Source organism: Melopsittacus undulatus, chromosome Z (assembly GCF_012275295.1).
Source record: "Melopsittacus undulatus isolate bMelUnd1 chromosome Z, bMelUnd1.mat.Z, whole genome shotgun sequence".
In the NCBI taxonomy this organism is placed as follows: domain Eukaryota; kingdom Metazoa; phylum Chordata; class Aves; order Psittaciformes; family Psittaculidae; genus Melopsittacus; species Melopsittacus undulatus.
Window position 1 is genome coordinate 55,064,093 of NC_047557.1, and position 206,847 is coordinate 55,270,939.

The following is a 206,847-nucleotide window of genomic DNA, read 5'->3' on the forward strand; positions in this document are numbered from 1 at the left end:
AGGGTTATAGGTCAGGAGAACTAACTTTGACAATATTCACACACTAAATTGTATAGGAATGCAAGGTACTTTTGCCAAAATCAAAACAAAATACCAGATTTTAAAGCTGTGTACTTTTTGTTTGTTTGTTTGGGTTTTCTTGTTTGTTTTTTTTTTCTGGAATATTAAAACTTCTGCAAACAGAAAAATCTTAAGAACTATCAAAGTGTTGCAAACTTAAACAAAACTGTATTTTCAGAAACAGACATTAAAAAAAGAAAGCTTTTAAAGAATTATTTTCTTTCTTCCCTCCCCAAAGTTTGATCACCATTTTCATGTTCTTAATTCTCAGAGGGAAAGTACAGGGAAATAAGCCTTGCAGGATTAGAATCAAGGCTGCCATTTACCTCCAACCAGAAGCAATGTATTTTATTATGGGATGATGTTAGTATTTAGTGTCATTAGCCATGAGACACATTGCTCATGTCTGCTTTGCAGATTGCCTGTTTTAAAAGAGAATGATGTAATGCAGCAGGAACAAACAGCTACTTTCCCTGAAGTTATTTTATCCCATCCATGTGAGAGGACCACTTTCTAACAGATAATCTCTCCTCATCACCAGCAACACCAGTTTTGCACATTTTATTTTATTTGCCTTGATGTTCCACTGGAAAGGCCAGTTCAATTTCAGGACTGGGACCAGAGTGGCTTCCAAAATGGCATCTCAGCTGATCAGGAAAGGGAGCCGGCTCAACATCTGGCTTTTATTTGAGAGCAGCTTTGCATCTGAATGGTGAGCTCAGAGAGTGTAGACAGCAGCAGAACTTTGATCTGCCGCTGCTTAATTTTGCTTGGATGACTGAGGTCACCATTAATGTTGGGGGGATCCAAGGTAAGGGCTTACTGCTTGAAATTCCTTTGACTTTCCTGAACTTGCTGGCCATCAAACCATGATAATGATGGACGTTGTGGCTGGTACCTGAGGTGGTGTCCCTGAGAGCTGAAGATATAGTTCAATATATTTCTCACTTTGGTGCAGATCTTTTTCATCCTGATGAATACCAGTGAACCACCTTTTACAGTGGGTGAATGAATGATGTAGCTGGAATGAACTGTCTGCTTTCAACATTATCAAGCAATAATTTCTGTGCTTAATATTTGTTGATGGTGAATCTGAACAGCAAGAATGGCTTTGCTGTAAGCACTTTAAATGTTAATACATTGCATTTTTTTCCTAAAATGTATGTATTCTAATTATCTGCTACTCTTGAATCACATCTAGACACCTTTGTCTTGTCCTAGAAAAATTTACCTCTGGAGCATGTTTTTTTCCTTTGCCCAGTAGAAAGCAAACTGATAACCCAGCTTTTCTTATCATTATAGTAGTTTAGCTATTTTTATTCGTTTAAATTGCTCTTAAACATGACATAGGAAACTCAAAGTTATCTGCTAATCACAAAATAAATATTTCATTAGAATACAAACATGCACATCATATATTTCTTTAATCACTGACCTGAGTGTTTCTGATTTTAAAAACGGTGAGAATATATATTTAAGGAGGAGTTGTGACAGGCAAGAACGGTTAAGGATTGTGGCAGTACTAATCATAGAATCATTTAGATTGGAAAAGTTCCTTAATATTGTCAAGACCAATTGTAAATGGGACATGGCCCAGACCTCTCAGTATACAAGTCTCAGTCTGACAATGTCCTAGGTCCTGGTAGCTGAGCAGGCTATGCTGACCTCCACTGAGTGACAGCATATGGCAGACCCATGAGTAGATAAAGCACAAGCAGAACCTTGGTTTAAGGATGTAGCAGGAGTTTTAGCATGGAAACTTTCTTCTGTAGGCTAAAGTAGGAAGGGTCCTGGCTTTCCTTTTCAAGCTGTGCTTCTGGGTACAAATAGAAACAAAGCTACCACTTTCATATCGCTATGCAGCACAGCTTTTCTCAAAACCAAGCATTGAAAAGCTAAAGAATTAATAGTTAAAGACATTATAAATCTTAATGGAGACTCATATAAGCATTTGCTTTTATTGAGTGGTTAAGAAGTGTAGGTTTCATCACAGCACACATGGAACAGTGGAGAGTAAGAAAGAATGGCTCAGCAGATCATTAAATTAAAGGAAAGAAAGTCTTTGGCCAAGATAATTTATTCTTATGTAGTTTATTGTTTAAGTTTATATATGAGTTTAACAAAGACATCTAACCCAGTGCTGCAGGCACTTTTGCTCCATATTAAAGAGAAAAAGAAAGCAATGCAGGTGTCCTCCCCAAACTAAAAGAAAACCATTATCAGTGTCCTGGTTTAATAGCAGCTTAAATTTGAGCACCAACTTACATGCTTTGCTGGGTCCATGGCAGAACTAGAGTGCTGGTTTTCCAACTTGAGCAGTGGTTATCTGTATGTCTATTTTCAAACTATTCTTTCAAAAGAACTTACTGCAGTCACGGTCTTTAGGTATATTTTCAAAAAAATAGTATTTGTCCATCACCATATCAGGCCTCAGAGAAGCATTTAATTGTATTTATTACCTTCGGCATTGTTTACACCTCATTTCATTGATATGTCAAATTTTTGCCCACTAAGGAATGATAAGCATCCAGTAACTCGTTTTAACTTGCAACAAGCACATGTTTGTGAATGCACATAGTACAGGAAAAGCTTGTCCAGTCACTTGCAATTTATCAAGAAACAGAGCTAAATTTAACAAGCCAAAAATGAAGCGGAGGGCAATGCCAGGCTGAGGCTTTATCTGGCAGGTGAGGCAAAAAGGTCCTTGGATCAGTTTCAGAAACTTTCCATTACAAGAGAATATCAAGCACAGAAAGATTCTTCATCAACAGCTTTTAAAAGCATCATTGTAAAATGGATGGTAGTGATAAATAATGGGAAAAGATTTGTGCAAGGAGAAATGTAAGCAAAAGTCTCGCACCAATCATTGCTATGTAGGAACAGGGACATAACATTCAGGTATATCTCACTCTTGCAAACTCCCAGCTAATATGGTTTAGCAGCAGTGTAACTGTCTTACAGTGGCTGGGAGCTGCCAGCAGACATCCAGTGCTGTATATTTTTCTTCATGTTATTGAGAGTGAAAGGTTAGACAGAGACAGGGTTTATAAAAAGCAGACTTTGCTCCAAACATTTTGTTTAACCTTCACAAAACATCTCCAGCTTCAGTGCAGAATTTCAGGACTAAAGGAAGGAGAAAATATGAGGAATATTTGTTTTCAGTCAGTACAGTTATTTTGCCTTAATTAGAAGCCTTCTTTACCAGATGACAAAAAAAAGTTTTCATTTGGATGTAGCAACACAGCAATAACCCCTGACTTATCAAGTCTGGCAATCAGTGTGGTATAACAGAATTTTCCAAGCTCTTCAGAGCTCAGGCAATGTCGTTATATGTGACTGCCATGTAGCTAACCCAGAAAAAGTTATTTAGTTCTTTTATCATTTCACAGTCCATGGCATTAGTCCACAGAATCACAGAATCCCGAGGGTTGGAAGGGACCTCAAAAGATCATCTAGTCCAACCCCCCTGCAAGAGCAGGGTAACCTAGAGTACATCACACAGGAACTTGTCCAGGCAGGCCTTGAATATCTCCAATGTAGGAGACTCCACAACCTCCCTGGACAACCTGTTCCAGTGCTCTGTCACTCTTACAGTAAAGAAGTTCCTCCTGATGTTCATGTGGAACCTCCTATGCTCCAGTTTACACCCATTCCTCCTTGTCCTATCACTGGATATCACTGAAAAAAGCCTAGCTCCATCATCCTGACACCCACCCTTTACATATTTGTAAACACTGATGAGGTCACCCCTCAGTCTCCTCCAAGCTAAAGAGATCCAGCTCCCTCAGCCTCTCCTCATAAGGGAGGTGTTCCACTCCCTTAATCATCTTTGTGGCTCTGTGCTGGACTCTTTCAAACAATTCCCTGTCCTCCTTGAACTGAGGGGCCCAGAACTGGATGCAATATTCCAGATGCGGCCTCACCAAGGCAGAGTGAGGGGGAGGAGAACCTCTCTTGCCCTACTAACCACACCCTTTCTAATGCATCCTAGGATGCCATTTGCCTTCTTGGCCACAAGGGCACATTGCTGGCTCATGGTCATCCTCCTGTCCACCAGGACCCCCAGGTCCCTTTCCCCTTCACTCCTTTCCAGCAGGTCAACCCCCAACCTGTACTGGTACATGGGGTTGTTCTTCCCCAGATGCAGGACTCTACACTTGCCCTTGTTGAATTTCATCAAGTTTCTCCCTGTCCAGCTCTCCAGTCTGTCCAGGTCTCGCTGAATGGCAACACAGCCTTCTGGTGTGTCAGCCACTCCTCCCAGTTTAGTGTCATCAGTGAACTTGCTGAGGACACACTCAGTTCCACAATAAGGTGCTATTTTCAGCTTTTGCACCTAGACAAGCAAAGTCACTATAAGCTTTAGTCAAAAAGTGGGGGAAATGGTGAGGTTATTTTCATCCCACAGGTTTTCAAAAGGAGATTTTGAGTTTCTTACCCAGTAAAAAACATAGGGAGAGCCTTGTCTGTTGTTGAGATGCTTCTGGTGAATTGATGTACAGAAAATTAGGAAAGGGGAGATGAAAACCCATTACATTTTGTCTTACAGTTTTAGCCAGCACATGAAAACATGGAGGGAAATAAATGCCAAATTTAGAAAAAAGTGTGTTTGTGTCTGGGTGAGAGGTTTTGATACTTGATCAGCTGCAGAAAGAATCAGCAACGGAAATAAGAAGCCTCATCAAGTTTCTTCCATTTTTGCAATGTTTTGGGAAGTTGTTGCATCTTCAGCTCTTGCTCTCTGTTCATTCCCACTTTTGCCCTTCACCCATTCCCAGCAGAGAGCATTGTTTTTCCCTGCATGGCAGCTGTACTTCCCTTACCATGTCTGAAAGAAGGTGGTCTGATCACTCTGTTCGTGCCACCACGTGGATGCTTGGGCCCATAGGTGACTTCTGTAAGCAGCCTTTCTCATGCTTTGGGTTTGAGGAGGGGTACTGCGGACTAAAAAGCTGCTCTTGAGTAATGGGACTTGTGTCCCATAGCAGAATTGGTGAGTACAGAACTCACCAGACTTCAGCAAATGGGGATACCTGCAAACAGGGAACAGTGTTGTCTGACTCATGTAAATGGCTTAATGGCTCCAAGATGGCCCCACCACCGTGGTCTTGTAAAACAAAAATCAAAGCTTAGTGACACATCAGTCTGGTCTCAGTTATCTAGTGGTGTGTGTCATCTGAAGAGTGTCCCACACCTGGAGAACTCATTGGCTGCTGGAGGCACTTTTAAACTTAAGGATGCTTACATTCTACTGTATAGTGATGGACATATTTTTCTTTTTTCCTTTTAGGATCGGTATTTCTGTCTTGACACTGAAATTTGTCTCTGACAAGATAGATGAAATCTCAGCAACACTTCGGTTTCTTCTTTTCTTGAGATTCTTGTCTATCCAGAAATAGCTAATTTACAGTGCCCAGGGAAAGAAAGATTGCTGTTGCATTATTTATTCATGAAAATGGTGTTATGATAATATCCAGAGAATTAATCAAATATTAAGTCCACAATTTTTCCATGAAATATACACAGTGTAAAGTCACCATTAGTGAGGGTGCAGGAGGACTGAAAAATAGACGAAGAGTTCCAGGGAGAGAGTAGAAGCAAAGCACAGATTACAAGGGAAAAAATATTTGTCCAGTCCTAAAAGTTGTCATAGGAGACCAGGTAGGCCATCATAAGGTTAGATTAAAACCTAAACCATTCACCTGTGCTCCTGCCATTTAATAAACACTTTACAGTTGTATTGGTCATTTTGATTGCTGTCCTCAGTGAAAGATGCAAAACTTGAACTCATGTCAGCCTTGTGGTATGGCAAGTGGCCCACCCAACCCTGGGGAATGTAAGGACTCCTTCTGTAGATTAGATGATGTCCAACCCTTCACCCATCTGCACTTCAAGGGACTTGAAAAATGTGAGAAAAAAAACATCCCTATCATTGTAAACCACTTCATGTTTCTGGGTTCATTTGCAAAAAGCAAAATTACACCTTCGCCCCCTTATTAATGAGAACTAATCTCCACCCTCTGGAGCTCACACTCTGTTCTTAGTATAACAGGAACATTGCAGGTACAGTAAGGTTTCCAGAAACAAGCTCAGTGTTGGAGACCTCCCTGCAGCCTCAGATGCCAGGTCACAGGCAGAGCAGCCTCCAAGAGCTCTCTGACTTGGAAATGCCTTTCCAGAACATCCAGCACTTACTGAAGGAAACCTGCCTCCTGGGACACAAGCCTTAAAGCCCTGCACAACTGCAGGCCCATGGAAAATTACTGGAAAGTACCATTGCACAGTGGTGCAGTCACACAGGAAAAGCACACTGCAGTCGATGATTCTTTTAATACCTGGGCTGTGTCCTGTCCTGTTCTCAAACACATAAAAAAACAGTTCTGCTGAACTGAGGGTGGAGGGGGATATTTCCTATCCCCAAAACAGGCAAAGCAGGCTGTCGGCTTAATACTAAATGTGTGATGAAGACTTGTCAGGAGATCATTCTACCCAGAAGATTGTGGTAGGATCTTGCACTCCTCCTCTCTCTGTGACTGTTCCTTGTGCTGCAGAGGACGGGAAAAAAACTTCTTATCCAGAAAGCAGAATCTGGAAGGCAGGAGAAGAAAATGTGATTTGGGAGAGAAAGAGGGAGAAGGAAGAAAACACAGCTCTCTGGCACCTAGTAGCAGAAAGCCATAGCTGTGCTTTGTTGTGAGTTCTCACCTTTCACCCCTTCCTTTCCACACTCTTCTCTGCAGCAAATGGAAGCTGTGCCCTGTTTTTGCTGGTCTGATTTCTAATGAGATGGCATATAAAAGTGGAAATCTTATTGTTCGAGCCAGAGGGAAAAATTCAAGGGCTTAGATTCACTGGAAAAGCTATATATAGTAAAGGGTGAGGGACTTTTCAAGCCATTTTTAATATCTTCTTCATTTTCATTATAATATATAGTAACATATAGTATGAGACTATATATAGTATTATATACATTATATATGCTTATACATATATAATGTCAGACTAATGTTAATTATTAATGAGGCTTTTGGAGGAGGTGCTTGGGCTGTGAGGTGTGATCAGAGTTTCACTCTGGGTTAGGTGAAGGCAGAATGCAAAGAAGGGTACCAGTGCATCATATCAACCCACCACTCAGACTAAACATGCTAAGATGGAAAAACAGATGAAAGTGAGAGAAACGTAGTCTTGAAATTATTTAATTCAGAAAAACATTTTCCATTTTGGGAACAAAGCTTTCTAGACTTGGCTGTAGCTGCTAAGGATACCCTGTCTCAGAAGATTTTTTCCTTCTCTGATTCTTCATAGCAGTAATAATGTGCATAGGCAAAGGGAAGGAAGGGGTAGTGATAAAGGAAAATATGCACTCCATTTACACTCAGGAAGGAATTTGATTATGAAGTAATGAAATGAATGTTACCCCTGAGTGATTTTCAGGCAAATTTTACAGATTATCTTTATTCCCTGTATGTAGGTGACTTTGTGCTTAAGCCTACAATAGCTGGAAAATGGGAGACAGACTGGCATGTGCTGCTCTTGCCACTTCACAAATGTAGAAATTTCCAAATTTATGAGGAGCTTTTTATTTCCTAATTTTTATTCTGCTCATGTTTAGTAGTATGAGTTAGGGAGTGCATTCCCAAGGGCAGCTCCCAGAGCAATAAATTAAAGAGGAAAAAGGGGAAAAAAAATGTGATTGCCTCTTGGTTTGGGATTCTGGTGGAGTACATTTTACGTACATTTTAACAGCATTAGTCCACCCTCAGCCTTCACATCTTATGCCACCTAAGCTTACCTTCTCCTCCACCCACAAAGACCATTCAGACTGAACATTTATTTCTTTATAATATTTCCCTGCATTGCCTGAACCACTGGTTTCTTCCCCTCGATGATGCTTCTATTTCTATTTTGGATGTTACTCACTGAATGAATCTGGCAACAGTTAAAATCAGGTACCTGTTGTCATAAGACCTACATAGTGCGTAAGGAGAACTGGCCTGTTCCAAAAAGCTTGCTACTGAGTGAGACAAGCAGAAACTCTGTGGGGGAAAAAAGACATGCTAGTGTGTTCAACTGAGGATGAATGATTGTAAAGAAAATAGCTCACGGTCATCCGGAAAATTATAGCAGAGCCAGGAATGAATTACTGTTTCCTTATTCTTTACTAGAAACCCATGTTTTCTTCTCTATATTAGCAATTTTCCATATGCTGTCTTATAAAATGAATGAAATACTGCAGGAACTAGCAGGGAATGTCTCCACACAAATGACATTTTTTATTCCTGAAATACAACTAGAAGTATTAAGTTATACAGCACTCATGAAACTTATTCTTTAAAAGCTTCTTCTATGAGGTTGAAACCACTTCTTCTGTGTCTGCTGCTGAGAAAGACATGATTATATGATTTTATACTGACATCAAAGAACACCAATTTGTGATTTATTTTCAGAACACTTGAGTCTCTTTCAAAATAGAATAGGATAGTAACAGCTCTTTTTTATAACCACTGAGTTTTTCCTCTTCAGAAAAAGAGAAAAATTAATGATTTGATAGTGAGCTAGGAGACTATTCATTTCTAAAGGCTGAGAAGTGATTATGCTGCAATTTTGCTTATGAATTTAAGCTTTGTCCTTTCCTGTCATGCAGCGGATTTGAGACTGCAACCAATGCTTAGTTAATGGTAAGGTGAAGATCTGCCTTGGTACATGTTTAAAGAAAGCAGTTATAGAATAAATATCTAGGATTTACACTAGACAGCCAATCTCCACTTGACATCATAAAGTAACTTGAGTTTCATAAGGCTGGCTGCTTTCTTGGTATACTGAGCTGACATTTACAGTTCCTGCTTCTGTAGAGAAGCCTGCATTCCCTACTGTATTATTCTCCTGTGCCTACATAATCTACTGAATCTGCTTTTGTTTAAAAGCTAAAAGTCTTTCCCTGATCTCAAGACATCCTGGCCAAAGAAAGAGCTAACCTTGTCCTTCTCTACATGCTATGCTAATTGATTGATGCTTAGGGAATTGGTCAAATTTATTGCCAACCTAGTTAGATCAACTTGTGTTCTGGCAGGAAAGTAAATGCATATGTGTTTTTAATTAATCCCCTGCCTAAATAAAAAAAAAAAAAAGATATTGCATTTTTCAGCAGAATTGTTCCACACAGTGTTGACTGCATATATTTAACAATTCTTACTCATGTAACTGAGAAAAGCCTTTTAAAATCTTTCAAACCTCATGCAGTTTTTGCTTATTTCAATTCCCCTCTACCTGGTGTAGGTCCAGGACGCTTGAACTGGCAGCCCTGAGAAGACATCAGTGCCTGCAGTCCTTGTAGCAGAGTCCTGTTCAATGAGGAACATTGCATTTATCAAGTATATTCCCCCAGGTATGGACTTTGTACAGTCCAGCTCTTAACATCATGAATAATCTCATCCCCTCCTGTCAAAGATACCAAATGTGTTTAGTTTTCAAGTAAGTCCTTGGTAAGAAATGAGGTGTGTGTTAACATATGTCACTGAAATGGTCACCAGATAAGCTCATTATTAGGTGTTGGCAGAACATATACATTACCTCTTTTTTTTTTTTGTCTATGCTTTGTTGTCTAGCTTTTTAGTGAACAGGTTAGTCCTTTTCTTTTTCCCTTTCCTTTTCCCTTTCCTTTTCCTCTTCTTTTTCTTTTTATCTTCTTTTTCCTTTCTGTTTTCCTTTTCTTTTCCTTTTCCTCTTACTTTTCCTCTCCTTTTCCTTTTCCTTTTCCTTTTCCTTTTCCTTTTCCTTTTCCTTTTCCCTTTTCTTTTCCTTTTCCTTTTTTCTTTTTCCTTCTCCTTTTCCTCTTCCTTTCCCTTTCCTTTTCCTCTTCCTTTTCCTCTTCTTTTTCTCTTCCTCTTCCCTTTCCTCTTCCTCTTCCTCTTCCTCTTCCTTTTCCTTTCCTTTTCCTTTTCTTTTCCTTTCACTTTTCCTTTTCCTTTTCTTTTACTTTTCTTTCACTTTTTCCTTTTTTCCTTTTTCTCATCATCTTCTTCTTTTCCCTTTTGTTTTCAATTTCTCTTCTTTCCCTTTTCCTTTTCTTCTTTCTTTCCCATCCTTTACTCTTCTTTCTTCTATTTTATTTTCTGGTTTTGGTCCCACTTACTCTCTTTTTAAGAACTTGGTCAGATTTTGGTTTCTCCAACTTCCTGATCTGTTTATAAATCAGATGACTCTTTAAACATGAAGCCTTTCACATCTTTTGATTTGGTTAACCACAGAGGTCAGTTTTTCATTTATAATTTAAATTATTCCGGATGCTAGCACAGATGAGAATTGCAAAGAAAGTTTTGACAAGCTCTCCAATACAACATGTGGTTACAATTTATAATCAAATGTCACCTCTGAACGACAGCTTGGATTTTGGAGGTCAGAGCAGGTAAGATTTATTTCTCAGTTAACACAGTGAAAAGTGCTAAGGGTTGATCTGCAGTCTTAAAGTATTTAGATCTCTACTTTCTATAGGAAGAGAAAGAAACACAGTCACTAAAAAGGTGGGACACATATCAGGGATATTTTCCTGAGTTCTCTCTCTGTTGCAGAACAGATTTACAAAAGAAGGATTAAAGGAAAGACAGCCTTGCCAGACTATGTAAGAAAAGCCTTTGAGAATAAAAAAAGTGCCCCACGGGACAGCAATGATGCTTGAAATCCCTTTCTGCTAGGCAAAGGACAGACTGAACTATTGAAGTTACTAAGTCTCCATGGCTTTTGCTTTGTCATTTTACCTTTACAAACCACTAAAAACGAAAATAATCTGTACAGGAAACAGTCCTTTCACCTCAGTCAGCATTCACTGACTTACTGAGGTGAGAAAGGCACAGAGCAGACAGACCATCTCCTTGCATTGCCCCTGTCCCTTGCTCGTACTGGGACCAATACAATGGAAAAAATAGTCATTTTTCTTTACCAAGTTAGTTCTCTGATGGATCAACTCTTTGAAGTGGCTTACTGCCCCCTTACATAGGTCAATGAAGGAGACTGGGAGGGAAAACTGTATGTGGAAAGACAGGGAGGGCAACATGTGGCCACAGCAGCCATAGTTTAGACTGATTTTAAACTTGCTGTGAAAGCAGCCCCTAGGGCTACAAGGCAGGGATACAGTGTGTGTTTCAGAGCACTGCTATAGAGAGGAAAGCTTGCATTTAATATTCCTCAATTTTCAAGCCTTCTAGAGTTTTTCCAAAGCTTACATCTTGCCAGAGCGGGAGACACTGCTTAAGATGTTTTTCACAAGACTCTGACAACAACTCTTCATAGCAACATTTTTGTCGTTTAATTTCTTTATTTCCCTCAACATGAAGAGATATATTCTTTGCAAGAGGTGGAGTTCAGTTATGTTATACATATAAATGTATGGATTAAAGCTTAGATGCTGCTGTGGTTAAGTTAGAGGCTATGCACACCATGTGGTTTTTCAGTGCATTTTAATTCTTTGTGCTGGATTGTTTCAGAAAGCTCTTGAGCAAGGAAGTTTTTACAAAAAGTGGTGAGAGAAATTACAGGAGATAAAAAGAATTTAGTCCTCCCCAGCAATAATAGGAAAACTCTTGGGTTAACATCACCAAGATGCATCACATAGCTGCATCAGGTGAGACAACTCTTCTCCCTCTCCATCCTTCAGTACTATTTCCAAAGCCTTGAGCACACGGAAATGTAAATCCTGGCTCTCTGCCACAGCCTGCATGCATAGAGGCAGGAGCTTATTTGGAGAGTGACATACTTGAGACCATCCACACTGCACACCACAGGTCTAGCTTCTTTTGTATCCTGCTTCCAGCAGTCACTTTCAGTGCGTGCCTGGGAAACAACATGCACAGGTCAACTATATATGACATTTCTCTTTAACAGTCTGCCAGTCACCAAGTATTTCCACTTCAGTGTTTCCCGTGCTTGCATGTGCTTCTGTGTATTCCGTTAGTCCTAGTGAACCTTGGGCCATGTAAACCTGCACCATGCCAGCATCTTTGGCAAGGAGTTTCACAGACCTCTCACCTGAATCATCATCTTAACTGTCCGCTTTTAACTTGGTTTCCACTCTCTGAATTTGATGCCCCTTCATTATAGGACTGAACAGCAGTGAACTCAATCAGACCTCTCTGGTATTCACAATTTTATAGGTAGATATCTACAATATCCCCTAAATTATTCTCATTTGAAGTGTCCCCACCTACTCAGCAGTTCCTTACACAAAAACTGTTCCTTATCTTTGAACATCCTTAACTTACCCTGCCCCAACTCCATTATATGTGTTATGGGATTACAGTACCAGATTACACAAAGTATTCAAAAGGTGAGCAAAAACAGGTGAGCATTATTCAGTGGCATTATGATATCCTCTGGTTTGTTCGCTGGTTTTTTTGCTAGCTTTTCACTTGCATTTTTTTTTACTACTATTTTGCACTGACTTACCATCCATTCAGTGTTCATTATTTTACATAGAAAGCTCAGATGATATTTCGCTTTGTGGAACACTTTACTAGTTCCCCTACAATGAATTTCATCTTAGTTTTTCACCCAATCACTCATGTCTTTCTGCAGCTCTTCACACTTGGCACTTCTACATGCTTCCCTCAGTGCTACCATCCTGCAGCTCACCCTCTCTCCTGGGTTGTTTATGAATACGTCAGCTAGCTTAGATCCCTGCATGACTTCCAATAGTTTGACTTCTTATTTACTTATTTTTCCAGAAGCCTCTCTCATGACACGGCCACATAGTTTCCTTGAAACTTTGATGAAGATCATGGAATCCTAGAATGGTTTGGGTTGGAAGGGACTTTAAAGCTCCTCCATGGGCAGGGACACCTCCCACCAGACCAGCCTGCTCAAAGCCTAAACACACATTTGTATATATACATATAGCTTGAAAAGAAAAAGCAAAGGGCATTTTCCAATTTACAACAGTGGTAGCATGATAGCTTTTAATGAGCTCAAGGTACAAATACTTGAGTCATATTTTCAGCTTATAGTGTTCTTCAGCTTGCCCAGTTGTAATGAGGTTGACATTGCCCAATTGAAAGGGAGCATGCACAGGACTGGGTCTTACAGCAGGACTTCTGCAGGAGTAGGTAGTGATCTGATAGTGATCTTTCAGAAAAAGAGGCTGCATGGTAGCATCAACCTGAATATAGTCTGGAACGGTTTTTGCATCAGATGACACTAATTTGCGCAGATGCCAGAAGCATGATGAGAGTGCTGTGCTCTGATGAGTGTATGCTGAGTTCTCTGATGGACATTTAGCTTGCAGTAGTTTACATTTCCTTTGAGAAAATCAGCAGCCAAGCAGACTGCTATGTAGTGTTTTTTGGGTGGGAGCACGCAGAATGTAGATGTGGCCTCGAAGGTCCTGACTTCTCAACACTGACACCCATTGACAGCTTTTCTGCTGATTTCTAAGGAATTTTAAAACATAGTGACTATCACAGTGCCATTCAAAAGGGAAAAAATGTAGTCAGCTTTTCGTATGGAGAGTATGAGATACGAAGATCTTCACAGGTCCATGGCACTTTCATGCACTGACCATGTGTATGTTGACGTTGTTTTGGTCCTATTTCTATTTCCATGTTTTTCTGTAAGCTTTCACACACTTTTATCAGTCTGTGATGTTTGCAATAAGAGAGCAAAGCTCAGCTAGCAAACCGAGACTCAGTGAATACAAGCTTGGATCATTTATCCAGAATGGTGCCATAAAAATTACATAATGTGAGCAGAAAGTACAGTAGGCGTCCTTTGCAAATTACATCATCCCTCTCTGTAAATTTGTACTAGACATAAAGCAAAGACAAAATAACTTCTAGGGCACAGCAAGGCTAAGGGAGATTAAATACAGGCAGCAAAGCAAAACAGCATCTGGACTTAGTGGTTAATGGAACATTTCAGTATGGAGTTATAATGCAACATAATACAGTAATGTTAGTTGATTTTTCACAGACTGATAGTTATACATCATTAAAGCTTTTTATGCCCTGATCAGCAACTCTGAGTGCTGCTCCTGCTTGCAGACTAGGATCAGCAATGAATAAAATAGTTTTTAATGTCCTGACTAAAGGACTGCATTTTTAGAGCATACGAAGAAAAACTAGAATTGAAAATATGCCATAACATAACTCTAGCCATGCATAACACCACAACACAGCTATTCCTTCTTCCAAAATAGCTCTCTTGAAAGGGAAGGCATTTTCTTAGAAATAAAAATCTACCAAGAAGGATTTTAAAACCTAAGCTTTATTTACTTGGTCATTTGTCTTGTCATGAGTCACATATTGCAGCAGAGCCCAAGGCTCTGAATGGACAACTACTGTTCAGAAAAGGTCAGATATGTGTTGCTGCATATTATCTTCATTAATTTGCACCATAGTATCAGCCCAATCACTGCTTGCAGACTGCTATGGCAGAGGTTGCAGAGATGCTATCCCCAGTTCTGTGTAGATCCTGTGATCAAACATCACCAAGATGGACTTGTGTCCTATTTTTTTCTTAAGGAAAAGTGCTCATGTCCCTTACATATGTATATATTATCCTATCCATCCACTGGCACCTCCATTCATGTAAGATGCCACCCTCTTTTTATACAGCACAATACTCCACACACTTTATATATCCTTTCTCCACCCATATTTAGGCCAGCAAGTTAATGACAACAGTGCACTGCACCATGACCCTTGAAATTATGGGAATAAATTATGCCAATAAAATCAAGAAGGGGACTGAGGGATACAATGTTGTTTTTCTAGAATGGAATATAATCCCGTGAACATTATCATCTGCTGAACTGCAGTTTGCAGAGACTTCAAACTTCTGGGTTTTTTACATACTTACAAAAATTAAAATCAAATTTAAAAAAATAGCACATTGGAGTAATATATGAGTTCCTATTGATCTCACATAAATTGGGAGTAAAAAGTGTAAAACAAAGAAACTGTGATTCCCTTTGCAGAAGTTCAACTGTGTTAGTCTAGAGCAAGGCAGTCAGTAATGGCTTGGAGAATCAAGAGTAAGAGTGGAAACTAGCTGTTATATTGCTTTTAACGTTGCAGCTATAGGACACCAAGTATTTAATTCTTTATTAGACACTGTGTTTTGGGACTGTTGTTATATGCAAAGCAGCAGAGAGAAGTGAGTCTTATTTTAATAAAAACAGGTCAAGGAAATAGAATTTAACCTTTTAATAATTGGATTCTATCCACAATAATTATTTTTGCCATCAACTTGAAGTGCAAAGAATGCAAGACACTCTTGCAAATTGAGTAATTTGCAGTTAAAATTGACTGTCTTAATTTAACAATGCAGGCGTTTATTTCATTGGGAATAAACACTGGTACACTGAACTAAATGGTCTACAGTGGTGACAATGGATTTTGTGTGACAAACCTGAGATACCACAGAAGATCTTAATTTACAAAATACTCTAAGCCTGTCTCAAATTACTTGATTCAATTCTTTATGCCCTAGAAAACTGTTTTATTTTCACTCTTGTTTTTAATACAAGGTAATAGGTTTCTTTAAAAAGAAGACATAACTTTATTTCCTTTAGGAAAGATGGATGCCAGATTCACTTCTAGGAAATATGCCAAAATATGCTTCTTTCCCTTATTCCAAAGCATGTGTTGTACTAACAGTTATTTCAGTGAGACTGATAGGCTAGAGCAATTAAGAATACAGACATTAGCATTTTGATCAAAAATCCCTCCATTGTGCATGCAGTTTATGAACTGATGGCACAGTAAATAGGTGTAAAAATCACAAAAGGATCTTGCCTACAGAATTCAGGAAAAACTAATAGGTAAGTGTCTTAAATAATCCACCCCTTTTTTATTTTTTTTGTAAACTTACTTTTTAAGATATCATTGTACCCACATTTTCTTAAGACCTTCCCCAGGAGTCACTAAAAGAAGGCCAATCAAGACGTGATGTTCTAAAGCAAAAATATATCTTCAGGTTACACCAGAGGTAAGCATCTCTGAAATGCATCAGAGAGCATTGGTTTTGCATAAGATGCAGATCAGAAAGTAGAAAAGAAGCGTAAGGACTTGGCTAATGTGATCTTTCCTCATTTATACTTTCTGAGACACCTATAGGGACAGCATGTATTTCAGACTTGGCCCTCTTATCAATGTATAGCCTTAGTCAACCCTGAGTAGCTGTTATGTTCAACAATAAATTATGTAACTGAATTTTCTTTTGATGTTTTAAAGAAGATAACCTCATGGAAAAGGACCTTGGATGGGAGGGCAAGGCATCTTTTGCAGCGAAACGTTTGCTACCTCTTGGTTGGAAGCAGAACAATGATGTGCCCAGATATTATAGTTTGGGTTGATCATACCCCTCATCACAGCTGAGAAAAACTCCTGGAACTGGTAAAAAAGTGAGCCTCAATGTTAAAAACTGGAACCGATATTTTAGGTATTGGATGGTCAGACTGCACCCCAAATGTCATTGTCTGAACTGTGTATCTTTCTATAAGTGAAGAGGGATATTTTTCACAGGTGTGGATGAAGACACCAAACAGCAATGCTTCCATAGGACAAGTAAGAGGAAGCCAAGCCACTACTCCCTAACATAACATCAGCTGGCAACAGTAATGGCATTTTGACCCTTGAACTGCTCACTGAATGGTGGTGAATTTATTGACAGAAGTCTTAACCAGTGGGAGAAACACAAAATAACACAAAACACCCAAAAGTTCCTTAAAAAATCAATAAGCCTTCCCCAGGCTACTAGCAAAGTCATGTGTTTACATCTGAGAAAGAAGCCATTAATACAGAAGTATCACTGGATTGATCTAGCAGGAAGGAATATAATTGTACATTATGTGGCATGAGCTGAAAAAACTGTAGAATGCTAGAAGTGCCTTCCTTGAGCTGGATTAATACTGCCAACGTTTCAGTCACTAGACTAGCCAACAAATAACATTAACTATGGTTTTAGGTAGTGAACTGATTTTTGTTTGCTTTTTACTACAGACATTGAAATTCTTATTATCCCAAATCATCTTTAACCAGTCCCCATCGTCAAATGTTTGGCTTACTTAGAAAACTAGGAAACTTTAACAATTCCACTTGTTGTCTGATGCATTTCTGAAACTGTTAGATGCTGTGCCCAGGGAGGCACATGAGATGGTTTCTCCAAATACCTAATTAACACCTTCTCATTGGATTTGAAAAAAACAAAAAAAAAAAAAACAAACCAAAACCCACCAAAATTACCTTTGTTTTGTCAATGGCTGTAGGAAGGAGTTTGATTCAGTGGGCAAAATAAATGCCTGTGACTATCACCTGATTAAATTAAACTGCTTTGCTGTGGGATTGGCTTTTCTTCTGAGGAATGTATTTTAATGAAAAACTCTTGAGATGAGAAAAGATATTGATTCCAAGCAACAGGGTGTCTGACTCAACTGAAGGTTAGGCACTTCCAAAGATCCCAGTGTAAGCACATAAAAAAGAAAGGGCAAAGGCCTGTTCCCTAATCTTTCATATTAACTACATATGAATGTGCTGATAGCCAAAGCAATGTATCCTTCACACCACACTTTTCCTTTTAGATGATATATACACATTTACATGAGTTTCATATGTTTTTAACATATGCATCCAAAACATTTTATACACAATTAAATACAAATTAAATCCCTCACTCAGCAATCTGAAGTAATTAGGGAAATTGAGGTTTTATTCTTTGAAGACTGAGGTAAAACTATCACCTCCCTTTCCTTTTCTTCTTACATTAATGGTTTAAACCATGACACTGCCCTATCAAACAATATTCAGTGGATGGCAGTGCTGAATACATGCAACTTGCTTATAATGTTGAAGCTATCATGAACTTTCAATAAAATATACACTTTAAAGGAATTATAGCTGGGTGGTCTTGCACTACCAAATGCTGCCAGCAGTTCTGTACTGGTAACAGAAACAGCTGCTTTGCAAAATCTTTGTTCTAGCAAAAGCCCTGCATACTTCAGCTGGTCTTATTTCACACAGTAATACTAGTGGAAATTCTTTTGTCAGGTACAGTAATTAGCTCTAGAGTCTTCACAGGCACAGGTTTGTTGATGCAAGTATATTAAGAAAACAGTACTGCTATAGGTTTGTTATAGCATAGAAATGACAATGCTTTAGGACTTTGATTCATAGCTGACAACATGTTGCAGTCTTTAAAACTCACATCAAACCTACTGATAGCTTGTTTGAATGCCGCCATTGGTAGGCTGCTGAGTCCCTGCTGTTGCTTTTCGTTCCCACTCATACTGAGGTGTTATCTGAGCTGCAGCTGGATGGTGGGATTGCAGCATAAGGACCAGGCCAGCAGTGGTTTTGTGTTAGCTGCCCCACCTAGCAGCAGAACATCTGTGCAAATCATACCCTGGACACTGAATTGGTCAGCTAACCAGAGCTCCAGCTTGTACCTCAGAGGCCCATGGCATTACTATGCAAGTTAGATTTTTCATTTCTGCAGAGAAGCCACATCCTTAGATTGCACTTTGATCAACATTTGTGCAGTGCCTGGCACAATGCAAGTTTTTCTTTGTGCCCAGACTGCTACTGGAATCCAAATAATGACAGCTTTTTATTTTTACTAGATAATGGATGGCATCAGCTACACTTATAAAGGCAGTGAAGTTTAGAGATGATCAGTTATTCTTCCCTACTGTTTCCCTCCCACTGCTCTCCCCTCCTCTCCACTGCTCTCTCCTATCCTCTCCACTGCCCTCTCCTCTCCACTGCCCTCTCCTCGTTTCCACTTATTTTAATCCTGCTTTGCAGCTTCCTGAAACAGTAAAGGTTAGAGGGCAGTTTTGACTCCTCAATAGTGAAATCAGCACTTTCATGCTGTATCTACAGTCTCTGCTGGATCTGTAGGAGTACTGCATCAGTTTTACTGTTTCACGGGACTCAGTCTTCAGTTGAGTCACCAGTGGCATAAGGGAGTAATGGTTCTGTCACAGGAACAAAACGACCTCTGTATAGTGCCTATAGGAAATTCAATTGGTGTCTGTCTGGCTGCTTCCCTTTCTTCTTGGGGACACTTCTGAGGCACTGTAAGTGGCTTAGACAGGGAGATAAGTGACAATTTGTGGATGGAAGGAGAGGAAAAAAAAGAGGAGGAAATCTCTCTAGTTTTTATCTGTCTATTCAGAGGTCAGTGTCAGCCAAGAAGCACTTAAAAAGGATCTTCTGCTCTTATCAGGCCAGAACAAGGACACATGGAAAGATTTCGTCATGAGAGAAAAAGCCAGCTACAACGCTGCATGTGCCTAGGGCTTTCTGTAATGTTTCCTGACAGGGGTTTACTGGCATACTCTTGGCTAGGTCACTGCTCTAGGAGAAAATGAGAGACCTTCAGGTTTCTACCAGACACATGCATATGTTCATAGTCACAAACATTCACCTCTTCTGGGATCTTTGCCCACATTAAGTCAGTACAGCTCCACTGATTTCCTTGATCTCAAAAGCATGCATGCCTGTTTCCTACAAGTCTTCCAGCATCATGGTCTGGCTTACATGGACTGGGCAAATTTGTCCTGATGTGGCTCTGCCTGCTTTTTTTAAGGAAAGTGCCTCTATGCATGATGGGAACATCTTCTACACTTTGAAGCTTAATTACATGCAGGTTGATTCAAATGGTACCAAGCCATATGAAAACGAGAGAACTGCTGGAGCTCTGAGAGCCTCTGTGTTTCCTGGCTGTGTACAAAAGACACTGCAGCAAATTGTTTCAATTGGCATAATCAGATGAATGAATCATAAAGCAGACAAACAGCAATTCATCCCTCCATGCAGCTTCTCTCTCTAATAGCATTGTAGTTAGTCATCTCAATAATGGTATTTTCAATAAAATATTGCTTTCATTCAGGTCACTCTGCTGCTAATTCCTCACAAACCAGAGAGATTAGTGTGGTGTCACAGGTTTATTCTGGAAATAGAATGTTTTTTTACCTCTACAGAATTTAATTGCAGGTACAAAGATAAGAGCTTTCCTTATCAGGTGCATGTCCATCAGCAGTATCTGATCCAGGATAACCTTGGAAATGAGTGTTTATATTCATATTCTTATGTTCATAGACTGAATGAATACAAATCCTGTCGAACATGGCACAGGCTTTGAGCTATCATCAACAAGGCAGAATACCCACCAACCCGACTCACAGTTTTTGTAGGACCAGCATAGGCTTAACAAAAGAAGTTTTTTGGTTACAGGAAAAAGCTCTCTTTTTGTACCCTTTTGACACCAGAGTTTTCCGCTGGTAGAGGTTTCACACACAGGCACACTGTAAAAATGTTTTTTCTTGTTATTGAGCTTCATTGCTTGGTAGTGTAAATATAAAATACTAAATTCTGTAAACTCTGCTCCTCTTGCCTTCACAGGTATTCACAAACAGCAGCTTTTGGGAACATCCGTGTTCAAAACCATGCGATAAAAATATGCGACAACAAGGTAGTAATTGGCAGAGTAGGCATTACCTTTGAAGCATGAAAAGGTTAGGTGATGGTATGTGAGCTTTTGGATCATTCCTGAATACACAGTTTTGACTCCAGTCAAGGGAGGCATTACCAACGATCTGTTCTGAGTCAAATAAGCAACATTGAATTGTCTATCTTACCTCCTCGGCCTTCTTTATTTGTAAATACTAAGGGATTATGCAAAGTCAAATCCCAGCATCCATATATTATTTTCTGAAAAAAGTTTATTTGGCTTTCAGCTACCTCTTTCTACAAGCTCTGGAAATCATTAGAGTACGCCTTTTCTCATGTTGTGGTTTAGATGCAGCTGGTAACTCAGAACAACACAGAACAACACTCACCACCTCCTTCCCTGCTCCTGGTGGGATGGGGAGGAGAATTGAAAGAAGGTAAACCCCATGGGTTAAGATTAGAGCAATTTAATAACTAAAATAAAATATAGTGATAATAGGAATACTCCTACTACTACAACCAATAATAATAACAATAAAAGGAAACAACAAGAGAAAAACTGAATCTCAGAAAACACAATCGCTGCACTACACAATCGCGCACCACCCGCTGATGGATACGCAACCCAACATGAGCAGCAATCCTTCCGGGTAACTCTCCCTAGTTTATATACTGAGCATGCTGTGCTGTGGTATGGAATACCTTTTGGCTAGTTTGGGTCAGGTGTCCTGTCTACGCTTCCTCACAGCTTCCTGTGCCATTCCTCACTGGCAGAGCATGAGAGACTCAGAAATTCCTTGATCAGGGTAGATATTACTTAGCAACAGCTAAAACATCAGTGTGTTATCAGCACTGCTCTCAGGCTAAAGTTGAAAACAGCACTGCACCAGCTGCTAGGAAGGAGAAAAATGACTGCTGCTGCTGCCAGGACATCTCATTACTACTGTAGATAATGATGGTGAAGATTAAAAAGAAATGGGGTTTGAGGATAAAACATAGAGGAAGACATAAAGAAGTTTCCAGTGTCAGCAGTTTATGTCAGCCTGGGGTTTATTTTACACCAGAAAAAGATTGCTTCAGAAGACTGAAGAAAGCTTTGCATGCCCTTAGCTAGATGCAAGCAGTCATGTATGTTACATGCCAAATTGAGTCATACTTCAAGTCACTGGCCTGAACCAACCTTAATAACAGGTTTTGACCCATTTGTTGTATCTGCCTTGTCTAGTGGAGAAATTGTGTCTCTTTCTATACTTTGACTCCTCAAATCAGTTTATCACTGATTTTAAATCCTGAACTTGGTTCTGATTTGAGTGTATTTTTTCTGCATTGTATTTGCTTACACTGTTTTTTCCTATAGTTTTTTTCTACTTTCTTGCCTTTACCACTAGACTTTTAAAATAACTATACCTTAGCCTGGCTTTTTCTGGTCACCAGCTGCTGCTGTGCAGTAGTTGAGAGAAGGCATTTCTAGAGATCTTATGCCTTCAATAAGAATGTTCTTGTGCTGAAGGATTTCTAATGTGATTTTCTGCAATAATCATTTAAGGCTCAGTCTCTAGGGTGTGCCGGCCAGTTCAATTAGTTGTCCATTTTTAGAAAGTCATGCACAAAACGGTAGTCTAATGATCAAAACTAATTTGCTGAAAAGTTTGAATACTTACAATGTTTACTTTTTGTTATGGTTACACAACAACGGGTGCTTTACAACCCTCTTTGGTCACTGTCAGTTGTCATCTGTAGAGAACTAACTTTGCTATCAGCTCCTCATTCAACACTAGCCATTTTAGTTGGGTGCTGATTTCTGTATTACCTTTTGGGGACTAATTTACAGATGTGACAGTGTCCTGCTATCAAGTGCCCTAGGCAGAATAAGTCTGTCTTCTGATGAAGATGGTCAGTATGATGTAACAAAGGTGCATGGATGCATCTTTTGCGTGCATGACAATGCCTGTTTCAGTCTGTAACTGAATAGGCTTCAGTGTATCTGAAGTTGTCTTAGGACAGAAAGGTGAACTCCTGACATTTCCAAAATACTTCCAGACCTATCTTTGGCATCTATGAACAAGGTAGCAATTGCAAATGACATCTGCGCTTGCAAGCCCTTCTTACATGGAGATCTACTAGATCAGTTCTTGTATGATGGGTGGAACCAGTGGGTACCCAACAGATTCCCAGTTTCTTCCTCCTTAACTGAGGCAAGGCTACCTCCATGTGGCTTCATTCTGGGAGGAGGAAAACAAATCTGAGTTCAATGGTCTTGCTTTTTGAAAGTCATTCCACACTGGCCTTCACACTTTTCTATTATTCTAATAATTAATAAAGGTCCTCTGATCAACCATACTCACTTTGGAAAAGTGACTAAACATGCTTTTCCCTCTGGATGCCCATTTTAGGTTAGCACCTGCCTAATGTAAACAGGCAGCTGTGTAGAAACAGAAAAAGCAATTGGAAATGAATTATTTTAAAACATCAGCAAATAACAAGGAAAGGGCTGGAACAGTAAACAGGCTTCAGTATGAGAATGCAAACAGCAGAAATGACAGAGGAAAACAACAGAAAAACTGTGGGGATCAACTATTAGACTGACAGCATTTTGAGCTGGCTTATGGGGGAAAGAAATGGCCCACATCTTCCTGGCACAGTTCACAGTGCAATTTCTTAAGCAAGTAAGCACCTCAAAGTATATTGAAAAGCTTCAGCTACAGCAGATTAGAAGAAAACTACTGGAAGCTCCACCTAGCTGTAACCAGCAAGCATAAGAAAAGGCAGCAAAATTCCACGGTTTTAGATCCTTTTAACAGGCTTTTAAACTCCATCAGAAAAGGATGGATGGTCCACAGCCTTCTCAGGGGAAGATTAAGCCCTTATCACTGTCTTTTGTGCAGGGGTGCCACAGCCATGACTGCTTCACAGCCACAGTGAAATGGCTCTGCTCTGAGCTCCTCTGTGATGGAGCCATTCTATTCACACTTTTTGGTTGTTATCAATTGTGTTACTCTTCAAGCCTTTGGTGAGAGCAAGATCAGCTGGAGCAGGGGCAAAGCTTCATCTGTTTTCTCTGTATGTTGCATCTAAGCATGCAGTGCTTTTCCTGCATGTCCACTAAGAGGGTGCAAGGCAACTGTGTCACAGCTCCTCCTGAACCATGAACAGAAAAGAGGATGAGGTGGAAGTCCTGTCACCTGGAAGTTGGCAAAGCAGAGCTGGTTTACTATGAAGATTTCACAAGCAAGGTCTGCTCGTTTTGTCACTGGTATTGACTACTGCCATAGCTCACACAGATCTGGCTTGTCCAACCAGCAGCTCACAGAGGCCTCTAAATAAGTTTTCTGCTTTTGAGGGCATCTTTCCAGAAGACTTGATGTATAACTTCCATGAAATATTAAAGACAGATATAATGAATGACACTTAGCTTGTCCCACTGCAGTAAATTGAACCAATAAGGGGACCTGATCTTTATTTTCTTGCCTAGAGTAGCCTGCAGAGCCTGAAATTCAAAGATACAATATCTGCTTTGTTACTGTATGAGCTTGCTGTAAAATATGCTGTAATCTTTGCCAGGGGTATGTTGTGCATTCCCTGGAGCTTTTTCAGAGCTGAGGAACACTTCAGACTGCTTAACAGTTTGTTCAGGCTTTGCCTTATAAGGCCTTTTAACTCCAGCACAAGCACATGACAGCCCGTCCAAGTGTCAGCCTGCTGGGAACAGATCACAGCAACAGTTTTCTCTGCTCAGAGAGCCACGTTTGTCCTGTCTGCCTTGACCTGCTGCCCCTCTAGCCCTTGTCCTGTCTGCCAGCCAGCATAAAAACAGGACCTTAGGGTAAAGAGTGTGGAGGGCAAAGGCTTAACTCTGCCCATGTACATGTCCTTGCCACAGAGGTTGAATTACTTTGAATGCACAGAGGTATTTTTGTGTATTACACTTACTTCAGTTACAGCTGTGATGCCCTGGGAAGGTTGATGGTTTGCTACTGATAACACATTCTTCAGCGGTAAGTCATGGGATGTGCTGCTTTTGGGGAGACATCTGATCTGCTAGTGAAGTGAAGGAGCCATGAGTTAAAAGTTGCTCTCAGTTCATTCACACTCCAGCAACTCGGTATCAGGACAGCAGAAACATTTTCGCTTTTTCTGCTCTCAGTTTGTACATGTTTCATTTTAGCAGCTCTAAAACATCAGCAGATTAGGCTACAGTATTGAAATGGGGAATGCAAACCACTAAAAGCAGAACATGCTCTGTTTTGACTTAAAATACCCTTCCTGAAAGCTGGTTAACTTACAAACCATTCACAACAGCCATTTGTGGAAATCCAGGAGGACTCTCAGACTCTCCCACAGTTCCCAACAGCATTCCCATTGCGGCTTGGCTAGGCTTGGCCAGGCTGCACACCAGTAGAGAACACACAGGGCTTTGCAAGTGTTTGGAGCTGTAGGGAGAAGGAGCCCTGCCTGGGAGTGACATAGTGGGACAATACAGCCAGGAGCAGATCTTGCACCTCCTGCACTCCAGCCCTATATCAGAAGGCTATCCAGTCTCTTGTAGGAAAGCCCCCACTCCTTCAGCCTTCTCCGCCTCCATGAAGACCTTCCAAAGTTCAAAACCTACAAATAGCAGCAACTAAAAATGGTAGCACCTTTTACTACACAGACTCTGCAGCCGAGTAAGCCCAGACTGAATGGAGCAAAACATACAAAATAGGGCCCACAAGCAGAAGGCTGTGTGACTTCAGTGGGATTACCACTTGCAGGATGTGTCTTCAAGGCCTCTGAATAGAAGCTTGTAACCTGCTCCGGGGGGTGAAAGGTACCATGAGACTACACACTGCACACCATCTTCATTGCAATAACCACTATTTGTCATAACACAATGATTTGTCCAAAGCCACAGGTCACAATGCTTAATGAAAAGAATTAAAACTACAAACACTATAGCATACATAGACCTTAGGTTGCTCAAAGTTAGGCATACAACTAACATAGGATGAGGTTTTCAGCAAAAGGAAGAGCGGCCCAAGTTGCACATGGAGCTCTTACACAATCAGGCACATCCATATAAAAATTTAAGCTGCATCTGCCTATCTCCAAAACAAGCTAAACCACCTTTTAAGGCCTTTCAAACCAACTTTTATTCACAGTCTTATTTGATGTGGGCCCTGCTGAAACATTTTTCTTGCTTTCTACTTGCAGCAGTGCTGGGTTTGTAGCTGCTGAAATTGCACTCAAGGCAAACAAAAGCCAAGATAATGTTTATTGTGGAATCTTATACACAAAAACAACACTTTGCACCAACACTTGCTCTGCTTCCCCTGAAACATCATTTTAATTCAACAGTGCACACCAGATCACCAACCTAAAGGCAACCCCTCTTTTACCTGCCATTTTTACATTATTAAGTCATTTTTCTCAGTGCATTCTTTGCTTCTTCTCAAATGATCACAAATGTTCCTTTTGTTTTGCATCTTTTTTACTCTCTGTCTCACTCCAGAAGATTATGAGTTACACTTTGTTTCTGCAATAGTAGGTTTTCTGTGGTGGAAAACAGTGCTCAGATCAGTTGCAGGAATAATCGCCATTATAAAATTTTACAGCTGGTACACTTTCATCATGATCAGCCTAGAAGTATTAAATCAGAACTCTGATAGATGGATGGGAGGTGCAGTGAAACCAAGAGTTAAAACAAAACAAAACAAAAAACAAAAACCCAAACAAAAACCAAGCAAACAAAAGTAAATAAAATACTTAAAAATAAATTTAAAAAATGAAGAAAAAAAGTACTTGCCACCATATATCACTGACAGTCAGAACTATAAATCAGTGCAAGACTAGAAACTTACATTGATAACAAGTACAACATGGTTCAATAACAGGATATTTTGAAAGGGAAATCAAATACAGAGTTGTTCTTCAGGCTTAGCTTGTGAGCTCCCTGGCAGAGTAGTATTATTTTGAAGGTACTAATGAGCAGGATTTCGAATACTTTTTTAGCTAAAAATTAAAATACATCACATAATTTGCAAGTTTGCAAGTTATATTTCCATATTTACTCCTTACTGAAGTAAAAGTGCTTTTTTCAGAACATATTTTACCTTTAGGATAAAAAAGCAAACCTCTAGAAATTCACCAGAAAAAGTGGGAGGGTTTTTTTCATCTTTCTGTCTCATTAAAATTAATGCATATCTTGTGTGAAAGCTAGATTTTAGTAAACAATCATTATTTTGCCACTAATAATACTTCTTCTTAAACACTAAATATTGACTTTTATTTTTGTAGGTGCAGCTATTGCAATCCCAAATGTAAATTCACTAATCATGATCCTTCCTCAGCAGCCACACAGCAAGCAGTCCCAGTACTGAGGAGTTCACATTTAAAGCAGGCAAAGAAATGCCTTCATGAAAAGATAAGTGATTTGCAAGTTGTCAGGGCTTGATTAGTAACACATCTGCAAAATGTCTGCTTATTGATCTACACTAATGAATAAAATCATCAGATGTTGTTTAGATTAGAGTTTGTCTTGTAAGTTAGCATTACGGATTTGGAGACATAAGTTTGTTATTCAGGTAGAATACTTGGACTTCAAATAATCATTTACATGCCCCATCTGAAATAAGCTGCAAATGTTGTTACACTTCTACATCTTTCTCTGTGTGTAATCAGGGGAAAAGAAAATACTGAATTTCCTAGGTAGGTCTGGAATGTGAGAATTCAAAATACTACTTTAAAGCTCCCTTCTTTCATATCATTCCAGTTTTCTGAAAAGTGCTGTCATTTTTAAATGGGGCTCTCACATCAACATGGAGATATTTGCATTCAGTATAGCCAAATTGGCTTAGCAATAGTAATTTGGCAAGTTGGAGATCTGTTGAAGATGTTGCTTGAAACAGACATGTCCAGGGCTCCTGTCACCTTACTGCTATCACACACCAGATAAAATATTGGCATTTGCTATAGACATATGTACGTAAGTTTACGCAGGCTAGAAGTATTCTGGAACATCCATAAATCCACACTGTGTGATTGCCTGGGCACTAGAATCAACAAACACATTGTCTTCTGCCAAATCTCAACTGGAAGTATTTTATCAATCTTTAAAAAGTGTATGTTTTCACAATAGAAACAGTCTAACATGTGGAGAAAATTAAATTGCCTAAATAGATCTGATGCAGACAGATAGTACTGTGCTCTCCATGCCTTTGATGAGTGTCCAAATTGCAAGTGTTGTATTGCCCATAACATCAGAAGATTGAAATAAAACAGTTATCTAAAGAAATCAAAGGGAAACACAGAGAAAGGGAGATAGTTTTTCTTTTCTATGAGAAAAGAGTAGACGATCACATTGGATACCCTCACGAAATAAAAATGTGTTTTTTCAATAGCTGTATCTCTTTCTCTCTTTATACGTTTATGCTTTTCTAGCATCCTTATGAAAGTCTCAGGCTGTTATGTGTGAAGAGTGGGCAGTGGCAGAAGTAGGCCTCAGCTGGATTTTCTCACCTTCCCTAAATTGATTCAAACTTCCTAGGAGAAATCTGCAAGGCTATAGCTCCGCACAAATGAGCCACCTGACATGTCTCCTTCTCCCCCATTCGTGCAGAGGGCCATGCTGTATGGCTTACTATTATTTTAACTTATGATGAGCTAGTGCCTAAAGCTCAACTTCAGTAGGCTCTGTCATGCTACCTGCCTGTTGTAAGCCAGTCTATAGGCTCACAGGGAGCCTCTTTGTTTCCATTCGTGGCACAAGTAGCAGGTGAACATCCCTTCAGACCTCTCTTAAAAAGTCCAAATTTACCATGAGACTGGGGATGCCTGCAGCCTTACTCCATGTTGTGTTGCTCTCCAGTACAAGAGACACCAACCACAGCAGGGTGGGAAAAGATGAAGAGCTACTTAAGTATTAAATTAAGAAATAAATAGAAATTTTTAGGGTTAAGCATCCAGCCTCTTTCAAAATATCTTGGTTTAAAAGGTTGGGTGTCCGCTTAGTTTTGAAACAATCATGTATTGTACTTTCTTCCAGGTTCCAAAATCGGACTATGTGCAGAAGCTTAAAATGTAGACATGTTGACAGGGATTTTCAAAGCAGATTAGAGTATTAAGAACCATTTTCCACTAAAATTAGTGGAAGGCAATGTCAATCATTTATACTGCTTTGTAAATCAGCATTAAATTTCATCCTAGGAATTGCTGACTACTAGGTTTAATGAATACTGTCTGTTCTGAACACTGTGTACCAGACAAGGCAATTGTACATTAGAGGTGCAAGATATAAAGATGATGTCCTAATTAGCTTCTAGCCAGAGATATCAGTTTAGTAGTAATATTGAGTGAGGCTTGGATGTGGTGTACAATACAATGTAAAACAGTTCTCTAATTTATATCTTATAACATTAAAGTATAAAATAGTAATATTAGAGTGACATTAATAGGAATTCAGTGGAACTTGCATTTTCCTCAGGAAGCCTGATTATGATTTTTCTCAGCCTCTACTGCTGCTATCAGTACCAGTAGTCTTTAAAAAGTACTAAAGGAAATACTACACACTTGCAGTGACCCTGAGCAAGGAACCAGTGGGGACACCTTTCCCATGCATACCTTTGAGTTGAGCACTGGAAGTGGGACCATGGAGAAGAAACAACAGCCTTAATGATCCTTGGAAGAAACAGATGCAACACAGTGGCTTTGCATAACACATACTGCCTGCTACACTGGCTCAAGCAAACTCTTGGCACACTGTGGCTGCCTCAGGCTGTGAAAAGCTTGATGAATTCCCTAGCTAACAATGAAAGCTGGATGTACCAGTTTGGGTGTAGTGTAGACCGATCCAAAATTCATGTTTAAGCATAGATCCAGAATGCAGCCAATTATTTTTTGTCTCTTCTACGTGATTCTGCCACTATCTGAAGCAGAGGACAAAAGGCCAGGAGATGACTTCTGTGTGAAAAGTTTCCATTTTTTTCAGGTGAGAGGACCGAAGAGGGGATAATGCCTAAAAATGTCTCATTAGGGGGTGCTCTTTTTTGGAGTTGAAACTACTACCTAGCAGGCTTAAAGGCTACATGACAGGTCTCTGAAGAATTTCAGAAATACAGACTTTGATCTGCCTCACTCCAGTTTCAAAGTGCTGTCAGACCCCTTATTGGAACAGATGGATTTAAGTCTTCTTCATCAAAAAGATAAAATCAAAATTCCAGCTCTTTCAGTGTTATAACATGCTGGAGTTGAGGTGGACTGATCTGGAATACTGCTCTCCTGACAGGCAGGGTACACAATTAAATGACCACTCACTAGATATATAATATGCACACTTTATTTAAAAAGCACATTAAAGCGAACAAGCACACCAGAGCAAACAAGCACACTAACACGAATCGGGTATGTTTCTCTATACATACAGTAAATAAGTACAAGGCAAATCAGATATAATATATATAAGTAAAGTACCGAGAAAAGTTAGCAATGCATCAAGTCATTGCTACATAGACAGAATAGTGATTAAGAAGAAATACACCACCAATCACCACCAAATCATCATCCAGGCCCACACCTCAACCCGGGAAGCCCCACTGCAGCCAATGACAGGAGTGTCAGGCAACTGGGAAAATTCCTGTGCAGTGCATCCACCCATAGGTGAGGCTACAGTTTTGTCTACAAGAGGGTCCTGCTTTTATACCTTTAATAAAACAATCAGGCTTATGACAGGTCTGTAATTGCTTACTTGTGGGGCCATGCAGTTTCTAATGGTCTCTTCGCTGTCCACACCAAGGTCATAGAACAGCTGCACTCCTTTGTTCTCGTGCCTCTTTGTGGCAAACAGTCATGATGAACATAAACACATATACTCTACTGAATACACTCTGGCAAATCCATACTTTGTTATGTCTCAGTCATAAGACGAGGCAACTCTCAGCTAGGTTCCCATCCATTACAAACACCCATTGTTAAGTTGCAGCCTTGATGCAGTCAAGCTGAAGACACCTCTGGGCAACCCCTCCATAGATAAGAAAGGCATGCTGCCATTAATTTCCCAGTTACTTAACCTTAGTTGAATACTTGTCATTAGTAAAAGCTGCTCTTTTAGACTGGAATATACCTATTTGACTGTACATGAGGATCTAGTTCGAGACCATCTTAAGACATGGACAGTGGGATTGAGTGTGCCCTCAGCAAGTTTGCCGATGACACCAAGCTGTGTGGTTCTGTTGATATGCTAGAGGGAAGGAATGCCATTCAGAGGGACCTTGACATGCTTGTGAGGTGGGCTGATGCCAACCTCATGAAGTTTAACCATGCCAAGTGCAAGGTCCTACACCTGGGTGGGAGCAATCCCAGGCACAGCTACAGGTTGGGCAAAAAGGAAATTCATGGTAGTCCTGTGGAGAAGGACTTGGGGGTGTTGGTCAATGAGAAAATGAACATGAGCCAGATGCAGTGTGCACTTACAGCCCGTAAAGCCAACCGTATCCTGGGCTGCATCAAAAGGAGTGTGACCAGCAGGTTAAAGGAGATGATCCTGCCCCTCTACTCTGCTCTCGTGAGACCTCACTTGGAGTATTGTGTGCAGTTCTGGTGTCCTCAACATAAAAAGGACATGGTACAGTTAGAACATGTCCAGAGGAGGGCCACGAGGATGATCAGGGAACTGGAGCAGCTCCTGTATGAAGACAGGCTGAGAAAGTTGGGGCTGTTCAGCCTGGAGAAGAGAAGGCTGTGTGGAGACCTCATAGCAGCCTTCCAGTATCTGAAGGGGGCCTACAGGGATGCTGGGGAAGGACTATTCATTAGGGACTGTAGTGATAGGACAAGGGGTAATGGATTGAAACTTAAACAGCAGAGGTTTATACTGGATATAAAGAAGAAATTATTTACTGTGAGGGTGGTGAGGTACTGGAATGGATTGCCCAGGGAGGTTGTGAATGCTCCATCCCTGTCAGTGTTCAAGACCAGGTTGGATGAAGACTCGGGTGATATGGTTTAGTGTGAGGTGTCCCTGCCCGTGGCAGGGGGGTTGGAACTAGATGATCTTGAGGTCCTTTCCAATCCTAACTATTCTATGATTCTATGACATTGCAAATCCAGTGCCAATCCCTTAGTCCTACTTTGAGGAACCCGTTAAAATAGGAGACCAAACTGAGAATGGACTGGAGAGTCTGGAGCTGAAAGATTGTTTAAAAAGCTGTTAAGTGAATTTTTATTGAATTTCTATTCTGTCAGCATAATGATGGCACTCCCTGAGCAAGGAACCAGTGGGGACACCTTTCCCATGCATACCTTTGAGTTGAGCACTGGAAGTGGGACCATGGAGAAAAAACAACAGCCTTAACGATCTTTGGAAGAAACAGACGCTAAGTGATCTTTTTGTCATCCTTCACTATGAGGGTGGTGACACACTGGCACAGGTTGCTCCAAGAAGCTGCAGCTTCCCCATTCCTGGCAGTGTTCAAAGCCAGGTTGGACCACCCTTTGAGTAACCTAGTCTAATGGAAGGCATCCCTGCCTGGGGCAGGGGGTTGGAAGTGGATGATGTTTAAGGTTCCTTCCAACCCAAACCACCCTATGATTCTTTGATATATGAGGGAATGCAAGCAAAGGTCACATGATGACAGCAGCAATAAAATCAAATATTCAGATTGTGGCCCAGTTGCCATTTGGTGCAGTATTTTATTTTCACCTTTTCTATAGATTTTGCCAGTTGGGTTGCAAGTTCGTACTTTATTTCTTCACTATCTCAGCTTTGAAGCAAAATCCAGTGTACTAACACAAACCCCAGCAGTAAATATTTTCCAGTTTCCACAGAAATATTATTTTAGCTATGTAGTGTATGTAAAGGATAATCAGCAGGCACTAGAATGTAAAGAAATGATTCTTAATGCAGCTTTTATGCTGCAGTCTGCATTGTTTGAACAGAAAGGAGAGGGACACGCTAGAATCTACAAGGAGCCAAGCTCTAGTTTTCAAATCCAAAGTAAAATAACATACTTTTTTTTATCTTTTTCTCTTGGCAGATTTGAATAGCTGAGGCAGCTTTAACAGGCAAGAGGGTCAGGAGTTCCTTCCCTATCAGCATTAAAGTTGTCAGCATCTATGAAATTCAGTGCCACAAAATGTTTCTAATGGGGTGGATAACACAAGTCCTGGTATACACGTGAATCTCTGATCATTAACAGCTACAGAGAGATGCACAGTTAAGGGGTGGTGACCTATTTCAGTGGCATCATTATGCTGACAGAATAGAAATTCAACAAAAAACAAAACAAAACAAAACAAAACATTTTTTTGTGAAAAGTTGTCTTATTCACAGATACATCTCTGCCCTGCACTGTAGTGCTGGCACTATTTCTTTTGTCACTGCTCTCTGGATATAGTGTCAAGGGAGGAGCTGAGAATACAAAGTGGAAACTGAGGACTAGCCAGGATTTTCTTTTTGTGCAATTTCAGTAAAGGAAACTGGGGAAGGTTCCCTTGCATTTCTTCTCTGCAGATCATCCAATTCCTCCCTCCTCCCTAGGAGCCAGGCTAGGTTCCTGCAGCAAGGTGTAAGCTGGCCAAGTGAGCTGTGGTCCTAACAGCAGTCATGGAAATCCCAAAAGGAGGCAGGCTGCTTCCTCCACCTGGGAAGCTTCAAATAACCCCAGCTACCAGGAGAGGAAAGAAGCGAAAAAGGTGAAATGCATACATTATTAATTCTTAAGTTCTTCCCTACTTCAAGGAAAGACACTGCAAACAGGATCTCCTCATTTCCTGCACTGCAGGCTTGGACAGAGGGTGCTCTATGGCTTTCTTCATGAATTACTGCCAAGGACTGAAGGTCAGGTTAACATGAGGCTATTTAAGTTTGGCAGAGGGACTGGCAGGACAGGAGATCTCAAGAAAATCTCAGGAAATACCTTGTTTCTTGTCCCTGATGCCAGCAGAATCACTTACAAGCAACTGTTTGTGGACAACAGACATCATTTGGCTAGGAGAAGTCTGCTCTGCAGAATGCTCCTGAAAGGCCCTTCCACTCACAGTGTTGGGTGGTCCATCAAAAGGAGGTGCCCTGCCACTGACACAACTGTTTGAAGACCCCTCTATACAGAGGGCTTCTTTCTCAGTGCAAGCTCCCCATGCCTGCAGAATGAAACCAAGCAAACATGGAAAAACCTAATAGGCTGCACATATTAATAAATTATGGCTTACCTATTCATAAGCCCGCTGTCTTGGGAAAGTTTAAAACAAAGCCCTGTCCTCTAGCTGTTTATTTCTTAAGCAATGCTATCTCCTGCTGTGCATGCTTCAGCTCTGTGTCTTGACAGCAAATGGAAAAACTGAAACAACAGAAAAAGGGGGAAACAACTTCAGTTAAACCAAGTCTGGTATAGAGATTTTTTTCTATCAAGAATGATCTTGTGCACTTACAGAACTGGACTCAGGGGTATAGGCTGGGTTCTGCCACGGCCCTCCTGCTCAGTTGCAGGCGTATCTTTTACATTTTTTCCACCTGCATTTCCCAGGCATGAAATGCTGTGGGAAGTGGAGGGGAGATTTCCCACTCCTTGCCTGTCCTGTTGCTCAGGCTGTTCTTCCCACCAACTCACACCACCTGGGGTCTGTGCCCGTGAAAACCCATATGAGTGGGCAATGAGGATGAAGAAGGTGTACCAGTACTAGCATCTGCCATCCCTCAGCAGAGGGGTGAGCACACGTATTTGGGTGTTCAGACAGTTCCCATTTTCACCAAGTCATGAGTGGGAACAGACTGGGAATGCCCACCACCAGCCACCCAAATGGGTTTGCAAGGTTTTGGACATACAGTCCCCACCATGCAGCCACCACTTCACAGGCTGAAGTGGCCAGGTGGGATTAGGACAACTATCCTTGGGTGATGTCCCTTCAAACCCAAACCAGTCTATGATTCTATGATTCCATTATGGCTTTTGGGGATGGGGTCTCTGAGGTGCAGCTCACAGTAGTGAGCTTTCAAATGGTCCAAGCACAACCCCTGGTGCTGCAGCCAATATGCCCCCCTAGAAAGCACCCTGGGTATAGATGAGAGAAGGGTGGCAACAGACTGTTGTCTGATGAAGTTGAGAGCCCCAGTTAAAACTGCAGATGAAGTAGCCTCTCCTGGAAATGTTGGATGGTGCCACTGCTGAAGTTTTTGAAGGCTATGCAAGACATAGTGTTTGAGGGAGCCTGAAAAGTGAGCATGGGGAATGGGCTCAGTAAACTAAAAATTCAGATCAACTTGACATTCCTGGCCTATTTAAATATAGCATCTGAGGCCAAAGTCTGGTAAGGAAAATAAAAAACAGATTAATCAAACCTCAGAATTTCAACTTAGATGAAAATAATATGGTTCAATATGCCCTAGAGAGGAATGCTTGACAATATTGAGGATGCCAGAACAGTTAGCGCAGCACAATGCAACATGTTGGCATGTGGTACTTTTAAGAGCCAGAAGTATCTCCCCTTAAACAATCAGAAATGCAAATGTGAAGCCTGTTTCCCCTCCTTGCTCTGTGTTTTCCTGACAACTGCTGCCAGGATCCAACCACTAACTTGTCACCACAAAAATATGTCAATGTATTTGCAATGGCTGAGGCATTAATCCTGATCTTCATGTGTACGAGTGTGCCTTCCTTACTCAGTCTTCAGTCCAAAGTCTGTTTTCTCAGATTGACTCAGTCCTACCAACAGCTGGGAGAACGGGAAGACAAAGGTTTTGCATCAAGTTCAAGATGCCCAGCATCATGCAGAAAGGTTCTGGTCATATGCAGAACAATGACTAAAACAGTTTGTCAAAAAAAAAGGCTTGTTAAAAAAAAAAACCCACAGATGATTTAACCTAGAACTTTTTCTAATCCAGGTCAGCTCTATGGCAAGGACAAGAACCCAATTTCCACCATATAACTAAGCTGTCTTATTAAAAGTTCAGGCTACACACATCTTGGAGTGGTTTCCGGATCCTCTCCAGAACTGAGCAGGGACTGCAGTTTGTTTCATACACTCTTTTCCAAAGAAATTAAAATAAAAATCTGTCCTGCATGGAAATGGGATACAATTCACACATTATTGAGATGGAGCAGTTTTTGCTCTTTTAAAAATTCCAATGAAAAGAGCAGCCTTTTAACTGACATTTGAAAAATATTTTTTCCCTTTCTTCTTCATTTTCAGCTACTGAACAAAGTATACTAGAATACTTTTTTCCTCTTGCTTGCCTACTCTTCTAGAATCTTCTTGCTCTTCCTTACAACCTCTGTCCTCTGTTGTTTTCTTAGCGTCTTCAAAATTCGGAAATGCTACCCTGCCCTCCTACTCTAAAAGTAAAATAAAAACCAATGAGGCTTAATACAATGTCTTGTTTTTTTTATTAAAATTCCTTACCAACAGAGCAAAACATTCTGGAAACAAAAATCTTAACCAACATGGGTTAAAACATAAAATGACTGGGTCATTGTTCTATCTTGTTACATTTAAAGCTGCCTTCACTAACCAAATGTTCATAGGGGCTGTCCCCTGCAAGCTCTGTCATCATCTTGTAAGTCACCTTACAGAGATCATTTTCTCTGCATTGCAAGTCACCAGCAAGAAACTACTCCTCTGCTGATACATACAGTACCATTACTGTACAATCGTAAACAGCCAAGAGGGTGAGCTGCTGCAGCACAGCTGATCCCCGTTTCCTTGCCAAACTAAAGAGGGGTGCACAGCCCTGCAGCACATTTCGCTGGGGCCAGGAATGCCCCAGCAGTCATTAGGATGCACCCTGCTTACCCCTTGTCTTCAGCAAGCACTGCAGTTTAATGGGAGAGAAGATAAATATGGGGTGTATAGTGTCCAGCTCAGATGTACTACTGTGCTTCACAGTGTTATAAGGTTTTGTATCAGAAGTGAGATGCACTTTTATATGTGATTATCCTGATTACACTTAAATAATGTTTAAATGTTTTGCTGAGTGGATGCCATGTGGAAGGAAAATGTGATGGTGGTGCATTTTACACACCACTTTGGCAGCATTTAATGTGACTACAGGTCATGGATCAAACAGCTTGCTCATCTCAGCTCCAGCAAGTACTGGGGCATACCGTTGTCTTTGCTGGATACAGCCTGTAGCAGAATTCCTCTCCTGGGCAAGGCTTAGCAGCAAAACATGAGAAGGGTATTGAAGGGATTTAATTGCATAGCTTGCAAGTCTTAGTAGAAGCTGCCTATGTGTGTTCTCAGCGCACACATAAGAGGATAGATGTCTGGATCCTGTGTGACAGGACATTTCAAACCCAGATGTGAAGCAATACATAGACCTTATGTTGTGACTGAACACAAAAAAAAGAGGATTTGAAAAAGAACAAGCTAAAAGGGACTAAATAAGCTACAGGACAGATGTCATCCAGCAAATTACTTAAAGGTGGTAAGAGTATCCCAATGTAATCTGGAATTGCTGTATTTTTGGTAGCTGTGAACCCACCCCAACACCCACTTACAGATACTGCCTCACTTGGGATAAGGCAATAAAACTTTGTGTTTTGGCCACACAGACTACTGTAATTATATAATGTTCTATAAGTTTTCTATACAACAAAGGACCTCTTTCATAGAGGCAAAGCTAAGTGAGAAGTCACTTTGACATGCCGTCATGAGAAAAGGAGGCTGGGCACCAATGAGGAAAATGGGACCTGGAGCTGGAAACACTTGAGAAGGCAGCGGCTTTGAAAAGCAGGCTGCAGCAAATAGCACATCTCAGAGCTGGAAACAGGGTGGAGGTGGAGGATGTCTGGGAGAGGAGACAGGGTTTCCAGCAGAGAGGCACACAAAAGGGCAGGCACAGACAAGCAGGATCACTTCCAGACCCCTTGCCTCCAAGAAGACGGAGTCTCCTTGTCTTGTCAGCATGGGGTTATTAAAACAAAACTGTATGCTGCAAAAGCTCCTCAGGCAGGACAGCAGCAGGGTGCCGAACTCAGGTTCTGCCCTGCACTCCAGCCACCACTCTGCCTAGGCAGCCCTGTGCTCACCCTTGCAGTAGCACCTGATGGCTGGGAGAGTGTGAGTGGTTTCTTTTCTTTGCTGTTTATGAGAAAACAAAGCAGATGGAAAATCATACCAAAAAAAAAAAAAAGTAAAAAAAGGTGAAGAGGTTTCTAAACTGAATCCAAGCTTGAAATCAAGGATCAAGGGTACTGTCACAATACTGTATCAGGCCTCCTCTCCCTTCCTCACCTGCCTCCTCCCCTATTTATAATACACCTGGGTTCTTCAGTCAGACCATTTGTACATACAGCTTTGTCACTTGCAAGTGACAATACAATGCTTAAATGTGCAAAGCACGTGCAGAGTGCATGGACACTTTCCCTCTTCCTTCCCATACACATGCTCTTCACTGCTGCTCTTACAGACTGTCGTTGCAGCAGCAGCTGCCTTTTGCAGCGTGCGATAGTACCACTGCATTCATGAGCGGCTGTGCTGTTCCCCCACGGCTAGTGCCTTTCCTGTGCCTTCCGTAGCCAAACCTGCTTCAGCTGAGAGCTGCAGCCGCCTGCCTGCCTGCCTGCCGCAGCCCCTGCTCACTGCACCATGTGCCACCGTCCTCCCCTCCCTGCCGCACTGCCCGCTAAGGACATGCTATGGCACAGCTGTCTGCCTCCTTTGCCGCAGGTTTGGACTACTGTGAATGCTACTGATGCTGAGCTCCTGTCGTGACCCAGCACCCCATAGGAGGAGCAAATGAGCTGAGACGTCAACGCAAAAAATTATAGCCATGCAAGCTATCTCTGCACTCAGCTGCTGGGAGAGTGCATACATGGCTTGTGTGACAGCACTAGCACACAGAAGCGGCAATGAAATGCAGTCAGCAATACAGCTGGGAGACAGGCAGCGAGTCAGGCACTGTTCCAGTGACTAAAATGATCGCACCGTGAGCCTGCCTGCAGTGCCTCCAAAAGTGGCTGATTACTACTACAGGAGCTCGGCTTTCTTTGCAATTACTCCAGTTTCCCCCCGGTGACTGCACTGTGTGCTCTGTTTTGGTTTTGTTTGCCGTTGTTTTTTTCACCCGCACACCACCACCCGTCTCCCTCTCTCTCCTCCCGTGTCCTTCTCTCCAGGATGGCGGAAGCGGAGTTGCACAAGGAAAGGCTCCAAGCTATAGCAGTAAGTCAGTTTCATTTTCTTGCTCTTTTGTCCATAGCGGTAGGTTGTGGAGGGAAGCAGGGATTCCAGCAGGGTGTCTGGGAAGTGCCTTGAGAGCCTGGCTTCTGCAAAGTTGTGCGTGGAGTTCCCTGTTCGGGAAACGAGTGGTTAAAGTCTGCTTTGCAGGATTTGGCGGAGAGGGCTCTGAGGAAGAGCATTCAGCTGACACGTGCGGAAAGAAAAATGTGAAAGCACAGTGGCACATTTAAAAGATTGATGATGGAGAAGAAAAGAAGGAATAAGTGGGGAGGATGGGAGATTGCAAGAGAAAATCAGTACTCTGCTGAAAAGATATTTTCTCGCAGTGGGAGCTTTATCTTAGCTGATTAAGAAGTTAAATAAAATCTGCAGCAGGATGGCTTTTTACTGCAGAAAATAATTGTGGTATTACGAATTTTTGAAACAATATGAACAGAATTATCAGAATCGTGTAATTATTTTGTCTATTAGGTAAACTGTCACCTCAGCTTAATAGCTGAGCACATGCTTTCAACCAAATTCCCTGGCAAGTTACATCCTACCATGGATAAAGTCTAGGCAGTATTGTAACCCATTTTAGTTAAAACTTCTGTTTCCACATTTAGTACCATAATTTGAGTAAGCCATGAGTTGAGCTGGTGCAGCCCTCAGAGGAACGTGGGCAGTGACACCTAGTGAGGATTGAGTCTGGGTGTTTAAAAACCACCATCATCACCACCATCATCCCCGCACGCAGAAATTGCCAGCTCATCTTTCAGCATGGCACAGGCGCTGTGTCAAAAGGCCTGTGTTTCCGTGGGCACTGCCAGTCTGCCAGCCCCACACAGCCTGCCCTTGTTCAAGTGACACCCAGCTCTTCTTCTTCCCCGTGGCTGAGATCTGATGCAGCTGTGCCGGTCTCAGCTGAATGGCACGGCCTGTGCTGGGGACTGCACACCTGGAGGTCTGAAGGGAAATGACAGAAGATGGCAGAGCCCACATGGATTTCACGTTCCCTTTTGTGGTTCCCCCAGTGATCAACAGATGCTGTTTTACTGTATCCAGCAGAGACTGCAGATTTGCTTTGTAGTAAGAGAAATGGCTGCTGCTGCTGTTCCAAGCTGCTTTCTTTAAGTTTGTTATCCGGCTAATAAGTCCATAGAAATTTAAAATAACCAGATGTAAAATAAATAGACTGTGATTTTTTCCTCCTCTGAAATACTTAGTGAAAAAAAGCAAATGGTATCATTTGATATGGGCGGGAGGCTATATCTATTTAGTTTTCAGGTAGTGGAAAGTAGATGCATATTTTTAAGCTGGTTCATAGTTTTCTGTCAGCATAAGCATTGCCAAATTAATCTCCAAATGGAAGCAGCAGAAACATTCTCCCAGAAGCAGCCCTCACTACTGCCTCTGGTTTGGGACTCCTGTATGGCCGAACTATACTGCAGAGCTGCTTCATGCATTGCTGTCTTGAAAAGCTCTGAAAAACTTCCGTCTACACATTAAAATAAGTGGTTTATATTATTAGTACTTCTTTTGAACACTATATAACTGAAAACCAAGAGGCATACCAACTTTCACTCCACATAATGTGCCTAATGCTTTCACAAAAGTAAATCAGATGTTCTGCTTGTGGTGCTTCCATTTCACACTAGTGAGGCCATTGGTGTGTAGAATTATCATCTAGTATATCACAACTTTTTACAGCAGGTTGGTGCTGGTATGAGAGAGGGCCTTGGGAATCTGGGTCTTCATTTTCTATATTTCTCTTTAGGCTTCTATTTCTGGCAAATAAAGCATAGTACAGCAACGTATGCAGTGAATTACATTGAAAGGATTTTATTTCAGCATTAGAAGTATTTAGCCTTACTGTAAGCTTGAATGTAGGCCCATGAACTGACTTGTTTGCTTACCCACTCCACAGAGCAAGAAGTTTTCTCTATAAACTTGTTAGGTAACTTTTTTCCAGTGCTTGGGCTGCTACAGATATTTGTCAGAATGCAAAGGTGTTTATTTCTAGTGTAAGCTTTGCTCCATCAGGATGAATGACATGACACAAGTTAAGCATTTCTCTTGTGCCACTGGTTAGTGGCACAAAATAAGACAAATTCTCAGAAGTTTCATGGCCTTTCTTAGAAGAAGGGAAAGGTGGCATTTTAGTTCGGCTCAATGTTTCCTCTATTTTAACAAGCTGCAGTATTTCAGATGAGCAGAAGCTTACCCCAGCACTCTTCAGTCAAGCTGGTTAAATGCTAGGCATATAGAAAGAAATCCACTTACTGTTGGAACTTAAGCACACTGTTCCCTGTATGTTTGTGCTTACTTCCATAATCACCATGGCAAATGAGCTTGCCAACAAGACAGAGTAAATTTTACATGTGTATTGCTGAGTATTTAAGGGAAACAAAATCCTAACATGGAAATATGAATATTTACACCAGAAGGCTGACTCCTTTTGAAGAGTTTGATTTTGTACTTTGCTACTCTGACTAATCACAGTTTTAATATATGGCTGTCTGGCACAGAGTCAAGTGTCATGGGAAGAGGAAAAAAGAGGTCTAACTGTTACAACATTAATCTCAACCTTGGTGAACATGACTTAACCACTTGTTTTGTCAGCAGCAAGTATTTAGCCTCTCTGTGCATTCATTTTCCATCCATAAACTGTGAATAATGGACTTTGCCCTTGTCCAGAGAGCTGTTAGGGATGCATCCAATACTGAGAGGAACTTGGATGCTATTATAGTTTACCAGAGCAAGAAACAGCTAAGTCTTTAAAAAATAGGATGTGTTATTCAAAAAAAGAGAATCTTCAAGTATATATGTTTCTAATTCCATAGTACGTTCTTAAGCTGTGATTTTACTTTCTTGTGTTTCTGAAGTTCCTAAAATTCACAGAATTACTATAAGACTAAAAGCACTATGGAGGGTCTGTTCTGGAAGTGGGGAGATGTAAGCTACAAAAAAGTGGAACACAACTCTCCCTGCTGGGAAGGAAAACAAAAACTTGTGTTTCGGGGAGGACCTGTGGTAGCCAGGAGTGACTGTTTTTCTGATCCTTCCTTGAGTAGAGGTCACATCACATCTCCCCAGTTGGGTGTCATGTGTGCACAGACAGATACTGTTAAGTCTTTCTGTAATTCCACACTGCTCTTAACATCTGTTTGAGCCTCATCCTAAATCACCACAGCATCGATCTGCTGCTCTAACACTAACAGAACCAATGGTGCCCACTCTGAATGATGGGGAAGATGCCCTGCAGGAGGCAAGCAAGAGGTTGAAAGAGGAGGTTGGAAGCTGTCTGCCTGCCGAGCTTGTTTCTATAGTATGTACAGTATATACAGTGCTTGCATTTGCTTTTTTTCCTGAAGGGGAGTGGTGGGTAAGATTTTGGGTGAAAAAGGAAACATTTTTGTGGCTTTAAAAAATATGCCTGCTGTGAGTTGCTCAGAAGTTTGGAATGCTAATAGTCCTGGAGGATGTGGGCTTTATGGCCAAAGGACAGGTGAGCTGAGCTAATTTATCACATTTTGGATAAGTAAACTGTGTGGCTCCACATTTGTTATATGGCCTTCTCTATGACTGCAGAGATCACTGCCAGATACACAGACAAGCATTTATGAAATGTAAATATTTTCTGTCACTTAGCTAGGAGTCATAGTTGGGAAGCGGAGGCGTTGAGTATGTATTGGTGCATCTGGGATACAAATGAGAATATGACTCAGTGAATATGTGTTATCCATAAATCAGGTAAATTAAAGGCAATTGCATAGGGAAAGCACTGAGGAGAAATCATCCACTAGAGCAACCACCAGTGCAGGAGCTGGAGGAGTCTTTTGGGTTAAAGATATATCCAGCCTACAGATGAAAGGAAGAAGCTCTTAAAACATACTGATTTCTTAGCAAGTAAAAAGGTTACTGCTTACTAGTGCCCAGGTCTGAGAGCACTAGTTCAGTGAAACATTAAAGAAAAATAATTATTGACATTCAAGTAGTCATGTAAAAGATGCTTCCTGTTGGACAAGGACATTCTTGCTTTTTCTATGAGATTATGAGTTTATTGAGCTAGATCTACATTACTGAAGTGTCATCAGGTTTTTTACTCAGCATGGCAGGACACTATTGTTTCAAAATAGCCCTCTCCTGTATCAGAGAAGGCTGCCACAGATGGGTTAAGGACTGGCTGACTGAAAGGTCTCACAAAGTTTCTGTTAGTGAGAGAGATAACTGAACAGAGCCTTGTTCCTTGAGAACAAAGGCTGGGGAGGGCTTATAGGAAGCAGCTTTTCAAGGCTTGAATGTGTTCTTTATTGGTACTTTGATGTAAATGAAAAATTGATAGAGTGCAGGCAACACATAGAGTGGTGGAAGGAGTAAATACAAAAGCAAAAATCAGTCCTGCTGAACGAGTTGGATTATTTGATAAGTGAGGTCTTCTATTTAAAGAGGTCCTTCACACCTGTATACAGCTGGTGTTAAGAGAGGCAAAAGCAGGATTCTGCATCCAAATATAAGGGAGCATGGGACCAGCACCATAGAAGAAAGCTCTGCAGTCTGATCAATGCCACCTTTTGCAGGTGGCTAGAACTAGTATGGGAGATAATTCAACAGGGATGAGGAGTGGGTCTTGATTTTGCAGAGATTAGTTTCACATAAGAGGTTAGGTTTTAGAGTTTACATATAGAACTGCACTAATTTTTCAGTTATTTTTTGTTTAAAAATGCATTATTTTTTAAATCTTAATTTCATTGAAAAATTCAATAATAATAAAAAATCAATAATTTTTCAATCTTATTAGACCAAATCTGCATCTTAGCTTTGGAAAGATAATACTGATCTAGTTTCAGTATCACAGTTGCTAGCAACTTAGGCATTCTACGTTTCTGGGTTGGAAACTCAGCTACTGCAGTGAACATCATGTGGTGCATATAAATTTCAGAAAATTTTTTAACAGACAAGCCAATTTATTTTTTTTTTCACCCATTCACCTGTTCTCTGTTACCCCACAAAATCAGAACTTATGACTAGTAGATTTTGCATCCAGGGTCATTTACTGTAACACTTCTCTGCATTTTTGTGAATCCTTCCAAAGAACACTGTTCATGAAAAACATAATATCTGATGTTGGGGATCACATAGAAATATGTGGCAAATTTAGTTAATCAGCAGTTTACTCTTGCTGTGGTGGCTCAATACACTAGTTTCCTATGCCTTTTTTTAAGAAGTAATATTTTTGCTCTTAGAGTTAAGCACATGAACTCAGGTCTGAACTCAGTTGTTTTCAGACCTAAAAAGGAAGCATGACATGGAAAGAGCAAGCAGCTTGGGCTTCAACACTTGGAAAATAGGTGAGTGAGAAGAATCTGCAAAATTCTATAAGGTCATGAGTGTTATGAAAAAAGATGATAAGGAAATACTAGTCACAGCTTTTGGCACAAGATATAGTAGGTGTCTAAAGGTAGCAGTTGTGAACAAAACAAACCCAATGAGATATTCTTCCTAAAATGAGTTAAGCTATACAGCCACTCTCTCCAGGATGTGGTAGCTGCTCAGAGTGCACGTGGGCATAAGGAGAACCCAGGTATGCTCATGGAACTGCAATCTATGAAGGACTTTCCTATTAGAGTAGGTTTTAAGTTGCAAATTGCTAGAGGCTGGCAGAGAAGTTTTGCAGGTTTTTAGTACTTGCTGTGCTCCTGAGGTCTTCTGCTTTAGCACTGTACTAGAATGAGGCTTGGCCAAATGGTCTGATGCAGTGCAGCCACCCTGTGTATTCAAACATTCTTGGGTTAACCATGTCTTTAAGTGCTCTACCAAGCTCCAGAACTAAAGGAAACCCCTCTTGCAATTCATCATGAAGCTCATTTGAATATTGCTGCTATATAGTTTAATCTGATTTTCCCATTCCAATTTTTCCTCATTATCATGTTAGCAATTGCATATTTGCTATTGCAAATATTGTATTGCAGTGGCTATGATTATTCACAATCATTGCTCTGCCATCTCATTTCTCAGCAGTCCTAACATTCAAGTACCTGAAATAGAAAATTCTCCTGTAGTTGTGACTGTCCCCCTTCTAAATTCCAAGGTGAAAAAACTTGAGGGCTAATGAGACCTAAACAGATTTCCAGAGTACTATAAGGGGACAAAGACCTGGTGTGGTTAGGAAGAGTCTGTATCCTGCTGCAAATATTTCCACGAATGGGTTTATTATGTGTAAACTAGGGGTTATCACAAACTAAATCTAAGTGAGATCTATATTGTGAACACGATATGAGCCCATGAGGTTCCTGTGAACCACAGTGGAAATGAGCCATGAGAGAGGAAGTGTTATGTTTGCATTTTTCATAAATGATGAAGAGAAGGTGCCCTGCACACAAATCTGCAGCCCTAGCCTGGACTGCAGCAATACCATGAGTCAGCTTCATGGCAGACCTTGCACGGAGAAACCCGTCAGAGCACAATGGTACCTTGTCGTTACTTCTGGAGCGCAGAAACCACTGGGAGTTCATGCATTGTGGAAGAAATGCTATAGCTTTTGCCCATTCTAAGCCAGAAGCCAAGGAAATATGACTATAATGCTTGAAAACTAAAACTACCATTTCAGGTTTTATGTGTATTTTTGTTCTAGGAATGTTTACGTGACAGCAAAAGAAGCGGAAATAGGATGAAAAAATATTACTGTCAAGGTATAAGTGAAAACTAGGAACAAATAGAAACCAGAAACCCACTTGCTTTTGAGAAATTTCTAAACAGTCTCCAGACTTACCCAAACTCAACTGTTTAAATTTAGAATTGTTTCCACAGCACATTCCTAGCCCTTAACACATCACCAACATCTCTTGAGCACAGACAAGCATCCGAGATACTGGATTTCATTTTGTGCCTTTCAAATTACATTTTGCAAAAGAAGGTGAAAATAAGTGAAAAGTTTTTGTGATTTTGTTGTTACTGTTGTTAAGTCTCTCATAAAGTAAAACAGTTGTGAAGTTTTTATTGTTTTTGAAACTATTAAACAGCTCTAGCCTGGTATACAACTTTAAGAACAGATGTCACAAGCCATGGTAACAGTGGCATAGGTGTTCATGGGAAGTCAGAGGTGAGAGTATGAGATTTACATGCCATGCTAAAAGTGATGGATAGCTGGGTACCTGGGATGAGAGTGGGATGGGGCTGGAAGGCCATGCACAGTGATGCTCAGTCTCTCCTCAAGCACTCATGCTCTTGCAGAAATCACTCTTTGTATCTAATTCCTTACCCACTTTACACATACTTTTTTATTCTTGCACGGAATGAAGTGTATTCTTTCATCAGCTGAATACTTTGCAAAGTACGGTCACCAGCAAGGTGGTTGGTCTGCAGTGTGGTTTTGAAAGCACTGGACTGTACATGTGTAGTAAATTACGAGGAGCCTCACCAGTCTTCTTTGTGAAGTGGGTCCTGAGGAACATGTCAAAGATTTCAGTGTATTTGTTTGTTGACCAGGGAAATGAAGTTTGTGTAACAGATTTGTTTGCCTGCTTCACTGAGCAAACCCAACACAGCCATGAATCCAATCCCATGCTTCCTTACTGAAGTAGGGTGGTGTTGAAATGTCATCTTAAACCTTGCCCTCTCTCAAATGGCACATGAGCACCTGCTGAGCCTGTATGTGCTGAGGCACTGTTTGGACTGAGGATGCCTCAGGAGATGAGGGATGCTACATGTCCCTCTGGGCCTAATTTCCCTACTGTATAAAAGCCTTTTCTGTTGCAAATTCTGGTCTAAGAAAGTCACATGCTTGCAAGGGTTAACATCACTTGACAAGTGGCAGTGAAATGGGTATGGTCTTTTGGCAATTGCACACCAGAACTGTGTAGCTCTTGACACACAGATGCTTTTTGTTACTTCGCTGACTTGCAGTGAGGTTAGGCACTGGAGGTGTGTAAAGCTTTATTCCTCTTTGCCAGTAAAAACAAATGGTCTCTGTGCACAAAAAAAAGCCAACAACCAGTGCAGTTTGGGGAGCTCTTTTTAGAAGGAGACAGACCTACTCCCATCTATGAGCTGCTGCCCTTTCCAGACAGTACAGAGCTCAGCTTGTTAATTTAGGCAGTGCTCTGATTATTTTAATTTGAGCTGCCAGCATCATTTGACAGGATCCACAGACAACAGTTAGCAGGGTGGGGCTCAGCCCCTCTGCAATGTCTAATAATAGCAGTCGCTGATGATCAGCTGAAGATTTGGGACAGCAGAGGTGAGCTCAGATTTCAGAAAATACATACCTTGAAACAAAGCCCTCAGTTTTCCAGCAAAAGGCTAAATAAAAGGTGTTTGCCAGCCTTTGGGGGACATGCCATTGTCAGCTCCTCTGCTTCAGCCATGTTCATTTGCCATGCAGAGGACTGCAGCACTGCAGTAGAAGGAAGTAACCAGGGCAGGCAATGGCTAAGGAGTACCTCTTTAGAGGTTGAAAGTTGGAGACAGAAATTAGGTGCCAGGTTACTGTGTGATTTACTGCTAGAGGAGGAAGAGTTGAGCAGCCTGTAATGCTTGCTGCAGAAAGTAACAGAGCTGCAGTTTCTTTATGGCTGCAGCAGGAGAGAGTGCAGAGCTGAGGTTACTTGGGAGCAGAGCGGATAGCAGTGCTAAATGCAAGCCCCTAGCTATTAACCAGCAGAATGCTGCATGCTGCAGTGCCAGTGTCAGACCTGACAGGGCTTTCCTAGTGGCATTCACGGGGGGAAGGGGTTGGAGTACATGTACACATGCACATGCACACATGCACACGCACGCACACACACACTTTTGCGCCTCTTGTGGAACAACAGGTCAGCGCTGCACCAGGTGTCAGGTACTTGGAAAAACTGCTGACATCCATGGGTTTTTAAAGGCCCTCTAGTCATCCAGCTGTTTCCTCTTTGGTGTAAGCATTTGGCATCCAAGGTGTCACTAAATTTACGATAACTGCAGCACAGGGGGCTGGATTGTCTTATACGCTGGCTTTGGTACATTATTACTGTCCTCAACGTGTTGGCAAGTTCCAGCAGTTCTGTGAAGATAGTATAGTATTTGGGAGTCAATCCCTTACCTATTTTGAATTCCTATCTACATTGACATAAAAAGTAAGTCTCAGTTGATAGTAATGTATTTGTTCTTAATAAATATAAGCATATGGAAACACTTTCTGCACTTTAGAGAAGTAGGCTCCTGCAGAAGCCTACTTCATTTTCTGGCATTTTAAGATACATCTTTAAGCCCACTCCTTGTGGTAGGCATAACCGCTGAATTGGGAATGTACACAAACTCTTTTCGGCATCATGGTGAACTTAGTGAAATGTACTAGTTAAGGAAGTAACTTCTAATCAGCCACAAAAAAATAAAATCTCCAATTCTTAAATGAAATCAAGAACAACATAAACGTAACATCTTTAAGAACTGTGTCCTTCTATCAGTAAGACACTGAGAAATATCAGTTCCTTGTGCTAAATTTGTACTTGTTGCTGAAGTTTCAAAACTACAAAACTTAGACTGGAATCCATATACAATATCTGAAACTCATCTGTGAAATAGAGACTTGTTCATACTTTTCATGCTTTTTATTATCAGCTTCCTGATCTTCAGAGGAAAAACAATAGACTGTAAGTGGTTTACAAGTATTTTTGTCCTTACCACGTGTGGCATTCCACACCATGCTAAGTGAAGGTTTTGATGAGATTAATGTGACACTGAGCAATGCAGACATCCTCTGTGAATTTCTCGGCAATTCGCAGGACTAAATGTCCCACAGAGGCATTGTTCCAGAATCAATAAAGTTTCCAATATAGACAACTCTTTACATTAATGATGCATTTTTTTCTGGGCTTTTATAACAGTCTAATAATTCATAATTAAGGAGACAGAGTCTTTTAAAGGTTATTGCACTACTGAGAAGAAGGGTATGGACAGCACTGCTGAGCTGGAGAGATCTTGTATGAGTTTCCCTCTATCACTCTCTCACAAAACTCAGGGCACTAGGAAGCATTTCCCTCTGTCTTTGGCCTCTGTCTCTTGAAAGAATGTTGCACCATTCCCTGAGAACTCACAGCCCCTTAAATCAGTCCTGAACAGTAGGTACAAGGTTACAAGACAGGCATTTTGGTGTCCAAGTTTCTACTTTTTTGTTGGTCTGTGATATTGTAGGGCAAAGCGCCACCCTTGCTTAGACACATAAGGCAACAAAAGCAATCTTTGGTCTCTGTTACTTTGAAAACACATGTTCTGCAGTGCAATCAATCCAATCTGCTTTGATGTGGATAGCATTGACCATGTGATTGTGAACAAGTCAAAGGTGCCATTTTTAGTCTTGCCATATTGTTGGTTGCAAGATGGCAAGGTCCAAAAAAATCAGATGGCCCTTGTTATGTATGTCACAATCTGTATGGATTGAAGAGTGGTTTAACCAAACTCCAGCCATGTGCCACTGAAGGCTGAAGTGGTATCAGGCTGTGTGCTTCTCAAAACTGCTGTGGCACCAGCCACAAAGCCACACCTGCAGGACTTGTTGCATCAGTCAACTTTTTGGCTCCAAGTGGCACTGAGCTGGAGGAGGTTTCAGGAGAAGACAGTAGACCTGGCTTTTCATTGGCATTCTTGCATTGATCACGTGTCTGTCTAGGTGAAATTAGCAAGTACAAAAGTGTCTGGAGAACTGAAGCAAGACTGTGACTAGCAATAAACTGTCACAGTGGCAACCTGTACCAAAGTTATGACCTTATTTCAGTTCTAGACAGGGTTTCACTAACCTTCGTCAGATGATGCAGCACGGTCACAATATCTGTAACCTGGGCTTCACTGGAAGGCTCTGTGAATGCGGGTGAAAAAGAGAGTTTTCCAGGGAAATCATGTTCATGATTTCTTGGTTGATCTTAGAAGGTGTGAAACTGAAGGCTGAGCAAGCTGAAATTCCCCTAATGCTCTAGCCTAAAATCAAACGGGATGAGGCCCCTGCCCTTCAGCTAGCATGAAATAGTGCTAGCAGAAACAGATTAAGACAGCACTGTCAATTGTTTTTGTCCAACCTAACCTGGTTTTGAGGTGCAAAACTTCACTGAAATTTTGGAGCAGGTCCTTAGCACATGTTTGGGTGCTGGAAAATGAATCACTCATGATTTGTAGGGCGAATTAATTCTTGAAGGCTTCTAGGAAACTTAGCTCCAGGCAGGTGATATCTCTGTGGCTGCATTTTGATCTCTATGTGCAGAAAGCCTTTCAGCATGCATATAGCACAGACTTAGGAATTTGCCATTCTCTATTTTTGTCTTAGGACAGTTCACATCATGTTTAAGAAACTGATCAGAGAGGGCTCCACTTAAACCATGAACAATAAACAACATGTTTTGCTTGTTGGATATATTGCTGAAGCAATGTATGTTTCCATGTGCAACCCAGAATTGCAAATGTTGTGTACTTAATAGAGTGCAAAGGTGGTGAAGCTGACAACAACCTTTTACTGCTGTGTTATAGCAGAAACTACTTCCCAAGTTTGTTTAAAACTTGTTAGAATTGTTAGACTTGTCACGTTGGATTGTGATTTAACAACAACTCCTTCTTCCTAGACCAATTTGGCTCCTTATTGAAAAGAAAAAATATGTTAAAAAAGCTATTTGGGCTATTTGAGAAAAATCAGCAATAGTTTTGGTTGATCCAAGAGTTGGTATTATTTTACTGTGAAGTGCATCACTTTCTGAAAAGTGACTGTGTAAATGGAATCCAGCAATTCAAGTTGTACTGTCTCCCAAAGGTTATCATAGCATATTCCATTTACAAAATGTTGAAAATGTTTTCCTTCGCTAAAACGCACCAGAAGAATAATTACCATCCTTTAGGGCATGTCTAAATCATACACTGAAGTACCTACATCTGTCCAAAGATGCACATCTGGCTTTTGGGTCTGCTAGGTAAGCAGAACAAGTCCTCATTGCAGCAAATGAGATGTTTATTGAAGTGGATGTACAATAGATATCAAAGGTAATGGAAGCAAGACTATAACTTGTTCCAAGTTCAGCACAGAGCAGTTAGGATGAGCACAGCTGCCTCTGCACAGTGCTGTGGTGTATGGCATCCATTAACTTCCCATTTGACGCAAAAACACATGCCAGAGGGCCTTACTCAGTAAACTCAGTGTGACATCTAAACTTCTCTTTCAGAAAGGAGGCAATTGAGTTGTTTATTGTTCTCCTTAGTGTCCTTATTCGGACATTTTTTCCAAACAACCATTATCACAATCTTTTATCTTTTATTTATTTATTTATTTATTTTCCATTGCTCTGATGAGGAATAGCTACATCCCCATTTTTTCTCAACACATGAGTAAGAGCAGGAGTATCAGAAGTATCCACTAACTCTTAACACTCATTATATGGGATATCTTTAAAGCCTGCATTTTTCAGAAAATAGGTCTTTGTGTAATCCTTATATCCAGAATGCCTCTTGTATTGATGTGAAAGGCGTGAAATTTCAGTGTGTGTGGGTTTTGCATCTGCTAGACATCCAATGCAAATTTTCATTGTGGCAAATCAAGTGTTTATTGAAATGCTTTAGTTTGAAGAGACAGAGCACTTTATAGGGGAAAATACTTTTTCTTGAGGCAGGTGACCAGTTTCACAAGTAGTAAATTGAACAATGGCACACAGTTCGTGATAGAGGAAAATTGCAGCCTACTTACCCTTTTAACACCATCGGTCTTTGTGCATCTAAAATTCAATCAATCAACATTCATTTGTTTGTTTTTCTCCCATGAAACATAGATAAAAGGAAGAAGAGAAACCTAATCTATTCAGTAGTAAGTAACAGAGTTCACACCGTTGGAGACTGCACCAGTGGTCATGAAAAAAAACCCAAAGAATGAAATCCCCCTCTATAACAGATGTAGCTTCAGTTTTGTCACCTAATCGTTCTGTAGGATTTTTCATGCCACCTAAATCTGTGTCTCCATCTTTCCTTCTGATGCAACAAATGTAGATTGTGATACTGTTGCGCATAAACAATATAAAAGCCATCTAAATCAAAACTATGTAGTGCTTTTAAGTTAGGACTTATCATCCCCATTTTTAAAAAGAGGAAAGTGGAACACCCAGGGAACTGCAGACCAGCCAATCTCACCTCTGTGTCTGGCAAGATCATGGAAAAGATTATCCTGGAAAGCATGCTAGGGCACATGAAAAACAGTGATTGGTGACAGCCAACATGGCTTCACTAAGGGCAAATCCTGCCTGACCAATTTGGTGGCCTTCTATGATGGAGCTACAGAACTGATGGATAGGGGCAGAGCAGTTGATGCCATCTACCTGGAGTTGTGCAAAGCGTTTGACACTGTCTTGCATGGCATCGTTGTCTAGAGACACGTAAATTTGATGAATGGACCACCTGGTGGATGAAGAATTGGCTCGATGGTTGCACAGAGAGAGTTATGGTCAACGGCTCAATGTCCAACTGCAGACCAATAATGAGTGGTATCTCTCAAGGTTCAATATTGGGACCGATCCTGCTCAACATCTTTGTCAGTGACATGGACAATTGGATTGATACACCCTCAGAAAATATGCCAGACACCAAGCTGTGTGCTTTAGTTGATACGCTAGAGGGAAGGAATGCCATCCAGAGGGACCTTGACACACTTGTGAGGTGGGCTGATGCCAGCCTCATGAAGTATAACTATGACAAGTGCAGGGCACCTGGGCTGAGGCAATCCCAGGCACAGCTACAGGTTGTACAGAAAAGAGATTCAGAGCAGCCTGAGGAGAAGGACTTGGGGGTGTTGGTCAATGAGAAACTTAACATGAGCTGGCTTCAGTGTGTGCTCACAGCTCAGAAAGCCAACCCTATCCTGGGCTGCATTGAAAGGAGTGTGACCAGCAGGTCAAAGGAGATGATCCTGCCCCTCTACTCTGCTCTCATGACACCTCACTTGGAGTATTGTGTGCAGTTCTGGTGCCGTCAACATAGGAAGGACATGGAACTGTTGGAACAAGTCCAGAGGAGGGCCACAAGGGTGACCAGAGGGCTCAAGCACCCTCCCTTATGAAGACAGGCTGAGAAAATTTGAGCTGTTGAGCCTGGAGAAGAGAAGGCTGCTTGGATAACTCCTAGCAGCCTTCCAGTACCTGACGGGGCCGTTTTATGATCCTGTGGCTTTGGGCATGAGTGCTTCCAAGAGCTTTATTATTCTGTCTCCAGCATTTGAGGAAACCTGATACTGCAAGGGAGGTAAAGGAAATCCCATTATGCAGCTTCTGAATAGTTTCAGGGTTGTTTTCTTTCTGTTTCAGCAATGGAGAAGATAAATCTCTATTGCATATTACTGACATTAGAGCAGCACCAGCTGAGGTCTATACCCAGTTGTGATAGCACAACAGTGAATGCATGCCCTAAGTCAACTTCCAACAAAACAAAGACCAGGGAAGATAAGAAATTAACACAGAAAGGTGGAATGATTTACATGAGGGCATTCAGTGCGCTGAACCCTGTAGGTACCTCTTTCGTATGCAACACTGGCAGGCTACACACTGAACCCCACTGCTCCAGTTAAAGTTTCCCATCCTACACTATCTGCTTCTGTTACAGATGCAGGAAGACCCTGTGTGAGCATAGGAGTCTTGTCTTGACTGTCTTCCCTGCAGGATGCTCTGACCCTTTGGAGGCCGAAGCTTTCCACTAACTCCCTTAAGCCATGCCAGCAAGGTCTTCGGCAGAGTGTCTTCTTTAGATCTTTCATGGAGTTTAGTTAGCTGACATCAAGCAACTTCATCTCGCAACATGTGCTGCAGTTTTGCTCCTCAGCAGTGTTGTATATATTCTTTGACTACAGTGTGTGCAGTCAATTAAACCATTGGTTTTCTTTTTTACTGCCTTCCTGTATGCAAGCAGCCTTACCAATAATGAACTTTTAGAGACTCTTCAGAGGTGTCTTAGGACAGGAATTTGTGTTGCTTGCTGAGTCCAGTACAAAGGCATCTGAAGCCAGGGTATGAACCTGGATCCAGCCCTGTTGACTAGGCAGTACTAGCTTTTGCTCATGTTTGCAATCACTGTTATGGATTGCCTGGTCTAATTTGGAGGGCATAGGGGCAGGTTTTGTTAGTATCTTTGCAATAAGCCAGAGAGAGTTTAGAAGCTGATAGACCATCACACAGAGTATGTAGTACAGCATTGTCCCCGTGAGTACCTCATGCTTCTTTATTTCTAGGGAAGCAAAACAAGAACATCCCTTGCAGTCTAGCATGACGTAGGAGATAAATAGATTGCATTTCCTTTTCTGCAGCAACACCACTTATGGTCATAGTTTGATTTCTCTCCCTTTCTATTTTAGCTTACAGACACATCCAAAGATACTGTCCTTGGGCAAGTAATAACCCTTAGAAAGAAAAAATCATTTACACTGTAAGTAAAAAATTATTTTAGGAAGGAGAAGCATAGATGGAAATACTTCCAGCTGAACAGAACTGTTCTGTCCAAGTCATTAGAAATCATGTAACTGTGGCATGTATTTTCAAAATCCTAGCAGTGGAATGGATCATTTTTGCCCCTGCCTTTCAAGCTGTGATTTTGGACAGGTGGTGGGAAATTCTGAGGTTTTTAAGGCTATTAAGGTTGAGAGAGGAAAATGTAAAAGTGTTGGCGCCAGTTTCCTAGCATGAGTCCTGGAAAGAAGAGAGCCCTTTCCACCACGGCCAGTTACCAGGACTGTCAGCCAGCTAGTTGCTCAACCATGATGCATCCTTGCAACAACCAATTGTAAAAGAGTCATATTTTATTAGTATGCATATGTTTGCTGAATGACAGTTGTTCAGCACAGGACTGCAGGAAAGATCATTATGGCAGGCTCTAATTTGGCAAAAGCTACATAAAATGTATTAGAAAAGAAGATTTGTTTCTATATAGCTTTCCATTACAGAGGCTTTCTCGTAAGTGGGAGATAGAAGTATTGCTGCCATTCCCACTAGATGCTCCATGTGGAACAGAACATGCTGTTAACAGTTTGTCTAGAAAACTATTTCTAAATCTTTTCCCTTTTTAATGAATACATGCAGATTTAATTTTTGCCCTCTACTTCACATATCACACACAAGAGATTAAACTGTGAATGTGACTGAACTTGTATTTGTTTCATTATCAAACTGATGGTCAGATAATTTTAACTTTCTTCTTCTGACATTGGTGTGCCTTTGAACTAAGCAATGTAGCAATCCCATGCTGTGCTCTAGCATGGCAACTGGCTGTAGTAGAGACAAGTAAAGTCACGTCTTACAAATATGTCCTGATGGTCTGAGCTTATGAAAGGTTCTTATATTTAGGTATCAGACAGTGCCCATCTTGATGTGCCATAGAAAACACCAAGTAGCAATGTATGATAGCCAAAAGATACTTTACTACTGAAGAATCCACTGTCAGCACAATGCTGCATTTCTCTTCACAGGTTTTCTCCTTCTCCTTGATGAGAAAACTTGTACAGCTGCTGTTTCATTCTCCATTTGTGTTTACTTGGACATTTGTAATATCACTTCTTACTGTTTGTCATGTTTCTTTTCTTTCCCCATGACCTGCCTGGCTTGCAGGTTTTCTGCAGAACACAAACGTATTTGCAGAAGAATTCAGGGGCAAGTGTAGAGTCTTGCATCTGGGGAAGAACAACCCCATGTACCAGTACAGGCTGGGGGTTGACCTGCTGGAAAGGAGTGAAGGGGAAAGGGACCTGGGGGTCCTGGTGGAGAGGAGGATGACCATGAGCCAGCAATGTGCCCTTGTGGCCAAGAAGGCAAATGGCATCCTAGGGTGCATTAGAAAGGGTGTGGTTAGTAGGGCAAGAGAGGTTCTCCTCCTCCTCTACTCTGCCTTGGTGAGGCCGCATCTGGAATATTGCATCCAGTTCTGGGCCCCTCAGTTCAAGGAGGACAGGGAATTGCTTGAAAGAGTCCAGCGCAGAGCCACAAAGATGATTAAGGGAGTGGAACACCTCCCTTATGAGGAGGGGCTGAGGGAGCTGGGTCTCTTTAGCTTGGAGGAGACTGAGGGGTGACCTCATCAGTGTTTACAAACATGTAAAGGGTGGGTGTCAGGATGATGGAGCTAGGCTTTTTTCAGTGATATCCAGTGGTAGGACAAGGAGGAATGGGTGTAAACTGGAGCATAGGAGACTCCATGTGAAGGTCAGGAAGAACTTCTTTACTGTAAGAGTGACAGAGCACTGGAACAGGTTGTCCAGGGAGGTTGTGGAGTCTCCTACATTGGAGATATTCAAGGCCAACCTGGACAAGTTCCTGTGTGATGTACTCTAGGTTACCCTGCTCTTGTAGGGGGGTTGGACTAGATGATCTTTCGAGGTCCCTTCCAACCCTTGGGATTCTGGGATTCTGGGAATGCAGCGCACAATAGGAAAGAGTTACAATGAAAGATGCACTCTTGAAAACACAGACTTTTTTGTGTGCTGCCCTTACCGTTTCTGTATGCGATGGATTATATTTTCATAATATAAACCTCTAAATGTCTACAGACCTCTAAATGTAGGGAACATGTCTATGATAAACTGGTGGGTGGATCCCATCTGTTTGCCACACTTTAAGAAAACATTTTAGAAACCTAAAGGAAAGGGAACTCATAAATGTACCCATCTTTGCATCCCATCCAGGCTTCTCATTTCCTTGTCCTATTTGATATCTGTCTATACAGATGCCAAGACTGAAATTCAGTTCTTTTCTCATATCTTTCCCACTCAAAACTTGACCTTCATGTTTCTCTTATCAGCATTTGAAACTCTGTCTTTCAGTTTTCCTTTCAAAGAAGGTAAATAGGATATATTCTTCTTGTACTTAAATGCCAGTAACTTTTCCCCCTGTAATCTAGTCTCTTCAGGCCACTGTGTTTCTGGAGAATCAACTACAAGATACGCTTTAGATGAGAACCATTCACAGCAATTTCAATCTGAATCTTTCCTCATATCACACTTTACAGGAAATTATTCCCGAGGGAAATTCTTGGCAAGATCACTATTATAAATACAGTTTAAAATAGTTCATGGTTATAAAAAATAGGAGGGGAGGAAAATCTCTGCAGGAACTACTGTCTTCTGCAACTTTAGATTGTAAACTGATGCAAAGGAGTTGTAGAAAGGCTATGGACATTTGAAAAAGAAAATTATGTATATCTGAGCAAGAGTTAAGTTTTAATTTGTATTCAGTCACTTCCTTGGCAGCTCCATTGCTTTAAAGTTATCATCCTTGTTTCCTGATGACAACGTGTTACTGACATCAGCTCTTGATGGGAATGATATTATCAATTTAGAAAGTAAAGTGTCATCTAGAGGAAATGATCTGCCTTTGACAGTTTGATGCACATCAAAGTGGCCAGCTGGAGCTGTGGAGTCATAACATTACCACTACTTGGGGGAGCAAAAGAGATCACAGAATCTACAGTGCAATATAAGAGGGATGTTCATCTTCGCTGGTTTATATAGAAGATTAGGATTGTTTGTTGGTTCCAAACTGAAATGGAGAATTGACTTGTAAAATAGAGACAATAGAAAAAACTGCAGTATTTTGTATACTTTTTCCCCCCCATTCTTTTCCACAGTTGGATCATACTTCCACCTTTTCCATTCATTCATAAGCATTCAGAGCTTCCTTTTTTACATGGAAGTGGAGATTTCCGTGTAGTCTCATAAGCCTGCAACTAAAGTTTAAGAAAAACAGGAGATGTTGTGAAACTTGATATAAAATCACAAGAGCTGACAAAACAGAGCTAGTCATAATGTTTGACATTCCTCCTGTGGATAGCCTACAGTCACATTCAAGACTTTTGCTAGGAGGTCTACAGAGGATGTAATCCACTTCTAGTAAGAAGAGGTTAGTTAAGTACCAGAAATTTGCCCTCGGAGACCTAAACTGAGAGCAGATACAAAGCTAAGATGGAGAGCCTCAGTTACAATCAACAGAAGATTTCTTTCACCATCAAAACCCCTCAGAAAAAATAACTTTTGCAGGAAGAAACACCACAAGTGAATTGGAGCAATGATGGCAGTACACATGAGTAAAGATTGTTATACATCTCCATGTGGAAAGCTGGTCACTAATATGCCTAAATCTTCAGTTTCGTCTCCTCATCTGGGACTTCTTGTCTTTGCACTTCTTAATTTAGTGTGAATGCTAGTATCTGGTACTCATAAGCTTCACTGCTGCCTCAAAGTATTTAAGAATTTTCTTTTAATAAAACTCATTTCTTCGCACGTCAAATAAATGGTGATAATAAGTCTGACATTAAAAATCAAAAAAGCCCTGCTAAGATTATACATCTGCACTTTGCTCCTTGCTCCTCCCATTTATAGTCTCAGTAGGTTGAATGCATTCTTCCCTCTTAAAGTATTGATTTAACATAACAAAATTTTGACCTTGCTTGCACACCACTTTGGAAAATGACTGTTATGTTCATGTCCCATACAACACTCTCTGTGGTGCTCTGCAGGGAGGTACCAATGATAACGAAGAACCAGAAAAATAATGGTGTTCTACAGCTAACACAGAGTAATGAATATCTTCTACATGTGGGGCAGGGGGTATTTGCTCATTCCTAGTGGATCACAGGTGATTCTTTCCCATGACATGCCACCCAAGCCCTCTGTCATCAAGGCATGGTTTGAATGTTGAGATAACTGGCACAGGAAGGGTTTTGAGATTTGTGACCATGATAATACCACAAGACACCTGAATGCTCAGGAAGGGAGATGGAAGTTGTAATAATAGCATCATGCTTTCTTATGTCCTGTAAAAAAGGCATCTCTCCTTTATAAAACAGAATTAATTTCTATCTAAATTCCCTTTGGGCTTTGCAAGTCCTGTTTTATTGCATTTAATGGGGTTCTGGAAAAGTACAGCCTGGTCTCTACAATAAACTTTGGGTGACTAGGTGACTGCTGTTTTCTGCACATGGTAACCAGAATTTCTGAGGGGCCCTCTGGGCATCACAGAATGGTGAAATGGGAAGACTGAAACAACTTTAAATCATGGAGTGCTTCAGAGCAGTCCCATAAAATAGGTATGGTGTCATCCACAGCGTGTAGGACAGGGCAGAGAGACATGCATAAATTGTTATTTTGATTTATCCAAGAAAAACAGGGATGAGATGGTATAGCAGAAGTGCTCAGATCTGAATTTTACCTAGGTGGTCAAAGGGGCTAAACTCCTTTGTTCGACAGCATATCACTCAAGTGAAAGAGGGAAGTGTTAGGGAGCTAGATGTTTCTGTTAAAAAAAAAAAAAGAATATAAAGCAAGGTTTTCTTATTGGGTGGGGAAAAAAATACAGCTAATTGTCCTTTGTAAGAATCTATGGAAAAGAGAATAAATTATTCTTTGCAGCAATTTTTGTTATTCTGTGCAGCTGCAGGAAAGGGTCGTATAATTTATGTGCGTTCTTGAACTAAAATGTGTGGTCTGGTGACTAGACATGGTAACAGGGCAAGCATTCCTCTCACTCCACAGGATTTCAAAGATTCTGACTTGTCCTTTAAAAAAGAAAAGTAAAAACTATCAAAAAAGTGAATACTCATCTTTGCTTTTAATCATATTAAATATTCTATTATTAAAAAATGTCTTATTTCTGATTAATTATTATTAGACATTGTGACAATATGAGATGCAATCATGGCTTGTGAAATAGCTTAGAAGTAAAAATGTTTATTTTTAATTCTGACAGTGGCCCCCACTTGAGTCATACCGTGTGGTCATTAATAGCTCTTCATTGACACTCCACCTTATAAGATGGACTTATAAATCCTTATAAAAACTTGTAAGCTAATTCCCCTGCTGTGCTGGTACCATATGACAAAACACAGAATTAGGTTTGTGGGCTGCATGTCACCCACCAGCCACTTCGTTTTGAAGCTCTGCTGTAATACGTCTCCTCTAAGGGGTACACAGACTCTAAAACAAACCTTAAAAGTAATGTGATTTCTGCTTAGTGAGATCCATCAGGTCTAATGAAGATGTGGCCAGCCATGACTGATTGTTCAGTATGGTGCAGAAACCCTGTAATGTCCAATATTCTGTATGGTGGTGAAATTATGTGTTGGAAACAGTCACTTTCTAATGCAATTTTGTTTTCCTGTTAGACAAGAACTCACAGCTGTTAAGAAAGCCTGTCAGGTAGGTAAGAAAATCCAACCCTTGATGAATTCCAGACAATAATGAAGATAAAATTTGCTTAATTATTAATTTTTAATAGGATTATACTGGAATGACAATAGAGGAAAACTCTATTGCTTTAAATCTGCTGTACTTGTTAAAAAATAACGAACATTGTTTTATGGTATCCAGGAAAATAATCTCTGCAAATGTACTTTTAGGATCTCATCTTCATTTTGGCTAGACAGAACCTGCATGTCATATATCATATCAGACCGTGATCACCAGCTCATTTCAGGTGGCTCCTGCAAGAAACCAGGAGCAGGCATCTATTATCTCACCTGCTATCACATTCTCATCATCACATGGGTTGGTTGAATATACTGTCCAAACACGTAAAAGGGACAGTTAAGGGGGGAAAACAGCAAGCCCATACAATCCCCCTTTATTTATGCTGGAAAGCCATGCCATAAAACAGCAGTACATTTGTATGCTTTAAAGAAGACTTCAATATTTCTTTGATAATGATTGAAGATTTTATACTCTGTTCTTAGACTGCATTGCAGAAGAGTTCAATCAAAAAAAAAAAAAAGAAAATAAGAAGTAAATAGGAAAAAAAAAAGAAGAAGGCTTTTAAGAACTTTGTACCTGAACCAAACTGGAGAAAATTCTAAAACAAAAGTGGTGGGGCCAGCAGTGTGCTGGTGTACATTTTGGTAGAGACTTCACAGTCGGTGGCACAGAAAACATGTCTCCCTCGTTTAAAGCAATGTGACTGACTTTGCACTCAGGTAGGTGCCTCAGGGTAGAAACATTACTGCAGTTCAATGTTCCTTCTGGCAGCAAGGCAGTTACAAGCAGCTAGAGAACAGCACTTGCCAGCAACAGGGAAGCCCTTTGGCAAGCCAGTATGTGCCTGTGCCTTCATTTGCATTGAGACATAGGTCCTAAGTAGCTGTTGCTTAGGAAGGTGAGAACTGAGGTCCCCAGGCATATGAGTTCTGAGCAAAATATATGTGGAAAGTTCTGCATTTATTGCATGAATCTTTATGAAATCTTCTGATAAATAGTATTTTAAAAACTTATATATTTTAATAGATGAAATTGTGTTTGTAGATAACATATTAAAAACATAAAATAGGCATGACATGTTTGATAACTGCAAAGGGAATTGTTTTCTTTCATAGCTCTGAGGATGTTACCAATATCTCTGTGTATAAAATGGAGTCCAAATAATTACAAGAAGATGTGTGCATCCATCAAACTGTCTACATGAGTACCTTTACCTACCATAAAGTGAAGATTCTCCCGAATAACAAAACATAGCAAGAGAAAATGTGGACAGAATCAAGTGTTAGTTTGACTGGAAAACAAAATATAATGTTCCACAAACTCTTTTTTGATTGGTGGAAATTGTTTGGAAACCTGAACCAGTAAAGGAAGTTAGATACAGAAGATGAAAAAATACCTTGTCTTTTCAGTGGCTGCATTGGTGTTGCCGTTTTTAAGATCTGGGTCTTAGGCTGAGTGGCAAAAATAAGCTTTGTGGTTATCAGTATATACAGACAAATGTGTTTCGTGCACAGAGAGGTATTAGACAACACCTTTGCATGATACGCAAAATACTGTTTTGTCAGCCTAGAGGGTAGTTCAAGCTTTTCTGCTTCCACATGACTAAATGTAATATCATTATCTACATTGTCTATATATTCTCCTCATGCAGAAACCTCTGGCCCTGTGACAGTTAAATTCCTGGTCACAGAGAAGTTAACAAAATCTCATTGAGTGTTTTCATTTGTGAAATAACTGAAAATAAATGGAAGTTTTATTATACCAGAATCAGTGAATAAAGTCTGTTTTCAGGAAAGTCTCCACACATGCCTCTGGTGAAAATCAAAAGATCTACCTTCAAAGTTTTGCTGTCACATGTTGTGCTGCACACATAGCAGTAACAGTATTAAAGGCACAGAATAAAAAGCCTTCAAGTTTATCTTTTAAGTATGTAACTTACTAGCACATGTGTGACTTCCTCCTGTTGGAATTTTAACCAAGTATTTCCTTACTGAGCTTAGTGGGGCATAGAGATGCCTATCCTGCTTTTGAAAATGATCAGAAAGTAATTATTTATCTTTGGAGTCAAACATGAGCTTTCCTTGACCCTACAGTGCTCTGAGCTGGATTTTGGGTTTGTGCCACACCCCCAGCACATCCCCATGACAGTGGTTCCAGGGTCATGCCCCTGTCCAGGCCCTCCCAGCAGAGATGACAATTGCTCTGCTGACTTAAGGAAACCCCTGCTTGACCTTAACAAGAGGAATGAATGTTCCTTGGTATAAACAGTTTGCAAAAGGAGACTGCTAACAGCAAAACCTCAGAGGCTCTTGCACAACTTCAGAAGGAGAAAGCTGGTGCTTTTGACTTCTCCCAGCTTTGAGTCTTCTGGGAGGAATGCAACAAAGGAGCTGTTGACATCCGTGCTTGGAGTGGCTTATGATGTACTCCTGGTGGGAAAAAAATACTACATTCTTGGGTTTCATAGCCACACTTTTTAAAGCTTTTTATAGCTGGTAAAATTTGTCTTGTGTGAGCCCAGTAAGAAAGACTACTGTGTCACACCAGGAATAGTGCTAAAGGCTGAAGAAGGAGCCTCCAGACTTCTATCTGATACAAAAGTTTAAAATCTGCTGCTGCTTCTGTTGCAGAAGCAATGATTTTTGTCTTGGGGGTAGTTACTGTTCAATAAATATTACGATTTTTCATCTGTCATATCAGAGAACAAAGCACACAAGGAGCTTGCTTTCAGGTTTGGTGCCACTTAAATTTAGAGACCATGGCCCCATTTCAAGCAGCAGCTAAACACCTATCTCAGGCAGGACAGGGGGACTCACACAAATGTGCAAAAGCTTCCTTAAGTGGGGCAGACAAACAGCAGGGTACTTGTTGTTAAAAGCTTTTGAACACATAATCACCACATCTTATCCCAGTGAATTCTGATTATAATTATAGGAAGGAGGAAATGACAAATAGAAGCATTGACACGAACATGTGGGCCAAAGAGGGAGAGAGGGAGAGAAAGGGAGAGAGAAAGAAGAATTATATTGGTGTGTAGCCTTTGGGAGACTCATGCAACTATCCATCAAGTGGGAAGGGAAGGAGGTGGAGGTGAAAAAAATTAAAGACAGGATTCACCATTGAGAGCTTAAGAAATGACAGGAAGACTGCACTCAAGCTCGATGAAGTCAAGCAGAAGCTTGCTATTAGTTCCAGCTTGCTCTGCTGGTGCAAGACTTTAATATTCTCCTCTTTGCTTCCAAATCCTTGGCTGAAATGCTTCTGGTCAGTCCTCAGAATCAGATTATGGGTTGTTCCTCCAAGCCATTCGCTCATGAATCCCTTGAAAGCCAAGCGGTGGTGTGCCTACCGTCTTCAAAATGACAGGCTGTCTTGGAACACACAAGGCTGCAGGGAACTAATGGGGTTTTTATTATCATTTTTATGACATTGAAGAAAAGGGCCATTCACCATCCATTCTGTTGTACCATCCTGATTGTAACGAAAGCATTACTGCTTTTACCCAGTGCCGTACCTTCTAGGGAAATACAGTGCAGCTGTAAACCAGCTGTGCTTCATTTGCACTCAGAAACAGAGCCCTTTTGTCTGCTTCAACTGTTATTTACCATCTTTTCATTCACCTATCCTTCTTTCTCTTCCTCCCCCATCTTTTAGCTCTTTACGGGAAAAGTAGTTGCTGAAAGACAGGTTCATATTTTGAAATGTGCAATTCGCTGGGACTTAGCATCTATCCTGACAATATTAAATGTAAGGCAGCTTTCCCTGTTTGTCATTTGAAGCAAAGTGAAAAATGACTCCTGTTGAGTGGGTACAAAAGGGTGGCGTGTTGCTGCCCTGGCTGCAATTTCATTGGAAAAAAATTGATTTCTCTCAGAGCTTTAAGCCCTTGGCAGAAGCCCTGATCTGTTGATGTACTCAAGTGAGTTTGCCAGTCAGCCATTACTGCTCTGCAGACCCCACATTTAAAAACATTGTTGTAGGGGAAAAAGAAAATCCACATTTCCCATTTTATCCCTAAATCAGGAAAAAGCTGAGTCAGACAAAAAGCACCCTTTTGAAGGCAAGATACTGAAATGGACATGTACAATATCATTCTTCAAATGCTAGTGAGAAGGTTTGCTGTGAGCAGCTCCATCAACACCATTTGGAACATGGGTAGCAGCAGGCTGCTTTTCTTACTTCAGCTGAGCATAATTTCCCACACATTCCAGTGGCATCTCTGCTAACAGAAAACCCACAGGGTTTGATTTAAGTACTAATATAGGAGGAACAGGTGGACCATTTCTAATGCATTGATCAAAAGAAGATAATGACATTTTTATTTACTCTCCGCTCCCCTAACCCAATGCACAGGGAGTTGCATGCATCCAAGAAATAGCAAAATGGATCCATTTTTTAAATTACTTTTCAAGTATAGTATTATGGCCACAAATCCCAAAAGAGATTTGGTGCAGACAAAAATCCTGGTGTGCAACTGTAGTAAACAACAAAGTGACATATTTTAGAATCGTAGAATCATAGAATAGTTACAGCTGGAAAGGACCTCAAGATCATCTAGTTCCAACACCCCTGCCATGGCCAGGGACACCTCACACTTAACCATGTCACCCATCCAGCCTGGCCTTGAACACCACCAGTCACTTTTCCTGTGTCCAGTGCAATTTTGGCAGAGATGGAAGTAGTGTTGCAGGCTACAAGGGTGTTTTCTTGGCCAGACAAATACTGGGCTGGTAGTGATATTTTGGATGCTAGTGCCATAAGGAATGCCATAGGGTGGGTTCTTCAGTGACCCCTAATGCATTGTATATTCAGCCAAAGTTGTCCCATGCTTAACATACGTGATGAAAAAGTGAAGACCTTAAATTTTTGAGAAGCCACTATTTTGTAATTATTTTAAGCCCACGAGCTTAACTCATTTACACAAAGGGGTTAATTCCTTGGTTGTGTTTAGTTCCAGTTTGGTGCTCCCTGAACAAAAGTGGATACACAGAAGTCAGCACAGCTGTGTTTTGTTGCAGACTGTTAGTCATTTTTCTCAGTATTTAAAGCAGATACCAGGGAGTAATTCTGCTTGTATGAAAAAGGAGAAAAAGCTGATACTGCAGTGTCTTATAGGCGGACAGTAATTCTGCGATTTAGCAAAAGGACTTTTCTGTCGGCTTCTATGTACCTATTAAGCAACACATGCACAGTCTTTTTTGGCTCTACAGGAAGTGCTTTTATATCTCCCATCTTACTCTTTCCAGAACTTGAAGTATCTCAGACACCAAAGACTTAATACAAAGAAGGCATCTATTACACTGAACAAAGTGGGACCTGAATTTTTCGCCAGTAGAAATTTCCTTAGACATTGCTGCTGAAAACTGAAGCTCACAAAATGCCTTCCAGGAGGAATATGAGACACATGATCTATAGACTACCCAGCTCTAGCCATAGCTAGGTGTAAGAAGACAAAACAGCCATCTTCCAGTAAAGTACAGACCTGAGGCTTAAACCCTGGCAATGGGATTAAAGTGTGGATGCACACAGCCTCAGAGTCTAGTCTGATCCCTAGATTGCCTCACACAAACAAAATAAATTGCTAGTAACAAGCAAAAAACATGCATTGCAGAGACCTTTGCCCTGTACTGGCTTGGATGTAATGATTCTCATGGCATTAGTATGAACAGACTGATTCACTATTTGTGTCCCTGCCTGGAAGACAGTATCTTTGTCAAAACATATTACCAGTTCTCAGAAGAATGCTAAAAATAGTAGAAGTGCTAAACCAACAGCAGGAAGAAGACTCTATGGATCATCATTTTATACTCCAATCTAGTCAACTACAGTGGCTTCTAAAGACTAATAATATGGGGAGGGACTCAGAAGACATTGTTTGTTGCTTTTATCCATCTATGATATTTGTTAAGGATGAAACACAGTCTTAGCTGCAAGTAAAAGCATAGCACTGTGAAGCTCCAAGGCAGACTAGAAAAGAAATTATGCGTCCAGGAATAAGAATTTCTTCTAAGTCCCCTATTTTAGGAGCTCAAAGGCTCCCACAGATTCCCCTTTGGAGATCAGATTATCTGCATTGTTGATACCTCAGGGTATTTGCCTCCAGCCACACTGATGTGTGATGAAGAGTTCATCATGTTTTGAAGGGGCTTTTCTCACCTTTGGAACTTCCCAAGACATGACTAGCTTGTGCAAAAAAGTAGAGACCCCTCAAGCACTTTCCCTTAACTTCAACTGCCATGACAGCCTCGCAAGGCATCATCTAGACATAAATGATCCGTTGTGCTATAGCGTATACTCTTGCTCCAGGAAGCCTGAGGCAAAGGAGCCAGTAATGATGAAGTCTTGTGTTGCTCTGGATTCTCCTTTGGCTCTCTGCCATTGAAGTAGAAGTGCCTGAAGGAAAGAAGTAGATTGTGGGGAGCAACCTATACATTCTGTGGGTGGCAACTAAGATCCTATTGTGTTCCAGCTGCATGTAACTGTTCTGCATAGCTGTCAAATAATAGACTGAGTTTGTGCTTTACAGAGTTATCCTAAATAATTATCTATATTTCACAAGCAAAGACCATGAGAAACATGTTTAGTATATTCTGGAGAAAGCGGTCTTATAAGGCAACTTTTATGGCTCTGTAGGATTGATTGGACCCAAAGGAATGTTCTATGAAAGGTCTTGCTCTTTTCAGTATTGTTTCTATGCTAATGCTTACCACAGTACCAAGCAGAGCACATCTCAGACCTGAAGGTCCCTGGTAGAAGAGCACTAATTTTCTAACTTATTATTAAACATCTTCCTTCTACGATGTGTACATTCTATTCTATAATTTGTAATTTTTCCCTTCTTTCCACGAAAGTGCTTTATCAGTGGAGGTTTTGAATGCTTTTGCTCACCACAGGGGAGAGCAGAACGAGTTTTAAGTCACTCTTTTTCTCCCCACAGCAGAAGCATGAGGCAGGTTATGTGTAGAGGTATCTCCAGAAGGAGCTCCTAGATACTATGATGTTTACAACTCTTCTAACCCCTGGCACAAGTAAACTCAAAACTCTTGCCCTCTCCAGGCTCTCCTTTCAGGTGATGTTCAGTACCTAAATTGCAAATTATATTTTACCCTATGTAACTCTAGTCAAGGGAATATGATGATTTAAGTGTTGTTTTCACTAGAAAAATCTAGATGAAAGAAGGTTTGAATTTGAGTTTTTTGGAGGTTCACAAGGGGTCTGATATTACCTTTTTCCCAACAAATCCAGACTTAGGAAGTATGGACACCTTTAGACAAAACATTTTCTCCTTTAGTGGGATCCAGTAATTTGCCACTTTAGATATAAATATTATGAAGGAGCTTGTGATATTACTGATTGTTACCCACACACCACATCCCATGGCCATGGTCATAGGAATCCATCTTGTAAGATGTTGTAGGCTGCTTACTGGCAAAAAGGTGATGCAAGTCTTCTCTTCCCATCCCTCCTTGGTAACAGAGAAAAAACATCCCTCCTTGGAAACAGTTTGGTACACTTGATTTTCAGGGAACTATGGAGAACACAAATAGAAAGGCTTGTGCTGATCTATACCATGTCACCTTCATCTCACGTCATTCATCTCACAAAGAAGCCTGCCTGGCAGTGGACTCACTATGAACTGTCTTCATGCTGGAGCACTTCTGTAAATTGGTTCCTGATTGAGTGGAGTAATACCTAGAAAACTCCCAGCATTTCAGAGACAGGAGCTTGCAATTCAGTAGCATCACTACTAGTACTCTTGCCATGATCCGATTTTAGTGGCAGTGTGCAGTCTATGTCAAGCAAAACTCAGCTTGCGGTAAGAGCTTGGTCCTGTGCCCTCATTTCTTTGTGGTATGTAGCTAATCTTAGATCTTGTCTTTTTTAACATTTTAGTTAATGTGACCTTAGTGTGCAGACAGGGAAAATACGTTATTTCTAGGGGCTGCACAGGAGAGTGATTTTGCAAGCAAGCTGACCCTTGTAAAAAGTGGATTGCAGATTATTTCAGTGGCACAGGAGGCAGATGCTTGCCAGATCAGTGCTGTAGTCTGTAAAGTTTGTTCTGGTGCACTGAAAGAGCATGCATGCAGATGTGAAAACAGTGACCTCATTCTGTTCATATTAAAAACAATGGGTGAAGCCATTTGAAAGTCCCAGTGATAATACACTGAAAGTACTACTGTTTTCTTTAACAGTTATACTGTTACTTACATCTTGTTAGTGTGTTAAAGTAGCATCCTTCAACAGAAAAAAAAGCTTAACTTACACAAACAAGTTATAAATCCTGGGCAGCTCTTTGTGGCAAATAAGCTCTCCCTGCTTTTATGAGCCACCACCTCAGGAATCTTTTCCCCTGACAGTTAGAAAACATCCTGATTTCATCAGTGTCCATCTATACCACTGCTGAATACAGGCAGGGTTTAATGTGCTCTTTCTCAAGCTTCCACTGTGTTTGTACTGACATACTGATAAGCAACAGGAAGAAAAGCTCAGGTACATTCTGGTTGTTTCTTCCTAGGGGAACACAATGCAAGGTATCTTGACAAAATATCTGTCCAAGGATCTGAGCCACAGTATTTCACAAAATTCCAGGTTTGATCTATCTTGGCTTAGGATTTGAGAATCTATTTAGTTTAAAAAATTTACAGAACTTATATATTAGCTACAAGAAAATGTTCTTCATTGTGGGCTGGTGAGGCACTTGAACAGATTACTCTGAGAAGCTGTGTCTGCGCTATCCCTGGCAGTGTTCCAAGGCCAGGTCGGACAGGGATGTGAGCAACCTGGTCTAGTGAAAGGTGTCCCTGCTCATGGCAGGGGGGTTGGAATTGGATGAGCTTTAAGGTCCATTCCAACCCAAACCTCTTTATGATTCTGTGATTACCCCTGTGCACAGTGGTTAGGTGTGGATGCAAGACTGTTGCTGTAATGACGTAAGTACCTCAGGCAGGAGCTCGTACTTCTTTGTGTTAAATTTTGTGCAAATACAGAACAGACTGTATCTGCCACAAGGAGCTTGCAGACTAAATAGAGTTTTCTGTCTCTGGCAGTACTGCAGTTGGAAGCCAAATTAAGATAGAGTGAATAGTTTTCTCTCTGCCATGGATTCAGAGATTCAAAGAGGCCATCAAAGAAACAGCGGTGTGTGGCAGGAGTGGTGAAAGATGAAGGTACTTTTCTTTTTCTAAATGTCCTTTCAAAAAGTGATTATTTTAACATAGGGTTTAGAGCCCAAGGCTGGTTTGCCAAAGTCTCTATAAGCAGAAAATACAGTATCTTTCTACTGAAAAATAGAAAGACCTTACTGAGGGCTCCAAGTTCTTTCTTCATTTGAACTATTTGGTCCCCTCCTGTGTAGGGACTTCCAGACAAGTGTGGTGTTGACCTGAGCTGTGGGAACTGGCTTTTGTACAGAGCTCAGCAGCTCCTGCCTCTGCAGGACAAGTGATCCATTAACATACAGGCCTCTGAGTAAAACCTTGCTCAGATTCCTTAACTATACGGGATAACTGAATTATGTATTACACGAGTGATAATGCATGGGGGAGGAAGACTTTTCATCCCCTCTTCTGTGCCTGGAAGTAGATTCCCATCACCCTTCCCAGACTGCCCTGTCATCCCTGGAAAAGCATTGGGTATGTCTTTTCTTAGTGGACCATGGGTGTTGATTTTACATTCCATCCTGCAGGCTCCCATAAAGACCTGTGAGTCAGTTGTGTGCAGCATCATGTCCAAGCCTGTAATGTGTCCCATTTTAGACTGGGTATTAGGAAAAATTTCTAATTTCTAATGCCTGAGCAGTGTGAGGTGCTCAGGCATTGGAACAGGCTGCCCAGGGCAGCAGTGGAATCACCATCCCTGGAAGTGTTCAAAAACAGTGTAGACAGGGCACTCAGTGACATGGTTTAGTGGTGGCCTTGGCAGTGCTGGGTAATGGTTGGACTTCATGATCTTAAAGGTCTTTTCCAACCTAGCTGATTCTATAATTTGTGCTCTGCAACAATACAGGTTTTCAGGTAGTAGCACAGCCACTAAACTATGTTTAGTTTTGTGTGGAAGATGTAAGTAGCTCAGTGGAGAATCACCAGGTTTCTTGAAAATGTGAAGAAGTGAAGACTGTTGGGAGTTTCTCAAAAAAAGACAGTTTTAGCTTAGCTTGAAACAAATAAAGACAGTAATTTTGATTCTCACCTTACTCTGCAATAGTCCCCCATTTGGTAGGAGGGAGATGTCATTGTCCCTCTCTCCTTTTTTCCTTTTCCTCTGGCTGAGAGACAATATGAGCACTGTACAGATGAAATAGAGCATCTCTGAGGAAGTTTGCCAGTAACATGACCAGAAATTACATATCCCTGCTCCATATGACGGCAGAGTCAGCTCTGCTAATGCAAAACCAGCAGTGCTTCAGAAAGTGTGGAGCAACCTGACCACCAAGGACATGTAGAGCAGCAAGTTAAAAAGAGCAGCAGAAGATGACTATTTACTGACCTTATGTCTCCTAAATCCCTTAGGTGACTAAGATACCCATCTTGAAAAGGTGAAGCTTGAAGGAAGGGTGACAAACTTACTGGGACAGCCTCAGAGAAGCATATGACCTTTAAGGAAGCTTAGGTGTGCAAAATTGCGTGTCCTGTGTGTCAGAATGGAGTAACCATAGGAGGAAGAAAGAATGTGACTTAGGGAGGGGATCTGTCTGCAGTTGCGTCCTCTCCCTCCTTCACCTTCCTGGAGGAACTGCTGCAAAGAAATTCTGACAGAAGTGCTCATGGGGCAGGGAAAGGAGCAGTTTTAAATCTGAGGTTATAAAATGATAAGATCTCCTTTGTGCAGAGGTCTCCAGGAGACCCAGAGGAGTTGCAACAGAGGAGCTGCAAGAGAGGGGTTAAACAGTACCCACGTGGCATCTTGAGGTTCAGGGTAAGAGTCCACATTGTTCTGACTGGAGGAAGCAGACAGCAAGAGTCAGGAATTAACCCACATCCCTGAAACTTCAGGTATCTTCATGTTTGGGGTTTTGTACTCTGTTTACTGTTTAATAAACTGCTCACATAGCTCACAGTTTATAAACCTGTCAGGTGTGTCAGCTAAGTATGAAAATCATTTGAACTGTACAAGTCTTTTTGTTTCAAACCTCACCTAAACCTGCACAAACCATGCAGCAGTCATACAGGTTGCTGAGATGACCTTGAAGGTGTGAATTCCCAGATACACCTCACAGAACGGATGCAAATCAAAGAGAAATGCAGGCAGTTTTCTGAATGGGGGGAACCTTTGACAGCACAGCAGAAATTTTCCCATCTATAAATGGGTCCAGGTCCTGGAGCCAAGCATCAAAGCAGTCAAATACAGACTGTTTTTTTATTGTTGCACTGCCCTGGGTCTCCCTCCATCAGTGCAGCAGACTGACACTGTGTACTCCTCTGCATCCTGCCAAAAGCCACAATGACCTGCAGCGATGAGCACCCTTGCCTTGAGCATCTGCAGCCAGCCTGCCCCTTTAGAGCCAAATGGGCATGTGTCACAGGCTTTGTGTACTTACCCACTGCTCCTTACTTTAAGTGACACACAGGTAGTGAGAAGCTGCTGTGGGGTTTGTTCATGTTGCCAGGATCACCATGGTCTCTGCCTTTGATAGTGCATGGAGAAGGCTGGCAGATGAATCTGTTATGCAATCCATAGTGTAATGTCCCAACCACTCCTACCCACAAAGAGCACATTGGTATGCCTGACCTAAAGGAATGACATAGTGGTAATACCTCCTGCATACTACAAAGGTTCAGTGTTGAGACATGTAATCTTACACCTGTTAAATTAAATAAGATTCCAGAAGTAAGCTGGTTGGAGATGAAGCCAGTTCTTTTATGTGCTGTGTAGGCAAGATGCCAAGGCTGAGGCTGGGTAGGATTTTTAACATACCTAGATCACACACCAAGCATGCTTACCAAACACAGAGATGTATACACCCTCTTAGCCACAATCGCATTTATGGTCTCATATTGGAGTAATGTGACTCTCCTGATGAACTGGAGAGCAGGCAGGAACAGCATGTGCTGCAGCCCCATAATCCTCCAGGATTCAGCAGGGACTTACCCCCTAACTGGAGGGGCGCACTGGTGCCCCTCAGACCTGTGTGATCTTGACAAGGTGCAAATTTTGGGGATGTTCAAGGCTGGTCAAAAAAGCAAGAGGAAAGCAACCCCTTCATAAATAAAGGGAAACTTAGCCAGAATAGTGATTTGTGAAATGGTGCATCATTTCATCAGCATTACCAGTCTGGAAATATGCCAGCAGCTGGAAGGTGGTAATTCTCATGCTCTTGACTGCATCCACCTGCCCTTGTAAGGATGTTTCTCTCCCTTTTTCTTTTTGGTGTAAACCTGAATGTAGAATTAAGGCTGAAATACATCAGCAACTGTAACTTACGTCAGTAGGTCCCTGAGCATCAGATAATCTGAGTATCCTTACCTCACACCAACATTAGACAAAAGCTTAAAGAAAGGGGTTTGAGCTAATAACTTTATCTTGTAAATGACAAGAAGCACTTCTCAGCAGTAGAGGAGCCCTGTACGGTACAGCTGCTAAGCACAACTCTGTGACACCGGGAGATCCAGCGTGGTGCCACAGAGGTCAGCACCAAAAGCGTCAGTGTCAGTAAGGCAAGTGCCACACTCTCAAGAGAAGGGAGGAAGCCTCAGTAAAATCATTTTGATGTGAAGCACTGAGACTCTGAAATAATTGGCTAATCCAGCCAGACCATAAGTATTAAAGTACAAAGCCCAACTGAATGTATTAATTCCTTCATTTTGGTATTTTCTCCCACTACTTAGAAAATAACAAGCAAAAAGCTGGATATGATTCAAGTACCAGAATTAGTGCTGGTATCATCCCTGTGGGTCCTGGGTATTGCTCTGAGCTGACCAGCCCAACCAGCACAGAAAATCCAATTTCTTCTTCCTGCTTAATATGCTGTGTCCTGGGGAAGATTAAGTTTCTTGAAGTGGAGATTTTTGCCATATATGCAGTTAAAATGGATAAAGAATGTAAACAAATTCTACTGAAATCACAGTCTTGGTGATTCCAGTCTAAGTTCTCAACAAGTGAAAAATAAAGTGTCCAGATCTTCACCAGTCACTTGCTTAGGAGAAAACCAGCATAAGCAATCACAGCTTCAGCTTGACTTTTAAACTTTATGATTTATTTTTTATTTCTTAACACAAGAATTTTAAATTCCTTAATGGTTGTCATAATGTTGCAATCAGAACCTGTTTTGTAGGTAAAGATCAGCCTTGTACAGGTGTTTCTCAGCACATTCAGCATCTTCCTGCAGAGATGTTACCCCAGGCTTTACAATATCCTGTTTGGCAGCATGAAGAGATACTTAGAGTGTACAGGGCATGAGGGTAAAAAGAAGACACATGCTCTTTTCTTGGGAGCTGTGGAAGAGTGATTAAATTAAGCCTATACTGAGCAAATTCTGTCTTTCTCCTTTTCAGTAGCAAACAGTGAAAGGAGGTACACTGAGCAGCATGGATTTAAACCAAGGCCAATTAGTGGCAATGTGAGTGTAGGGACAGTTAATGAACTGGTTTTCTTCAAATAGTCTGCTTAGCCTACAGAAACTCCTTGTTGTATGCTTTACAAATGAAAGCTTTGACCGAACTCTACTTAACAATCTTTCACTAAAAAAAAAAATTAAGAAAAATATAGGAAAAAATTATTAAAAGTAGCTTATTTCAGAATTTTGTTTGTTTTATAGAGAGAATAGAAGTTTCAGAATTTATTCTACACAACAGTAGATAAAAAATTCCACCGTATTTTTAGGAAGAAAAATAATTTGCTAGGTGAAGGCACTCAGTTTCCTATTTCTTCAGGCTGAGCAAGATCAGTGCTAGCAAGCTATACACATGGTGTTGGAGGTTAGCTGTAGCAGACACCAGGTAATTAAGTTCAGCTGCCTGTCATTTATGACTGGTTTTAAGGATAACCCAAAATAATGGATAAATCTGTCTATTTCATGATTTGTACTAACAATGTGCTCTGCATAGTCTGTTTTGCACTTTCCAGAAATAATTGGTGCCACAGAAAAGGTCACTACAGGAGTCAGGTGGCCCTGAGCTCTTATCTGTTTTCAGAGTTAGTGTAAAAAGTTGGAAATTTTGGAAGAAATGCTGGTGTGGAACTAACAAGGGGTGGGAATCCAGCATTGATAAGATGTCTGTTTGATTCACTGTCACATCTTACAGAAAAGATAACTAAACTCCAATGGCTCTGGTCACCTCTCAGCAGCCAAATGGCTGATCATGACACCCTTGATCAAATTATAAATACACAGTGTGGCTTTATTCCTGTCAGCAACTGGAGGGAAGCAGCATCTGTGGGTGTCAGCCCATGTTCGGTTTCAGTTCAGGTTTGGGAGGAAAGAGGAAAGTCAACTAAAAGTTTTAGTACTTCAAGGACTCATTATGGTGGTGGCCCAGTCAAACCGCATATGGATTGTGTTATGCCTGAAACACTCCTTCCAATGACACAGTAGCATTCAGTGAAAGGCAAATATTGCAGGTAAAATCTTGGTTGCATCAAAATGGGGATGGTTGCTCCATCAAAGTGGGAATTTCCCCGTGGGATATCAGAGAAACCATGTTTCCTCCTAAAATAATTTTACTTCATCATCTCAATGAGATATTTTCCATTGTGTCCCCTTTCAAAAATGCTAATAAGAAACTTTTACTAAAGGAAATTCCTTCCCGCATTCATCACTTTTCATTAAGAGCTGTTGTTCTGGGAGCAGTGCCATCCTTTTATTTGCTGTTTGAGATGCATGGTGATTTTAATTAAGCAATCGTTGTCTGTGTGCATTGTGGTGGTTGCATTTTGTGACCAGGGAGCTATATTTGTAAGTGTGCAGGGCAGCTGAAGTTTTTGCTGCAACACTTCAGTGGATTGTTGCCTTACCAGAGAGAGTCCTTAGCTTTGTTTGGCATAGTTTCAGGTATGACATTGACAGTCATAAAATACCCATATTCAGTAACACTGAGGAGGAGTTAATCCTACAGGCCCCATGTGGGTGAACTCCTCCTTTGGTGTCCCACATACTGATGTCTATTACAGTTCTCTTGTTTGAACCCGGAGGTGCAGACAATTCACATGATGACACAGAGCTACTCCATTTGCTTTATCAGGTGACCACAGGAACAACACATCCTTTGACCTTGTGCAAGGGTAGCGTAAGTGCTAGGTGAAATTGAGAAAATTAATTTCATGACTGGTTTCTCTCAATTTTTGCATGCAAATGACAAAATCAGCAAGAAATGGGACTTCAGACCAAAAGCATTTCATCCTTTATTGGGAGCACTTAATTTGATTCCAACAAACTGTATCTCTTCACCTGTCTTAAACTACCATGTTCATGTACATGAGCAAATAACTTCACCAACACCCACTACTGGAGAAAAGAGATGTGAAGCTACAATAAAAGCCAGTGTATTTCTTTCTTCTCACTGAGGGTTCAGTTCTCTGCAAGTGATTCTGCCTTCCTTATCGCAGGAGCCTGTTCCATATAAGAGAAACAAAGCATTTCTGTAACTTTCAGGCTTTTCTACTTACTCCCTCATCAGGATCTGCCTCTATGGATTAAGACTGTTCTGTGTTCAAAACAAACATGACAAAACATATTTTGCATGCTGTACTGTCTATTTAATGGGAATCAACCCAGCAATCTCCAGTTTAAGCCAGCTTCACAAGAGAGGAGGTGAAGATCATTAACTGTTTACCTTGTCTGCAATCTCTCCTTTGCTTCCTGCTGTGCATACAACCATGGAAAGAGCAAGAATGAGGAAGGGAGCCATTATCTTTTAGGTGGGTTTCACCTGCTTCCCTCAGGCATTTATCTGCTGCACCTGTGCAATTTCAGAGTCCTGTTGTTCATTCCTAAATAACCCATCTGCTTGTTGCTTGAAGTGATGACAATGATCACAGCTTTGTTGTAAGATACGTGGGTATGTGGAAGATACATGGAAAGCATGTCAAGAGCATCTTGCACTCCTGCTGTTCCTGCATTCCACCTAGAACTTTTCAATGCACAGTTTGCTTTGTTCACATATGAAAAGGGTCCAGTAAGGTGAACCACCAAGGTCCTAGGCACTTAGGATGTTTGAAATCATGATTCTGTGTTTCAGGTAATAAGCCTGCTGCACAGGGAAACTGTAAGTGAAAAAGGGTGGTAGTTTTCTAGACGCTACATAAGACTGCAGAGTGCAGTTTCCTTAATTCAGAAGCTGGATTCCAGTATATAGATGCAAGAAAATTGTCTCCTGGTCATGTTTTAAGTGAAACGAAGCTCAGACAAGTGGCCACAGGTTTCAGGGGACTGGGACAGAGAGGGTCTTGCAGGAAAATGCCTAAGGGAGCAAAGCCAGTAGTTTACATTCATGTGTTGTTGATGATGTAGCTGCAGAGTAAAATGGATCTCAGAAACCAGACAGTACAGACTCCGGTTCTTCTGGGAGCAGAGTAGAGGAGGAGTCATTTCTCATCATCTGAAACAACACCTATTTCCTAGTGCTCCAAGCAAGAGAAAATAGAAGCCTCCAACTTGCAAACAGAGAGGCTGTGTCGCTACCCATAACAAGATTTCCACCAAGCACAGTCATGCCAGTGCACATGATGATCTAGTTTGATACACTTGGCAAGACCACGAGCTCCACTTCTTGTACTGGCAGCAAGTAGTGAAAGTGGGCATTGATGAACCAAAAGGAGCAGGCATCCTGCCATCAACCTTCAAGGCATGTTTATTCTTGTGTAGCAGTGCCTCTGCTTCAGTTCTGCATCATAGAATCATAGAATCATAGAATAGTTAGGATTGGAAAGGACCTGAAGATCATCTAGTTCCAACCCCCCTGCCATGGGCAGGGACACCTCACACTAAACCATGTCACCCAAGGCTTCATCCTCCCTGGTCTTGAACACTGCCAGAGATGGAGCATTCACAACCTCCCTGGGCAACCCATTCCAGTACCTCACCACCCTCACAGTAAAGAATTTCTTCTTTATATCCAGTCTAAACCTCTGCTGTTTAAGTTTCAACCCGTTACCCCTTGTCCTATCACTACAGTCCCTAATGAATAGTCCTTCCCCAGCATCCCTGTAGGCCCCCTTCAGATACTGGAAGGCTGCTATGAGGTCTCCACGCAGCCTTCTCTTCTCCAGGCTGAACAGACCCAACTTTCTCAGCCTGTCTTCATATGGCAGGTGCTCCAGTCCCCTGATCATCCTTGTGGCCCTCCTCTGGACTTGTTCTAACAGTTCCATGTCCTTTTTATGTTGAGGACACCAGAACTGCACACAATACTCCAAGTGAGGTCTCACAAGAGCAGAATAGAGGGGCAGGATCACCTCCTTCAACCTGCTGGATATTAATGCTGGACAAAAATATTTTGCTGAATTTGTCCTGGAGTGGGAAAATTGGCTTTCTGGATGACTAGAATGTCACAAACAGTGCCTGTCTTCAGCTGAAAACTTGACATCTCACTTCTTTGTGCACACAGATGATAGTCTGCATTTGGGCACATGCAAGTATAGAAAATTTATCCATGCACCTTTAAAAATGCTTCCTTATATAAAATTGATAGTTTCTGGGTCATCCCTCTTATTACTCCTCCAATCCCCATCTCCTCTTTGCATTTTTGAATGGAAAGGTATATTGGGTGGCTTAGGGGTTAAACCCCACTCCCAGCATTGTTCAGGAATCTCCCTTGCCATTTTTTTCCTTCTGTGACATTAACAGAATACTCTGGAGAGTGAAAACCAGAGCCTGTTCTTTACTATTTACTCAAATAGCTGGTCAGACACAGACCGGAACAAAGTAATTCTAAAAGCTGTTCCAGTAAATGACCTGATATTCTCAGAATAAGGATAATCGCTTCCTGTTTTTGCCAAGCTGGCCAGATGACAGAATGTTTAGATTTCACATATGCAGACACTAACACCCCACATCTGACAGTCCATAGGTCAACATAAGGCACTTACATCTTCACAGATAACTGATCTACATTTTTATGTGTGTATATACATATACATACATATCTGTATATATATGTTTCTACAGTCTTGCTCAGAACCTAGGAGAAGAAAAGCTCCTATCTTCAAACCCGGGCAGATGGATCTCGTCTAGCCTTGTATGGTCTTCCACCTAAGAGAAGGACATTCGTATAAAACCTATGACCTGTGGACTTTGTTTTCACTGTCCTAGCTCTCTAGGTCTGGCAGTTAAAGCTCAGGTGTAAAGGGTGAGTCAGTTCTGCACCTCACCTAAAAAATTCCCTGTGCAGGCTGGAAGGGCTTGCTCTCACTTGCCTGTATGGACAGGTGAAGGTTGAATCGGTAGGTGACAAGGTGCATGGGTAGCAGCAGATCCCACGTTGCATGCTGGCAGACCAGTGCATGGGTAGCTCAAGATTACTCAGGATATCAGTCCTGGTTGGACGCTCCCTGATTGCCTAAGCACCCTTTTCAAACCAGATTTGCATATCCCATTTCCCCTTGGTCATCGGGCTTAAAGTAAGCGTGGTTAAAGCCCTTCCCAAAATCTTCACTCATGAAGCTAAGCCATCAATCATAGCTATATATATATGCATTCTACCCTTCACATACATATGTGTATATATATGTGTCTACGTATATATATATATAGCTATATATATATATATATATATGCATTCTATCCTTCACAAAAAGCATCTTGATAAGCACATGATGGAAATCACCCCAGTACCTCTTATGGCTGGCTGTGTAATACTATATAATAGATGTGACAAGACAGCCTTATAAAAGATAGATGGAAACTTCTTTTCTTTGTAAGGGAAAGCACTTAGAGTGTTTTCCCTATAGGCAGTAACACAGCAGGCTCTAAAAGACTTGAACTACTTACTAACTAGTGGGCTTCTGTGGAGTTAAATTGAAATATTGCTCACGTATCCATTTCATTGGCTTTCAGTCAATCTCACTGCATGCCTCTACCTTCTGAGGATGACAGCAAAAGTTTCCTCTGAAGGTTGCATGAATCGCAGCATTGGTAATTAGCTATCAAGACATTTCACCTTCAGGTCACTGAATCACATTCAATTTAGCTTTCTTCATGTCACTGAAGGTTGAGATCATATGTGTTTCTGGTTTATATGGGCATGTTCTGAAAAAATGGGGTAGAAGACTGGACTGGCTGAGAAAGCCCACACCAAAATCAGCATGTCAAGTATTTTAGACATTCAGTAGATGAAACCAGACTCCACTTAAGCAGACTCTTGATTCACAACTTTACTGAAAACACTGGGATGTAAAGTGCATGCTAACACTTCATCATTTGTTAAGGCACTTTTCTATGTTGAAGCCAGTAAATGTTCCTCACTACTCTGTTCACATACTTAGAGATACAGAATTTAACTGCAAATTTACTAAGGGTCCTGGCACCAAGAAAATAAAGTGCTTACAATGTAGAAATTAATCCATCACTACTACAGCTAGCAGTTAACATTAAACTTCAAGAAGTAACTACCAAGAACATTCCTGATCTCCACCCCTGGAACGGATGCATGGCATCCAAGCCATAGGCGAAAGGTAGGAGCCCAAAGGAAGCTTGAGTATATACAGGATAACAGGATTTTGTACAGTTCCTGCACCTTTTGAGAGGAGTAGTGAAAATTGCCAGCTGGAATGTCAGACACCCACCCACCTAGTTCCTTGAAGCTATGCTGTGGACACCCTAGCATTATTCTTTTTTTTTCCAAGAAGTGAAGGGATTATAGAATCTAGGTTGAGAAGAGGTGGAGAAAGCAGGCACTGCAGCCAGTTTTACTGTGAATGTGGTAGGTTTAAAAGAAAAGATTTGTATCTATCTGTAGTGTGCTGCTTTTGTAAGGATATAGATGGTCACCATGAATGGTTACCTTTCCAAACTAGCAGAGGAATACTTGAGAGGTATACTCAGGATGCTCTGAATATTTTGGATATCCATGAGTAAAATAAGATTTAAATCTTACATCTCTCCCTTCACTGAAAATCCAAGGAAAATGGGGAAGTGAAAGTGTTTGACTTTTTTACTCACAGACCCAAATGATGAGAAAAGGACAGAGGTCGAATAGCAAGGTTACTCAGCTATTTGATATCTGTTTAATGAAAAATGAGATTTGTGCTCATCCACTCACATGTGAATGTGCAACATGGAAACCATATATTTATTTCCTTTTTTCAAGATGCTTGATTTCAGAAAGGATGCAATTGCTTCTTAGCACTAAAGCTGACCGGTGCCACTTTCCTGTTTCTAAAACAGAAATGCATCAGACAGATACTTGGTAAGATGCCATCTACTTGGAAGGGAGAGAGGTGTTGGAAGATAAAAACAGATCTATAAAATCGTGACTGGGGGGCATGGAGACAGACAGTGGGAATCTACTTCTCTCTCTGCTTTCTCCTGTATGAGAAAAAGGGGCATCAAGTGAAACTGGATGGGGCAGGTTTGAAGCCAAAGCAATGGTCTACTGTGGAAATCCATGTCTCAGGATTCTGTGGATCCTGGAGGGTGCTGAGCATCCTAAAGGAGTATGGGGACAATCAGAGAGAAAGAATACTGTAAAGCTTAGTACTTAAGCTGAAATTATACCTGGTGCAGGAAGCCCCTGAACCACACAGGGTTTTGAGGATGTTTGCTAAGTTTTTGTATGCTTGTCCTTCTCTCATTCTCATCGTAACCCCACTGAGTTTTTTATTCATTAGAGAATGGGCGCAGGATTTTTGTCTGAATCATGTGTTTCATGTGATCAAAATAACCTATAGTTTTGTATCAAGACTTGTCACACTGTTGTAGTCAAACAACCATAAACCAACACCATCAAAAGCCCCAAGTCCAAAGATAACTTAAAACCTTTGAAAAAACGAAGTTATAACAAAATGCTTCTCCGTTACACTGCAGTAACAAAGCGCTTCAATTTTCCATTACAAAATAATTTTTGACCTTGTTTAGAAATCTGCCTGTTCCCACAGTGTGGGAAGTGGTACAGAGATTATTCAGTTCACAGAGTCCTAACTGCCTGCTGAGAAACATGCACCTCTAAATCCATGTAAATCCTTGGGACCGTAAAGCCTTGGTAAAGCCCTCTGCTCGCTTTGTACTGGCAGAAACACTTGATTTCTTGGGTTTAAACTCAGCTCAGAGATGTGCAGAGACCACTCCAATGGGCAGCACAGAAACTAAATGCTACTTCATTGACCTCATTGGGAAAATACATGCCCAAATCTGACGGCAGGATAAGGCTTACAGTACAGGTATTCAGAAGGTATCCCATGGTGGGAAAACCCCTAAATCCCCAGCTCAGCATAAAACCTTGTGACTTTTGAGGAGATCAGCACAACAACCTGAATCAGCCACCACCCCTAGCTTTAGCAAAGAAGGTTTCTTGTTGACTTCATCCTTCATGCCAAACAAGTGACCAACTCAACACAGAGGAGTGGGTGGAAGAGGGAGAGCTCTTGCGTGTTATACCAAGGCAAGATAAATGCAGTAAAAAATGGCACAGGTGGAGGAAAATTAGTCTGCTTCAAATCAAGGAAAACAGTCACAAAGAACTGTTTTTAAAGGATCACCCAAATTTCTTCAGCAAGACATTATTTTCTCCACTCTACACAGTTGGCAGATATTATTCCGTGTTTATTTAAAGCTCACAGATTTTTAGGGCAGCAGGTAAGGAAACAAACAAACAAAATTGCTGCTGACATCTCATTTTCCTGTTGCCAGTTTAGGGACATCAAGAACTCTGGGGGAAAGGAGCATCTGGGGTCTCTAATGATTTTGACCTGCAGTTAGCACAATCCTGAGAAATTATTCCTCATAGAAACTGAAACTTTCTCCTGGGTGGTAGTTTAAATGACCATCTTCACTGTGGGTCCTTCACATCGCTCAACAGTAAAATCAATTCAGTAAATTTGTTTCCTATTTTGTAGTTCAGCAGTAATGGTTCACTGGAAAGAAAATATTAAGAAAGACAGGAGGCCAATTTTATCACTTTATTTCCTCTTGCTTCTTTCTTTGCCTTCCACCTCTTCATTCCTGTCTGGTCAATTCTTTCATTTTCCTGTTGTGTTTGAATAGCAGGAAACTCGCTGACAGCAACCATCCCTACCAGTTGCAAAGATGTAGTCCACTACTGACAGCACTTTGCAAAATGAAGGTCTAAACATTTCTTGCTTTTGTAAATAGTATACAATAGAAATCACAGTACCAGAAGTGTCAGGAACAAAAAAAAAAACAACCAGGAACAAAAAAAAAACAACAAAAGGAGGAAGAGAGAGCAATTAAAAGCAAGGGGCTGCCTCCTAAATCTGCTGTACCCACCCAGAACCGCTTTGCTGTCCTGCAGGGGGCTGATGAGGAAATGCACTTGCATCAGAAACAGTCGCTGGTGCACTGGTACAGAAGATCTCTACTGGTGCCACCAGGAAAAAGCGGCAGGTTGTAGTAGTAGGGGACTCTGCCATGAAAGGGACAGAAGCGCTCATCTGTCGGCCTGACCCGGTCGCAAGGGAGGTGTGTTGCCTACCTGGGTCACGGATCAGGGATGTTGCGGAGAGGCTGCCTGCTCTAGTAAGTCCCATGGACTATTACCCGCTTCTAGTGATACATGTGGGTGCTAGGGATATAGATAGTAGTAGCCTGGGGAGTATAAACAAGGACTACAGAGCCCTGGGAGATGTGGTCAGGGGTCCTGGAGCTCAGACAGTCTTTTCAGCAATTCTCCAAGACACTGGGGAGGACCTTCCAAAGGCAAGGAGGATTGGACAGGTTAATAAGTGGTTAAAAGGGTGGTGTCATAGTCAAGGGTTTGGGTGTCTTGGACATGGGGCCCACATTTGTAGGCCAAGCCTACTGGGGTCTGGTGGAGCTGCTCTGATAAAGAAAGGGAAGAGTGGCTTTGCTGGGAGGCTTGCCAGACTTATCAAGGATGCTTTAAACTAGTTGTATTGGGGGAGGGGAGCATCATTCCATCCCAACACACCAGTCAGTTGCCAGCACCTATAATAAATACTCTGAGCAATGTAGTAATATTCTAGCCACTCCAGCCAGTGAGCCGGCTTCATTTGGAGCTCGGATCAGATGCCTCTATACAAATGCCAGTAGCATGGGGAATAAACAAGAGGAATTAGAGATGTGGGCACATCTACGGGGCTATGATATAACAGGCATCACAGAAACATGGTGGGATGGCTCCTTTGACTGGAGTGTTGGAATGGAAGGTTATAGGCTTTTTAGAAAAGACAGGCCCAGTAGGAGGGGAGGGGGAGTTGCCCTTTATGTTAGGGATAGGCTGGAGAGTAGGGAACTCTGTCTGGGGACAGGTGATCTGTTAACAGAAAGTTTGTGGGTCAGGGTTAAGGGGAAATCAGTGATGGGAGTCATTACTGTGGGGATCTGTTACAGACCACCTGATCAAGAGGAACCTGTGGATGAAGAACTCTACAGACAAATAGGAAAAGCCTCATGCTCACAGGCCCTTGTTCTCATGGGGGACTTCAACCACCCTGACATCTGTTGGGGCAACGGTACGGCCCGGCACAAGCAATCCAGGAGGTTTCTCCATTGTGTGAAGACAACTTCCTTCTGCAAGCAATAGAGGAGCCGACGAGGACAGGTGCCCTGCTTGACGTCGTGCTCACCAACAGGGAAGGGCTCGTTGGAAATGTGACTCTCCAGGGAAGTCTTGGATGCAGGGATCATGAGATGGTTGAATTTGAGGTCCAGACAGTGAGAAGAGCATGCAGCAAGCTCACTGCCCTGGACTTCAAGAGAGCAGACTTTGGCCTCTTCAGGAACCTGCTTAGCAGGTTCCTTGGGATATAGCCCTAGAGGGCAAGGGGACCCAAGACTCTTGGTTAATATTCAAGGATCACCTACTACAAGCTCAGGAGTGTTGCATCCCGACTAGAAGGAAGTGCAGCAGGAGGGCCAGGAGACCTCCTTGGGTGGATAAGGAGCTGCTGAGAAAAATTCACAAGAAAGAAGAGGCTTATAAAAGGTGGAAACAAGGACAGGTGGCCTGGGATGAATACAGGGATGCTGTCCTGGTAGTTAGGGACCAAGTTAGGAAAGCTAAGGCCCAATTGGAGCTAAACTTGGCAAGGGATGTTAAAGATAATAGGAAGGGATTTTATAGGTATGTAGCGGCTAAAAAACAGACTAAGGACAATGTAGGCACCCTCCTGAAACTTTCAGGAGAACTGGCTACACAGGATTTGGAGAAGGCTGAGGTTCTGAATGGCTTCTTTGCCTCGGTCTTCACTGGCAAAGGCTCTGACCACAGCACCCGAGTCTTGGAAGGTGGACGCAGGGACTGTGAAACCTAGACCGTGGGTCCACTGTAGGAGAGGATCTGGTTCAAGACCATCTTAAGAACCTGAATGTACACAAGTCCATGGGACCTGATGAAATCCATCCGCGGGTCCTGAAGCAGCTGGTGAATGAAGTTGCAAAGCCACTGGCCATCATATTTGAAAAATCATGGCAGTCAGGTGAAGTTCCCGACGATTGGAAAAAGGGAAATATAACCCCCATTTTCAAGAAGGGGAAAATGAATGACCCCGGGAGTTACAGACCAGTTAGTCTCACCTCTGTGCCTGGCAAAATCTGGGAGCAGATTCTCCTGGAAGGCATGCTAAGGCACATGAAAAACAACAAGGTGCTTGGTGACAGCCAGCATGGCTTTACTAGGGGAAAATCCTGCCTGACCAATTTGGTGGCCTTCCATGATGGGGCTACAAAAGTGAGGGACGGGGTGGAGCAGTTGTCATCATCTACCTGGACTTGTGCAAAGCATTCAACACTGTCCCACATGACATCCTTGTCTCTAAATTGGAGAGACATCAATTTGATAGGTGGACCACTTGGTGGATAAAGAACTGGCTGGATGGTCGCACTCAATGAGTTATGGTCAATGGTTCAATGTCCAGCTAGAGACCAGTAATGAGTGGTGTCCCTCAGGGATCGGTGTTGGGACCGATCTTGTTTAATATCTTTGTCACTGACATGGACAGTGGGATTGAGTGTGCCCTCAGCAAGTTTGCCGATGACACCAAGCTGTGTGGTTCGGTTGATACACTGGAGGGAAGGAATGCCATCCAGAGGGACCTTGACATGCTTGTGAGGTGGGCTGATGCCAACCTCATGAAGTTTAACCATGCAAAGTTCAAGGTCCTACACCTGGGTTGGAGCAATCCCAGGCACAGCTACAGGTTGGGCAAAAAGGAAATTCATGGTAGTCCTGCGGGGAAGGACTTGGGGGTGTTGGTCAATGAGAAAATGAACATGAGCCAGCTTCAGTGTGCACTCACAGCCCAGAAAGCCAACCGTATCCTGGGCTGCATCAAAAGGAGCGTGACCAGCAGGTTGAAGGAGGTGATCCTGCCCCTCTACTCTGCTCTCATGAGACCTCACTTGGAGTATTGTGTGCAGTTCTGGTGTCCTCAACATAAAAAGGACATGGAACTGTTAGAACAAGTCCAGAGGAGGGCCACGAGGATGATCAGGGGACTGGAGCACCTGCCATATGAAGACAGGCTGAGAAAGTTGGGTCTGTTCAGCCTGGAGAAGAGAAGGCTGCGTGGAGACCTCATAGCAGCCTTCCAGTATCTGAAGGGGGCCTACAGGGATGCTGGGGAGGGACTATTCATTAGGGACTGTAGTGATAGGACAAGGGGTAACGGGTTGAAACTTAAACAGCAGAGGTTTAGACTGGATATAAGGAAGAAATTCTTTACTGTGAGGGTGGTGAGGTACTGGAATGGGTTGCCCAGGGAGGTTGTGAATGCTCCATCCCTGGCAGTGTTCAAGGCCAGGGAGGATGAAGCCTTGGGTGATATGGTTTAGTGTGAGGTGTCCCTGCCCATGGCAGGGGGGTTGGAACTAGATGATCTTGAGGTCCTTTCCAATCCTAAGTATTCTATGATTCTATGATTCTTACGTACTTCAGAGAGAAGGGAATGTGTGTTTGTGTATAGATATAGATATACACAAACAATTAGCATGTAAGAGTGTGCAGTGTATCAGAGAACTACTTGACATACACATCATTTGTCTACTTTGCCATTTCCGAGTTCATTACTCCAGCCCTCCCATCACTGTTCTGATGTATAACACTTTGGCAGGAGTTATCTAGCTCCATGTTTTGTTTTGTTTTGAGTGAGCCTGGCATTAAGAAAAAAAGAAAAAAAAACCTTCCTTATCTTCCTTGTAAACATAATGCTTTCACTACAAATGTTCTCATTTGATGTCCAATATAAGCACAATTAATTTCTGCATAGGCAGCATCTTATTTTACACCCTTTGAGGATGAGGCATAAAGGTTCAAAATTCCTAGAAAGCTGAGAATTCCCAGAGCATGAGTGGGGCACCTAGAAATGGGACACAAAAATTATGTTGGGGACTTGAGAAATTTCCTAATGTTTTCAAGCCCAATCTTACAGGTACTGAAATATTTAAATAACAAAAACAAGCTTTCACAGGTAGGGAATAAAAACTGATGTTCCAGTAAAAGCCGAGGCTGGTACACTTATTTGACTGCCTTCATTTACTACTCAGTATTTCTGTCTTGGCTGAAAAATGTCAAAGGAGGTAAAACTGTCAGGAGAAGCACCTTGGTCCAGGCTGGAGGTAGGTGAGGAGAAACACTCCCCACAAGGTACAGAAGACTACAAAAAGCAAGCTGTTGATCTTCTGTAAGGGAAAGGTGTTGCAGGGGAGAAAATCAGGTCATTCTCCTGTTGAAACACCTGAGAGAGTCTGCAGCTTGATGAATAGAGCAGCCTGGGCTTGGACGAATGGCTTGCTAATGAATGTGACCATGAAAGCCCTCATCCATGGAAATGACCATGCTGTCCTTGGCGACAGTCGGTTCAGCTACTGGGAGCTGGTAAGGGCCAGCTGCTGGTGTGCTGGTAGTTTGAATTTTAAACAAGGCTGGGATTAACAGTCCCATGTGCGTTCCAGGTAAATCCTGTGCAATTTAGCTGAAACATCTTCTCCCCATGGAGCACGGGGAAAACCTTGTCACTAGCCTTGCTGGGGAAAAACATTCTCCTTTCCTCCGTGATGCCACCCACTGCTTTCGTGTCACCTTACTAGCACAGAATTGCATCACACAATCCTTGATGTTAAGCCCAGCATCTCAAATGCAAAAGCACATCTTTGTCCCTTTAACTTCGCTCTCAGCTGTTATGACTGTTTTCTCCCCTCCTCTGGGACTGTGCACTCTGTTGCTGCTCCGGCTGCTGGGAGTGAGAGAGGAGAATTTCTCCTGCTGGCAAGCAATGGGCTAGCCGGGCTGGCGTGTTCCCAGGACGGTGCTGCTTGCATACCAGCAGGCAGAGGAGCAGGTGAAATGGGACTTGTGACATCTGTACAGATGCATTTGACTGCTTACCTGCTCTTACGAATCCATTACCCTTAAAGCCTCCTTTTCTCTGACAAGATTTTTCTCTTTCTCTCTCAAATTATTTTTCCAAGGAGAAAAGGAAAAGACAGACAGAAATAGAAGGCAAGAGACAACAGCTTGAGGACCAAATACTTCAGCTGCAGCATTTCAAGGTAAGGGACTGATGCCAGAAATGATGGATTGACTAAATCTGTTCATTATTAGACATGCAGATCACACATCTGAAAGCTAGGAAGACCGCACTCCGACATGAAGCAGCATTCATTGCCGGAGCCTATCTCTTGCAGTGATCATGTCCTGCCTGCTTTTCATTCTGTGTGTTTCATGCATAGGAACATGTTGCAGAAACAGCTTAGGAGCATGGAGTCGGAAGGGTGTGAGTGCAGGCAGCACGGCACTGCTGTTATTATTAAACACTGTGATTTATTATACATAATGATAAGACATAAATCGCTCTGGATTGGGTGTGTACTGCATAGCTTCAGTGAGCTCTTTCTGTCTGCAGAGCTGCATTGGATTTTTCTGGTGCCTGTCATTAGGTTTGTATGCATGTGTGCTGCAGAGAGGGTACTAGTTAGCATGTGTGTGTGTGTGTGTGAAGCTTTAATTGTAGGATGAAGTTATTAGATGTACATGGCATAATAAAATGGGCATGTATGCAGATGAAGGGAGGGTGTTGATGCATATGTGCGTGTCTACAAGGAGAGGAGCCTTGATATTTGACAGGGTGCCGAGCATCCTCAGTCCCTGTTGGACTCCATGACAGCTGCAGAATATCATCGTTTGAAAGCCATCCTGGTTATTTCTATCATTCATCCTTCTTATCAGTAGCAGATTTTGTCATTACATTTGTGTAGAGCAAAGAGAACAAAAATGTACATGTGATCTTTTTGTAACCAGTGTGCCTTTTTGGGTCAAATCTCATTAGATTACTTCAGCAGGGGAGCCTGAGTAATGTTAGTGATTTAACATATCTGAGAAAGATGATCAGGACTGGACAGTTTATTCTTGCAGCAAGTGAGCTGAGCTATGCTTTTAAAATCGGACATTTAGGTTGGTTGTACAACAGTATGTATGCATATGTGAACAGTACACCTGTGAGGGGTGATGGTGCACCATCTTCTCTGCCCACGCATGTACTTGAAGACCAGACTTCAAGTTATGCTACAGACAGGATGCTCCTGCCTCTCCAAGTCCCTGGCATCATGTTCTGTAAGCTGTTTCTCATTTTCTGGTAAACATGATGCAGTTAACCCCAAGCAATCGATTACAGCCTACACAAATGCTCCATTTGGCTTCACCATAAATTTGTTGATGTCACACATTGTCTTCAGTATTACCAATGATGTGATTGCTTTTCTGTGGGTAACAGGAGTTGCCATTTCCTTCAGGCTGCCATTGACTACAGGCAAGGGAGAATTCCTTCTGAGCACCATAGGTTGATGCAGCAGGGCAGTAAGATGCCTTTCCAGTGCCTTCATGATGCTTGCTTTTCTTCTCTTTGCTGCAAAGCTGAGGACTTCCTTTATCATGTTAACTGTTTCCAAGCTAGCTGAATTATTCTTTTTCATGAAATTCTTTAATCAGAGACTTTTGGAAAGCCAGTTATGGAAATTCTTTACTTCATCTGATTTAATATAAAAATGTTTAATATATTTAGCTGTTGCTAAACTAAAATCTATCATCATCCATAGGCAAAAGGAAGACCTCTCAAGGTGGTGCAGTGGGGTCAGCCCCTCAGCTAGAATAAACTGATACTAACTTCAGCCCTGTTATGCTGATTGACACTAACAGAGGTTCAGTCTTGCTGCATGGAATTCTTCAGTGATATATATGAAAATTAACTATTTAGCTCACATCATGGAGCAAGAGAGAGAACCACACAGGAAGCTGAGGGAACATCAGGGCACAGAAATTTAAAATTACACCTTTCTCCACTAAAAGCACAGCAAGACTTAAGCTTTGTAATGCTGGGTACGAGAATGAGCATCAGGTATGATAGGAGCTTCTCTGCCTCTCCATGAAGTGCCATCACTACTCATTAGAGGAGAAGTGTGTTGCTCTTACTGGGAGGTGACAATAACTGCTGCTCTAGAAACTGCCTGTACCACCACACTGCACCACCACCAACTGTCTGCTGGAAGACCTGGTTGAGGTGATAGCATAGATCTGTCCGAGATAGATTTCATCCTGACTGCTGCTAAGAGCTTCCTAAAAAGATGGAGGCCCTGCCCACCCCCAACCTCCCCCCCAAAAAAAAGATAATTAAAAAAATAAAAAATTGAGGCACTGGCTGACTGTATTTCTCTTTCCCTGTGGAGGCAAACCAAGCAAATTGCACCTTCCTTTCATGCTTTTTTAGTGTTCTGGTTGCTTAATGGGTTGTTGACCAAAATGGTATTTGGCCCACCAGGCTGTTCTGTTCACTTAAAAAGCTGTGTATCCCCCCTTATCTCCTCAGGGCTCTTCCTCACCTCACCCTGGATGCTCTGAGCTTCTGCAAGCCCGGGGCTCCAAGTCCACTAAGAAAAGAGCCCTGCCATCTGATATAGCTCCCCAGTCTGGCTCTCACAATCCAGACTAGGTGCATTCATTTTCCTTCAGAAGTGCTAGGTGCAACATGGTTAATTTCCTGAATTACGTGGATTACACTAATTCTAAACTAATTCTTTGCAAGACATAAATCCAGGTCAAAAAGATGAGGCTTACCCAAGAAGCCCGTTACCCAAAATGCTGTAAGGTTATTGATGTCAGTGTAGAGTGCAAGGACTTCGTAATAACTGGATTAATACTGTGTCTGCTGTATCTGGGTTGATCCCACAAGTGGAGCAGCTTGAGTTCACCCAAAGACATTCATGCCAGGATTCAATGGGTTTGCTTCATTTTTGTTCAATGCCAGCGTAATTTTTCTCTTTCAAAATTACTGTGTAAAATAGCATGTTTGGTTACCTAATAAAGATTCAGGAAGCTGCAGGGGTTTTGTTAATTTCAGACAATGTCATTCACATACAAAAAATATCACACGGAAATAGTTTATTGCAAATGTTTGTGCTGGATTGCCTACATTTTTCAAGTTGCTGCTGCTAATTGAACCCATGGCAAAATAACTCTGCTAGCAGTTATTCATTATTTCCTTGTTAAGTACCTGGCTGGAAATAAGGGAAGAGTGGCCACTGCCTCACTGTGTTAGGCAAAACAACTCAGTGGTCACTCGAGTTAGTAAATGTCAGTATCAAATGTGGATGAGGCTTTGGCAATGCATTTGCAAAAGCTCCTGAGAATGTGCCTGATGGTTTTAAGGCTGCAGACATCAAGACAAAAACATTGCTCAGATATTCATGGTCTGTGTCAGTTTGTGAGTTAATCAGGTAACCCCCCCCCCCCCCCCCCCAGGTGTGAAAGTCTGGAGTAAGAGATGATCTAGAGCAGTCTAGGCTCTAAAAAGTTAATTCCCTCATTGTCTACAGTGAAAGCATCTTCTGTGAATCACTGAAGATTAAGGATGTTGGTGGGCACAGAGCAGCCAGGGTGATACTTCTGGACTGTTGAGGCACTCCTATTTATCTGCATTACAATCAGATGCTTCATTGGAAAGGCCCTGGGTGTTGGAAAATATTTGAAGCAACATTATTTGAGTATAACATTTTGAACATGCTGTTTTGCTCCAATAAGAGGCAATTTACAACACCTCCCCTTGCTTCCCTCCTACTTGGCCATATGCCTACAAGAGAGGACTTGCCACATCTGTGGGAACTGGAGGTTTTACAGCTTCTATAGTTTGAAATCAGAGAAGCGGATAATATTCACCTTACACAGGACAATGATTTTAGTTCTTCAGTTGCACTGGAGATGTAATCTACAAGCAACAGTTGCTTTTAAGAACTTGTTCAGCTAGGCAGCAGTTGGCTGGGCCTGTTTTAATGGAGTTGTTTGCTATTTCAAATAAGTTCTGGGCTAGAAGTATTTCTTCTGAGATTTGGCTGCCTCTGTGTATAGTTGAACAGAATTTCTGTAATTGTTTACTGTAGCTCTGTTTAGTGGCGACTGATAATAAAATAAACAGCACAAAACCTCCTAACTAAATTTAAAATTGCTTCTCTGCTGTTACTTTATCTATTACAATATATCTATTTACCACAGTTATTTTATTTCTGTGTGGTATAAATATTAGGGACCTATTTGTGTTAACATCTGCATCTAAAAGACTGCAATTCATGAACATTTAATCTGTAACATAATTAACACCCTTATTCTGAAGGAAAGCTTTTTTATGTTATAGAGATTTTGTTAGGGTATGGCTTTAGCGGAAGCTATTTTATTATACTTATGTATAATATTAGGTATATAATAGATATATTAAGCATATTATTAAGTATATTATATATTATATGCTAAAATTATATGTAATTTTAACTTTATTATTCCACAGTTATATTGCTGTCATTAATTTTAGTCTTAAAATCAGAGAACATAAATAGATATATCTATCCATCTATCTACATGTGTGTATGCAACAGTGTTGAAAAACAGACATAACTTTTGCTAATGAAGGAATCTTGTTACTTCTTTATGTTGGATCCTTCTATGACTTTCAAGTAAATCAACTCTTAAACCAAATGGCAACTCAGTCAAGCACATAAAAAAATGTCTGGTGATCTCATGGACAGTCTCCATTCTCTACAGGGTCAGTGCAAAAGCCCCCAAAACTTATTCTTACTTGTAGAATCATAGAATACCACACTGGAAGGGACCTCAAGGATCACCTGGTCCAACCTTTCAAGGCAAAGTATGACCTATACAAGATGTCCCAACACCCTGTCCAGAAGAATCCTAGAAGTGTTTTGGTGTTGGGAAACCCACCACTCTCCCAGGAAGATTTTTCCAATGGCTGAATCTTAACATTTTGAAAGTTTTCCTCTTGTGTCTGATGGGAAACTCCCTGGGAGTAACATGTACCCATTACTCATCTTTTCCATGTGACTTCCTGTACAAAGGGAATCTCCATTTTCTCTGTAGCCACCTGGTAAACAGTGAAACATGGTCACAAGGTCTCATCTGAGACTTCTCAAGGCTGAACAAAACCAGTTCCCTCAGCCTTTCCTCTTATGACAGGCCTCCCAGTCCTTTGATCATCCTTGTGGCCCTTCTCTGGACCCTCTCCAGCCTATCCACATTTTTTGTATAGCAGGAACCAAACTGGACATAGTAAAGTGCGATAATGGTTTCTTTATCTCTGCAGGTGATGCCCTTGTTGACAGAACCCAGCATCCTGTTGGTTTTCTTTGCCACAGCTGCACACTGTTCACTCATATTGAGCTTCTTGTGCACCAAACTCCCCAGTTCCTTGCACTTGTCCTTGTTGATCTTCATAAGCTTTTCATTAGGCCACTCTTCCAGCCCATTCAGGTCTTCCTGCAAGGTGGCTCTCCCTTCTGAAGTATCCATTTCCCCACTCAGTTTGGTATCATCAGCAAACTTGGTCAGGGCACACTTGGTCCTATCTTCCAAATAGTTTATTAAAATATTGAGCGGCATTGGGCCCAAAACCAGGCCTTGGGGAACCCCAGTAGTGACAGGTCACCAGTTGGAAAAGGAGTTATTTACCACCATCTCCTCAGTACAACCTATCAAACAGCTCCCCATTCACCGCGCAGACCAATTATCTAGAGCATAATGTGTCAGTTCCTCCAGGAGGAGGCTGTGGGAAATCACACTGAAAATCTTGGAGAAATCCAGGTAGACAATGTCCACCCCTCACCCCACATCAGCCAAGCAGAGTACTTTGTCATAGAAGGTCATCAGATTTGTCAAGCATGATTTGTCACTGGTGAATCTGTGCTGGCTTTTCCCAATAACTTGCTTCATTTGACTTGTGGTAACTCCCAGGAGGATCCATTCCATAACCTTCCAGAGAACTGAAGTGAGACTAATGGTTCTGTAATTTCCCCGATCATCCTTTAAGCCCTTCTTGTAGATGGGGGTGACATAGAATCATGGAACAGTTAGGGTTAGAAAGGACCTTAAGATCATCTAGTTCCAACCCCCCTGCCATTCTTCTGGGACATCTTCCGTTTCCTCCTATAGAGGGCCCACATTTTCCCCAGTCTTTCTTTATCACCAACATATCTACAAAAGTTTTTTTTTGTTGCCCTTGACATGTCCTGATTTAACTCTTTCAGGGCTTTAGCTTTCCTAACCTCATCCCTGGCTGCTCAGACAATTTCTCTGTATTCCTCCCAGGCTATCAATTCTTGCTTCGCGCCTCCATAGGCTTCCTTTTTGTGTTTGAGTATGTCCAAGAGTTCCTTGTTTGTGCATGCAGGCCTCCTGGCATTTTTGCCCGACTTCCTCTTTATTGGGATACATTGTTTCTGAGCTTGGAGCAGGTGATCCTTGAATATTAACCAACCTTACCAGTCCTCTCTTCCCTCCAGGACTTTGTCCCATGGCACTCTTATCGAGCAGATCGCTGAAGAAGCCGAAGTCCACTCTCCTGAAGTCCAGGGCAGTGAGCTTGCTGTGCACCCTCCTCACTGCCCTGATGACCTTGAACTCTGACATTTCATGGTCACTGCAGCCAAGGCTGCCCTTGAGCTCTGCATTACCCAGCAGCCCTTCCTTGTTGGTGAGAACAAGATCCAGCATAGCCCCTATCCCTGCTGGCCCCTCTGTCACTTGCAGAGGCAGGTTGCGATCAATGCACTCCAGGAACCTCCTGGATTCCCTGTGCCCTGCTGGGCTGTCCCTCCAAAAAATGCCAGGCTGGTTGAATTCCCTCATGAGGACTAGGGCTTGTGAAAGTGAGGCTGACCCTGTCTCTCTGTAGAGGGCCTCATCCACAGTTCTGGGGCATGGAGGTAATTTTAAGAGAAATCTCAGTTTCCAGAAAATAGAGGATGCTTTTTTGTCCTGGTCTGTACATCAACTTCTTTGAGCAAATTCCTACCTTAATCTGGGAAGCTCACCTCCTGCCACGATTTAAGACAAAAAGGTTGAGGCTCTCTGCCTCTCTCCTAACCTGTTTTACAATCGAGAAGAGAAATCCAGATTCAGTAGGCCAGAAAGGGAATGAGAAAGGAAACAGGACTGCATAGCCTAAGGATTTAGGGCACATGTTCTTTCTGAGTTGCTTACAGAGTATGAAACAGTATATTCATGCTGAATATACTGTAATTATTCCAGTATAATTACTCTGAGCATTACTTTACTCAGGAAAAAGGTATTATTGTGTGAGCTGTAGCTCAAACTGGGGCAGAGTTGCCCTGGCATGACCATGTAAGTAAGCATCCCCATACAACCTGGACTACTTTGAAATCAAAATTGGCACTCATGTTTAAATCGGTAGCAAGGTACTTCAAGTAGGTAACTGCCACTCCAGCAGTTTTCATTTAGACATATTTTACCTATGTACCCTGAGGATGTTTACAGTTGGCTTCAACCCCAGCCTCTCTTAATGGCCTGATATGTTTGCAAAAATTAATTCACATTACCTGAGTCTAGCTTTTTAAAATAATGGACATAAAAAGATTAAAGACCAGAGAAGAAAGGAATCTCTGAAAAACAGGTTTTCTTTTTGCCTCTTTTGACTGATACATGTATGTGGGAAAGAGTGATAAACTGAAGCTGAGGACAGCCAGAATGTAGAAAGGAAATTATTCTTTCAGAAGATAGTAGGAAAAGCAACTGTGGCTGATAGTAATGGTGGTAACTTGCAAAGCCTGTTTGTTTTGCACAGAGAGGTTTGCCAGTTTTCGAAATGTCAGGTATTTAACTATTCTAAAAACAGTTATTTCTCTCTCTCACCCCCTCAAAACCATGCTTTGCTTCACTTGAAAACATGTAGTGAGTACTCATAGGAAAAAGCAAAACATACCTGACTTTCTGGCTCCACGAGCTGAAAGTGTGTTCAGACTCTTTTCATGTGTGTATCTACAGAAGAGCATTCTACACAGTTTTTCAGTCCAACCTCAGGAAGGCCAGAAACTTCAGCTAGCTTAAAGTAATTTCTTACTCCAGCTCCAAAATTCCCTGGGAAACATAGATGTTCTTACAGACTCATGAAGCAATTTATGTGTAAGGGGACCCTGGAGGTCTCCTTGTGCCCCTACCAAAAGGAGCAGGTTTATCCCATGCTCACCCACATCCCATTACATTTGGACTCTTGCCCAGGATGGGGATCCCGTGCAACACCAGGGAAACTTGCTTCCAGGCCAGGCCACCATCCTGAGGACCATGTGTAAGCTCATTGCAACATCCCCTTTTGCAAGCTGTGTCCCCACACTGCCGGTGTGTGCCTACTGGGACTGCCCAGACCCCTCATCCCTCCCCTCTCCCCTGTTGTATACAACTGCTGGTGGTAGTTTTCTATTGTTTATTCTCATTATGATGCTTAATCTCACCACAAGCAAAATGCCAAATAGTTGAATAGAACCATCATTATCATCCTGCCATCAAGATATCTGAAATCTTAAATAGACTTCCTAAAGAGAGATACTGGAAAATAAACCCCATCTCTCCAGGTTAGGTATCACCATGACTGGTTTTGCCTGTTACTTCAAGCAGAACTTTCTGGTAGTCATATGTGCAGAAAATATATGTAGAAAACAGCTGTGTTTGGGTTATGTTTCATGTTATTGTTGGTTTTTTTTTTCTCAGTGTCATCTCAAGTCTTTAATGAATATTAGAAACTCTTACTCTGTATCAGGCCATACTGATGATCCCCTTCAGTGGAACTAGTCTGTGCAGATCAGGGCTCTGTAGCTGATGAATGATCTCAGCAAGAAAGACACAAACTTTGTGTCTTCTCCCATAGTGTCTCAACAATGTCTTTTGCTGTGATGGATTTCTTTGCAGCTGAAAGAGCTTGGGTTTTATTTCTTGTTCTTCATCTTTGTATGGAAACAGCTGTCTACTTGGTTTACAAAGTTAAATAAAATATGGGACCTGAACAATTTAAATGCAATGCACACAAAATATTTACGTGAGTGATCTTGCTAATGGATGGGAAGTTTAACCTGAGGACATAAATCAATTGGTACTTTTTTCACCCAAAGCATTCCTAATTGGGTCACTATCTGTACAGCTGCATTTTCTATTCCTGAGAGTTTTTAAACAAACAAAGCATAAGAACTTCATGAGGAAGCTATAGCTATCATCATACCCATCCCTCACTTAGCTTGCCATGGACATGACTTCCCTGTACATCTGCAGCTCCAACTGCACCCTTGCATTCACTTGCTTTTATACAGAGGCACTCAGCTGAGATCTAGCCCTTCCTAAGCTTCCCAGCCATCTCAGCCATCTCAGATTCACCTTACTCATTTCTGCAGTAACATTGCTCTATTTAATGTGTTCCTGTCAGCTCTGTTGCTATGCTGAACATGTGCTGTGAGAAAGAGCAGTGAATGAGTAAATATTTGGGGATCTGTAGGGCTGTCAAATGTATCAGCTACAGAAAACAAACAAACAGGAAAGATTATCTCTGCAAAGTCATTTGGCCACTATGATTCCAGGTGATGCTTATCATAGTGGCCAGAATTTATTTTTATCCACTTTTTTTACTTACTTCATCTACTATTTATTTGCCAATCTCCCCACATGCATCTCCCCTTGCATCCCCAGCCTGGTGACTCACTGATTCTCTAGCAATCCTCTGTCACCCCAGGAACTACAGGGAAAAATGAGACAGGCTTCTTGGAGACTGGCAGAACACTAGGTCCTTGGATAAGCAGATTGCCTTGGAGGCACCAGGAACTTTTGAAGAGCTCTGAACCAAGATCTGAGGACCAGTGATCCTGAATTTGAGGGTTCACTGCAGTAAGGTTTATGAAAACAGGAAAACACAGGCAGGTGACACAGTGTCCTGTACCTGTGTGGTTGAGAAGAAACTTTGGAAGAAGTTAAGCTGTCAGTCTCCAATGGCTAATCACAAAAGGCTGTCAGTTACAGTAAGTGGGTCTTAACATGCTTGAAAAAGGTTAGTTAATGTGTTTTAATCTTTTATGTGATAAATACACATCAACTGACTGCTGGAAAACATTTGTGACCTTAGTCACAAATGTATGCTTCTAAAGGTATGCTTCCCTATGTATGCTTCTTTAAAAAAAATTAAGACATCACTTCCTTAAGATGTTTCTAAGAAATCTTTTGTTCATTTCTGGAATAATAGCAACAAATCTGTCACATTATAGGATAATATTTAATCTGCTGTATAAACATGCTATTTGTTCTTGGGCTTGGTTAGCTCCACCAGCTAACGTACTTCTTTTTGATGAGTTATGTTAGCTATGACATTGTGACTGAAGTCAAGACTACAATCAAGCTGCAGGTTTTTCAGCATGACTTAGTTCCCTGATTTAGGCAATGCTTGCATCATATCAGTGTATCATGGCAGTCACGCTCCTTAGGCAAGAGCAAGTGTTTTAGATGACAGGAAAGGCAACAGAAAGTTTTTCTGCTATGCAAAACTAGATCTTAACAGTGAGCTGGAAATGGCTCCTTGTTCTGTTCCAGAACCAGTCATGCCATACAAGGCCACATCCTTCCTGTGGCAGAGCAGAGTAAAATCTCTAGTGTTTTGTGAGGCTCATCCTTCTCCTCTGTTTTGCAAGCGGACACTCTTGCACTGAAACCACACATAGGAACACTCTGCATCAATATAGGCAGAGAGTCAGACTACTGGAAAATTAAATACTGCAGCATCACTGGGGAATACATTTTGAGGAGATACTTATTTTAAGATGTATCTAGCTGTCATCCTGCTTATGGCTACAGCCCATTCTCTGCATTTACATATTTATTCATGAATGGTTAGGGCAATCTAACATTAACATGCTTGCTCAAACTACTTCTTTTCTTTCTTTTTTTTTTTGGAAGGCATGCTGGCAAAGGAGCAAGTCTTTCTATAATCTCGGTACCTGTCCCAGTAACCCCTTTGCAAATGCTGGCAACTGTGCTGCACACCAGCAGGCCAGACCTAGACCTGCTGGATAACCTGCACTAGCTGAGTTAGGGCCACCTGGACAGCAAGGGAAGCTGTATAAAAGCATGGCAAGCAGGAGATGCAGCATTCAGGGTGGCCATGAGGGCAGGTTAGAAAGGAAAATGAGAAATCCCAGCAGTTTTTGTGTGGTCATTCTTGCACTTCTGTTCCTTGCAAAATCCGTTTTAGTGATGCAAGCAGATGCTTGGGAATGCACAGGCAGAGTAGGCTCTAATGCTTCAGGAAGCCTTCTCTCTCATAGCTGACCTGCTGGCTGACATAGCTGCAGTTCCTTGGGCAGGGGGCTTCAGGTAACTGCAGAGCAGCACAGCAGGGCTCATGGCTGCCTCCAGAGTTCCAGATCAGTCTGGAAAACAGTCTTTTTGTACTAAAGGAGCTTTCTGAAATGCAAAGAGCAAATCTGAAATGTATGAAATGCCACTGGTTATGCTAGCATCATCCTAGTGAGACAGTTCAGGGATAACATCTGACTCTCACAGGAGAAGGAAGAGGTTTATTGCACCCTTTTAGTAGGGCATGGGCTGGTTGTATGTTATTTGACAATATGAGGAACCAGCCTCCTGCATTCAACTTTTCTCCAGGACAGAAATACTTCATGCACGTAAGGAAGAAATAATTTCATAATAAGAAATAATTTCATAATAAGAAATAATTTCAGATCTAAATTGTTAATATCTAGTTGATCTTCAAGCCTCAAAACCCAAAGACTTTTCACAAAACTTCAGTTTGACAGATTTCATTAGAAGTATCTTCAATGTAGCACTTCTGATTCCAGTGGAATTACACCAGGGATTGTTATTTATTACTGTTCATGGCACACAAAAACATCATAACCCTGAATAGGCCACATCCAGTAGTGTTTCTCAACAGCAGGCACATTTCACTGGAGAGGCTGACTCTCTTGGGAGAACTTTTGACCTTCATTTCTCCTCAGGATTATCAGCTTCCTTGAAAATTACTCAACAGCCAGAGGAATGCTCCACTTTAGCAAGCACTGCTCTCAATGAGAGATAGTAATATTGCCTCTCTAACCACATGTAAATACAAAAACCCCCAAAACTCAACCAAAGCCTGCTTGAAGAAACTACCTCAAAAGGTAGCAGCACAGCAACAACTGATTTTTATACTGCCATGGAGTCAAATGGCAAGTCTGGCAAGTGAGTTTTAACCTGTACTACATTAAGACATTGCCACACATGTGGGACTGGAAAGGTATTATTGTTTATGAGCAATGTTTATGGAAGTAGGTCTGAAGTCAGCAAGAATGATGGTTAGAATTAATCAGCTTTCACAAGCAGGGAGTGCAGAGGTAGCATATAATGGGCATAATGGCGTATAAAAATGCTGCTAAAATATTAATTTGTTATAATAAAATGTGTCCTCCAGTACTTAAACTTTTGATGCAATATTAAAATAAACCCAGCATTGGAAGTAAAAATTTTCTTCGCAATGCAGTATTAATTCTGCTATGTGCTTTTGAGGGGCTATGCATTGTTTCCTTGCCAGCACTAAATGTAAACAACTTAAAGCCCTTGAGCTTTACTGTCCTGAGGCATGAAACTGGAATAAGTAGAACATAAAGGAGATGTGTAACAAATTCATGGCCATCACAGTCTCTACTGTGTTCAAACATTTGGCATGATTTCTTCCTGTCCTATCCAACATCTGTTTACTTATTTCTGTGTTCACCATGATCTGTTCACTTATTTCTGTCCTCACTATGATCTGTTCACAGAACCATAACCTGTTTTTTTCCCCCTTTTTGCATGGTGCAGACTCACTTTGCTTTCCCTACCCTTCAACAAAATAAATATGGAGCCACGGTTATCTCTGCAATCTCACTTATGTGCAAAGAAACCAAGTCACCTGAGAGCAGTGGTGACTTAGAGCAATGCAAGCCTGTGCCCTTTCTACTTCAGCAGCAGAGAGCCTTTTTAATGACAAGATCTAATTTCTGCAGAAGGATTTAGCCCTGAAGAAAATGTACTCTTACAGTAAGTGAAGGCATACTTACACCAAAATGTACTTAGCATAGCTGCTATTGTAACAGTGAAGCGGTGCCTTTTGAAAGTACAGCATATTCACATTCCAGCATTGGAATGAGCTGTAGAGATACATGTATTTTTACAATAGCCTATCTGGCCACTCTTGGAGCCCTCTGTCATTCTGACAATGCTTAATCATACAGAAAAACTCTGGAGCATAAAGAAGCTTTGAGATGCCTTAGAGCGTTAAAGCTTATAACAGACAATGAAGGAGAAGCAATGCTGAAGTACTAGCTTGTGGCCATTTTATTTGCAGAATGTAGCAAATACACAGCATTGTTAAGCAGGAGTAATGCGTACAGCTAGTTATTTGGGGGCTAGCAAGCATTCTACTTTTAGCAGATTTGAAAAATACCTATTCTTCCTGGGGTAAGATTTTGCAAGATGTTTTCAGGAAGCATAACCCAGATTTCATAGCTGTGGAGAACAGATGGCCGCGAATGGTCTTTGTTTCCAAGTCACATCTGACTCTGGTTTTCATTTAGATGGACTGCCTTGATACTGGCTGCCTCAGCTGGACTGTCTCCTACCCAGGAGCTGTGACCAAGCACCCAGTGCAACTCTACGACAACCTCCCTATTGCACCCTACCCACCTTCAGTCTCATCACGTGTGCCAAAGCCTTCCTCCTAGGTTTCTGATGCAAATGCTCTGGGAAGGCTTGTCTCAAAGCAGATGAGAGATTATTGCACCCCTACACTCTGCCCCAGCACTATGCCAGTCATCTGGCAGGGGAGCAAATGTTTTCTGGACAGCAAAATGTTTGCATGCGGTCCCCTGATATGTGCCTGCCTATTTGCCTATTGTATTTGCAGTGGGTGTATAAATATACATAACTATGACAGACTGGCAAATAGATCCACCAAATTTTAAGAAATGCTTCTTATAAATGTTTCAATTTCTCAGTGTCTTCTTGTCTGGATTCCTCAGTCTACTATTTAATGAATTCCTTAATTTTCATCTTAAAAAGGAGAGACAGAAACTTCAAAGCTACCAGCTTTCCTGTTTTAGATAAAATATGCTGACATTTCACCCAAGAGGGAGGATTTTTGGTAGATCATAGCATTCTTGTCTCTAAATACGACTTCTAAAAAATCCCATTGATGCTTTCCAGTTTCAAATTCATGCTATTAATAGGTAAAAAAAAGAGGCTTCTGGGAGAAGGAAATCACGTGATTTTGTAGCTTAAATATTTCACATAAACAAAGAGCAGAATAAAAGCTGCATAGCATACCTTATTTTTGGTGTGCAGCAGTTGTACTAAAAGGAATGTCTTCTCTCTGAGCATCAGCATGCAGATTCTATAAAAACACATAACAAAAAGCCAGGATTTTATCTGTCCTCTGTAGCAAATGAGAAGTGACTGTCAACTGAACATCTTCAGTGCTGTCCAAGCAGCACTTTGCCAAAGCTTTATTAGGACTGTTGAAGCCATATTTGAAACAGGTTTAAAACAGAGAATGCTGCCTTCATCTTTAGCATTTGGTCTTTAGAAACTTGGGGTTTTTTTCTCCAACTCAGTATCACTCATGATTTCAGATTCAGGACCACAGCTGAGGATGACACATGTAACAACATAGTTCCACACCCAACAGGCCACCTTTCTTTTTTAAAAAAAAGACAGCAATTTTCTAAAAAGCAATCAGCTTTCACAGCTCTTCTCACTACATCTAGACCAGCAGATACCTAGTGCTACTGAAACCTCTCAAATGACAAAGCACAGGTTGTTTAATGCTTAGCACCTCAGGACCTGTAAATCCTTCTCTGACTACCGCACTTTGTTTCTTGGTACATGTGGTGACTTGTGAGTCCCCTGCGGAGGGGACATATCTACAGTACCTTGGGCTGGAATGAGCTGATGAAACTTCTGGGTTTCATCTCTCTGATTCCAGTAATCAGATGGGCTGAGCAGGAAAAGCAAAGGTACCACAGAGAAATATCACTACCAGCCCACAAAATGGGGCGGGAACCACTATTAGATGGTAGTGGCTGCAAAGGGAGCAGTAAACTGCAGAAACTGTGAACAGAGATAGCCATCCCCAGTATTCCATGATCTTGGAGGCCATGAGCAAAGCTGAGTTCAGCTGAGTAAAGTACATGTCCAGCATCAGTGGGTCCGACTGTTGAACACGACTGCATTGTATAAGAGTACAAGGCCATTTCTATCATGCAGAAGTTCCTAATTCATATGGAAATGACTTAAAATCCACCTGGAATTCCTCTGGTGCACAGCACAGCTAACGTTAGCAAAAGGTGGAGTAATTTATAGTCTAATTTGCTTGTGTGTTTTGTTTCGCTTTCTGTCTGCTGCCTCATTGAAGTCTAATCGCCTAATGTCAAATAGGCCATGGAGTGACAAGAATAGATTTTGCATAGATACTATGCCTATATATACACTCAAAAACTAACAAGTAAGGCTTGTCTGTCATGTCAAAAATCTTTCTATTTTGGGTTGGGTTTGAAGGCTGCTTTTGGTGATGAATGTTTTTCACTTACGCATAGTTTGCCCAACTCAGGTTTCATTCCAGAGATGAACATGGCATTAAAAAGACTGATACTGCACATCTAGGCAGCCTCTGAAATCCAATTTCTTTGAACTGATGGTTTCCTTGTTAGCAAATTTTTGCTGGAGAGGATACATACTCTCACAGCTGGCTTCTTGAACTAGCATTTCTGATTGCTTTGCAAATTCAAAACCAAGGTGCCACTTTTCTAGTCTGTGCAAGGGGCTATTTTGATCAGTCCCTTGACTGACTGTTTTTTTTACACCAGCTCCACTTTCTCCTTGCCAAGGGGCAGCGTCTTGTGTGGCTTTGGGCTTCTGATCTTCCTTTTGATGGGTGCTTCTCCTGTCTGCCAACTGATCTGCCACATCCCTGCGGCAGGATATGGGCCAAACGAGACAAACAGGCTGATGTGCAATTAAAAGGTTTGCTTGCAATCAGTGTATCTCCACTGCAAATGGATTAGGCAGTGATCAGGTGAGGTTATAAACATGTTTTTGGTGTAGGAAGCATAGCAAAATTCACAGGAATTGAGTGTAGGCTATTGCTGCTTTTTCTGACAGTGTTGCTGTACCCTGGGATACTCACGGTTTCCGAAAGTATTTTGTTCATTAGTTCCAGTTTGTGTCTGGCTAGGAGGTGATGGGTATGGTTATGTGAATGCGTATTTGTGTCTGTCTGTCTGTCTGCCTGTAAGTATATGGCAACACATCTGTGGTATAAATCAAAAATAACATCTTTGATGAATTTAATGCCAGACTGATTTTATTCTTAATGAAACACATTACATTTAGAGCACACTGCTCTTTTGTTTTTGAAGCTGTACTCCTTCTAGCATGTGCCCTATCATACACAAGAGATCCATACTTTTGTTCAGAGATTTCAGTTCCTACAGGACTGGCTTATTTCTGTGATTTAAACTACTGTTTTTAGTAGGAACTAAAAATAACTTCATATTGAGACGTTGATGGTTAATGTATACTGTAAAACATTTGGATAAACAGCTGATAGATTGGCTGAAATCGACTGTCTAAAGCAGCATCAAAAATTCAGTGGGGACAACCTAATATTAAGAACCAGAGGCCACTCTTTCTCAATCTTCAGATGATTTTTGTTCAGCCTGTTCCTAAGATTCTGGGGTTTTTACCTTACAGTCAAAAGCTCTTCGGGAAAAATGGCTGCTACAGGGAATTCCTGCTGGCTCTGCAGAAGAGGAAGAAGCCAGAAGGAAGCAGTCAGAAGAGGATGAGCTGAAAGTGAAAAAGCTGGAAGAAAACATATACAGGTAGGGACAATTTTCCTTTGCTTTATGTCAGAGTGGTCATTTCCATTAATATTAGAGACCTTCCTCATCCAGGTCCCCATCTCTGGCAGTAGCTGGCAGCAGTTGCCCATGGGAAAGTATAAGGAGGTAGGCACACATACAGCCAAATGTGCCCAGGATTTGTTTCCAAATGTCCGCTAAGTGCAAGGTAGAGCCCTCATGGTATCTTCAGGTTTAATGAACTTCTGTGGATTTCTCTCACAAGGGAGCTAAAAGAGGGCTGAGTTCCCTCTTCAGATATACATGTATGATTTGATCAACACTAGAGATTCTCCATTACTTTACACCTCTTACAGCCAAACAGAGTTCAAACAGAGAGGTCATTCTTTGGCACTTACTTCTCACTGGTTCAAATGACTTTCTGCAATGCAAGAGCAGATGCCACCCACAGATCAAATATCTACTGTTTTCTGAAGAAATGTTTGGGCATTAGAATTATTTGCTTTTATCAGTTTCCCACTGCAGTCTAGTTGATATTTGTCTTTTTTTGAGTGTTCCCCTTTGTTTTCCTACAAACAATGGTCATAAGGAAAATGCTTTTATCCACCACAGGACAAATTCCAGGACTGTTTCTTCTGCCATTTAGGGCTATATGAATTTCCATTTTTTTTCAGCTGGCAGAAAATTGGCAAAAATTGGTCCAATTTGGTACCCCAGTTTTTGTAAATGTGTTTGCTGAGGCATATAAGTGATAGGGAAAAGCAAATAGGACCAATAGTCCAAGGATTGAGGTATTAGCCTAGTATGTGGTGAACTTATTTTGCCTTAGGGCAAGTTTCTTGTGAAATTTCTTAGATAATTCACCAAGAATGCTTATTTGAGGATATACAGAATCAGACCCACTCTAAGCTTGGATGACACTATGGCTTCTATGCAGAAGTAATAGATCAGCATAGATAATAGATCAGAATGTAAGAGTTGCCTCATGCTACTGGTCTCTGCTTTGTGATTTCTATCAGTTAAAACTGCCCTGAGAATGCGAATTTTTCGATTACATCTGTTGTAACATAAGGCAAGAAAGTGAAGATTTAGTTTTTAGATTTCATATGCTACCTGATCTTTTACTCCAGAAATTAATGTAGTAGATAGAACAAAAACATGGACTGAACTTCAGAAATATGCTCTATACTACGTATTTCATCTACTGCTGAATGCTGCAGTGTGCTAAGTACTCTGACCGCAACCATCAAAACACATAAGCATGTGTCTAATTTCAGCTATGCGAGTACCACCACTGAAGACAATAAAACCTGTTTTGTTTAATTAGTTCAAAGTGTAGGATGAAAGTCTGTGTAAAACCTTTACTCTGTGTTTTTTGGGGATTTTTTTATTCCTTAACCACAGCCATGAAATAAAATCTCTGAATATTTGGAAGTAATGGAGCTTTCTTCAGCTGTGACCACTTATCTGTCAAATGACAGGTCAACTGCTTGCTCCTGAGTTGAAAACACATTTGTTTGACAACCTCATTAGCATGCTTAACTTCCCTGTTACCTTTCTAAGGGAACTTCAAAGACAGTAAAAAAAGCAGTTTTATTTAAATGAGAAAATATTACACCTGCACTGTAGAGATAAGACAGTAGGTGTCAAGGTCATTAGTCTAATTACAATTTACACCCATGACAAAATGACACATCCGGAGCCCATTGAGATAGATAAAGGGCTGTAGAAGGACTAAGAAGAGGGAAGATATCAGTCACGTCATCTAGAGGACTGAAGTAGGATGGAATCATCCTGAAGAGATTTTTTTTTGCTGCCTATGCACTGCATTTCCAGTATGAATTTCCAGGACAGAATCAGAGGGGGGGATTGCAGAGGCACTATTCATATATTCATATTTGCAAGGGCCCAGTCGTCCTTTGGAACTACACACTGTTCAATGGGACCACTATGAAACAGCCCAACCCTTCTCAATGAGGACAACAGAGGACAGACTAAGTTGGCTCACTAGGAGGATAGAAGACTGCAAGACCAGAAATAGAGTTGATGCCAGGGAACTGTATGACCACTGTACCGTGGATCTTGCATATTCGTTAGTCACACTGCATCATATGTGCAAGCATAGGGCAGCTGCAGCATCAAAACATCTGTGAAAAAGTCTGTGAAACACATGCTGGGTTTGTCCTTACTTGAAAATACACAGAGTCTTCTACATTTGCTCTAGGAACAGGGTGAAGCTTACCCATGAAGGCTAATGTATAACTTCTGCTGTCAGCCAGCACCTGTATCCCTGCTTCTAACAACAGAGAGCATGCAGTCACCCAGTTGCAGAACATGCAGTCCCTTTCCCTTCCTCTTCCATTGTCATCCAAAAGGCAACCTTTCTGCTTACACTGAAGTACTCAGGAAGGTCGTTTTCTCGTACATCTGCATTTACTACATGAACAGCCATGGCACAAGAGAAATACCCATCTCTATTTGCAGGCCAGATGTACACAGTAGGTCTGACAAGCTGAGTGAACTGTGACACTTAGAACAGGAAACTGAAAGAGAAAGTATTTGAGACCAAGCTAACATTCATGTGGACTCATATAGGTCTGTGCTGTCCAAAGGAGGCAAATATCTCTACCTTAAAGAAAGGTAGAGTTTGACTTCCCTGTTTGACTCTACCTTAGAGTTTGACTCTATCTTAAAGAAAGGTAGAGAACTGAATCTCTACAAATAGATTGTTTGTAGATGGTCTTGGAAGCTTTGCACATAACACAGATTCTTCAGTTGAGTAATGCTTTCCTAATTCAGTTTGAAGTGACTTTACCACTAAAATCAAATGTTTTGCAATATGTACACATGCTTGTAGTGTTGATTTTAAGAAAATGTAACTACTTGTCCTTTGTGTGGGAGGTGTTTGGTTTCAACTGGGGCAACAAAAATGCATGAGTGTACAGACTGCTGTTTATTTATTAGACTTCCGTGTTATCATGATATGAGAAATCACATACTTCAGCTCATAGCTTGCAAGGATATGTGCATTAGAGTAAACTGAGACATGAGTAAGTGTAATGATTTAATGAGCTCCCTCATCTACAAATGCATTTGGAAGAAGGATTCCTATGTTAGTCAGCATTTCTGTACATTTCATGTGAAGCAGCTGAAAAAATACATGCATTAGAAACCCAGAAAAAATGAGATACAAATAATTAAATATTATCATATGCTGATAATTACCAACAGGAGGACACAGAAGCACAAGATTCACATGAAAGTTAAAAAAAACTTGTATGGAGTTCAAGATTAAGGCAAGTAGCAGGCATATGAACAGCATAAGAGTGGATTGCAGACAGAATGATCATTTGACAGTTGGAATTAGTTTAGTCTGTTTAGAGATTCTGAAATGTATGAACACTAGAAATGGTCTTTCTACCCAAGAATTCAGAGTGGAAATGGGAGAATAAGCAATGTTGAAGCAAGTTTGTTCGTGGACTCCCAGCAATCCTGCTGGCTTGAGTCTTCAAAACAGGAAATATAAATAATTTCTGGTACTGGTGCTGTGTCTTTCAATTCTTTAAAAAAGAAAGTCCAGTGGACTTAATAAGATTGGTCCCCTTATTTAACATTCATTGAGTCCTGAGTGGGTTGGAAATCTGTCAGCTGTGGGAAAAATGGAAGGACATTGCTGCATTACTAAATGTTTGAAAGCCCACTGCAAGATTGGTGGTACTGTTGCATCAATGGCAGAGCAAAGCCAGACATGGATTTAGGGTGTCTGTTGGCACAAGCTGCTTACACACAGAGAAGCTTTAAATCTAGTTTAGGGTTTTGTCATCTCTTAAAGGTCAGTGTTAAGGAAAGCAGACATTTCTAAGTCTCTTTTCCATTGCCACACAGTGAAAAAGTGATCTCCTGATTCCTGCAGCTAGCATAGATTTGAGGTAAATTATATCATAAAATGAACAAAAAGTTTTTTCCTTAAACTTACTCTCCAAATCACCAAAACACAGATTGTTTGGGATACCTTTGATACAGATGCCTAGTGGACTTCCAGAGACAAATTTTTGACAGTGTACTGTAGGTGAAAGAAGTGCTAGAATGTGTTGTGTGCCTCCCAAGGTTATTTTTTACCACATGACAGTCTGTTATTTTGCAGCAGTGAATGGAAAATTGGCATTCGACATCTGGGTATTAACACACAGCATTCAAAATGCAGAGCAGCCCACCTAAAGTCTGCTGTTCCTTCACAGCATTTGAAAGACTCCCAAAATTAATTTGTTTTACTAGATTACATTATAGTTTGTGCTGGTGGCCTGTGTTTACTACAGCAGGTGAAGAGTTTCCTTTGCTGTGAAGTTTTCATTGCTCTGAAGCTTTTGTGTAGTATGCCAACATGAAATACTCGCTGACAATATATTTCACTACTTGATGACAGATACTAGCGTGAGATACCAGGACTCCATTTGCTGTGCTCCTGTAGAAGAGAAACCCTCTGACAAACCCACTAAATCCTCAGTAAAGTGGCATATCACATCAGTAATCAAAAGTGCCTCTGTTTACACTGGTTGAGGAGGTGCCCATCAACTCCAAGGAGTGATAAATTATTGCTCTAGCAGAGCAGCCTTTTTGGACATGTGAACTGGGCAGACAGAGCAGTGAATTCTGGATCCCCAAAAAGCACATGAAAGAGGCATCTGTGGCACTTTGCCACTGTGGATGTTCTTGGGGGTAAAGCAATGCAGGGAAGTGTCCAAGCTGTATGAGTGTTCTCTGTTCTTCATTAATGCCTACTTAGCTGCCAGCACATCCTGCTCCTAACATTTGCAAAAGCCCTTTGGGTTTGTGGAGTGCTTCATGCTCTTGCATCCTGGTGGTAAGCCATGGCTGTGTCACCTCTAGGAGAAAGCTTTTCTATGCTGGTCCAGCATGGACAAAGAATTCTGGTGTTAATGGTGGCAGGGGCAGGTCTGTGATTTGGACCATAAGTCATGAGGTCTTTCCTGGGACAAGTACATATCTTTGCTGACTGCTGTTGTCTTGCTGATGAGAACAGGTAGTAAATAATCCCTCCACCCCAGCAGCTTCCATATCAGGGTGCTGCTGTTCTATACTTACAAAACCTTGGGAAGTATTTTGGAAAGCAGTGTTGATGCCTGTGAGAGGGACTGCAGGACAAGCACAGCTTCTGTCCACTTAACCTGATGGATCAAAAGAGATGCTGAATGTAAGTTTACACAAAAAAGATGCCCAGTGATGCAGGGAGAGACATGATACCACCTCCTGCAAGCAAAAGATGCCTTGGTTGTGTGAAGCATTATGTTGTTCTGCTGTGCTTGACCTATGTCTGCTTACTAGACAAAGACATATGTATTAGACAGAAGTCCTCCTCTGGGTAGCATCAGATCCAAAATGGAGTAAAACTATCCCAAAGCTGTCAGAATTGTCCTCTTGTTCCAATACTGCACTTGAATCTTTCCAGGGAGATATTCAGATCTGAGTATTATCAGAGAGGCTGTGGTAGGCCCTGAGGAGAACACTCACACCAACCTGAATCTTATTAACATGCTATCTTATTAATAGACTATGAATGCTTCACAGATCTCTGATGTTAGATGGGGTCTACACTAAAGTCTCTTCTCACTGCAGAGTCCAGCAAATACAAGCTCATAGTTCTGCTGAACTTCTCGCAGCTTTAGCATTTACTCTCCTCCAGTATGCGTTCTTTCAATTCTTTTTGATGCCAAGATTTGTTTCCTGCTTCTTCTTCCCAAAATAAAAACTTAGCATGCCTCAGACTGGGAACTGTGGCTATAATTAAGTCTCTCCTGGGACTGTCATTAATAGTCTTTGCATGACAGAGGGAGAGAAATCACAGAAGACAGATGTGAGTACACTCCTTCAAAAGAAGGATCATCTGATGTCAGAACCAGTTCCTCAGACCTTCCATAGAGCAGGACCAGAGGTGCCATAAACCTCTCCTTTGCAAAGTCTCATCAATTTCGCTCCATCTTTGCCACCAGAGAGATGAACATTTGCTGAAGCATATGCTAGCACAGAGAACAGTGTGTCTTCCAAGTGCATGGTCCACATGAGTGTGGTTTTTTTGCAGTTTCCACATTGATGGCAGCTGCAGAAAATGGACAATAACACTGTTTGTTCAGCATTTTTGTGTTTTACCTAGAATGCCAGACGCAGCTGTACACAAGTCCTCATTCTGCCTCTCCATACTGCGCTGGATGAGCTCTCTAAGAATGAAATAGCAAATAAGTGTCCTCATATCCAGGCAGTTTCTCCAGATTCTTCTCACCTTATGAGGAAATATCAAGCTTTCTGCTCAGGAGCAGTTTATCCTCAAGCCCTCTACCTGCTTCTCCACTAAGGTCGGTCAATATCAGATCTCATTTGCTGAAGCTCCAGAGATTAGTGTTTCAGCAACCCCTAAGGACTGTGATTTCCATAGTAGCACATCTTTCACCTCCCATAAAGCTTTTGCTGGGGCACATTTCATATGTGATATGTTTCTTAGGAAAACAGAAACCAAAACAAAACCAGGCAAAAAGCCTCAACAACAGGAAATCTCAGATTTCCAGAGGAACTCACTCTGTGGTGTGATTAGAGAATTCTTCAGGACTCACAGGATGGTCCCAGGAAAGCAATGAGTTTAGAGTTGCTGGGTGGCAACGGATTTGAGTTTTTTATACATGGTATAATATATTCAGCTGTAGCACTCAAAAAGAAAAAAAACACAGCTTACTATCTCAGTTCTGAAACTCAACCCATACTTAAAATACAAGAATTGCATGCCAGTGCCTTAACAGATGCCTAAATGCCAGTGCTTAGGTTTAGGAGTAGTAATCTCAGGATCTTCCACAACTCCTAGGCATTGCTAGCTTCTAATTATTTAATGATGCCTGTCCATCTTATAAAGTGATCAAAAGGATTGACTGTTCAGTTTGAGCACAGATTCCCTCCACTCCAGCTATGTCTGCTCTACTCAGCTGTGTGTACTAGATATAGTCCTTGATACAGACACCCATTTTCCTAATTTGGGAGAAAGATATAAAAGAAATTCCAAAGCCCCATCTCTATGTGTCAAGGAATTTCCACTTCAAGTGTTTCTGACATTTCATCCATGTCAGTATGCTGCAGAGTAAAGAGACATGTTCCGCAAGAAGGAAGGGACATATAGGCTTAGATTCAGCTCTGGACAAAAGCAGGTTTTCAAGGACACTTTTTTTAGCCTAATGTACTGTAAAGTAGTATCTGTTTCTAAGCGGATTAAACCTTTAATACAGTAGATCACATGCTACACCCCTTTCTGAAAGAAGCCAGGTTCTCTGGGCCAGGTTCAGCAGGCAAAATGCGATTTCAGTTTTTACAGCCTTTCAATAAAATCAATGTTCTGTGAAAGGCTGGGTTTCTGTTGCCATACTAGAAGAGAATCAGTGACAGATTATCAAGTGCAAAACTTAAGAATCTCTTTGACTTTAACAGTTCAAAGCTAAAAAATTCACATGATTCTTTACGTGATGCTGTTTGCAAGATGGGGAAATTTCTTCATATGTATGGTATTTATTCTTCATATGTATTCATCATATGTGTTGAATCACCACACTCCCTCTTTATGCAAAGCCATCTGAGATCTTAACACTTCTTTTAAGCCTAGTAGAACTGACAGGGGTTTCCTGAAGCAGTAAATTGTGGTATAACATAAAGAGTAGGAATTGTTGACTTCATTACATCTGAATTAAATCTTAATCATGGACCAAATGGGATTGTTGCCTGGAGTAAAACAAAAAGAACTAGTCTCCATTCCTTTCCTTGTTATGCTTACCTTCACTAGAGTTGGATGGTTGGTTGGCTTCCCTTGCACACTGGCCCTACCACCGAGCAGTCCTTCCACACAGTCTGTATAGCATTTAGTGGGTGGGAAAAAAAAAAAAAAAAAAAAAAAAAAAAAAAATTAGGGAAATTTTGTAACAGAATGACATGTTTGTATGGAAGTGCCAGGCACAATTTTGAAAAAGATTAAAAACCTGATGTGTATTTACAAAGACAAGGCACAGGGTTAGGCAACAGCCTGGATTGATTTTATTGTATTGGTGCTTTACAGTGATTATCTACTCTGTCTTCACCTTAAATCAGAGGACTATCCTCTCCCCTGCCAAACTTGTCTTTATATGCCATGTCTGTATATGTCAAGGCCAGAACATGCAGCCATACACAGGCACACAACACACATGCTCATGGGGCTCATGAGCACACTGCTGCAGTTCTAATCCTCAGTACCTCCCTTATCCCAAAAGCCTGAGCTCATCCTGTATAACTGAAGATGCTTAAATAAGTTTCCTGTATTTAAAGTGTTGTTTCCTTTGCTCCCCATATAGTCAGGGAGGAAAGAGCATAATCTCCAAGGCCTATGTAAGTCCATCTCTCTCCTTGAGTATAGGTGCCTCAAATAAGTGCCTTAATGTTGGTTCCTGCACAGGCACTCTCCACTGGTCCTCTGGGTGCTACGGTGATGCCAGTAGTGATTAATAACCATTAATTATGTATCTGGGCCCTGCCGTGTCATTCTTCGTTATTAGTCAGCACTTACAGGTATTTATGCAGAGCTGGGCTGGCTCGGAGTACATAGTTAGCGAAGGAGCAAGGTGCCGTGTCTGGAGCCACCCAGTGGGCATTGCAAGTCTTAGCCTCTTTTTTAAAAGCTCCGCAGTCTGAGGAGCACGTCACCTTCCCTGCAGGGTTCTGAAACTGCTGCAGTATGTGAATCCTAAGGCAAAACATAATGCAAGTCCCAGCTGGTGGTCTACAGAAAACAAAGGCAGACTGGATGTGCAATCAGTATTCCTGATTGGTAAGAAAGGGACAGCTGCAATGGGTTTTATTAAGAAGCTGCATTTGAAGAATAAAAGAAAAGTCCCAAGGAGGCAAGTTCAGGAGCAGAGAATAGTCTGCTGGCACATGTGTCATGGTTACGCTGCAGAAAAACAAATGAGTAGTAATAGGGAACCTCAATGTGTTGGAAAATTGCTTGTGGCCATTCAAGACCATAATGCATTAATTATATGGAAATCAACAAGCAAGGACATTCAGAGAATTCAGATCAGCATGTTACAGATGTAAAATATGCTCATAGGCATGTGCAAATATGGGTTTTGCAGGATGAAATTCTATATGACTCTATGGATCCCAACACCAAATTTCTATCAGAAGTCAAACTAGAAAACTGACTTGGTATGATGGGTGTGCAGAGGGCAACAAAACAGGTGGGGGAGAGGCAGGGAGTAACAAAGGGAGACAGTGGGAGAAGTTAAGCAGTAAATGCACTTGGATTAAAACCATTCCGGTCAGACTTGCATGGCCTCTCCTGTAACCTGTTGTTGTTGCTGCAGGTGAAAAATGTCTTGACAGGCATGTCAAGATACTGCCAAGCAATAGGAAAAAAATATATATATAAATAAGAAAAATCAAGGCTATTTTGAAAAACCAACAACATGAAAGACAAGTTCGAGTCCAGATAAAGCAGAGATTTACCACAGATTTTGATGTAAACAACACTCAGAGCTGCAATTAGGATTCTAATGTAAGTGTAAGGGAGTGTGGGTGTGTGTAACATTTTTTTTATGTATTTAGAAAATTGTAAATGCAGTTTCCTTTAAGGGTATTTACTAATCAGAACAGTGAATCTGATACAAGTCATCCTCACAACAACCCACATTGCAATGAGAAAATGGGCTGGCAGCCTGCTGATCTTTTTCTGTAGGTCCATTAGATAAATGGACAGTAATAACAACCCAGCCGTAACAACCCAAGTCCTTTTAAGCTAAACCTTTTAGTTACAAAAGAATAGAAGGGGGAAATGAAATACTAGTAGGTCCCAGCAAAAACCTGAGGGTTTTCTGACTTGTCTGATGATCCATGAGCTTTGTGACTTGGCACACCTGGAATGGTCTTACAAAGGCAGAAGGCTCCCAAGTTTAGAAACACATTTCAGGCAGCAGCTGCTACAGAGCAGCAGTATGCCAACAGCAGAGCCTGGCTCATAAACCTCAACTTGCTGGGCAGGAAACCAGCCACTAATCTGGTCCTGCGAGGACAATCAAACCCGCTGTTCACAAGACTGAATACCCTGAGGCTTAAGATACCGCTTCTGACCCAGGGGTAGGTATGGTTTATGTCTATTACACTGCATTCCATTTTTGAGGCCATAGGATTTATATTTAAGACAATAAATGAGCAAAAAGCCGTCATAGAAACATTGTGGCCTTAGGAAAGGCTGTAGCAGGACAAAACAATGGAGCTGCCACAGGCTTTGTATGTGTACTGTGTTTATGTCCCAAAACATGCCTTTGAGCCGTTACCTCATTGGATCATCTTTTGAAGAAAACTGTGGTGTCCAGGAACAGGGTCCAGCATGAGACAACTGTGAAATGTCACCATGCCAAGAACATGGTGATCCTCAGCTCTGCTTTCTTCATGTGCAATAACTGCACTGTCCCTTAGGCATGACCTGAAACTTTTTACCAACTGCCAAAGACTGTAAGTACTCACCAAATCACATGTAATTTCTTATGTTGCATGTATGATCACTGAAAATCCAGTTTCAAGACTAGGGGTAACATTAAGCAGTCTTCCAGGCAGGCAGCAGTAGCCAGCCCTGCCTCATATCATCTTTTAGACAGGTAATTTCAGGAGCAAACACCCTACAGACAAAAAAAAAACATGTAATTCTCCACTCTTTGCTACTCACAGTCAGCTTTACAAATGAGAATCATCAATCATACTGAAGGTATGTCACAGAAAACTTGTCCTGTGTGCCTATTGAGGCTACCAGGGAAAGTCTTTCAGGACTGTGCAGCATCCAGTGTCAGGTAAAAAGTCCAACTCAGTCTGCAGAGAAATCCCTGAAAATTGTATAAATGGATATATTGAAAACAGATTCCTATAACAGAAGTCTTACTTCACAGCAAAGTTTTGAGAACTTTTTTCCTTAATTAGCTTTTTTTTCCTTAATGTTGGTGGTACATAGTTTCTACTCAGAGCACTTCAATTGTCAGGGATTGGTATAGTCAAAATGATACCGCCAAAGGCAAGTGCATGTAACAGAGGTTTAACAGAGAGACACTGCTGTGTCCCCCTGGTTTGTTAAATGCTTTCATGTAAAACTCACAGAGCATGAACATGAAAGAAAAAAAAAAATCATTATTACAGATATAAGAGAGAAAGAATGCCAGAACTAAACACCAACTGAGAAATGTCTTTCTCATTATCCATGCCTCAACTTTTTTCTCACCTAGGACTGGAAATGTAACAGCTGACAAATACTTTGATTCCTACAGGCAGCAAGCAAGGCAGGTGAAAGCTACATTCTGACACCCTGGCACACAGTGCTCAAGTCTTCCAGGGGTCCCAAGACCAAATTTCTTGCGCTTAGTGTAGGTTGCTACACACCACTTTCTCGAAGACTTCTGTTGCACAGGATTTTGTAGGCATTCCTTTCACTCTTCAAGAATTTCAAAGGAGAAAGAAGAGCAGACTACCTACCTTTACTCCCTCTCACGTGCAAAAGGAGGACAGGAGAGTGTGCTGTGGTTCTTGGGTAGTGAAAACACCTGATTAAATACAGCGTGTGACAAACGAAGATATTTAATGAACAGGATGGATCTTACAGGTGGCCCTATGGTGCAGACACCTGTACCTCAGCAGGCCCCAGCAAGCAACCCCAGACCTCCCTTGGGCACTATGTTTGCTTTATGTGGCACAGGAGTAATGTTGAGTTTTCCCAACTAAACCATGAACTTCCTTGTTTCAGTGAAGCTGAAGTTCTAGACTTGCCTCATTTGCGAATGAGATAATGCAACTTTTCTTTTGGAAGATTACCAGACTAAATGTATCCTTGTACTGGAACGGATGTGAAACAAAAATGCCTGAAGCAAAGTAGTGTGCCTGATATTATTTTCTTATTTCCAGGAATTACTCTGTCATCTGTAGTGTCTGTAGGGGGTGACTGCAAAATTAGCTATCCTGAAAATCTTCTTTCTCATTAAAAGCTGTGGTATTTAATCATTTCACAGCTTCATTAAGTGGCTGTCTGAACACTTACTGCATAAGTACAGACTACAAAGATCATACTGACATCCTGAGTAAGGTGAAGAATATGTTGATATTTTTCCATCCTACCAGCCCCTGCTGAGCCACCTCATCTCCAAGAGGAAAAGACATTTGAAAAATCTGATGCAATGACCCAGCATTTCTGAAAGGTGATTCTTTCTTCATTAGTGTTTGCTTTTCATGCTGCTGAGCTGAAAAGAATTCAGTGCAATAAAAGAAATAGTGGTGTTTAATTTAGAAAGAAGTAGATTGTGTTTAGTAATCTCTAGCTGAGCTGCTTGTCATTGTATTAGATACATACATAGAATCATAGAATCATAGAATAGTTAGGGCTGGAAAGGGCCTCAAGATCATCTAGCTCCAACCCCCCTGCCACGGGCAGGGACACCTCACACTAAACCATATCACCCGAGTCTTCATCCAACCTGGTCTTGAACACTGCCAGAGATGGAGCATTCACAACCTCCCTGGGCAACCCATTCCAGTACCTCACTGCCCTCACAGTAAAGAATTTCTTCCTTATATCCTGTCTAAACCTCCGCTGTTGAAGTTTCAACCCGTTACCCTTTGTCATGTCACTACAGTCCCTAATGAATAGTCCCTCACCGTCATCCCATTCAAATACTGTAAGGCTGCTATGAGGTCTCCACGCAGCCTTCTCTTCTCCAGGCTCAACAGCCCCAACTTTCTCAGCCTGTCTTCATATGGGAGGTGCTCCAGTCCCCTGATCATCCTCGTGGCCCTCCTCTGGACTTGTTCTAACAGTTCCATGTCCTTTTTATGTTGAGGACACCAGAACTGCACACAGTATTCCAGGTGAGGTCGCACAAGAGCAGAGGGCTGGGTCACCTCCGACCTGCTCATCACGCTTCTTTTGATGTAGCCCAGAATACGGTTGGCTTTCTGGACTGCAAGTGCACACTGCTGACTCATGTTCATTTTCTCATTGACCAAGTCCTAGCCTCAATGACTGCATGAACAAAGACAAAAAGGAGTTGTAAGTGGGCTTTTTACTCCTTTTTCTAAATGCAAACAACTTTTCAAAGAACAGTCATTAAGGAAGCAACAGGTACTATGGAGATCTGAGCTTTTTCATTCAAGTATTATTTGAAATATGAGAACATTTTTACTGGTTGGCAGAAAAAACTTATAGAGACATTCTCAGGAGCTATAATAGTCAGTAATACACATATTTTGTCCATAGGTATTCAGGGCAAATTAACCCTTACACAAATCTATGTTGGATTAATTTGATTCTTCTGAAGCTTTCCCTGATAGTAGCTAAATATTAAGGTAAGACGTGTAGCATCTTGATTTTACCTAAATTTCCTGTTTATATGGTTTACTGGTGAAAAGTTCATGCTGTTCTGTGTACTGAGAACAGTTTGTAGAGCTGCATGTTTCAGAAGGAATTATTTTCATCTGAACACACATATTTTGGACATGGTCCAGTCTTATGTAATTCTTTGAAGGTTTTTCTTTGCTTCATAGGAAAGTGTCTTCAATATAAAGAGGTTTGTGCCTGCCATGGGAGGACTGCTAGCTTGGAAATAGCCCACAGTGTGCAAAGTGTGTTAATGTGTCCACTTACCCCAGGAATGCTGAATCATGTTTTTTGTGTGATACTGTGCTGGGAAACTTTGAATAATGAGGGGTTTGAAAAATCCATTTTTTTCCATCTTTTCATGGAGAACAGGAATCCAGTTTTAGCTGAATGAAAATTCACCTGTAATAATGAACCAAGAAACTTTGGTAGGCTTCTCAGAGAAGAGAGCTTCCCAAGGAAAATCAAGGTGAAGCAAAAAAACATCCCTTTCAGAATCAGCAAAAGTGCTCCAGAAGTTCCTGTTGCTGCTCTTTTTTATGTAAATAGCTGCTTTATAGTGGTTACCTGCACTTCTGCTTTTCAGAGCCAGGCTGAATTCATGCAGTGGCTATTGCTTGCAAGATGTCTGAAATTCAGCCTAAGGAGCATGCACCAGTTATTCATTAGAAGATAAAATATTAATTGTTCCTCTTCTCTCCCCATCAGCCAGGATATATGAGAGGAAGGAGAAGGAGCAGAGAGGCATTCCCTTTTTGCTGCAGTTGGGTGGAGTTAGTTTTTTGTTGGTAGGATAAATCGTAAGGATTTATAGCTCTCAGGACTATTAGAGTTGCACGGCCTTTAACAGCTCCCAGTTTTGTCTCTCTTAATTGCTGTTCATATCCAGCTTTCCCCATCCTGCCAAGCCTCTGGTTTCTGCTTTATTTCATTGATTTATTTTGAAGAATTGAAACATTGCAATTCAAAGGTCTTGTGGGAAACTGATGTTTTTTGCAGATTTTTGTCCTCTCACAAGGTGGCCTGTACGGTGACCTGCCTTACAAGCAGCCTTCAAGGCAGGCAGCTGGGTCTGTAGGCAACATGTGGATTCCCTCACTCCTCTTTTGTTGACAAAACTCCTTTAGTTTTGAGCAGCTCTGAACAGCAACATGTCATGGCTCTGTGATGAAACCCTCCTTTTCCTCCACATCTCCTCATCCTTCCAAACCCATCACTGGTGTGGTCCTCCCTGTCCCATTGTCCCATCCTTCCCACTGCTCCATGGGTGGCATTCAGGAATGCTCTTGTCCCCTGCAGCAGAGTGAGAGCTAGGGGATGCAACAAGCTTTTCCAGGCTTTAGCCTTAGCCTCTTTGTCTCCTTTCATCCTAGAGATCTGAAAGGGGAGGGATTAGCAAATCCACACCCATGAGCATCTGCCAGCTGTATCATCTGTGCTGGCTGAGCAGGATCACAGTGGGCTTCAAGTGTTGCCCAGACTGTGTGAGCATGGCTGGAAAGGGCTATACTACACAGACTAACCCTATTAATCTAGAAAAAAAATTAATCAGGGCTGATATGGGGGTGATTCCAGAAACAATCAGAAAATGTCAACATTATCCTTCATGTTTCAACACAAGTTTCTTCACTGACTCTTTCTACTTCTGCTACCCACTCTGCTCTTGTTCCTCATTATCTTCCAAGACAGGCTATTTTTTTAATTAAGTGGGAGGGTAGATTTGCCAAAGAGAGAGAAAGTCTTTGTTCTTCATGCCCTAAATTGATTAGCATTCTTGCAGCTTCACTGCTTGTTTATCTATAAAGAAGCCATGGTTTGACTGAGGAAATAATAGCTTTTGCATTTTAATTTTGTCCTGACCAAAAGCTTCTAAGATACTTTAATGATACTGAAAAAGATTCTGGGGTTCACTTACCATTCTCAAATTCATCCAACTAGTAACATTATGACCAGGCAGGTCCGGTAGAAGAAACAGCTGCAGAAAGAGCAAGTCATTAAAAAACCTGCATATGCAAAAAAAAGAAAAGGGTGGGGGGGGAGGAGAAGTGGGGAAGTCATAACCATCTTAACCTCACCTTGCACAGGGAAAGAATTCTTTGAGCACAAACTCATCTTTTTAGCCAACTATGCAGAAAGAGGAAGCTCACGCATGATTTACCAGAGTGATTAGTCCACAGTGAGACACCTCAAGATGGAAAGGTAAGACAGCATCTAGGATGATCATAAAATGTAACTTACAAATGGAAAAGCCAGCTAAAAAGAGTGGATTTGGGGTCAGTCAGTAAATTTCAGTAACTCAGAAGAATTCAGAATTGAAAGCTTTGGTGGATTGAGGAGTTATAGAGGGTGAACGGCCATAAAAGCACAAAGGAAAAGAAAGGCATAGGGTAAGAGCCTCTCTGTACTAAATCAGTAGCTTTTCCTTGGCTTTAAGCAAAGAAGAAAGTTCACAGAAAATAAGAAAGTTCAGATCACTAAACATAACTTAGATAGAGTTGCAAAAGCATGTGATTACAAAAACCAAAAATGCAGCTTAAGACCTGTGTTGTAATAGGAATTGATTCTGTGGCCATGTTACTGGTAGAGAGAAAGCATAGGAAAATGTTGATCTGTTGTTCCACAGAGGTGAAAGAAAATAGAGGACACTGAGATAAGAGCCTTTTTTTGTGCTTTATTGCACTTTGGAAAGGTGTGATGCAGTCAGGTGGCAAATGCAGTTACATGAGGTACATATCCAGAGCAGAATTGGGAAAAACAAGTTGGAGAGTCCTGAGACAAATCAGACAGGTTTCAGATCACCTAAGCATGGTGACATCTGTCTCCAAGCTGGAGAATTGGCTGAAGCAGCCTTAAAGTCTTTTCACTTTGAGATCTTGTAAAGGGCTGTTCGTACAACAGCAAATGGCACACTTTACCAGACGGACAGGGAAAAGAGGAGTTAGCAAAAACCAACCAAACTTAAATCCTTAGAGAAGTACTTGTGATTGTCTAGAAGAATATGTAGTGAATTATAAACAATTTGAATTTATCAGGTAAAGCCTGTCAAGTTACACAAGCTTCCTTGACACGCAGCTAGCAGACCTTATAGTTGCAGGTCAGTTGAGGATGCCAATTACTTTGACAGTAAGAAGACTGATACTTTTATAATCAAGTAGCAGAAAATGGTTTGGACAAAACTTCTTAAAGGCAGATATAATACTGGCAAGAAACTATTTAAGCAAATGTGAAGGAAGAAGTTTTGATGGACTCTGCTGGATCTGAGACCATTTAATCTTCTTATTAACACCTTAGTTGATGAGATGTCTGAGTCTATTCATTAAATTTGAAGACAACATCAAACATGGGGGCACACAGTAAGAAGCAGTATGATGATTAGAAATCAGAAATGCTTTTAAAGATGCAATAGAAGTGAAAAATTTTACCTGTAGGCAGGCATAATTAACTGTGCAGACATGGTAGGCTGTGGCTGTCAGCCCAGTTCTCTCAAAAATACGTGGGAATTAGAGTGAATAAGAAGCTGGATGTGAGTCAAAGATTTTGTGCTGTAAGGACATATTGGTATGTAGGTAATGAGACGTAAAAGAAACCTCCTCTGCTGATCATTAATAAGACCTCAGATGGATTAACATGCAGGTGGAATGCTGCACTGGAAGTACAATGCAGACTGCAAGAAGATCAGGAGGAGAAAATCTATGTGGTTAGGGCATATGGTCTACAAGGAAAGACTGTTCAGCCTAATGCAGAGAGTAGGTCTTCAAATATTTCAGCAGGAATTGCAATGGAAAGGAATAACATGTTCTTTGTGTTTGCAGTAGAAAGGGCAACAACTACTGAAATTGAGTTTTGGCAGTGAAAATTCATTAGGGAAATGCTTCCAACAATCAGGACAGTGAAGAACTGGGGAGGCCACAGACTCTCCATCATTCTGAGGCTCTGAGACAAGGTCAGAAATACAGTCATTGGGATCAGCGTTATTCCAGCCAACACAGGTTGCCATCAAAGACCTGCCCAGACCCCTTCTTCTGAACCACTGTGGCTCAGCACTTATGTCCAGCCCTCTTCCAGACTTTGCTCCATGTTTCTGATCACAAAGATCCACAACCTGCAAGAGAAAACTATTTAGGGAAAAGAAAGATGAACAGGAACATGCAACTAGTTTGGGAATAGCTGTAAAGTTGAGGTAAATAAATTCTGAAGACAAGCTGGATTAAAGTGTCAGAAGACTAAATTGTAAGAAAAAAAAAATAAAACAACAAGTCAAACAGTCTTCCTCCCAACCTTTTCCAAGAGTGAGCAGAGTGAAGTGATGGAGTAAGTTACCAATTGCCACGGGATCTTTGCTTCCAGACAGTTTTAGGAAGAAATTTGACAAGTTGTTGAGATACTTGAGGTAAAGAAGACAGCTGCACTATTTTCTATTTCTTTAATTCTCTAGGAGAAGGGAAGTGCTAAAAGTATATGGAAATGAAACAGAGAAGTGAGAGCAGGAACTAGTTTATACCAGAGCAAATGATAGACTGTGAAACCTAAACCAGGAAATTAAAAATGTGGGGACAGGGGAACACAGGATTTTTGCATTATAAACAATCAGTTTGTTGCACTTTCTTATTCATCACAGTGGCATATTTCCCAAAATTCAAGGCAGGGTCTCCAGGGTTTTACTGTGTAAATGAGTGTTTAGGAGACAGTGTTGGCTTTTACAGTGTAAGACAAAGCCAAGTCCTCGTATGGCAGGTAAGGAGGAAACTTTCTGAATGCAAGTCAACCCTGAATCTTTGGTATATTTCCATGAAATATCTGGAAACAGCCACTGCCAGGCACAGAACTGAATGGATTACCAATGTGAACCAGCCTGCCAGTTCCTGGTACAAACACTTGAAATCGTGATGGAGCTTTCTTTCCATTCCCCCTCCACCCAGTAGCTGGCAAAATATTTCTGTGTTGAAGTCATTCGTTGCAGAGTTCTTATTTGAAGACATAAATAAATCTGCTGGTTTGCATTCAGAGCTCCAGCTTTGTTCTCCAAATAATTTTACATTGTTTTGTTAGTCTGAAGCAGACTGGGGATTTTCATCCTTTGTGATTACAGTCAGAAAAAACATCTGCAAAGAGTAACAGCAGGCATACATTTTAGACTGTGCAGAGCCTAGAGGGCAGGATGATGAAAAGCTGAAGCTATAAATTGTAGCATAAAGTGATGACTAGAATGGGTTAAAACTTAAAATTTCTATATTACAGAAAATTCCAAGACTCTGAAATTTCACCTGTCTCAGATACAGCAAAATAGTCTTATCAAAAATGTTACAAAAGTGAGAAATTTATGTTATTTGTTTGACCTCCTGGAAACATTTATTTTGATAAAACTGAAACATTATCAACATTACCTTTAACACTTTTATCTGTTCATAGTTTAAACAGTAACATAAAAAGCAGACGTTTCTGCTTCACAGAAACAAAATATTGAGATAATCTCTGTCAGATTATAATGAAATGGATTCATTCCCATAAACATTTTGAATTTAATTAAGTCTATGTTTTCCAAAGGAATAATGCTTCTCAAGGAAATCATCAATCACTTGCCATCATTTTTAGTGCCCTTTAACCCTACAAATGTGAAAATGTATACACTTCTAAACAAAGACCTATGGTCAGGCAGATATAAAGCCATTTCCACAGCAAAACAAAGCAATTGCTTGATACTGCCTATGAACACTGCAAGTTGTTTAGCAGCTATTTATCACATTGTATCTGCGAGGAGAATTAAACAGATGTATTTTCTGTTCTAGCAGTTGCTCCTCACAAATGAGTCTTATGCGTACTACACTTCCCTTAGATGGTTTGTTGTATCTCTTCATTTCGTATCTTCCACATTTCTGCTAAGAAATGCCAAGAGCGTTCTCTAGTCTCTGTTATTAATACAGCATGTTAAGCATTCAAGGCAACAGGGAAATTTATGAAGCTACTTTCCTAACCTATGTGACATCACTAATCTTGTCACAGGCAAATCACAGTTCCTTCCTTCACCCTGCTTTGTGGCTGTCACAGCAGCCACCCTGCAGTGCCCAGCTGGGAAAAGCCTTGTGTGCTCAGCACTGTACATGTCCAGCACCCCGCAGCCCTGCCCCAGTGCCTTCATTATTAGTACTGATGGGACAGGCATCTCATGGAAGGGTTGCAGGAGGGGAGCTGAGCCCTCTAGCCACTGCTGAGTTCCCTTCAAGTTAGGGAACATGGCACTTCTTAGCCGATCTCTAGCAGTGCATCTGGGGCAGAACCCCACAGCAGCCAGTTGAGCATCACAAGGCTTACTTCCTCTAGAGGAGTCTTCAGGTGGGCTTGTATTCAGTAATGACTTCTGCCTGCTCTCTTCCATCCCAGAAGCAGATTTCATGCATGGAATAGCTCTCCTGCTATGCTTGGTGTTAAGCCATGAAGTAAAGCAGTGTGAGAATGTGAGGTTCCCACAAGAGGTGCTGGGTGTTTACCATGGTAGGATGGTGCCTGACTTCTCTAGAAGCTCCTGGGACCTAAATCCTACCAGGTCACCTTTCCTAATAGTGCTAGTGCTGCCTCCTCTTTCCATGTCTTTATCTATTTATGCATAGTGAGCTTCTATCTAGAGACTTAACCTTCCATCAGCTGCTCATTTGAAGTTGAGAACAGTAGAATGCCACAGCATTTCTTATATGGAAAATAGTCTCTTCACTACAGCCCCTTCTGAAGACATGTAAAAAGGGCCAGTAGCAGCCTGACAGCATATCTGCCTCCCAGTGAAAATGTATTCATAATGTCACAAAGTACACGCTTTTTGCATGCATTTTCTTTCTTTCCTGCTACTGGAAACTAGGTTCTAACCAAGGCGCCCAAAATACAAATAGTTAACTAACATACTGAGATATATATAACACAGTTTTCACAAAATGATGTCAGGATACCATCCCAGAGTGGGCGGCTGTCTCCAACAGTCAGGAACCATCCCTGGGAAGGCTCTGGTTAACCACAGAAAAGTATTTTTATGTCCCTCACATCCTCAGCTAAAACTGGGAAGAGGGTGTACATTTAGTCTATTTTCAGATGTGGGACACACAGGTCACCTACCGGTCTGTGTGGCGTGGGAACAGGCTGCAGTGATGTACAGAGCATCCAGGCTCATCAGAAAAAACTGCTGCTTTAGCCCTGAGGCAGAGTGGAGTGCCCTGCTGTCATACTGAGCTGCCTGTCTGCAGGCAAAGATCCCACCAGTACAGCTTTGCTGCACCTGGTCCCAGCTTGGGAAAGCATTTCAGCACGGGCTTCTGATAGTCTTACACGTATTTTAAGTGTTTCCCACAATCAAAAATATTTCTTATGAACCAAGACCAACATAAGGAATCCATGAACAGAAACAACTGAATCCACATGCCTTCCAAAAGCTTAGCCAGAATGACACTGGACTATTTATTCTCTTAAAAATACTATCACTAAATTAAAGAGGAATTAAGAGTCTGGTGGAAATCAAGGACCAGGATGTCAATAAGCATTACACTGAAGTGTGCTCAGCAGACATCAGAGCTCATTTTGGCAGCATTCTAGACATTCATTCTATTTAACATATCTCCTTAAAATTCTCATTAATAAATGTTGCCTCCCATCCTCTGAGGAACCCCCACAACTGCACATGGCAGCAGCCCCGCAACTGGTGTTTCACATTACCAATATAGCTTTCTTCTTAAGGTCTGGAGTTTTAACACTAGCTTTCTGCCTGTGCTACATCATTTCCAGTGCTCTGGTCTCACTGCAGCCCTGGGGTTGACTTCTAGATGACTGTAACCACTGGAGGGTTAAGATACAAATTGCCAGCTCATAGGTCAGCTCCACATCTGGAATAGCTTCTTCCCTGTTGCAACATTTACAGCTGGAGAGTTCAAAATCTTGGTTTGGGCTATGGGAGCACTTTTAATGACAGCTATTAATAGCATCCTCTGTGCCATAGGATACCATTGCATGATCTGCCTAGTTGTTTTTAAACCAAGGAGATGTAGGCAATTACATGATGATGTAAGTACAACAAATGCAAAAATCACCATTTTCATTGTATGTTCCAAGTGAAAGACAAAATGCAAGGAGTCACGGCAGGTGTGGTTCTCCTGATGCCTTAGTCAGCAGAAACATGGCTTCCATTAGTGTTTGTATCTTGCAGAAATCATGAGGACAACCTGCTAGCTAAATAGTAAAGAAGGCTCTACTGGCCTTGTTATATTCACCTGCAGAGTAGATTAAGGGCAGTGGCTTATACTCTTCATTTAATTTGGCAGCTACAACTGTAGCTGGCATTTCACTAAGATTAGAGAAGATGCCATTTGTAAATCACATAATTTCTTTTTTCATATTTCCAGAGTATTAACAAAAGGATGCGTCAGGGCAAAAAGTGAATGTAACCCAATGAAAATGAAACCCCAGGCTTTCTTGTTTTGCCATGTTTTAAAGTAGAAAGTCTTGGGTTTTGCTAGCCAAAAACTGATGTCTGCATGGAATGCAGGACACAGGTTTAGATGGATTGATGTTGAAAGTTATTTGTACAGTAGTGCAAATATGTGGTCCCAAAGACTGTGGTTTATGGCTGTTTTATCGTTGATGTGATAACAAGGTGGCTTACATTTATTTTTCTTACAATGAATGTTAGCAATATTAATATTAAGGAGCAGCTCTACCTAGTATAAAGATAAAATTGCATATAATTACAATAGCAGTGCCAGAGAGGCCTATGTTCCTAACATCTGCCACCAAATTTTGATATCCATCTGTGTCCATCCACTGGGGGATGTATGCTATGATCCCTCAGATAGCTATACTAAGGAATGTGGGTATTCAGACTTTTAAATAAACAGAACATTTTTTTCTGTGTAAGGACTTGACAAACCACAGGAAGGATTTAAAGCAATAAAACCTTCTGGAGAAAAAAAATGTGGAGCAAGAAGAAAATAATATTGAGAACAAATCTGGATTTTATTTGCATGCAAGTAATGCTACTGTTGTATCATAGTTTCCATTCTTTAGTCTAGAAAAAAATATATCCATACTCCACCGAAATAATTTGAAGATTGGGTTTTTCATAGCCGTGTTACAGAAGATGTTTTCTATTCATCAACATGGAATAATAAAAAGTTGTTTTGGTGTAACAAATCCTGCCATAATTATAAGGCTGTAACAATAATTATTTAAATGAGGAAAAGCTCCATAAGAAATTTTTAGTCTCAAGCTTTTACAGTTGTGTCAGGTTTTTCAAATGTCAGCCTAGTGTTCTTTCAAAGCATGACATAGCTTTTTTGTATGAGCATATCTGAGAATCTCACATCTGTGTAACATTCTTCCTAGACTGAGGACACTGCAAGGAGCAGGAAATGAGAATCTTGATTCAAGCCAAGTGATTATTTTCCATAAGTATGAAAAAAGTGCCATGTGCAGTACACTAAATTCATCTGGTGAATTCAACAGACAAAAAAGGACAGAGTTTTTGTCTACTGCAGAAATGTTATATTTTAACACTTTACTGTTGTTAATACATGAGTTTGTTTAAAAAACGGTGATTTGAGAAATAAAAATGCAGGTAAACATTACATAAACAGTACTTAATCTATAAAAAGAGCAAATAAGTGTTTTTGAGTGAAGTGCAGTCATAGAATCACAGAATCATAGAATCGTTAGTTTTGGAAAGGACCTTAAGACCCTGTAGTTCCAATCTCCCTGCCATGGGCAGGGACACCTCACATTAGAACATGTCACCAAAGGCTCTGTCCAACCTGGCCTTGAACACTGCCAGGGATGGAGCATTCACAACCTCCCTGGGCAACCCATTCCAGTGCCTCACCACCCTCACAGTAAAGAACTTCTTCCTTATATCCAATCTAAACTTCCCCTGTTTAAGTCTGAACCTGTTACCCCTTGTCCCATCACTACAGTCCCTAATGAGTAGTCCCTCCCCAGCATCCTTGTGGGCCCCCTTCAGATACTGGAAGGCTGCTACGAGGTCTCCACACAGCCTTCTCTTCTCCAGGCTGAACAGCCCCAACTTTCTCAGCCTATCTCCATACAGGAGGTGCTCCAGCCCCTGATCATCCTCGTGGCCCTCCTCTGGACTTGTTCTAACAGTTCCATGTCCTTTTTATGTTGAGGACACCAGAACTGCACACAATACTCCAAGTGAGGTCTCATGAGAGCAGAGTAGAGGGGCAGGATCACCTCCTTCAACCTGCTGGTCACGCTCCTTTTGATGCAGCCCAGGATATGGTTGGCTTTCTGGGCTGTGAGTGCACACTGAAGCTGGCTCATGTTCATTTTCTCATTGACCAACACCCCCAAGTCCTTCTGACCTCAGGACTGCTCTGAATCTCTTCTCTGCCCAACCTGTGACTGTGCCTGGGATTGCTCTGACCCAGGTGTAGGACCTTGAACTTCGCATGGTTAAACTTCATGAGGTTGGCACCAGCCCACCTCACAAGCATGTCAAGGTCCCTCTGAATGGCATTCCTTCCCTCCAGGGTATCAACCGAACCACACAGCTTGGTGTCATCGGCAAACTTGCTGAGGGCACACTCAATCCCACTGTCCATGTCACCGACAAATATATTAAACAAGACCGGTCCCAACACCGATCCCTGAGGGACACCACTCATTACTGGTCTCCAGCTGGACATGGAACCGTTGACCACAACTCTTTGAGTGCGACCATCCAGCCAGTTCTTTATCCACCAAGTGGTCCACCTATCAAATTGATGTCTCTCCAGTTTAGAGACAAGGATGTCATGTGGGACAGTGTCGAATGCTTTGCACAAGTCCAGGTAGATGACATCAACTGCTCTACCCATGTCCATCAGTTCTGTAGTTCCATCATAGAAGGCCACCAAATAGGTCAGGCAGGATTTCCCCTTAGTGAATCCATGCTGCTGTCACCAAGCACTTTGTTGTTTTTCATGCACCCTAGCATGCCTTCCAGGAGAATCTGCTCCCAGATTTTGCCAGGCACAGAGGTGAGACTGACTGGTCTGTAATTCTCTGGATCATCCATTTTCCCCTTCTTGAAAATGGGGGTTATATTTCCCTTTTTCCAGTCGTCGGGAACTTCACCTGACTGCCATGATTTTTCAAATGTGATGGACAGTGGCTTAACAACTTCATTCACCAGCTCCTTCAGGACTCGCAGATGGATTTCATCAGGTCCCATGGACTTGTGCATGTGCAGGTTTTTAAGATGATCACAAACCAGATCCTCTCCTACAGTGGGACTAAGGTCTTCATTCTCACAGTCCCTGCGTCTGCCTTCCAGGTCTTGGGTAGTGTGGTCAGAGCAATTGCCAGTGAAGACTGAGGCAAAGAAGTCATTCAGAACCTCAGTCTTCTCCAAATCCAGGGTAGCCAGTTCTCCTGATAGCTTCTGGAGAGGGCCCACGTCGTCCCTGGTCTGTCTTTTATTTGCAATGTACCTATAAAATCCCTTCCTGTTATCTTTCACATCCCCAGCCAAGTTTAATTCTAACTGTGCCTTAACTTTCCTAACCTGGTCCCTAGCTTCCAGACAACATCTCTGTGTGCTTCCCAGGCTTCCTGTCCTTGATTCCAACTTTTATAAGACTCTTTTTTCCCTCTAAGTTTCCTCAGCACCTCCTTATCCATCCAAGGAGGTCCCCTGGCCCTCCTGCTGCACTTCCTTCTAGTAAGGACACAACACTCCTGATCTTGTAGCAGGTGATCCTTGAATATAAAAAAATAATAAAAAACTAATAGAACCTCTGTTTTACCTTTCTCCTGAAAAACCTCCTATTTTTGTGCAACACCTACCAGTTTACTCCCCCTATACCCACTGGCACTGTCCAGCATCTATTTCCTTATCATCTAGTTTCTAGTCTATTACCTAATCTTTTAGCAACCTATATCTAGCAACCCAACCTTGATCCAAAACTGGCATTTCAGTGTTACCTGGTCTTTCCCAAGTGTTGTGAAATATTGTGTGCTGTCATTTATTAAACTCACACATGTGAGTTTAAACTCACACATGTTACGGCATTTGGGATTGTTTTTTAAAACATATATAAATTTGAGGCCTATAAAATTATTTTTGGCCTTAAATTAGCTGTGGAGAAAGTAGCCCTTGAAAAAAAACTCTTCTGAGATTCTCCCCAAAGCACATCTGATCACCAAAATACCCAATAAAGACAGTCTGGTGCTTAAGGCACTGAGCCAGGAAACAGATACATCTCCATCTCCCACCTACAATGTGATGAAGTTGTACTCAAATCCTCTTATGATGAAAAATAAGCACACTTTTAATGCAAAACCAAGCATTTGTTGTTAAGGTAATCAAAATCCTACCAATCTATCAATAAAATTATTTTTAGTTTCAGTCAAAGTATTATAGGAGGGGAAAAAGGAACAGTATTACAGGAAAAGTCTTCCAAGTAATAGTTACAACTGATACATCTTCCTGGCACCTGCCCCTTTTCCTGCTCTTACAGTCAGTCTTCCACAGCCCTTTTGGATCAGTCCTGGAGAGAGATAAAAGATATGCCAAATTACCAGAATCTCAAGATCTTCATCAGGGCAAATAAAAAATTCAGGGCTGATGGTGAATTTTTCTTTCTTTTGTCAAGAGGAATGTGGTGTAGCCTTTAATGATTACCTTCTCCTCAGTTTTGACTCCACTTGATGCAATTCGTATACTCCTTCAGCCTTTCCACATCAGAGAGCTGTTCCATCTCTCTTACCATTTCTGTGGCCTTTTTCTGGGTGGGGTCTCGTGAGAGCAGATTAGAGGGGAAGAATCACCTCCCTTGGCCTGCTGGCCATGCTCCTTTTGAAACCGTCCCTTGTTCTGTGTGCTGTTCTTGAAGCAGTTTTGTGCAGCTCTAGGTCTGTATGCCTTTGTCTGACCACTGCATATTTGCTTATAGCCATGGGGTCTCCAGGGCCAGCCCACCATATCCCACCATATCCTTCTGTTTTCCTGTTTCCCTCTTTCCAGGATTCAGCTGTGGCTTCAAGCCCATCTTCTTTTCATTGAATCACTACAGTGGTGCCATAAGTATTTCTACAGAAACAACTTCTTCCTGCTGCTGACGGAAAAAAAGTAGCTACAGCATGTGATTTTATAAACATGCTCAAAAGTAAGACAAATGGGGCTATAGACAGACTCTGACAAGTCCTAAGGGCCTTGCAAAGCTATTACAAATCTTGGGACCTGTCACTAGCAATGGCAATACTGTATTTACTGGGCTGCAGGGCTGCAAAGCTAATTACATTTTGTTTCTTCTGTCCATAACCTATGTAGATACACACAAACACATATTGAAATAGCAAGTACTTCCAGATGTGCACACTCATATTCACTGGGACTAATAATGCCACTCTGAAAGATAATATGGTAACCTAACATTTGCATATCAGGGTTTCAAAGGCAGTCTAGGAGAATGTGGAACATTTTGTTATTAGTTACCAGGCTCCAGGTTTACAGCTGTTCCAGGAACAGGCTGGTGGACATGAAGAATTCACCCTTGAGGTAGATCCAAGAATGTCAAATAAGTGTCCAAAAGATGAAGAAACGCATTCATTCTGCTGAAGATAGATAAACCAGTGAACCATGTGCTTACCTGACTCCCAGCATTCAATGAGATTAAACTGATTTTCACCAGACGATGATCTTCAACCTTTCCCCTCCAGTTTTTTTTATGTACCTCTAATGCAACAGGACAACTTGCTTAAAAACACTTGTGCCTGTGCTGAAAGTGGAAAGCGTCACTGGGGAGGCCGGAGTCAGGTGCTGGCACCTGAAATGCCCAAATACTGTACTTTGACCACATTCTCCATCATTGTACCCCTGTCTGAAAAAGCATAGCTTATACTAGAACAACATGATGCTGGCTGTGAGATTCAGAGTTGACTGTAGGTCCAGGTAAATTCAAGGTATCTTTAAGCAGCCACAAAAAGCTACCAAAATCCCTAGATGTTTATTGTTGCTCTCATAATCTGGCAGCCTCACAGGAGATGCAGGAGAGTGAATGGGCAGTGCAGCTGGTACATGCTCATCTGCAGGCAATCAGTCCAGTCTGCTCAGATGCAAAACATGGTGGCAGGACTTCAGGCTACAATGCTTTGCATTGCAGCAGTTTCCTTTCTACGGCTGTAAGTCCATCATCATGTAAAAGACAAGCATCAGCTCTCTGAGATCTTGAAGTTATTAACACATCATTTCCCATTCCCTTCCCCGTCACCAGGGGTTTGTCGGAGAAACCACCACCTAATACTGAGGGGCCAACGTCTCATTACTCCTCATGAGGTTTTATTACTCTCCAGTTGCTGTGGTGCCCTGTGGCTGAGCAGCTCCCCATGTCATTACCAGTCCAGCAGCTGAGGACACGGCAGCAGTGGAAACTTGCGCACCATCCTCCCACTGCCAGTGTAGCTGGAATTCAGACTTCCCACAGCAACCCAGCACACAAGCTCCCTGCCATCAGCCATGCCCTTTCTGCTGTCATCCTCTCTACTGCAGCGGTTTTCCTCCGTTCACCTTGCAGTGGAAAATGCTGTTAAAGTGTGTGTGTATGGCAGTGCTGGCAGGCAGTTGTGTGAAGCTCTGGGGGAAGTGGAACCCGGAGCTGTTATAATGACTGAGCTCGCTAGATGGCCCCGTACACTGCAGAGAAACTATTCGTCCAGAAATCCCACTTGTGAAATCCTCACGGAGTAGCAGGAGGCATTTTATCATTATTCTTTTCCGATTTTTAAAAATCTGGACCTGAACCTCCTCCTTGACTCTTCACCGTGTGGTAGACCTGTTTCTGGCCCCTGGGCAGCATTTGTCTGTCTGTAGAGCATTCCTTTCCAATTACCAAAAAGCCACATAGCACGCAGCAGGAATGGGAGACAGAAAGGGAAGCTAGTATGTGACCTTCATGATAACACTCTCTTTGCACAGACTGGTGCAGGAGCACAAGTCAAATCTGGGAGCATTCTGCAGCTCTCCCTAGGTCTGTGGAGGTATATTTAGCATGTGTGTCTGAGGGTTTATTATTTTTATTAGGAAAAAAAGCTCTGCTAAACAAGCATTTCCTACACTGTGATATGGGACTCCACACAAGCTGTTATGGGAAGAAACAAGGCTAAGCAAAGGAGAAATGTATGAGGGCAGGCTAAGGGAAAATTACAAAAGAGAAAATAGCAATGGGATGTGCAAGATGTACTAGGCATTCATCACTCTTTATTAGAAAGTTGGATCTATCTGTGGTATTTTCTTGCCTGCCCTGGCCACAGTCTTTGAAAGCACTCCTGTCAAGCAGGTGCTTACTATAATACTGATTTCAGGGGTCAGAGTTTGAAACAGAAAGGGAAAAAAGGCTCAAACTCATGGTCAAGGTACCAGAGTGCGTTACCTTACCATGTTCCAGCTGAGACATGGTAACAAGCCACGGCACTCTGCAAATGTGGGGTAAAGGACAACTTCAGCCACCTTCCCAAAAGATTAAGTAACCACAGTCAGGAAAGGTACACCAAGCCACCTGCTGGCTTTCAGTTGACAGGTTAGCTGGACAAGCTGCAACAGCTGGACTTGTGTTTCTGGATGAAAATAATCCATCCACGATTACCTGCATCATGTGCATGGACATGGTAAAGTAAACATGACTCTCCCTAGCTCTCACTGATGTGCTGTGGGAGAAAAACACTCTCCTCCTTTGTCCTGTGTCTTTTTTTACCTAGTTTTGAACCTCTTCAAGTTTGCAATTGTACTAACCTTATCAAAAGCAGCAGCATCCCTCTGTTTATTTTTTCCTAACTGACTGTGACTCCAAGAAAGCAGTGTGAGGCAATTTGCCTGGTACCTTTGAAAATAGTTTATACTTTCTGCCTCAATAACAGCTTGAACCAGTTATGGGCAGAAATAATGCTGTGAAAATGTAATGGTCAGAGCTGTTCCACAGGGCCAGGCAGGAGCCATCAAGTGCAACATCAGAGCATGCACTGAGATCTGTGTGGAACAGCAACCACTGGGCTGAGCCTTCACATAGATAACTGTTGCATGACCAGCCTTTCCAAGGCAAGTAGATTTTCCTAGCCTCTTTGGGTTCAAACACCATGCAAAAGTAGCCTGAATCAGGCAACTCACATTTCCCCATCTAAAAAGTGGTTCATTTCCTTCTACATATCAATCCATGTTAAGTCTTTGTAGCTCAGCACAAGCCTGTTCCCAGGTTCCTTTGTTTCACAGAAATTGAGTTTTTCAAGAACTTCTTGGCCTCAAGGCTTTGGTACTTCCCAAAGAGGACATGCCAGTGAAGAAAGCAGAAGGACTTTATGCAAGAAGACTTTCTGGCCTTGATGCTGCAAGTCCCAAACACATAGCACTCAGTGGGACAACAAACACTGACCAGAGCAGCACCATAGCCTGAAGGCCACAAGAGCACCCAGTTTGGGTTTGGATCACTGGGAAAAAGCCAGAGAGGCTTACAGGCATAGTTGGTGTAGGTAAAAAAATGGATCTTTAGACTGTACCTGCTAACCAGTGTTACCCTAGTATAAGGTGGCAAATCGCAGTCCTTTACCAACATCAACAAAATGCCTCTTTGTGACTGATCCCAACATCTAATGTGAACATAAGGAGATAAAAAAATAAAAAAGTAAAGGAGAGTGTAAAGAAATGGTGCCATGGGTGTTTCACACTGCTAATGAGGCAAATTTTGTTAGAGATGGGTATGTCCACAGCTCCTTCAGGGAATGTCACTGACAGGAGCTTGCATGCTGGCTGCAGGGTGTACACCAAGGGGGCTGCCAACAGCAGAGCTGAGAACTGCAGGCAGAGCCAGGGAGCTCAGCCACAGCTGATGCCAATTACGTATGAGGGAGAAAGCATTGAGACAGTTGGTGGTGGCCATCTGGTTCTTAGTGACTAACCTGCCAACCCTTTGGCCAGTCATCTTGGCAGCCTGCACTTCCAACGGCCCTCATCTAGTGGTAGTAGTAATGCAGCCAATGCCGTTCCAGCTCCAATGATATTGATGCTGCTCTCAGTTCCTATGCCTTATTTCAAATAAGTGCTTTCTAGTTTAGTTTCATTTTTAGTCTGTACATTCCAAAGCACTGGGACAACATTCCTACTTTTGAGCTGTCTTCAGCAGATTAATGTGGTTATCCTTTAGCCCCAAGTCAAGTGTTTAAATCTGAATGTATCATCTAATCAATCCACTGGAACTACGTTCACACTGACCATTTGATGCCTGTTTATATCTCTCATTTAAATTGAAGGCTTTGAGTAAAGCTCTATCATCTACTGCTCTATCACTTCAAGTCTAAACACCCATAGGTGAAAACCCCTTCAACAATAAAGCTGAAAATGTGCTCATAACTGTACACCAACTGGCATGGAAATCACAGGAGACAAACTTTCAAAAATACCTACATCCCATTTTAAAAAGCACAGCTATCACTTTTAAAGCTTTTTGTAAATCCTGAAAGGGTTACTTGCATCTTTTGTAACTGAAAACACTTTCTTAACTTCTCATCTAAACGAATTCTTTATGTGTAGTGCTGAACATCTACACATTTAACTACATTAAGTAAACTGGAAGATGGAACATAACCTTCTCAATATGGGCATCTGTGAATTCTTAACCCTTGGTCTCACATTGTCAAATTCTAGACAAATGAAAATGTTCTGTTTGTGCTATAAACCCAAGCAGATTTTCAGAATGGTCTCACCTTTATTATTGCCCATTTTTACCACAACTTACTTCACTTATTTTGTTCAAATACCAACATAAAAAACATACTGGGCACAGAAAGAAGATGAGAGGTTCAATCATACAGTAAAACCACAAATGTTCATGGTTTGCCAGGACTCAGCTGAGGTTTTCTCCAGGTTTTCTTGAGCATTAGGGTAACTGAGCGTCAAAACCCAAACCAAACCTTTTAGACTTCAGGAAAGTCCTGCAAAACTCTAGCCTCTTTTAACTAGTCATGTAGCAGGAATTTCTACAGATGTAATATGGACCAGCTCCCTTCCTACCCCAGCCACCATTACTACTGGGTCTGGGCATGGAGATTGTTCACACAGGCAAGAAGACCACTGGGAGGACATTTGCATAGTCATGGGATTCGCTGAACCCACAGAAGGCAAACCAGCTCCTCACAGCCAGCCAACCCTCCCCGGGATCGTAGCCAGGAACCCACCAGGCTACACTTGGCTTTCCTCAGCTTGCTGAAGAAAGAATAATGAACTGAGCACAAAGTAATTTATTAGCAAGTAGGGGTTACCATACTGCTAGACGGTGTTGACTTTCTGCCTTATGATATTTACTTTCAGAAATGCAGTCTCATGCCACATCTCTTCTATGCCATACAGCCAGCTTCAGGCCAACCATCAAAATGTAGACCCTGGCATGCTTTTAAAGGCTCTCTTAGAAACAAAAATACTCCCTTTTCTAACTCATCCTGGGCTGTAGGTGTTCTACTGACTATTTTTTGCTGTCCTGATCCAGGTCAGCCCAGATGTCTGCTTTATTCTGACTTGGAATCTGTATGGCCCTTCAGAAGTCCAGGGGTCAAGAATTTCACTCTCCCAAGACCCACACAGGCAGGAAGGAAGTCATCAGCTGACTCCTACCACAGACATGCAGTGAAAAGTCAAGACAAACTTTTCAGATTCCCACAATTAAAATTGTGCCTCATTCCAACTTTCCATGAGGCAGGAAGGGGGACTTAGGATCCATCATGGAGCATAAAACAGAGGGAATTTTATTATACTCACTCTCCTTTTTTTTATTCACACTCCAGCACCATGAGGAATCAGACAGCACTGACTCAGGTGTGGCTTACGTTAGGTAATGTGGAGCAAAGGGCTGGAAAATCAAGACCTGAGCAATCTTAGAGCAATTTTTTCCCACTCATTTCTTCATTCACACAGCTCTCTGTCTGGCTCTGTTCACCAGTACAACTCACAAATGACGCTACGCTTCCAGGGATCAGTCTGCAGAAATACAGATGCTGTCCAAGCATAGAATCATAGAATAGTTAGGGCTGGAAAGGACCTCAAGATCATCTAGTTCCAACCCCCCTGCCATGGCCAGGGACAACTCACACTAAACCCTATCACCCAAGGCTTCATCCAACCTGGTCTTGAACACTGCCAGGGATGGAGCATTCACAACCTCCCTGGGCAACACATTCCAGTACCTCACCACCCTCACAGTAAAGAACTTCTTCCTTATATCCAGTCTAAACCTCTGCTGTTTAGACTGTTTAAGTTTCAACCCGTTACCCCTTGTCCTATCACTACAGTCCCTAATGAAGAGTCCCTCCCCAGCATCCCTGTAGGCCCCCTTCAGAAACTGGAAGGCTGCTGTGAGGTCTCCACGCAGCCTTCTCTTCTCCAGGCTGAACAGTCCCAACTTTCTCAGCCTGTCTTCATGCAGGAGATGCTCTGGTCCCCTGATCATCCTCGTGGCCCTCCTCTGGACTCGTTCTAACAGTACCATTTCCTTTTTATGTTGAGGACACCAGAACTGAACACAATACTCCAAGTGAGGTCTCACAAGAACAGAGTAGAGGGGCAGGATCTCACAATTTCTATACAGCACAGGAAGTTCTCTTACACTGTAGATGAAAACCAAATATGTGCTCATGGTTACCTGAGCAAGTGGTGGGAGTCTAGGAATTGTTTTTCTGGGATTTCCAGTTGAGAGTGAAGCATGAGGAGTGCAGCAATCGGCTCTTGTCAGTCCTACCCTGTGGAAGTAAAAATGCATGAGATGCATCTGATGAAAGAAAAATGTAACCACGAAAAAATTAGATATGGACATTGTTTCTGGGAGACCTGGATAGATATAACTCCTCTGGTTCTCTGACAGTATGATGGATTTAGACCATCATAGGTGACCTCCTGTACTTCCCACAACAGAAAACCAGGCAAAGATAAAACTAGAACAGTCAGTCTCTAGAGTCAGTATTTCCTCAGCTTTCTACAGGTTTCAGTGAATCCCAGGATGCTGTGGGCTTGCTGCTTCCATTTATCCACTCTCTGCTTCTTCTGGTATGTTAAGCAATTCCTTCAGCTAAAATTCATTCATCATTTTATGGCATGATTTCATTCTTGCCAGGCTGAGTGTGGCCAGCAGGAACAGGCACCTTTCCTTGCTCATTGGGATGTAGTTACCACCACAGCCACACCTTCCCTGCACTTGTGTGCTGGAAATTTATAGTGGGAATCTATGAAAGGAAAAACACAGAGCTCTTCATGTGCCCAAGAGGACCGGAAGCCTCCCAGAAACCCCTGCCAGTGGTAGCAGCACCACCCACCAACCCGGTGGACACTCAGAGAAAATTACAAGAACAATAGCAGGAAATGTTTAAGGGTGGAAACAGCAAATAGAACACAGCCCACCTTTCTGGGGGCTTCCTGATTGGCTTGATTTGCCTCGGCAGGAGCACTTCAGATAACCTTGGAGTTACCCCACCAAGGCAAAACCTCTCCCCAGTGAAGCCATGTTTGTTCCAGTGTTTTCTGAGGTGTAAGGATGCTTGCTGCCAAGAACAAATAAATAAATGAACACAACATAAAAGCTCTAAGGTAGATCAGATAGTCAAAGCAGGATGAGGACACTGCTGTCATTGTGCACAGGGACGCGGCAGCTTGGTGAATCCCTTGCTGTTCCTGGTGGAGAGTCTGTCCATTCCTACAGGTTGCATTCCTTGGCTCATGTCAGCCTTCACCCTGTAAAAATGGATTGTGAGTTCCTGTAATTTAATGACAGCAGAGGACAGATTTGCAAAGCTCAAATCTAAGAAACTGTTTGCATCAAGAAACAAACAAAACAAGTAACAGCTCCTACTGGGTGTTTCCCCTTCCTGCCCCGCTGCTCTTTTTCTGTCCCTGCTGTCCAAGTTGCTTTTGGCAAGCAGTGCAGGGGAATGCATTTGTGTGTTTGTGAGGGCCACATAATATCGGAAACTTTTAAAGGGACCTAATAGAGCTCAGTGCTTCAGGCACACCAAGTGTCAGCTGCACATACCCCTCTAGCTCCTTTGTCAAGGGCTTCTGAGGGCACTTAGAAGTTCAAGCAGTCATGACTAAAGCACAGCATGAATGAAAGGAAAATTTTGTTAACAAATGTCTGAGGGAAGCAGGTGGGATTACTGTAAGTAGCACCTTTCCATGGTAATAAGGTAGTTGCGCTCTAACAGCCACACGACAGCAGGATGCAAGGCAGGTGCAATCACACCAATTATAATATTTTGTGTGGGGTTTCAAGTTTTCAGTGTAACAGCCTGAATTCTCTGGGGCCCATTCTCATTTTTGTTATTATTCTCAGACTATACTCAGTCAGTCACATGGAGTACCTTAGGTCAGAGTGCTGAATGCTGGGCAGCTTTTACTTCTTATGCCTACAAGTAAGCATTTAAGTACCATGTTTCTTGAAACAGCACATTTTAAACCCCCACTACAGAAAACAAATAAATAAAACCTTGTTTGGACCAGAAGCCAATCACAAAGTCCAGGCAGTCATTAGCAGCAAATCTTCATTAGGTCAAACTGAAACCATAGAAACCTCACGTGTACAATGTGTATCTATAATTAATAATACCAGCTAACAGGAATACTAGAAATAAGCATTGTTTGGTGTTATCAATGGACTTTAAAACTGATTGGCAAAATGTATTGGATCAAGACTGGGAAATAGAGGAAAAGTGCTTTGCTGGAGGCTACAGAAGAGATAAAACATACAACTCCAGCAAACGATTGCTATTTTTGTCAAAACTGCTTTTCTAAAAGTGACTGCAGAGCCTTTTCTGGGATGACCAGATGGCCATAAGAAGAAGTCACTTGCATATTCTTTATCATGTCACATATGATGGGGACAGGGAGAGTAACTGGAAAAATGGGGAAAACCCAAATGGGAAACATGCAAGGAGTGAAATCCTGGTTTGTCAGCAGAAGGGAACAAGGTGCCATTGACTTTGCTCTACCTCAGCAGAGGAAGAAGAGGCAGATGCAGCTTGGTGTGGAAATAACACGTGCAGGAATTCAAGAAGACAAGGCATATTATAGAAGAGGAGAGGGGAAGGCAGCCTGTACCAGGAAAAAGCTTGTCTTGACAACAAAAACAGCACCCAGCAATCTTTGGCCCCAAATGACTGGAAAGAGTTGTAACTACAAGCTGGGCAAGAGAGGAAAAATGCAGTTCAGAAAAAAGATCAGAAAGGAAAAACCAGCAGCACAGGCTTTTGTCTGCTCTGTGCAGACTGGCTATTATTGAGAAAGTCCTTGTTAGGTCAGTTGCTAGCTCTGTAAAATGGCAGGCTTTCTGACAGACTTTCTTCAGAAAGTTTGGACATCTGTATCTTTGCTGGTGTTTGCATAACTGTCGTGGTTTAAACCAAGTCCGCACAGCTCATTACTCGCTCCCCCCCCCTTGCTCCCCCAACTACCGGAGAGTTAGGAAGGAGAATCCAAAGAATGTAGCCCCCATGATTGAGATAAGCACAGTTTAATAGCTAAGGTATAACACAAATCACTACTGCTACTACTACTACAAATAATAATGATAAAGCCAATAACAAGTGAGGAGAATACAACACCTCACCAGCCACCGACCCATAACTCACCCCACCCTGCCCAACCGAGCACCAACCGATACCTCCTCCTTCCCCCCAGAGCTCCAGCCCTTCCGGGTTTCTCCTGGTTACATGCTGGGTATGACATGCTATGGTATGGAATACCTCTTTGGCTAGCCTGGGTCAGGTGTTCTGTCTCTCCTTCCTCCCAGCCTCCCTCCTTCCCTGGCAGAGCATGAGCTCAGAAAAGGCCTTGGACAAACCAAACACCAGAGCAGTAACTCAAAACATACTTGCTATCAACAACTGTTCTCAGCCTGAAAGTCAAAACACAGCACTGCACCAGCTACCAAGAAGGAGAAAAATGACTGCTACTGCTCAAACCAGGACAATAGCACTGTCAAAACAGATTTTCTGAGCATCCCTATGGAGGGGTTGTGTAATGCACCAGTAGATGAGTGACATATTTTAGGGAATTATAGCTATATAAGGTACTATATGTGCGAAGGAGCTGCACAGCTCCAGAGGGCAAATCTGAATACAGGGCAAGGTGGGAAAGCCTGTCATGCTTCTAAGGCACCACCCAGTGTCTGCTCTTGACTCCCATGCTCCACACAAATAACAGTTCACTTGCTGCCCAAGCTTGTTCTGTGAGCACTTCGGTACAAAAGCATTCCACTGCTAAGACAAGCATTGCCAAGTCCCCAGATGGCTTTGGGCCACCACCAGAGTTGACATCCTGATGTTCTGGAGCTCTGCCGGGTGCTCCTCTTGTGCTCTGTCTCCTCTGCCCCTGCCCTTTGTTGTAGCTGCCCATGGGTGACTGAGAGGGACAGGGGCATTTCTCTCTGCAGGTCTCTGTGCAAGACCTCCCCGGAAAGAGCATGCAGGAGCACAGGGAACACCTCCCTCAGTCTCGCTGTCCAAGGGCAGGAGGTCAGGGCAGAGGTTGAGGAAAAAGCTGCAGTGAACTGAGGTCCAGGTAGAAGACAATGCACCCTCTCCTGCCTTAGCTAATAGCATTCTCTTTAATCCCAGCCCCCCACGTGTTTCGATTTTCAATGCAGCTCTGCTTGTACTTCAAGCTTGCAGAAGCTGATTGAATTTCTGCTGTGGCCACTCCAGAAGCAGATATAATTTTCAGTAAGAATAGAAAATGATACAGCTGGTGTGTGTCTGAAGTTTGCTGTGGATAGCCATTTAACCTGGAAGTTACAGAGCCTATGTTGCAGCAGCTGGCTGCTGCGGTATCCTTGTGGCCATTCTGCTGCAACTTTAGGAGTATAAATTTGGTGTTGTAGAATTATAGAATCATTTCGATTAAAAAGCCTTTAAACTCATTGAGTCCAACCTAACACTGCCAAGTCCACCACTAAACCATGTCTGTAAGTGCCACATCTCCATGTCTTTTAAATACCTGCAGGGATAGTGACTCTACCACTTCCCTCGGCAGCCTGCTCCGGTGCTTGACTAGAACAATTCAGTGAAGAATTTTTTCTCAATATCCAGTTTAAACTTCCCCTGGTGCAGTTTGGGGCCATTTCCTCTTGTCTTACCATTTGGTACTTGAGAAAAAGAAACCAATCCGCTGTTCACTAGAGGTCTCCCCTTAGCCTTCTTTTCTCCACCTCCCTCACACAAGAGGCAAGTATAAGACTTGTGCTCTAGACCCTTCACCAGCTTTACTGAACCTCTCTGGACCTGCTCCAGCAGCTCAATGTCTCTCCTCTAGTGAAGGGCCCAGAACTGAACACAGGATTGAAGGTACAGCCTCACCAGTGCCCAGTACATGGGGATGATCACTGCCCTGGCCCTGCTGGCCACACTATTGCTGATACAGGCTAGGATGTTGCTGGCCTTCTTGGCTGCCTGTGCACAAGCTGTTCAGTGGACATCAGTCAGCAACCCCAGGTTCTTTTCCACCAGGCAGCTTTGCCTGGCTTATGCTGTGCTGTGAGCTCCCCATGACCCTTAGCAGCTCATTTCTATTCTGAAATTGTAAATCAGGGCCAAAAAATCCCTGATTATTCCAAGACTGTAGATGGGAGGCTGAAATCTATTCAGGGCAAATACTTCTAGTGATTGTTTTGTTGGGATTTTTTACTTCCCTTCGTTAAAATGAGGTGGAGATAAAACTCACACCCTTTTCCAGGCTTCCTGCCTCCTTGTAAATGCTGCTAGGTAACTGAATGTGTATCTTCAGGATACTGGTACGTATTGGATTTACACAAAAACATCCTCCTTCCTTGACAGCTTGAGTTATAGGTGCTGTATAAGGTCACATGTTCATTTTGATTGGACATCTCTACTAACACTGCGTAACGCAGCAGTAAGCACTGCAGCACCATGCAAGAACGAGCACTCAACAGTCATTCTCTGACTGCTCTCCCTCTATTTCTTGGACCTCTTCCAAGATACAAATAACACAATCCACTGAACAGCTGAACTGCTGGCATCTGTTGTTAAACCTAAATGAATTTTCATGTGCCCAGGTGCATTGTGCCAGCAAACTTTCACGGGGCTGGCTACACCTAAATTGCTTTTCTAGTCTCCGGGTTCCTGATGCTGTGTGTGGGGCCTTTGTTCTGGGAGAACTGCACATGTGGCCCTCCTTTGCTTGGAACACTTCTTGCAACACACACACTCTGACATCGGGTCCCACCACAATCATTGTGCCCTGTCTAGAGCTTAATCCCCCTTCTCAAAGTGCCCAGGCAGCCCCTAAAGTACAGCTCAGTGGCAGGAGCAAAGCACAGTGTAGGAGAGGGAGGAGATTTCATGATAGCAAGCCACATGGACATGTTTGTCCCGTGTATTCTTGTGTGTTCTCAGGCATCCCAGGGACAACTCCTCATGCTTCCTGACAAGTTCACTCAAAACTGCGGGAAAGCAGGCAAATTCCTGCATGGTTCAGTGTCTTCTATGAGTCTTTGCACCTTCACCCTCAATTATGAAATGCAGAACATGTGTCCTCTCTCAAATGGCTATTTAATCTTCCCTGCCTTTCTCCTTACACTCCAGCAGGTAGCAACCAATGAACCATAGGGAATGTATCCCTGTACTTGCAATGTAAGTCCCATACACAATCTGTTGAGACTCCTCGTCTGTGCAGATACAGAGAGCTGCATGTCTGGGTTTGTGCAGCCCAAGTTTTTGTGTCAGTTGTGGTTCTCACCTCACTTACTTTGTTTTAACGTTTGAACACTGAACCAAGAGGGTCCAGAGCTAGGAGGCTTGCCATCTCTCTGGGCTGGGAGGGAGAAACAAAGTATAGCAATGGCAAAGAGGAGAGACAAAACCCAGATTCACCAGGAGGAGCTTTTGTATGCACTTTCACAGAGTTGCAGCATGAAACCAGGACATTTGTGCCATTTGTTTAAGTAGAAGTTCTCCAAGAGCTGCATGATTCAAAGATTAACTTTGCCAGAGAAGGTTAAGCTACCAGGGTCTTTTCTTGGCTGGTCAGGGAAATAAAGGGACCTGGTAAGATCTGCAAGGTTCTGCCTAGAGCCTGGTCAGGAGCAAAAATGGGAGATTTCAGATCCAAACATGCTGGTATGAGCAGACAGAGAGAAAAGAGGACTCTTTGCTCTTTCACCTCTTTGGTCACTGGCCAGGGGACTGGGCTCAGACCAGGCCTTTCTTCCTTCCTTTTTTCCCCCTCCGTTTCCCGAAGGAGTGTCAAGCCACATGCTCCTCCACTGTAAGGGCAAGCATCCAAGGCATAGTGATTCATTGATTTCCAGTGATCCGTCCTCTCCCGAGGTGATGGTAAATTTTTAAGGTTACAATCTCACCCAGGCTGGAGATATCTCTCATTTGAAGAAGACTGGAAGAACTTGACATTGGAAAGCTCACACTTGTAAAAGTCCACAACAAGTGTGGGCTGTAAATACAGTGGGGGCAAGAAGTTACATGTTGAAATGGTAAGAATGAAGTAACATCCTTCTTAAACAGAGAAAAAGCAGGTAATGAAAAAGTAGTTCCAATTGGAGGAAGAGTCACACCTGAGAATGCTGATGATCTTGATGCTTGGGATATTTAACACTGCATCAAGCAAACCACTGACAAAAATTAATATACAATATTGCTTTGGGAAGGAAGGGGATTAAAAAATCACATAATTTTTGCAATTCCAGGTGAAAGCATTTGTGTTAGATTGACATTAAGCCTTCACACCTGGAGCAGGCAATATTTTACTAACTAACTCAATATTTTACTAACTAACTCATTTACTAACTAATGGTTATTGGGTTTTACATCTCATAATGTTTATTTAGCTCAGGAAATTCTGTGGTTTATCTAACCTAGAAGGGTTTTGTCTAACCTAGCAGGGATTAGCTTGGTCCTAAACCAGTCAGATGCAAAATAACTCTTTCTATACACATTTCCTTCAAACAACAAAGGTGATTATGGATTTTTTTCCTCTCTTCCCAAGTTCGTCAGCTGGTCCTGGGAAGTAACTTTTGCTTGGTGAAAGGGATGGTTTCCCTTCCTGTGTATCCGGAATAGTCATCTAGATTACTAGAGCAACACATTCAGCATTGTGCCTGAATCTCATTTCCAAGCATTGATTTGTGTTACTCATTCCCAGTCTTTCAAGTCGCAGAGGTTTTGCCTTTTCAAAGATGCTAATTAAGTTTGCTGCTCTTGATTATCAGCTGCACTCTGTAAACAACAGCCTTTGGAAATCACAAGATGCGCACTGCCAGCTTTCCTCTTTGAGGGTAAGGCATTCAGAAGGATGAGCTCTTCAGAAAAACTAAGCTAAGGCACTTAGCTCTTACTTAGCTCTGGAATCCTACTTCAGACCCCACAACAGACCTGAAATCAAGCAAGATTTTTGCTACCAGCATTGGCTGTTTGTCAATAAACAGAGACATCCACAAATGGTCTACCTGGCTTTGGCACAACTGCCAATGTTTGCTAAGCAAACTAAGCCAATGCAGAAACTAAACCAAGTATTAGTCAGTGATTTCTGCCTTCCCTACAGCAGATGAAGTTCACAGTTGTGGTATGTGGGGTTCCGGTCCAGCTTCTTAGGCATGTTGGTTTACAGCCGTGTTGCTGGTGCTTGGCACCTGATACAAGTTTCGAAAGCATGTCAAGGGCTGAGGTGCTGGACTGGAGTTTAGGGTACAGTTCCTCATATCTTTGTCAGTTGTGCTAGTTTAAAGAGCTTAAATGCAAGACTTGACTTACACATCCAGCTAGGGAAACCTTGCCGTTTTCCCTTGCAATTTTGTTTTCCAAGGTTTGAACCTCAGTGAACTAACAGGCACCCTGCTGCCCCAAAAACTTTATAGTGACCAAGAAATGGGAATGAGAGGCCCATGGGGTAGAGCATTTTTGCCAGTGCTCTTTTGCACTGCAGGAAAAGGCACATTGCTCTGTGCTCACAGGAGAGTGGACCCTGAAATTTAAGTCTCAGTTTCTGGTTTTGTTGAGTGGTCAAAAGCTTCATGAGGGCAAGATCATTGAGACAGACACAGAGACTGTGCAGAGATCCATTTCACCGCTACAGGCAAGCCCAATCATCCCTAAACTTGGGGTTCAAATATCTGTTTAGTAAACATCAGAGGGAATTGTTATAGTTTTGTGCTTGTGAATGTACCAATTTAATACTATCTGTAACACTCAGGATGTTTAGCTCTGAGATCTGGCACCAATTACTGATATTCAGGCCCATGTCTTCTTTGTGCCTTTTATATCAGGTTGATTTAGGCTGTCAGTCAAGTAATAGCAAAATAATCAGTTTACAGCTGAGCTATCCCCCACCTTATCTATGCATCCGTCACCTTTTCCCTTCAAGTGTTTACTCTGATTAGGTCTTTCCTGTTTTTCTCTTGAGTTCTGAATACTTGTATATTTTCCCTATTAGTGCTGATGAATGTTCTTTTCCCACTGACCTGTCAGTGTGTATGCTGCAGATATAACTTCTCTTACATTTCTGTCTTCACTGCAGAAATGACATGAGTATTTCTCAGGTGCAACCCAGCATGCAGAGCTAGTACAAGCTAAAGAAACTGGTTCATAGACTTGTTATAATGCTGGAACCATCCCACCCTGAAAAACAAAACGTTTATGAGCCAAACATAGGTATCTCTAGAAATCTTGTCTGTCAGAGTTAATAAACTTGATAGAGGAGGCTGTTTTCTCCAGGCATACTTATATTTACTTGGGATTTGTATGCTCCTTTTGCAAAGCTGTGTGACTCTGTACCCACTGTGTGAGGGCCCTGCAAGATCCTACCTGGGGTGCCTCCCAGAGTCAAGGTAAAAGCACTTCATGCCAGAACAACCTCTGCCTTTCAGCAGGGAGGAAAGTGACAGCCCAGGTCTGTGGGTTTCAATGTCTTAACATAGAAACAGAGGACATCCTTCACCTAGAGAAAGTTCATTCATCAGTTTCAGTCTGGAGCATAAAACAGAGCCCTATATGCAAATGTAATGTTTCTTGGCTACTGAATGAATGTTCAGCATAACTGCACATGTACACATACCAAATTATCAAACCTGTCCTTATGCCTCTTCACCTCTTAGATCTCCCTTCTTATCTCCACTTTTCATCACCTAAACTGAAGCCTTCTGTGCTTTGGTTCAAGCTCCTTTGGTTCTTGATCCCAGCATCTCTGCAGAAGGGTTCATTTGCTGCTTCTGCCCCCAGTCCTCTCAGAAGCTGCTCTGCCCGTTTTGCCTACACTCATGTGGCAACCTGGTTATGTCAAAATCCCACCAAATATACAGACCAGGCTTCCTTTGGCAAGCTGCTGCATACCCTTCACCTGTATTATTGAACTGTTCTGGTCTGAGTTTTGTGGGACCTGATGTCTGATAGCTACAGACTGTAAAAGAGAAATCTTGTGCATAGCCTTAAATATTCCATAACTTATCCCACCTTTCACTTTCACCCATATTTGCAGAATTCCAAACCCCAGCTGGAAGAAGCCATGAGCATCCTGGTCTAATCTCATGGCTGAGCCTGTTTTGAGCAGCAGGTTGGACTAGAGACCTCCCAAGATCACTTCCATCCTGAATTATCCTACAAGCCTGTAATCTCAATAACCAAGGGATCAGGGTGCCCCTACTGACAGTAAAATGCTTTCCAAAAGATATCATCCCTTCTGCTGTTCATTCTTTCTTCTCCTTCATAGTAGGACAGAACTATTAGCATGAACATGAGGGTTACCTGGCTTACATGGGCAGCTCTTCTCAGCATCCTTAAAAATCTTATCCCCTAAAAATCAGGTGCCTATGGCAGCCGTCCATTAAAGAAAGCTGCAGGACAGACAGACTAGCAGCAAGGCAGGTTTGGCTTTCAGAGTGGTGAAATCTCCCTTCTTTATTCCTGTGACATTTGGGGAAATATGATTCTGTATACATCCACTGAAAAAATCCTGCCTGTGCCAAAGCAGCTCCAGACTCCCTGACCCACTTTTTCTCCTTATATAAACAATTTAGCAAATCCCAGTGATCAGATAACAGCTTGGGCTAATAAGCAGCAATACTAGTGGTCTGCTTTACACCACTTCTGCCTCATCTGGATCTCTGTTTTCATTCTTATTTTTTCCCTACAGCACTCCAGATATTGTAGTTGTTTATTTAACTGGCTCTGTTGTTGTGGCTGTCTTTCAAACCAGCCTGAAATCTACTAAGAAGGCAGGAACCAATGAATTATAAGGTTTCCTTGCCAGGTGTCAAATGACAATTAAGGCATATCCTTTTTAAACTGTGCTAGAAGAAAAAGACATTATTCGATATTTAACAGGTTTACACAGGAAGAATGCAGGCACTTTGTATATGTATGTACATGTACATATGCACTCTTAATGAATTTATTACTGTTTAAATCACCATATAGTATGGCGCTCAAAACAGATATGATATTAGTGAACTTCTTTTATTCAAACCAAATTTGCATGCCTCTGTTGTATCTTGTTGAAAAAAAAAAAAAAGGCATGCAGATCTTATCATTTAGCAGTTCTGATAATGTGAAGCTCACTAAAAAAAATAAAGCATGCAAAACAACCTTCAGTTTACATTATGGTTTTAATTATTATACTGCTGGTCCCTGTGTGGAAAGGCAGTCCAAAGGAAGTGGTGAAGACTCTAGGGCTCGATTCTCCAGTGAGGTCTGTGGTGCCAGGTGTTTTACTGAGGCATGTATACAATAGCTCACATGGAAATTGTGCTCTTGAGTATTTCTGTTTCCTCAGTGCCTCAGCAGAATCACTTCAGCATTTAAGGCTAAAGAGGACAGACAAAGGTGACATAAAAAGGACCTAAAAGGTATGAAACAACTTCCTGCTGATATTAATGACTGGTATATGACCCCTGTGGTATGTAACAGGTACATTCCGTCTGAATGATAGTATTTTTCCTGCCATTATTAGAAATTCAGACCCATTCCATACAAGGCCTAGGAGACTATCAGTCTGTCTGCACTGATTGCAGTGGAAAAAAGGGCAATTTACACCTATGGGATGAGTATGTATGCATTGTTACACAGTGTCACGTAGGAAATCCTTATTCCTACCAACTTCACCCATGTCTTTAAATCCTGGCAACTCTGTCTCCATCCCTTTCCTCATCACAAAGTTGTCGTTAATACGACTTCTGTGCCTGACAAAATCTTGGAGCAGATTCTCCTGGAAGGCATGCTAGGGTGCATGAAAAACAACAAAGTGCTTGGTGACAGCAGCATGGATTCACTAAGGGGAAATCCTGCCTGACCTATTTGGTGGCCTTCTATGATGGAACTACAGAACTGATGGACATGGGTAGAGCAGCTGATGTCATCTACCTGGACTTGTGCAAAGCATTCGACACTGTCCCACATGACATCCTTGTCTCTAAATTGGAGAGACATCAATTTGATAGGTGGACCACTTGGTGGATAAAGAACTGGCTGGATGGCTGCATGCAATGAGTTATGGTCAATGGTTCAATGTCCAGCTGGAGACCAGTAATGAGTGGTGTCCCTCAGGGATTGGTGTTGGGACCGGTCTTGTTTAATATATTTGTCACTGACATGGACAGTGGGATTGAGTGCGCCCTCAGCAAGTTTGCCGATGACACCAAGCTGTGTGGTTCGGTTGATACCCTGGAGGGAAAGAATGCCATTCAGAGTGACCTTGACACACTTGTGAGGTGGGCTGATGCCAACCTTACAAAGTTTAACCATGCCAAGTGCAAGGTCCTACACCTGGGTGGGAGCAATCCCAGGCACAGCTACAGGTTGGACAAAAAGGAAATTCATGGTAGTCCTGAGGAGAAGGACTTGGGGGTGTTGGTCAATGAGAAAATGAACATGAGCCAGCTTCAGTGTGCACTCACAGCCCAGAAAGCCAACCGTATCCTGGGCTGCATCAAAAGGAGTGTGACCAGCAGGTTAAAGGAGATGATCCTGCCCCTCTACTCTGCTCTCGTGAGACCTCACTTGGAGTATTGTGTGCAGTTCTGGTGTCCTCAACATAAAAAGGACATGGAACTGTTGGAACAAGTCCAGAGGAGGGCCACGAGGATGATCAGGGGCTGGAGCACCTCCTGTATGGAGACAGGCTGAGAAAGTTGGGTCTGTTCAGCCTGGAGAAGAGAAGGCTGCGTGGAGACCTCATAGCAGCCTTCCAGTATCTGAAGGGGGCCTATAGGGATGCTGGGGAGGGACTATTCATTAGGGACTGTAGGGACAGGACAAGGGGTAATGGGTTGAAATTTAAACAGGGGAAGTTTAGACTGGGTATAAAGAAGAAATTCTTTACTGTTAGGGTGGTGAGGCACTGGAATGGGTTGCCCAGGGAGGTAGTGAATGCTCAATCCTTGGCAGTGTTCATGGCCAGGTTGGACACATGGTTTAGTGTGAGGTGTCCCTGGTGATGGCAGGGGGGTTGGAACTAGATGATCTTGAGCTCCTTTCCAACCCTAACTATTCTATGATTCTATGATTCTATAAAAGGCACTGAAGAAGTCATTTGGGTTGGGTTTGGGGGAGGGGAGAAAAAAATCACCAAGATGTCTTGTTGAAATAGTGTCATCTAATGTTCCATCTGCCCAGATTGTTTTGGTGGTGAGGGTAGGCTGGCACAAAGGAAACAGAAATGGAGGAAGTGAATCAGGAAGGGAATACAAAAGAGACATAAACAAGTTAAAGCAGCAGAGCAAGTAGCCAGAAAGTAAGAAAGTATAAATCAGATCATTTGCAAGGTGTGTATGTGCAGGTGTATGTGTGTGCATTAGAAGCCGACTTTCTCTGGAGGACCCAAAAGTTCATGGCAAACCTACAGTTTTGAGCTGGTGCACTTTTGATTACCCCAGATTACAAGGAGTCTACTTGCTTATTACCTTACTCACATCAAATTAGTTGCCTCACACCACCTATACTCAGTTTTTGAAATGACAAAAATAACTAATGTCAATTCATTAAAAAAAAAAGACTTCATTTATTTTGCTGTCACTAAGTAATATGAATTCCCATTTTCCAGTCTTTCCATGATCACATTGAGAGCAAAATGTACCAGGGTACAGAATATGTACCCTGAAAATGCTGCTTAGTGATTCACTCGGGAAGAAAAGAAACATGTCAGTAAACCCCAACTCACCCAGGTCCACAGTGTAGTTTCATCAGAATGCACAGTAGAATACTTCAAATATCCTTATCAACAAGACATAAATGCATGTGTATCTACTAATTGTTCCTAAGCATAGGGAAGGGAAAAAAGCCACCTTCCTGTTGACTTCTAAATTCATGAAATACAAGCATGGCAATGGCTGACTGCAGTGTCAAGTGATTTTTCACTTCACTAGGTATTAAAAATAAAAAAGAGAAAAAGAATCCTGGAAAGAAAAGTCCAGAAGAAACAGTATTCTGTGTAAGCTTTCTTCCTGAATCACAACACGGAAGGGGAATTTCATCCTGTATTAAGTTGTTCCATTTATGCAGAACAAGATATATTGTCCCGAAATATTCTACATTTTTGAAGTTTTTCTATTAGTTCTGAGAAAATATAAAAAAAAAAAAATCATGGCTTGGAGCAGTACTTTCCAACTGTGTGATTCTAAAATCACAGCAATTAAGCCATTTTAACTTGGAAATGAGGGGGTTGCCTTTAAGAGAAGAAAATGGCAGTTCTACAGCCACCAAGGATTTGTTACTGTTAAGTATTCACATACTTCAGGAGAGCAAAATATGCCTTTTTCCATCTGCAACAACTTGGGGCTGTGACACTTTTGCCTCCCTCTAATGAAAAGATTTATCAGCAAGTGCCACACATCCTTCACCTGTGCACAATTAGAAAGCAGGGAAAAACTTCCCAGGTGCGTTCCTGAAGTTAGACTCCTGCATCTATATTTAGATACATGAATTTCACAAGTAACTCAAGCTGTCAAGTCTCTGAAAGGAGCAATCCCTGCCTCCCTGCTCTCTACCTGCTCACTGTCACCTTCTCCTTGCCCTTTGCATTGTGATAGAACAAGTATTAATGAAGTCCTGTGCTGAGTTAGGGCTGGGAAAGAGCCAAAACATGTCACTTTAGACTGATCCTGATCCTCAGGATCCTTCACTTGAAAAGTGGTAGCAGAAAGGCAGTAGCAAGCAGCCGTGGGTAAGGAAAGTACTGTTAAAAAGTGATGTTAATCTGTTACATTTGAAGAAATATGGTCCAACAAGCTGTGAGTGGCTATAACTCTGTAGACAAAGGGAGTTTTAAGTAACTACCGTTGTTTAAAAGAGCTCATCCTAGCTCATATAACAGGTGGGTTTCTTGATTTTGAGCTTTTTTTTTTTTTAAGTGAGAAAATAAAGATGGTGGTATACATAAAAATAGAAAAAGAGGGAATATTCCTGCACCTGCATAAATCATGTCAGTAAAAGGATGTTTCCGTTAAAGTAATGGAGAATCTAACCCTGATTAAAGTGTATCCCAAATCACAATCAACACATCTTAAGGTGCAAGTGCCATTAGGTCTCAACTAGAGAAATGAAAATGCAGAATGCCTACTGCATAGCAAAATATGTTTATTTACTGAGCAGCCTGTGTATTTTGTTACCTGAAGCCTCTGGGGTTCCCTGTATGATGCAGTAATGTAGAAAATAGGGATGGATAACCCAAAGAATGATTGTGAGGAGCTGGCAACATACTGGTTCAAGAGAAACACCCAACACAACTGGTTGACTGCCAACTATTTCCAGTTTTATCGTCTGGAATACAGAAGTGTTAGAAGACACCTATTCCTCTTATTATTACCACATATTTATGGTTATATCCCATATTGTTATTTATAAAAACAAAGGGCATATCTGAGAGATGTTATGGGAACTGGGATGAAGCAGTTTTAGTTAATCTGTACATGCTTTTGCAGAAGTGGATGATAAGAGAATTACTGGTTTTGCTTAAAACAGTTTGTCTGTTTTACAAATAATATACAAATAAGCATGTGCCCCACATGCGTTAGGAGTGCAGTTGTGAATAACAAGAGTGAAAGTTGTCCCTGATGATATTTGAAATGCTAATTAATGCCCAGGAAACTATGGCTCATTGAAATAATTTTTACATGTTTTATCTTTGTGTATATGTGTATGTCTGTATGTCTTCCACAGGCTGGAACAAGAAATACAGAAATTAGAAAGTGAGGAATCCCAAATATCTGCCAAAGAACAAATCATTTTGGAGAAACTAAAGGAGACTGAGAAATCCTTCGACAACTTGCAAAAGGTATGTAAAAAAAAATAAAAAAATAAAAAATAAAAAGACATTTGGGCACAGATTGAAACCAAGGTAGACTCCTAGCACTGTTTGAAAGCAGCAGGTATAATTCATGCACTTATGGGAAGAATGAGGGCAAATGTAGAGCACGTAGCTCAGGCCAGGAAGAACAAAACTAGTAAAGATATATAGAAGATACAAAGAAAAAGAAGATATATAGAAAACTAGGAAAGAAAGAAAACACAGATACCTCATAGGAAAACTAGGAGGCATGAGATGTGTTTTGGTTGGGTTATTTGGATTTTCCCTTCCACTCTGGGTTTTTTTGAAGTGGCTTTTAGTTAATTTTAGAGACTATCTCCCTAGCTTATCTGCAGGAAAACAGTGTGAGCTTTTGGCCACACCAAAAGATGTCATCAAGACCCTAAAAAGGCATATCAAACTTCCCTGCTCCCAGTAGCACAGAGATAGTGGCATTTGCCACTTCTGACCATTACAGCCTGCAACAAACAGCAGTGTTCTACTTTTAGTTATACCATGTCCCTCTCCCTCAGCCCCCAGTGGTACCTAAACCTGGGAAGCTATATCCCCAGTTACCTATTTAAAAATTACAAAGAACTATAAAAGCAAGCCTAGCTTAAAAATCAAAATTTCACGCAAATTATACCCCAAATATCAAAAAGAGGCTGAATGGAAGACCACCCTGGCTTAAGAATGAGCTTTTAGGTGTAACTAAATGCAAAAAAAAAAGAAGCATACCAACTATGGAAAGAGAGCCAAATAGCCATTGAGGACTACAAGATCTTTGCTAGGGCATGCAGAGATGCAGTCAGGGATGCTAGGTCACAGCCAAATCTGAAATTGGCCAAAGATGTCAAGTACAAGAAGTAAGGGTTCTTCAGATTTGTGAGCAGGTAGCAGAAGCACAGTGAAGATATAGGCCCATTGCTAACATGACAGGAAAACTAGTCCCTAACAGTGCTTCCAAGACAGATGTTCCCAATACCTTCTTTGCCCCCTTGTCGATGCTGGCATAGACCCCAGATAATAAGATCAACCTGCCATTAGTTGGTAAAGGGCTGGTCTGTGGCTTCTTGCAAAGGCCTCTCCAATGGCTGACATTGTTGGAAGGAAACTGTCTATAGTACTTGAAAGTCATGTCGATAAAGGGTTGTCCCTGATGACTGGAAGAGGGAAAATGTCATACCCATCTACAGAAAGGGAGCAGAAGAGGACCTAGGATATCAATATCAAATATCTTATTATATCAATAATCAAATATCTTCTTTTTCCCTTCACAGAGTTTCTCACACCAGGATGGTGGTAAGTGCCTTTTTATTATTGTATAGCTTTGGATTTAACAAGAATTGTTATTATAGCTTTGTTGCAAAAGTTTACAGAGTGGGGGTTCTTTTTTTCATTGTATGTTCCAGTTTTATTCCTAGAGCCATTACCTTCTTCTTTGGTATTGCTATAGTGCAAGCAGAAATATTATTATTATGGTGAAATAGTATTCCTTTGGCTGAGCTCCAGCTCTTCTTTTGTGCATACAAGGGAAAAAAACAGCACAGATAACTTAAAACAGAGATAATAAAACTTCTATGTTATCTTTCACTGCATGACAGCCCTGTCACCTCTCTGTGGTCAATCTTCTCCATTGCATGCACACATGTTCTGTTAATAAGCAGAGTTAATGAGTTAAATAGGAAGTTAAACACAATAAGAACCATTCCTAATATACAGGAACAACTGCTAATATCAGATTACTTCACTGAAGAATTATATTCTAATGATACTTACAGAAGGAAAATATTGCATAGTAGGGTGAGGGCCTAATAATTCCTAGTTTATGAACTCTATCACACCATGTGTGATCACTCTAAACACTGAGCTATAAATTTAGGTGTCTGAGTGAGGAAATGAGATATTTTATTTCCAGGAAGCTAGAGAGACCCTTGTAGTGCTTCTCCAGGACCTTTAGGACCAAAGAAGGGTATTATGCTGATCCATCGGCAAATAAAACTGTAATCCAGATGCTCGTTCTTGTACACATCTTTGAACTGATAAGATTCAAACTACTGAGGCCAAGACTAGCTCCTCCAGCTCCTGACAAAGCCATGCCCAGCTGTATTGGAAGTATAGATGAAGAACATGTAGGATGATCCTAACATTAAAGAACTGGACGCAACTGCATTTTAATATGTAGCATATGAACTGGCTTGAAGCTATCTTTTGAAGTGAATAATATTGCTCAGGAAAAGGGTTTTCTTTTTAAGTCAGAGATGTAGTTCAGAAATTTTCACTTCTGCTAGCAACATAATCTAAGTTTTACATTAAATCCCATTGTCAAAAAAAGAAAAAAAAAAGTCCCAGATAGGATGCTCCATGTTCAGAACTTGTTCATCCTTCCTCTTTGAGCATTTGAAATTGGCTGTCACAAAGTACATGAAGATCCATATTTTATACCTATAAAATACCTATAAAATAGAGTTTCACCATGGTTGTTGGTAGGTTTCCAAACGAGGAGCAGTGCCTAGAGGAATTAGCTCCCAAACTGCGCAGGAGCTTTTATGACTCCTGCAAGACATGATCTGCTCTTTATGCACACTGTGATAAAACAGAAACCAAAGGAAGCACCAGCTAGCGAACAGGAAGCAATAGTTTCCTCAAAGATATTTTCTTGTAGGAATGTAGTACTTCATTGGGTTCAAAGCCTCACTGTTACCCAGAGTTTGCCTACTTTCAGTGGATCTCGCCCTCACAGGCTGAGTCAAAAGCAAGGGCAGAACATGATTTCTGGGGTGTAACAGAAAACTGCAAAATTAAGCCAAAGAGAAGAGAGTGTCTCCAGAATAAATGTGCAAGCAGAGGGAGCAGGGAGCATAACTAAGTTAACTGGTACCTCTTCTCTTCCAGATCACTTGCTTCATGTATCTTGTTTCTTTCTCTCGGCAGCTGGTCCTTGTGGGCTGAGGCAGTCCTGTGTCATCCTTTAAGCCATTCTGTACTCTGTTCCTTTAGGGATGGTCAAGGCTGCAAGCTGTCCTGTTAGCCCTCCCACTGTGGACATGATGTGACTGTACATCTTCATATGGTGAAAGCTGAGCAGGTCCTCTGTTTTCTGCTCTCTGATAACAGTCGGTGAGGGTAGCTGATCACAGCAGGAAGAAAACACATACACAGCTAGCTGCAAGCACTTTGGTACCATAGTCTTTTCCTTCCTTCTAAAACATGTAGGACTTGCTTCGTTGAAGCAGATCAGCCATCTGTCTGGCAGCTATCTGTAACACATCCTGCAGAGGAAAGTGGTAGGAGCCCTTGGATAATACAGGAAGATTGTGTAAAACACTGCTGACACAAACAACCCAAATCTATTGGGGAATTTCTTCAATTGCTTCAGATTGTTAAAAGACTTCGAGTTCCTAAGTGTCATGTTAGTTTGCTTTGTGTCCAACCTTCCATTTATTCTAAACAATGATGCCACAGAACATGATTTATCTCCACACTGCATACCCATACCTGGTTTTGTGCCATATATAGAGTGGTGATGGAGCTTTTGAGTATGCAAAAAGCACAACTACAAGTTCTTCAGATTCCTGAGGGGTTCAGGCAAAGGCTGCAAGGAAAGGGAAGAAGTGATGGTGAACACCAGTGGCTGATCAAGTGACACTCTGTGTCCTTCTCACCCTTCCCACAAAACAGCTGTTTGGCAATGTGCACTTTTGAGTTTGCTGTCATCCAGGAACAATAAATGCAAATCCCATGTTTCCCAGGGTACAAACACACTTTGTCTTCATACATCATCACACAGAGAAAGCAGATCTGAAATGCTGAGGCTGAGGGCTGGGATGCCCTCTCATCTGCAGTTGTGCTTCTGCCAACTCCTTGGTGCCTTTGTCACTGATAAGCTCTCTGTTAAACAAGACCTGAGATGATGTTAGGAACGACATCATCTGTTGCTGCTTAGGTCAAAACTAGTTATTTGGTAATGTTATGCTTTATGCATATTGTGAACAAATGGAGAGAGCTGTTGGTCTGCATGTGTCTATGTTTATGGCTCAATGTAAATATAAACCCAAAGACACATTAAAATCCAATGTAACTCCCTTGACTGTTGAATTTGCTTCAGGAATAAATTGTTTGCAATCTTTGGCAATCTATATGCAACTACATGCTACTTCAACCAATATACAAAAGGAACAATTACATCAACTCTGCAGTTTGCATAAAACTCTGTTCAATTTTGGCATGTATTAATGTATATTTAGCAAACATGTGGCTCTGAAAAGATTGTTAAACTCCCAGCATATTGCTTAGAGACTTCTGATTTTTCTCTCCTCTGATCTTGATCAGCTGTGCAGCCCAACAACAAATCAGACAAATGTGCCCTCAGAGGAGTCAAGTACAGATCTTTGCAGAGTGCTTTCCATGTGCCCTGTAAAAATTCATCAGTGATTGTTTTTCAGTTGTAGTGTTTTAAGTAAATCTCTAAATTGGTCTGCATTGATGGCTGCCACAATTAGCTGCCACACAGAGGTGGTTACACCACCTCCGGCCACCCGAGTAAAAAACATTGATCATCATAGAATCATAGAACAGCTAGGGTTGGAAAGGACCTTAAGATCATCTAGTTCCATCCCCCCTGCCATGGCCAGGGACACCTCACACTAAACCATATCACCCAAGGCTTCATTCAACCTGGCCTTGAACACTGCCAGGGATGGAGCATTCACAACCTCCCTGGGTAACCCATTCCAGTAACTCACCACCCTCACAGTAAAGAATTTCTTCCTTATATCCAGTCTAAACCTCTGCTGTTTAAGTTTCAACCCGTTACCCTTTGTCCTGTCACTGCAGTCCCTAATGAAGAGTCCCTCCCCAGCATCCCTGTAGGCCCCCTTCAGATACTGGAAGGCTGCTATGAATTCAGCCTGCTAGCCAATTTCCTACCCATCTCATAGACCACTTATCCAGTCTGTAACTTGCCCGTTTGTCCGGGAAAAGGCTGTGGGAAACAGTGTCAAAAGCTCTGCTGCAGTCCAGGTAAACGACATCCACTGATTTGCCCATGTCAACAGAAGATGTTATTTTGTTGTAGAAGGAAATCAGGATAGTCTGTCATGATTTGCCCTTAGTAAACCCATGATGGCTTTTCTCAATCACCTGCTTCATTTAGTTTGTAACAGTTTCTAGAAGGACTCATCCATCACTCATCCGTCATGATAAAGTAAGACCAGTGGGCCTCTACTATCCTAGGTCCTCTTCTGCTCCCTTTCTGTAGATGGGTATGACATTTTCCCTCTTCCAGTCATCAGGGACAACCCTTTATCGACATGACTTTCAAGTACTATAGACAGTTTCCTTCCAACAATGTCAGCCATTGGAGAGGCCTTTGCAAGAAGCCACAGACCAGCCCTTTACCAACTAATGGCAGGTTGATCTTATTATCTGGGGTCTATGCCAGCATCGACAAGGGGGCAAAGAAGGTATTGGGAACATCTGTCTTGGAAGCACTGTTAGGGACTAGTTTTCCTGTCATGTTAGCAATGGGCCTATATCTTCACTGTGCTTCTGCTACCTGCTCACAAATCTGAAGAACCCTTACTTCTTGTACTTGACATCTTTGGCCAATTTCAGATTTGGCTGTGACCTAGCATCCCTGACTGCATCTCTGCATGCCCTAGCAAAGATCTTGTAGTCCTCAATGGCTATTTGGCTCTCTTTCCATAGTTGGTATGCTTCTTTTTTTTTTGCATTTAGTTACACCTAAAAGCTCATTCTTAAGCCAGGGTGGTCTTCCATTCAGCCTTCTTCTTTTCCAGTTGTAAAGGATGGACCATTCTTGTGGTTTCAGCAGATATTCTTGAATAACTTCCATCACTGACAAATTCCTTCACCATCCATAGATGCTTCCCATAGAATCCCTCACAGCTGGCCTCTGAGCATATTGAAGTTGACACTTCTAAAATTCGGCATCTTTGTCTTACTACTGGTCTTCGGTGTACTCAGCAGGATCTTCAGCTCCACAATGCTATGGTCACTGTATCCATGTCTATCACTGCTAGTTACACTGTCAAGAAAGTCTTCTCAATTTGAGAGCAGTAAATCTGTGAATGTGCTGCTCCTAGTTTGCACATCCAGCAGCTGTAGCAGGAGGCAGATCTCATAGTATTCCAGGAACTTCATGGACAACTTGTGTGCCATTTTTTTTTCTTTTTCCCCAACAAATGTCTGGGTAATTGAAGCCACCCATAAAGACCAGGTTCTGTTGGCCCAAGACTTCTTTGAGCACCCGAAGTAAGGTTTTGCTGGCTTTGTCATCCTCACTGGGAGGTATGCATGCACTTGAGGTGGCTGAATTTGGGGTTCTTGCCTTTGGAAAGGCTTGGGAAGCATTCCTTATTGTCAGCTCTCTCAGCTGTGTTCATCCACACTATTGCTTACAGATATATAGGTCAGCTGTGAACTCTACCTCTCAAGTTAGTTACTTAAAGCATGATTCACTAAGTCAGAAACAGGCTATTCAGCTTTTAGCAAAGCTTCCTACTTAAGCCTTCTGGTCTTAGAAACGTGGTGGGAGGGTCATAATCTCTGTTGTAGCCCTGTGAAGGCCCTTAGGGTTTTACATGTGGAAGAGCCCTGCCCTTGGAGCCAGTATTTACAAAAGACCTACCACTAATTTTAGTAGTAGTCAGACTTTTTTAAGACAATCCAGCCCTTTGAAAATGAGCTCGTCTGACATTTGGCCACAAGCCTCTGTGTGGGATTTATTCTGAGCAGTTCTGAAGGTTTAGTTTTGTGTAAGCACCCTTGAAGGATTATCTTACCCCATATGTTTTCCTAAGCACTTCACTGACAATATGGAAGATTGCCGTAGTCCTAAAACAGTTTGTTGTAAATAGTACAAAAAGCCACAGAACATGTTTTATGTCATTCTTAGGTATTAATAGCTCATCAGAGGTTGAAATGAAGATATTTAATGCAGTCAGCTCAAATGCTTTAATTTATGTTCTGCCTCACTTCTCATGAGAACAAATTGCTAATTTGCATCTCACTCACTTCTTATAAAATGGATCTCTTATATCCTTTTTAAAGGTGCTAAGTGAAACAGACGTTGTTGCCAGTGAGAAAAAGGGCAATGAGCATGTTCACTTTCTTAGGGGGAGGGAGGCCAAGAAAAGAACTGGCAGAATCAACCAAGGCCCAGCTTCTTCTACTCACATAACCCATTTTTGGCACACGCCAGAAGAAGAAGTACATGAGAATCCCATGCTCACCCCCACAAACCCCTCTCCCCCAACATAGTGTTTCCTTCTCAGGACAATAATTAGAGGCTGTCAGGAGCCCTGAAGCTGATTCTTTAGTATTTTACTCTAACATCAAGAGAAGTTTCTAAACTGAGTCAGTATTAATAACAACTAACACTTACCAAAGTATTGTCTCCTAACACAGGAGGAAAAAAAAAATCAAAAACTTTCTAAGGTCCACAGACATGTACATTGTTAAAATGAGAGTTTCACCATCAAACTGCATAATGGATCTTGCATACTGCTGGACATCAGCAATGCTGGTGTCCAGGCAGGTCAACTCAGTTCCCCATACAGGCACTGGCAAAAACCATAGATTTTCGAGGGTTTGCCTCCTCGGAGCCCCAGGATGAGAGCTGTACCTTAACCATGCCTATTTATTCTCATTGACTTCAGAAGAAGTAAGGATCATTAGTTAAGAAGCACAAGTCTGCATTCATTACAGCCACATGTAGACAGATAGGTCCGTCACTCAAGCTGCTGGATGAGCGTGTACTGAATCTGGTGCTTCAGTAGTACACTCCATGGGATGAATAATCACTAAATTTCTGATGTTTTCAGGATACAAAGTGCCTTCTTGTTCTGACCTAGAAACATAGTCCCTGCTTCTTTCTTCTGAGAAATTACTTCAGTTTTCAATAACAGCCTGATCATTTGCTGGTGTTATTTGCCAGAATAACAACATCAAGCATTGTACTAGTTTCTCATCAGATGCAAGAAACTCCGCAAAAGAAAGCAGCTATTGCTGGCTGTTCCCCAGTCAGCTGTGTCCTAAACAATTATTTCTCCTAGGCTCCACTGTTAGAAATAAAAATTTTTGAGGAAATAGTATGCACTGAAAATATAAAAGCCCAAGACTGCCATTTGTCCACTGAAATATGATATATATGGGTGTTAGCTATAGGGAATGTGATGAAAGTATCTCCCTTCACCAGATGCAGTCAAGCAGCCTATAGCAGGACATTTCATCTTCTCTCTCCTTTTACCAGTTCACTTTTATGGTCTGCACTGATCTTCCAATCTCAGCTGCTTACAACAAGAGGCACCAAGGAAAGCAGATTCTGCCTCCTACCTTGACACATAGACTAGGCTGCACAAAGGGCTCAACAACTTAAATTATACATTGTAGCAGCAAAATACCCTTCAAGGAAAAAAGATGCTGTCTCACACCAGATAGGATCTTATATTTGAATTGGAATTTAACCTTTTCCATGCAAAAATGAAAACACTTCCAGTTGATGGAAAAAGCTGTGATTTTTTGTTTTTCATTTTGGTTTGCTGCCTGAACATTAAGTCAGTTATAAGCACATCTCTCCTCTGAGATTTTCTTTCAGTTCAGCCACTGAATCCTAGCGTAACAGCGTACACTATATAGTTATATTTAACCGAGTCACAAGACATCTCCCGGTAAATACTTGTATATTTATTTAATCCCACCGCTAAAGAAAATATTTAGCTTATTCAAACCAGTAATACACTCAAGTGTAAAACAAGTCAGTCCTTTAAGATAGCTTTCTACTAGTCCATGTTTTATGAATGAATAATGGCACTGCAGCATTGACAGGCACTTAATACCTATTGACGGTCATAACAGGCAGCCTATCAGTATCTATACGCAATTAATTTCATTATTAACGAGATTTCAGCTTTAAGAACAAAAAGCCAGTGCAAAGTGGACTTTTACCCAATTCAGTCAACACTACCATTTTTAGGCTTTTATATGTTTTTGAAATGTCATGTATTCTGGGTATGACGTTAGGTTTGTTCCTTAACTTCCTCCACTCTTGCTCCCATTTTAAAGGTCATGAACTTGATAAATCCAGAACCTCCTGGCAAATAATTTCATGTGTTCAACTGACATAAAATTTGAGTCATCTGGACCCATTCCCTCCTGCCTCAGCTAGTCTATTGAACACCAATCACACGACAGTGACTTTGCACTTTGTTTGCTTTGATCCAATTATCTAGTACAAAGCTCCAGTGACTATTGTCAGGGCTGACAACACTCTGCTGTCTAAGCAATGAAGCCACTGGGGCTCATAGCACAAATCTAACTGTTTCCTGTTCTCTGACACCAGATGCAGTAAATTACATTTACTCCCAGATCCCTGAACTCCCAACCCTCTATTCACGAACAGCAGAGCCAGTTCCTGGGTGGGACACAGCAAGCAGAGTAGCTGGTAAGTCTCAAGGAACAAAGTATTATAATACCAGTCCAGTAGCCATGAACTTTATTTGTTTTATTACCTTAATGGGTTTGGTGTCCTGATATCATTTAAATGCCAGGAAATGCCACTTGATTTGTATTTTGTAAATAAATCAAGGCTTTTTGAGCAGTAATGAGTACTTTCAAAACAATGTAGTTGAGCTACACAGAAGTAGGGTAGGAAATGCGTCCAGGTTTTTACATAGAAACATTCAGTTCTTTCCGTCTATCTCAGCTGATACAAATATATGGTACCTAGGCCAAGGTTTTGTCTCCTCCATTGTATCCATGCAGCTCCCATTAAGATGAATGAAACAAACAGGTACCACATGTGCTTCAAAAGTTTATGTTATTTTACACTTAGTTATATGCCATTCTTTCTTATTGGGGAAAAGGTGGGGAGAATTATGGCATGTTTTGTGCTTGGAGTCATACAAAGAAATTTCTAACATTTTTTTTCAGATTCAGTACATGTCTTAAATGTAACAACATGATTGTTAAAAGCTGTATGTTTTTCTTACTTTCCCTATCTCAAGACCAAATTGTTGGTGGCTACTTAAGAGGTGTCCCAAGGAGTGGGAATAAAAGGTGGCTTACTTGAAGGATGGGTTAACAAGAATAGCAAAGTTATGTCTGGAGCTAAGACACTGTATACAGCTACAGCATATGTCATTTTGCTCAGAAGTCCTGTCTCAAGCTGTTCCAAAAACTTCCCTTCCACCAGTGCTTTCCTTGATCTGTCTTAAAAGCAAGATTTTCCCTGTGTGTTTTGTGCTATTTGTCAACACCTAAAAAACAATTTCTTTCATTCTTCAGATAACACAGAAGTCTTTTTCACGTAGTCCTTGATAAGAGTATTGTGTATGTGCAATAAGGTAAAGAAAAAACATCAGCATATGTGCCTAAAAGTAGACTGTAAGCATCCATCTTAAAACAAGCTCAAAGACTACTGAGATTTTTGTTTTGTTTGAAAGAACAGCCTCTGAACCCACGAAACTGGCAGAAGCCAGCTCATTTCATCTGCATGTTGAGATCTTGTCATCATGAAGCACTGCATCATGTTACTCTGTAATAAAAGCTTTTGCAGAAAACTCATATTTGTGAATACAGACTGTCATCTTCAAGTACTGCTTTCTGTCTCAACTCAAAAAACATATAGTTTTGTGTTTTATTAATAGACCACATTTTGCCATAAATAAGCTCTGGTTAAATAAAGACATTTTAGAAATCAACAGTTTATTTTTCAGCTACTATGACAAGCTGGGTTGCTAAGTTTTCCTGCAGAGATTAAACATTATGCATACAGGCAGATTAGCCAAGTTCAGTTACTCACTTCTCCTATGGCACTGTATTACCCTATTGAACAGCTTTGTAAAAAACTCGAGCGTATTATGCATTTACTTGCACAAGTAGCTTTAATGTGATGCCTGGGCCAGGTCATAAACCACATGTTATGCCAATATCTAAAACACTACTGATGAAATCATCCTAGAAATGAAAATGTTGCCAGTGGAAAAACTTAACCAAATGAGCCAAACATAAGCTGCACAAGGACCATACCTGTTAACTTTCTAGAGCAGGTCAGCCAGTAGGATGTCTAACCAGTGCTAGAACTTGTTGGCCAACGTCTCCCTAGTATGTTAAGATGCTTCTTACCAGTACTCCATGCCATAGATAAAAAGATGTATGTTGCAATTCGTCTTAAACGGATATGACCAGGTCCACGTTATCTAACTATCAGATTTTCCCTGCTTCTGAATTTAGGCCCACTATGCAAGCTTTCTTTTAGTGGACACTGCTGGAAGAAATTTGTTTCATCAAAATGGGGGGTGGGCTGGCAGATTGCACCTTTTTCTGCACTAAAAATAAGTGCAATAACAAGGCACTCAACTATTTCACAGGAAATTAAGCAGTCTTTACTGAAAAGTCATGCCCCAGATAATACTGTTATTTTTCAAAAAAGAGAAGAAGCACATGTTCTCCACAGGGGAGCTCAGGATGCTGCTTCTCACCAAGAAGAAAGTGGGTGGGTCAGTGAGCCGGCAGTGCCTCCTCTGCAGGGCTGTGGTGTTCTGGACAAATGAGGAAAGTTTTTGCCTGTTAGAGATGATTTTCTGAACATGCTGTTGCTCCCTCATCCTTCATCTCTTCAGTTCAGCTGGCTGACACTAGAAAACATGCCAAAGTGTCAGCTTTAACCTCTTCACCATAGGCTAGCCAACCTCTGTATTTACCTATGCAGTGTTAGAAGTTACTGAACAGTATCTGCCTGAACAGCAATATTCAGGGTCCACTCCCCCAAGGCTTGGGGTAACAAGCCAATAAACATAATTCCTCTTCCTTTCCTCATCCCTCTCACCTCCACCAGAGAAACTGCCCCCAGAAGGGTGCAAATTCCAGGGTGGTAGCACATACATATTTTTGTTTCACTCCCTCTGTAAGTTGAATTAAAGGCTTCAGGGCAGAGTTACTTGCATAAGACTTGGAGGGCACTTACTGATTAGTTCCTGAGCAGAGATGGTCCCAAGCAAGTGATCCATGCCAGCTGCTCTCTTAGCTGCACCATGGTGCAGTCTACCACAACTCCTCAGAGCACCCTGCTTCAGGGTTTAATTGCTTCGATCTCTGGAGTGACAGTGTTTTTCCCTATTTCCAACCTAAATTTATCCTGGTTTAGTCCATGATGGCTGCCACACACCTTGGAGAAGAGCGCAGCTTTCACCCCTGAAGCCTCCTCCTCCTCCTGGCTGCTTGGACTGCTCTGGGGCAACCAAGCATGAAAACTACAGATGGGGAGGGAGATCAGAAAACTGAAATCACAGAATCATAGAATCATAGAATGGTTTGGGTTGGAAGGGATCTTAAAGGGACATAGTCCCACCTCTCTTGCTATGGACAGGGACACCACCCACTAGACCAGGTTGCTTAAGGGCCTGTCCAACCTGGTCTTGAATATTTCCAGGGATGGGGCAGCCACAGCTTCTCTGGGCAACCTATGCCAGTGCTTCACCACCCTCACAGTAAAACTTTCTTCCTAATGCCTAATTTAATCTCCCCTCTGTCAGCTATCCCTGCTTCACTGTGAAAATGGGCAACCTGTGCTCAGGGTCATGACAGCTATGGGCACAGCTAGTCCATAAACCTTGCAAAGCAGTGGTAAAATGTGGTCCTTTGTCTATTGCAAGACAGGGTAATATCACTGAGATCCCTGCTTCTACAGCCCGCTCCAGCCGTCAGCAATGCATCACTCAGAGGCAGCAATGCTCCTTCACCCCATGGCACCTTTGTCCTCTGGCTCCATGCAGGAGTTTGTATGGTATTGCAGTTGGCCAAACCAGCCCTGCCAGGGCTGACCAAGGTCTCAGCAGATGCACACAACCCATGGAAGGCCAGACCCCCCGTTTGGCTGGGCTGCCTACGAGGCAGCACACCCAGGAGCCAGAGGAGGCCACCTTGCAGAGGCCAGCATGCACCCACTAAGCAATGTGCAAAGTCTAGAACTATGGGGGGAATCGTGGTGCAGAGTCATAATAAACTTCCTTTAGATGATTAAATACCTTGCTTTCTGGATCCAGAAAAGAAAATAGTATTCTGTGTGAATAAGACTGAGGGAATATATTAAAGCAAGAGTAATTTTTTTAATTCATTTTTTTAAAATACAAGCATACTGAGCTACATTGGTTTTGAGGCAAGGATATTCTGTACTCAGTTGAAAATAAATCAGGGAAAAAAACAAGATGTCAGTTTGCAGTGTCCTCAGGTAAGACAAATCACAATTATAAGGTTCATTGGTGGAAACCGTCACCATAAGTTTCACAAACACTTGTCACTGCCTGTGGTAATTTGTAATTATGTGTCTGTGGATGTCTGTCCAGATGCTAAACTGTCTTCATCTGCATACAAGGAATGCTTAAAAACACTACCCTTCTGGAAAATCTGTGAAACCTTTGCACATTTTTCCTTGAAAAGCTGTCTAGTGAGATGCCACCACATCTCAAAATGGGAGTTAGAGCAGTGTAGACTGCCCACCTATTGCTACAATTTTCATCTTGTTACTGCGTCCTTCTTTACTGATATAATAAAAGCTTCTTTGCTATTCTAAAGCTGCATTCCTCACACACGTTTTCACCTGCTGTTTCACGACGCTTTGCAAATCAGTTTATTATTACTTTTTCCTTCAACTCTGGCAATGGTGCTTAGTACGTCAAATAAGCAACGGAGCACTTCTTGGCCATTTTGTACATTCTCTTAACTTGCAAGCAGAAGTCATTGTCACTGTCAATGCCTTGGTGGAAGCTGAGAGAGTTGCACTGCCACGCATCTGCGGGAGAAATTATCCCATTGTGTGTGATTTTGTTTTCCCACCTGTAGAACAGGGTAAATGTTTCTTCTCTTCTGTAAAATGTTTTGAATGCTTCGGATGAAAGAGTTAAGCAAGAACAATCATTGATAATAAAACATTCTGGGTGTTAGCTTGCAGTAAACAAAACTTGTTACCAGCTAACTGGCAGTTTAGTGACAGAGAATGAAAACAGAGTAGTGAGGAGATGAGCTTCTCTCTGAATTTTGAAGCAAATCCAGAAAGGTTGAGGGCAACCTGCATGCTGTCACCTTCCTTTGTCTAAATTACACCTAACCCAAGTGCTCTTTCTTGGTGCTCCTAGTGGATCAGAAACAGCTCACTGCAGAGTGAGCTGGAAGACTAGGTCCTGTTTGCTGCAGGTATGCTAGCCTGCGGCTCCATATAAAGCTATAGTGTAATAACTATTTCTGTCCACAGTGCTGCATCCCACCTCTAACATAGAACGCTTGGCCTTTAGAAGCAGGAGGTAGGAAAAGGGACACCGTAGTTTTGTCTGTTTGGCAATTAACCATTCACTGGCTTTTTTTGTTGTAACATGCACTTCCTCTCTTGTTTTCATTTAAGCTTTGTGCACCATGGAAATTAATGTGGAGAAAGACAAACAGACAGGAGAGACCAAGATTGTCTCTGCTTCACCTATTGGCCCAGATGAGGCCCATCAAAGAGGATTCAAAGTCTATGATGATGGTACCAAGGTAGTGTATGAGGTTCACTCTGGTGGCACAGTGGTAGAAAATGGAGTGCATAAATTAAGCTCAAAGGACGTAGATGAACTTATGCAAAAAGCTGGACAATCAAGTGTAAAAGGAGGGTATGAAATAATGACTGTATCAGACAGAAATGCGGTAGCCGATGGAAGCCTTAGCCATATGAAGGAGCAAATGCTCTTCAAGGAGGCAAAGCTGGAAATGATACACAAACCCAGCAAAGGGCACGCTGTGAACCCTCAGACCCAAGACAAGCCCTGTGGTGGTGAAGCCCCAGAGGCCAGCACAGACCAGCCAGTGACAATGATATTTATGGGCTACCAGAACATTGATGATGAAGAGGAGACAAAGAAAGTGTTGGGCTATGATGAGACCATCAAGGCAGAGCTAGTTCTGATTGATGAAGATGACGAGAAGTCATTGCGGGAGAAGACAGTGACAGACATCTCCACCATGGATGGGAATGCTGCTGAGCTGGTCTCTGGCAGGCCCCTGTCGGACACGACAGAGCCCTCCTCTCCTGAGGGTAAGGAAGAGAGCCTGCCTTTGGAAGCTGCCCCAGGTACACAAAAGAAAAAGCGCTGTCAATGCTGTATTATCATGTGAACTCCTTCCCTGCTCCGGGGAGCTCCTGCTCCGTCACTTACCTAGACCTCACTGTACTTCTAACTGCAATACTGTGAACTGGAAGTGAATGCCTCCATTGCCTTGCAGTTGTGTTGCTTTGCTTTCTAGTTCTTCAGGAAGAGGAGCACATGGTTATTTTTTCACCAGACTTACTGTTTGGGGTTTGGGAGGGTTGGGAACAGTTGCTTCTTTTTTTATTGTTGGGTTTTTTTCCCCTTAATATTGCAGAGTGAGAGATTAATGGAAAATGGAGCAAATGTTTTCATATTTATTTGATTTTTATATATATTATATATATAATGGAAACACTTTTTACATTTTTTGTTGGATATCTGGCATACTTGGTCAGATTCCTAGGATTCTGTGGGACTCTGAGATTCACAGCAGCCAGATATAGGAGCCTTAAAAAAAATACTGCTTCTCTTTTTTAAGAAAAATCACATTTAAACATTATTTTATAGATCCTATTTTTTATTTCTTGGGGGAAGGCTTAGATCATTTTACTGGTTTACTTTGCTAAAACTCAGAGTGGTCTTTCCCAAAAAGTTTGCATAGTTTTTTTTTTATAGTAACTTTCCAATTTATTTTGCCATATCAGAAAAACCCATCAGCCATTTCTGCTTATTGGTAATACCAAAAGTGGACCTTAATTATTCTTTCAAGAAAACATATGAATGATGATTTTGCCTTACATAGATCTTCCAGATTACAGTATTGTATGTGTACTTTATCTCCCCAAATTACAGTTGAAATTAACTTGACATGAAAAAAATGCAGCTGTCACACTAACTGAAATGGAGTCACTGATCTAATTACTTGCCTTTCAGTAACTCTGCCAATGTTTATACATGAAGTTTTCCTGCTGAACTCCAGTAGATGAGAGATACTGCTTTATGTTTCCTTAGAATATAAATGAACTTCTCTCACAGTCTGACCCTGTTCCCACTAGATTCAGTTCTGAGATTCTCAGCACTGGAATGGGGGCAGGGCCAGAGTTTTATTCTCTCATTCTTAGGGAAGTGTAACTTCTCATAGAACGTCCCTCCAGTGCATCTACACAATGAGAGGTGGTGGGTGTGATCCTGCCCTACTTTCTCTGGTAAAACTCCTGTGGAGGCCCACTGGAGTTTTGTTGGAGCAGCTGTTTCTGGGGATACTACAGCTGCAAGGCTAACACTTTCAAACACCACTGGTGGTTTTGGATGCTTCATTTTCCCATGTGTGATGCTTCAAAGAGGCCTGATTTCCAAAAAAATCTTTCTTTACCTGTCCTCTGAAAATAAGGCCTGTTAAAAACAGCTCAAGGTGTAAGTGTAAAATGGCAAAGGCATCCAAAATCAGTAGATGTTTCTTTGTTTCTTGGTCCTTTGATTCTTCTAACTACAATGAAAAAGCAGACAGCTTTTTAACACAGATATTATGATCCTGATTCTTGTCTCACACTGCTTTTGCTTAAGTGTAGCCCCATTCACTTTGGTGGAGTTAGTCTGGATTTCTAACTACAGAAGTGAGACTAAAAATCAGGATTTGCATTTTCTGATAGTGTTAAAAAGTACCAAATATCATTTTGAAGTGTCTTTGAAACTAACAGACTTCAAAAATCAATAACAGCAACAGAAAATAAAAAAGAATAAAAAAAAGGGAAAAATGACAAAAAAACCTCTTTTCAGTCTGAGGTGTTTCCTATGATATCTCTGTTCATTCTTGGATGGTGCTTTTACTGCATTAATTGTTAGTTCAGAGCATCCGATTAAATAGAGTTCTTGCTCTGTACTCTTTTCTTTCTGTGCCAGTAAAAAAGACACTTGTTCATGGCGTTGGTAACATGAGGCACACTAAAAACATACAAAAACATGCAAAGGCAGTTCCTGTGTTAGATTACTCAGCTGTCGGTGTGGAGCTGGTCAGTGTAACTTCTTACCACTGCCCAGGTGACAGTCATGGAAAAGAAAATCAAGCAGATAGTAGGAAAAGACAGCCACATCTATATGACACCTGCAGAAATTTTGCTGGCCTCCATATTGCTGCAGTGGCCAGATTTAACAGACTTCTGCACACTCCCCCCCACCTCCTCCAGAGGCTTTGGGATGGGAGAAGGACCAAATTCACCCAAAGAAGCTCTGCATATCATCCCTTGACTCAAGCTTAGGTGATTCGGTTTTATCAAAGAGGTAAATGGCCGCAGAGTTCCTCATTGTGACAATAGCTCTGGTGGCTGTTTGTTGGAAACTAGCAACCTGTGTTTTGGGTTTATTCAGTTGGATTGTGAGGGGTGGGTTTTAGTTTTTTTCCCAGAAATCTCAACATTTCTTAAAATGAGACCCTAAATTTTCAACAGGACTAGCAAGGCTGTCCCCAGGCACATTTAGGACCCTAAAGCACTGCAACACAAAGGGTGAAGCTCTCTCCGTCTTGCCCCAATCCCATGAGTGCTGTAGGAGCTAGGCATGCTTTGCAATAGTTCTCTCACTCTGGGGCCTGTTCATCTCATCAGTAATGCTCAAAACAAATACTTCAGCCATCTCCTCCTGGCCTGGCCAGTCATCTCATTGATTACCACCCTTTCCCCTCCAGGTGTGATGCCACCCTGGCCTCCCAGTGTCTACCTGGCCCAATACTTTTTGCCCTGCTGCTTCTCTCCCATATGCACATTTTTCCCCCAAAGCCTTCTGCTTGGAAAATTCGGGGTGTCATCTCTACCCTAACCCGCTCTGTCCATGCATTTCTTCAGCCATGTGCTCCCTTGTCAGATGACTTTCTGGTTCAGCACTGACTCAGCATTTTGGGGATGACTCCCTCAGTGGCCAGCTTTGGGAGATGCTTGCTGAGGCTGGGAGCAGAACGTCTCTGAGACCACTGCACCATCTGAGGCACATTGTGGCAGGGAGATGGTGGCATGCAAGAGTCTAGAAGTGGCCCTTTAGTGGTTAGAAGTAGAGCACAAGCCTTAAACTTTAATACTGTCAAATACCTACTTCTCAGTACTTGTAGCTAACTTTGAGTGCCTAGGAAGGCCAGGGTTTTTTTGTGTATTCATATGAACTCCATGGTTAATGGGCCCTGATAGATCCAGAAAAGCTAACAGTTTGTCTGCAGAGTTTTGTCTTTACCAGTCAAAGGCAGTTCCATGTCTGAGGTCAGAAAAAACACAAAACAGAAACAAATCAGTCTGAACTTAGAGGACTTTAGCTGCACCAGCTGAAGCATGCTTACTTCAATCATCCTCCTCCACAAGGACAGCAGCTGTGCTTTGACATCAGCTTGTCCTTTCTAGCCATTAGCCTACAGCCAAATTATGGGGAATTCAGATGTGTTAGCCTAGGCTGATGAATGTAAACTGGTTTTCCAGGGCTGCTTTGAGCTCCAAGGGGTTGGTTTTCCCTTTGCCCTCAGATAGGAAGCTGCCAGTGGAAATTCATGCACAATCAGGCACGAAGGAAGAGGTCTGCTCTACAGTCAAGCAGAGAGAGATTTTTGTAAGGAACATTAAGGGAGGGGTTTTTTTGTGTCATTTTAAGCAAATCCCCTGTCTGTTTTACTTATACCATCACATGTACACTCTTAATTTCATCATTAGGGAATACAAAAAATAGTAGAGTCAGAAACTCGTTCAGTGATAGCATTTTGCCACAAAAAAACTGCTCGCCTTAACTTTTTTAAGAAAAACAAAAAAAAACCTCTCTTTTCACTCTATCTTTTCCTAGACTGCGAAAAAGTAACCTATGAAACTTTTTTATATTTAATATTTTCTAAGTTTCTATGAACCCACTTTCCATGTTGTCCCTCAGTTGCATTCAGGAACTATTTCTTTTGCAAACCACTGCAATTTACATCCATTCCTTCTTTTCTTTTTTTTTCCTAACAGAAGAAAAATACAAATCAAAAACCACAACATTATAATTAGTGGCTAGGCAATCTCTTTCAATTACAAGAATATCAATACAGAAAGAAAAGAATTACAGGGTTGTTTTCTTATTTTAATTTCCTGTGGCTGATGTACTGTATGGTATATGTTTACAGAACTCCTCTGTTCTGCCTTTGTGATGTTACCTAAATGAATGACAAAGTAGGTATAATGTGCCATTCTACAGTTTGCCTTAGCACTCTTGAGTTCCCTTCTTCTTTTTCTATCTTTCCTTTCCTTATTTTTTTTTCCAAAAAGTGCAGGCTGTATTCCAAAGCTGTATAAACACAACATTATCTTACAATCCCCAGCAAAAGAAGTGTGTGCAAGCCCTTCTCCGTGAAGCATACTTCTACCAGTGCAATAGAAGACTTCAGCAAATAAATACACATACACCAAATTCTGCTGTGTGTAGACCTATTTCAGTCAACAGGACTACCCACAGTAAGAATGGGTGTAGATGTCTGCAAGATCAGGGCATGAATGATTAACACAGTGTGTGGTTTGGCTGTTGTTTGTGTACCTGTGCCTATTTTATGCACTGCTGAGTTTGCCCAGGGTGGTGTAAACCTAGAGGCTAATTCTGAGTATTGTTGCTTCTGCTGAAAAAAAACAAAATGGTGCTTAGCACCTGGTAGGATCAGGTCCCGAGTCAGCACTGCTACCACAGCATGAGCAAATCTTAAGTGGAACTTCCCAAACAGTTAGTATATTAGTCCCCTGCCACTGCACCTAAGTTCACTACTGATTCTTCATGCTTAAAATTATAGAAGTATAATAAATTAGAGCAGAAAGATAGCATATAGAGTTGCTAGAGAAATAAAAAGTGTTATATCCTTTGATGTAGCTCAACATCCAAATTACATACTTGGAAAGTATGCGGGGATATAATAGAAAATGTAGTATTTTACATTTGTGTATTTTTTTAAGGAATAAATATTTTTGTAATGAGATACAAACCCTAAACAGGGATTCAGTTTCTGAGTATCATCCTTCCCATGACATTGAACCTTTGAACTTTTTCATGCATTTATGACAATGCCCGGCTTCTTGGGATCTTTTGTAGACCTAACAATAGTTTTCTCCAGGAAGTAGGATCACAACACTTATTAAAGAGTAAAGTTATAAAAGTAGAATACAATATACCTGCTGTGAACACCACTAAATAAATAAATGTATTTCACAGGAAGAGTTGGACCTATGCTTTCTATAGCTAAACAAATTTCTTTATCTAGAAGGGCAACATGGTAGGCAATAGTAGAGAGGTAAGGCTAAATAGAACTATAAGTTTTTCCATTTTGTCATACTTTATCCAACATTAGATTTCAAAATGCAAGAGATGGGGCCACTGGAAAGAATAGAATTAAATCATTTAGACAAAGTAGAGTATTTTCCCACAGGCTGACACGTGGATTCTTTATTTTTTCCGAATTCAGTCAGAATCAACCAGTTCTCTCTGTCTGTTAGAAAGTTTAGGATTTGCTTCAGATTATGTTTCATTAGCCTTCTGGGCAGCAAGAGTAAACTTGAGTTCTGAGCTTAACCAGGGGTTGCAGGCTATGACAATATCCAACAAAAACGTGGACTGTAATTTTTGTATGTAAAAGAGTAAGATGTATGAAAAAGCTGAATTTACTTAGTTTAGAATATAAATGGATTGTCATCCAGTCCAAAGAGAATATAAATCTAACTTGTAATATAAACTTATAATAATAACTTAACTTGTAAATAGTGACAAAGGTGCATGAAGTTCTTAAAAATGTCCCACTTGTATTTAAAATTAAACCATTATAAAACTGAGCTTTTTTCCTTCTGGGTTCAAAGAGTCTTATAAAATCTATAGCTTTTTTCCTGTGGTGGTTTCACCCAGGCTGTTCAGTGGATTAAGAATAGGCCATTTGTCTTAAGGGCAAACTTGTGAAGAATTCTGAGCCTCTCCCTTCAGTTTGCCAAAGCTTCTCTTATTTTGAGGGGCTTTGCTGGTTCCCTGTTGCAAAGCTTCCCTGCAATTTTTTCTCAAATTATTCTCAAATGAGGATTATGGGGTTTGTTTTAAAAATTAATCTATCCCAGAGATTTAGAAAAGAAAAAAACAAAGAATTTTAATTAAATTTTCAGTACGAGGTAAGTAGCTCAAGTCCACCCATTTGGGTATATTTGTACAGTTTTAACTTGCATTAGTATGCTAGAGATTCATACTGGAATTTAGACCTTGCATATCTTTTGAGTAGGTCTGTAAGACGTAAAGACTTGCCTGTGAGCATAAAATAAGGCACCCAAACATCACTTCTTAAGTTAATGGGATGACCCAGACAAATGAAATCGAAGCACATGCACAAAAGCCTATAGGGTCTGGTCTTTAAAACAATATGCTACAAGCAAGGCTCATGCTGCTTTATCTGTGTCTCCTCATTCCTTTAATTAGATAGATTTTTAAATGGTGTTGTGAAACTAGTGCACTTTTCTGCAGAGGCAGATTTAGAGCATGGTCTCCTTGCTGACTGTGCTTGAAAGTAGACAACACCGTCCAGGAGCTCAAAAACCCCAGTGCCTGAAGAAGGTGAGGGTGAATTTCATACCCCAGCACAAATATAGCATAAAAAAGGCAGTGTTAAATTTTAATTCCAATTTTTTTCCTCTGCACACCTCTATTCCAGACTCTCCCTCTCCCCTGACTGTGTACTTGCTCTTATTCTGGACACTATTGCTCAGCTGCTCCTTTTTCCCTCCTTTCTCCACTTCCCTTTTTGTGGTCTTTTATGACCAAAGATAGTGAGAGATAAGAAAAGAGATTACAGTTAAACCTCACCTCAGGCCTGTTGGTGTGAGTCCCAGGTAAAAAGAAATTACAGCATCCTGTCCTTGGCATTTGGACATTTTTCTACACTTACCTAGATTCCTAGGGCAGGTTTCATACTAGAGGAGTATTCTCCCTATCTACTCCCTATCAATCCCATGGGTTGCCCAACAGTGGGTTCTACTAAAATCTCACTATTTAGGTATATCTGCTGTCTCTCTTTCCATTCCTGTGGGAATACACTAAGCTCCCCTAGACCATATGAGCTAGATATGCCCCAGTGCATAAAATACCATCATTCACAGAAGCCACTTACAGGAGCAGAAGACAAGCCACCCCCACTGATTGTCAGGTTTCAGGAAAAAGATGTGAACTTCCCCACAGACCAATCCAGCATGCAAAGGCATTCTCAGTAAAGTCAGCTGCCAAAATGCTACTGGTACTCCTCCAAGACAATGTGCTGGTCAGAGAGAGGTAAACTCCAAAATAAAGACAGTTTTGTCCAGCTGTATAAATTCCCAATTGGACGCAAAACTTAAATTCCACTAATCTGAAGCATTTGCTTCAAGTGTGAAGCGCTGTTCTGGTTAGGGATGGCCTTGAGAATATGTTAATAACCCAGTGTCTGTGATTAAGGTATTTTACTGATGATGGGCTCAAGTTTTGTCACTGTTATTTTGTGAGTATGGATGGAGGCACTGCTTACGGGTAGATACAGGAGATGAATCCATTTGGAAGGTTTTTGCTTTTCCAGTGGCCACAGAATCTGAGTGCAGTAAAGGTAGCCAAGAAAGAGCAGGTCAGGACAAAGGCAAAGAAAACATTTCTAAAGGTTTCCTGTCACTCCCAACTACTTTCAGTCCATAGACAAATAATGACTTTTTTTAGGGGTTCAAGAAAATGTTGTGTAAAATGCAGCTTTTATGGTGAATGTGGGTTGTGGTTGAGGTTTTAAGCTTTAGTCTCCCACTTTCTTTGTGAGCTAATGTAAATAAGATCCCATTTTGTTGGGGTAAAACTGCTGTGCTAACACTGGGTTAGAATTGCTGGGGATAGCTGCTGTACTTTGTAACCTGAAGTGTACTTTTTTGACTGTTATGTTTTTTTCTTCAGATTAAAAAAATGAATACAAAAAAAACCCACAAAAATAAAAAACCAAGAACACTGCCAGCAACAGCCATGCTGTAACTATGGCTTCTCTCTTTTTGTTTTTCTCTGTACAGTATTACTAGTAAATAAATCTGCCTTTTCACTGCGCCTACTTCTGTGTCTTTTTACTGTGTTTCTCTCTAACTACCACTCTTCAAGATGCTCTGTGATCTCAAGGATGTACAGCACCAAGCTGCCTCTATCAATAAGAGAATTAAAGTACTAACTCCACAGCAGGGTTGGTTTTTTTTCCTTTCCTCCACTGCTGTGTCCTGCTGCTCTGACTTGTTTTTACTAGATGCTTCAACACATATTAACTTTTGTACCTGTTACTGTCTCATCACTCTTCCATTTCCTTCTCCTGTGATACTTTGCCAAGCATATTGCAGACCCGGTTGCTCCAGAAGCACATGGCATCTTCTCATATTTGTGGGAGATAAAGGATTGGCTTTGGTTAGCAAGGCTGTATGTCCTGAGTCAGCTTATTTCCTAACTGAGGAAAGTATTCCATACGGCATACAAAATTCCCCAGAAATAATTGCTAAAGAATTTAAAGACTTCTAGAAGGCACAGTGGGCTGCTTTCTTCCAGGGTTTATCACAGGCAGTGCACTCTGTTTTTCAAGACTGGAAGAAGCCTGCCATAGTCTGTAAGGAAAAAAGAAAAAACTCTTGTGTAGTTTTCTCCCAAGATGTTCCATTTACATGAGCTTAGAACAGTGCTAGGATGCGTAATGCAGGCAAGCATCATAAACCTCCTTCTCAGAAATTTAAAAATTCATCTTAAACTCAGCCATTTAAGAAACTCACCACAAATCAAGCATTGCTGCGTAAGTACCCTCTCTCTTCTCGTTTCACCCAGTAGCCATACAGATAAATGTATCTGGACACACACACATGTCTCAGCCTTTGCAATATGATACTTTTTAGTGTCACAGAAGGGAAAATGGCCAAGTGCGTATAAAACTTTGCTGCTTCATAGTGCAGTCCTACAGTTTAGCAGTAGGTGGGACTTCAAGTTGGGGTGTTTTACTACCGTGTGTGAGTGACAGAAAGTTAGTTTTACCTGTCCTAGAAGACTCTGTGAATGATTGGAGAATTGTATGTTTCTGAAACCAAAGGACCAAAGGACTAGAACTGACTCAGCTGACAGCAGTGATCATAACCATTTAAATTTCTTTGGGTTTGCAAAGACCTTCCTAATTCAGAAGGTGTGTGAACACAGCAAAAGGAAGGATTGTGATCCTGAGTTAGCAGAAGTATCTGTGTGAAGACCAGAAAAAAAAAGAAGGTCATTAGTATGTGCAACTAATTTGGACACTTGGACACTTCAGGTACATATTCCATTTGTTGACCATAGCCTAGTACATACTCTTATTTTCTTTCCACCCCATTTAACCATTTGAGAAGTTTTTCAGCTGAATGGAACCTCTAAGGCTAATAACTGTAGGACTGAGTAACAAAAACTTGACAAGAAATAATTTTTGATGTCCCAAGACCCCCATTTGCAATGCTCCTCTGCTGCTCAGATGTCCATTGCATTGTGCACAGTCACATATGAATCCTCTGTAACTGCTCAGGAGGAAAACACAGACTGGTCCCTGAAGCAGTTTACAAAACCACAGAATATGGCGCAGCTGTGCAAAACCTCATTTACCCATGATATAAAAACTAGCTGCTTTGTAGTCAGAAGTGTCTAGTTGACAAAAGCATCTTCTCAGATGAGACAAGGAAGAGGATACTTGCATAGAAATAGTTTGCTGAGTCAGACTTGAAGGAGTAAACTTTCCAGCATCAACCCACCAATAAAGAATACAGTGAATACAGTGGCAGGAGAGAGAGAGAGGTTGGATCACTCCAGATGAGGGGTAGGGAGGAGTTGTGTTGCTGCACAGACACTGGCCTGCAAACCAGCTCAGTTGCCTCAGAAAGAAGGGAATTGGCTCCTGTCTTTTATACACAGCATTTCCTCCCAGTGTAAGTAAGCAAGCTTTCTGGACTCACTGAGCACTAATACAGATGCTGGCCCAGGTCCTTGGAAACATCATTTCCAATTGTTGCTGCCCTGAACAGTTCAGCATGACCTCACAGAAAGTTACCTACCTCCAGATCTACAAAGGTACACAGAGGTGTTATCCCCTTAATTCAGATGATAAGTATAGGTACCTAAATACTCTGGTGGGTCCAAGTTTTTTCATATGTTTTACATCTGTAATTTAGGATAATTGGCACTAGCCTGCCTCATGGAGATGCAATGATGTGTCTTTAAGTGTCTGCCACAAGACTGCAAGAAAAGTGGGGCTTACTCTGGGTACACAACAGCACAAAACATCTTATTGTTACAGGTTTTGGGAGGTTTTGCTTGCAATGGCAATGTCTAACCAGAAAAAATAAGCTACACTGCAACCAAAACCAGGCATTCACAGCACTCAGGCACTTGCTAGGAGTGATGGGTTTGCTATGATTTAGGAAATAAGGATCTAGCAGTAGTACTTTCCATTACATGTAGATGGGAGAACAAAGGGAGATCAGGAAGAGGGAAAAAAGGAGAAAAAAAATACTTAAAAATGGGTCACTTTCTCAGACATGACAAATCAGTTCAGCTTCCTTTTTGAGTGTTCTATTGTGTGTAATGCATCACTGGCTACGGATTCCCTCTGACTATAGATGAGTCTGCTCCAGCACTGGCAGCAATATGGTAGCTTTTGTGGGCAGGGGGGAGTTGGATAAGCTAATCAGCCCTGCTGTTCACTTGAACATAACGCCATGCTAAAATGATTGTACTGCTTTTTAGCCAGTGTGGTTACCTCTAGACAACATGGCATTGTGGTCTGTAAGTATCTACGGTTTAAAAGGTAGGAGATTGTTTTGTACCAGGCCTTGATCATTGTATTACACCAGTACCAGATCAAGTATCAGAATGTCTAGATCATTATATTTCACTGGAGTGTGTACACATACTGTTTAATTTAAAGCAAACGAGATTACCTAACCCTGACATTTTTTGAAGTAGATTGTTGTGCTGCTCAGTTTTTGTTATGCTGTAAAAGACTTCTTCCAAGCACGCTGTGCTAAGCTGTAGAAGCAAATTTATTGCTGGAGAAATAGGGACTTATGAACAGATCAGTGGGAAAACAGAATAAATGCTTCCTTCTGCTGACCAGGTTAGCAATTTTATATTGCAAAGTGTGGCTAAGTTACCAGTGAGATGGCATAAAGTGATGAATCTGTTAAACATCACATGCAATTGCACTCTGAGAACAGGGCTCATGTCTGGAAATTCTCCAGTGCTGCAATTTCAGTCTGGATTTTTTGTTACAGAAGTGGTAAGTTGTCAGGGGGTTAGTAAATTGGAAGAGTTAATTAAGATAGATAGTTCCACTTAGACCAGTCTGGGAAGGAAACAAACCTTCACTTGGCATGAGAGAAGTTCCCATTTTTGCTGCCACAACTTGCACTGAAAATCTAGTGCTATTTTTTTGAATTTCCAACTCATGGAGTCAAACAATTTGAAGAGAGCCTTTGCTATCATTTGAAAGAGTCTAGAAGAAAAACTGTATATTCTGGCCTTCCTGGCTAAGGATGAAATCTGTAAAATACTTGCTCTAGTTTTATATACAAGTTCTGCAGAGCTGTGATATCCTGGGTCTCCCTTCTTGTGGCATTTAAGAGACTGCAGACACTATTCTTATGCACTGCTGATTACAATGAGGAAATAATAACAAGATATGTGGAAAAGCTACTGAAAGATCACACACTGTTTATTTTCCTCACTTATTTTACATGTAAGGATTTAGAATTCACAGAACTGGAAATACTGAGATTAGGTTACTGATTTATCTGCACAGTGTGCCAAACATTTGCCAAATATAAACAAACCCAGGACCTACCAAGGAGTCTGTGGCCTGCCTGTCTCCATTTTCTCTACTCATTACAACTCCTGCAGAGAAAACATCAGGGCTGAAAGCCTTAGATAATATTCAGAGTATTTAAAACCTGTAATTGAAAGTGGAAATAAAAAGAAAACAACTCTTTTCTCTCATCCATTCTCTCTAATCCACAGACTAAAAGGGATTAAATCCAGTCTGATGTTAAAGAACTACTTTCACAGCTTAATAGCTTCAAACACTGCAAGCAGGACTACCAAGCCCCTTAGAAAAGAACCCACATGTGCTTTCAGGATCAGGACCATACACCCCTAGCCAGCCCAGTGAATGCAGAATGCCTGTGTGGGAAGTCAGTCAGGGCAGATGTTTGCCACAAAGCACTAGAAATAAAAAAAAAGTATTGAAATTAGTTTGTAAAAATGCTCTCTGATGCAATAATGTTTTTAAATGTCCCTGGGTGCCAGAGAGATTGCAGGCTGTAAATAGCCAGCCCCAATAAGACAAAATTGGGGCAGCATCACAGGCTCTGATGTAGATACGAAAGAAAGCATGCCCAGCTTACTCTGAAGAAATGCACTACCTGTCACCAGCAGCACTGGAGAAGCAATTGTTTTGTCTTTTACAGAAGAAAATGAGTGGCACACAAGCAAGATCTTCTCTTCAGGATGGCTCCTGCTGTGGGCAGAACTTCAAATAGCAAATTTGTTTAGCAAATTTGTTTGGCAAATTTGTTTGGCAAGAGCCAAATGGGGGTCGAGATTCCAGTCACACTGCCTGGGGTACCTGGCATGTACTAATATTATGCACTAGAAAAACACTTGTCTCCCCACAGACTCCAGACATAATTTTCTTCTTATTTGTTCAGTTATTTTAAACACAATACAATTACATTAAGAAAAGTTTGAAAAGAAGATTTTATAGAAAAGCTAACTTTTTTTTTTTCAAACATAAGCAGTTAGCGTTAGTGAATTGTGGTGACAGAGGCTGCTGAAAGCTGTGCTTCTCAACTATGTGAAAAGAAAGTCCAGTCAAAAATAAAGAATACATGCAAAAAAATAAATTGGAGAAAAATGTAGCTTTTCTACTAGTCTTTAAATCCCCAGGAATATCATTTGCCCTGACAATATCAGACATGTGCTTGAATTTCATAATATAGGTAGTCAAACAGATCTGTTTGTATCACTCCATTTAATTCAACACTTATTCATAAAGACCCAAATAACTGGGAACAGCAGAACAGTCCCCCAGATAAGCTATGCTATAAACAAACACTGGTTTTGGAGAATAGGCTTATTAAACAGTACCAGGCAGACAGCAAGGTAATGATGAAATGCAGTTAAATGCTCCAAATGAACTCATCTGCTTGATCTGCAGTGGTGAAGGTCTTGCTTTCTATGTAACTAACAGCTTCTCTTCCAGGACCTCTATTTTGCAGAGATACCTTCCTTGGCCCTCCACTGCTGGTGGGCTTGGAGGCCAACCATGTATGGTTCTTCAGAGCATCGGTGGCCAGGGTTGTGCTGGGCAGGAAAGGGAAAAAGGCAAAAATTATTGCTGCATGCCATTTTATCTGAAGGAGGATGAGAACACTGGCGTCATTACAGCAAAGTAAATAATACTGGTTTTATTCACTGGTGAAACTGAGCAATCAAAAGCAGAGCAGAACATTCTACCACACTGAACCCAAACTGAAACGCTCTGAATTAATCATTTGTTTAAAAACAAACCTGGGGATTTTTTTCCAAATCAGAAGTTTCAGTGCCAGCTGGAGGCATTTAAAAAAACAAACAAACAAACAAAACCCACACCAAAAGAAACAACAAAGAGAACAAAACCACACAAATTGATATTTTATTTGGAATACATTAAAAATATTGCTTTGACATTACCAGATTATTCCTCTCAATTTTTTCTATCCAAAATTATTATTAGTGGAATTCAATGTGATTTCATTCTCTTAGAACTCATTTGTTTCCAGAAACGTTGATGTTCAGATTTAAAAGCAAATTTCGCTTGGCTCCACCCAGCACTGCACTCCTAGTTGAAGCCTGAAGGCCTGACACTAATATTTCAAGCCTAGTGAGCATGATAATGAAGAGCAACAGACCCACAGCTGTATATTGTCAGTACTGAATGATGCTCCTTTCTCTGCTGACTGTGGCCAACATCTGATTTTTCCTTCCCTCCTGCCTGCTGCCTCTTTCACTTCAGCCACATGCATATTCGCACAGCACTCCCTTGAGCACTCCTGTTCTGCATGGATGTCTCCAAAGCAGGGAGCACTCTGATGCAGGTTGATGCTACCACCAGTAAGGAAGACTCAAGTGTAACATCCATTATCATGAATAAGAAGACTAGAATGCCCTTTAACAGATGCTAAAGCTTCTCAAGAAAGAACAGCTGATGGGGAGCGATTGCTATTACTGGACTCATCCTCCCCTGGACACAAATCACTCTTTCAATGTCATATGTGCATCATGAAAAACCTAGGCAATACTGACGTCTGTAGGAAAAAGAGCTTCCCACCTGATGTAATGTCAGATCCCAAAACAAACTTTTCTGACTGCAGCTGCCCAAAGTAAGGAAAACTCTAATTGGGTAGTTGATGCAAGAATATAAGGTTTGTGCCACAAAGATCTTAGTGAAAATATGTGTCTGCAACCCCTTAGCCCTCCAGAGTTTATGAGGTGAGAAGCAATCAGAGAAATGTTCTTCAGAGAGAAAAACACAGAGGCTTTGGTGTTTGCTAAAACCTCTCTCAGGTCATCTGAGCTATCTCCCTTAACATACCCATCTAGTTTTTCAGGTGGAGACAATTGTGCTTCTTAAGATAGAAATGCAAGCATAAATTATTGTTTATAGCAACTATCTCCAGGAGGTTGTAAAGCAGTTCTGGTGGCTTCTGCCTGTTTCAATATGAATAATTAGCAATGAGCATGACAGAGTTACCAAGACAGAGTTGTTAGCTTTGTTCAATTAATTTTGGTCCTTAAGATGCAATCATGGAGTCATAGAATGATTCTGTGATTTCATCTATGATTTTTGAAATCCTCTCTTGAATAAAATCTGTGCTTTGGTAGAGATAGGCTGGCACTCTGTGTCCATACAAACACATGGTGCCATGTAAGTGCCAGTACTACTGAAAGGTAACTCAAGGCCCATATGTTGATCAGTCATATGAACAGGGTAGATTAGAAAACAGTGCTTGGCACTGGCAGGGAACAGGATTCCCTCTCTATTGAAGCAAAGTGGCATCAGTGCTCCACAGCAGGCTGTAATGTAGGTAATATTTTGTAGTTCAACACTTTCACATTCCCACTCTGACTCTTGCAGTGGGGGTCAGCAAAGACAGACAAGTGCCTAGTTAGGCAAGGCATGGCAGACATCTCCCACCTCACCTGAGTGGAAGGCAAGTGAGTCTAGGAGAAACCAGATCTACAGGCTGAAGGGAGTCCTGTGTGAGGAGATAAGAGGCAGTATTTGTAGATTTTCTTTGGTCTGAGGAGATAAATAAGTATCAGGCAGCACGATAAATTGCAGGTGGACAAAAAACAACTCTTCACTGCAATAATGTTGAACATGGGGTGTGGGCTCTAGGGGGCTTGGCAGGTCCATCAAGGAGACCTCATGCCATTTATGAATTAGGGTCTTTATTTTCTGAGATCAATCAACACATCATTTAGCCTGCAGTAAAAGTCAACAGGTAAGTAAACTTGGGAAATACCCCAGAAAGCTCGCTTTTGACCATATTTTGTTTTGCACCATAGCTTACTGCAATCCCTCCTTAGGCCAGGGCTGTCACAGCCCAAACATGGGTCTGCTGTCCCTGTAATTCAGAGAAGAGAGGAGCATAGGCCACAAGGGTCAGGAGCCAAGCCAACCCAAAACATCGGGGCCAGGCAAAGCATGGGTTTTGCAAAGGGTGAAAGTCAGCCGTATGATTTAGAGCTGGACCTACAGCTTTCCCCAGAAATTGGTGAGCCAGCACCTGTGGTTTGTGGTGGATCTGTCAGTGTTGTGTGTGCAGGGCTGTGCTATACAGAGCATTATGTCCACACCATACCCACTGTTTACCAGACCTGCAGACAAAGTGCCTGCATAACATTAACTTCAAACACAGAACACCCAAACCTGATCTAGACAAGCTGCCAGACCTCAAGGTAAAAGGCCAGGTTCAGCCACAGTAAATATGATAGTGTTCAGGTCTCCAGATGTGAACTTCCCTCCTATTTGCTGTTTAGGTTTAAAAATAGTCTCTCTGTGGAAAATCGTTGCTGTGGAGGATCAGCCCTTACCAGTTTTGTTTTGAATGCTTCAATCAGTTTTAAAGATTCACTGGCTTTATGCTGAAGCTTGACCAGGGACATCATAGCCATGAATAGTTTTATACAGGAATTCCAACTCTGTGTGTGTGTGTGTGTGTTCATGTATGTGCAGACAACTTTCTCCTCTCCTGAAGCAACAAATACAGGCTTGAGTTTATTAAAAAATATTTGATATTAATTCTAAACAGTGTATCCTTTTCTCAATATTTGCCTTTGGGTTTCTCACACTTACTGAATCCCAAGCACACTGAGACAGGAGTCACTTTTTTGTCAGCAGTATACCACAAGTATCTGAGTATGTGGCAAGAAAAGGGCAAAGGTGGAAAAATTCTTATGTCTCATTTAAAAAAGCTGGCATCAGATCCTACATTGTACAAAATATGGTGAACTTTCACCTGTTCAATTACTACCCTCTCTGGAAGCAGCAGCTGGAGTCCCGTCCCTGCTTCAGTAAATAGGAGTCTTGTTTCTGATTTCTTGGCTCCAGGACACACAATGAATCTGTGTGTGTAAATCTTTGCAGGCCTGGATCCTAAAAACTTTACATGGAAAGAGGTACTACTTTGCATAAGCCATACATTTAAATCAGTATACTAGCATTACAAATACCTGCTTTCTGTGGAGGAAGGTTAAGTTTAAAAGAAAAGTCTATGCTGCCATGAGGTCCTGTAAAGCTTCCCAAAGTATAAAAGCATTTATAATTCTATGAATAGAGTCAGTGTGGTGTATCTCTTTCTCCTAGTAAAGAGATATGAGAGTTCAGTCTGGACATCAAAAGTTTATGAAAAATACACTAAAAAAAGAACTTCCAGCACAGCCATGAAGGATAGTCTGCTGAAGGTATGAAAGAAATTTTACTTTGCATTTGTTTACTTCTTAAAACACTGCCTACATAGACTTTCGCCTATTCGACTCATTGATCTGCCTTCACGATTTTTCAGTTACATCTGTGCAGGGCTAGCTCTAACATGAGCAACCACAAATTCCAAAATTTCTGAAAACGCAAATAAAAGTTAGGATGACATTTGGATTAGTTCTTATTTCCAGCAAGGCTGTGTGATTTAGTGCAAGTTCGTCTTTTACAGTTCCTCTTTTTCATGTGTATTTGAATCAAAACCATCATTTGCACAGTACTGTGAATGTTTCAGAAAGATAGAGGGCAACATAGTTTGGGCGGCAATGTATATACCTCTTAAATAAGATTAATGTCGAGCAAAATGGATGGGGAATGAGGGAGTGATGTGTTAGATGTAGTAGGACTGCTGGTAGAAGTAAACTGAAATAAGATAAATGAAAACATCAAAACTCCTCCCAGAAAATGTTTAATCAAAAACTATGTCAAGTCTTCTACGTTGGAGATACTTGAGACGTGCCTGGACAAGTTCCTGTGTGATGTACTCTAGGTTTCCCTGCTCTTGCAGGGGGGTTGGACTATATGATCTCTTGAGGTCCCTTCCAACCCTTGGGATTCTGTGATTCTGTGACCACATTTTAGAAATAATACATGGTACCAGAAGTCTATAATTTTTGTTTTCAGATAAAGTAATAAACCCAAGGCAGTTACACATATGAGCCTTTCATTGTCAGCTGACACAGTGTAAACTTAGACCTCCCTCAAGAATCCTAACTAGTTTTATGACAATTTAATACCGCTAATAGCAAAATGATAGCATTTTGCATTATAGCACATGTGCCTTGTGCAACTGGCTCAGTACAATTGATTTTACTCAAGTACTAAACAACCAAAGCACCTGCGAAATACCCCTCATTATTTTTAGACAGTAAGTGAAGAATGCAATGGAAATGATCTTTAACAAATTAAGTGCAGGAGATGCTGTAAGCTATATTTTAACATTTAATGTGTATTTTAAGGTATGACCAAGTTGTTAGGTGTAAGGTAGATTTCTTCTCAATCTAAGAGTTAGTGTCTTATGATTGTTCTGTCAAACAAGAGTTGGGGTACTTTAAAATGCATTTGAAATCACACCTTTGCACTAAATATTTGCACTAAATGATATTTGCATATTCTGAACTATATATTTGCACTAAAATAATCCATGTTCTAGAGTTCTTCTTAGGATCAGAAGGAAGAGGAACTGGATTAAATTCCTGTGGTCCTATAATGCAATTTGCTAAAAACTCCTAAGAAAGCAGTAGAACAGTTCCATTTCTCCTCCCTGAAAGGCCCAAAGAATGGCAGCACTATATATAAAGACAGCAGATACCTGTCTCCAGATAAAAGCATACTAGGACATCCTGTCTGGGTCCCACTGTAATTAGTGCTTGAAATTCTGCTGTGTCTGAATGAGGTTAGGTTTGGTATACTTCTGATGAAAATTAACAGATCGTGCAGGTATACCACATAAAAGCCATCCCTGTGACTCTACCAGTTTTAAGTTTCTCAACCCAGTGCATGAGAATAGCTTCATGATATGAGAATAGTTCATGATATTTTCCCCCAGCTCCAGACACTTCCATACCTGAGCACTTCACAGTCTCCAGTGAGTGAAATTTCACAGCATCCTATTAAGTCAGAAATGTGCTATCATTTTTATCTGAAAATGAAGTGGCTGCCTCTGACGAGGGAGCCCAGCTAATCCCTCAGAAACAAACATTTTCTGATGCCAGTGTGGCTCTTCACTGTTACCATGCATGCACATTTCATCTGCACACAGGATGAGTCATGAACAGAAAAGCTACTAGGCGTATCTTCTCATCTGCAGGGAGCCTCATTGAAAACATGTATGCCTACAGGGTGCCCAGCACAGGAACAATTACAGACCCCAAACCTCCTGTATGTACAGTTACATCCCATCAGCTAACACTCTGCCTAGCAATGACATGGCATACACCTGGCAAAATCTGAGAGCAGATTCTTTTGGAAGGCATGCTAGGGCACATGAAAAAGAGAAATGTGCTTGGTGACAGCCAGCATGGCTTTACTAGGGGAAAATCCTGCCTGACCAATTTGGTGGCCTTCTATGACAGGGCTACAAAAGTGATGGACAGGGGTGGAGCAGTTGTCATCATCTACCTGGACTTGTGCAAAGCATTCAACACTGTCCCACATGACATCCTTGTCTCTAAATTGGAGTGTCATCAATTTGATATGTGGACCACTCGGTGGATAAAGAACTGGCTGGATGGTCGCACTCAAAGAGTTGTGGTCAACGGTTCAATGTCCAGCTGGAGACCAGTAATGAGTGGTGTCCCTCAGGGATCGGTGTTGGGACCGGTCTTGTTTAATATTTTTGTCACTGACATGGACAGTGGGATTGAGTGTGCCCTCAGCAAGTTTGCCCATGACACCAAGCTGTGTGGTTCAGTTGATACGCTAGAGGGAAGGAATGCCATCCAGAGGAACCTTGACACGCTTGTGAGGTGGGCTGATGCCAACCTCATGAAGTTTAACCATGCCAAGTGCAAGGTCCTACACCTGGGTTGGAGCAATCCCAGGCACAGCTACAGGTTGGGCAAAAAGGAAATTCATGGTAGTCCTGCGGAGAAGGACTTGGGGGTGTTGGCCAATGAGAAAATGAACATGAGCCGGCTTCAGTGTGCACTCACAGGCCAGAAAGCCAACCGTATCCTGGGCTGCATCAAAAGGAGCATAACCAGCAGGTCAAAGGAGATGATCCTGCCCCTCTACTCTGCTCTCATGAGATCTCACTTGGAGTATTGTGTGCAGTTCTGGTGTCCTCAACATAAAAAGGACATGGAACTGTTAGAACAAGTCCAGAGGAGGGCCATGAGGATGATCAGGGGACTGGAGCACCTGCCATATGAAGACAGGCTGAGAAAGTTGGGTCTGTTCAGCCTGGAGAAGAGAAGGCTGCGTGGAGACCTCATAGCAGCCTTCCAGTATCTGAAGGGGGCCTACAGGGATGCTGGTGAGGGACTCTTCATTAGGGACTGTAGTGATAGGACAAGGGGTAATGGGTTCAAACTTAAACAGCAGAGGTTTAGATTGGTTATAAGGAAGGAGTTCTTTACTGTGAGGGTGGTGAGGTACTGGAATGGGTTGCCCAGGGAGGTTATGAATGCTCCATCCCTGGCAGTGTTCAAGACCAGGTTGGACAGAGCCTTGGGTGATATGGTTTAGTGTGAGGTGTCCCTGGTGATGGCAGGGGGGTTGGAACTAGATGATCTTGAGGTCCTTTCCAATCCTAACTATTCTATGATTCTATGACATAGCAGCCATCAAGAGGAAAGCATCTGCTGGCCCATAACTGTGCATCATTGGCACTGTGCGCTGTTAGGTATGGAGGCATGTCCTTTTTATTTTACAGACCAGGTTGTTATGCAGAGTGTGCTTACACAGAGCCAAATGAAGGTTATGTGGTGGTGTTTTATGGCTGTATTTGTGTTGGTGCACTGTTACAGGATGGGAGGGAAATACCATGGCACATACACATGGCCATACACAGCACAATCATTATTGTTCCCAATATAGAAGTATCTTTTACTGCTTCCTTGTACAAGCAGCATCCTGACAATATTTATGGAGGACAGGAAAAAAACCCCACAAGAACACAAATGCTATATATCTTTTTTTCTTTATTTCTTTTTTTTCTTTTTTTAACATTTTCCTCAATATGATAGCTCAGTCTCAACTAACACCCAGTTTTTTAACGAGGATTACCCAAGTCACTGATTTCCAGCAGGAGCATCCTGACAGAGGCAGGCAGGACAATCAGTATGCCTGAAACCACAGTAGCTGGAGATGTCATTACACAGCAGCAAATGCAAAGTAATATCCAATTTTCCCAAGATCTACCTTTTCATTTTATAGGCAAAATAAAATAACAAATTACAAACCAGGATGTGTTTGGCAAACACTGATCCATTAAAAAGGAAAAGCGGAGTAGCCCCCCAGCTGAAGACAAGGGGAGAATATTTGGTACCCCTATGGTCTCCCTGCGTCGTTTCTCAGATCTCCCATAGCCGAAAGCAGCAACACAGAAGGGAAAAGCAGAAATGGTGAAATGCTAACCTCCAATGCTCATTCTCCAAATGTTTATTTAGAAAATCAATATACTTCCCATTATAATTCTAAGCAGAAATTGGGCACCCAGCAGTGACTCTTGTAGAAACACAAAAATTAGAGACTTAGCTCAGATTCAGGGAACAAGGATTCATAGTCCTATTATACTTAGATTGCACCAAACAAGCCTCTGCTTGTTTCTCCATCTGTTTACTTCCATCATGTGTATACAAAGCCTTAGACCAGGCAGTGGTCTCAACTGTATTTGCATTATTCAGGAAACATCTCTGCTTGTAACATGTATTAGTTTTTAAAGCATAGGCTTTAGGATAGCACTCAAAATTTTATAACACCATTCTTCTTTTCCAGACAAACACAAATTCTATCTGAACTCAATTATTCACCTCTTTCTGCTAAATAGGGAATCAAATTCAGCCCTGATACAAACCTGTGAACATCTCATTGACTTCTATAGCCATTCAGCTTAGCTATGTCGAAGCTGAATTAGGCCTTGGGTCTTAAACTGTCTTGTCTGCTCTTGCCATCTGTCTTTCCTTGCTAGCCTAATTCTTTTACTAAATAGGTTGTCCAGAATGAATGTGAACCTTTTCTGCTGATCCTTTCTCTGCAACAAACATTGCTAGAGGCTAAAATTCCTGAAAGTTATGACTACTTTGTCTGCCTCTGCTTCTGGATAACATGTGAGGCTCTTTTAAGGTGGCCTAAAGTCCAGACTCTGAATGTTTAAATTCCTAAGCACTCAATCCTTTTGCAGTCATACCTTAGATATTCAAAATTACTAAAACATCTAGCAAATCATAACTTGCAACAGTACACTGATTCATTGTCCATCCTTGTTAGAGGCTTCTGAGTGGTAGTGCTAAACAACACAGTTGTTCACATACCATGTAGATGAAGATGGTGGGGGAAAAAAAAGAAAAGAAAACCAGACAGATAAATGTCTTCACATCAACAAGCCATTGCACAACTGATCCCATAGAAGTATTAAAGCGATAAGGCAAAGATTTGTCCAATGACACCCATAATCCAGTGGTTTGGATGCTGCAGGAGGTACAAGAGCAGGTCTGAAGATACAGGCTGGGTGCAGGTGTTCTTCGTATATGAAGTCTCTTACTGCTGCTGTCAGAGGCCTGTGGGGCAGTTCTTGTGTTCTTAGAAACTGTCATTACTGAGCTAGGAGAAGACTCACAGCTGTTCTCAGAAACCAAATGTGGAAAATTCAAATAACCTGCCTGCACACCTAAAATAAATTAAGCATGACGGTTATTTTTATCTGTTGCTCAGTGCAGGTTGTGAAGAGAATATTTGAATAGCTTGAATAAAGGAAGATGCAGCCATGAATTTAATTTAAAGTCAGGCTGAACTATTCACAAATTGAGAGCTGCTGAGGATCAAGTAATTTTGTTGTCATTTAAAGGGAAAAAAGAACCATAACTCACCAACAAAAAAAAAAAACCCAACCCAAACCCACCTCTCATATATTCATTATGTCTCCACAATTTCATGCTGCAGGCAAGACTTGACATAAAAGCACAGTAGTTCTTGTAATTCTTTCTAAAAGAGGCTTTCTAATACATTTCATATTTCTAGAAATTTCACAAGAAACTTAGCTTGCTAGATTTCAACGGGAAACGTTTAAATGTGCAGCCTGACATTTGAGGGCTTACTCTTAAACCTTTTTAAATTGCCTGATCTTTGTTCATTTTTGGAGCTAGAAACTCTCCACAAGGTAGGCTGTCTCTTTAAAACGTTATGATTTAAAAACCTAGAAAAGTAGTAATAACTCTAGCACACAAGCAATAAGTATTTGAGTTACAGGTAATATTAAAGTTAATTGAAGCCCTAATGTAATTTTATTTTTCATGCTCTATTCCACTGGTATTATGGGCTTACTGTCAAGATGAGAACTGTGAAAAATTACTATTGGTACCCTGGTACAAGCTCTACACTGCTTTTTCTCAAGGGGGGAGCTAATTCTCTTAGGAAGACCCTTTACTGACTCCTCACTGTTCATGCTAAGGAAGAGTGGAAGGAACCTAAGAAATAGGACAGATAAGGGGAGATACACATACACCTACAAAAGCTACCTTTTAAAAACAGGTCAGCTTTAACTTGCCCCCAGCTATGTTCAGGCCTCAAGCTCTGAAAAAACTCCCCAGTCACATATCCTGTCCATGCACTAGCTTCCACTTTGGTACAACCTCTAGAGATGGATTGCCTCATCAGGCAGGGAAACCCATCTCATCAAGGGACTGCCTTGCATGTGAGTTCTGCTCCCAAAAGTTAATGAGGGTAAGCTAAAGTCATAAGGCTCAAAAAACTTGAATGCAAGCATAGCTACCAAAGGCAAAGCATCAGCCTGAGTTGTTCTTTGATGCACCATGGAATGCAAGTGCTTGAAGACATTCTTTGCCTCAGGAATGTTTTTAATTTCAAATTTAGACAATGCACATCGTGGGATAGATAAACAGCTGAGGGGGAGCAAGTAGAACTGAGCTGATGATTTCCACAAGTTTGCAAAAGTCATCCAGCATTTTCTTACTGACTTTGGATTGTGCTGTAGCTGTTTGTTCTACTTTTGATGGGCCATGTTTAGCATACTGTGGACACAATAGCCAGAGTTTTTGCACTGCATCAGCAGGGCATGCTTTACGAAGCACATGTTGTGACTTTGAAGAACTGAAAGAGAGCAAAGCCAGAGCCTTGTCCTCATGGGAATGTATGGCTGACCTGTGCTCATTTAGGAAGCACAGCTAGAAAACACCTCCTTAATCTCCTGTCACGTCTATTAATCTGGGTCTTAATCTCCTGTCACGTCTATTAATCTGGGTGGGGCACCCAGATTGAATCCAGGTTTTATGTTTCAGGATGCCATCTTTGCATGAGCTGCCAAAGTGTGAGATAGCCTGGAAAATTATATCCAGTCAGCCTATCTCTGTGCAGCAGGACTCAAGGCATACTCATGGAATGTAGTCTGTTATACGTCTCATAATACTCTAAGTATTGGCAGGAAGGAATGGATGTGGCATCATTTCACATTGCACATTAACTTGTGATGTTTCCTTATTTATTAAACCTTTCATAAGCAAAATACAGCCCAATATCATGACACCAAAATAATAATTTATTTTCTTTTTAGTTTAGCTTTTGCTTTTTAAGCCCTGCATCTCTTCCTTTATTAGAGAGCCAAGCATTCTTTTACTGAACTCTTTAAAGCATATGGTTTGGATAAGAAACACCACTGGAGTTTTGACCAGCGAGTCACGCCTCTTTTGAATGTTGTGGCTGGGAAATGAAATATTTCACTACCTATTTAAGTTCTGGGGAAGTAATAAGTGAATAACTGAGGAGGATATACCATATCTGGATATTATGTTTGCTTGTACGCTAGTTTGCTTTTTTGGGAAAACAATTAGTGAAAGCAAACACTATAATTTTTTCTAATTATATGTCATTTTCTAAGATTGCCAGCCTTACCCATGAAGGCCAGAGGCTGATGCATCTTCTCTGAGCGGTAACATAGTCTATAAGTACTCCCTCTGAAATGACAAACAGATTACTATACAGCACAGCTAAGTTTAGATGAGGGTAGGTATCTTTATCCTCAAACATATGGATCTTATCTCTGATAAAAGGATATCTATGATATGCTTTTGTTAAAAGTCAGATTATATTAACCTTACCTCAAGCAGTGACCTAAATTTGACTACACAATTACTAACCCTGTTCAGTGCTCTGGATCTCTTCTTGAGGATAACAGATCTATTCTCAACTTCAGCTGAGCCAAATATCTATCCTGAAAGGATCCACTCTCTGGACTGCATGGCTTTCCAGCAGTTTTGTGGCTCATGCCGTGATAACACTAGTTCACCCACATCTTTCCACTCCCATGCACCTGTACAGGGAAGAGCAAGATTTTCTCTGCTGTTGCAGAATTTACAGGATTTGACCTAACAACATGTGTGTCTAGTAGAAATGCAAGGACAAGGTGGGTTCTTTTCTATCTATCTGGCACATTACTCTTTACAACAGAGGATAGTGGCAAAGCATTCATTAGTACCACCTTCTATCAAGCAAAACTGGCAGTTTTAACTTTGCAATAGAATGCTGATACAAATTAGTCTGATAGAAAAATCATGCATATCTTCAAAGCAGCTGACAGTACAATCTTAAAAGTATACCAAACTGGAGGTCAAACATTAGGCTAGTCCAGATATTTTGGGCTAGGTCTCCCTTACTGCAGTTTGGCTTTCAACAACCACAATCTAATCAGGCAGATGAGCCTACTTTCAGTCTACCCAGGGGTTCCACTAAAATAACCCCGTTGTTTCATTTGCCTAACTCCTGCATTAACTGTGAAAATCATGCAATATGGCTTTTTTAGCAGTGTGGAAGGAGGCTTCTCAGAACAGACTATACCTGTTTATTCCTAAATCCATTAGGTGGATATGTGCTGCTCAATTTTCTGGACTGTGCCTTCAGTTAGCCTCTCATTTTTGTCAAACCAACAGATGTAAACTAGATCCAAAATGTCATTCTTGAAGGAGACCATGAGGTGTGAGAAGAAAATTGACAGTGATAGGTCCTCTCATATGCACTCTGTTACCTGCAGCTAAACATCAGCAGGGTAAGATTGTCCCTCCTCCTCCACAGTAATACAACACAATACCTAACAAGGATTTACCCTGTTGAGACAGGCTGGTCACTCACCACAAGGAGCAGCAGAAAAACATAACTGGAAGAGTCATCTAAAGACACAGTTTGCTGAACAATTGAGATTGCTTTCCTCCCATCCCCACCAGGTGCACTGCAAAGGCATGGTCCTTTACTTCAGCAGTAGTATCCACTAATGGGGAATGGCCTACCTGCTTCTAAAAGTCACTGAAAGGAAAATTAGGATTAATTAAATGCATTGGAATTAGGATTAATTGAATGTTGGAAATGCATCTGCAGTATCTTCCATATGTGCATGTAGCACTCCCAACTGTTGGTACAGACAGCTGCAGATCTAACTCCAGGTAACAAAAGGGGTCATCAAAATATGCCTCATCTGCTTCAGTGCCAGCAAGATCAGTGTGATGAAGACAGGAGGTAAACTGTCTCATTCTGCTGTTAGGGAAATTGGACACACCTCTTGCAGTCCTCTCTGCTTGGCTCTGTTCTGTTAAAGGGGGTAGAAGCTCATCTTTGCACTATTTTCACACAAGCATTTCTTGGAGGCAAGAAATCCTCTAGTGCAGTGAGAGGAGCACCACAAGTGATCTGTCTTCCCCACTGCATGACAGACACGCACTTCCATGTTTGTGCAGTTGATGCCTCCTCTTTCTCCTAGCAGAGAATGGTTATCAGTAGCAGATAAACTTTCTGCTACCTTCTGCTTTCTTTCAATGGTTGAGCTTTAAGAGGGAAGGCTTAGAGCAGCTTCCAGTACCTAAAGAGTACAACAAGTGAGCTGGAGAGGGGCTTTTGATGAGGATATGTAGTGATAGGACAAGGGGGAATGTCTTTAAACTGATAGAGGGGAAATTTAGTTTAGACAGTATGAAAAATATTCTTTACTATGAGGGTGGTGAGACGCTGTCACAGGTTGCCCAGAGAAGCTGTGACTGCCCCACCCCTGGCAGTGTTAAAGGCCCTTAAGCAGCCTGGTCTAGTGGGAGGTATTGCTGTCCATAGCAAGGGGGTTGGAACTAGATGTTCTTTAAGGTCCCTTCCAGCCCAAACCATTCTATTATTTTATGTCATGATTAAAAAGAATTTGTATGAGTCCCTTGTGCTTCCCTTCTTTATGTTATTCAAGGAGTTCTCTGCTAATGTTAAACCCTTGTGCAAGGCAATGTGCACTGCTGCCACATCCAAGAGCTAACTTGGACAAAGCTAGGAGGCTATCTGGTCTTTTAATGATAGAGCACCTCTTACTTGGCATTTCCAAATAAGAGAACGTACTCCAAAGCAACTTACATCTAGTAAGACAAATAAAATTCACAGGTTTTCCCTGCCTCATGTCTCCCAGTTCATGTCCAAGTTTTAGCTTATTTACTGCATAAATTTTTTCCTCCAAAAACTTCAGTGTTTCTCTCTCAATTTCATCATAAACTGCTCACTGTGAACAAGATTGCTAAGACTAGGAGCAACATTGCAATCTCATTCTCTCAGAATAGCTTTAACCTTAGGGCTGCTCTATACTTAGGGTTTCATTGCAAAATATATGTAGATTATGATTCTGAAGGCTTCTTCCTTGCTTCATAGCAGAAATGGCGAACTTCATAGAATTGGTTTTGACCATGGTTAAATCTGCAAAAATCATGCACAACTGGAAACAAAATTAGTTCATAGCTGCTGATCACCAAAAACTATTTTGGTAGGTAGGAAAACCTTGTTAAAACAAATAACGGACAAAACTTGAGACTGGTGTTGTATGACCTTGTAGTAAATGGCTGAAGATACAGCTGTTCTCCCAAGCTGCCATCACTTCCCACACAATTGAGGCGTGCAAAGGCCATGTCAGACTATTGCTAGCCTGGACTAGTCCAAATCATTCCTGGAAGCCTCACTGACACAAGGAGAGCTAATCTATTTCAGTGTTGGAAATCTGCATTGGCTTTATCTATTCCACCTGCAACCACCAATGCAGGTTTGTTTAGGTATTTCCCTAAATGATGCCAGACTACATCTGCAACTAAAACATGCATCTGAATTTTGGAGACTAAGACTTTGATGTGTATTCCTATACTATGTCTCTTCTCTCCCTCTCATTATATGAGGATTTTATTTTTCTGAATGAACTTTTATTATTCACAGGAATAATTGGTGACAAACTCTACTTTGTAGTTTAACCAGTCTGTTGGCTTGGCTGGGCACTGCCAAGGTACCAACACAAGGACATATTCTGGCTTTCGTTTTTGGTGACAAGTCCTATGTAGCTGAATGAAAACAGACAAAACCAGCAGGAATCCCTGTGGTTCAAGTCAAATAAAAAACAATTGTTGTAATAAAATGCCTCCTTGGCCTGTTCAAGACCAAATGGGCCAGTTTAGTGATGGTCCAGGATTTATGTGGCTTGAGCCAGCCTGTTTTCTTCCAATCTGAACAGGGCAGCAGGCACTTAGTAGCTCTGCGATGGTAGCGCCCTGCAGCAGCCAGAGAGGGACAAACTGGGAGCACTAATAAGTCCTTTCGGCACATGTGTGCAACCTGCCTGGGCTCTGAAAAGGACTAAAATTGCTCCTACAGACAACCTGTCTCAGTGGAAGAGAATAATGAATCCTAAACTACTCCAGCTGCCATGCAAGTGAACAATTGACTGTGCCCTAACTTTTCATAGCAGGTATAAATGCCTATTGTGTGAGAAATTAAGAAGGCTTGATTTAGTATGATTCCATCACTGCAAGAGGTTTTCTGGTGAATACCCATAAGTGCTTTATCTACCTTTTCTTTTGAGGAGACAAATCTTTGCCCTAAAGGTATTCTCTGATTCAACTCCTCTTTATGTTACAACCTGTTCTTTTATGGCACCAGGCTCTTTTGCAAGAGGTTGTAGGCTGCCAGGCTTCAGCCTACCCAGTGTTAATGGTTATATGATACAAGGCTCAGAACTGTTTCCTGACAGCTTAACAATACAGCAATAGGGTTTACATGCTTAAAACACAGAGCACTCTGTTGCTAAAACAAACAGCAAAATTACAACCCTAAGTCTGCAGTTTCTGGGTGATTTTTGCATTTGTGACAGATTTTCTAAGGGAGTTGTGAGCTCCTGTAGAAAGCTGGCATATATTGGTAGCTGAATTACATCTTAAAGTTTCCTTTCTTTGTCCAGGTCCTATAGAAGTAGACCAGAAATGGGTGACAGACTGAGATGGATAGAGCAAGCACCTCTGAGATGAGTGTACTGCCCCAGGTCACTGCTAACATTGAGGGGTGCTTCCCCCTTAGTAACAGTGCTGACCATGAAGAACTGTCATTCAGGAATGAACTTCTAAAATCTTCCCTTTATTGCTAAGAGCAATGAGTGGGTGTGCACAGCAGTTTTCCAGATCACTCATCAGTACCTCTATTCCTCATCCATATTCTGCAATTTCACCGCCAACTGTACAACCAGGATCTGGGCATCTGCCTCTTCTACTCAAATTTCATTCTTTTTGTCTTGACAACATCCATTCCTTTCTATTCTGGCTGATGGTGGTCAGCTGAAAGCCCAAATTCCTTCTCATTATCTGCACCCTGATTTCTCTCCTAAGTCTGCACAGATATGTCTCTTAAGGAAAGAGACTGTTAGCTCAGCTTCATTCCTGTTCTATTGTCTGGTCCTCTTTATTGTTAAAATCCTGTCATCCATCAAACCCTATTCACAGTTGAAATCAACAGCAAATAAAAGGAAACAAATAAGTCAGCACAGTGCTACACAGAAGTGGAGCTAGCATGCACAGAGATGAATGAAAAGCCACTGAGCCCCAATAGTGCTGATGGAGCTGCCCTGCAGCTGTTCTGGTTGAGTTACTTCATCATTGTTGTATACAGATGATAGATGTAAAACTTTAGCTGTAATAATGGCAGCATGAACTGGTACTATGTGCAGCCTTTACAACATGTCCACAGATGGAATGCTTGGAAGCATGGAAATAATTCCATGCTTTGAATGATTTTTTTTTTCAGTCCAAGGGTCATTATAAAGTTGTCACGTCTTTTATGTAGATAAAGTCAGAGGTTCGTGCTATATGGCAGATATGGTCTGTCTATGGTCTGGAGATGCAGTCTACTGAGGCTTATCGTATTTATATATTTTTGCGAGATCTGGGGGAGATCTGTCCTTTTCTTGTGCATGTTAATTTCTAGGCCTTGGACTTCCATGACTTTTTTTTTTTGTCTAGTTAACTGCTTATATTACCACTGAAATGCTCTAGTTAATCTTTCATGTGTTGCCAACAGTAATGGGGAATATCACTTATGGCTGGACAACTGTTGTGGTTTAAACCAAGTCCACACACTCCTTTGTTTCCCCTCCCCCCCCCCCCCCCACCTTCCCACTCCCGGAGGGATGGGGAGGAGAGCCGGAGGAATACAACTCCCACGGATTGAGGTAAAATCAGTCCAGCAATTAAGGTATAACACAAATCACTACTGCTACCACTAACAAATCAATGTTAGAGGAGACAAACAGGGAGAGAGAATACAATACCACCCGTGGAAACGAGCCCAGCCCGGAAGAGCTCACCCCTCCCCTCCGGGCCAACTTCCAGTTCCCTCTCCGAGCCCAGCCCGGAGGAGTGTTAACCCCTTCCCTTCTGACCAATTTCCAGTCCCCTCCCCAAGCAGGACGTGCTGTGGTATGGAATACCTCCCCGACTAGCCCAGACCAGGTGCCCTATCTCTCCCTCCTCCCTGGCAGAGCATGAGCTACTGCTGAACCCATGACAACAACTTAAGTCAATGCCAGGTCCTACCAAGAAATGCTAGTCATAGGTGTGAAATGAGGCAACCCACATTTCCATTTAGCACCCTAATCACGAGATTACCCTTTCTTGCTGGACAGAGGTTACATATACATTGGCACTTTGGTAGAGAACAGTAGTATATTTTTTAATGAACTCATCCCTCTTTCCTGAACCACACTTGCAATTGATTCAGATGTTGAGTGATGCACACTGCTCCCATCCTCTGATTCACTCCTACCAACATCCTGAAGGCTTCACGATTCCAAATACACTTCAGAAAAAAAGATGCACAGAGTCCTGAGTATGAAAGGATGCTTCAATAAAATGACACAAAAAGGCAGATAGTTCTATTTTACATCTGTGTTTGAATAGCAGGAGAGCATATAACTATCAGTAGCCAATCAGGAGCCCACTGTGTTGAAATACTCCACAGACATACAACAAGGAGGGTCCCCTCAGCCTGAGATTAGCATGGATAAAGCTATCAAAGTGATCTGGAAAGAAAAAAAAGTAATTCCAAAACAGCAGAAAAAAATGGGGACAGAATAAACCGCATGCCTTTTCTGCAGTACCACTTCCAAAGCCGCAGTGCTCTGGGGGAACCCCAGCAGAGTTGAATGCGAAAGAAGGATCAAACCTGTGGTAAAGTCACACGAATAGACCTCTAGCTTTGTAGAATTCTCCAGAGTGCTGAGAGCACAACAATTAAGAAAGGTCTCAATTTCATTATTGTGCTTTTCCACTGGTTTTAAAGCAGCCTTTAAACCTTGCTGGGGCTGCCCATTGGCTCTGTGGACTATGTGGACACCACAGCTCAGCCTAAGGGAAGAGGAAGGCACGGGTCCAAAAAATCTGTGCAGGAGGAATTCAAAAGCACCTACAGGATTTTGGCACATAAGTCTCACTGATGTTTTTAAATATGCTTCCCCTAGAGCAAAAAATCTGATGCTACCAAAAAGCAGAGAAAGCAGCCAATATTGTTAGAAAGAAAAATACCAGTGTGTAATCAGTGCCTTCATGCATAAGCAGACTTCAGCTCATGCTAGCACTGCTGGTATGTGCCACTGCCCACTGGAGCAACAAATAAAAAAACATCTCTGATGCACAGATCCTTTTGTGTAGGTAATCACAACACAACTGTGGAGTACACACAAGTGGTAGTGGTCTGAAGACACATGCTCAAGATTATAGAGTGAAGTAGCATCAGAGGGCATGAATAACTGCCCTTGTATTGACCAAGGACTGCAGAGCCATTTCAAGCTGTATTATTACATGAGCCATATTTCAAATCTAGTAGGTGCGCACAGTGCTGTGGCAGCACAAAGAACACCATTCACTGTATTCTCAGTGTGAATGGGTATATTCAACAGTGCTACTGGAGATGATCTATAAATCTTTATACACCCTTATGCTCCATAGTGGAGATCATGTAACTCCTATAATTTGATTTCACAGCTTAGAAAATATTCACTGATTTAATCTGTCTCTAATCCACAGTCATTTATTTTAACTATTGCCATTGCTACTGAAATTCCAAAAGTAATGCTGTCTGTGGCTAGCCTTAATTAAGCAAGATTGTCCCCGGAGGTGAAACCAGCAGATATGTTCTTACCTTCTTCAAAGTTTAAGCTTGATGTAGAAATGAAAGTGCAGAAGTTCTTCCAGACCTGCCCTCACCCCATAAACAGAGGGGATTAATGACTGGCTGAGGAACAGTCTTGATGAATGAGATGCTCTTAGTTAGGATCCTAGATGCTCTTAGTTATCCTTCCCTTGGGATGCACAGAAGTGCAGAAAAGCCCTCTGGCTTCTCCCCAGGGATGGTGTGAGCACGGGCATACCATCAGCATCACAACACAGGCAAACACAGAGGAATCAGTGCCTGGGTGACTCCCTGAGGGTGACAAAGCTGGACCTGGCAGCCAGGGCCTTCCCACAACCCATGAGGGACAGGGCAGACATAGCCCCAGTACTGGGCACCACCCTCAGGACAGGGATGGCTGCTGAAGGGGCTGAAGTTGACGATATCCTTCCTGAGCTGTGGTGTGCTGTGCAACCTGCTAAGCACCCACTGTGCTCTCTCCCAGCGGTAGCTGCCTCTCCACAGCACACAGAGCTCTCTCCAGCTGGCAAAGATATTTTTCAGTCATTGTTTTTCTACCCTTTATCCTTTCTTTAACAACACTGATGAGATACCAGGCTTGTGACAGAGCGTGGCTGCTAGAAATGGATCCAAGTGATCGAGCAACTTCTTGACCATATGTATTGTCCCATGGGCAATAAAATGTCTTTGGTTTTGTAGGTGCAGAAGGATCAGATATGGTGCCAAAGGACCTGCTGGGACCGTGCTCCTGCGAAAGTCCTGAAGCCGAGGAGGGAGCAGGGGTAAGTCTCTTCCCAGCATGTTCTTGTGGGAAGCACAGGGATTGGACCTGTGCTCAGACATAATGCTTGTTGGCACTCTGTTAGGTGGCATAGGGCACATCTTCAGCTGTGAGGCAGTTGTTTGATAGCTCACCTGATAGCCTGGGGTGGCTGGGAATGCACCATTTTGCTAGAAAAGGCATTATGGGAATATTCCTTTTTCATTTTCAGTGTGATCATGTGCAGCCATGTGCTTTTAAGAGCAGCAAATGAATTTGTCAGTATGATGCTGGGAGCAGAAAGGGAGTGAATGGGCAAGTGAGTTCCCACAGGGTAGAACGTTCATCTTCAGGCCTGCTGACACTGCTGAGTGTGAAGCAAATATATCTAAAGACAAAACCAACCATATTAAAAACTAAAGGCCTCTCCAACAATATTTGTCATAAACTATTCTTTTAAACAAAGGTGCAAACTTGGATATACATTGCCCATATTCCTGCTTAAATTTACTTTAATATTTCACATTTCTTTAAATAAAATCAAATTAGTAATCAAGGCTGTTAAACTGATACAAATTAAACTGACAAAGCATATTTCAGACTTCTGCTATAAAAGCAGTGGGTTGGGATTTTTCAGTAATATTAGTAAAGTTTAGCCCAATAACTAATTCTTTTGCTTAGAGAGGCATTTAAAGATAAAAATGCAGCAACTTCATATCTTCTCCTGGTCTGTGAGTGAAAACTGGTATAAGAAGCTCAGATCAGCTAGCTTTAAGACCTTAGAGGCCTTGATGAATTATCAGCTAAATCCAGCACCTCCTAAAATCTTTTTCTTTTTTTTTATGAGGAAAAGGTAAATGCAAAACATGTTTTGAAAAGCTTTTCTTAGATTTTTCTTATCACATTTAGTAGTTTCACCTACCATTAAAAAAAAAACAATAAACACAATAGTAGTTTTCTAAAAATCCAGGTTTCCAATAGTTTTTATTTAAACATTAATAAAATCCAAAAGGTGATGGACCAACATAACTAAAAAAAAAAAAAACACAACAAAATAAATCTGCTAATAACAAATATGAACCTCAATAAATGTGTTTAACAATTTAGAATGGACAATAGAGCACAGACTTTCATATTCTTAGTTATCAAGAAACAACAACTAAATTTAAGATTAAATCTGTATAAAGCTGTAAATCAACATATCCTCAGGCGTATCAGTCAGTGAGAATCCACCTTTCTTTAGGCAGATAATACACAACACAAACAATAAAATTGAGGTTCAAATTGATAATGCAAAACTATCAAAACAAAACTTTCATGTTACGATTAATTCAGATATTTAAATCATTCTGACTGCATCTGAAGCATGGACTTGCACAGACATTCCCAGACATTTTTCACTGGTTGCTAGCAGCACTGTGCTCAGTGTAGTATCATTTTGTGGCAGCTTGTGTAACACAAGCAAGACCTATAGGACTGCTGGGAAAGCTCTGAGCTATAGTTTAATCACTCTCTAACTTTCTCTGGTTTAAGCTAAGGTCATGCTTAAGAAAGGGGAGAAAAAAGTTCAGTGACGCTGGAATGCAGTTTGTTTTAATAACAGAGTACCTCCAATGCTTGTGAGTGTAACACCACACAGAATAAAACCTGACATAGCACTATTTTCTCCTTGGTTTTAAAAACCTGGTCTCTTTTTTTAATAACAACTCCCCACTGAAGGAAAAGGTTTAATGGCAGAACCTTGTAAGAGGGAGGCTGACTCAGTGCTGTCACTGATGCGGCATGAGCAGAATCAGCAAAATGCTGGCATGGGAAAGTCAATAAAGTCCAGGAGAGTATCCATACCAGCATGGAATAAAATTCATTTAGTCATAGTAAATGACAAAGTGCTGAAATTTTCTTAATAACTTGCTAACAATTTGTGGAAGTGTTAAGCCTGGTGTTCAAGGCAAAGACAATATGGAGCAGCTGGATAGAAATTCTTCTAGGCTTGCATTTGCTGAGAGAGACAAACACAATACAATTGTCCTTTCTATTGCTAAACAGTCAAATGGGCAATGTTATTTTCATGTAAGAAAAACATCAATTCTAGACTAAAGCTGACAAGAATATATGCTGACTCAGCTGAAATATGGGATTTTTTTTTAATTATTATTATATCGAGAGAAAGTAGATCTCAATGAATAGAAGCCAGGAAACAAAAATTTGCATAGCTGTTATTTCAACAGCCTACTTACTCCAGGTGGAGACCTGGGCCACAGTGAAGTTCCCTTCAACTCCAACAAGCTATTAACAAGAAGCAACAAGCTGCCTCTTTCTTGGTCCAGGCTGTGCTCTTGACAATACAGTTCAAGTCAATGGTAGTTGCACAGGTTTCATTGAAGCATAGAAAATTCTTATATTTAATAGGTAATGACATTCATGACCAGTGAAGACAGCATATGGATTAGTAAAAAAAACTCTACACTTGATCCTTGTCATGAAGCAAATCAATGCTCTTCCTTACAAGAAAGGAAGGAGCCACTCTATGCCATGTGATCAGAACAAGACAAGCTGGACCCATTGTTGAACAAGCCGAAGTTCATGAATATTCTCAGAGTTTTTTATGTTTCTTCCTTCTTTTCTTAACAGCAAAATGCTGCCTCTTCATTGTTGTGTTTAAAACACATCCTGTTATGTCTGTAGCTCTTTTCGGAGTGCGAGTTCAGAATACCATGTACTCTGTCACTTGCAGCTTTTGCTTAAAAAGGAGAACAAATATGCATGTGGGAGTAGCATAAACTGCAGCTGTTTTTCTTTATGTTTCCACCATCATTACTGCTGACTGGTAACGAGGAAGAAGACATAAATATACACCACAAGGAAGAAGATATACGGGAGCTTGGAAGATCGTCTTGGTGAACTCCTAATTTTAACAAAACTTTTATGACTATAAAAAGATCAGAATAGGGTGAAAGAATTTGTTTTGCAGTGGAAAGGATGTTGCTATCCTGTCTGATGCTGGAATATTTAATCAGAGATACAGAACTTCAATTTGCTCTTTCACTGGCTTTATGAAAGATTGTATCATCAAAGAACCCAAGTGAGTCCAGACATCTTTGGAAAGATTAATTAATTTCACTGGGCAGCTGCTTAAAAACAAACAAAACATCCAAACAGATGTAGGATACAACCTCATCTCCTCATTCTCCCCCTTGCCCTATTGCCATAAATGCACTGTGGCTGAAAACTTTACAGATAACTCAAAATCACAGAGGTGCGGTATTTTCAGCACTCTGGGGCAGTTTAAAAGCAAAATGCTCTTTCTGTGCAGCACATGATGCTGAAGCTTGTGAGGCCAGATGACAAAAATCCATGGTTATCTTTCCAAGCATAAGCCTGCATGGTCTTATACGCCCTCCTCTCTGACCCTTCAGTGCAGTTTAGGATGTATCTCGCTGACACACCAGCCATGGGGGGTGGGTACTGCTGAAATTCATAGGAAGTTGAAGTGAAATTCAGTAACAATCCAAGGCACGGCACACAGCTTCAAGAAGTAAAACAGCTGATGCTTTCTCCAACTGGCTCCTGCCAGCTCTTATTCCTGTTTTCTCAGGTTACGCTCTTCACCCCTGGTCCGGGCCACAGTTCACCTCAGAACTCAAGTCAGCAGAGCTGGGCTAGCTAATGGAGAGGAGGATTCATCTGAGTTACTGAACTGCATGTCATAGCACACAGCTAAGAGTTCATTTCCAATTATGGTCTGTGCTAATTGCTCTCCTGTGCATCTTCAAATCATGACCAAGGCAGGCAACATTGGTTAGGGAAGCCAGAGGATTGTTAGTCATTCAAAGCCATCAGAGACATGATTGACCTCTGGCATTGTAATTTTATTTCTGTGGCTCTGCATGGAAACTGCCAAAGCAAAGTAACAAGACTGCCAGGCTGTGGCACCTGTGTAAAACGTGCCCACCCTACCTTTATATTTGAAGACAAATGAGATTGCCTGCTCCTACAATATGTGAGTTGGACATTGAAACACATAGCAGTTTCGTAGTGCAGAGCTGGATTTCCACACAGAATACTGAGTTTTTTTAATTAGCAGGCCTACTATCAACTTGTCTTATCATCTCATTACACTTTCATTTTGTCTGATTTCACCTCTGATGATCAGAAAATGCAGTGAAGCTAAAACTCAGATTACTGTAGGGACAGTCAGTCCTTCAGGCTGGCCACAGGTTTAGTGACTGGGCCTGCTGCCTTTCTAATTTGAGAAAAGGATGCATCTTTTGGAAACTTAAAGATGTTGTTTGAGGGAGAAAACATTCTTTGTCATGGGACAAATAATTTCTGGTTTGAGTATGATCCACTTGTCTCTGACTTTCTGAGGACCTTCAGGTAGGACTGGTTTTCTCACTTACCCATTTCTAGTGTTGCCATCCACACTGCAGCAAAGGACACATCCCTGCTGGAGGCATTTAACACCACTGCAGTAGCACTAGAAGGAACAAGCATCCAGTCTTGAATATAGGGAGGGCTTGGTAAAATGTGTGGAAAAGGCAGTCTGATTGCTGGAGATTTGTACTTCAATGTGCAAAACTCAGAAGATCAAAAGATATGAAGAATATGCAGGACCACTCCTTAAGACCATAGCAACATATAGGTGGAAATATTAAGAGTATGGTAAGAGGGTCTTGCTGTTCTTCTGTGAAGCAGTGATCAATCCATGGAGGCTGACAGGATTCCCCATGTAGGAATAAAAGCAAAGACAGAAGCATTTCTCTTCTTCATAGTTGTCAGAGCACACCTGTGGCAAACTTCCAGAAAAAGATGGCATGACAAATTGTGCCTTTTTGCATTTAGTTAGTGTTTGGAACTGGAGTAAGCGCTGTGTTTGCTTTGTGTGATAATTTAAATGCAAAGTATTTAGGAATACTCTCTTGTTTCTGATGCTGCTGCTTGTGAGCTGAAAAAGTTAGGATCATTTAAATATGAGCAGGTAAAATTTAAATGGTATTATTTTTAATAGTTGTAGGCATAGTTTTGTATAATAGTATTTGTCTGCTTTTGATTCTCTTCCTAAATAAATCCATGAAGGTGTTTTAAAAAACCCGTCCTGTTTTGTCTGCTGCTTGCACCCTCTCTCTCCCACTAGATGTCTTTACAGGATCTACCCAGACCTCTTGAAAGCCTCTGATCAAATTTCTTCCATATTCCGTCTCTGCTGCCAGTTTCCCACCCAGATTAGTTTCTGCTAATTGTTCATTCATTTGCTGCCACTTTTGCTTCAGTCTGGTCTCTTGTGTCTCCCACAGCTGCTTATCTCCCTTGTCGGCTCTTTTTCCTGGGGTGACACTGCCCCCATTTTTTCCTGCAGGGGCAAATGTCTCTGCTCCTCAACACTCATTATTGCTTACATTTTGATAACATCTACAAGCCAGATAAGAAATTATTATGTTGAATGAGATAAACTTACTTAAGGAAAGCCTGTCTCTAGTCAAGGTCTTAGAAAACTTTGGATCCATCTAAAAGCCATGACATAAAAAAAATTGCCAGCTCTCTCTTCCATTGCAGTTTTGATGATTAATGGCAGCAAACTACTTCTGTGTTATCTCTGTTTGCACAACTGGAATTTGTAGTCATATTTATTAACTCAGTCGTTGCAAATACTGGGAAGTTGAATACTCTGTGAAATACACTGTGTTTGGGTATATATGGGGAGATATTTAAATGTTTCTGCACAACGTATTTTCTGAATGGGCTACACAAACAATTTTACTAACTCTACAGGACTTTCTTTTATCTATAGAGCCTGATGTATTTAAGCTGCTGCAGGACAACACTGCTTTATTCTCTGTAGACAACTTTATTCTTTGTCTTGTCATTTTTATTGTTCTAGTGACAGTGAATAAAATGCTACATCTGTTCCTCAGGAAGGACTTAATCCAAAGCTCATTGAATGCATTGGAAGAACCTCCACTGGGCTTTGG

At 41.6% G+C, this 206,847-nt stretch overlaps 1 protein-coding gene across 1 annotated transcript; it reads left to right on the forward strand.

Annotated features, from left to right (window-relative positions):
• The first annotated feature begins 38,260 nt into the window (after window positions 1-38,260).
• On the forward strand, window positions 38,261-169,633 carry LOC101875239 (paralemmin-2). Its single transcript, XM_005154861.3, has 7 exons — window positions 38,261-38,627; window positions 87,368-87,448; window positions 104,001-104,131; window positions 152,703-152,817; window positions 154,110-154,131; window positions 162,194-162,295; window positions 167,249-169,633. The coding sequence occupies exons 1-7, from the start codon at window positions 38,583-38,585 to the stop codon at window positions 167,995-167,997; spliced, it is 1,245 nt and encodes a 414-aa protein (XP_005154918.2). The 5' UTR covers window positions 38,261-38,582; the 3' UTR covers window positions 167,998-169,633.
• Window positions 169,634-206,847: the final 37,214 nt, after the last annotated feature.

Bases quoted from the DNA above. Each gene is read 5' to 3' on its own strand.
- LOC101875239 (XM_005154861.3), top strand. From the start codon at position 38,583: ATGGCGGAAGCGGAGTTGCACAAGGAAAGGCTCCAAGCTATAGCA. The intron at 152,818-154,109 runs GTATGTAAAAAA...TTCCCTTCACAG, and splicing joins CCTTCGACAACTTGCAAAAG to AGTTTCTCACACCAGGATGG. The intron at 154,132-162,193 runs GTAAGTGCCTTT...CTCTGACACCAG, and splicing joins TTTCTCACACCAGGATGGTG to ATGCAGTAAATTACATTTAC.